The 288,358-nt window shown below is 47.3% G+C and overlaps 1 protein-coding gene across 1 annotated transcript; it reads right to left on the bottom strand.

Moving 5' to 3' along the window:
• Positions 1-49,483: 49,483 nt before the first annotated feature.
• Positions 49,484-170,042, bottom strand: LOC138297203 (nigwaprin-b-like). The gene is made up of 3 exons (XM_069236690.1): positions 169,887-170,042; positions 149,270-149,428; positions 49,484-49,951 (listed from the first exon to the last, which is right to left on the bottom strand). Exons 1-3 carry the CDS (start codon positions 169,987-169,989, stop codon positions 49,941-49,943), a joined length of 273 nt encoding a protein of 90 aa, XP_069092791.1. The 5' UTR covers positions 169,990-170,042; the 3' UTR covers positions 49,484-49,940.
• Between the last annotated feature and the right edge of the window lie 118,316 nt (positions 170,043-288,358).

Genomic DNA, 288,358 nt, shown 5'->3' with positions numbered 1-288,358 from the left:
TGGTTTCCTGGTCGGAATCTCCCTCTTGCGTGTATTGGGACAAGGAAGTGATTTTATAACTAACATGTCATCGTGATCACAAAATGTCCCTACGCAGGAATGCCAAGTCTAAACTCTTACCACGTCTATCGGCAATGTATCAGACTGTATCCTTGACTGAAGCACAGAGTAAATATGTTATGGAGAACTCCAGTGCTGAAGTAGGCAAAACAGTGTGATATGAATAAAAAAACAACACCGTAGAACTGGCTATTTGAAAAATAACAGTACGAAGCCTAATAAAAAGCATATAGAGCAAAGTGCACAGAGGCTCCAAGCTGTCAGCAAAGGAATAAAATATATTCAGGGCAAAGTGCACAAAGGCCTAAAGCCTGAAGCTAAAGCGCAATGAATACGTAAAACTAACCACACTACACCCTCCCCTTGTCGGTAGCAAGTGGTTCCAATAATATAAAAGGATGCCCCAAATATAAACAATACCTAAAACAATTATTTCGACAAAGAGAGAAGACAACAAAGTCATAAATTTAGGTAACACGTGACCATAAAGCCAAATTCAATATAGTGTCAATTTCGTAAAAATCCAATCGTCAGATAGAAGCAATAGAACGCAGGAGTTCCTCCACTTCGATATATGTCAATATCGGAAGATCCACGCCACAAAGCACCATGGAGCAGGTGTGATCCAAAGCCCCAAGACCATTCAGGGCGGCACCTCGTGCAGGGCCTACGAAAGAGACAATACCATCTTCCTCCAGGAAGGGAATCTCATAAACTGCCTCACGAAGCAAGCGCATCCGTAGTGCACAAGTCTGGGAATGAGCCCTAATCGGGAACATCAACAGATCAGTATCGACCATTGGAGGGCGCTGCAATGAGAGACAGAGAGCCAGTGCATGTTCAAACGAGCACCAAAGGCACCGAAACACGGGTTGCACACAATCCAAAACCGGTCTGAATGACAGAGACCAGTCACACTCCAAATGTCCCAGGAGTGTCGCTCCAAAATGCTGCATCATGCGTTCACGACACAGCTGCGCTGACGGGAGCAGCAATACAGGATCTCGTTGTGACGGGACAGCCATTGCGAAAAAATAGCAACAACAGCAATACTCCAGCCAAAAAAGCCAAAGTAATCGGGAAACCCCCAAAAATGCTTCCGAAAATAGAATGTATAGCCGAAGGTATGAAACCGAATATGGAAGAGAAGGTGTGAGCGAAACCAACACCAACGACTTTGAAAAAATGTGCAATACCAGCAGTGCTGGATGCATTAAATATACGTCCCACAAGTTCACCGAAGTGATTCGGAAAGTTAGTATTCAAAAGGGACTGTATCTCCGCCGATGACCTTGCCACCTGAAGTGCGTAGGTCTCGCTAGCAGATGTAAGGGCCACATGCTTTTGAAACAATAAAGCTTTTAGCCGACTCAATTTGTCAAAATCAACCTTGGAAGTAGCAATATGAGGCCAGATGTCCGCTACCTCCCTAATTTGAGTGGGGGGAAACAACACATTCCCGCAGCACGTAACGGCCTTGTTGACAACGACGATGTAAACTATTCCGGCACGCATGCCACAGCAGCGTTCGCTGTTAAGGACAATGTAACTGCCGTTAGAAAGCACCTGGAAAGTGTTTTTAATAACCGGGACAGGAACTCCCTTCAGATAACAAGCTAAGTTAGCAATCGAAGCGTTACATGCCCCGTGCAAGGACAGCTGTTTACAAACCATTGAATGGCTGACAGAAGCTTCGCATTCGCTGCCGCTAAGAAAAACCTCCTTCAAACCATTAACACATCTGTACTGAAAGGGAAGGTCCCACACCTCGTGTATGTAACTGTCTCCCAATAGTTCATATCTTCCCACCGGAATGTGTTTCAAACACGAAGTAAATTGCAAAGTAGAGATAGGCAAATTAATAACCCCATGAATCAACCATTCAGCTGACGGAATCTCAGCTACCGTGAAAGGCAGTTTCTCTAATTTCTCAATATTTAACATAACATATGTCGCTTCCTTTTTAGCCATCAGTTGTTGTTGACGAGTCAAATTAAAAGAGATAAAGATCTCTCTGGCACGAACGTGCTGCCATGGAACGCAACCCGCCTTCAAGGTCTGAAGAGTCCAACCCAGCTGCATGATGGACCGCGTCTGACTCTGCCCATGATATAAAGAAGACATGTCCGATTTAATAATGTCAATGGCAGAGGAAACAATGCTGTCAATCGTGTAAACACGGTCAGAAAGGGTATGCATGCCATTATCAACAACAGACAAAGTCTGCATCAGATTTTCTTGATCAATCTGCCTCAACCGGGCTGCAGCCTCCTGTTGTGAAAGCTTCCAAATCTCATTATAAACTTCGTATAAGAACCTTTTCTTTCGTGGTACTTTGGGACCTGACAAAAAATCTTGTAAATCAGTATCATTAGACAGTAACGTGAGATGTGACTTAACTGCATCCAGCGTGGATGACTTCAACCATTGCTGACAAAGCTTCCCCACACTGTATGTAGTTATAATATCAGCATGTTCTGGTGAAACGTAACGAGGGTCTGCCCTACTAGTCCTGAACCCCCCTGAAGAGGTGACAAAACATTGATGACACATATTAGTGTCCACAGGCCATAACAACCACCCGCCTGGATGTAACGATGAAGTGTTAAGCGTACCATTCTGGACCCTGTTGGAAAATGGGTTATTGGTAGGGCAGGTAGGTACCTACACCTAGCAACAAGCCACTAACCTCCACCTAGGTACAGTTAGGTCTCAGTAAATTAATCCCAGCTCAACCCTTGGTAGCTTGGCAACGAGCGTCAAGGCTTAACTTAGGAGACAAAGTGTAAAGCATTCAAATATCACAAAACAGTAATTAAATAAAACACAGGAAACAGTTTAAAAATCCAAAACCAATTTATAAAAATAGTTTATATTTTTATCTTTAAAATGACACAAAAACGATTAAAATCGGTTCAGGGGAACCGGAGATATGAATTTTTAAAGAATTATTACTTTTCTAGCGCTTAGAAACAAAAAGTGCCAATCGGGTCATCTGGTTGCACCTCGACCGGGGCAAAGTCAAACTTTCAGGCCAACCGCGATGGAGCCCTGCTCGGCTACAGGTCGCGGGAGGCCTCGGTTAAAAAGTTACCTTCTGACTTAGTCTTTATTTTGAAGTTTTTCTTCACCGGGACGGAACCTGCCAGTTGAATCCGACCTCCTGGAGCCCTTGTCCGGATACGCGATGTGGGTTTCCTCGATGGAGACTTTTACCTTCGGACTTAGTCGTTTTTTCGAGATGGAAATCCTTCGACCGGGGTAAACCTGGATCTTGATCCGACGTCCGTGGAGCCCTTCTCGGATACGATGGCTGGGAGGTCCCGGTCAACTTTTTACGTTCGGACTTAGGGGGTCATTCTGACCCCGGCGGTCTAAGACCGCCGGGGCCAGGGTCGGCGGGAGCACCGCCGACAGGCCGGCGGTGCCCCGCAGGGCATTCTGACCGCGGCGGTTCGGACTCGGTCAGAAGAGGCAAACCGGCGGTCTCCCGCCGGTTTACCGCTGCCCTTAGAATCCCCCGCCATGGGGGATTCTGACACCCCCTACCGCCATCCTGTTCCTGGCGGTTCGCCCGCCAGGAACAGGATGGCGGTAGGGGGTGCCGCAGGGCCCCTGGGGGCCCCTGCCGTGCCCATGCCAATGGCATGGGCAAGGCAAGGGGCCCCCGTAAGAGGGCCCCGAAAAGTATTTCAGTGTCTGCTAAGCAGACACTGAAATACGCGACGGGTGCAACTGCACCCGTCGCACCCCTGCAAGTACACCGGCTAAATTCTGAGCCGGCGTCCTCGTTGCAGGGGCATTTCCTCTGGGCCGGCGGGCTCTCTTTTGGAGAGCGCCCGCCGGCCCAGAGGAAATGTCTGAATGGCCGCTGCGGTCTTTTGACGGCGGTGCGGTCATTCAGCGGCGGTACCCGGGCGGACGGCCTCCGCCGTCCGCCAGGGTCAGAATGAGGCCCTTAGTCTCTTTTTCGTATGTTTTTCTTTACCGGGACGAACCACGAAGTCAGGCCGGGTCGCGGTTGAGGCAAACCGGCTAGAATTTCCGCGGCGGGTCGGTCCCTCTCTGGAGCTTTTTTACAAAAATTTTCAAATCTTCTCCAAACTTCTGGGGCTTCACCCAGATGTTCTTTTAAGGTTCTTTTGGGGTCCACAGCTCTCCCCAAGGGTCCAGAAGTTCTGTGATGGTCCTTGGGGGGTGCGGACTTCAACTCCCAGAATGCACCTGGCGCAAACTCCTTTTTGGCCACTGGGCAGTGGTCAACTGGTCTCTTTTTTAGGAGTTGGTGCAGGGGACTCTGGATAGCAATTTTTCACCTGTAGCAAACAGGGAGTCCCTCCTTGAACCAGTTGAAGCCAGGCAAAGTCCTTCTTGTGGTGAAGCCCAAGTGTGCAGCTGGTGCAGTCCTTCTGAGTGCAGGGTCCAGGTGCAGGCCAGGGGTCCAGCAGGGCAGTCCTTCTTCTTCTTTAGTTCCTTTCTTGTTGAATTCTGGAGGGGATCTGAGGCGTGGGTGCAGGTCTGCCAGTTTTATCCTTGCTCCTGGGTGAAAAGCAGGGGGGCCCTGGTTCTCCAATCAGGGACAGGGTCGTCCCCCTGTGATGACCACTTCCTGGGAAGTGTGGCAAAAATCCATCCCAGAAGGCAACAGTCTCTAAAAATCCAACATGGATGAATCTGATTTTTGGAGGTTACATCTGGCTGAGCCCACCCACTGGTGTGGCTAAAAATCATAAACACACCCCTCTCCTGCCCTCTCCTAATCTAATCAAGGGGGCACCTAATTGTCTGGGGTTGCAGGATGTGGGGGTGTTGCTGGGTGCTGCAAATGTCCTTCTCTGCCTTTGAAGACCAGTTTGGCAGCCCTCCCCCTTCCTGCCTCACCATCTGCTGAGGGGAGATTCTCTCCCCCAAGCACATTCCTTTGTGTGAAGTCAGGCCACTTCACACCTCATCAAGGTAGCCTGGCAGAAGCTGCTGCAGGCTGGCCAATCAGAGCACAGCAGCAAAAACAATGCAGAGCTGAAATTGGCAACTTTTTAGGTAAAGTCTAAACTTTTTACCTGAACTAGTTATATTAAATCCAACAACTGGAAGTTGTGGGATTTATTACAACAATCAATTTGATACCAAATTCTTGGTATGTAACATTTAAGGAGACTTTAAAATTTAAAATAAAGTCTGCCCATTCTAGCCTATGAAGGCCATTTACTTCAATGAGGGAAAAACAAATTTGGCTGTTTTTACCTCACCAGGGCTTATAAATCTATTTTTATAAAGTCCCTGCTTATAGTTACATGGCACCCAGCCCTAGGGGCACATAGGGCACACCTTAGGGGTGACTTATATGTAAAAATAAGGTAGTTTAAGACTTTGGAAGTACCTTTAATTCCAAAGTCGAATTTGCATATAACTTTAATTTAGAAGCAGCCAGCCAGGCAGGCTTGCTTTTAAAATGACACTGGGCACCTCAGCAGTGCACCTAGGTGTGCACCACCTATGCTGTGGTCCCTAAACCTACATGCCCTACCATATACTAGGGACTTATAGGTAGGTTAACTTAGCCAATTATAATTAGCCTAATTTGCATATTCTTTTTACACAGAGCACAGGCCCTGGGACTGGTTAGCAGTACCCAGGGCACCATCAAAGTCAGGAAAACACCAGCAAAAAGAGGAAAATGGGGGCAAAAAGTTATGGGGCCTCTGAAATCAGCCCTGTTTTCTCACAGACCCAATGTGTAAAGTCACTAAAAGTAGCATTCACATAGTGCTGCCAATTTTGTAATTTAGAAGGGACAGGTATACTAGGCAAAGTCAACTCCCTAATTGTCGCTAAGCCCAAACAGCTAGTCTGTTGTACTGTGTCATTGAGGAAAATCATCTGCACAGGGATAATGCATGCCCAAAATAGCGTGTCTCTGCCTTGCATGTGCCAATTTTTCGAACCCCAAACACTTTTCAAGTCAACAGTTTTAAACCAGTATTCATATCCCTCGACCGAAAGTTTAGATTCAAACAAATTGGAATACAGTAATTTAGTATCGGTCAATAACATTTGCTTATTAGAATACGGTGCAACTTTAAAATAGTAGGACTTAGCATTTCGTTGATCATGCCCAGAAAAATATGCAAATTTATCATAATACGTTTTCGAACTCCCTTGTGGAGGAGTCGAGCAATGTTCCAATTGCACATAATTAAACATGGGCTTAGGGCTACTAGCTTTATGAATAAAGTGGTGTCCATAATAGTTGTAACAAAACATGTCACCATGATTATCTCTAAACTGGTAAGCATCTTCATCGTCATAGACAGTATAATATTGCAAATCCGTTAGTATAGAATCTACTGTCTTCACATCCCAATCATCAGAAACAATGCCAGGTATAACAATATCATTCATTGATAATTTGAGGACATACGGTATTTGAATCAATTCAGTGGGACCATATATATCAAACATTACTTTATCCCACACAATTCCATCCGGAACTGGTATAGCAGAAATGTTTACTGTGGACAAGTCTCTTCGAACCATATGAGACGAAAAATGCGGTTTTTACACCGTCTCCACGTGCTCAATGTCAGATCGATCAGGAAGAAAATGACCATGTATGATCAGAAAAAAAGTAACCACAAATCCCAACCATAAAAAAATAGTTCCAAGGAAACACAAAATATGTGCGTTTAAGACAACCCAGCAGCCGTTGTGGACCGTGGACAGAAGACATCGAGGACGAGGAGCCGGACCCATCATTATCAGCGTCGTTGAAGCAGCCAGAAGCAGTTCTAGCAAAAGGTGCAACTGTGAACGAAGAAGCAGATGGAGGCTCTCGCCGTGGCACGCTATAAACCACATGTTCAGAAACGTCAGTAGAACGTACAGCAATTTGATCACAAGATTCCATATTAATCGCCGTCGGTGGAACAATCGCAAGATCATCATCCACCCTCCCCAAGCTCGGAGAGGAAACAGTGTCGGTGAAAATCACCTGCAGTGGGACTTCTTCCCCAGTAGTGAGAGGGATTCCGGAACTACTGGGTGTCCCTCTTGGTCTGCTGTGCAGAATCAGCCACATGTTGTAACTTGACATTATCAATGGAAACAAAGCGATTTTCTTTGGCCCCTCGCAGCGGCGGTAAAATCACAGTTCTCGTGCCGCTCACCCCCAACACAGGGACAGGTTCTCGATAAGAAGGACCAAATTCTTTTTTAACTGCGACCTTTTCACGCACTAGATCCCCAATCCTGGGTATCCAACCAGTAGGTGTCACTGGTTCATCCTTAATTCCTGAGGAGGCAGCACTGGCAGAAGAGTTATCTTCACGGAATTGCTGTAAATCCTGCAAAACAGTGACACGATCATTTATGTCAAAGGGCGTATCTGCCGCCTCCACACCAGGACCATCTAGATCAGGAACATACATTTGTGTTCCAAACAGGCACTCATATGAAGTACGACCCCCCAGTGACCGTCTAGGCAAGTTATTAAGTGCTCTCTGTACTCCATATAGGTGGGCTAGCCAACCACGACCCGTACCTATAACTCTGGCCGTTATGGACTGCTTTAAATCACGATTTAAACGCTCCACAACAGAATTTCCCTCGGGATGAAATGGAGACGAGAATTGGAGTTGGACCCCCAACGAAGCCATGGTGTCCCTGAATGCCTTAGAGGCAAAAGCAGGGCCCTGGTCCGAATGAAAAGCCGCAACTGCAAATATATCGACAAAGATACGCAAATCTTTAATAACAGTTCGAGCGTCAGCCGAGCGTTGTGGCCATACCCATACAAATCTGGAGCACAAATCTACAGCAACCAATATATATTTGTATGCACTATCTGGTGTCAGCGGACCACAATGATCCAAGTACACACACTGTAATGGTTTATTTGAAATCAGAAGGGGCGTCTGCTGCGGGCGTCTAGCCGACGATGCTTTAATTTGTTGACAAACGTCACAACAAAGGACATATTGCTTCGTCTCTTTATAGAGACCAGGCCACCAGTAACGAGCCTGTAAAAGTGAAATTGTGGCAGCCACCCCAGCATGTGCAGAAGCCACCCCCTCATGTGCTGCAGAAATCAATCGAGATCTCTCAATTTTATTGGGAATTTCACGTACACCAATGCCTGGAATTGTAACAGTAGCATTTAGCGCACCATTCAAGCAGTAACTATATTTTGAAGGAAATCCTTTAGGAAAGGGCGTGCCATCAGCCGTAGCCTTTATGGCAGCTGAAATTTCTGTGTCTGGTTTGGAACTCGAACGAGTCACTGCGGCCACAGTGGCGACAGCCACTGCCGATTTCGCGGCTTCATCAGCCAAAGTATTCCCAGCAACGTGTATTCCAACGCGCTGGTGTCCAAGTGTATGCACAACATGGACTTTAGGAAGCGTTTCCTTCAGATCCGCAACCTTACCCCACAACATTTTATGTTTAATGGTGTTGCCTTTAGAATCTCTGAACCCATTCATCTTCCAATAGTGTAGATATTCATTGAAAGACTGTACACAGTAGTAGGAGTCACAGACCAGCAAGGTTAAAGTCGCTGGATCAGCGTGCTCCAACGCTAACAATAGAGCTTTGAGCTCAGCCAGCTGTGCCGCGGAATCTCCCAAGGTTTTAGTATAAGTATGTCGGGGGCAGAACACTTCCCCCTCCATAGTGCCGCTCACCACCGCACATGCAGCAGAATACTGTTGTTTAGTCCCAACCGCTGGTTGCGCAGAGCCATCAGTATACATGACCACTTCATATTGGTCAATAGGCAACGTACCAGCAGGAACACGGTATTCTATTTCGTATTGAAGAAATTCTTGAGTCTGCAGTTTATGGTCAAATACATAATCTACATCAGTGGCTGTTAAAGACGTAGCCCATTGTATCCATCGCGGGTGTAAAGCCTTCGAATTAGGAACACTCGCTTTTGTAACAGCCTCCAAGGCCGGAACCGGGGAAACGACAACTATGCGTTGACCCTGGGCCAGCGGTCTTTCTTTAATAACAGCCATCTGTACTGCAGTGAGAATTTTCTCAGTTTGTGCAAAACGTGGCTCTGCAGCAGAATACAAGTGAGACTTGTATGCAATCGGGACTGTCTCCCCTTCATTAAAGGTGACATAAGTAAACCCAACAGCCCCAGGTATCACCCTGATCACTAAATGTGTCTTATTGTCCCGTGTGTGTAAGTGTTTAACTGCTAAGAGATCACTCTGTAATTCTCGCAGTATGTGTGTATGTTCAATCGTCCAAAATTTACTCGAAAAATTCGGGCGAATCAACTCGTATAAAGGTTTTATATGCGTTGCATAATCAGGAATGTAAGTTCTGCCAAAATTCAGAAACCCCAACAATGACTGGAGCTTCCGAACCGTATTAGGAGGCTGCAATAAAGCACATTTCTCCAAAAAATGTGGCGCTAAGCTCTTGCCCTCACTCGACAACTCATATCCCAGGAAAATGACGCTGAGGAAGGCAGCTTTGATTTCTTAAAATTTAACTTATAGCCAATATCAGCAAACCCCACAACAATGCGCGATACACGCCTTAGATGTTGCAGAATCTCATCATCTGTCAGATATATGTCATCAACATATGATAATGCTTCAGGGTCGAACTCATGAAGGATTTCAGTTACACGAGCCGAAAACAGTCCTGGGCTATTCTTATACCCCTGAGGCAAACGACAAAAAAAATTCTGAGAGCCAAACGCACTGAAACAGGTATACTGTAGTCCCGACTCTCGGGCGCTATATTCTGGCAAAAAAATCCATTCGAGATATCCAATGTTGTTTTGTATTTTTTACGCACTATATTATTCATAAGCGCTGCGCTATGTGAATTCTGTATTGCATATGTGTGTGTATGACTATTCAAATGTCGGTAATCCACCACTATCCTATATGAATGGTCCGGCTTAGCAACCGGAAATAAGGGATTATTCATCGGCGAGACACAGGGCTCAATTACACCCTGGTACTCCAATTGTGTAAGAATTTTCCTAACCGAAGCCCTTGCTTCAAATTTAATAGGATACTGCGGTTGTGGCTGAGATTCGCCCTTTATTGGAATTACATGATAAGGTGATTGTCTGTCCCACCCCACGTTATTTCTATATAGGGTGGGAGCCTGTTCTAGAGCCCACGATTTACTATAGGACTCCGCTAGTTCTCTCGGAACAAGTGGTGAGAAGGAAGGTGTAATAACCTCCTCCCCAACCGGACAGTCGCGAACAAAGTCAGGTGGCCAATCCTGTTCGGCCAGCAGAACATCATATGATTTTACCACATGGTCCCAAAAAATGGCGGTTATAGTACGGTCAATGTCCCCTTCCAATCGCAGAGTCACTTCATATACTCTATCAGGATCAGAGACTCGCATATCCGCCGTCTCGACTTGTATGAAGTCATCAGTTGCTTTCACCTCCAGATGCTCTAGAAGACTCCGGCGAACTATTGTGACCTCTGCCGCGCTGTCTAACAGAGCTAACGCCCATGTCTTGTTCGTCAAGAGAACTCTCTTCTTGAGCGGCATGTCTAACCGAGACTGCTGCCACTTTCTTCTTCTTAAATTGCTGTTTTTGTTGCAGCGTTTTCTCTTCTTGTTTAATAGAAACCTCTGCTGAGCTTTGTGAATCCTGTCTCGGTTTCACGTACTCCGTCCTCCGCTCTGACCGCCCATCTCTCTCACTTCTCTTTTCCGAGGAGTCCTGAAAGGAACGAGATTGGCGTGTATCAGTATATTGATATCTATCAGGCGTCTTCAAAGTATCCCTATTCCTGAGATTATACTTATTCTGTGGTGTCTCCGGTTGCGGAGACTGTCCACCATCTTTCTTAGGTGATTGCTGTTTCTTTTCCCAGCGTTTTTTTGAACCCTCAGGTTGTTGCTGTTTAGCATTATCTTTATTATTTTTACCCTGTAACTGGGGTTTTTGTGGCCTAGCCCCCAGGCTATCACGACCAATACTAGAATATGTTTCCGCTATTATTCTCGGAAGTTCTCGCTCCTGATTAAGCAGCGGAACATCCCGAAGACGCATTCGCACTGCTAGTGCTACTGCCTCTCCCTTGAGATTACTCAAAATATTAGAAGAAACTGTGGCAAAATTGCCCAGCAACTGCATGCCCAAATCCAAGGCAGGGGCAGCCCCATATTCATCCTGAATCTGTTTAAGTACGTCCGGTAAATTAGCTAATGTCGGTGTACCGTGTGCCGTAGTGTAGAGCGTGGCAAACACCGTGCCCCAGGTATTACAAAGGTCCACCGGAGGAACCATCCCGTACGGCAAACACATCGTCAAAATTCTATGTTTATCCTGTGGTCCCGTATGGGGAAATACTGCTTCCAGCGTATTAATTTTTTGCGCCAGCCAAAACGGAGTCTCCTCTCGTTTAACCGGTACCTTACCCATAACTGAGTGTACAGTGGCCGGATTAATACCCGGAACCACAGCCTGTGGGTGCGCTGGAGCTGCACGCGCTGCATTCGTATTTAATGTCTGCATTACAAACTGAACTAATCGTCTATATGTAGCCGTTAATTCCGTATATAAACGACGAACTTCAACCACTGCTAATTGAGCAACCGCAGGATGTGGTGTATATGTAGCCAATAAAGGCCAGGTAGGACCATCATTACTCAGTGGACCTAACCTAACTTGTGCTACTGTGTGTGGGAGGGCGCCATCAAGCCAATTATGGTGTTCTTGATAAGATAGAGGTATTTCTAAATAAGCGTAAGCCCTGTATTGTCCAGGGACATTCGCAACTGTGTATTCGTGAAAAGTATTTGTTCCCCCATCCACTGCTGGAAATGCGACCCAAGAATAAAAAAGTTCTGTTCTGTAGGCTGCATGGGAGTCTACCACAAAAGTGACTGGACCCCCCTGGACTGTCAGTCCATGTGTCAATAGATGTCCTGTGAGCGGATGTCGCATATTAATTGCTACGTTCACTACGTTAGGATTCGCCATTTTTTATAAAAAATAGCTTCAGGTCAGAGAAGGCACACCAATATCGGGGTTTTTTCCTTTCAAAGTTCAAGCTTGAACAACCAACCACTAAGCAACAGGAAGCACCTATGCCGTGGCGGCGGAAACCCTCAGCCCCACGGACGTCTCCGTAAACGGAACCGAGGAGTCAAAATATATATGAGACCAAGAGAGTCAGTCGGACCTAATCATTAGAGCCAGACCAAACGTTGGCGGCGCCATGTCGCGTGGGCTCTCATTATTCTAAATGAGACTACTGGATTTCTAGGTAGCAGGATCTATAACGGTGTGGGGGACTGAGTCTGACCCACGTGTAAAGAACTCTGTCACCCTAAATCCGGTTTTTGCTCCGGCTAACTAGCAGTGCCTCATTTCTCCCATGTGGAAGGAATGATTTGGCAGCCGAACGCATGACATCTTTGGAACTTCTCAGGGAAGTCGTGGTTACTCAGATCCAAACCAACTCTCTTATATCCAATATGATCTCATATACAAGTGACAAAGACAGTATAAGTTTTATATAATGTTTTAATAAAACGACTGTATTTTAGATATTAAGGCGTGAGCCGCAATAACCAGAACGATACAACACAGTAGGATTGTAATAGTTACCAGGAGAGTAAAACATAAAAACAAAGCTATCATATTGTCTAACAGTTTCTACTCTCCCTCTGCTTGTTCTATTTAGAGCACAGCATGTTAAGCTTCTAGCTTGCCTATTAGAATCACCGTGGAGACATCAGCCCTCATACCTGAGCAAAGACCTGTGATCTTGGGTCAGCATCTGCAACGAGGCAGTCAGCGTCAAGTTGTGGTTCCCTGGTCGGAATCTCCCTCTTGCGTGTATTGGGACAAGGAAGTGATTTTATAACTAACATGTCATCGCGATCACAAAATGTCCCTACGCAGGAATGCCAAGTCTAAACTCTTACCACGTCTATCGGCAATGTACCAGACTGTATCCTTGACTGAAGCACAGAGTAAATATGTTATGGAGAACTCCAGTGCTGAAGTAGGCAAAACAGTGTGATATGAATAAAAAAACAACACTGTAGAACTGGCTATTTGAAAAATAACAGTACGAAGCCTAATAAAAAGCATATAGAGCAAAGTGCACAGAGGCTCCAAGCTGTCAGCAAAGGAATAAAATATATTCAGGGCAAAGTGCACAAAGGCCTAAAGCCTGAAGCTAAAGCGCAATGAATACGTAAAACTAACCACACTACACCACCTACCTCAACCTCTTGCCCAAAGTCCCATCCCTTCCCCATCCCAAATCCCGCAACCCAGCCCTATCTCAAGCACATGCAAACATATGCATGCATCCCTTACAACAGCCACAAACAGCACATCCTCATACCAACACAGCAAAAAACCCAAATGCAGACACACATACATGCAAATACCACACACTCTACCACCACCAGCATACCCACAGTCATAACACCAAACACTACACCAACACCTCCACAAATCAGCACACCCCAAGTCAGTGCACCCACCATTACACCAACACCCACACATGCCACAAGCACACCCCAATCAACACATCCACCACCAAGCACATAAGCACCAGCCTACCACAGACACCACAACAACACACCCCACATTCACAACACAAACATCCACATACATACATACTGAACCCAAATGCTCACACTCACCCACCCATCAGTCAATCTGTAAGAGACACAAATCACAACATACAGCACATAGACCAGACCCTCAAAGACCCACACCTTTCACATGCACAACCACAACAAACACAGCCACTCCCTCTACCTCCCAACCTGAACTCCATTCTGATCACCCTGCCCTTTTCCTACAGGAGGATGTTATGTTTGTCCTTATTTCTACCATCTCCCAGATGACCCCTCCCAAACATCAGACCACATCACGCTGAAGTCTTCATCTCCCTTCAAAATCCCAATCTACCCCTTCCACATCCCAAACTACCCTTTCTACATTCCACACAACCCCTTCCAAATCCAAACCCACTCCTACCAAAACCACCCCTACCAAAACCAAGGACACCCCCTTCCCAATGAGGTACCTGCTCCCTGTTCCATAGATGCCCCTTTCAGGGGAGGTTCTTTCCGCAGTGACTGTAGGAGGCAAGTGTGGTCTGGCAGCCATGATGTCCCACATGGGCAATGAAAACTTTTATACATATGTACATAAGTATCAATCAATGGACATTTATGAGTTTTTTAATTCTTTGAGAGAAGTATCTATTTTTTGAATAAAAATACTTTAATTTGGAGAACATCTTTGGCCTGGCCATCTATATGATTGCTACACATTGTTTGCTGATGATGTTATTTGTTCAAATGTGTGAAATGTGCACTTCCTACTATTTGTGAGAGTGACAAACACAGCTGGTATATTTTACTTATTTTTTCTAAATGCCTACAATATTTTTCTACATTAATGATAGGCATATTAATTTTGGTGCAAGCATTCATCATGTTACTGGGCATTTACACCAAAATTATGTATATTTCTGACTGGAGAATGCATATGTGTTTATTATGACATGCTGTGTCAATATTAGGCACATATGCATAACCCAGGGCACATGAGACTTTGGGGTTAGATGTCGTCTCCTGTTAGTCATCAATTGCACCAAGGTGACATATGAGCTTCCTAGATCTCTGACATGTTTGCAGTTTAGGTTTAAGATCTCTTTTATTGACTTTTAAAGGAAGTAAGAACATTACAACTTCTCCCACCTACAACTACTGGCCGATGGGGAACACAGGTGAAACGAGGGAGGGGGAGGTAGAAGGAGAGGGAAGGGGTGGCACATTTGTTGCAGTAAGTCAGTTACATCATTCAATGAGTACACCTAAAAGTGTACATTGCAGGCAGGGAGTTCCACTTTGGGAGCATATCAAACCAGAGTATGTAAGGGGCGGTCCTGACAGGACTTATCAGTCGGAGGATGCCTAGGTATGATAGGCATGTTAGTTCCCTGAATTCATCTAACACATATCAGATACAAGGGCCCCTGTTTTTATTGAAGAGGTGCAGAGAGCCGTTCGCTGCTGCTGTTTATTTTTCCATGCCCATGAGAGCCCATAATTTGTGCAGCCAGTCAGTATGAGTAGGAATGGCCTCCGAACCCCATTGCAAAAGTAGTAGGTGTTTAGCAGCCCTGACTGATAGCCCAACCCTTAAGTGTGTGAAGTGGGTATGTTTGGGGGTTGGGAAGGCCCAGTAGCACGTAGCTAGGGAGCCGTGGTATGTTAGAGTCATGCATTTCGCTTGGAGGATGGTGTGCCAGAAACAGGCGATTTTCAGGCCGTGCCACAAAATGTGAGTATGTGTGCTTTCCTGTCCGCACTGACACCAGCAACTGCCATTGCCAGGCACCCTCCACTTAGCCATCAATACAGGTGTATAAAACATGTAATAGCTATTTTCAAAAACACTTCTTTGGTATTCGTGGTGTGCGCTGTGACTCGTGCCCAGTGAAGCACATCTCACCACTCCTTGTCTGTGAATGTGCGTTCACATTCCACCTCCCATCTGCACCTCACTGATGTTCTGGAGAGTGTGGGTGGCATGAGCATAAAGGTGTAAATCTCAGACAGGAGTCATTTGTCCATCTCTCTGGTTAGCAACCATTGTTCTAATCTTGTGAGTGGCCGACTCGCATGCAGGTGTATCACGGGGGAAGTTACCCAGCGGTGCACCGCCATGTATTGCCAGCATGTGGATGCTGGGAGACAGTATACTGCTTGGAGGCAGTTGAATTCCATGACTCTGTCCACATTATAGAGGTTGCCTATCTTCTTGCAGTTTAGTTTGATTCCTGCCAGGGTGTGAAGGCGGGGTCGCTAAGTGTGGGAGGAAAGTCTGGGTTACCGAAGAGCAGTGTCTATGGAGAGATCGGTGTGGACAGCCCTTTCGTAACCTGTACCTTGTCCCATGCTCCCAGTGTAGCTCACAAGATATGGGAGACATACACCCCTGGTGGTCAATGTTTCTTTGGCAGCCACGGTACCTTCTAGGTGTACTCCAGCCACGGCCTGGTCGATAAAGCACCAGAATTACTCAGTGAGTGGTCGGGCCCATTCGACCATATAATCCAGCTGTGCAGCGTAGTAGTAGCTCAGCAGGAGTGGGACTCCTAACCTTCCCTCGGTCTGTGGTAGGTATGCCTGGGTCTTCCACATTCTGGCCCTCCTGCTGCTCCCGATGTACTCCCAGATAAGCATTTGCAGTTTATCTAATAGGTTAGGGGGCGGTTGTAAAGACAAGGTCTGCATATGGTAGAGTATTTTAGGCAAGAGTGTCATCTTAACCGCAGCTGGGCGGCCTAGCCAGGAGAGACCGTGTGTCTTCCATCTCTTCAAGTCTGAGAGCGCGGTGCTTAGAACCCTATTGTAGTTGTGTTCTACTGTTGCCTCCAGTGTGGGAATTATCCACAGGCCCAAGTATGTAATCCCCTGTATGGCCCATAAGAAGGGGAGGTTAGCCTCCAAGAGAGCCTTCAGGAATGGTGAGGTTCAGTATGGGTGATTTAGTGAGATCCGTTTTAAAACCTGATGCCCTACTGAAGGCCGTCAGCTCTGCCATGACCACTGGGAGAGAGGTCTGGGGCTGGGACAGGTGGAGGAGCACATTGTCTGCTTGGAGAGCTAGTTTATGTGATCTACCACCCATTGGCAAGCCGTATATGTCTGGATTCGGCCTTAGATGCTCAGCGAAGGGCTCCATATATAAGGCAAATAATAGGGCCGAGAGGGGGCATCCTTGTCGGGTGCCCCTTGAGATAGGAAATTGCTGGGACAGGTGCCCATTCAAAAGGACCATGGCTCTAGGTTTATCATAATTGCAGCGGATCCACTCACGGAACCTGGGGCCAAGTCCAAGATGCCTTAAGACTGCATGGAGTATTGTCAGTGCACCCGGTCAAAGGCTTTCCCTCGCTTCAATGGAGAGGAGGAGGACTGGAGTTTTAGAATGGTCGACCTTGTCCAGCAGGTGACATAGGCCCTCATTATGAATCTGGCGGTCCATGGACTGCCAGACTCACGGTGGCGGGCCGCCCTATTGTGACCGTGGTGAAAACGCCACAGTGGAAATGCCACCACCGCCAGGCTCCCACCACCAGACAGCCTGGCAGTGGCTGTGTTTCAGATCCGACAGGGCAGCACTGGAAGCAGCGCTGCCCTGTGGATTATGAGTCCCATTCCGCCAGCCTTTTCCTGGCAGTTTATACCGCTAGAGAAAGGCTGGCAGAATGGGTGACTCGGGGCCCACCTCAGGGCCCCTGCACTGCCCATGCTGAATTACGGGCAGTGAAATGCGCGACGGGTGCTTCTGCACCCGCTGCACTGCCACATCAGCACCGGCTCCATTTGGAGCCGGCGTCAATGTAAAGGCCCTGTTTCCCTCTGGGCTGGTGAGACAATCATTATAGGGCCGGCGGGGGCTTCGCTGCACTGGTGGTCTTCCATCAACCGTCAGTGCGGTTGATGGAGGGGTATCCCGCCGTCATCATAATGAGGGCAATAATCTCTTAGTGTTGTCGCTATAGGACCGCTCGGGGATGAACCCGGTTTGGTCCAGATCTTCCAGGTCCTGCATATACAGGTTCAGCCTACAAGCTAGGATACCCAGGAAGATCTTAGCATCCATGTTTAAGAATGTAATGGGCCGGTCGGAGGCGTACAGTTGCAGGTCCTTCTCCGGTTTAGGAATAACTGTCCCCATACCTAGTTGCAACATATTATGGAGTGGGGCGGGATGTGCCCAGCACATTTTACAGCCGAGCCATCACAGGGGCTAACTAGGCCCCAAAGGACTTATAAAACTTTGTTCCAAAACTGTCTGCACCTGGTGCTTTACCTGTTTGCAGATGGTGTGGGGTCATAAGGACTTTTGTGGGTGTGATATCCCTCTCTACGCTGGTGCTGTCTGCCGGGGAGATCTGGGGTAGAGGAGTGGAGTCCAGATAGTCCACCATGCCGTTATGGTTGAGCTCCTCAGCTGAATATAAGTCCAAGTAGAGCCGCTCGAACTGATGAAGTATCAGCTCTTCCTAACATGTCATGGTGCCATCAGGCAGCCTCAATTCTGCCACCCATTGTCACATGGCCTGCACATGGAGTCAGTGGGCACGTAGGCGGCCCACCTTGTCTCCGCCCGCATAGAACTTTTGCTTAGTCCGGAGTAGGGCATGCTCCGCCATATCCTCATCCAAAGCCCATAATTGTTTCCGGTGTGTGGTGAGTTGCCTCCTCACTGCCAGGGACCCAGTTCAACTATGCAACACCTGCAGGGCCCTTATGGTGTCCTCTAGTTGTTGATACTTATTACAGTGTGTGACATTTAGTCTTGCTTCTATCGCTATGAACTGACCTCTGATGACTGCTTTAAGGGAACAGTCACGGGCAAGTCCGGGGAATTCGGATCAGTTCATCAGTCCATCGTTCATTCATCCGCCGCTCCAATGAGTCGGAGCTCCGCCATCCGGTTGTCTAAGTCTATTGTCTCATTGCCTTTACCAGATCACAGTCCGTCCGCTCAAATTACCCGCCAGGTACCATTTTGTAGACGGGGGAGAGTCCCATGCAGCTTGCCAATTAATATCATTGGTATGAGTCCGTCTCTGATATGCTGTCACAGCTGCATAGGCTTCTGAGCAGTGCTGCCCACTCCTTTTAGCTCTCCACCATTGTTGGTTTAGTAGATTTGTTTAGTGTGGTGTGGGTTTTCGAGCACCCCTTGTCAGCTTGTGGCGGCTGTTCCTGTAATGCTGGCTGTTGAGTTTGTATCCGGGGTGCGGCGGCATCCCATCTAGGCCCTGTCCTTCTTCCAGTATGTGGATGCTGTGGGTTTCATTCTGCCATATAAAGTGGAGGCGAAAGGAGTGGCCCCATTATATCTCATACCTTTCTCTCTGAGGAAGTCCATCACAGGCCGAAGAGCCCTATGGCATTGTAACATCAGCATCGACAGGTCCTGAAACAAGCCAATCCGGTGGCCCTCAAATTCTGTCGACGCTTGGTCACTGACAGCCACTATTATGGCATCTCTTTGCTCATAGTAGTGTAGACAGGTTAGTATGCCCTGAGCCTGGCCTGGAGAGCGGGCAGGACGGCCGGCTTTATGTGTTCAGTTAAGCACAATGTTCTGGTCTTTCAAGGTCGGACCCAGATGGCGGAAGAGGCGCATCACAAATCCTTCAGGGCCCCTGTCACTGCCTGTGCTGGTACTCCTTTTATACTAATAGTAGAGCGACACAATCTGTTCTCAAAGTCTTCTAGTTGATACTGCAGCTCCTGATTCTTGTCCTGTAGGTTCAGAGGTTCTCTCCTGTGGCAGTCCAGTTCCTCCGCTGTGCATGGTGGGCCTGCTCCAGTGTGTCCACGTGTTGTCCCAGGTCAGCAACCTTTCTCTTGAGATCCTTAATGTCTGCTGCTACTTCCTGTTTCAATGTGGCAAAATCTTCACGTAGGGCCCCGAATAGCTGCTCCATGAACTTTCTTGTCAATGGCACTTCCCCGTGCTCCGATGGTCTCGGCTCCGCCGTCTCTCCTCCTTATGTTGCCAGGACCCCAGGTGGACTTGCTTTCTTGGCAAGGGTTTTATTAAAGAGGTCTTTCTTGTTATGTCTCTGGGACGCCATCCCTATTTATCCGTAAGTTGTTATGGGCCCTGACGGACTACAGTCCCCCAGCTGTGGCCTCTGCTAGCTTGCTGTCCCGGGACTTTCCGTTCACGCCGGTGTCTTCGATGACTGTGCTGGTCCTCGGACAGGCAGGGTGCCTAAGTCTTAGGCAGTGTCCAGGGCAAGGTACTCCATCAGACTGGCAGTGGGTCCATTGGCAGGCCCCAGCGCCGGGACGGCCACGATGGCTGAGCTGGCTTCTCACCATCTGTACGGGTTGCTGCTGTCAAAGCACAAGTGCAGAGTTCGTATGAGCTTCAATTCTAGCTTGTTCAATTCCACCTGAGGCCCTGCTCAGAAAACGCCAGCTTCGTCTCACCTGCGTGAACCCAGCACAGCCCTCTGGGTCCGCGAATCTCTGGTTTACTGGGTGTCACAGGCCCCGGCCAGCTTCACTCTGCGCTACTGCGGCAGGGGACTGCCTCCTCACCCACCCTGCGGCAGTCTCTGCACAGGACTTCTCCTCGGCCCCAGACAATGCTCATCACTTGCTTCCCTCTGCTCTGGCTCCTGCTCACTCCCCAGCGCCTGCCCTGCATGGCCCAGGTGTCTACTTCTACTCGGCCAATGCCGGAGGCCGTACGGGTCGCAACTAGGCCCACGATGGCCGGATAAGGTTGCTGTTCCTGTGGGACACCTGATCCTGCGACACCTACCTTCCTTGTCTGTATGTGCCCATCCCGCTTCTTTGGGCGTGCATGTTTCCAGTGCTTGCTTGTTGTGCAGGGCTGGCCAGGGCGTTACACACGTCCGCAGGCCGTATTCCTCACTATCACCGCAGGGGCGGCCTCATCCCCCGTCACCGCCACAATTTTTTCACCATGCTTCTCCCCGTCCCCAGGTGGGGCCCCTCATCTATGACTCCTCAGCTCCGCTCTGCGTAGCCCAGGCACCTACAAAGCCTGTGATGGCAGCAACTCGGGCTGCGTCCGGCCCCACGATGGCCGAGCGAGGGTAACTGGTCCTCCAGGCCCTCTGTTCCAGCGAGGTCGGTCCTCCCAGTGCGGTTCTCTGAGCCCGTAGGTTTCCTGGACCTGCTTGGTGGGCAGGGCCGGCCGGGGAGCTACATGCACTGGCTGGCTATATTCCACGCCATCACAGCAGGCGTCTCCTTGACCTCAGTTGAGGCCCTCCATCTATGTCTCCTTTGCTTCAGTCTCCATCTGTTTTGGGGCGCCAACCCTGCGCAGCCCAGGTACCCACACTTAACGTGCTGGTGTCTGCTCGGGCGGTGCTCATGTCTGCGGCTCAACGGGGTCCACCCACCGTGTCATAGCAACCGCCACGTGGCAGCGCCGATCAGCCTAGCTCGGTAGCCAGGCGATGTCAGGTGGGACCTCTCCTCCTCCTGTTCCTCTCCCACAAGGCAGAACTCTTCTTGCTGTGTCACTTACGGCCTGTGCGGCCCACCTTGCGGCTCTCTCTTAAGCCCTTCAGCAGGGCCGCGGAACCTCGAGGCACGTCTTTCCGGTCCCAGCCGACCCTGGGAGCTCCAGGAGACACAAGAGGCGCCACCGCACCCATGGATGGCGTTTTAGGGTACCCGATCTGGTCTTTTCTAAGGGCCGACGGCAGAGCTCCGAAAGAACGCTCCTACTCACTTGCCATCATAGCTATGCCCTCATGTTTGTAGTTTAGCTGTAAGATTGGTTGTATATTCTGTGTACATTTCCTTGTGGCATGCTCTTTTGCAATTGTTTCAGAGTCATGGTGTAGACTAGTTCCAATAGGGGATGCTATTTCTATATTAGATATGTTATTTGGGGCCATTGTTGTATACATCTATATGGTCACACTTTTATTTGGGATTGCTGTGCCTTATGGTATAGGTGTCTATTGCAATGAAGGCATTTAGTGACAGATTGGTGGGTACTACTGACATCTCAAGGTGTGTTTTACACACTTTTCTAAGTGTGACACTGCAGGCATATACATTGAATGTATTATACTGTAATTTGGGAACCTTGGATGAAGGTAGTCGAGTCCAGTGCTACTGTACTGCGCCCAGTACAAGGATAAGTAATACGGTGACTGTTCCAGTGACAATGGGGTTGGTTTTTGTCTTGGTCTTGCAGCAGAGGTATTAATACCATGTGTTGATCATGTCAGCAGGAAAGGCGAAAAGTGCGAAAAAGGTGAGTTTTGTCCTTTTATCCCTCCCAATCAGCGAACTCAGGTATGGAGGTTTAGGTGTCACAGTTGCAGCAGTGGGACTGCACATAGTGATTGTCTCAATGGTGAAAGGTGCTGGAGTTCTGCCGCCTGCAGGTTTTGCCTATGGTGCTGTTGACGCAGGCAGCGATTCTTGGACGTGATGCCTATGAACCCAGATAACATCTAAACCAGGCGAGCACACCGTCATGGCGGCGGGCTGGTTTTCTAATGAAAAAACAGCAGCAGGATCGTTACCACATAGATCTAAATCTGGTCCATTGTATTGCAGAAATATAATTGACAAGAATATTGTTCGTTGAGGTAAGTAATGTGTTGATGCTTTAACACTGACAGGGAAGAGCCTGACTACAACCCCCGGCTTCCAGTGTGGCACCAGGAGGTCCCTCACATCAGCTTCCGTGTCCAGAGTTGGTTTTCAAGCGGCTGTGGAGCCCATTGCGTGGGAAGCTTTAGCAGTAACCGGGGAGCCTGACTACAACCCCTAGCCTCCATTGCGGCACCAAGAGGTCATGCACATCAGCTTCCATACACTTTTCAACCAGCTGGGGACACCGCTGCGTGGGACGTACATGGGATGGGAACTTGACCGTTATCTGGGGAGGAGAATGTCAAAGCCAGGAGGGGTACATTACATATGGCTTTTATGGACCTCTCCTGTGCTTTTGACTTAGTCGAGAAGGACATTTTATGGGATCTAATGGGAGAGGTGAGTATTGATCAGCCTCTGGTACATTTAGTGAAGCGTCTCCATACAGACACAACCATCAAGGTCCACTTTACACTATCTGGGGAATGCTCCAGAGCTATCTGTCTTTCGAAGGATTTGAGATAGGGCTGCATTTTGGCCTTATTTCTTATTATTGTATATCAATTCTGGGATTTAATGATTTCATGATAAAATTGAAATTAAAGGTTAACCATTTGATGTCATTTATACTGACCAGTGGGCCTAAAATGTAAAATCCAAATGTTTTAATATAGGCGGGACTATAATTAAGAAAATCTCACGTTTTAACTACTTAGGCATTCTGTTTGATGCCTCTGGCTCTTGGGAAAGGCTTATTTCCCAAAGAGCTTTGCAAATGAGGACAGCCTGCAACCTTTTATTCAGCTTTGCAAATAGGTTAGGTTGCAAACACATTAGGGAAAGTATTTCCCTGTTTAAGGCCAAATGTCAGTCGGTTGGTGTGTATGGAGCATGTGTTTGGGGGATGTACGTCACTTGGAGAACTTCAGGCTGTTGAAAATAAGTTTTTGTGCCGCCTTTTAGCTATGCGATCAACACAGTTCATTGTATTTCTCATCTGGAATTAGGGATGGGGTTTTTGGAAGACTATATAACTATGAATCCTTTGTTGCTGTGGATTAAGATTTTGAGTACTCCAAAGCCGGGTCTTTCTAGGAACGTTATGTTGGATTGTTTAAAACTGGATAATAGGCTTGCAATCCCATGGCTGGCCAATATTAAGAAAGACATTTATAATCTTGTTATGTGTTCCATGTTCAATTCAGCAGGTGAAATATGTCTCCAATTGAGGGATAGAGTCAAACACTGCTTTCTAGCCTGCAAAGAGGAACAGCAAATTATTAGGCCCCTCAATATGGACTCCATGTTACGCTATATGGAGATTTTTAATGTTAGTGATTTGAACCCTAATTTGATTCGGATCACTAATTACCAGTGTAAATTTGATCTTATGAAGCTAAGGTTCAGTTCAACTCAGCATTTGGTAGCCTTTCCTGAATCTGGACCAAGGGTTACCTCTCCTTGCTGCCCCTGTGATAATGTATCAACACAATCATCCGCTCATTTTAGCTTTTTTGCAATTTGTACTCTGTGCCTGTGGAGCAGTTTCTTTGTCCTATTTTAAAGCACAAGCGTTTTATGACATATAAAGATGGTCTAAAATATTTGCAATCTTTGGCCAATGCCGAAATTAGTTTTCCCATTGTCTATTATGTTAGGGCCGCAATTAACATTTGGAAAATGCATGGCACTTAGCTGTCTCATAGAGATTGTTTTAATAGAAGATATTTTGAATGATAAAATGTTTTTGTTTTTTAAGATGTAAAAAGGGGGCTATTATCCCCCAAATTTTGAGTGTGTTTTGTATGCCTATTTACTTTTTGCTATTTATAATGAACCGTATAAAAATTTTATGATGATGATGTGTTACTATTGTTTATATAAATGTTATTGTTTTTAAAATATAGCTTGTAATTTTAAGTGATTTAGAATATTTTATTAATTTTTAATTGTGATCTATAGTGTTGTAGTGGGTTGAGGGGTTTGTAGAAATGTGTAGGGGCGTAGCGTGGGGAGTTAATTAGGTAATAAATAATTAAGAATGGTTTAATACATGTTATTTAATTATATGATTGATATTCATTATATAATTTATGTAATACTGATTTATTTTCATAATATTTTATTTGTGGGCTGATACGTTTCGTAGGGGTATAGGCTGGGAATTTAATGAATTAATAATTGACAATGATGTTAACAATGTTTTTAATTATGTAAAATAAGATTTCTTTTGCTTAGGTTTTAGTTGCAGTATGTCGTAGTGGTATGGGAGAAGGGAATTAACTATTAATTATTAACAATGTATGATTCATGGTTAATTAATTATTTAATTGATTTTTATGTAAAATCCATTGTACTGATTTTGTAATTGTATATATTAGTTGTGGGATGCTAGGTTTGTATGGGAAGAGGGATGTTAAGTAATAAATAATTATTCAGTCACTATTATTTATAAAGTAATTATTTGATTGCAATTTAAATTTGTAAATTGTGGAATACCTATTTAATTTCATTTTATTTCAGTTGTGTGACGCTAGGTTTGCAGAGGTTTAGAATGGGAAATTAATTTAGTAATAATTAGATGCAATTAATTATTAATTGGTAATTACTTATTTAATTTATCTTAAATATGTAGGTTATGGAATACTTAGACGTTGACAGCTAGGTTTATATGGGGTCAATGTGGGAAGTTAAATAATAATTGTATAACAACTTATTAATTTATTTTTATTATTAAATTATGTAAATTGATTGATTGTTTTCAGTTTTTTAAAATATATCTGTATGTAAATATATACATCTTATGTTATCTAATGTTTATTTTCATTAATAATTTAAGATTTTTATATTTTTGCTTAGGCTGCAGTAGGAATAGTAAACGTCTTCACAGTTCTCCCACTGTTGCACTGTTTTGAATCGAAATAGTACATTTCACCGCTTTGAAATCCAATGCTTTCCTTACTGTCAAACAGACAGGAGTGGCAACAATACATTTTACTCCTCCAATGTCCAACACTTTCTCTAATGTAGCACTGTGTGGAGTGGAAATAGTAAATGTTACGCCTTTGAAATCTAATGCTTCCCCTTCTTCTGCCCTGTTTGGAGTGAGCATAGTAAATTTCACTTTTCCAAAACCCAACTCTTTCTTTACTAGTGCACATATTACAGGTGGAATAGTAAATATTACCCCTCTGAAGTCCAAAACTTACACTACTCTTGTACTGTTTGGAGAGGGAGTAGTACATTTTACTGCTACGAAATCCAACTTTTTCCAAATGTTTGTAGCATTTTATATATATATATATATATATATATATATATATATATATAGTATTAAATAGTAGGGGAATAGTTTACATTTACATAATATTAAATGTATATATTAAAATATTTAACATTTGCTACTTTTCACTGTATTTACTTTCAAAAAAGCCAATATATTTGTTTATGTTAGGATGATATTAGTGTCAATGGCATTCCTGTTCCAATATTTCTGTACTTACCTTTATGAGTAAAGGAGCACAATATTGTGTTGAAGACACTTTGGACACAATAATTTTATCAACAATAATGGTTACCATGATACTGTGTCAGTGAACTGTCAGGCTATGTCTTCTGACAAATTGCTGCTTATTTTTTTTTAACATGGTGATTGGTGCTTACAAACTCCTCTAACTTTGCAGGCAGAGAAATTAAAGTAAAGTGAATTATGAGGCAAACTTGCTGGGTGCAGGGAGCGAAAAAAAGGCTGCAGGATGTAATTTTTTAACACACAACAAAATGTAAATACCTGTAAATGAATTGTAAACATTCATTAGTTAGGAAAGCAGATATGAAGCAATTTTTTTTCTGTAATTCTGAATTGTGATCGAAACAAAGATTTTAATAGGATTACTAGGTGATAAACAGATAATGAATATTCACTGTAGCGTGATTCCCACACATTATTATTTGTGTGCAATATAGTTTTATCAGTAGCACTGTATATCTGTACACATTTAATTATTTTAATGGAAATGTGCTCTCTATAAATAACAGTGCATTACCACATGATGCGTTAATTACATTAAACAAATCATCCGCTGCTTGTCCATTCAAACAAGGTGAGTCACGAAAGTGTGTCATTCTAATAAATAGGTTGTGGTTCTAAAAAGTTTAGGAGGCACTGCCCTAGTTGATTCTTCTGCTAAAAATGCAGCCTTGTCTAAAACTACTGATGTTGTCAAGTATGTTGTGAAAACTGATCTATTTCCTGTACCAGTGTTAATTGACTCGCAGATGCAGGAGCAAGCCTCTGACAATGAAACCTGGATCAAACAATAATAAAAAGAACCTAAGAACCTAAGAAATGTCTACTCCCCAGCCCACATTGGTAGAGATGGCCACTGTAACTCATTCATATGTACCCTTCTTTTCTTCTATAGCTCAGAGGTATTCCCTGTCTTGTGACACATGTCTGTCATTTAATACTGGAACAGGAGTTTAAGCCCTCACTCTGCTGTGCTTTCCCTTCGAGCCCCTTTGTTCAAATCCAGGTTGACTTATGCAACTATGTAAGAGTGCAAATTATTTCAACATTCTTAGTGTGGTATGTATATTATCGGGAAGTGCAAGGCATACCCCAATGTCAGCACAGATAACATTACTGTTGCTAAGTGATTACTCAGAGACTTCCACCTTAAGATCAGGGTGCCAAGCGGAATTAGTAGTGATCGAAGAACATATTTTGTGACTGCAGTAGTACAGGTAATTTGTAGTGTACTTGGAATAGACCAGCAATTACATTGTGTCTATCACCAAACATCAGTGGGAAAAAGTAGAAAGCAATAATGGGACCATGTGTAAAAAAAATAGCCATGATATTTTCAGACACAGGTAAAACGGCCTGATGCTTTACTACTGACCATGGGGTCTTCCCTTCCCAAAAGACCACATTGAACTCATAAGAAATAGTCAAGGGTCAATCCGTGATGCCACTCCCAAACCCTACTATGTGCTTTGAAAAGCTAGCTCTGCAGTTAAATGATGATGCTGTGTTACCATATTGCAGATAGCTTATACAATGACTCCACAGTTTCCGTTCTCAACGGCAAGGTAACTTGCCTGAGTGTCTGACTGAGACCTGCCATTCCTTCCAGTCTGGCAATGAGGTTTGTCAGCATACACTGTGTCTATCATGTAGCACAAGTGGGTGAAATAGAAAGCAATAATGGTACCCCAAACAATTAAACCAATAAAAAACAGAAAAGGATCAATCAGCAATATTCAACCGCTGTGTGTTCTGTATACTGGATCTGCAGGTAAATGGTAATGCTGTGCTACTAAATTGCAGAAAGCTTATACAATGTCTCTACAGTTTCCATTCTCAGGAAGAAGACTGGAAGAAGACTTCTCTACAGCCCTGCTAGTGTGGAGCATATCAGATCTTGCGCATCACAAAATGTCAGGCCTAGTGACTCTGTTCCTCCTACTGGAAACACATTGGGCCTCCTAGAGACGATGATGCTCCTGCCGCTGCTTCAAGGCCTGTACCTGTTCCCAAAGTCTCTAGTGACACATTATTCACTTGTTCATATGTTGAAGTCTTTGTGCCTACCTCCTCTGCATTTTCTGTCCACTGTAGGCAGCCTTCTCTTTCTGGACAGTAGATTCTTCCGTCGTTCTGGCCTGCTCTCTTCCTCACTGCTTTGAGCATCTGGCTGGTGGTGGGGTACATATTTGCTGCAGAGTAGCATCTTATTCAAAGACCGAACTGTGCTGAAATTCCTCTGGTACAAAACCACTGCTCACTTACAAGAACATATCCTTTAAATTATTGCTGTAAAAAAGTCAGGCAGGTTTAAGTCGCCGTGCCCTTTCTCTCTGCCTTCTCCTCGATCACATGATGATTCACCAACAGCATCTCACCTCATCATTACTGTCCACTGAAGGTAGCTTCTTTCTTCTGGATACCGGATTCTTATTGGATCTGACCTGCTAGCCTCCTCATCTTCCTCACAGCATTGAGCATTTGGCTGGTTGGGGGGTGCATACTTCCAGTGGACTGGATAATTATTCCAAGACTGAACTATGCTGAAAGTCCCACTGCTCGGCTCATAATCATAACCCCTATGTGTTATTGCTATAAAAGTACAAGCAGACCATTAACTCTTCCTCTTGCTGGATCTGCACACACATGTCAATTGATGTAGGAGATAGTATCCCTTTGACTGGATTGCCAAATAGTTTTAATAGCACTTGCCTGCAGCTTTCCCTCACCAGACATAGGCTTCCAGAGCACACAGGCATCTCCCCTCTTCTTACCCAGGCTTTGAAAAAATCCCATTATTTGCAACTTGCCATGTGTTGAATGACTGTGGCTTTTGAATAAATAAGAAGGAATGCAGACATTTTGGGAGAAATTGCAAAATCCACCACAATAGCTTTAGGACTAGTAATAGAACTGCTAGGTGCCCATGTCAAAATACTGTTTTAAAATAGAATGGCTTTGTATTATGTTGCACTCACCTTCTCAGCACTTAGCATACACAAACAAACAGATAATATTAATGAGTGGGAAGAAGCTATGATAGTTATAACGTTTCCATGACCTGAGTCCTAACAGCATCTGGGAGTAGCTAGGGGATGTTTTTGGCATCTGGGGCATGAAGATATTTGAACCCATTTTGGTATTGTAAGAAATTGGGTTATTGGTTGAGGTGGGTACAAACCCTACTCAAGCAACAACCACGATTCTTGCCAGAGTGAACCACAAAATGTCACTAAATTATCCTATGATTAACCTTCTGGTAGTTTGGCACAAAAGCAGTCATGCTTAACTTAGAGGCACTATATTTTTGCACCATGCAAACAGTAATGAAGTGAAAACACAACTCAAGGAAAATACCAAACCAATTTAGGAAAATAGAGAGCATCTTAGTAAAGCTTATGATACCAACATTATTTAATTCTAAACAGTGGAACCAGAGTTATGCATTTTTAAATTTTTTGGTGAAATCTAGTACCTAAAAGATCAAAGTAACAACCATGAGTATCTGGTCGCATGAAACTGGGCAAAGTTAAAAGTTAAGGCCGACTGTAAAGAGCACGGTTCGGATACAGAAGGTGGATTTGGTCAGGTCTTGGCTTACCTTTGGACTTAGATGAAATTCAGAAAAAAAGTCCAGATGAAGGTAGAATTCAGCAGGGCAAGCAAGCAGGCCAAGAAGGCTCCATCACAGGTGAGGAACGCTGTAGGAAGTCTCAGTGAAGCCATGTTATGTTATGTTCTGTAGATTTGTTAAGCTCACTTGTCACCCAAAAGGGCATCCAGGCACTGAACAGGACAGTAGGATGTGTCTACCCCATCTGAGTCTTAGATGTGCCATGAGGTTAATTTAAAAGCCAGTCCTTCAGCTTCTTGCAAAATTTGAGAGGCAAAGAGGAGGTCCTGATGTGTTGGGAAGGTCATTCCAGGCCCCAGATGCCGAGAACGAAAATGAACAGCCTCCAGCTCTGCGGATGCCCAGAGTTCGTGTCAGTGCGAGTGACTCAAAGCACAGTTGTCTGGTGGTTTAGTAGAAGTATAGGACGTGGTTTAGGTTAGCAGCTCGTATGTTGTGAAGAGCCATGGGCGAGAACCTTGATCTGAGTGCATTTGTGTAAGGGGAGTCAATGGATCTCCCTGAGGTGAGGCGTGATGTGGGAGTTGAGAGGAAGGTTGAGGATGAGTCTGGTGGCAGCCTTCCTAATGGTCTGGAGTCTCTGTATGAGGTCAGTTGAGATACCGGCGCAGAGTGTGTCGTTGTACTTTTTGGTCTGCTCTTAGTGAGCGCTTATGTGACAGTACATCTGGTAGTCTGGCAGAGCCACTTTTACAAAGCATTTGCAGGATAAGGAAAGATGAGGAGGTCAAGCATTGATATGTGTTGTCATGGTGAGTTTGTTGTCCAGGATGAGTCCTAGGTGTCTGATGGGATAGGCGTGGAACCTAGTTCTGTGGACAACGGTGAGAAAAAGCTCCAGACAAGAAAAACTGGATTACAATTCCTGACACTCCCCCTGGCAGCCGGCAGTAACCCACAGACATATTTTCGGTCTATGTTTTAAATGGGAACAAAGTAGTGCCGGTACTCACCAAATGGAATAGGGTGGGCTTTGAGAGCCAGCTAGGGGCATGGCTGCGATGCAGGTATTTCACATAAGCATTGTTTCTGCGTCGGTTCGCAGCTGATGAACTGTGACCAAAAACTGCATTTTACCACAAAAAGTTCATGAACATTTATAAAAAAAACGGTTACATATTTTGAAAGGGCACAATGCAAAGATCTTTCAGCACAACAGAATGTTAAAGAAGTAGCATTGTGTTCTTACAGTCAGAGCTGCTGACTTTGGAACTGGGGAACCAGGGTCTAGTCTCAGCATTGGCTCAAAACCCTGTGACTCTGGGTAAATCACTTAGGTGGTCATTACAACTCTGGCGGACGGTGTTAAAGCTGCGGAAATACAGCAAACAGGCCGGCGGACAAAAAAAGGGAATTACGACCCTGTCGGAAACCGCCAACAAAGACAGCCACTTTAACATATCGCCCGCCACTGTGGTACAGACAAACAGCGCGGTCTTTCTGCTCCTCTACGACCAACAGCGACGTAGGCACAGAAGATACCGGTGAGTACTGCATCTACGACACGGGGAGGCAAAAGTTAGGGGGACACCCACCAAACACCCCCACCCTCGCATATTACAACATACACACCAATGCATTTATAAAAATCACATGACCAACCCACAATCCCCCTGGAAGAATGCAAAGACAAAGCGAATTTCGGTCAAACATTGTAATGTGCCAATATACATGTCATACAAAAATATACTGATATATATCTCGAAATCTGTCATAATTATATATACAATACAAGAAGTAGTGCACAAATGTACACCACAATGTCCGTGCACCAACAATCCAAAAATGCATGGGCGAGGCCCACAATAGATACTTGACCAAAATCTGCCCCGGCAGAGAACACTGCCGGGGCATCAGATAGAAACACTACAGGCACCTCAGGGGGAAGGGAAGGGGGGGCACCTCAGCCAGATGAATGCAAAGCCAGATCCACGACGGGGCTCCATGCCCATTGATGTATCCTGGGGAGTGCAAAGCCACAGTCTCACAAGTCTCTACAGTGGGTGGGTTGCCCACTGTTACATCCTGGGGAGTGCAAAGCCACAGTCTCTCAAGTCTCTACAGTGGGTGGGTTACCCACTGTTCAATCCTGGGAAGTGCAAAGCCACAGTCTCACAAGTCTTTACAGTGGGTGGGTTGCCCACTAGACCATCCTGGGGAATGCAAAGCTACATTTTCGCAAGTATCTGCAGTTCTCTACTGGTACTGGGTGGGACTGGTGCCCAGACAGGATGAGTCTCCCCATGAAAGTTCCTGTCCTGTCACTGTCCCAGCTGCACATGGGATAAGGATGCCTGATGTGGCGGCCTATTCATACCTACACGGTGTTTGCCTTGTTCAGCGGTCTTCACCATGGCGGTCTTTGCCCTGTTCAGCGGTGCTTAGCCATGGCAGTCTTTGCCCTGTTCAGCGGTCTTCACCATGGCAGTCTTTGCCCTGTTCAGCGGTGCTTAGCCATGGCAGTCTTTGCCCTGTTCAGCGGTGCTTAGCCATGGCGGTCTTTGCCCTGTTCAGCGGTGCTTAGCCATGGCGGTCATTGCCCTGTTCAGCGGTGCTTAGCCATGGCGGTCTTTGCCCTGTTCAGCGGTGCTTAGCCATGGCAGTCTTTGCCCTGTCCAGCGGTCTTCACCATGGCGGTCTTTGCCCTGTTCAGCTGTGCTTAGCCATGGCAGTCTTTGCCCTGTTCAGCGGTCTTCACCATGGCGGTCTTTGCCCTTTTCAGCGGTGCTTAGCCATGGCGGTCTTGGCCCTGTTCAGCGGTCTTCACCATGGCAGTCTTTGCCCTGTTCAGCGGTGCTCTGACATTGCAGTTCGGATACTGACATTGGTGTGTGGCATGACGATCTCCACACTGGACATTGGTGTCTGGCTTGACGATCTCCACACTGGACATTGGTGTGTGGCATGACGATCTCCACACTGGACATCGGTGTGTGGCTTGACGATCTCCACACTGGACATTGGTGTGTGGCATGACGATCTCCACACTGGACATTGGTGTGTGGCATGACGATCTCCACACTGGACATTGTTGTGTGGCTTGACGTGCCATCATTGCCCAGCGGGGCTGTGGGATCCTGGTCCCTCCTGGGCTGGGACTCCGGCGGTGGTCTCCTGACCAGTAACAATACTTGGGCCCTCCTGGGCTGTGACTCTGGCGGTGGTCTCCTGACCAGTGACGATACTTGGGCCCTCCTGGGCTGTGACTCTGGCGGTGGTCTCCTGACCAGTAACGATACTTGGGCCCTCCTGGGTTGTGACTCTGGCGGTGGTCTCCTGACCAGTGACGATACTTGGGCCATCCTGGGCTGTGACTCTGGCGGTGGTCTCCTGACCAGTGACGATACTTGGGCCCTCCTGGGCTGTGACTCTGGCGGTGGTCTCCTGACCAGTGACGATACTTGGGCCCTCCTGGGCTGTGACTCTGGCGTTGGTCTCCTGACCAGTGACGAGACTTGGGCCCTCCTGGGCTGTGACTCTGGCGGTGGTCTCCTGACCAGTGACGATACTTGGGCCCTCCTGGGCTGTGACTCTGGCGGTGGTCTCCTGACCAGTAACAACGGTGTCTGGACCGCCGGAAATGATGGCGCACTTCTCCGCCGTGACACTCACAACAGGCTGGGCAGACTTCCTCGGGACCTTCCCCACCTTCTTTGGAGTTACAGCTGACTCACCAATCACCTTCGATCCCATTTCAGTTGTTGTCCCACCAGCAGACTTGACACGGTCCCGTCGTCCACTCTCCAATTTCAGAGCCTTTACAGGGGGTGGGCTGCCAGTGCCTTGGCTCCGGGTCCTACTGCCTGCCCTGGTGGACGGTGCACTCCAAAAACCTGGAACACGCACCACTGGCACTGGAGGCTTTTTGGCTGAGGCGCTACGACGGGACTGATGAACTGGAGGGGGGGGGCAAAAAGGTCAATTTGAAAGAGGGACAGTTTCTGACGGACACTGGGATGGGTAGCTGGAGGGGGTCTGGGAGTGGAGGTAGAGGAGGTGGTTGTAGGAGGTGTCACTTTAGGTGTTTTGGGCGCAGGTGCAGGTACTGGAGGCTGTCGTGAGGTGGATGGATGTTGGGTGAGTGATTGCCGGCGTTTGGGTACTTTGGGAGAGGGCGTCACAGAAACACTGGGAGAGGACACAGGGGACGTGTAAATGGCAGTGGGGGTGGTGAGTGCAGGTGAGCGGCTTGTGGTGCTGGGTGTCCTGGTGCGAGTCCTAGTGCCTGTAGATGTGGTGCATGCAGGTGTGTGTGTAGACGAGACTGGGAGGGAGGAGGGAGAAGAGGAGGAGGGGGACACAGTGGAGACAGTGGATGTTGCTGTGTCTGTATGGGTGTGATGATTGTGTGAGTGCCTGTGGTGTGTGTGGTGCCTATGTTTGCTTGAGATACTTTTGGGTGTTGACTTGTGTGCCTGCTGGTCTGTAGGTGTGCTTGGGATGGGCTGGGGTACAGGGGATTGGGTCTGAGGGGAGGAAGTTGGAGGGGGGAGGCTGGACACCGGGACAATGGCTACCATCAGTGCTGAGGCCAGAGATTGCAGGGTTCGCTGAAGGACAGCCTGACCAGAATTAATGCCTTCCAGGAATGCATTACCATATTGCAACTCTTGTTCTACACCCTGGATGGCATTCACAATGGTACACTGCCCAACAGTGAGTGACCTGAGGAGGTCAATGGCCTCCTCACTGAGGGCAGCAGGGGTGACTGGGGCAGGGCCTGAGGTGCCTGGGGCGAAGGTGATGCCCACCCTCCTGGGTGAGCGGGCACGGGGCGAACGCTGAGGGGCTGCTGGGAGGGTGGTGCTGGTAGGGGGGTGGCGGCTGTACCTGTAGAAGTGGGGGGCACAGATGGTGCCGCCACCACAAGGGAGCTCCCATCGGCGGACGATTCTGTGTCGCTGTTTGCTGATCCGGTGACCGATGTGAAGCTCCCTTCGCCCTCCGTCACACTGGTGTATTCAGAGTCTGTGGTGTGGCCCTCCATGGCCATGTGGGATGCAGCTCCCTGGTGCTCCGGTGCCACTGTACATCCGCCTGATGATGCTGATGTACAAAAGGACAGGGAGAGCAGGAAAAGGGGGGGAGACAGAAAAAGAGAGTTTTAGTGCATGGCATACCGCTACCGTTGGTGGACAAGACAAACGCAGCAGCCCCCTGCATTACGCCATGCTCCTGCCCTCTGCACATGCCATTTCTGGGATATGGCCTACATGGCAATGGTAGAAATCTGCGCACATGGATGCCAAAGGGGCAACTATACATCAACTTGCCTCTGTTCTGAGCTGGGGTAGAGTCCCACATGGCCTACATTACGGAGGGGCCTTGCCTACCTAACTCGCCCTGGCCTAGGGACACCCACAGCCCACCTCCCCCTCCCAGACACCTCCACTGCACGCAAAGTCCACAGAATGAGGTTGTACTCACCCCCTTGTGTCTGCTGTGATGTCCTTAAGCGCCCATCCAACTCCAGGAAGGCCACCGCCAGGATCCGGAACATCAAGGGGGTCATGGTGTGACGGGCACCCCTCCCACGTTGGGAGGCCATCCCCAGCTGAGCCTCCGCCGTCTTCTTGCTGCAGCGGCGAATGTCCTCCCATCTCTTCCGGCAGTGGGTGCCCCGTCTCTGGTGGGCCCCCAGGGTCCGGACTTCCTTGGCGATGGCACGCCAAATGTCCCTCTTCTGGTGGGCGCTGACCTACATGACATGCACAAGGAAAGAGGAACAGTCATTACCTACTGCACCGTCAATGTGAGTGGCCCCCTCCCAACTCTGTCCATGTGTCCCATTCATCCCCATGCATTTCTGTTGTAAGAACTCTGCCCCTTCCCTCTCCCACCCAGCCCTCTCCACCCAGGCATAGCCCATCCAACGTGCTCCCTGTGTACTAACCTGTTGGTCTGGAGGACCGTAGAGTAGCATGTACTGGGGGAGGACCCCATCCACAAGTTTCTCCAACTCCTGTGCAGTGAAGGCAGGGGCCCTTTCCCCAGACGCAGCAGCCATCGTCGCTTCCAGACAGAGGTCACAGCAGCACTAGCAGTGTAGGTCCTCTCCTGTCGAAGGTCAGGTATCTAGTGATTGAAGAGATAGAAAATGGTGGTGACGTTCGCGGCAGTGACATCCGTGGCGGGGCGCATCATCACCGCCAGCGCACCTGTTCATTGGCTCCTGGGACCCATAGGGTCCAATGTTAACCAATGCAGCATTGCGCCGCGCTCTACGACCGCCTACCGCGACGGTGTCCAACGCCAGTGCAGTTACCCCACAATTCCATTGTCCCAGTTTGGAGGTCAGGCAGTCGCCATTTCAGGGGCCCACATGGCTTCATTTACTACTGCGTCACACATACCGAGGCCTACACTCAAAACATTTCCCGGATGGGTTAATTGTCTGTTGTAGTCTTGTGTGTGACTGTGGGTACATACCTGGAGGTATGGTGACAGTTTCTTCGCTGTTGTCCTTCTTAGGCACCATCAGTTGGGACATATTGGAAGATGGCGGAATCCGCCGGTGTACCGACCGCTGGTGGACCTGTTGACAATGGAAGAGAGACTTTTGATCGTGACCTACCAGTTCGACGGTGCCACAATCCAGGAACTATGTACCCAGTTGGAGCCAGACCTGATGTCACCAATCCGCCATCCGACTGGAATCCCCCCTGACGTGCAGGTGCTGTCAGTGCTCCATTTCCTTGCCAGTGGGTCATTTCAGACAACAGTGGCCATGGCATCAGGGATGTCCCAGCCTATGTTTTCCAACGTGTTGTCCAGAGTGTTATCTGCCCTGCTGAAACACGTAAGGAGATACATCATTTTCCCTGAGGTGGAGGATTTGCCTACAGTGAAAGGTGATTTCTATGCCCTTGGACATATCCCGAACGTCATAGGTGCCATTGATGGGACCCATGTAGCTCTGGTCCCGCCCTGCAGGAGTGAACAGGTGTACAGGAAGAGTTATCATTCCATGAATGTCCAGATGGTCTGTTTGGCAGACCAGTACATCTCGCAGGTAAATGCTATGTTCCCTGGCTCAGTGCATGACGCCTACATCCTGCGGAATAGCAGCATCCCTGATATGATGGGTCAACTCCAGGGGCTATTGGGGGACTCTGGTTACCCCAACCTGTCCTGGCTATTGACCCCAGTGAGGAATCCCAGGACCAGGGCAGAGGAACGGTACAATGATGCCCATGGGCGGACTAGGAGGGTGATCGAACGCACCTTCGGCCTCCTGAATGTGAGGTTCAGGTGCCTCCATATGACAGGTGGGTCCCTATTCTACTCACCGAAGAAGGTGTGCGACATCATCATCGCCTGCTCCATGCTCCATAATTTGGCATTGCGACGCCAGGTGCCTTTTCTGCAGGAGGATGATCCAGATGACGGTGTTGTAGCAGCGGTGGAGCCTGTGGAGCCTGTGGACAGTGATGAGGATGAAGCTGATGAAGAAGAAAACGACAACAGGGAGTCAGTGATACAGCAATATTTCCAGTGAGACACAGGTGAGTACATTTTCAGGTTTAACATAACATTAACTTTCACACGTCTACCTCTATCCTGTACCTACATTTCACTCACTATTTGTTAACTGAGTTGTCCCCTTCCATTTCAGTTTCACAAATGTGGTAACCTACGTGTCAACAGCTTGCACCCTTGAAAGGCTTGTGATGTGTGACATTGGTATGTTGGACTTCCAATGGGTAACCATTTTTGACACTGTAATTGACAATACAAAGTTCAAAATCATTGACTGACTCCAGTTTTATTAGTGTTTCAAGGGTGTTTATTTAAGTGCATAACAATGAAGGGGGGTTGTGAAATGGGGATGGGTTATGGTGGAAGAATGTCCATGGCAGAGTCCAGTCCATTAGTCTCACAGGTACATTGCACATCTGGCCACTGGAAGTGGAGCTGGGGCAGTTCCGATTTGGACAGGGTAACAAAGTGGGACAGTGGGGGGACAATCAGGGTGGTCTTATTTCCTGGCGGGGGTCTTGCCATCTTGCTCTGTCCTGTTCCTGGATCTCAGGGACCGCTTGCGTGGTGGTTGTCCATCTGCAGGGGGTGGGGTGCTGGTGTGTTGGTCCTGTGGCGGGGCGTCCTGTCCACTAGCGCCGGCGGAGGTGGTGGGCATTTCATCGTCGTGGCTAGTGTCAGGGGCCCCTTGGAGTGCCACAGTGTCCCTCAAGGTCTTTTGAATGTCTGTCAGGACCCCTACAATGGTGCCCAGGGCGGAGCCGATGGTCCTGAGCTCCTCCCTGAACCCCAAATACTGCTCCTACTGCAGACGCAGGGTCTCCTGCAACTTGTCCAGGACCGTTGCCATTGTCTCCTGGGAGTGGTGGTATGCTCCCATGATGGAGGAGAGGGCCTCGTTGAGAGTAGGTCCCTTGGCCTGTCCTCCCTCTGTCGCACAGCAGCCCTCCCAGTTCCCCTGTGTTCCTGTGCTTCCGTCCCCTGGACCGTGTGCCCACTACCACTGCCCCCAGGTCCCTGTTGTTGTTGGGGTGGTGGGTTAGCCTGGGTGCCCTGTAGTGGTGGACACACCGCTGATTGACCTGTCCTGGGTAGGGAGGTATGGGCCCACTGGATGGGTGCTGTGCTGGTGTTACCAGAGGGTGGAGGTTCGGTGTTGGGCTGTGGCTGGGCAAGGGGAACCGAGTGTCCTGAGGCCCACGATGGTCCGGGCTGGTCATCAAGATCCAGTAGGGCAGAGCTGCTGTCGTCACTGTGGGCCTCTTCTGGGGGTGGAGTGGTGTTGTCTGGACCCTCTGGTGTGGTGACGTTCCTTCGGGTTACTGCAGGGGTATAAGTACATACATAATTATTGCATGTGTGTGTTTCATGGTGTGCAATGGTTGGGTGTGCGTGTACACCAGTGCAGGCATTCCTCTGTGGGGGCTTGTGTGCTGATGGTTGGGGGGTGTTCTGGGTATGTGCAGTGGGCATGCTTTAGTGATAGGTATCCATGCTTAGTTGTGTCATGCAGGTCTTGGTGTTGGGATGGGTGGTTGGTGTTATGGGTACATTAGTGAGGAGTTAGGGTGATAGGGGAGGGTGTGAGGGTGGGGTTGTGTGATAGCATGCAGGTAAGGTGGGGGATATGATAGTTAAGATTTGACTTACCAGTGTCCGTTCCTCCAACGACTCCTGCGAGGCCCTCAGGATGCAAGATGGACAAGACTTGCTCCTCCCATGTTGTTAGTTGTGGGGGAGGAGGTGGGGGTCCGCCGCCAGTCCGCCGAACCGCAATGTGGTGCCTGGATACCGTGGAACGCACCTTCCCCCGTAGGTCGTTCCACCTCTTCCTGATGTCCTCCCTATTTCTTGGATGCTGTCCCACAGTGTTGACCCTGTCGACTATTCTTTGCCATAGCTCCATCTTCCTGGCTATGGATGTGTGCTGTACCTGTGAGCCAAATAGCTGTGGCTCTACCCGTAGGATTTCCTCCACCATGACCCTGAGCTGCTCTTCGGAAAAGCGGGGGTGTCTTTGGCGTGCCATGGGGTGGTGTGTGTGATGTGTGAGGTGGTGTATGTGGTGATGAGTGTGCTGAGTGTAATGGTATGTGGTGTTTTGTGCGGAGATGTTGTGTGGGTGATGGTGTAGTGTGCCTCTGTGTGATGGGGTTCTCTATTCTGTGCTGTCTCTCTCTGGCCTTCTCTCTAATTTTGGGTCGTAGGGGATTGTGGGTGATGTGTGTTTCTGTTTTATATTGCAATGGGTGTGTGGGAGTGGTGTGTGTATGTGTATCAGGTGTGTGTATTTGGAATTGTCCAATGTGGCGGTGTTTTGGAGATGTGTGTGTATTTTGAGCACGGCGGTGTGTACCGCCAATGGAATACCGTGGTTGAAAGACCGCCGCTTGGATTCGTGGGTCGTAATAGCATGGGCGTGTTTCTGTTGGCGTGGAGGTGGAGGATTTGTTTCTGCATGTTTATCGCTGACCTTTGGTGTGGCGGTATTGTGTGGGTGTCTGAATTTCGGCGGATTCCGTGATGTGTGTCATAATAGCTGTGGCGGTCTACCGCAGCCGCGACGGTGTACTGGCGGTCTTCTGCGCGGCGGTAAGCGCCTTATGCCTGGCTTCACCCTGGGGGTGCTCAGGAGTGGGCGCCTCACAGGGAAAAGCCAGGAGGGGTTCCATAGCGGTATGAGTACAGCGCCTTGAGACCCTAACGGGTGAGTAGTGCACTATACAAGTGCTAATTTACATTTTTACATTTAATGTTGTGTCATCTATAATGACAATATAGGCCATGTGAAGGGCTCACATTTCCTCAGTTTACTCTTGACATCACTGTAGGGGGCAATTCTTTTAGAAACATTCACTTTAAATAAACGTCACTGAGTGCGGTAATATAATATAATCTACTAAAATGTGGCACTCAATTTTAGGGTCAAGTGCAAAGAGCTCAGTCCCTGCTGTAAACTCTCTATGGGCTTGTAACCACGCCCATGAGTTTGTTTGGTCCATGGGCTTGCCTTTTCAAATTAGCTTGATTTAATTAGTGTTTAGCCCGCCTTGAGCGCACAAGCCAACTACTGAAAACATACAAGGGTCCATGTTTTCTGTATGGTTTCTGCACTACATTTTCTCTTTATTTCGTAGGCAGCGCGAACTCGTTGGGCAGTAGTGGAGTGCTTTGCATGACATCAACCCTGTTACATGGATATTTGCACTTTTGCTGGCTATGTGGATAATTGAACTTTTGCTGGTTACATGGATAATTGCATTTCTGAGTATACGTTTCACTGCGAGCAAACTTCTGTTTCCTTTTGTGTGTTTGCTTTGCGCTCATGGTGGCCGTCGGCTTGCTTATGTGAAACTGTTTTACTTTTCAGTTTATGTGGCAAGAAAAGTCTGGTTAGGAGTTTACAATGCTAATAGCTTTAACTCGAGCAAACTCGAGACCCATTGCATTGCAAATGCTTGTTTAGATTTAATTTCACTCTTTGCATTCCAACCAATTTGTGACTCGGGTTGCACTTTAGTTCTCATGGCCATTCCAGACTCCTGGGTCAGCACCCCCAGTACCGCCTAAGCTAAGCTCTAAAGCATGGGAGCTGAGCAGCAGACACAATCTAGCCCATGTCAGCTCAGTGGAGTTTCATGTAATCAGAAGGGGGAGTTGTGCATATTTGAACTATGAAGAGTATGAGTTGTATCACAGAGGACAATGTTGTCCCGGATGTGAGGTGTGCACCTTTGCATTCCTAGCTTGGGCTGCGCAAGCAGGATGAGTTGTGCCAGTTGAGAACTGTGCAGCATCTGAGCTGTGCTTTTTCATTCATGCACTTTACGATTGCCCTGAGTGTGCCTGCACTAACCTGTCTCAATGCAGAGAAGTCTAGTAAACTTCCATGCCACGGTTTCCTCATAGAGAGACCTATTTGCACGTCTTTCATCTTCTCAAAGGCACCACCTAAAAGACTGTGCCAGGAGGATACCCAACTAATCTGAGAAGCCAGATCAACTCATATGTTCAGAGGACAAGACTAAGGTTTGTAGGGTGTGTAAGCAAAGAAAGTATTAGCCTTGAATGAGACAGTCACTGCTGCAGTTCACCTGGGAAGTATGTCACCTGCACTCTAATGAAGCCAGGGCATTCTTTGCTCCTGAACGGGCTGGCATATTCTAGGAATGTAGGGCTATTATGAGATGCAGTGTGGGTGGCAACATTTGAAGCCAGATTTCAGGACCACCTTGTGCTACATTTGCATTTTTTTTTAACACAAATATGGCATTAAGGTGGTTTTCCCCCACGCCATATTTACATAGTGGCACAATGCATGCATTGTGGCATTTTGTAACCCCCTTGTGCCACATTATTCCTGCGCCAGGCATAATGTATTCAAGGGGGGCGTTCCGGCGCTAGGAGGTCCAAAAAAATGTTGCAGTGAAATTTAACAGATTTCACTGCGCCATTTTTTCTGTCACTTTTGATGCCTGCTCAGAGCGGGCATTAAAATGACGCACCCATTTAAATCAATGGGCCTCCTTGCTACACTACCGTCAAACTTTTTGACGCTAGTGTAGCAAAGCGCCATAATAGCATCAAAAATTTTGACGCTATTGTTCTAACTACTGATATTGTGCACCACATGTTAAATGTGGAGCAACAATGGTGTTGTTGGGTGCCGGTAGGGGAGCGTAAAAATAGTGACGCATCAGAGCTGATGTGCCACTTTTTCATAAATCTGGGCCTTGATATTTCCCACTCGGGGCAGGAACTGCCATTGTACAAAGTCTGGTTTGGCAAGTCTCTCCAGCAAATCAAATCATAGGATGTCTCTGAATTTCCTTTAAGAAATGATTATTATTCAATTCTGTAATTCCTTTTATTATCACGTGCCCGGCAAGATATGATGCAGGGCTACTGACTGTGCTCTGTAACTTATGCAGGATCAAGTATGAATGGCTTGTTTTTTTATATTTTGTCTTCTTACTGTGTTCATCATTCCAAGGGACAAGGCATATTTTCTTTTGACTTGGCGTGACAGTGTCTCGAAGCGCACTTATGAAATGGCATCTTCATCAATGCAAATGTGGTGTCAAAGTGCTCACAACAAACATTCTTGGAATTTAAAGTCTAGAGTGAGCTGCCTGATTACCCTTTTATTTTGCACAGCAGTAGCTGCCATGGGGTTAGACACGTTTATGGAAATTCGATGGAAGCTGTTAAAGAAAGAGCCATATCTTTTTCTGATACAAATGAGGTGGCTTCATACATAATTCGCAAGCAAAGAACATAAATCAAAGAGAGAATGGAGACAGAAGTAGCAAGGTTTTGAATTGCAATAGAGCACTAGTTGAATTATTATTCCTTGCTCTGGTGACAATTGGTAGACAATCTGCTAGAGCTGAGGTCCTGGGCCTGAACTTAACTTCTATCCTGGATTTGTGCATATATGCTGGGGTGGCTCCCCAGCTGCCTGGTTGGAAAAGACCTAGTCCCATATTTATGGATTTTATTGCAAGACAGCGTTGATGCAGTCTTGCTGCAAAATCCATTGTGCCTGCTAGTGCCATTCCAAAGCTCTAGCCGGGCGTCATATTTATGGAATGGTGCACGCAGGCGCTAAGGACAGGCTAGAGCCTACTGAAAAGACGCTAGCCGGGGGGATGGCATGAGGGGAAAGGGCGTTAGTGGCACAGGAATAATGCTAGGCTGGTTAGCGGCAGTAAATATGCCGCTAACCAGACTAGTTTAATTTCCTGATGCACTACCACCCAAACATGACTCCTGTCTCAGTAAAGACAGGAGTCATTACCACCACCCCAGTGGCCAGCCCGGGGGACCAGTGTCTCCCGGGCATAGCCATCATACCCAGTGCCAGGTGGGGGTCCCCATGTAAGGGGCCCCAATGGCAGATTTTTTTTTACATAGATATATATATACTTACCTCTACTTACCTAGGATGGGATCCCCCATCCTATGGCGTCCCTCTGGTGTGGGTGTTTCTGGACCTTGAGGTGGGTACCTGTGGGCCCATCCCATGGTGCTTAGCCATGGAAATGGGTCCACAGGTCCCCTAACGCCTGCTCAGACCCAGGCGTTAAATAATTGTGCTAAGTAGGCTTAGCACCATTATTTGGGTACACCTACTCCGTGCACTTCATTTTTGCGCCAGAGTATAAATCAGGTGTTAGGGGGTTAGTGTCATATTGTGGGCGGGAACGCCTACCTTGCAGCTAGTTAGCGCAAGGTAGTTTGCCACATCCACAATATGGCGCTAAGCCCTATATTTTGACACTAGACTGGTCTAGCGCCAAAATATAAATATGGAGTTAACTTTGCACTGTTTTAGCGTCAAAATAAATGATGCTAAAATGGCTCAAAGCAAGTATAAATATGCCCCATACTGTGGTTTTACCAAGAACTTACAGTGGTTTTTTAGCCTATTGCTGATTACCTATTTACCAAAGACAGGAAACCTATAGTAAGTTAGGTAGGTCATGCATACGGAAGAAAGACAGAAAGAACTAGTGATGGACGGAATACTGAACATTGTCAAACATTCGCCCCCAGTACAGAGATCTGGGCCTAACTCCATCGTTTTTTTGCCAACCATGCCATTCCAGTTTGGACCCAGCCATATGCATATCAGTCTTGACCCTGTTCCCCATGGAAACAGTCCAGCCCGAACTGCCAATCCATTTGTGTTGCTATGGAAGAAAGACTCCAAGGCAGGGTTCTTAAAAGAACTAGATTGCTGACTTTATACTAATAACACCAACAAGCGCTATGTGACACTCAGTGGCGACATAACGACCAACACCATCTACGGAACCATTCGTCAGCCGAGGACCCGTTTGTCAATGATTAAATTAAAGTCAAAATGATAAATATTAAATAAGCACAAGTTGAGATATCACTTTTGCAATAATAAAAAGAGTATTATTTAGAAATCAACAGTAGTATCTTGTGAGCACAAAGAACCTGGTTTTCGTTAAAAATAACACGCACAGAGACCACAAAGGAGGAGATGTGTGTGAAAATAGGGTGTGCATCTGATTTTCTGGCGCGACACAGACGTTGGGTTGTTTCTTTCTACCATGCGTCTGTTTCCGATGCGCAGTCTTGGTTCCTCACTGCGATGCTGGGATCTTTTTGACACAGAGGGACGATGCGGGAAATCCTGGGTGTGCGGGAAGAAGTCACAGGCGTTGCGACGATCCAGTAGGGCGATGCATCAAATTTTCTGTTGCATTGCATGCGTCTGTTTCCACTCGGGGAATCGGGCTGCGTCGTTCTGGTTCAGCTGTGCATCGATCGGTAGGGCTGTGCAGCATATTTTCTGTTACAAGGCAGGCGCTTCGTTGAATCTTCAATTGGGTAGTCGGGCTACATCATTCCGGCTCAGCTGTGCGGTGATTTCTCGGTTGCAAAATGGCTGTGCATTGTTTCCGGCAGGCTATGCATTGATTTTTGGTGCACATGGACTTTCCTGAAGAGATGAATTATTTTTGGACCTGAGACTTCAGAAAACAGGAGGCCTGATCAATCCACGCCATTGGAGAGCACTTCTCAGCAAAGTCAGAGGCAGCAGGGTAGCAGGGCAACAGCAGGGCAGCAGTCCTTCTCAGCAAAGCAGCCCATATGAGTCCTTTGGGCAGCCAGGCAGTTCCTCTTGACAGGTTCATGTCCAGAAGTGTCTAAGTTGGTGGGGTCAGAGACCCAGTCTATATACCCAAAGATGCCTTTGAAGTGGGGGAGACTGCAAATACTGGTTTTGAAGGTCACAAGGTCTCCTTTTCAGTACAGGGCTGACTGCCAGGGTCCCAGTGGGGGGTTAGGCAGTCCATTGTGTGAGGGCAGGCCACTAGCCTTTGAAATGTAAGTGTCGGGCCCTCCCTCCACCCTTCCAGCCCAAGAAGACCCATCCAGTATGCAGATGAGTGCACGTGTGACAGTATCCTGTGTTTGTGGTTGTCTGGGTGAAATGCACAAGGGAGCTGTCAACCATCCCAGCCAGATGTGGAGTGGAGACAGGCTGTAAGGCACAGATGGATTTTAAGTGCAGAGAAATGCTCACTTTGGCACTTCTAAAAAGGCAATATAAAGTCAGCTTCACCAATAAGCAGCATTTTCTATTACCATTCTGGCATACTAAATATGACCTGGTTACCTCTTTCCGATCAGAATCTACTACTGACACAGTGTATGTGGGTAGCCCTAATGCTATCCTATGAAAGGAGCATGCCCCACAGTAGTGGAAAACGCATTTAGGAGTTTTCCACTACCAGGACATATAAAACACACCTGTATATGTCCTGCCTTTTACCTACATGGCACCCTGTCCTATGGGTTACCTAGGGCCTACCTCAGGGGTGACTTAAATGTAGGGGAGTTTAAGGCTTGGCAAGGACTTTTAAATGCCATGTTGAAGTGGCAGTAAAACTGCAAACACAGGCCTCGCAATGGCAGGCCTGAAACATGGTTAAGGGGTTACTTATGTGGGTGGCACGACCAGTGCTGCAGGCCCACTAGTAGCATTCAATTCATAGGCCCTGGACACATGTAGTGCACTTTACAGGGGACTTACAAGTAAATCAAATATGCCAATTGGGAATTAACCAATGTTTTCATGTTTAAGGGAGAGAGCATATGCACTTTAGCACTGGTTAGCAGTGGTAAAGTGCACAGTCCTAAAACCAGCACAAACAGTGTCAGAAAGGTGGAGGGAGGGAGGCAAAAAGTTGGGGGATGACCACACTAAGGATGTCAGGTCTAACTAATTGGATTTTGAAAGTGCCTAAATGGCACCTACGCTGTCAATTAGAGTGTAATGTGCAGCAGCAACCCAGCACTGACTACCCTGACTATTTACTGTTAGCTTGGTGTCAGCATGGTGCACAGACACCCTGCACACTGAAAGCCTTGTTGTCAGCACTTGTGCTGAGCATACCAATACATCTAAGCATGTCTGTCTGCCCCTATGAGTACCGGTAGTCTTTTTGGCCAAGGAGAACTTCCGGTACTCAAGGGAAGAAAATTGAGAAGTGCCGGTACACAATACCACTAAGTACTGGCCCATTTAAAGCACTGATTCTGGTCCCAGGCTGGTAGGCCAGATGTAGAAGTACAATCAACAACCTCTGAGCAGCGAAGGAGTACTCAGAGAGCAGATCGAGGGCAGTCTACCCTGCAGCAAAACCAGCAGGCCTGGCACAGTGACCAGTAAAAAGTAGACATTCCTGCAGACTGCTGGAGCCACTTTATTTGTATCCAGATAAAGTAAAGCGTAATACATCGCCTTATTCAGTCAGGTCTGAGTGACCAGACACCCGACTCCTGTGTGTGCAACCACAATGCCTGCAGGCTACTGAGTGCCTGCCTTTGAATTAGCGAGACAGGGCCTGGATCACAAAGGTAACCTGAGAACTGAAGTCTAGCTTTAGACCTGAAGTTTAAAATTGAACTTCAGGTCTAAATATAGACTTCATTACTAAAGTTAGACTTTTGGTCTAAACTTAGACTTCAGTTCTAAGCTTACCTGTGTGAATCAGGCCTAGGGTATTAGAGCTCTAATACAGCTGACATGGAGTTTTGTTGGGGGTTTTGGATTTTACCAAACTTTGGGCACATTTTAACCCTTCTGTGGTGGTGCTGGCCTGACACCGCCAGCCCTGCTTCGTGACCCACATCTTTGGTTAGAGTAAGGCACATTTAAGGTAATCTTGCTGGGCTGCTAGTTGTGTCCAAATGAAGTAATGCTCTGCCATGCCTCAAAGTTCAACATAACCCGCAATGACCTATGCAGTAGGCCGAAAGGGTCTTCATTGTTGTGAATGCAAGGCAAGCCCCCTGCTCTCATAAATCTAGCTCATTGGTCAACACAGAGGTAAACTTTCGCCTGGGTGCCAATGGCATAGACTCACATGCAGCACATGCCTTCACAGAGCTTCCATCCCTCTTGGGGATCGCCAGTTTCAAGGCCTAATGATCTTACTGGTGAGTTAATCACTTCAGATAGTGTCTTGCAGCTCTAGCAGTCCACTGGGATACCCGTAAGTCATGGCCAGCAGTTTAACTGTAGGGTGGTTGCTTCGTCCTGATCATGAAGTCCAGTCTACAGGCACTGAACGGGGGTGTACATAGTTGCCAAGTTTTCCAGATCCATGCCTGATGTGCTGCTCCAGTCCATGATTTTTTCTCTTAATTCTGGGACTTGTGGTCTTGATTTATAATAGAATAAACAAGACTACAAGTCCCAAAATTCAAAGAAAAAAACTGGACTGTAGCACCACATCACGCATGGAACTGGGAAGCTTGGCAAGGCTGGGTGTACAACTGCCTCATGTACCATGCCCCCACCTGTGAGAGACTGAATGTTGGCTTATATTGAGAGCCGAGTGCCGCCAGCCCTGCTGTCCAGACTGGAGAAAGCATCAGTAGAAGAGCTCAACCTTGGGCTGTTGGAGAGAGGCTCCTGATTGGATCAGTCTGAGGGTGGATCCCGATGACAACATGCACAGCCAGGTCTGGCTTTAGGGGGTGTGACAGGACGGCCGCACAGGTCACTGACCTGGAAGGTGGGAGACTGGCCTAAGGGGAGGTGCTGTGTCTAGCAATTACTTACAATTTAAAAGCTCCTGGTGCAGAGTTCCTTGTGTCTTCAGCTTTCAGGCGGCAAAACAAATGTCAAGAAAACATCTGTGATTAATGCTCCTGCTAGTGAGAGAGATCTGAGTTTTGCCTCGTGGCAGTTTTGACTGGCCATAAAGTAGTGCAGGGGTTTAATGTGCCTTCTGAAAATAACACAACTGTATTTTATGTGGGAAACATCCTAAACAACGCATCCTGAGCGACAGGGATGTTTCCAACACATGCAAAACCACGCTTGCCCGACCACTGCATGGCTTTTTCTGTGCCTTACCCATGCATGTGCTGAACTATGCAGGACGCGGTGAGGTAAGTAGGACTGGGGCAGGGATTTGGGTGGGGTGTTTGGGTATTTTTTTTTTAAGGGATTAGGGTGGAGGGTCAGGGTATTTTTTTAAAAGAAATTAGGGGCAGGGGTTGGGGGTTTGGTCATTTTTTTATTTAGGGCTGAGGGTTGGGGGCAGGGTAGTTTATTTGCAAAGGGGCAGGGGAAGGCTTAGGTGAGGTAAGTAGGACTGGGGCAGGGTTTGGTGTGGGTTGATGGGGTGGGGGCAGGATATTTTGTTTTTTTAAGGGGCGAGGTGTTTTTTTTATTTTTTTTATTTAGGGCTTAGGGTGGGACGGTTTGTTTATTTTTAAAGGGGTGGGCGAAGGTTTAAGGAAGGGCCGGAGGAGGGAGGAGCGAAGAAGATGAAGGATCAGGAGAGGATGCTGTAAGGTAAGTGGAGTTGGGGCAGGGTTGGTGGATAGTTTCCAGCAATGGAGGTGGATTTAGGACTTATGGTGCATGGGGGGTTGGGGTAGTTTAGTTTTGAGGGGCAGGGGTGGGGGTCATGATAGTTTTTTTTTAGGACTTGGGGTGGGGGGTCTGGGTAGTTTATTTAGGGTGGAAGGGTTTAGGGCTCAGGGCGAGTGGGGGTCAGGGTAATTAAGTTTTGGGGGGTGGGTAGAGGGGTTGGGATAGTGTTTTAATGGATTTCGGGGTAGTCTACTTATGGGGGAAGGTTTTAGGGCTCAGGGCAGGTGGGGGTTTGGAGTAGCTTATTTAGGGGGCAAGGTTTTAGGCCTCAGGGCAGGTGAGGTGTTGGGGTAGGTTACTTTTTAGTGGCGGGTGTTTGGGTAGTTTTTTTTAGGGCTCAGGGTGGGTGGGGGTCAGGCAGTGTACTTTTTAGGAGCGGGGTGTCAAACCATGAGACATTTGTTTTCTGGAGCATGAGAAACAGACATCTATGCTTACACTGAGAGGTTTGAGGGGAGGAATATGTATGCAAGGTGAAATCTTAGAGCCATGGAGGGGACCAGAGTAGAATGGTAGAAAATGCTGTTTAGTGAGAAACAAGAACAGTATCAAAACTCTGCCAAGTGGCAGGCATCAAGGGTCACACTAACAGAAATTGTTTTTCATTTCCGCATTCCCACACTTGAACATTTAGTCACCCAATTTAAAGAGCTCCGCTTAGCTGACCATCAGATATTTTTTGTGCCTCCTAGTGCAAAACGTTGTCAGTGCTCAGTGCTGGTCAGAGTAGAGTGGAGTAGAGGGTAAAAGAAAGCACTTGATAAAGTAATGCAAAATGACAGTCATGTAATCTGCACAAACACTCCCCAAACAGCCAGCAATTATCATCCTCCTAGTCTTATCAAAAATCTGTTTATTTAATTAAATGTTTTTTTAAACATGATTAATCCATATTTCCAAAAGATCAGTTGTCCTGACAGTTGGCGTAGAGTATTTGTGCTGATTATGTTGGTGGAGGTTTGGGTGCTTTTGGACTCTACACTTTGGGATTTCTCTCCGCAAAGCCTGCTAGGTTGCACAGCACAGTCTGGAGATAAAAATAATTTACTACAGTGACCCAAGGTTGTTATACATTATGGACTGCAGCATGTATCAAAATAATATTTTCATAAACTAAGGAAGATGGAATTTAAGGTGAACCAAATAATTATTGATTGAACTTAACTAAAGACAATAAATACTGTAGTCTTTTAAGAGCTTTATTAAACATGCATCAATGTATCAATCCTTTTATTTTACAGGATGAAAACCTGCATAAAGACATAGCTTCTACATTAAGTAATGCAGTCTGAGAAAAACAAGATTGACTCTTGATTGATTAACAGATTGAGGATTCACTAGAAAAGTAATAGTTTCTTGATGTTAAAGAATAATTGAGAACAACAATTGGATGGATTTTGATAGACAAGTGAATGTTTGCATAAAACAGAATGATGAGCCTTGAAGGTCTGCCACATATACTTGATACAGTCGGCCATGGATAAAGCAGTGCAAGTGGAGAGAAAGGCAGAGCCAGCCTCAGTATCCCAAGGAACAAGTGATAAGAATGTTGATGCTTGTATCGCAGTGGTGGAGAGGAAGAAGGTGTGGGACCACAATCCTTCTGGTGCTAGGAGTATCAACTTCATGTGAGGCTGGATTCAGGGGGAATCTGGAAACATATAAACACAGCGAGTGAGACACAAATCACTATATATGTACTAAGTACACGTACATAGAATCCCAATGTAAAATCCTTCACACACAGACGCTTGTTAAAGGTTAATATGAGCAAAACACTTGTGACCAGCTTCATGGAAAAGGATCCCATCATTGCATAGTGAGAACAGCATGAAATAGTTGGTCAATAGTATATGTTTTTAAGGCCTGTTAAAGACCATAGAGACTCTTAACATAAAAAAAAAAAATATTATGCATTAAGTCATTTTCGTTAACTATGCAAAAATGTATACCATTCAACATCAGTTTCAACATGAAAACAGAAATGAGACAGACCATTCTTTTCATTTAATGCTTATATTGGGAGATTAAATTTAGTTTAGCATTATTTCCTATTGGGTTTTATTTTAAGTCCCTACCTCCATTATTTTCTATGAAAGTGTGTTTAAGTACCAGTGCTGCAGTGCCTGTGATTGGCCAGGTGTGGTCCTGGACCTAATCCAGCTCTGAGCTTTGGTCCCAGTCTGACGGTAATAACTTTAAAAGTGTAGTTTGTGAATAGCAATCAGCTTAGGGCCTGATTCAGAGTTTGGCAGACAAGATACTCCGTCTCAAACGTGACAGATACCCCATCTGCCATATTACAATTCCATAGGATATAATGGGATCGTAACACGGCGGACGGGATATCTGTCACATTTGTAACGGAGTAAACCCATCCGTCAAACTCTAAATCAGGCCCGTAGTCTTTTGTGGGTGAGTGCACGTCCCTCCCTAACTCACCCCCTAACTCTCCCTAAGCCACTGCTTACTCTTCCCTAAACACCTCCTATTAAGGATTAATTATGCCTGTTTCTGCAGCTATTCATCTCGTCCGATCCACATTTACTACTAAGTAGTGAAATTATATTTGTGAGGATCTTTCCATGAAAAAGCAGAAGTGGAGGTGGAGATTTACACTCTTAGGTTTTTGTAGTATTTTGGTAGTACTATTGTGATATTACTAAATGTATTGCAAACAGCAGTGTGTGAACAGGCCCCTCTAAGTGTACTCCCGCCCATAGCAGAAGGTGACTAGCGATTCTATTACTCTCCCATAACGAGGATCATACATATGGCTGTTTGCATCGAGACACTGAAAGTTATGAATTGTGTCCTGTGCAGAGACACATCTAATAACACCCAAAATGAAGATCGAGTCGAAAAGGGTTACAACCACTCCAGCTTACCTGTCTTCTGGAGTGCACTATGGATTTCTCACCTCAGAGTACTCCATGGGCTTCTCACCTCAGAGTCTTTGCAGAAGTTTCACCCTCTTGTTGTTCAGCCCATTATTCTACCATGTAACACTGCACTGGCTGAGATGAGATGCTTGCCTGGACAGCTTTTAATGCCCAAAAACACACAGTAGCAGCTTAACTCCACTTGAAATGTAGGACTGTGGCACCTCAATCCACTTCTGAGTAATAAGCCAATGAAAATGCCCACACACAAACCACATATGGCTGGAGAGGTGTAAGAAATGTGAAAGAAACACAGATTAGACTGGCCCAAGGCCTTCTGCTAGTGCAGTTTAGCATGAATACTGCCCTTCTTTGGGAAAAGCACTTCAGTGCCTGCTGAGGCAACAAACTAGAAGCAGGATTCTAAGGAAGTTCTTCCCCTGGGATGAGGACTAATCCTAGAAAAAAAGGAGCTGATGCTGGTCCAAGCTGCTGCTCAATTTTAAATAGAGTTGCCAATGACGTGCCTGGTGTAGAGAGGACCTAGGCGCTATGTGGAACTCCTACTCAATGCCATGGATCAATAGAAATATACATACAGACAATTCCTGCTCAGGCTATGTCAGATGTCGGATGTGCAATGTTCTCAAATTCCATTCTGTTTAAATCCATAAGATTGCACTTAGGGCAGCGAAGCTGCACTATGGGAATTTCCTTGTAGAGGTCTTCGTAAATCACAGCTGCAACGTTTGCAAACAATTTCTGGTTTGAGGAAATTAAGCACATATCTCACCTAAAAAGGGCTAGCAAGTAGTAAATGTTAGTGAAAGGGTGCTTTTTAAAAACCCTGAAATATAGTTAAGGGTGTAAGTGTCACGGTTCTGTCCTTTTTAGGTTTCTGCTATGCTTGTGGAATCTATTATATTTAATATAAATCTTGAAAGGAGCTTACATCCTGCCCCCTTGCTTTCCTTGCTTTTCATTGGTTCTGGTGCTTGTCACATACTTTTTCTCTGTTTCTATTGGCTGTAGCCCTATTTCCTGCATTTACCAATGTTTGTTCCTCTTGTGTTTATTCTGTGTTTATCCTCTTTGATTTTAGAACTTCTTTTTTTGATTGATTTGCTTTTCACCACCCCCAAAGAAGGTATCAGAGTGCTTAAGAGGAACGGAGAGATTAAGGGCCTGATTACAATCTTGGCGGAGAGGTTTACTCCATCACAAATGTAGGACTAGATGGCCACAGCACGCAGAATGTAATGTCCAATAGTATAGCAAGAATGGATATTCCTGGTCCCGTGTCGGAGGTAGGAAGAAGTATGAAATTGAAGAGAGTCTTGAGTCTTTTTTCTTTTTTGTGCCGATGGTATCTTTATTTGTAGGTGTTAGAGATCACTGTGTCATCATGAAGATACAGCCAACACGTGTTTCGTCACACAGGTGACTTCATCAAGGCTGCAAAACAGTAATGCGAACAAACATTGGGCATATATGTGTGTATGGAATCTAGTGTATGCTAATTGGGTGATCCAGTGAGGAAGATACCAAATCCAAAAGCCAGACTCCAGTGGTGAGAGCTTGTAAACACAAGTGTGGAGTGAACATGGCAACAGAAGTGTGTATATAATAATTGGGACCCAGAATTAAAACATAAAAATACCATGTGAAACACTGTGGTCATGCGGATATGTATATAGAAAAAAAAAAGGGGGATTTCTATTATATAGGGAAAAGAATTCAATTAGAGGAAAGCTTATAACCAGATTGTTATACGTTGTCTACCACTTAAAACCAGATATATTGATATGTGGGTAGAAATTGCGTTATCTAACAATCGGTATGCAGAGATAATGGACTGAATGGGATAGGTGGATGAGTAGTGCAGTGCCGGACTGAGAGAGGCCAGGAAGAGAAGGTGAGTGGTGAAACATAGTAACATAAAGGAGAGAATGGACTAGAGGAGAAGTAATAAGATTTAGTAGAAAAGAGAGAGAGAAGTGGATCAGTAAGTACATACCTTATAAGAGTAGTAAACCTGTCAGTAGTATGGCTGCCCATGCAGCTGCAGGTACGTGTGGTAAGGAGCACCTATAGTAGAACAGGTATACAGGGCCGTGGTAGGCTTGTAATTATGACCTACGAAGGTATTGGAAATAAATAAGGGGTAAGGGAAAAGAGTATGGACTGAACAACCGGATTAAAAAGCAATGAAATTTGTAAAGGGGCAGGACCCAAGTTAAGAGTGGAGTGATGTAATAAAAAGTGATAGGTCGCCAGTGATGATAGAATTCTAAAAACGGCAGTGAGGTGCTCCTGGCATAGTGAGAGGATGGCCCAAAATTTTTTTTTAAAAACAGGGAGCAAGGCAAGTGCGTGAAGTCGAGAGAAAAAAACGGGTAATTATAGTGGTAACGATTGGTGAAATCAAAAATCACGTTCCCCTAACATGGTGTCCCTAAGGAGACTGTAAGGGCAGTCATAACCTAGTGTGGTCGGAGTAAAAGGGCCCACGAGGATCGGGTAGTGATGGCTAGTTGCGCAATGAAGTGCCGGCAGTTTAAACCGGAGCATGTTAATAGAACGAACAAGTCAAATAAGCACGCCGATACCAAATAAGTATGTGGCTTTCGAGCGTAACGTAAAAGGTGGCAGATATAACAAAGCGAGTCAGAGGAGAGAGCGTGCCTGGTAATAAAGAAAAGTGTGTGGCTTCTACATAAATCGCGGAACGTGGTAAAGACCAAGCAAAACGGCACGAGCGTTAGGCATTAATGGGACCGTTGTACCATGCTAACGTGGGGGGCACAGTAAGTGCTGGGATGTGGGTGAAAAAAAAAGGGGGGGGTGCCGAGTCGGTAACATACCTGTCAGTAGGGGTAGCAGCAACCTTCCGGTAGATTCAAAAAGTGAGTAATGGTCTCCGGGGACCTGAGCACCTCTGCAGAAATAGTTGGTGGGAGTGTGGCCGAAATGGAAGAAGGACTGTAGAGAGGTGGTGCAGTGGCAAGGGACGGCGGCCATATTGGGTGTACAGTAAGGAACGGCTGTATGTTAAATCAATGGTAGGTACGGGCAAAGGCTAACAGGATAGTAATTAGGGAGCAGCTGGTTTCGTGAGGCAGCTAGGCACAAAGTGAATTTCTAGAGCAAAGATAAAAAAGAAAGGGGTGAGAGAGAGACGTAAGAAGGAAGAAGAAAGAAGGGGGTAACAGAATAAGTACAAAGAGACCAATACCAGTTGTTGAGCATTAAGGAGTATGAAATCAAAACATAGATGAGTATGAGGTGCGGTGAGCGGTGGGTGCCGTAAATGCATTAGCTGAAGGCAGCAAATGCATGGGTAATTAGGAGAGTGTGAATAAACACTGTTGGGCATGTATATTGGTACACAACAGTTGAAACATGTAAGAGCCAAGGTCAATTAGTACTGTAATAAGGTACAACAGTCAGGTCGTTAAACCATTGAAAAGATAAATTAGTAGGGTACACATTAAATCAGAACATTGTAAAAATCAAAAAATAATGTTGTGTCCATTGTTGCGCTCATCTATGTTTTGATTTCATACTCCTTAATGCTCAACAACTGGTATTGGTCTCTTTGTACTTATTCTGTTACCCCCTTCTTTCTTCTTCCTTCTTACGTCTCTCTCTCACCCCTTTCTTTTTTATCTTTGCTCTAGACATTCACTTTGTGCCTAGCTGCCTCACGAAACCAGCTGCTCCCTAATTACTATCCTGTTAGCCTTTGCCCGTACCTACCATTGATTTAACATACAGCCGTTCCTTACTGTACACCCAATATGGCCGCCGTCCCTTGCCACTGCACCACCTCTCTACAGTCCTTCTTCCATTTCGGCCACACTCCCACCAACTATTTCTGCAGAGGTGCTCAGGTCCCCGGAGACCATTACTCGCTTTTTGAATCTACCGGAAGGTTGCTGCTACCCCTACTGACAGGTATGTTACCGACTCGGCACCCCCCCCCCCTTTTTTTTTCACCCACATCCCAGCACTTACTGTGCCCCCCACGTTAGCATGGTACAACGGTCCCATTAATGCCTAACGCTCGTGCCGTTTTGCTTGGTCTTTACCACGTTCCGCGATTTATGTAGAAGCCACACACTTTTCTTTATTACCAGGCACGCTCTCTCCTCTGACTCGCTTTGTTATATCTGCCACCTTTTACGTTACGCTCGAAAGCCACATACTTATTTGGTATCGGCGTGCTTATTTGACTTGTTCGTTCTATTAACATGCTCCGTTTTAAACTGCCGGCACTTCATTGCGCAACTAGCCATCACTACCCGATCCTCGTGGGCCCTTTTACTCCGACCACACTAGGTTATGACTGCCCTTACAGTCTCCTTAGGGACACCATGTTAGGGGTACGTGATTTTTGATTTCACCAATCGTTACCACTATAATTACCCGTTTTTTTCTCTCGACTTCACGCACTTGCCTTGCTCCCTGTTTTAAAAAAAATGTTTTGGGCCATCCTCTCACTATGCCAGGAGCACCTCACTGCCGTTTTTAGAATTCTATCATCACTGGCGACCTATCACTTTTTATTACATCACTCCACTCTTAACTTGGGTCCTGCCCCTTTACAAATTTCATTGCTTTTTAATCCGGTTGTTCAGTCCATACCCTTTTCCCTTACCCCTTATTTATTTCCAATACCTTCGTAGGTCATAATTACAAGCCTACCACGGCCCTGTATACCTGTTCTACTATACGTGCTCCTTACCACACGTACCTGCAGCTGCATGGGCAGCCATACTACTGACAGGTTTACTACTCTTATAAGGTATGTACTTACTGATCCACTTCTCTCTCTCTTTTCTACTAAATCTTATTACTTCTCCTCTAGTCCATTCTCTCCTTTATGTTACTATGTTTCACCACTCACCTTCTCTTCCTGGCCTCTCTCAGTCCGGCACTGCACTACTCATCCACCTATCCCATTCAGTCCATTATCTCTGCATACCGATTGTTAGATAATGCAATTTCTACCCACATATCAATATATCTGGTTTTAAGTGGTAGACAACGTATAACAATCTGGTTATAAGCTTTCCTCTAATTGAATTCTTTTTCCTATTTAATAGAAATCCCCCTTTTTTTTTTCTATATACAAATCCGCATGACCACGGTGTTTCACATGGTATTTTTATGTTTTAATTCTGGGTCCCAATTATTATATACACACTTCTGTTGCCATGTTCACTCCACACTTGTGTTTACAAGCTCTCACCACTGGAGTCTGGCTTTTGGATTTGGTATCTTCCTCACTGGATCACCCAATTAGCATACACTAGATTCCATACACACATATATGCCCAATGTTTGTTCGCATTACTGTTTTGCAGCCTTGATGAAGTCACCTGTGTGACGAAACACGTGTTGGCTGTATCTTCATGATGACACAGTGATCTCTAACACCTACAAATAAAGATACCATCGGCACAAAAAAGAAAAAAGACTCAAGACTCTCTTCAATTTCATACTTCTTCCTACCTCCGACACGGGACCAGGAATATCCATTCTTGCTATACTATTGGACATTACATTCTGCGTGCTGTGGCCATCTAGTCCTACTTTGTCGTAGGGTACTCCTAGTACCCGTTTGGTGCCTACTGGGTAGTAAGGCACTGTGCCACTTTGCACCGGACTTTGCATTGTACCTGTTTACTTGGTTAAAATTGTTGGTTTACTGCCTAGAGTTGCGGCGCCTCTCACCCCTACTACCCTCATTTCTCTCTTTCCAGGTTATGTTCTGTCTGAATTGGGTGAGCCGCACACTAGTAACATTCACTTTGTAAATTGTACCATCTGTATACTTTTCCTGATCAAAAAGTATACCCTTTCCTTTAGGTTATTCAACATGGCTTCATTTGATGACAACCGGGACACCTTAGCTGCAGAGCTATTCTCCAAGAAACTTTTAGTTCCACGTACCACAGATTCCACACATTCCAAGGAAGGCCTTAGACAGAAATTCATTAAATTAGAGAGGCTCAGGAAACAGGAACTAGCCCGCTGGTGGGACATCACCACTCTGAAACGCTATTTGGAACTTAAACAGGTCCCCAGAGGACTGCGAGTGATCATATTCCCCTCCTTCGAAGACCTTGACCCTGACTTACTTGGGGAATGGGAACACCTTATCTCCTCCACCTCCTTCAGCATGATTAACATACTGATCCAACATGCAGACAGAAAACGTACCATTCTACTCCAGGATATTACATCCCTGGAGGAGGAGATTAAAAATCTCAATCTCCCAGAATCTACTGACAAAAACTACACTATCATGAGGGAGATACTCACTGGTTATCAATTATACATAAAGGACAAGAAAATGCGAAAACTTGTCAGGGATGACAATGATTACAGTAATGGCAGGATTTACACTTTTGCACGCAAGTTTGATCAGGTTAACAAAGACTTTAGCAATAGACCGATCAACTCCAACACACCTGCTGTGTCCATCGCGGGTAGTCTATCTGATATCTCCAACTTATCCAGTGATTGTTCAGATGCATCTAGGGACGAGCCCCCAGCCAGTACACTTCCACAAAACATAACCCAACAGCCGAATTCTTTTTTAGAGGAACTTGGCCGATACAGGAAGGGACTACGGCAGAACTACAACAGGTCAGGCATAAACACAAACCAACCCGCAGGGGGGGCAGGAAACACCACATTAAACACCAGAGAGGGCATGACTACTCGTTCCACCACGAAAACTCAGAGGTCCTGAGTGGCTTCTCCTTACAACGTACCCTCATTACTTCGGAAGAAACGGTACAGGTCATGAATCTTTCTAATTTAAAATTGTCTGTGCATGAAATAAATCTCTTGAAAAAGGGTCTGGGCTTCTGTCCTACTTCTAAACCCGACTACACCACCATACATATAGATCTCTTTAAGTTCATACGCAATCTCAAACTGCGAAAGTTTTTCCATAACAAACCAGATACCAACAGGACTGCTCATGTGGCACCACCGACTTGCAATCATACAATCAAAGACATGCAGGATATTCACACGATTCTCTCCCTTGACAACACTACCTCACCACCACCCAGCTTCAATGAGTTATTGACTGAACTTGGCATTACACCCAACCTAGATACAAACAGTGGGCTTAGACCCAATTCCATGTTTGTCCCCACCTTGCCCCCAGACAACCACATCGACGTCTTCTACAAAGCGGTTAGTACAGATCTTTATAAGTTAGAGGACAAGACTAGCACCTGTACTCACAGACCCACAAAAAATCTTAACCCTAATGAACTCCAAGCGTTGCATAAACTCGCTACATGTCCAAACATTGTCATTAGGGAGGCCGACAAAGGGGGTAACGTTGTTATCATGAACAAGACTGACTACATCACAGAAATTGACAGACAACTCAATGACATTCAGGCTTACTCGGTTCTACCGACTAATCCCCTTCCTAACATCACCAGTCTGATCAGAAAGAAATTGACGTTTTGGAAAAATCACTGTCTCCTGACCGATCTAGAATACAGATTTTTGTACACTGAGACACCCAGGGCTCCCTGCATCTATATTCTACCCAAAGTCCATAAATCAGGTGGTTTTCCTCCTGGTAGACCCATCATCTCAGGGATTGGTACTCCCACAGAACATATTTCCGAATACATTGACTCTTTTCTCCAACCGTTGGTACATAACCTTCCGTCTTACATACAGGACACCCGTGATCTTCTGTGTCAACTTGAAGACATCGAGTGGACGGAAGACTGTGTGTTTGTCTGTCTCGATGTTAGCTCCCTATACACGTCCATTCCCCTGGAAAGGGGTCTTGAAATGCTCCAGCTTACGCTTAGTGCCCGAGATGCCACACTATATGACCATACTCGTATGCTCCTTGACCTCACAAGATTAGTACTAGAGAACAATGTATTTCTACACGATGGCAGGTGGTTTCGTCAATGTCAGGGTGCAGCCATGGGAGCTAAGTTCTCTCCTTCATATGCCAACCTCTACATGGGCCAGTTTGAGAAAATACACTTATGGTTCAACTGTCCAGCACGTCTTACCGAACACATCCTCTATTGGGGGAGATATATTGATGACATTTTGGCAATATGGACTGGCAACATCTCGGACCTCAACAGTCTTATCAAACACCTCAACACAAATGAGTTTAACCTAGTGTTCACTCACAAGGTGGACACTAATCAAATTGAGTTCCTTGACTTACTTCTATACATCACCAACAATAAGATCATGTCGAGGCTTTACAGGAAACCCACTGCCTGTAATTCTGTTCTACACGCACACAGCGCTCACCCCCTTTCTCAGATCAGGGCCATCCCATACGGAGAAATGGTCAGGATTCGACGCAACTGTACTGACAATAAGGTTTTCAAACAGGAACTTGAGAACCTGACTCATCGCTTCCGAGCCAGGGGTTACACCAACAAATCCATTTCGGTAGCCAGTAAACGCATCTTGAATAAAGATCAACACGACCTACTGATCAAAAGTCCCACAAAACCTGTTGCCAAGGGTCCCTTCAACAGGAGATCAGTCTCTTTCATTACCCAATACAGTCCTGCGAGTAAAGCTGTCTTGCGCATTCTCAAGAAACACTGCCACTTACTAATGTTGGATACTTGTCTAAAAGACTCAATGGGCGAGTCCCCTACTATCGTACACAGCAGAGGTCGGACCCTTAGGAACATGTTGTGTCCTAGCTTCCTCTGTCCCTCCCCACAGGCACGACCTCCTGGTTGGATACCAGAGAAACCGAATGGTTTTTATAAATGTGGCTGCTGTATTTCCTGCCAACTGGCCCTCAACAAAACCACTTCCTTTTCCTACAACACTGCGACCACGCACCACATCAAGACTTTCATGAATTGCAATACTAAGTACACTGTCTATTGCCTGATTTGTGCATGTGGTCTGATTTACGTTGGAAGCTCCATACGTCCACTGAAGGAACGTATTCAGGAACATGTTAGAGCTATCAGAAATGTCAACATCAACTATCCTCTTGCTGTTCATTTCAATAACTTGCACGGTGAAAAAGATCTCTTGAACATCAGGTTCCATGGCATCACTCAGGTCCCCAACTCACCGAGATGGGGAGACAGAACCAGGGATCTGCGTAGATGCGAATCCAAATGGATTATAAAACTTCGCGCAGTCGAACTAGGCCTGAACACGGATCGCGAACTTCACTTCTTTCTTACATGACTGTTCTATCCCTCTGTTTTTTGTGGCTGTAATTCTCATGTGACATCTTTCCTTGGTTGAATATTAATGTACATAAGTATGCCCGAGCGCAACAATGGACACAACATTATTTTTTGATTTTTACAATGTTCTGATTTAATGTGTACCCTACTAATTTATCTTTTCAATGGTTTAACGACCTGACTGTTGTACCTTATTACAGTACTAATTGACCTTGGCTCTTACATGTTTCAACTGTTGTGTACCAATATACATGCCCAACAGTGTTTATTCACACTCTCCTAATTACCCATGCATTTGCTGCCTTCAGCTAATGCATTTACGGCACCCACCGCTCACCGCACCTCATACTCATCTATGTTTTGATTTCATACTCCTTAATGCTCAACAACTGGTATTGGTCTCTTTGTACTTATTCTGTTACCCCCTTCTTTCTTCTTCCTTCTTACGTCTCTCTCTCACCCCTTTCTTTTTTATCTTTGCTCTAGACATTCACTTTGTGCCTAGCTGCCTCACGAAACCAGCTGCTCCCTAATTACTATCCTGTTAGCCTTTGCCCGTACCTACCATTGATTTAACATACAGCCGTTCCTTACTGTACACCCAATATGGCCGCCGTCCCTTGCCACTGCACCACCTCTCTACAGTCCTTCTTCCATTTCGGCCACACTCCCACCAACTATTTCTGCAGAGGTGCTCAGGTCCCCGGAGACCATTACTCGCTTTTTGAATCTACCGGAAGGTTGCTGCTACCCCTACTGACAGGTATGTTACCGACTCGGCACCCCCCCCCTTTTTTTTTCACCCACATCCCAGCACTTACTGTGCCCCCCACGTTAGCATGGTACAACGGTCCCATTAATGCCTAACGCTCGTGCCGTTTTGCTTGGTCTTTACCACGTTCCGTGATTTATGTAGAAGCCACACACTTTTCTTTATTACCAGGCACGCTCTCTCCTCTGACTCGCTTTGTTATATCTGCCACCTTTTACGTTACGCTCGAAAGCCACATACTTATTTGGTATCGGCGTGCTTATTTGACTTGTTCGTTCTATTAACATGCTCCGGTTTAAACTGCCGGCACTTCATTGCGCAACTAGCCATCACTACCCGATCCTCGTGGGCCCTTTTACTCCGACCACACTAGGTTATGACTGCCCTTACAGTCTCCTTAGGGACACCATGTTAGGGGTACGTGATTTTTGATTTCACCAATCGTTACCACTATAATTACCCGTTTTTTTCTCTCGACTTCACGCACTTGCCTTGCTCCCTGTTTTAAAAAAAATGTTTTGGGCCATCCTCTCACTATGCCAGGAGCACCTCACTGCCGTTTTTAGAATTCTATCATCACTGGCGACCTATCACTTTTTATTACATCACTCCACTCTTAACTTGGGTCCTGCCCCTTTACAAATTTCATTGCTTTTTAATCCGGTTGTTCAGTCCATACCCTTTTCCCTTACCCCTTATTTATTTCCAATACCTTCGTAGGTCATAATTACAAGCCTACCACGGCCCTGTATACCTGTTCTACTATACGTGCTCCTTACCACACGTACCTGCAGCTGCATGGGCAGCCATACTACTGACAGGTTTGCTACTCTTATAAGGTATGTACTTACTGATCCACTTCTCTCTCTCTTTTCTACTAAATCTTATTACTTCTCCTCTAGTCCATTCTCTCCTTTATGTTACTATGTTTCACCACTCACCTTCTCTTCCTGGCCTCTCTCAGTCCGGCACTGCACTACTCATCCACCTATCCCATTCAGTCCATTATCTCTGCATACCGATTGTTAGATAATGCAATTTCTACCCACATATCAATATATCTGGTTTTAAGTGGTAGACAACGTATAACAATCTGGTTATAAGCTTTCCTCTAATTGAATTCTTTTTCCTATATAATAGAAATCCCCCCTTTTTTTTTTCTATATACAAATCCGCATGACCACGGTGTTTCACATGGTATTTTTATGTTTTAATTCTGGGTCCCAATTATTATATACACACTTCTGTTGCCATGTTCACTCCACACTTGTGTTTACAAGCTCTCACCACTGGAGTCTGGCTTTTGGATTTGGTATCTTCCTCACTGGATTACCCAATTAGCATACACTAGATTCCATACACACATATATGCCCAATGTTTGTTCGCATTACTGTTTTGCAGCCTTGATGAAGTCACCTGTGTGACGAAACACGTGTTGGCTGTATCTTCATGATGACACAGTGATCTCTAACACCTACAAATAAAGATACCATCGGCACAAAAAAGAAAAAAGACTCAAGACTCTCTTCAATTTCATACTTCTTCCTACCTCCGACACGGGACCAGGAATATCCATTCTTGCTATACTATTGGACATTACATTCTGCGTGCTGTGGCCATCTAGTCCTACTTTGTCGTAGGGTACTCCTAGTACCCGTTTGGTGCCTACTGGGTAGTAAGGCACTGTGCCACTTTGCACCGGACTTTGCATTGTACCTGTTTACTTGGTTAAAATTGTTGGTTTACTGCCTAGAGGTGCGGCGCCTCTCACCCCTACTACCCTCATTTCTCTCTTTCCAGGTTATGTTCTGTCTGAATTGGGTGAGCCGCACACTAGTAACATTCACTTTGTAAATTGTACCATCTGTATACTTTTCCTGATCAAAAAGTATACCCTTTCCTTTAGGTTATTCAACATGGCTTCATTTGATGACAACCGGGACACCTTAGCTGCAGAGCTATTCTCCAAGAAACTTTTAGTTCCATGTACCACAGATTCCACACATTCCAAGGAAGGCCTTAGACAGAAATTCATTAAATTAGAGAGGCTCAGGAAACAGGAACTAGCCCGCTGGTGGGACATCACCACTCTGAAACGCTATTTGGAACTTAAACAGGTCCCCAGAGGACTGCGAGTGATCATATTCCCCTCCTTCGAAGACCTTGACCCTGACTTACTTGGGGAATGGGAACACCTTATCTCCTCCACCTCCTTCAGCATGATTAACATACTGATCAAACATGCAGACAGAAAACGTACCATTCTACTCCAGGATATTACATCCCTGGAGGAGGAGATTAAAAATCTCAATCTCCCAGAAGCTACTGACAAAAACTACACTATCATGAGGGAGATACTCACTGGTTATCAATTATACATAAAGGACAAGAAAATGCGAAAACTTGTCAGGGATGACAATGATTACAGTAATGGCAGGATTTACACTTTTGCACGCAAGTTTGATCAGGTTAACAAAGACTTTAGCAATAGACCGATCAACTCCAACACACCTGCTGTGTCCATCGCGGGTAGTCTATCTGATATCTCCAACTTATCCAGTGATTGTTCAGATGCATCTAGGGACGGGCCCCCAGCCAGTACACTTCCACAAAACATAACCCAACAGCCGAATTCTTTTTTAGAGGAACTTGGCCGATACAGGAAGGGACTACGGCAGAACTACAACAGGTCAGGCATAAACACAAACCCACCCGCAGGGGGGGCAGGAAACACCACATTAAACACCAGAGAGGGCATGACTACTCGTTCCACCACGAAAACTCAGAGGTCCTGAGTGGCCTCTCCTTACAACGTACCCTCATTACTTCGGAAGAAACGGTACAGGTCATGAATCTTTCTAATTTAAAATTGTCTGTGCATGAAATAAATCTCTTGAAAAAGGGTCTGGGCTTCTGTCCTACTTCTAAACCCGACTACACCACCATACATATAGATCTCTTTAAGTTCATACGCAATCTCAAACTGCGAAAGTTTTTCCATAACAAACCAGATACCAACAGGACTGCTCATGTGGCACCACCGACTTGCAATCATACAATCAAAGACATGCAGGATATTCACACGATTCTCTCCCTTGACAACACTACCTCACCACCACCCAGCTTCAATGAGTTATTGACTGAACTTGGCATTACACCCAACCTAGATACCAACAGTGGGCTTAGACCCAATTCCATGTTTGTCCCCACCTTGCCCCCAGACAACCACATCGACGTCTTCTACAAAGCGGTTAGTACAGATCTTTATAAGTTTGAGGACAAGACTAGCACCTGTACTCATAGACCCACAAAAAATCTTAACTCTAATGAACTCCAAGCGTTGCATAAACTCTCTACATGTCCAAACATTGTCATTAGGGAGGCCGACAAAGGGGGTAACGTTGTTATCATGAACAAGACTGACTACATCACAGAAATTGACAGACAACTCAATGACATTCAGGCTTACTCGGTTCTACCGACTAATCCCCTTCCTAACATCACCAGTCTGATCAGAAAGAAATTAACGTTTTGGAAAAATCACTGTCTCCTGACCGATCTAGAATACAGATTTTTGTACACTGAGACACCCAGGGCTCCCTGCATCTATATTCTACCCAAAGTCCATAAATCAGGTGGTTTTCCTCTTGGTAGACCCATCATCTCAGGGATTGGTTCTCCCACAGAACATATTTCCGAATACATTGACTCTTTTCTCCAACCGTTGGTACATAACCTTCCGTCTTACATACAGGACACCCGTGATCTTCTGTGTCAACTTGAAGACATCGAGTGGACGGAAGACTGTGTGTTTGTCTGTCTCGATGTTAGCTCCCTATACACGTCCATTCCCCTGGAAAGGGGTCTTGAAATGCTCCAGCTTACGCTTAGTGCCCGAGATGCCACACTATATGACCATACTCGTATGCTCCTTGACCTCACAAGATTAGTACTAGAGAACAATGTATTTCTACACGATGGCAGGTGGTTTCGTCAATGTCAGGGTGTAGCCATGGGAGCTAAGTTCTCTCCTTCATATGCCAACCTCTACATGGGCCAGTTTGAGAAAATACACTTATGGTCCAACTGTCCAGCACGTCTTACCGAACACATCCTCTATTGGGGGAGATATATTGATGACATTTTGGCAATATGGACTGGCAACATCTCGGACCTCAACAGTCTTATCAAACACCTCAACACAAATGAGTTTAACCTAGTGTTCACTCACAAGGTGGACACTAATCAAATTGAGTTCCTTGACTTACTTCTATACATCACCAACAATAAGATCATGTCGAGGCTTTACAGGAAACCCACTGCCTGTAATTCTGTTCTACACGCACACAGCGCTCACCCCCTTTCTCAGATCAGGGCCATCCCATACGGAGAAATGGTCAGGATTCGACGCAACTGTACTGACAATAAGGTTTTCAAACAGGAACTTGAGAACCTGACTCATCGCTTCCGAGCCAGGGGTTACACCAACAAATCCATTTCGGTAGCCAGTAAACGCATCTTGAATAAAGATCAACACGACCTACTGATCAAAAGTCCCACAAAACCTGTTGCCAAGGGTCCCTTCAACAGGAGATCAGTCTCTTTCATTACCCAATACAGTCCTGCGAGTAAAGCTGTCTTGCGCATTCTCAAGAAACACTGCCACTTACTAATGTTGGATACTTGTCTAAAAGACTCAATGGGCGAGTCCCCTACTATCGTACACAGCAGAGGTCGGACCCTTAGGAACATGTTGTGTCCTAGCTTCCTCTGTCCCTCCCCACAGGCACGACCTCCTGGTTGGATACCAGAGAAACCGAATGGTTTTTATAAATGTGGCTGCTGTATTTCCTGCCAACTGGCCCTCAACAAAACCACTTCCTTTTCCTACAACACCGCGACCACGCACCACATCAAGACTTTCATGAATTGCAATACTAAGTACACTGTCTATTGCCTGATTTGTGCATGTGGTCTGATTTACGTTGGAAGCTCCATACGTCCACTGAATGAACGTATTCAGGAACATGTTAGAGCTATCAGAAATGTCAACATCAACTATCCTCTTGCTGTTCATTTCAATAACTTGCACGGTGAAAAAGATCTCTTGAACATCAGGTTCCATGGCATCACTCAGGTCCCCAACTCACCGAGATGGGGAGACAGAACCAGGGATCTGCGTAGATGCGAATCCAAATGGATTATAAAACTTCGCGCAGTCGAACTAGGCCTGAACACGGATCGCGAACTTCACTTCTTTCTTACATGACTGTTCTATCCCTCTGTTTTTTGTGGCTGTAATTCTCATGTGACATCTTTCCTTGGTTGAATATTAATGTACATAAGTATGCTCGAGCGCAACAATGGACACAACATTATTTTTTGATTTTTACAATGTTCTGATTTAATGTGTACCCTACTAATTTATCTTTTCAATGGTTTAACGACCTGACTGTTGTACCTTATTACAGTACTAATTGACCTTGGCTCTTACATGTTTCAACTGTTGTGTACCAATATACATGCCCAACAGTGTTTATTCACACTCTCCTAATTACCCATGCATTTGCTGCCTTCAGCTAATGCATTTACGGCACCCACCGCTCACCGCACCTCATACTCATCTATGTTTTGATTTCATACTCCTTAATGCTCAACAACTGGTATTGGTCTCTTTGTACTTATTCTGTTACCCCCTTCTTTCTTCTTCCTTCTTACGTCTCTCTCTCACCCCTTTCTTTTTTATCTTTGCTCTAGACATTCACTTTGTGCCTAGCTGCCTCACGAAACCAGCTGCTCCCTAATTACTATCCTGTTAGCCTTTGCCCGTACCTACCATTGATTTAACATACAGCCGTTCCTTACTGTACACCCAATATGGCCACCGTCCCTTGCCACTGCACCACCTCTCTACAGTCCTTCTTCCATTTCGGCCACACTCCCACCAACTATTTCTGCAGAGGTGCTCAGGTCCCCGGAGACCATTACTCGCTTTTTGAATCTACCGGAAGGTTGCTGCTACCCCTACTGACAGGTATGTTACCGACTCGGCACCCCCCCTCCTTTTTTTTTCACCCTCATCCCAGCACTTACTGTGCCCCCCACGTTAGCATGGTACAACGGTCCCATTAATGCCTAACGCTCGTGCCGTTTTGCTTGGTCTTTACCACGTTCCGCGATTTATGTAGAAGCCACACACTTTTCTTTATTACCAGGCACGCTCTCTCCTCTGACTCGCTTTGTTATATCTGCCACCTTTTACGTTACGCTCGAAAGCCACATATTTATTTGGTATCGGCGTGCTTATTTGACTTGTTCGTTCTATTAACATGCTCCGGTTTAAACTGCCGGCACTTCATTGCGCAACTAGCCATCACTACCCGATCCTCGTGGGCCCTTTTACTCCGACCACACTAGGTTATGACTGCCCTTACAGTCTCCTTAGGGACACCATGTTAGGGGTACGTGATTTTTGATTTCACCAATCGTTACCACTATAATTACCCGTTTTTTTCTCTCGACTTCACGCACTTGCCTTGCTCCCTGTTTTTAAAAAAATGTTTTGGGCCATCCTCTCACTATGCCAGGAGCACCTCACTGCCGTTTTTAGAATTCTATCATCACTGGCGACCTATCACTTTTTATTACATCACTCCACTCTTAACTTGGGTCCTGCCCCTTTACAAATTTCATTGCTTTTTAATCCGGTTGTTCAGTCCATACCCTTTTCCCTTACCCCTTATTTATTTCCAATACCTTCGTAGGTCATAATTACAAGCCTACCACGGCCCTGTATACCTGTTCTACTATACGTGCTCCTTACCACACGTACCTGCAGCTGCATGGGCAGCCATACTACTGACAGGTTTACTACTCTTATAAGGTATGTACTTACTGATCCACTTCTCTCTCTCTTTTCTACTAAATCTTATTACTTCTCCTCTAGTCCATTCTCTCCTTTATGTTACTATGTTTCACCACTCACCTTCTCTTCCTGGCCTCTCTCAGTCCGGCACTGCACTACTCATCCACGTATCCCATTCAGTCCATTATCTCTGCATACCGATTGTTAGATAACGCAATTTCTACCCACATATCAATATATCTGGTTTTAAGTGGTAGACAACGTATAACAATCTGGTTATAAGCTTTCCTCTAATTGAATTATTTTTCCTATATAATAGAAATCCCCCTTTTTTTTTTCTATATACAAATCCGCATGACCACGGTGTTTCACATGGTATTTTTATGTTTTAATTCTGGGTCCCAATTATTATATACACACTTCTGTTGCCATGTTCACTCCACACTTGTGTTTACAAGCTCTCACCACTGGAGTCTGGCTTTTGGATTTGGTATCTTCCTCACTGGATCACCCAATTAGCATACACTAGATTCCATACACACATATATGCCCAATGTTTGTTCGCATTACTGTTTTGCAGCCTTGATGAAGTCACCTGTGTGACGAAACACGTGTTGGCTGTATCTTCATGATGACACAGTGATCTCTAACACCTACAAATAAAGATACCATCGGCACAAAAAAGAAAAAAGACTCAAGACTCTCTTCAATTTCATACTTCTTCCTACCTCCGACACGGGACCAGGAATATCCATTCTTGCTATACTATTGGACATTACATTCTGCGTGCTGTGGCCATCTAGTCCTACTTTGTCGTAGGGTACTCCTAGTACCCGTTTGGTGCCTACTGGGTAGTAAGGCACTGTGCCACTTTGCACCGGACTTTGCATTGTACCTGTTTACTTGGTTAAAATTGTTGGTTTACTGCCTAGAGGTGCGGCGCCTCTCACCCCTACTACCCTCATTTCTCTCTTTCCAGGTTATGTTCTGTCCATCACAAATGTGACGGATATCCTGTTCTTCGTATTATGATCCCATTATATTCTATGGAGATTGTAATAAGGCGGACAGGGTATCCATCACATTGTGATGCAGTAAAGCCCTCAGCCAAAATTATAATCAGGCCCCAAGTGATGTACACAGAAACACTGGATGTTGTGCCTCCCACTGAGACACAAACTCTCATCACAATCGCACTCCCCAGTTCCCCTGGGGCAACGGGCACTCTCCAGTCCACCTCCTTGGATGAAGCAGGCACCCACTCTAGTGCTCCCTTTTGTTGTGGAGGCCGGAGCTTGTTTTACATCCAGCGTGCAAAAGGTCATGTTTCCTTTCACTTGTTTTCACTTTGTTGCTTTTTTCTACCCCAACCAATACTTTATGTTTTTTTGTGTTTTAGGGCGCCAACATGACTAGAAGGAACTGGAGCACTTTACATGATCACCAATTACATTATTCAGTTTCATTACACAAGTCATTCTTTTTTTGGTTTTTAGGGAAATGTGAGATTAAGGGGGTAATTCTGACCCTGGCGGTCATGGACCGCCAGGGCCAACGACTGCGGAAGCACCGCCAACAGGCTGGCGGTGCTTCTGGGGCCATTCTGACCGCGGCGGTAAAGCCGCGGTCAGAAAAGGGAAACCGGCGGTTTCCCAACGGTTTCCCGCTGCCCCAGGGAATCCACCACAGCGGCGCTGCAAGCAGCGCCGCCATGGGGATTCTGACCCCCTTCCCGCCATCCTGTTTCTGGCAGTTTTCACCACCAGAAACAGGATGGCGGGAACGGGTGTCATGGGGCCCCATTAAGATTTTCAGTGTCTGCTTGGCAGACACTGAAAATCGTGACGCGTGCAACTGCACCCGTCGCACACCAGCAACCCTGCCGGCTCCATTCGGAGCCGGCTTCCTCGTTGCTGGGGCTTTCCCGCTGGGCGGGCGGGCGGCCTTTTGGCAGTCGCCCGCCATCCCAGCGGGAAAGTCAGAATGACCGCCGCGGTCTTTTGACCGCGGTACGGTCTTCTGGCGGTTCCCGCCAGGCGGGCGGCTTCCGCCGCCCGCGGGGGTCAGAATGACCCCCTAAGTGATTTACTCAGAATCTCAGGATGTTGAGTTGAGGATGAGATTCAAACCCGGTTCCACAGATCCAAAGAAGGCAGCTCAGGCTGTTTTGCCACACCCTCTCCCCTTCTCTGTATAGCTCTTTTTTTAATCCCTTCCCACCCGCCATTTCTCTGTGTTGCAGACCACTGTTACCCCTACCTTTCCACACTTATTTATCTGAACAGGTCTATATGCTCTTTACATGAAAAATAGCAGCAGTGTAAATACATCTTGCAGACGCAAAGCTGAGTACAACATTTGAGATCACAGTAAAGAGGCTATGCAAATTCCATGGCATGGGCATTTAATCACAAATTCAGCCCACCGTCAACTTCACAGAGCAATTTCTCACAATTTTATGTTAATAAACTTGATGTCAATTATGCTTTTGTCAGTCTGAGATAGATTATGTTTCATAACTTGAGGCCATAAAACATAAATTTTCAGTGTTCAGAGTTTGATATGTCCTCATCTTATGTGCGTAGCAGCCAGACATCAAGTAAAAATACAGAGCTTTTATGTGTAAGTTGTTATTGGTGTACACATCACGCATGATGGCCTTTCACACATAAACAATATGCTTTCTGACTTTGATGTGTCATATGCCTGTTTCCTCACGGTACATACAGCTGATGAGGGCTATTTGTTTTGTTAGAGCCACTTTTCCCCACGATGTATTAGTCTATTGTTGACTGTGAAAGGGTTGTATTCAAGCATAGGACTATTTTCCTTGCAGCTTTATTTTAAACACAATTCTCAATCTTTTATCTTCAGTGGATCTGGAGGTGCTTCCGGCAGGGAAGGGTGAAAACACCATGTGAGAACTCAAAGCTCAATGCTATGCTTGCTCCTTGTCTCGCACATTGTAACTGCAGCTCTGCAGGTTAAATTCTTCATGATTGACAGATGGACACATTTGTTATTTTTTTATTTGATGACTGGAATTAACTCCAAGATTTCTATCTTGTTTTTATGGATTTAACCAGGACTTGCCCCACAGCATTAAGAACACATCTATGATACTCCCAGAAGAGAACTCAGGACTAATGACCCTACCACTTATATTTTAGATCTCACCTCCCATCCTTGGATCTGTTCCCCCCTCCCAACTGCGCACCTGTACCTGTTTCATCTCCCCTCTCACCCACCTCTGTTTCCAGCACTCATGTCCCCGTTTCTTCACCCACACCCAACCCGCCTCTGTTTATTCTCATGACAGAAGGAAAAAAAGAATTCCATTGTGCTATTTTTAATCATGTTATCAACACCCACCTGCTTTCCTGTTACTCACCCCCACAGGCCCCCATTACCCACCCCGACCTGATTGCCAAAGCTGGTAGCTCATCCACAGGTGCAACTGTGAGTGGAGGCCTCTTTTTTGCATGGTTAGCCCCTCACTTTTTTTGTTGTTGATGTGTCCTAGAAGTTGTAGTGCTCAGGGCCCCTGCTAACCAGGTTCTCTCGGCCAGAGCTCTTTCCCTAAATTGGTTGTGATGCTTGGCACAATTGATTGCACTCTCAGATATCAATGTAAGACCCTAGTAAATGGGTACACGTGTACCCAGGGCATGGGGTATTAAGAGTAGGCACCTGAGGGCAGCAGCACTGATTGTGTCACCCTATAGGGCCCTGCACCCAGAGGCACCTAGCCCTACCACTGCAGACTGAGTGTTCTGGGACAAACCTAAAAAGACAAACTCAACATAGCACACTTCCTGTGTGCCCTGTCCACCCTACACTGCATATGTTATGGATGTCACCCCTCAAGCAGGCCTTCCAGACCTAAGGCAGGGTGCCCCATACTATATGTGAGGACACAATTGCATGAGCACTATGCCCCCACTGTGTCCTTGCCAAACCTGGGACATAGTGAATGAACAGAGCAGCCAGTTTATGTACATGTACTGAGCACTGGTCAAAAACTAGTTCCCCAGCTACATGATGGCCACTCTGCACTCTGGGTTGTTTGGTATCAAACAGCTCAGGATGATAAATCCAAACTGGTACCAGTATTGGATTTAACCCTAAATGTACCCAGGGGTCACCTTAGAGGTGCCCCCTGCAAAAGCTAACCTAACTGGCATGGTTGCTGACTGTTTCCATCCAGCATGCCACCTCCAGACAGCTAATAAACAAACCTTGAGGGAGAACCTTGTCTGTCTGGTTTGTGAGACAATGCCCTTCCTGGGTGGAGGAGCTAACACCCCATCCCTCAGGAACGTGCACTCTCCTGGCATTGAGCTTCAAAGAGCTACCGCCCCTGAAACTCGAGTCCCCAGACCTGCTGCTAGCAGCAGATGGCTTCCCCCTTTGTCAACCCCCACGTTTGGCGGGAGCAAAGGCAGAAAACCACACAAAGGGTAGGAAGAGGGGTCTCGCTGAGCAAACACCACCCCAAGGGCCTTGCTGGCGAAGTGGACCCCCCCATTTAGTTTTCCTCCATTTTGGATGACAGGAAAATATCCAATGAGGTATAGGGAAGTGACTCTTCCCACAGGAAGTGGTCACTGTAGTAGTGTAGCCACCCAAGAGTAAGTGTCCCACTGGACACTACCAGATTACCCCTAAACAGCCCACCAAATTCAGGTCCTCATTATGAACACGGCAGTCAAAACTGCTGTGTTCATGCTGGCGGTCGTACTACTGACCGCCAGCGCCCCCGGATCCCCTCTGGCCATATAAAGAACATTCCTGTGGGCCGGCGGCCGGAAACATTGTTTCCGCCCGCCGGCCCACAGGAATGCCTGGCCGGGACATTGACGGCGGCTCAATGCTCAATGCCTCTGCAGCTGCACCTGTCGCTCAGATCACTGCCCGAAAATAGGGCAGCGACCTGCGCAATGGGGCATTGCACAGGGGCCCCTGCACTGCCCATGCCAAGTGCATGTGCAGTGCAGGGGACCTCAGGGGTGCCCCGGTGCACCCCTTCCACCAGCCTTTCCCACCAGGGAAAGGCTGGAGGATAAGGGATCCTTATCCAAGGGGCAGCACCGCTGCCCTGTCGGATAATGATACCGACCGCTGGCGGTGAGTGGCAGCCCTCAAAGGGTTCATTATGTAGCGGTGTGTGCCGCCATGCCGGCTTGTGGGTTTTCCCGCCACCGCTGGCATGGCGGCCCACGCCGCCACGATCATAATGACCACCTCAGTATTTAGTGGGTTCTTGTAGGAGGCTGGCCTGGTTTGTAGTTGGTACCTAAGGTACTTACACCTTATACCAGCTCCAGTTATGCCTTATTAGTGAAATGTAGGCAGTGTCTAGAAGCCAGGCTGTCTAGAGGTAGCTGTAGGCAGAGCAGCCAAGGCTGAGATAAGAGACATGCAAAGCTCTTGCAATACTACTGTAGTCACACAGTACTCACACACAAGAAAGACAATACTCAGTGTTACCAAAAGTAAAGGTACTTTATTTTAGTGACACAAGGCCAAAAATATCTTAGAGGCTATACTCCCTTAGGAGGTAAGTAAAACATATCAAATAACCACTAGTAACCAAAATCAGGTAAGTACACAGTCATAAAATAGTGCAAATAGTGAAAATCACTATAGGCTAGAATGGACCTAGGGGCAACACAAACCATATACTAAAATAGTGGAATGCAAAAGTTGGTTCCCCCCTAGGCAAGAGTAGTGTGTAGAGGGGCACTGGGAGTGTAAGAAAACACCAAAGGTAAGTAAAGTACCCCTTTCCAGAGCCCAGGAAAACAGGAGTAAGTTACAGCAAGTTTCCTCAGAACACACTAGGAGTCGTGATGAAGGATTATGCAAAAACCAAGCAAGACTGCGCAACGGATTCCTAGACCTGAAGACCTGCGAAGAGGCGAAACCAAGACCAAGAACAGTCCAGGAAGAACAGGAGCCCCTGCTAACCCGGATAAAGGTGCAAAAGTGGATTCTACAGTTAGAAACAAAAGACAGAGATGCATCAAAGAAGACACCTGCAGGTTCCTGCTTGGTGCAAGAGATGTTTCACGTCCAGTAGAAGAATGCAGGCTAGTGTTTGTCATTGGATTCCACCAACATGCCCTGACTCATGCAAAATCCGTGGTTGGCGGGAAAAGGCACTACCTGGACCCAGTAGGGACCTGGGGGGGTCTCAACTCAGATTAAGGAGACAGAAGGGGCTCTCAGCACTTCAGAGAGCCTTCAGAAGACCAGGCAGCACCCACAGGAGTCCCAGGATATGGGGACAAAGAAGTTGCAAATTGCTGTCGTCGCAGCACTACACAAAGGGAACCCACACCGCCGAAGAACAACTTAAGGAGCTGACCATCGCAGGATAGAGTGCTGGGGATGTGGGCTACGCTGTGCACAAAGGATTCCTTGGAGAAGCGCACAGAAGCCCTAGGGCCTGCAAAACATATGGTGCAAAGGGGTACTGTCTGGCTCGGGGAGGCAAGCTCTTACCTCCACCAAATTTGGACATTTGGACTTTTGGACAGTCTGGGTCACTTCGGTCTGCTGTGTTCCAGGAGCCATGCTCGTCATCAGGAGAGGTGACCCAGGGTACAGGTTGTCGCTGCAGAGAGGTGCCTGCTGAAACAGGGAAGTGACTCTGTCACGCCACAGGGAATTCCTCTGGACCTTCCGGTGCAGGATGAAGCCAGGCAGTCCTTGGAGCGTGCACAAGCTGGAAACTGTTGCAGTTGCTGGGAGGAGCTGAAGTTACAGAGTTGAAGTAGCCTTCTTGTATACTTTGTTGCAGTTCCTGGAGCAGTTCTGCAGTTGATCCGACTGTAGAAGGTGAAACAGAAGTTGCAGAGGAGTCCTGCTGGAATCTTGCAAAAACGAATCTGAGGAAACACCCAGAGGAGAGACCCTAAATAGCCCTCAGAGGGGGATTGGTCACCTAACCAGGTAAGCACCTATTAGGAGGTGTCTCTGATGTCACCTGCTAGCACTGGCCACTCAGATGCCCCTAGAGTTCTCTGACCATCCTGACCAAACAAGATGGTAATACTCACAGCTCACCTAGATCAAGAACTGGAAGAAAAGAAGACAGCACCAAAGAACCTGCCAAGACGAGAACAGAGGTCCTGCTGCACCAGAAGAGGCTCCAACACCCCTGCTTGCTGCACCAGAGTCCCGACTATCGCCGGTGTAGAGGAGCTGACCACTGGACTGATCTCAAAAGACCCCGAGGACCTCCAGGCTTCACAAATAGCCAAAGAACTCCCTCCTGAGTGGAGGCACCACTGAAGAAACTAAAGGAACCTGCAAGGAACCTTCAAACTGGTGAGTGTCACTTCACCGACTGGACGTTATCTCCATAACCGGAAGTCGCAGCCGGACCCAACGAAACACCAACAACATCCAGGGCGAGACCTGCAAGTGTGCTGAGTTTGGTGGCACAGTGCCCTCCTGTGGCCGAGTTGTGGCAATACCCCAGGTACTGACCAGTGCATGTTGGACATCATAAAAAACAGTCAAGGGACTTCAGTGACATCCTAGACTTCCCATATGAGCACCCGCAACATCCTTTAAGAGCCCAGGAAGAAGACTTACTTCCAGCTCCAAACGTCCCTTTGCGCACAGCATCCAAGACCTCCAAAACGACCTGCACCTGGCTGCCCGTGGCCTTGCATTGTTGGATCTGCTGTGTGCCCCGGGTCCCCAACCCTTTGCAACCTCAACAGCCCAAGGGGAGTCCCAGGCACCAGCTTTAAATCTGCAAACAAGCTCCTTTTCCAAGTGGCTCCTCCGGGTGGATCTGTGCTTGTGTCAGGAGGTTTTCCATCGCTTCTCCCGCCCGAACCGGGAGCTGCCCTAGGCTCTCCAGCTTGCACATGGTGCCCACTGACTACCTCAACCACTCTGCAAAAGAAGAGACTGGTAACTCATCTGTACATTTTTTAATGCATTTTTAAAAGTGACTATCTATTGGTTCCTATGATGCCTAATTACGCACAGAAAGACTAACTTCATTAAAATTCAAAAAAGTCATAATTTGAAAAGTAATTAACGTATTTTAAAGATCTTGGTCTTAAAATGTATATAAAATCTGAAGAAGTTTTATAAATTCTGGTCTCTAGTTATTCATTGAGTGTGTGTGCTGCATGATTGCTTTTGCGAGTACAACAAATGCTTAGCACATCTCCTGATTAGCCTAATTTATTGACCAGCTACATTAAAAATTAGAGCATTAGGTGGTTTAATTTTTACCTCTGGAAATCAATGTGTGGCTGTCTGGACCCCCTGCACAGTGTGCCTAGTTTTGCACACTACATAGAGGGCCAGCATCCACCAGCAACCTATTGACTTTTCCAATTCTTGCTGTGCTTGCATTTCCTAGTCTCACCCTAGCTACTTGTTTTCTTAGCTTATCTTTAAAACTAACATACAAACAACAAAAATCCAACGTAGGAAACTGGAGATATGAATTTGTAAAGAATAAATAACAAAAATTTGCTTTATACTGCTTAAAAACCCATAGCACCAACTGGGGACATCTGGGCGCGCTTTACTGGGACCAAGTCACAAGTTGAGGCTGGCTACGATGGAACCCAACTCAAGTACACTGAGAGGGAGGCCTCGATCAAAGTTTTACTTTCCAACTTATTAATATTTCTGGAGCAGTTTCTCTCATCACTGAGTGAGGCCGAGGTTCGATGCAAGCTCACCAGCTCCCAGTCACTCCTGGAAATCTTGTCAATGGGGAAAAACTCTGGAGCTTCATTGGGACAAACCTAAAATTCAGGCTGGGTAGCGGTTCAACATCGGCAGCTTGACTCTCATTGATGGGTCAGTCACCTTATTGAGCTTTTTTGCAAAAGTTATCCAATCTTCTCCAAACTTCTGTGTCTCCCTACAGAAGTGCTTCTTTGTGTCTCCAGTAGTCCACAAAACCACTCCATGGGTCTAGAAGTTCTGTGATGGTCCTTCAGATGTTGGTGCTACATTTCCCAGAATGCACTTGGCAAATCCTCAAGCCATCCTTCTTCGTTGGGATGCTGCCAGTGAAGCTCTTTTAACTTGTTGCTTTCTGGGAGTCTACTCCTTCACTTCTGGAAGCCAGGGAAAGTCCTCAGAGCTGTAGTTTCTCAGTGTGCAGCAGGTGCAGTCATCCAGAGTGCAGCCCTTTGGGGTGCAGACCAGGGTTCCCGCAGGGAAGTCCTTCTTCTTCCTGAGTTGTAGGCAGTGTTCTGAATTGCTGGGCAACTCTCCCATATTTATTCAGTGTTCCTGGGCTGGCAAGCCAGGGGGGCACCCCTGACCAATGGGGTGCAGGATGCCAACCTCAGGGTGACCACTTCCTGTGAAGTGTGGCAAAATCCCAGGAAGCACTATTCCTCCAAAATCTAAGATTGAGAAATTCTCTCCTTGGGATTAGGATCTGGCTAAGTCATCCTACTGATATGGTCTACTTTCCCTAACACTCCCCCTCCAGCCTCTCTGCTAATCTAATTACTAGAGTTTCCATCTGGCTGGGGTGACAAGATGTGCGGGGAGCCTGTGTCATGTCCTAACTGTCATTCCCTCTCCGAAGAGCAGTTTGGCTACCCAACCCCCTTCCTGCCTTTTGTTCTGCAGTTTGCAGATGTCCACCCACCAGATTTCCCCTTGTCTCAATGCAGGCCACTTCACACCTCATTAAGGTACCTTGGCTCAGCCTGGCAAAGGCTGGCCAGTCAGAGAAGAGCTGCCGAAAGGCTGGATTTTTGCTCACAGAAAAGAAAGCTCAATAACTTATGTTCTGTGTTGGTTATAATACATCTAACAGCGGCAGGTTTGTAGATGTATTCTAACTATCATTTTAAGTCCAAGAAGGACAGTTTTAGCTCTTTCCTAGTGATAGATATACTTTAATAAAGTAGTCCTATGTTAGTCTGTGGAGCTAGAGTACTGTCATGGGCAAAAACAAAATGTATAGTTTTTCTATCACCAGGGCATGTAAAACTTATTTTATAATGTCACTACCTATAGTACCAACTCACCCTACCCCTGAGGCACATAGGAGATACTTTAGGGGTGACTTATATTTTAAAATATGGTAGTTTGAGGCTTTGGAAGTAACTTTTTTGCCAAAGTCAAAGTGAAATTTACATATAAATGGCTTTTAAAGTGACAGCAGGCCACACAGCAGTGCACACTTAAATCTGCAGGGCCTCTAAACCTACATGCCCTAACATATACTGGGAACTTACAGGTAGATTGTCATTACCATTATAATTATGCATAAATTGCATACACCTTTTAAACAAAGCACTGTTTAGCAGAGCCCAGGGCACAGTCAGAGTCAGAAACCACCAGTATCAATCACAAAATGGGGGTAATCAGGGCAAAAAGATGACTTTCTTATGCAGTGTTTTCAAAACATTTAACTAGTCCCCTTCACAATGCATGAGCCAATACACTAGAGCAAATACAATGATCTCCACCCTAGTCAGAGACTCCTAATTAGTTAGGCATTTGGGTAAATAGATATTTAAGTTCAACACACATATTGACCTGTGTGTCTTGAAAGGTTATCAGATGTTTTCATATTGCCTACCTATTAATTCATGATAACCCAAAGGTATGTAGCCTGAGAGCTAATATAAACTCTGGGCAGTGATTGGCGATTTTAGTTGATCCAGGTGTAGAGTAAACACCTGATCTGACCACAATGACACGAAGAATTGGTTTCACCACCACTACCCTTACCAGACAGTTAGCCAAGCAATAGGATCTAATTTATTAATGTAACATTTGCCCTTGTGCCATATTTTGGGTTGGCTTTCTTCATGTGGCATTTCCTAGTAGACTCTGCCATCCCAGTTCCAGTGCCAGCAGGCAAACAGCCTTTTTATGTCTTGCTACATACAGCTTTAGACTTGAGAGAACACATGTAATCAATATAGTACATATCACTGTATATATGTATATATATATATAAATATATCTATAACAAGAATACAGAAATAATGGATGTTTTCATCAGCTCCTTTTAGCCATTGCCTGCTTTGGGACAATCAATGTCTGAATGACCTGTAATTCACACTCATGACATTTTGTGGAAAGATACATTGATGTTTATTACTATAAGCATTAGAAGGCAGGTTTCAAGTAGTCCCCAATGGCTGTCTCTCCCCTGCCTCACTGGTTTGCTTTACTCTGTATTTGCTTCCCAAGCACTCTCAGATCACCACACTCCATCATTCTCTGTGTTACCGTTGTTGGTCCATTATCATCTTCCTCCACCAACTTTCCTCTTGCTCTGTGACAAGCCTCACTCTCGTACAATGTATGTTGAATCACAATTAACATCCAAGGTGAACTCCAACAGTGTTTGCCCTGTAGTAATTCCCTTCTTATGTTAACCCTGAATATCAAAGCCAGAACACTGAGGGAGGTGAACATTGATGACATATTATTGAATCCATAATAGCGTAAGGTAAGTTAATATCATTTTTCTACCCCTAACTCCACATATATGCACCTTGAAGATATAAATATATAGTCAATGTGTCTAGATGTGGACCTAGGGACAGTAAATCTATATTTCTTCTGAATGCATGTACCTAGCTATATTTTGGTTTCCTATATTTTATCCACAATATTTTTGTACCTCAATATTCAGTAGTACACTTATTACTGTGGACTTATGACTGTTGCAGTGATCCACTTAGTTTTCAAGGTGGTACTCAATCAAGTCATAAGTATTTTGGTATGCACAATATTCTGACTGCAGTGCATGGCCATGCATAAGTACAACTGGTGCCAGACAATTGCATATTATCAGATATATCTTGCCATCTTTCTGTCACGCAGATGCCGGTGATTGCCACTGAAGCAAAGGCCACCTGGCAAACCCATTATTTACTAAAGAGGTGACTGCTTAGCTGCTTTGATAGTTGGAACTCACTCAAACCTCTGGATCACTCTCAGTCCAGATTCTGAGCCAACCACAGCACAGAGACAGCCCTGATTGCAGCCACCAACGACATCAGGGACCTTCTGGACTAGAGCAAAATGCCAGCCCTCATCCTCTTGGATGTGTCATTCGCTTTCAACACTTCTCCCATCGTATCTTGATCAGCAGACTCCATCACAACGGAATCCAAGGAGATGCCCTCAAATGGTTTGCCTTGTACTTCACCAGGAAGCCCCCAAGAATCCATTTACCAACGTTCACCTCCGAATCCAAGAAGATCATCTGTGGCATTCCCCAAGGATTTTCCATCAGCCCCAGCCTCTTCAACACGTACATGACCCCCTTGCCCAACACCATCAGATCACATGAACTCAACATCATCTTCTATGCCGACAACACCCATCTCTTCCTCTTGCTGACAGAAGACCCCTGCCACCAGAGCCAACTTCCACAGATGTATGATGAATGTTGCTGACTGGATGAAGGACAGGTGTCTCAAGCTAAACACAGACAAGACAGAAGTCCTCATCTTTGAGAGCAACACCTCAGCATGGAACAACACATGGTGGCCTGCAAACCCTGGCACATCGCCTACCCCGACAGACCACACCTGCAACCTCTGCATCTTCTTGGACAGCAAGCTTACTATGAAGAAACAGGTAAACGCAATCTCATCTTCCTGCTTCTATACCATATGTATGCTCTGCAAGATCTTCAGGTGGATTCCAGACTACACCAGAATCACCATCACACAGGCCCTCATCACCAGCAGGCTGGACTAAGGGGGCATAGTCTACATAGGAAGCACCGCATGTCACATGAAGCGACTACACACAATACAAAACTTAGTGGTTAGACTCATCCTCGACCTCCCCAGATGGACTAACATCAGACCGCACCACTGGCTCCTGGTCCAGAAGATATGCCAGTTTAAAATGTTGACCCATGCATGCAAAACCCTGAACAATGAAGGATCAGCATACAGCAACAAACGAATGTCCTTCCCCGATCGACCGAAGCGACAGAGGAGGATGCTCCTTTTGGCAGCCAAAGCTTGGAATGACCTCAGCTTGCACCTCAAGACCACTCCATTACTCTGGAAATTCAAGAAAGGACTCAAGACCTAACTGTTTGAATAAACAATCACCACAAAGCAGTTAGCTAATTCATCACCTGGGGACCCTCATGTGTGGTTTGCCGTGCTCTAAAAATCCCTGATTGATCGATTGATTGTATGTAAGGTAGCATCTGCTCTTTAAGGGGGCAACTAGGGAAGGGAAAAGAACTGTTCTCTTTCATCAAGCCTGAATCACTAACAATCACCACTAGGCATTCTAAAATGTTCCCTTGTTTGAGGACATCTGGCAGCTGAGCAGTGGTGGACAGTACTTAGAACCTAGGGGACCGGGGAACACACATGCACACATCTACACTCACACCCAGGCATTCACACACAGGCCCATTCACATCACACACTCAGCTATATACATGTATATTTACATATACATTCAAACATACATGCATGCATGCACGCATGAAAGCACACACCAAACATTTACCTTCTGGACCATCCCTGGAGGCTAGCCTTGTAGGTTCCAGGATGGTTTGGACTGCCGCCTTCTCTCATTGGCTGATCTTAGGTCAGTCCCTACCTTGTAACAGAGTGGGATGGGATCAGTGAGACTTACTGACTCTGTGGCAAAGTGTCAGGGATAGTCACTTGGCCCTGGGCACTTCAGGCCTTAAAACTGAAGAGCTCAGACCCTCGGCTATCAGTGACGCTCCCACTCATCACGAGCGAGAGGACCTTGAGGTGTTTTGCTGGACTGAAGTGGTCATGCCCAGAAGAGCTGTGACATCTTCAATACAGATCAGACAGCCAAGAGCCTGCGCATTTTCCACATGTATAGCTCCTCTCTGCTTGATCCGAGCACTGTGTCTGTCAGGTTGACCTTTCCTCAGCCTTATAGGCACTGTTTATTGGATAAAAGGTTGGTAGGTGTGTCGCTCCACCCTTTTGGACTGTCTGCTGCTGCAGCTGAAATTAGCAGTGCAAATAGGCTTCTCTGTATAATTGCCCAGTAAATAACTGTGAACAAATGTCTTGTCTCAGGCAACCTTGGTTAAAAAGTGGGATGTTGACATATTACATTTAACGGTAGATGAATCATAATGTTTGTAGTGCTTTTGCTTTTATTTTATTTGTCAACAAAAGCAGTTCCATATGACCCATTTATGAAGGTATGGTTTGTTCATGAATTCTGCATGTTGCATTTGAACGAGTTCTCCTTTGTGCCATTGACAGTGGCAGAATTCAGAGTTATATATTGAAACAATTGCTTACAAAAGGTGTGCTTTGCACCATGTCCCAAAAAACCTGCATTGAAGCCATTTGATAGCACTGTTCAACTGCACAGTCCAATCAGAAGCATTATTTGCATGTGTGGATCTGTTTTTGGAAGGGATGATTTTGTTTTTAATTTTCTGATTATCTTAAGAGTTTTAGCTGTTTTTCTCTAATAGTGAACTTACATCACACCACCATCGCACCCCACCTCTGCAAAGTCATCAACATCTCCTTCTAGACCGCGACCTACCCCGAGAGCTGGAAGCATGCTGAGATCAAACCCCTACTCAAGAAACCCAAGGCGGATCCAAGAGACCTCAAAAACCTCTGCCCCATCTCCCTGCTCCCATTCCCGGCCAAGGTCATCGAGAAGATCGTCAACAGACAACTAACCCACTACCTCAAAGAATACAACATCCTGGACCCATCCCAGTCAGGGTTCTGCAGCAACCACAGTACCGAAACCACCCTCATCACCACCACTGATGACATCAGGGCCCTGCTTGACAACGGCAAAACCGTGGCCCTCATCCTCCTGGACCTCTCGGCCTCCTTCTACACCATCTGCCACCGCATACTATGCACACGCCTTCACAATGCAGGGATCCGGGACTGGGCTCTGGAGTGGACCACCTCCTTCCTCTCCAGCAGAACCCAGAGCGTCTGCCTCCCCCCTTTCCGCTCCGAAGCCTCCAAGATCATCTGCGGCGTTCCCCAAGGTTCATCCCTCAGCCCTACAATTTTCAACATCTTCATGGCCCCGCTCACCTGCGTCGCCTAGCTGCACAACCTCAACATCATCGCCTACGTCGACGACACCCAACTGATCCTCTCCCTCACCAAGGACCCCCTCACTGCCAAATCCAACCCCCATGAAGGAATGAAGGCCGTCGCCGAATGGGTGAGGAACAGCAAACTGAAATTGAACTTAGATAAGACGGAGGTCCTCATCTTCGGCGCCAACCCCTCAGCCTGGGACGACTCCTGGTGGCCGACCGCTCTGGGAGCAGGCCAACCACGCACGCAACCTGGGCATCATCCTCGACTCAGCACTCTCCTTGACCAAGCAAGTCAGCGCTGTCTCCTCAACCTGCTTCAACACACGCTGCATGCTCCGCAAGATCCACAGATGGGTCCCCACAGATATAAGAAGAACAGTCACCCAAGCCCTCGTCAGCAGCACTTGACTATGGAAACACCCTCTACGAAGAAACTCCTCAAACGACTGCAACACATACAAAATGCCTCCGTATGACTGATCCTCGATGCCCACCGCAATAGCCACATCACCCCCCTTCTGAGAGACCTATACTGGCTCCACATCAACAAAAGGATAACCTTCAAGCTCCTCACCCACGCACACAAGGTGCTCCACAAGACTGGTCCAGCCTACCTCAACATACGACTCACCTTCTACACCCCGTCCTGCCAACTCCGCTCACCAGACCTCGCCCTCGCCACCGTCCCCTGCATCCGAGCGACTACAGGAGGCAGAACCTTCTCCCACCTTGCCGCCAAGACCTGGAACACCCTTCCCTTGCCCCTATGACAGACCTAAGACCTGCTGACTTTCAGGAAGCAGCTCAAGACCTAGTATTTGAGCAGTAGCAGCACCCTTCCCCCCCAGTGCCTTGAGCCCCTCACGGGTGGTAGTGCACTCTACAAATACACTGATTGATTGATTGACATCTAATGATGTAACCAGTCTTTTTTCATGTTAATAATGGATTTGGCCCTCCCTGTAGGGTCCCCCCAAACATTTGGCCTTTACCCCAACCATTTTTGCTGAATTTGTTTTGCTTTCTCTAGGACTATGGCCCTCATTATGACATTGGTGGTAAATCCCACTTACCACCATGCTGACTGCCGCCAACATACCACCACCGCAGCGGATTACTGCCACCCAAATTATGACACACACATAGCAATCTGTCACTATACAGCCTCACACTCAAGTTCGCTAGCCCAAAGGTCAGAGATAAACTGGCGGTAACAAAACCCAAACTGTTACGCCAACAGAACTACGCCCATCACATTATGACCCACGAATCACTGCAGCGGACTTTCACTGGCGGTAAACTATTGGCGCTACATACCGCTGTGCTCAAAACAAAGACACACTAACAAAACAGCACCACATTGTGCAATTCAAACTACACACACCTCACACCCGTACACACACAACACCCAGACACCCACACCACTATAAAACACACACCCACATTACCCACAACCTTTTACCATTACAAAGAAGTGCCACAAGAGAGAGAGCAAGGCCACAGACAAGACCACAGACACACACCACCATCAACTTTACACCATTCACACACCCTACATCACACACCCCAACACAGCACTCCACACACCCTCACCCACACCACTCACAATACACCCATGGCACCGCAACAACACCCCAGGTTCTCTGAGGAGGAGCTAAGGGTCATGGTGGAGGAAATCATTTGGGTAGAGCCACAGCTCTTCGGATCACAGGTGCAGCAGACATCCAATGCTGGGAAGATGGAGCTATGGAGGCAAATCGTGGACAGGGTCAACACCGTGAGACAGCACCCAAGAACAAGGGATGCCATCAGGAAGAGGTGGAACGACCTACCGGGGAAGGTACATTATGTGGCAGCAAGACACCAACTATCTGTACAGAGGACCCCCACCTCCTCCCACACAACTAACAACATGGGAGGAGCAAGTCTTGGCAATCATGCATCCTGAGGGCCTGGCAGGAGTAGGAGGAGGGCTGGACTCTGGTAAGTCAAATCTCTATTACTATCACTCCCCGACCTCCATGCCATCACAAAACCCCACACTTACCCTTACCCTCACTCCCATCACTCCACCACCTCCCACATACCCCACCATCATAACCCACTCATCCCAATACTAACCCCTGCATGCAGCACCAATGCATGGACACCCCTCACAGACCTGCATGGACACCCATCGCTAAAACATGCACATTAGAGAGAAGCCCACAAAATCACTACTCAAACAAGGCAAAGCTGCCAGGGCAATAACAACCATACAGGGCAACACACCCATGCACAAGATGACCCACACAGAAACAATCACACTGCAATTACATCCACACAGGTCCCCCACCCACCCAATGTCACCAGAGAGGAGGTGCCAGTCCACCCCCAGAAGAGGCCCACAGTGATGACAGCAGCTCCAGGATGCCTGGATCTGGATGACCAACCTGGCCCATCAGGGATCTCCAGATAGTCGGTAACCCAGGCAAAGTCCCATACCACCACAGAGCCTCCCCCCTCAGGAAACACCACCACAGTACCCACCCAGCGGGACCATACCTCTGTCCTCAAGACATGTCAATCAGCAGTGTGTCCACCACTACAGGGACCCCAGGCAACCCCACAAACACAGGACGATCAGGGACCTGGGGTCAGTGGCAGTGGGCACAAGGGTTCAGAGGACAGAGGCACAGGACAACAGGGAAGCTGGGAGGACTGCTGTGCGACAGGGAGAAGACAGGCCCAGGGAACCGACTCTCCAGGAGGCACTCACCAATGTCCTGGGAGCATACCACCATTCCCAGGAGACCCAGTGACTGCAGGAGGTACAGGACCTGGGATCAGGGAGGACTTGAAGGACATAAACACCACCCTGGTCACCATTGCCGGGGTGCTGGCAGACATGGGCAACACCATGAGGAGGCAGTGGCACACCAGCGGGCCCCTGACACTACCCAAACTGATGAACAGCCTTCCACCTCCGCTGCCATTAGTGGACAGGAGGCCCCGTCAAAGGAACAACAGGCCACCAGCATCCCACCCCCTGCAGAAGGAGAACTACCTCACAAACAGTCCCTGCGATCCAGGCAGAAGCCAGAGAACATTGCCAAGACACCCACCAGGAAATAAGACTCTCCTGAATGTCACCCTTGTGTCCCACCCTGTCACCCTGTCCAGTGCTCCCCTTCCTATGTCCCCTTGGACAATGCACCTGTGATACAAATAGACTGGACTCTATCCTGGACATTCCTCCATCATCACCCCAGCCCAGTGTACATCCCCCTCTAATCATTAACACTTAAATAAACACCATCTGAATAAATACAAGAAAGGAGTCTGTCAAATCATTTAACCATGTATTTGTTTAACACGCTTTAAACACTGCAGTATAACTATACAGTACTGTATACATAGGAATGACCTGTAGTTGGCTACAGTCAACACACCAGGAGTGATAGTGGGGCACAAATATCTACAAATAGAGATGCCAAAGGGTACAGTAAGTGACCATAGAAGTGGGAAAATCAGCCTGCCAGTCACAAAGTCAAATACAAAACTGTCAATGTAAAGTGTAATTACAGTGTCTTACCTGTGTGTCATTTGAAGTACTGTTGTATTATAGCACTTCTGTTGTCCTCATCCTCAGCCTCTGCCTCCTCATCTTCACTATCCACAGGGTCCACTGCTGCCACACGCCCATCTCCAGCCTCATCCTCCTGCAGAAAAGGCACCTGGTGAAGTAAGGCAAAGTTGTGCAACATACAGCATGCCACGATGATCCGGTCACACCTTCTTGGGTGAGTAGTACAGGGATCCACCTGTTAGATGGAAGCAAAGAAACCTGGCCCTCAGGAGGCTGAATGTCCTTTCTATGATTCTTCTTGTTCACTCATGTGCCTCATTGTAAAGTTCCTCTGCCCTTGTCCTAGGATTCCTCACAGGGGTTAGTAGCCATGAGAGGTTGGGGTAACCAGAGTCACCTGAAAATATTGAGGTGCAACTGTTAGACACACACTAACCCTTAGGGCCCACACCATACCCATACACCAACAACCCCCTGGGTGGGAACTAGGGCTCACCTATTAGCCATACCCAGTGCCTCTGGAGTTCAGCCATGCACAGACACAGGATACTTTGCATTGACATGGGAGATGTACTGGTCCGCCAGGCACACTATCTGCACATTCATGGAGTGAAAGTTTTTTCGATTTTTGAACACCTGGTCATTTCTTTCGGGGGGGGACAAATGCAATATGTGTACTATCAGTAGCCCCAATAATGTTGGGGATATGTCCCATGGCATAGAAATCAGCTTTCACTGTGGCCAAATCCTCCACCTGGGGGAAAACGATGAAGCTGCGCATGTGTTTAATCAGGGCAGACAATACTCTGGTCAGCACTAGTAAGAACATTGGCTGAGACATTACTGCTGCCAAGCCCACTGTTGCTAGGAAGGGGCCACTTGCCAGGAAATGGAGCACAGATAGGAATTGCACAAGAAGGGGGATCCCGGTGGACTGACGGATAGCAGATATCAGGTCAGGTTTCAATTGGGCACACAGCTCTGTGATTGTGTCCCTGTCCAGTCTATAGGTGAGAATGATGTGCCTGTCCTCCATTGTTGCCAAGTCCACCAGTAGCCTGTACACGGGGGATGTCTCCGTCTTCTATTCATCCGCAGTGGTTGCAATCTAGGGGGAAAATGGTGAGTAGCTGGTCAATATTCCATATTTCAAAACACTACACTGTATTGCATTTTGTGACTGTAACATAATATTGTTGAATATGCCCAAATGGTGCATATGAGATAATACCGCTGACATTGTGCGAGTTGCGGGAGGGGGTCAAAAACCGCCGTGCAACTCCTCATTGGATCCCATTGGGCCCTATGGGTTACAGTGGCCAATGGTGATGTACGTCGGCGGTGACGGTACGCACCGCCATGGATGTCACCGCCATTTTCTATCTGTTCACTCACTTGGTACCTGACCTTCAACAGGAGAGGACTTACACTGCAAGATCTGTGTCTGGAACCGACCATGGCTCGTGTCACCGGGGAAGGGCCCCTGCGTTCACCGCTGTGGAATTGGAGAGACTGGTGGATGAGGTCCTACCCCAGTACTGAATGCTGTATGGGCCTCCAGACCATCAGGTGAGTACACTGAGAACGAAGAATGGGGCATGAATGCATGGAGTGCTGTGTGTGAGGGCCTTGTGTGGAGGGGGTTGGGGTAAGGGCCCTGGGCAGCGTGCTGCATGCATGGTGGGCAATTTCTGTGTGTAAGGGGATGTGAGGGCTATGGTGTGCCATGAGTGTATCAGGCATGACGGTCTGACTGATACCTTTTGCTATGTGTTTTTCCCTGCAGGTCAGCGCCCATCAAAAAAAGGGTATATGGCGTGCCATCGCCAAGGACGTGCGGACCTTGGGGGTCTACGGCAGATGTAACACCCACTGTTGCAAACGGTGGAAGAACCTGAGATGCTGGGCACGGAAGATGGTGGACGCCCAGCTGGGGATGGCCTCCCAACGAGGAAGGGGTGCCCGTCGAACCCTGACCCCTCTGATGCCGGCATACCTCCCCCAAACAAGATAGTGGGCCTCCCCTACTGGGCAGGGGTCTGTGGGTCTCAGGCCTTCTGCAATTGGCATTAGGTATCCCTGTCCATGGGCTGGTGACTAGCATTGTGACTGGTAGTGTATTGCCTAGTGCGTAGGGCTGTTCCTTGTGTGTGAGTGTGTTGTGTACGCCAACGGTGGTGTTGTTGCGGCCATTGACCAAGGGTATCCTTTGCCTCGTTCCCCCTTTTTGTTTTGTCACCCTGTCCTTATGTGCATTAGCATCATCTGGCGGAGGAGCAGAGGCACTGGCCACGAGGAGAGCTGCATCCCATAGGGCCCAGAAGGCTGAATCTACCAATGGTGAGGGCACCAGTGGGACGAAGGATGAGGGGAGCACCACAGCGGAGACTGGAGGTGACAGTTCTGACAGTGATGCCTCCTCCGATGGAATCTTCCTGCTGGTGGCGAACACCTCTGTGCCCACCCCAACTGCAGGTATCGCCACCACCCCGGTACCAGAAGCACCCTCTCAGCAGCCCCTCAGCGAGTTTCTTGTGCCTGCTCACCCAGGAGAGTGGGCATCTCCTTCGCCCCAGGCACCTCAGGCCCTGCTCCAGATAGCCCTGCTGTCCTGAGTAAGGAGGCTATTGACCTCCTGAGATCCATCTCTGTTGGGCAGTCAACAATTATGAATGCCATCCAGCCATTGTCCCTTTTTTCTAGCCTCCCCCTTCCAACCTCCTTTTCCCAATCCCATTCCCCTTAATCCCAACCTGTCCCAAGCACACAGGCAGACCAGCATGCACCCCTAACAACACACAGGAGTGGTTCAGGCAAACACAAGCACCACACATCATCACACAGGCACTCACACAAACACCATCCAGATGCAGACATACCAATATCCACTAACTCCACTGTGTCCCCCTCCTCCTTGCCCACCTCCCTCCCAGTAGCGTCTACACTCACACCTGCATGAACAACATCCTCATGCACTTCTGCCATCACGCCTATCACTACACGCCCCTCACTCGCTGTCACCACCCCCACTTCCATGAACACGTCCCCTGTGTCCTCTCCAAAAGTGTCTATGCCCCTCCTCCCAAGGTACACAAACGCAAGCACTCAGCCACCCAACAGCCATCCACCTCACAACAGCATCCAAGGCTGAAGGGGATGTGCTGGAGTCTCCCCCCACCACTACCAGCAGCGCCGCCACCAGTACAACTGCCAGCAGCAGCAGCCCAGTGGGTAGCCGTCCGAGGCTGCAGGGGATGGGCTGGAGCCTCCCACCACCACTGCCAGCACCAACACCAGCAACGCCACTGCCACCACCGAGCAGCCATCACCCTGGCAGACAGTGGGTAGTGCTGCCTCCATGGGCTGTTGTGCGTCCTGGCCCCTGCAAATCCAGTGGGTCTGACACCCAGGTGAGAGACTGTGACCTTGCACTCCCCAAGATCTGCATCACAGGGCACAATGCCCTCTCCAGAGCCAGTGGAGAGGCCATCCACTCACTGCATCCTTCCCAGGATGAAGCACACTGGGCACAATGCCCCCTCCAAAACCAGTGGAGAAGACATCCACTCACCGCATCCTACCCAGGATGAAGCACACTAGGCTCAATGCCCCCTCCAAAACCAGTGGAGAAGACATCCACTCACTGCATCCTACCCAGGATGAAGCACACTGGGCACACTGCTCCCTCCAGAACCAGTGAGCAAACTACCCACTAGAGAGACTGTGGTCTTGCACTCCCGAGGACCAAGCAGTGAGCAAACCACCCACTAGAGAAACTGTGGCCTTGTACTCCCCAGGACCAAGCAGTGGGCATGTAGCCCCCTCCAGGCCCAGTGGTGTTGTACCATCTTCCGGCTGAGGTGCCCCCTATTCCCCGTCCCCCTGAGATACATGTGTATTTTTGACCTGATGCCCCTGCAGTGTTCTCTCTCTGTTGTTGCAGGAGTGAGGTGGGGCCTTGGCCTATGTATTGTGGCCTTGTGGCCTTCGGACATTGAGGACTGGGCAGTGTCCCTCAACTTGTAAATATTATATACATTTGTAATTTAATACACTTATTCATGTTCTTTAATTGTATTACTCTCTTTTTCCTTCCCCCTCCCCTGTGTGCTAGGCGGCAGTACTCACCGTGGTCGTCTTTGCCGGCGTTGGTGTTCGTAATGCAGGAAAAGGTAGACGAACATGGGAAATATGTGCAACTCGGGCTCCATGGCATTGTGGTTGTTCCCTGTGTCTCCAGAGGTGAGTCCTTTGACTTCTGTGTTCTGTTTCTGCCGTGCTTTTGATGTCATTGGTACCGCCCAGGAAAAGGTGGCGGATAGGCTGGTCATAATGTAGCGGGTGGTACATTGTCTTCCGCCTGGCTGTTGGCGGTTACCACTGTGGTGCTTGTTGCTACCGCCGTGGCCATCGGTGTGTTAAATTGGCTGGCTGTCTGAGCGGTTTCCGCCGTGCTCATAATTCCATTTTTTTTACCGCCGGCCTGTTGGCAGTATTACCACCACTTTATCACCGACCGCCAGGGTTGTAATGAGAGCCTGCCAAGCAAAGTGCATGGGCAGTGCAGGGGCCCACAGGGGACCCCCAACACCCCCTTTTCACCAGCCTTTGAATGGCGGTGAGACAGCCATGCAAAATCTGACGGAAAGGGGACTCGTAATCTCCAGGGCAGTGCTGCCCTGGCAGAGTGCAACCGCTGAAACTGCCAGGCTGTCGACGGGCGGCAACCTGGCGGTGCCGGCTGTCGGACCGTGGCACATCTGCCACAGTCATAATAGGGACTGCCCTGTCTGGGGCGGTCCGACCGCAATCGCGAGTGTGGCGGTCTTTGCCACACTTGTAATGAGGGCCTGAGTGTATTCTTTCATGTGTGTAAGTGCTGTGTGACTGCATTTGTATTGCATGAGTTTTGCATGTCTCCTAGATAAGCTTTGACTGCTCATCCACAGCTACCTCTAAAGAGCCTGGCTTCTAGACATTTCCTACATTTCACTAATAGGAGATACCTGAACCTGGTATAAGGTGTAAATACCTTAGTAAGTAAATACATTTTATTAGCAAAGTTAATTAAAACCAATACCAATTTTAGAACCCATCACACTGTTATGCTAATAGACACTCACATGTTCTCTAGTTAGTGATTAAAAACATACAATTACAAAAAACACTTAAAACTGTCCCTAATAGTGTTTATTTGTGTGCCTCTTGATTGCGCACTATCTCGGTGAATTGACTCGGCCTGGTAGTCGTAACGCTTAAAACTTTTTATAAGAATAGTCTAAAAGCGGGGTCTTAAAGACAAGACCTCGCATGTAACCATATATATACAGTAACAGCACAATCTCGTTAGCAATCCTAAAGTGCCAACAATATCAGAATGGCTAGGAGCATAATTTCCTTGTTCCTCAATCTAAAATACTTTTATACACCACTAAGTAGATGTTAACTCTACTACTAGACTTTGATATCTCACCACCCACCCGGTTTCCTATGATATACCAAATGACTAACCATCATCATAAACCCATAGGCATTTGAAACAGCAGCACCCCAATCCATCCTAGCTTTGTGCTACCTTTTCTGTAATGGTCAACAGTTTTTTAAAAGCCTGAACCATGAACTTAGTCCCCCGACAGGCAAAAGGAATTGAAGAGCCACTTAGCCAGCTAATGATAGCTGGCCTACATGAGCGTATACCCAGGGCCATGAGAATGTATTTCAAGTATGTTTTCGATTGTTCAGGCAACACTGGGCATGCACAAAAAACATGAACAAGTGACTCTTGTCTGTACCCGCAGAGGCACCAAGAATGAGTCCTAAACTGCTGCTTCCAAGACGGAGCCATGTCTTTAGTTTCAATCGTACCAAAGCGCAGGAGCATAAATTGATGTTTCAGCTATTGTGAAAAACACTGATAGATATTCCTGTGTTCGGAGTGTTTTGTATAATGAGAGTAAGGTACAGGCGTGACGGCTTTTGGCAAGCATGTTTTTGTCTGTTGTAAGCGACAATTACCGAGTTGCAGCATTTACCATCCGGTAAAACGCCGCCTTGCTCAAGCTCATGCCACAGCCGTTTTGCAGGCCCAGTTCCTTTATAGAGTTATTTAGATGGTTTCCCCAAGAGCCTTCAGCGTTGCTGCGCTGTTGCTCCTCGATTTCACTCCAGCATAGATTGCTTATATTTCCTGTCTCAGCTGCTCGCAGTCTCCTATAGAGTTTTAAGTACACATTTTTGCTCTGAAATTTGTATTTGTTTAATACAAATTCTAGGCGTACCTGGACTGGTGAAACTGAATTTGGAATCTGGAACACTATTTTATAGGCCTTCGTTTGAGTTTGATTTAAAACTTCCCCATCCCAACATTGTTTCAGCCCCATATGGAACTGTTGGCATTAACCGTGCTGACATTACAGAAAGCATATGATTGTATGACGGGCAACTCATTTTTTGTTTTAATATCTTAAATCCGTAGGTCAAGGATTGGGCCTTTGCTTGAGCAGCAACAAGCTGTGGTTTAAAGGTCAGGTGTTGGTCCACTATGAAACCCAAGTATTTGTATGCGGGAACGGCCTCCACCTGGGTTCCGTTGATGAACCATGAAAAAGATTTAAATTTCGAATCCACCAGTCTGACCACTTTAGTTTTATTCAAGTTCAATTCCAGACCTTGCTTGACTATATATCCAGTAAGTGTGTTGATGTTATGCTGCAGACCCATTGGAGTTTGACTAAGTAATACTATGTCGTCTGCTGTGGCACTTATACCTACAATAAATTTGAATTATATTACATGCAGTTGGTGACTTTTGTTTGCATAATATATATCTACAAATGCGCTTGGTATACTTATACCTATACTTTGATTTCTCTTGTTAAGTATGACCATAGATAATAATTTTCACATTAAAGTTGACCATAGTTAAATTGTGTTTACAATTTCAAAGAAAGGGAGCACACTGCCTACACTCCAACAACAAAGTATGACCCCAATGCATCATGGTAAATGCAGTCAAATTCGTAGTCCATCTAAAAACTAATAAAGTCTTTCACCTCCGTAGGTCCAGCAAGTGCTGTATATCCCTAAACTCAATTGTGTTTACATTAAGTTAGCCACAGTAAATGTAAGCCTCTCTTAAGTAACTCATGCTAGCATCGAAACTGCACTTTTTTCTGCTATGTATTCTCTCACCTCTCCTCTTGTTTCAGTAGCCAACCTCTTTTCTGCAGTAGCTTGAATTAGTGAATAGTTTCAATTGTTTTAGTTTTCGTGTGAACTGTTGTCATTGTGAAAGTTACTGAATGTTGAATAATGAGTTTCTTGCTCCTGTGCCTGGGATGGGCTGACTGCAACGTATTATCCTGTACAAGCAATCTCCTGAAGGCCTTGCAGCTGTGAGCCTCCTTTGTTAGAGACATAGGACAAAGGGTGATGACACCTTATTGGGAAATGCTGGATTTTGTTTGGTAGCTGTGGGTAGTGTAAGCGTTTATTCAATCATATGTTTTAATTGTGCATTGCTAATATAGTAATATGTAATATATGGTATATATATATATATATATACATATATATATATATTTACTGGAAGATGCAGGATCACAAGAAAACAACAGCCAGCCAGGGCAAAAATCTGGATCCCAAAGAATACATTGAGTCACAAGAAAATGTAATATCCAAGAAAGAAGTGACTCCAACAGATGATCTCACTTAAGAACAAAAATATATTTCGACTACAACGTTTCAGCTTCCGCCTTCCTCGGGTAGTACAAGATGGTTTGCTCAGTGGCTGCACAGCTGACACTGGTGGATTTTCAAAAAGCATCATGAGTGAAGATTCCAATTGGAATGTGGAATCAATGCAGTCCTGAGAACTCTTCAGATATGCAGAAATCAAGTGGTGCTGTCAGTAATGTTCAGTCCATCTGGATGCAGTGATTTTAAACGGTACATCCAGAAATTTTCTCTGATGTCCAGTAGTTCTTCATTTAAAACATGTTCCACAGGGAAAATCTTCAAATCTGATAGTAAATGGTCCACAAGGTTAAAATGGTTGGCTACAGGCTGGTCAAGTTTCTTGTTAATTATTGCCGATTTGTGGTTCCTGAATCGTGTACGGAGGTCATTCACAGTTTGACCTACATATTGTTTTTTACAGCTTTGACTTTGGCACTGAATCACATAAATAATGCATCTAGAGCGACATGTAAGATGCTGTCTTATTCCATAGGTCCTTTTTGTAACAGAGCTAGTTACTGATGATGTTTGTAAAAGGTATTCACATGTGATGCACCTTTTGGAATCACAGCAATGAACTCCTGCATTTGTTACAGCTTGCTTAAGTTCAGCTCTCACAATAAGTGATCGTACATTGGGAGCTCTGCGGTAAGCAATGACTGGCGGTTTTCGAAAAAGCTGAGAGCTGTCTCCAGGGGCAGGGTGCCATGGCCCCTGACCCCTGCAACTATCCAGTACGAGGAATGCTGCTTTTCTTCATATATAGTGCCTGAAGAGCGTTTTTCTGTGTGTAGGAAAGTACCATCTTGCCTGGCATGTTACCCCCATATTTCACTGTATATATGTTGTTTTATTTGTATGTGTCACTGGGACCCTGCCAGCCAGGGCCCCAGTGCTCATAAGTGTGCCCTGCATGTGTTACCTGTGTTATGACTAACTGTCTCACTGAGGCTCTGCTAATCAGAACCTCAGTGGTTATGCTCTCTCATTTCTTTCCAAATTGTCACTAACAGGCTAGTGACCAATTTCACCAATTTACATTGGCATACTGGAACACCCTTATAATTCCCTAGTATATGGTACTGAGGTACCCAGGGTATTGGGGTTCCAGGAGATCCCTATGGGCTGTAGCATTTCTTTTGCCACCCATAGGGAGCTCTGACAATTCTTACACAGGCCTGCCACTGCAGCCTGAGTGAAATAACATCCATGTTATTTCACAGCCATTTACCACTGCACTTAAGTAACTTAAAAGTCACCTATATGTCTAACCTTTACCTGGTAAAGGTTGGGTGCTAAGTTACTTAGTGTGTGGGCACCCTGGCACTAGCCAAGGTGCCCCCACATTGTTCAGGGCAAATTCCCAGGACTTTGTGAGTGCGGGGACACCATTACACGCGTGCACTACACATAGGTCACTACGTATGTGTAGCTTCACAATGGTAACTCCGAACATGGCCATGTAACATGTCCAAGATCATGGAATTGCCACACCAATGCCATCCTGGTATTGGGGAGACAATCCCATGATTCCCCGGGTCTCTAGCACAGACCGGGTACTGCCAAACTGCCTTTTCATGGGTTTCACTGCAGCTGCTGCTGCTGTCAACCCCTCAGACAGGTTTCTGCCCTCCTGGGGTCCAGCCAGGCTTGGCCCAGAATGGCAGAACAAAGGACTTCCTCAGAGAGAGGGTGTTACAACCTCTCCCTTTGGAAAAAGGTGTTAAGGCAGGGGAGGAGTAGCCTCCACCAGCCTCTGGAAATGCTTTCATGGGCACAGATGGTGCCCATTTCTGCATAAGCCAGTCTACACCGGTTCAGGGATCCCCCAGCCCTGCTCTGGCGCGAAACTGGACAAAGGGAAGGGGAGTGACCACTCCCCTGACCTGCACCTCCCCTGGGAGGTGCCCAGAGCTCCTCCAGTGTGCTCCAGACCTCTGCCATCTTGGAAACAGAGGTGCTGCTGGCACACTGGACTGCTCTGAGTGGCCAGGGCCAGCAGGTGACGTCAGAGACTCCTTCTGATAGGCTCTTACCTGTGTTGCTAGCCTATCCTCTCACCTAGGTAGCCAAACCTCCTTTTCTGGCTATTTAGGGTCTCTGCTTTGGGGAATTCCTTAGATAACGAATGCAAGAGCTCATCAGAGTTCCTCTGCATCTCTCTCTTCACCTTCTGCCAAGGAATCGACTTCTGACCGCGCTGGAAGCCTGCAAAACTGCAACAAAGTAGCAAAGACGACTACTGCGACATTGTAACGCTGATCCTGCCGCCTTCTCGACTGTTTTCCTGGTGGTGCATGCTGTGGGGGTAGTCTGCCTCCTCTCTGCACTAGAAGCTCCAGAGAAATCTCCCGTGGGTCGACGGAATCTTCCCCCTGCAACCGCAGGCACCAAAGAACTGCTTCACCGGTCCTCTGGGTCTCCTCTCAGCACAACGAGCGAGGTCCCTTGAACTCAGCAACTCTGTCCAAGTGACTCCCACAGTCCAGTGACTCTTCAGTCCAAGTTTGGTGGAGGTAAGTCCTTGCCTCCTTACGCTAGACTGCATTGCTGGGAACCGCGTGTTTTGCAGCTACTCCGGCTCCTGTGCACTCTTCCAGGATTTCCTTTGTGCACAGCCAAGCCTGGGTCCCCGGCACTCTAACCTGAAGTGCACGACCTCCTGAGTTGTCCTCCGGCGTCGTGGGACCTTCCTTTGTGACTTCGGGTGAGCTCCAGTTCACTCCACTTCGTAGTGCCTGTTCTGGCACTTCTGCAGGTGCTGCTTGCTTCTGAGAGGGCTTCTTGTCTTGCTGGGCGCCCCCTCTGTCCCCTCACACAATTGGCGACATCCTGGTCCCTCCTGGGCCACAGCAGCATCCAAAAACCCTAACCGCAACCCTTGCAGCTAGCAAGGCTTGTTTGCGGTCTTTCTTCACAGAAATACTTCTGCACGACTCTTCACGACGTGGGACATCCATCCTCCAAAGGAGAAGTTTCTAGCCCTTGTCGTTCTTGGAGAATCTACAGCTTCTACCATCCAGTGGCAGCTTCTTTGCACCCACAGCTGGCATTTCCTGGGCATCTGCCCACTCCCGACTTGATCGTGACTCTTGGACTTGGTCCCCTTGTTCCACAGGTACCCTCATCAGGAAATCCATCGTTGTTGCATTGCTGGTGTTGCTGTTCCTTGCAGAATTCCCCTATCACGACTTCTGTGCTCTTTGGGGAACTTAGGTGCACTTTGCACCCACTTTTCAGGGTCTTGGGGTGGGCTATTTTTCTAACCCTCACTGTTTTCCTACAGTCCCAGCGACCCTCTACAAGGTCACATAGGTTTGGGGTCCATTCGTGGTTCACATTCCACTTCTAGAGTATATGGATTGTGTTGCCCCTATCCCTATGTGCCCCCATTGTATTCTATTGTGACTATACATTGTTTGCACTGTTTTCTATTGCTATTACTGCATATTTTGGTATTGTGTGTATATCTTGTGTATATTTGCTATCCTCATACTGAGGGTACTCACTGAGATACTTTGGCATATTGTCATAAAAATAAAGTACCTTTATTTTTAGTATATCTGTGTATTGTGTTTTCTTATGATATTGTGCATATGACACTAGTAGTACTGTAGGAGCTTCACTCGTCTCCTAGTTCAGCCTAAGCTGCTCTGTTAAGTTACCATTTTCTATCAGCCTAAGCTGCTAGACACCCCTCTACACTAATAAGGGATACCTGGGCCTGGTGCAAGGTGTAAGTACCCCTTGGTACTCACTACAAGCCAGTCCAGCCTCCTACACTGTGCCCCCCGCACTTCATAGTGCAGTGCCGTGAAGACGATTTATCACTGCAACCTGGGCTCATTGAAGTTGCACCAGCGCTTGTAAGCACATTTCAGAATCCTGAAATCACTAGCGACCTGGGTTCTCTGCACGTCTTAGCGCATCTGCCCCTGGAACTCCCGGGGCACCCTCGATTTCAGGATAGGAGTGAGCACGCTCAGATGAGGGCCCCAGGGGCACAAACATGCACCTAAATTGTGCCTGCCCCCTACAGTGGCCCTGGCGGGCTGTGCTGTGTTGCTGGGAAGCTGGGTAGGGAAAGGAAGCCTCATCGGAGGCTCCCCGCCCCACCAGGCGTCTCACTGTGCTGTTGAATGGGAAGGGGGAAGGAAGCCTCAACAGAGCCCTGATTGCCCTATTTCAGGATGCAGGTGGGGCAGAAACCTCATCTGAGGCTCCCCACCCCCCTGGGCCCCTTTTCAGAACCCCAAATTGCAGGCAGGTGGAAGCTTCATAGGAGGCCCCCTCACTGCATAGTCTCTCTTTTTCCCCCTTTTGGGGGTTTTGATTCTGGAAGGGCTCGTAGTGGGCTGAGGAGGGGAAACCAAGAGTGCGCAGGTCCCTGGAGGCACCTGCTAAGAAGCAAAAGAGGAGGTGCGTGCCACCCCCTCCCCTTGATATAAACGGACCCCGTTTTGCACCTAGGAATACCGGGGGCATCCTATATCGAGCTTCTCTGCACTAGGAGTGCCTTTTCATCATAGTACAGGTACTGTGTGGACATACTCGTTCTTATGTTCCTGATTTGGACAGTATAGAGTGATATGTTAACCTGTTGAGTTTGTGATGTACTAAATATACGTTTGTTGATGTTGCTTTTATGGGCATGACATGCTGATATGTTTTCTTGACTTGCCATATGATTTATAATGCTCTTGGTACAGGCTTTTATGATACTCTGATGTGTAACGTTCTGACAACTGCTAAGGTAGCAGGGTATTACTGACATGTAATGTTTGGTCTAATAATTATGTTTTGTGCAATACAGTTTATTTTTACATAACTAGGTATTGTGTTCCTTTGTGGTGTACTTATTGCTTCACATGTGTTGTGCGTGTTGTGCAAATGCTTTACACATTGTCTACGGGTTAGGCCTGACTGCTCATGCCAAGCTACCAAGGGGGTGAGCAGGGGTTATCCTGGACATGTAACTCCCTTGCCCTGAGTAGAGTGGGTGGGTTCTGCCTGGCTTAGGTGCATACCCTAGCCAACCAGAAACCCAATTTCTAATAATGGGTACAACAAAGAATAACTTCTGTTCCTAAGCAGAAAAGCTGCTAGGCATGTGTAAAGGCTCATATGTTTTCTAGAAGGTATAGCAGCACGGTTCGGGGTTGACTCATCCGAGAGCCAGAATCTGAAGAAGAATTTTAGGATATTTCAGATTGAGGAACATCTCAAGAATATGCACATGCTCAGACTAAAATTACATCTAAGGGAATTAAGTGGTAACATTCAAAAGGATTACAGATTGGTGAGCCAGAAGGTAAAGAAGAAGAAAAAGAATGATGATAGTGGAGGATCAGAAGATGAAAATAGCAAAAGTGTCTTAAAGTTTTGGGCTTACCCACTGAGGGAAGTACATGAGAGTGGATATTGCATGTACTCGGGAGTCATGAGGATCTATTCACATTCACAAACTTCCTAAATTGTGAAAAAATCCTGACCTCTGGAATACACTGGTTGAACGGTTTGTGAACATTTTAAATGTGCTTTGGCACAATTTGAACACCTTCTTTGATATAATTGTCCCTACTGGTTTGTGGGCCGAGGACAAAGATATACTTCAGACAGTTACATATAACAGGTGCATTTCACTGTTTATTTTATTTTTAAACATTAATTTTACTTTTTTATTTTTAGAAGACCACCATCTGGCCACCACCATGATATCCAACTCCCTCATTCCCCCACATTTTATCACTCACATATGCCATGTATGGCTATTTTGAAATCCTTTCTGTGCTAAATTTGTTTGAGCCAACATGAATTTCTCTTTAATTTACTCCTGTCTCAACTCCAAATCATCGCTGCAATAATTTGCATAATGCATAATTCCATTCAGAGGCTTCAATTGCTAGCAAATCACAGTCTGCTGAACATGTAAGCTAATCTCCAGACCAACCCAAGACTGAACTGGGACACAAAAGTTTAGAGATCTCCTCTTTCAGCATAGTTAGCATGCACAGACTCTTTAGACTCCTGGGAGGTTCTTACTATTTTCAACCAATCGCTCTCTTTCTGGGGAACTTTAGTTTTCAAAAAAGGTAATCACTGGATTGGTTATGATGCTTGTCTACGGGTCAATATGTCTCTGTATTGCCTTTGGTTTGGATTGCATGCCTGGTCCTAAAAGTAGTTAATCTCTTCTGAATGTCTGGAATGAGTCTGTGTTGCAGCAAGGAATGGGGCTATTACTTTTCCCCTGGGTGTGGGTGTCCATATATAGTGGATTCTGGGGGCAGCAGCATAATTATGCAATGGGATCAGTGCTTTAACAATGGAGAAGAATGTCATGTGACTCATGCTGTGACATGGGATAGCCAGATTAAATATGCATTAGAGCAAAACATTTATGTTGCTTTAGTCAATGTTCATAAACTGAACACAATATCCAATGAACGGATGCCTGACCTCAGCAAGCACTTCAAAAAACTTGACCAATAGGAGAAATTACAGTACAGACATAAATAATGATCATTGACGTTTCGGTGCCCTTCAAATGGTGTGTGTTTCCTTTTTATCTATTTGAGTCTTCATCAGGAAAGAGTGAGGAACACCTCTAGTCAATCAATGAAATTAGTTGATAAGCCAAAAAACGATCCTCATTGGTACAATGAATCAAATAGAAGAAGGGGGCTACCAAATGTTTATCTCTCCCCGCAGGGTTGAATTCCAAGTTGATGTCTCTATTTGTGCATATTTTTTCCTGATCGTCTTGCAAATGGGCTCAACTACTAGCAGAACTCCTGATCAGTGCAAAGATCAGATGTGCCTGTCTGAAACATCAACTATCATTATTTTGTCCTGCACTATCATTTTTCCTATCAAGATTAAGACTGCAGAAGTAAGAATGCAAACCATTCTCATTAGGTGGGCATGTTCCAACAAGACTGTTTTTACCTTTAATTTTAGAACTTTTGTGGATCTAAATGGTCACATTTTGTAATGAACTGCATCAGCAATTCTTGCACCTACCACACAATGAGCAACTTGTGTTTGTATTGAATGATTTTTTTTCATTTTTCTAAAATAATATAGCAAACACTTGCTGTGGCCAGTGCTCTATTCAGAGGAACTTTGGGGGTCATTCTGACCCCGGCGGTCTAAGACCGCCGGGGCCAGGGTCGGCGGGAGCACCGCCGACAGGCCGGCGGTGCCCCGCAGGGCATTCTGACCGCGGTGGTTCGGCCGCGGTCAGAAGAGGCAAACCGGCGGTCTCCCGCCGGTTTACCGCTGCCCTTAGAATCCCCCATGGCGGCGCAGCTTGCTGCGCCGCCATGGGGGATTCTGACACCCCCTACCGCCATCCTGTTCCTGGCGGTTCGCCCGCCAGGAACAGGATGGCGGTAGGGGGTGTCGTGGGGCCCCTGGGGGCCCCTGCCGTGCCCATGCCAATGGCATGGGCACAGCAGGGGCCCCCGTAAGAGGGCACCGAAAAGTATTTCAGTGTCTGCTAAGCAGACACTGAAATACGCGACGGGTGCAACTGCACCCGTCGCACCCCTGCAACTACGCCGGCTCAATTCTGAGCCGGCGTCCTCGTTGCAGGGGCATTTCCTCTGGGCCGGCGGGCGCTCTTTTGGAGAGCGCCCGCCGGCCCAGAGGAAATGTCTGAATGGCCGCCGCGGTCTTTTGACCGCGGTGCGGTCATTCAGCGGCGGTACCCTGGCGGACGGCCTCCGCCGTCCGCCAGGGTCAGAATGAGGCCCTTTGTGTTCAGTTTATGAGAACTGACCAAAACATTTTGAATGTTTTGATCTAACACACTTCTAGTATGACAGGACCATTGGTGCTTATATCATACAGTACCCAGGTTCTGAGGGGTACAGGAGTACACCATTGATAGTAAATGTGTGACATGGGAATGCAAATATTGTAGGAAATTAGGTTATGAGCTGTGAAGGATGTGAGTCTTTGACAAATAATACGTTCACAAATTTCTTTTTACAGGGGACCATGTCTTCCATTGCAGCAATTGACTCTCTCATGGTAGCCAGGCGCAGCATTCCAAGACTTAATCAGGGGAGGTGGAGTGGGTAAGTAACCCCAGTTCACTGGAATGCAACAACAATATTCAACAAATCAACTTCCAATCAGTGCTTTTTCTTATATAAAGGAAAAGTGCTTTTAATACACACACACTACTAGATACTACTCGTTAAATTACAAATATGTAAAATAAGGTAGATGGAAATACCGTTGGTGACACCCTGATAAGACTTTATACTCCTCTGACCAGACTTACAAGGCCATAGCATCATTAGTGTTATTTTTATTTAAGCTAATGTGGCTCAACGAGGCAAAAATCACCGGACCTTATGTACAAAGTGGCACAATGCATGCATTACGCCACTTCGTGACCCCTTTTGCGACATTATACCTGCACCAGGTGTTCCAGCGTTTGGAGGCCCACAAAAATGGCACAATAAAATCTACAAAATTTCATTGCACCATTTTTGTCGTCATTTTTAATTGCTGCTCAAAGCAGGCATTGAAAGGACGCACCCATTGAAATCAATGGGCCTCCTTGCACTTTGCTCCACTAGCATCAACATTTTTGACGCTAGATGTGAATGGCAAAGCTCCACAATAGTGTCAACATTTTTTATGTTAATGGCCTAACGTGCACCATGGAGCGCCTTATTGTAAATATGCGTACCCTTAGTGTTGTTAGGTGGCAGTAGGGGGAGCATTGAATATGGTAATCACAATAGCCCTTATCTACACTAGACAAAATATCATAATATAAGGGTGTGTCAGGTTACAAAAGAGAGGCCAATGAGCTTTGTCTGGGCGTCAGTGTTTACGTGGTGAGTGTTGTCCGCAGGGATTGGCCAAAAGGCCATTAACATGGACTGATATTTATGTATTACACTAAGAGAATTTCTTAATTAATAGTTGTTAGAAATCGGGTCTCTAGTTAGCAGAGGTATACACCATTGTCCAAGTAGGGACCACAATCCTAGTCAGGATAAGTCACAACCCAATCCAAATCATCATGTGCCCATCCTCTGATAGCTTGACACTGAGCAGTCAGGCTAAACTTAGAAGACAATGTGTAACGTATCTGTGCAATAACTCATACAGTAACACAGTGAAAACACTTCAAAAATACACCACACAGGTTTAGAAAAATAGAGACTATTTATCTGAATCAAATAAGGTTAGAACAATGAAAATCCAATGTAGACAAGCAAAGTTAGGAATGTTTAAAGATAAAATCCCACTAAAGCACTTAGAAACACAATAGCTCCAACTGCGGCTATCACGTCATCGTTGACTGACATAAATAGTCCAATGCCAGTCACGGAGTCAAACTGACCCCCAGGTACAGTGCCTTTGAAAACAAAGAAACAAAGATGTTGCACGTAGTCATGGAGGTGAGGTGTCGTTGGGGCTGGTGCAGGGTCAGTTCCATACTGCGAGGCAGGGGAGGTGAGATGTTGTTTCCATCCAGTTGCAGGGGGAGCTGGTGCGGCATTGGTGGTGAAGCCTCAGTTCTTTGTGATCCGGCAGGGTTGATGGATCCAGTCGGTCAAGACGTAATGTGTTGACTTCCCAGTATCATGATAACACTGCAGGACATCAGCGGTGTTATGGCAGTGTCGGACTTACATTGCAGGCTGCGGTCATTGTGTGCAGCGAGGTCCACAGGGCTTGGGCAGGCTACAGCATAGGTACTGGTGTTGCTGAAGTCGTGCTGAGTCGCTGAAGTCCAAAATCTAGCTAAAAGCAAATAGATGAAGTATTTGCTGTCCCTGAGACTTCAGAACAAGAGGGAAGCTCAATCCAAGCCCTTGAAGAGCACTTTTGGGGAAGGCAAAACCCTTCTAGCACTATCAGAGGCCAGCAGGCAGCAGGGAAACAGCAGGGCAGCTGTCCTTCTCTGGAAAGCAGTCCAGATGAATACACCGGCCAGTCAGGCAGTTCCTCTGACAGAGTTCAGGTGTAGATCCAGGATTGTCTGTTTTGTTGGGATCAGAGTCCCAGTATGTATACCCAAAAGTGCCTTTGAAGTAGGGGAAAAGTTAAAGAGTGGGTTTGAAGTGCACAAGTTCCCCTTTCAGCCCAGTCGTGTCTGTCAGGATCTCTGTGGGGGGTTATCAGTCCTTTGTTTGAGAACAGGCTACTGGCATTTGAAATGTAAGAGATAGCCCCTCCACTATTCCTGCCCAGGAAGTCCCTTGCAGTATGCCGATGAATGCAGCTGTGACTGAGTGTCCTGTGTTTCTGGCTGTCCAGGAGGAATGCACAGGGGGAGCTGTCAACCATCATAGCTCAGATGTGAATTTAGAGACAGGCTGTAAGGCACAGATGCAGTAAGTGTTGAGAAATAGCCACTTTCTACAACTGCATTTCTAAAATAGAATTAAATCCAACATCACCAGTAAGCAGGATTTTCTATTACCATTATGGCAATACTAAACATGGCCTGACTACTCCTTCCAGATCAGAATCTACCACTTAAAAGTGTATGAGAGCAGTTCTAATGCTTGTCTATGAGAGGAGCAGACCTCACAGTAGTGAAAAACGAATTTGTGAGTTTTTCACTACCAGGACATGTAAAACACATAGGCACATGCTGTGCCTTTTACTTACATAGCACCTTGCATTATGGGGTAACTAGGGCACCTAGGGCCAAGTCAAAGTGTCACTGAAACTGCACACACATGCCTTGCAATGGCACAAATGGGGTGTGGTTAAGAGGCTACTTATGTGGCTGGCACAATCAGTGCTGCTGCCCACTAGTAGCATTTAATATACAAGCCCGGAGCACATGTAGTGCACTTTAATAGGGACTTCCTAGTAAATTAGTTATGCCAATTGGGTATGAGTCAATGTTACCATGTTTTTAGGGAGAGAGCACATGCACTTTGGCACTGGTCCGCCATGGTAAAGTGTGCCAGGTCCTAAACCCAGCAAAAACAGGGTCATAAAAATGGAGGGAGGCAGGCAAAAAGTTGGGGGATGACAACCCTAAGGCTGTCAGATCTAACAATATTGCACCCCAGAAGCACTTGAGGCTCACATACCCCTCGAAATGCGACAGTCGGTTTCCCACCTAAGCGGGTAGTGTGCAGAGGGGTGCTAGGAGTGTAAGAAAACACCAAAGGTAAGTAATAGAACCCACCCCAGAGCCATGGAAAACAGGAGTAAATCACAGTGAGTTTCCTGAAACACACAAGTAGTCATGATAGAAGCTTATGCAAGAACCAGAAGAGACTGCAAAACATCAATGATGGATCCCTGGACCTGAAGAGCTATGGGAGAAGGGGACCAAGGCCAGGAAGCACTGGCGACCTCAGGGAGAACAGGAGCCCCTGCTAACCCAGATGAAGGTACAAAATAAGAACCACCGGTGAGAAGACAAAGTCAGTCCTGCACTCAAAAAGATGGATGTGGGTTCCTGGTTGGTGCAGATGATGTCCCATGCCAGATGGATGATTGCAGTCTGGTCTGCATCGTTGGACAACAAGCCTTGGCACATGCAGAGCATGCAGGTGGAGGAAAATGTGCTGCTTGGCCCCAGGAAGGACCAGGTTGAATCTACCTAGGATGGGGCCTTAGAGGGGGCCCTCAGCAACTCAGAGAGCCCACTGAAGACCAGGCAGTGCGCACAGGAGTTCCACATCACGGGAACAGAAAGGGAGCAAATGGAGGTCCCTACAGCATGACACAAAAGGATCCCACACCACCGGAGAACCACTCAGGAAGCTGTGCATCACAGGAAGGAGTGCTGGGGCCCGGAGCTGTACTGTGCATGAAGAACTTCATGGAGGGTCGCACACAAGCCTGGGCAACTGCATATCACGCAGTGCATGGGGGTACTGTCTTACGTGGGGAGGCAAGCTCTTACCTCCACAAAATATGGACAGCTGGACTTTGGGACCATTGGGATCACTTTAGTCTACCACCCGTGTTGCTGGATCCATGCTTGTCATCTGGAGAGGCGACCCCCAACACCAGTTGTCGCTTCAGAGAGGTGCTTGCTGAAGCAGTGAAATGATTGTCACTCCACTGGAGATTCCTCCGGTTCTTCTGGTGCACGCTGAAGACAGGCCTTCTTGGAGGATGCATGACCTGGAAACTGTTGCAGTTGCTGGCAAGAGCTGAAGTTACAAGGTTGCAGAAGTCGCCTTGGCTTCTTTGTTGCAGTTTGTAGAGTTCCTGAAGGGTTCAGCTGTGGTTCCGTCGGTAGAAGATGACGCAAAGGATGCAGAGGAGTCCTGCTGGAATCTTACAATCCAAATCTGAACAACCACCCAAAAGAGAGATCCTAAATAGCCCTGAAAGGGGGGTTAGTCACCTAGCCAGGTAAGCTCCTATCAGGGGAGGGCTCTGACGTCACCAGCTGACACTGGCCACTCATATGCTCCCAGAGTTCCCTGCCAACCTTGAATTCCAGATGGCAAAATCCAGGGACAGTCTGGAGAAGCTCTAAGCACCACCCCTGGGGTGTTGATGGACAGGGGAGTTGTCACTCCCCTTTCCTTTGTCCAGTTTCAAACCAGAGCAGGGACTGGGGGTCCCTGAACCGGTGTAGTCTGGATTATGCAAGTAGGGCACCATCTGTGCCCTTCAAAGCATTTCCAGAGGCACTGGGAGGCTACCACTCCCATGCCTGTAACACCTATTTCCAAAGGGAAAGGGTGTAACACCTCCTTCCAAAGGAAACGCTTTGTTATGTCTTCCTGGGCCTGAGCTGCTGTGGAGCCCCCAAAGTGCATGGGATTGTACAACCAACACTAAAATCAGTATTGGGGTACAATGCCCAGTTGTTAGAGACCTCACATGGCCATATTCGGGGTTACCATGGTGAATCTGGACATAGGTATTGACCTATGTTCAGTGCATGCGTAAAATGGTGTCCCCGCACTCACGAAGTCCAGGAAAATGGTCCTGGACAACATGGGGACCCCTCTGCTAGTGCAGGGGTGACTTCACAACTCATACTTTGCACCCAGCCTTCAGGGTTTGAAGGCCTGACATATAGGTGACTTCTAAGTGACCTGATGCAGTGAAAATGGCTGTGAAAGGGAGCATGTACCATTTCACGAAGGCTGCAATGGCAGTCCTGCAGAAGCATTTGCATGGGCTCCCCAAGAGTGGCAAACGTAATGCTGCACCCCATAGGGATCCCCTTGAACCCCAATGCCCTGGGTACCTAACTACCAAATACTAAGGACTTATAAGGGGGCACCAGTATGCAAATCTGGGATGAAATCCTGGGCTACCAGTATGTAGTGACACATTTGGGAACAGAGAGAGCATAAGCACTGGGGTCCTGGTTAGCAGAACTCCAGTGACACAGTCAAGCATACTGACAAAAACAGTGAAACATACTGACAAGTAGGCCACAACCCACAAGCACTGGGGTCCTGACTAGCAGCATCCCAGTGACACAGTCGAACACACTGGCAAACAGGCCAAAATTGGGGGTAACCATGTGAGAAAGAGGCTACTTTCTCACACTATGTCAACTTGTTTCTACACTCATCTGCAAGTAAGGTTAATGCGACATCTGCCAGCACTTGGGAAAGCCATGTGGGCAACCTCTATGTGGACCTAGAGTCCACTGAAGTGCAAGACACTACGGGGTGGCAACACGCTCTAGACAGCCTAGAAAATACGGCGTTAATGATGTCTGTCAGATCAGCTAAAATGGTGCTCGGCAGCATCAGGTGGGATGGAGCTCCAGGACCAAACGGCCTTCCAGGGAACATATTTATAGAAGATCAAGATTTTGTGCTGAACCTCTGACCACTCTTTTTAATGACTGTCTACATTGCTCTGTGGTCCCAGAGGCCTGGAAAGGCTCAATACTGCACCCAATCTTTAAAAAAGTAGACTCTTCTGTAGGAGGCTGGCCTGGCTTATAGTGGGTACCTTGTGGTACTTATACCCTGTGCTAGGTCCAGTTACCCCTTATAAGTAGAATAGAGGTGTTTCTAGCAGCTTAGGCTGATAGAAGGTAGCTATGGCAAAGCAGCTTAGGCTGAACTAGGAGACATGCAAAGCTCCTACTATACCACTTATATCATATAGCACAATATCATAAGAAAACACAATTCTCAGAGTTACTAAAAATAAAGGTACATTATTTTTATGACAATATGCCAAAAGTATCTCAGAGAATACCCTCACTTAGGAGGTAAGTAATATATACAAGTTATATGTACACAAACCCAAAACAAGTAAGTAACAGTAAGAAAAGTAGTGCAAACAATGTAGAATCACAATAGGATGCAATAGGTGAACATACGTCTAAGGCAACACAAACCATGTACTCCAACAGTGGAATACGAATCACGAATGGATGCCAGAGCTATGGGAGCTTGTAGAGGGTCCCTGGGACTGTAGGAAAACAGTAAGGGTATCCAAAGTACCCCCCCCCCAAGACCCTAGGAGAAAGTAGGAGTAAAGTTACCCTACTGCCCCAGAAAGACACAATAGTCGTGATAAGGGGATTCTGCAAGAACTATAAGCACCAGCAAAACACTGAAGACGGATTCCTGGACATGAGGACCTGCACGGCAAGGGGACCAAGTCCAAGAGTCGCAATAGTATCAAGGGAGGGCAGGAGCCCTGGAAACCCCGGATGAAGGTGCAAAAGCGCTGCCTCTGGGTGGAAGAAGTCGAAGATTCTGCAACAACAAAAAGGACTAGGAACTTCTCCTTTGAATGGAAGATGTCCCACAGCGTGCTGGATGTTGCAGAAGTGTTTCCACGCAGAAATTCCGCAAACAAGCCTTGCTAGCAGCAAGGGTCGCGGTAGAGGTTTTTGGGTCTGCTGGGGACCAGGAATATCGCCCCTTGGAGGACGAGACAGGGGGGGTGCTCAGCAACTCAGAGAGCCCCCGCAAAAGCAGGCAGCATCCGCAGAAGTACCGGAGCAGGCACTTAGAAGATTTGTGAACCGGAATCACAAAAGGAGGGTCCCACGACGTACCATATACAAGGGAATTACATGGGTGTACCAGTGTGCCAATGAGAATTGGTAAAATTAGTCACTAGCCTGCAGTGACAATTTTAGAAAGCAGAGAGAGCATAAACACTGAGGTTCTGGTTAGCAGAGCTTCAGAGATACAGTTAGGCACCACACAGGGAACACATACAGGGCATACACTATACACGCTGGGGTCCTGCCTAGCAGGATCCCAGTGACACAAGGGCAAAAACAAACATACATACAGTGAAAATGGGGGTAACATGCCAGGCAAGATGGTACTTTCCTACATCTACTCTCCCGGAAAACTATAGGTTAAGAGCACTACTAGATGTGAATGGCAAGGCCTATGCAAGGGTTCTGCTTCAAGAGCTTTAAAATTGGATCACTGACAATAACATCATACCAATATATCAAACTAGCTTTTCCACTCTAGATAATGTTCTTTCTCTTGCATACCTAGGTCAGAAAGCATTGAAATCACCTGCTGAGCCACTTTTTGCTTGTTTTATTAATTATATTGTGGGCTTTGATGGTCTTGTGCGCCACATCCTCTGGAAGAAGTTGGCGGCCTCGGTGATACCAAGGAAGTTGTTAGCTTCCACAATCACACTTTATTCTGACACTTGGGTGAGAATCAAGATCACAATACACATGTTACACAGAAAATACACACCAACAATGGACTAAAACAAGGATGTGTCATAGCCCCTTCTCTCTTTAATCTGTACATGGCTGACCTTTTCACGGAATTGCTCAGAGGAAATACTCTCCCCCCGAAACTGGGTAAGACAGTGCTTCCCATAATTCCATATGCGGATGATATGGTCCTGCTTGCTCAGACCCAGATAGGGTTGAAAAATGAGTTTGGACATATTACTTAGCTACAACAAAAAAAATGCATTAAGAGCAAATGCTACAAAAACCCAAGGTCTTGGTCTTTGAATGTCAGACCAAAAAACATCAAAGAGATTGGAAACTCGGTCCACTAAAAATAGAAATGGAAAAAAAATATCATTAACTTGGAGTTTGGCTGTTGAATAATGGGAAAATATCATATCAGGTAGCAGCACTGAGAAGTAAGGCAGAGAGAACTACTTATGCTTTAGTAAAACTCCACCTCCGGCTTTAAATACCAATATCAAAGGCAATCAGGAGAGTTATTAAGGTGAAACTACTACCTGCTATCACCTATGGACACCTTGCATATCCTGGTAGGCTGATTACACAGTTGGAGAAGTGCCAAATGAGAGCCCATAAAAGGATGTTATAGATTCCTAAATCAACCAGACATGCAGGGATACATCTAGAGTTCAACATAATAAGAATGCATATAAACTGCAAAACTGATATAATCAAGCTTTTCCACTGTGTCTGCAGGGCTAATATTGACAGCTTGAGGGGGGTCCCTGAAAACAATATTTGAAGATGATTCTAGCAGCTGGGCCACCTATCTCAGGCAAGTCGAGGAATTTTTCAATTTAGCGACCTCGTACTCATCGGATCCCCTTATATCGAAGGCCTTGGTAAAAAAGAAAGAACATTGTGTGCGAGCTTCTAGAGAAAATAACATTGCCATAATCAGGGATATTAGCGGAGCTGAGGGTTTAGCTGAGTCTCATACAACTACTAATGGCCAATCATACATGAAAGCAGCACGACGAGCCCGTGTGTTTCAGAGTATGTTGCAAATGCATCTCTTAACACTCCCCGTCTTGGATTTTGGATGCAACTGGAAGTCAATGCAGGGATACTTACAAGAATGCACCCTATGTAACTACCGCACTGAATCCTAATATATCTTACATGTTGCTGCCCGTGCTTGGCCTCAGAGAGACGTCAGCTACTAAAACCTCTATTCCTGAAATATGGTTTGAGAACATGCAAATAAGCCATAAAATATATAGGCGGTCATTACAACATTGGCGGTAAAAGCCGCTTACCGCCGTGCAGAAGACCGCCAACACACCGCCGCGGCCGTGGAAATACGCCACAGCTATTATGACCCACATCTTAGAATACGCCAAAAGTCAGACACCCACACAAGTCCGCCACACCAAAGGTCAGTGATAAGCTGGCGAAAACAAAACCTCCACTGTCACGCCAACAGAAATACGCCCACACTATCTGACACACGAATCCACGCAGCGGTCTTTCAACCGCGGTATTCCATTGGCGGTACACACCGCCGCGCTGAAAATACATGCACTCTTACAAAACACAACAACATTGGACAATTCAAAATACACACACCTGATACACATACACACACCACTCCCACACACCCAATACAATACAAAACATACACCCACATCACCCACAAACCCCCACGACAAAAAATTCCGAAAGAAGGCCAGAGAGAGACACCACCAGCAAGAACAACAGCATCCACAGGCACACAACACCATCACCCACACAACTTCTACGCACCTCACACAACACACCACTATATATCACCACACACTCCACCCCACACATCACCTACACCACCCCATGGCACAGCAAAGACACCCCAGGTTCTCGGAGGAGGAGCTCAGGGTCATGGTGGAGGAAATCATCCGGGTAGACCCACAGCTATTCGGACCACAAATGCTGCACACCTCCATTGCAAGGAAGATGGAGCTATGGCGAAGAATAGTCGACAGGGTCAATGCAGTGGGACAGCACCCAAGAAATCGGTAGGACATCAGGAAGAGGTGGAACGACCTACGGGGGAAGGTACGTTCCGTGGTCTCAAGACAGCACCTGGCGCTTCAGCGGACTGGCGGCGCACCCCCACCTCCTCCCCCACAACTAACAACATGGAAGGAGCAGGTCTTGGCGATTCTGCATCCTGAGGGCCTCGTAGGAGTAGCTGGAGGAATGGACTCTGGTAAGTCAAAGCTTTACTATTACATCCCCCACCCTACCTGCATGCTATCACATACCCCCACCCTCACCCCCAGAACCCCAACTCCTCACATATGTCCCAACATCACAAACCACCCATCCCAACACCAACCCCTGCATGCAACAACAAAGCATGGACACCTATCACCAAAGCATGCCCACTGCACATACCCATACACTCCCATAAACCATCATCACACAAGCTCCCACACAGGAATGCTAGCACTGGGGTACACGGTCACCCACCCATTGCACACCATTTCGCACACAGATTTAATAAACATCCTCTTATACCCCTGCAGGACCCCTACCCAACGTCACCGGACAGGAGGGTCCACACATGTCCACACCACCAATAGAAGAGGCCCACAGTGATGACAGCACCTCTGTCCAACTGGATCTAGATGACCAGCCTGGACCATCAGGGACCTCTGAACACTCGGTTCCCCTCACACAGGCACAGGCCACCACAGACCTTCCCCCTTCTGGAAACACCAGCACAGCACCCACCCAGTGGGCCCATACCTCCTTCCCCAGGACACGTCAATCAGCAGTGTGTCCACCACTACAGGGAACCCAGGATAACCCACCACCCCAACAACAGGGACCTGGGGGCAGTGGTAGTGGGCACACCGTTCAGGGGACGGAGGCCCAAGAACACAGGGGAACTGGAAGGGCTGCTGTACGACAGGGGGCGGACAGGCCAAGGGAACCCACTCTCCACAAGGTCCTCTCCTCCATCATGGGAGCCTACCACCACTCCCGGGAGACGATGGCAAAAGTTCTGGCAAAGTTTCAGGAGACCCAGCGCATGCAGAAGGAAAGGAATATGGGCTTCAGGGAGGAACTCAGAACCATCAGCTCCACACTGGGCACCATCCCCCATACCAGCACTGCCCTCCCAGCAGCGCCTCAGGCTTTGCCCCGTGTCTGCTCACCCAGGAGAGTGGGCATCACCTTCGCCCCAGGCACCTCAGGCCCTGCACCAGTCACCCCACCTGCCCTCAGTGAGGAGGCCATTGACCTCCTCAGGTCCCTCACTGTTGGGTAGTCTACCATTTTGAATGCCATCCAGGGTGTAGAAAGGCAGTTGCAACAAACAAATGCATTCCTGGAGGGCATTCATTCTGGTCAGGCAGCCCTTCACCGAGCTTTTCAGACTCTGGCCTCAGCACTGATGGCAGCCATTGTCCGCGTCTCTAGCCTCCCCCCTCCAACTTCCTCCACCCCGACCCAATCCCCTGTACCTCTGCCTATCCCAAGTACACCATCAGACCAGCCTGCACACACCTCAAGGAAAGCTCAGGCAAACATAAGCACCACACATCCCACAGGCACTCACGCAAGCAACACACACATGCAGACACACCAACATTCACTGCCTCCACTGTGTCCCCCTCCTCGTCGTCTCCCTCCTTCCTCCCAGTCTCATCTACACTCACACCTGCATGCACTACCTCTACAACCACAATGTCCCTCACCAGCACACCCGCCAGCATACCCCGCTCACATGCAGTCACCACCCCCACTACCATTCACACATCCCCTGTGTCCTCTCCCAGTGTGTCTGTGACGCCCCCTCCCAAGATACACAAACGCAGGCACACACCCACCCAACAGCCATCCACATCATGAAAGCCTCCAGCGCATGCACCTTCACCCAAAGTCACCAAACGTACACCTCCTACTGCCACAACCTCTTCCTCCACTCCCAAACCCCCTCCAGCCACCCGTCCCAGTGTGTCCAAAAAGCTTTTCCTGTCCACCCTTGACCTTTTCCCCACACCTCCCGCACCCCGTCCATCTCATAGGTCCTGAAGTAGCACCTCAACCGCAACATCTCCGGGACCAGTGGTGCCTGTAGTCACGGGTATGTGGAGTGCACCAGCCACCAGGACAGCCAGTGTGGCACGGAGCCACAGCACAGACAGTCCCCCACCTGTGAAGCATCATAAGTTGGCCAGTGCCCGGCGGGAGAGGGGAAAGACTCCAGCTACCAAAGCCGCTCCCAGGGATCCCGTTGGGAGTGTGGAGTCAGCTGTGACACCATCCAAGGTGGGGAAGAAACCTGGCAAGTCTGGGAAGAGCAGCACGGCGGAGAAGACCGCCATCATCCCCGCTGCCCAGGAGGCCATTGCCAGCCCCAGCCTAGCTGCCCAGGAGGCCTCCGCCACAGCTCCCCAGGAGGCCACCGCTAGCCCCAGCCCAGCTGCCCAGGAGGCCACCGCCAGCCCCAGCCCAGCCCAGCTGCCCAGGAGGCCACGACCAGCCCCAGCCCAGCTGCCCAGGAGGCTACCGCCAGCCCCAGCCCAGCTGCCCAGGAGGCCACCGCCAGCACCAGCCCTGCTGGGCCATGAAGGACTGCCAGCACAAGCCCCACTGAGCCATGAAGGACCGCCACCACAAGCCCCACTGGGCCATGAAGGACCGCCAGCCCCGCTGGGCCATGAAGGACCGCGAGCACAAGCCCCACTGCAGTGTAGACCACCATCTGAAGCACCGCTGAACAGGGCACCGCCATCTGAAGCACCGCTGAACAGGGCACCGCCATCTCAAGCACCGCTGAACAGGGCACCGCCATCTCAAGCACCGCTGCACAGGGCACTGCCATCTCAAGCACCGCTAGCCCATGAGCGGCAGGGGCACTGACGCAACTGGGTCCGTCACGGGGTGAGTGATGCACTCTGGGCACCAGTCCCCCTCCAGAACCAGTGGAGAGATCCATCCACTACCTCTGTCCTTAACAGGATGAAGCACTCTGGGCACCAGTCCCCCTCCAGAACCAGTGGAGAGATCCATCCACTACCTCTGTCCTTCACATGATGAAGCACTCTGGGCACCAGTCCCCCTCCAGAACCAGTGGAGACTGTCATCCACTACCTCTGTCCTTAGAGGATGAAGCACTCTGGGCACCAGTCCCCCTCCAGAACCAATGGAGACTGTCATCCACTTCCTCTGTCCTTAACAGGATGAAGCACTCTGGGCACCAGTCCCCCTCCAGAACCAGTGGAGACTGTCATCCACTACATCTGGCCTTAACAGGATGAAGCACTCTGGGCACCAGTCCCCCTCCAGAACCAGTGGAGACTGTCATCCACTTGAGACACTGTGACTTTGCACTCCCCAGGATTGAACAGTGGGTAAGCCACCCACTGTAGAGACTTGAGAGACTGTGGCTTTTCACTCCCCAGGATATGGCAGCGGGCAAGCCACCCACTGTAGAGACTTATGAGACTGTGGCTGTGCACTCCCCAGGATATGGCAGTGGGCAAGCCACCCACTGTAGAGACTTGAGAGACTGCGGCTTTGCACTCCCCAGGATTGAACAGTGGGCAAGCCACCCACAGTAGAGACTTGAGAGACTGTGGCTTTTCACTCCCCAGGATATGGCAGCGGGCAAGCCACCCACTGTAGAGACTTATGAGACTGTGGCTTTGCACTCCACAGGATATGGCAGCGGGCAAGCCACCCACTGTAGAGACTTGAGAGACTGTGGCTTTGCACTCCCCAGGATTGAACAGTGGGCAAGCCACCCACTGTAGAGACTTGAGAGACTGTGGCTTTTCACTCCCCAGGATATGGCAGTGGGCAAGCCACCCACTGTGGAGACTAGTGAGACTGTGGCTTTGCACTCCCCAGGATATGGCAGTGGGCAAGCCACCCACTGTAGAGACTTGAGAGACTGTGGCTTTGCACTCCCCAGGACTGAACAGTGGGCAAGCCACCCACTGTAGAGACTTGAGAGACTGTGGCTTTGCACTCCCCAGGATATGGCAGTGGGCATGTGGCCCCCTCGTGGATTTGGCATTGTGCACTTAAGTGGCTGAGGTGCCCCCCCTTTCCCTCTTCCTGAGGTGCCTGTTTTCTTTCTGTCTGATGCCCCTGCAGTGTTCTCTCCGTCATGGTCGGGGATCTTGTGTGGGCCTTGCCCATACCGTGTGGTCCCAGTGTTCCACTGACTTTCTTTGTGCAGTGCCGGGACTACTATGCCTGGTATTTATTTTGTACATTGTGTATATATATATATATTTCTGCCTACTTGTTTTTAATATATTCTGATGATTACACACATTTTCTTTGGTCTTTGCATTCTTCTGGGGTGTTTGGGGGTGTAACTGTGATGTATTGATATGCATTAGTGTGTGTGTTGTGGTGGGTGAGGGTGGGGGTGTTGCATGTGTGTGTCCCTGTTTTTTGCCTCCCCCTCCCCTTTTCGTAGGTGCTGTACTCACCATGGTATTCGCCACTGGCGTTCGTGCTCCTGGTAGAGGAGCAGGAAGACTATCGCAGGGAGAATTTGGAGTTCCGGTTCCATGGTGTCCTCGTTCCTCATGGAGTGTGTAGAGGTGAGCGTTTTCCCTTCAAAATTCCTGTTTCCGCCGTGTTTTTTAATCCACGGTGAATCCGCTTTGGAAAAGGTGGCGGATTGGTAGGTTATGATACTGTGGGCGGTACATTGTCTCCCGCCTGTCTGTTGGCGGTGACCGCCGCGCTGTTTGTTTGTACCACCGTGGCGGTCTGAGTGTTAAAGTGGCTGTCTTTGTTGGCGGTTTCCGCCACGGTCGTAATTGGAATTTTTTTTATCCCGGCCTGTTGGCAGTCTTACCGCCGCTTTAACAGCGTCCGCCAGGGTTGTAATGACCACCATAGTCACTGCAGAGCTCCCTATGGAATTAGCTTGCCTTGGGAAATTTTTCACTATTATGAGAAAGGCTCTACAGTTTGCTTGGGGCCAGCAACGTGCAGGAATCAAAAGGGGAGATGTGGTCCCTAAATAAACATTACTGTTGATGTCGCTCATTCACCCATGCTAATCTCACTCGTACCTATGCTGACTTTGACCAAGATCATGGCGATGCAGATATGACAGGGAACTCTCACTTGAACTCCTGGACTCTGTCATTCTGCTCCATATTCTCAACTTCATACTCTGTTTTTACTTTGATGTTAGACTCCCCAGATAATTTTCATAAGCGCTTCCACTTTCATTGCTGTGTTCATAGGATTTTTTCAGCATTTGCACTATCATGTCTCAGTTTTTATAATTTTATAACAACAGATGAGATACCAGACTTTCAGGACAGCCTTTATTGGCTCATTGCTGTGATTATAGTACTTTAAGTATTCACACTCTATTTCTAAGTCTTTTATAATAACCAACTTGATATCAGATTTTTAGGACAGTCTCAATCCGCCTCTGCATTTTCATTGTTGTGATTACATTTCTGTATTATAACACAGGTTAGAGGTATTTCTTTTTTGCATCTTCATTGTATTTTAAGCAAAGTTTATAGAATTTTATAATATCAGAGACAATGTCAGATTTTAAGGATAGCCTTTTCCGGCGTTTGTACTTTTATTGCTGCGATTACAGCACTTTAAGGCATTTGCACATTCATTCTAAGTTTTGGAACTTTTATTTGATACCAGACTTTTAGGATAGTCTCCATTGACATTTGCATTTTCACTGCTGTGTTGACACTATTTTATTACAGCATGTGACAAGATTAATTTTGTTTTATTTTATACGTTTATTGTATTTTTGTTTACAACGATTTCAAGTAATCATGCAATAAAGTTACCTACCTACCTACATGCCCATGGCATCTTGGTGAATGTTCTTCTTTCACAACATCCCACATGTTAATGATATGGAGTACTCTGAGGGACACCTTTGAGGCCGGATTACAGTTCACATAAATAGGGTAATTGTGGCCTAAGTGGTGAAATGAAGTAAATGATTCCTACTGACAATGTACGTATACCCTCACAGCAACACACATTAATATGCCATGTGTGCACTTGATGACTCTTGATGACTCTAATCAATGATAATGTGTAACTTTTCCTGCTATATCTGTAGCATCTATCACAGGGAGGAATGTTGTTTAGTGATGCATAGCCTGCTCACATGGCCACAAAAGATTCACACATAGCTGCTGGTACATTTATGGATCACAAAACATTTTAGATTTTGAACAGCATGAATGTCTGAGCATTCCTATAGTCTTTCACACCTCTAAGTTTGGTAGCGAGACAAACGTATTCTGCATGTATGAGCATAGTATGATGCTAAACAACAATAGTAGAAGTAGTATTTTGGAAAAGATGTTCACTGTATATAGTATTGAATGACACTGTCATTTTGACAATTGTTAATGTTGTCTGGAATATGTGTTACACCGCACCGTTTTCAAGCTCAATATGGACATAGGCAAACATACTGTGTACAGACAAACTCACTGTACCTCATGCCGATTTGCTATAACGTATTTTGGAACAATATTTTTTTTACGTTTGTGCCGTGGTATGGGTGTAAGAAATCTGTAGAACTTGTGGCTGGTGATGGTGTATGTGCCATAAGCATCCAAACCGTAGATGGCAAAAGCTGATACCACAGCTTATAAAGAGCCATCAGTCATGCGGGCCGGCATACATTGCCACTACATGCACATAGACATCCATCCGTATCCATTGCACATTACTGTGTGCTATTATTTGGTGAATTCACATGTACTGTAAATTGGTTACAGGTGAATGATGCTACCCCAATTACATCACAGTGTTACAAATATCATAGATCACATACAATCCTTACAGAGCTAAAACCACATTCTATTGACACTCACTGTAGCATTGGGATCCCTGAAGGACTCACCTCACCCTCGGATGTATGGTACATTGGTTTCTGAATATTGAACATGTACACTGTGTACATATGAAGCACAGTACAATGATATCACAATATAGATATATTTTGCATGTTGGACACGTAGCACTTGGCAAGGTTGATATGGATTAATAATGGACAGATGTATACCATTATAGGCGTCAAATAACTTTCCTTGCTACTTGGTGCAGGGGGGCATGCCTTTGATGGCTACATCAACGTACAGACTTGAAAGGACCACCATGTGAAAGTTATCAGATTGGCATGGGCGTGCCCAACTCTATACATGTGCTGAACAATGCAACAGGCATCAGGCGGTCAACATAATAGGTGATTCTTCATTACTTTGCTACTTACATGTCACATGTGCGGGGTATTTCAACATTGAACATGCCTGTTCTAAACTTTACTTCCAGGACTCAATGGAGCCATACCCAGGACGGACGAACAACAGATTGGAGCTTACTAAGGTCTCTGACATTTCTTCACCAAGATTTAACTGTTACTCCCTTTATACAGTACCTTTACTTCCGGGACTCAATGTAGCTGCACCTAGTACAGACGAACAACAGACTTGATCTTATTAAGGTCTCTGACATTTCTTCCACAAAATGTGACCATCACTCACTTTATACAATCTTATAGTTAGGAATATTTATAAGTTTCCACTTCTGCTTTATGCAGTACATCCTGGACTTTGCATAGTCGCCAATCTATACTATATTAGTGATAACCTTCACTGTGACCACCTACAGTGAGTTGCCATTCCACTAGTTTGGTCAACTACTGCATGTATCCACACTTCTGGTATGACTCCTTGAGAAGCAACACTGTTTGAATCCATCGCTTCTTCATGTGTCAATAGGTGTCTTGCCACCTTGAGGACACGTGGGCTAAAGATTCTATTATAAATGGGATCTGTAGATCTCAGAGGCAATGTGTTAAGTATTTGTACCCACACAGAGTAACACAGTGAAAACACTACAAATGGATACCACGCCAGTTTAGAAAAATAGCCAATATTTATCTAAGGAAAACAAGACCAAAACGGCAAGAATCCAACATACACGAGCAAAGATATGACATTTAAAAGTTGAAATCCCAATCAAAACACTTAAAAACACAATAGCTGCAACTGGGGCTATCACAACCTCTTTGACGGAGTCGTTCCCAACAGTTCGACACCACTCGCGAGGTAGTGCTGCACCGTTCACAGTACCTTTTCAAAACTAGGAAACAAAGACGTTGCACGGAGTCAGGGAGGTGAGGTGTCACTGGAGCAGGTGTGGCGGTGGTTCCTTACTGCTACCGGGGAGGTGAGGCTTCAGTTCCTTACTGCGAGGCGAGGGTTGAGGTGTTGGTTCGTTATGGTTTCAGGGGAGATGATGTGGCATTGGTGGCGAGGTGTCAGTTCTTTGTGACCCAGTGGGGTCAATGAATCCAGTTGGTCATGACTCAAAGAGGTGACCTCTTGGGGTTGTGGTCTTGTCAGAGGGTCACAGACCCCGCGGCATAGTAGGGTGTCACACACGTTGGCAACACGGCACTCAGAACTCACAATGTCACAGCACTTCAGTAGTGCTGCGGCAGCATCAAGCCTGCTGCATTGACCACAGTTGTCGTACTTCAGCAGGGACCATGGCTTCAAGTGCTGGCAGAGGCGCAGAGTTGGGCAACGGTGCTGGTTCTTGAGTTGTCGGGAGTCAATGTGCCTGGTTCTTCTTCTTTTTTAGGCCAGATTTCACTCCGAAGGGCCCCGGGACTGGAGTGGGTACCACTTGCCAAGTCAGGGCCCTCAGCAGTAGAACCTAGAGGCTGGCAGGTGAAGTCTTTGCTGTCCCTGAGACTTCTTAACAGGAGGCAACCTCAGTCAAAGCCCTTGGAGAAACTTCACAAGCAGGATGCACAGCAAAGTCCAGTCTTTGTTCTTTTCAAAGCAGAAGCAGCTATTGCAGGCCAACACAGCAAAGCACACAAGACACAGCGGCAGTACTCCTTCTCACAGCTCTTCAACTCTTCTTCTTGGCAGAGGCTCCTCTTTATCCAGAAGTATTATAAAATTGTGGGATCAGCAGTCCAATACTTATACTCATGTCTGCCTTTGAAGTATGCAAACCTCAAAGGAAATTCTTTGTAGTGCACAAGACTCTGCTCCCTGTCCTGGCCCCAGACATACTTTAGGTGGATGGAGACTGTATTGTGTGAGGACAGGCACATACCTATTCAGGAGCAAGTGTCAGCTCCCCCCACCACTCTAGCCCCGGAAGACCTATCAGGATATGCAGGACATGCCTCAGCCCCCTTTGTGTGACTGTCTAGGGTGAATTCACAAACAGCCCAATGGTCAGTCTGACCCAGACATGTATTTAGCAGTCAGGCAGAGGCACAGAATAGTTAGTCAAGAAAATTCCCACTTTTTAAAAGTGTCATTTTTCAAACTTACAACCTAAAAATGAACCTCACTAAAACATCTATTTTTACATTGTGAGTTCAGACACCCCAAACTCCATATCTCTATCTGCTCTCCGTGGGAAATTACACCTAAAAGGTATTTAAAGGCAATCCCCTTGTTAACCTATGGGAGGGATAGGCCTTGCAATAATGAAAACCTAATTCAGCAGAATTTCACTAAACTTAGACCAAAAGTCCAAACTTAAACCAAAAGTCTAACATTACTATGAGTAAATTTAGACTTTAGGTTTAAACTTAGACTTTTGGTCTAACTTTATATTTGTGAATCAGGGCATTGATATCCTACTCCTGTCAACGTTAGTAGAACTACATAGACTTTGAGTGCCGCCCTTTGTGTGTGCCTTCTGGTCCAAGGATACTGCATGCCCTGAAACAGGCATATATGATTGTACACACTCAACTTAAATTACACCGTTAGGCAGACAGTATATCAACTATGCACTGTACACTAAGGTCAGAGGTGTACAACTCTTGCCATTCCAAGGTAGGTTCACATCTAAATCACTCCATCAGACCATGTGCATTTTTGTCTGACCTTTGCTTTGAGTGAAATCACACTCTTGAAATCTCAGTATCCATCTGGTGTGCAGATGTTTGTATATAACCTTTCCAGTTTCATAGTACGTTGGCCATTTATGCACTGTACAATGTTTTCTGATCATGTTGTATTTTTACATCCCTTTGAACCTCATTTCATTGCTGAGCTGGCTACAGTGTGACTTTGTATCCAGGAACTAGTTCATATGTGCTTTGTTTTTGGGCTAAGAAACACATGCCTATATGCATTCATTCCAAGTTACTGCTTTTACACGTTTGTAGGACAATAGACCTCCTTCATTCATGATCTTTGATAGTATGTACTACAACATGAGTTACAGCAACACACCCTTAATCTGCATGGGACCACATTGTTGAGACACACTGCAATGTAAGGTTACTACAAGGTATGGGAGTCTGTGGTTTGTATTCCTAACTTCACTGAGTACCATCTGCTGTACACCTAGCTGTTGCACAACACAGCAAGTCTGCCAGCTATGCATGTCCTCACTTCTCAAGTGCAGGGGGAGGGTAATGATAAATGTGGACCTTGAAATGTGGCATGGCAGGTCTGGCCTTTTAATGCAGTACACTGCTTCATATAGCAGTTCTGTATGTGTGCACAACATGGGTACAACACCTATTCCATGAGCCATGGTTGGAGACCATATACTTGGTCAGCTGAAAGTTAAACAGAAATTACAACAATCAGTGCTATTGCTCTCTGTTAGAGCTAAGTTCCATGTGTACTGAATAAGTCAAACATATTTCTTATGGTATTTCAGAATATGTGTTACTTATACAGTTGCCCATAGGTTTACCTATGCCTGTTCCAGTTCTCACTGTAATAACAAATGATGAGCGTAGCTGGATACATTGTACACTTCTACATCCAGATTTTCATATGTATACAGTAGCTTAAAGGAATGTGTATTTCTAAATGGCCCTGCTCATTCTATGTTCTATCCACTCACTACATGTGAGAAGTAACAGATTGTTGATCAGGAATGTAGCTAGTTGGTCCTCTGTAGGTAGGTGGTGACATTGCCAAAATGTTTAACACTGACACATACATATGTACATGTTCAACCATATGTTGTGTTTGTGGCATACATGACATTGGCACTGCCATTTAATAGATTACTAAATGTATCATGTAATTTTGATGCATCAATTAGGTGCAGGTCAAACATGTCAGACGCATTGTTATGCTATTTATTGTCAGCATTCACCTATTGCTTTTTGCCAGAGAAGTTCTCATGACACACAAATATATTGCAATGTCTGCCATCTTTATGTGGGGCACACTGATGCTGTTACAAGGAGCTGTGTTCTCTACATTTAGACACATTGCATTGTTTTTTCACATGTATGTGTTCGGCTCTGACTTGTAGCAGGTAGGTCTAGGCCTTGATTTTGGCCTCTTTACTGTGTCAAGTGTATGTTGAGATTAATATCCTGACCACACTTACTTAATCTAAGGCGGTGACATTGTGTTTGACTTTGTGAGTTTCACATTGCTGGATATATGTGCTTCACATCTGACCTACTTACTCCATGGAACAGGTAAGCCTAAAACAGACAATGCAGCCATCAAGCTGCATGTGTGAGTGCACGCAGACTGTCAATATTGCTGCAACATATGTCTTTTTTGTCTTGTTGGTGTCACAATGTTTTCCAGTATTGACATTTACACATCTTTGGGGCCTACATTGATATGGCATGCTTCACATCGCCTTTCCACCTACTTCTTCCTAAATTGGTCCCAACACTTTGGGCAACATACAAGTTTACAGCCAAGTGTGACACACTTCCTTATTCCCACACCATTGACCTTGTGGAACTTTGACTGATAGCAGGAGTTTGTACTCCATTGAGGAAACACTCATCAGATTTGTATCTTGTGTTGCCTTTGTACTTATAATTGCCTTTTCTGTGCTGCCACAGGATTTCATTCAGGATTATTTGCCCTGTACATTTGATGTGGTTCCTTCTATCCACACAGAGTAAAATGACATACTGCTACTCACTGAAATTCTGTCACCACTGCCATTGACAGATTAGTAACTGCATGTCAATGTGGCACATCATTGTCACCACACTGCTGTACATCATTGTCGTCAGTACGTACAGATGAGAAAAGGGCCTAGATGTTTGAAAAAATAGCACTGTGCAGTGCTGCAAGTCATCAGTGCCTCACAGAAAGACCAGTGATGCACAGTATGCAGGCCATACACAGCATCCCTGACCTTTCTTCCTACACTGGCACACAATATGCTACCAAGCAAAAACATAGACACACTAGTTCTTGGGTGCCTGCATTGTATGCAGGATTGTCTTTTTGCAGAGACAGGACACCTTCCTGCACATGATGTACCCCCAGAGCCATGATCGTCTATATATCTTTGCCACTAGCTGCAGCACACATAGGATGTGGGAGTGACTTGGCTGGCTTCAGTTCAGTTTCCTTGTTGCACATCACCAGAGGAACTCAATTGATTTGTCACATTTCAAAGGATATCTGGTGTGGGATACATGGCATACCTTATGAACCATGGGAGTTGCATGGAAACACCCACACAACACCAAGGAGCCCCTTCCTTGCACTCAGTGATGCTACACAACATTTTAACCAGTGTTGCATTGTTCGGCTGTAGGAAAGTAAAATCTTGCCTGGCATGTTACCCCCATTTTTCACTGTATATATGTTGTTTTAGTTGTATGTGTCACTGGGACCCTGCTAGTCAGGGCCCCAGTGCTCATAAGTGTGCCTGAATGTGTTACCTGTGTTATGACTAACTGTCTCACTGAGGCTCTGCTAACCAGAACCTCAGTGGTTATGCTCTCTCATTACTTTCAAATTGTCACTAACAGGCTAGTGACCAATTTTACCAATTTACATTGGCTTACTGGAACACCCTTATAAATCCCTAGTATATGGTACTGAGGTACCCAGGGTATTGGGGTTCCAGGAGATCCCTATGGGCTGCAGCATTTATTTTGCCACCCATAGGGAGCTTTGACAATTCTTACACAGGCCTGCCACTGCAGCCTGAGTGAAATAACGTCCACGTTATTTCACAGCCATTTTACACTGCACTTAAGTAACTTATAAGTCACCTATATGTCTAACCTTTACCTGGTAAAGGTTGGGTGCTAAGTTACTTAGTGTGAGGGCACCCTGGCACTAGCCAAGGTGCCCCCACATTGTTCAGGGCCAATTCCCCGGACTTTGTGAGTGCGGGGACACCATTACACGCGTGCACTACATATAGGTCACTACCTATATGTAGCTTCACAATGGTAACTCCGAATATGCCCATGTAATATGTCTATGATCATGGAATTGCCCCCTCTATACCATCCTGGCATAGTTGGCACAATCCCATGATCCCAGTGGTCTGTAGCACAGACCCTGGTACTGCCAAACTGCCTTTCCCGGGGTTTCACTGCAGCTGCTGCTGCTGCCAACCCCTCAGACAGGCATCTGCCCTCCTGGGGTCCAGCCAGGCCTTGCCCAGGATGGCAGAACAAAGGACTTCCTCTGAGAGAGGGTGTTACACCCTCTCCCTTTGGAAAATGGTGTGAAGGCAGGGGAGGAGTAGCCTCCCCCAGCCTCTGGAAATGCTTTCATGGGCACATTTGGTGCCCATTTCTGCATAAGCCAGTCTACACCGGTTCAGGGACCCCTTAGCCCTGCTCTGGCGCGAAACAGGACAAAGGGAAGGGGAGTGACCACTCCCCTGACCTGTACCTCCCCTGGGAGGTGCCCAGAGCTCCTTCAGTGTGCTCCAGACCTCTGCCATCTTGGAAACAGAGGTGCTGCTGGCACACTGGACTGCTCTGAGTGGTCAGTGCCATCAGGTGACGTCAGAGACTCCTGCTGATAGGCTCCTTCAGGTGTTGCTAGCCTATCCTCTCTCCTAGGTAGCCAAACCCTCTTTTCTGGCTATTTAGGGTCTCTGTCTCTTGGGATTCCTTAGATAACGAATGCAAGAGCTCATCCGAGTTCCTCTGCATCTCTCTCTTCACCTTCTGCCAAGGAATCGACTGCTGATCGCGCTGGAAGCCTGCAGAACTGCAACATAGTAGCAAAGACGACTACTGCAACTCTGTAACGCTGATCCTGCCGCCTTCTCGACTGTTTTCCTGGTGGTGCATGCTGTGGGGGTAGTCTGCCTCCTCTCTGCACTAGAAGCTCCGAAGAAATCTCCCGTGGGTCGACGGAATCATCCCCCTGCAACCGCAGGCACCAAAGAACTGCATCACCGGTTCCTTGGGTCTCCTCTCAGCACGACGAGCGAGGTCCCTTGAATCCAGCAACTCTGTCCAAGTGACTCCCACAGTCCAGTAACTCTTCAGTCCAAGTTTGGTGGAGGTAAGTCCTTGCCTCCCCACGCCAGACTGCATTGCTGGAAACCGTGACTTTTGCAGCTACTCCGGCCTCCGTGCACTTCCGGCGGAAATCCTTTGTGCACAGTCCAGCCTGGGTCCACGGCACTCTAACCTGCATTGCATGACCTTCTAAGTTGTTCTCCGGCGACGTGGGACTCCTTTGTGCGACTTTGGGTGAGTACTGTTTCACGCATCCTCGTAGTGCCTGTTTCTGGCACTTCTGCGGGTGCTGCCTGCTGCTGAGAGGGCTCATTGTCTTGCTCGACGCCCCCTCTGTCCCCTGACGCAATTTGCGACATCCTGGTCCCTCCTGGGCCACAGCAGCATCCAAAAACCCTTACCGCACAATTTACAGCTATCAAGGCTTGTTGGCGGTCTTTCGGCGGGAAAATACTTCTGCACGACTCTCCACGGCGTGATGGATCCGTCCTCCAAAGGGGAAGTCTCTAGCCCTTGTCGTTCTTGCAGAAACCTACGCTTCTACTGTCCAGTAGCAGCATCTTTGCACCCACAGCTGGCGTTTCCTGGGCATCTGCCCATCTCCGACTTGCTTATGTCTTTTGGACTCGGTCCCCTTGTTCCACAGGTACCCTCGACTGGAAATCCATCATTGTTGCATTGTTGGTTTGTGTCTTTCCTGCAGAATTCCCCTATCACGACTTCTATGTCCTTTGGGGAACTTTAGTGCACTTTGCACTCACTTTTCAGGGTCTTGGGGTGGGCTATTTTTCTAACCCTTACTATTTTCTAATAGTCCCAGCGACCCTCTACAAGGTCACATAGGTTTGGGGTCCATTCGTGGTTCGCATTCCACTTTTGGAGTATATGGTTTGTGTTGCCCCTATCCCTATGTGTCTCCATTGCATCCTATTGTAACTATACATTGTTTGCACTGTTTTCTAATACTATTACTGCATATTTTGGTATTGTGTACATATATCTTGTGTATATTTGCTATCTTCATACTGAGGGTACTCACTGAGATACTTTTGGCATATTGTCATAAAAATAAAGTACCTTTATTTTTAGTATATCTGTGTATTGTGTTTTCTTATGATATTGTGCATATGACACTAAGTGGTACTGTAGGAGCTTCACTCGTCTCCTAGTTCAGCCTAAGCTGCTCTGCTAAGCTACCATTATCTATCAGCCTATGCTGCTAGACACCCTATACACTAATTTGGGATAACTGGGCCTGGTGCAAGGTGCAAGTTCCCCTAGGTACTCACCACAAGCCAGTCCACCCTCCTACATTGGTTGTGCAGCGGTGGGATAAGTGCTTTGAGACTACTTACCACTCTTGTCATTGTACTTTTCAAAAGAGAAAAATATACAAAACAAGTTCAGTGTATGTACACATAACTAAAAAGTTTTGCATTTCCTCTTTTCACTCTTTTCTAAAGTGCTGAAAAGTACTTCTAAACTTTCAAAAAGTTCTTAAAAAGTTAAAAACGTTTTTTTTTCTGTCTTTCTAAAAGCTCTAAAAACTTTTTCTCACTTTTTCTGTCACTTAAACTCTTTCTAAAATGTCTCGCACAGGCCAAAATGTTGATCTGTCCAAACTTGCATATGACCACCTTAGCTGGAAAGGAGCAAGGAGTCTCTGTATAGAAAGAGGTTTGAGTGTAGGGAAGAATCCTTCCTTGGAATTATTGCTTAACATGCTTAAAGAACAAGATAAAGCCACAAGGGCCCCATCTGTTGAAAAAGCAGCTAATGGTTCCCAATCTGATCCAGGGACTCCCCTAGAAAAAGATTCAGGAAAGAAACTTCCTAGCCTGCCCATTACTAGACAGTCTAGCATAGTTGGTACTGATGTGGAGTCACACCATACAGATAGTTTTGTCTCACATCATAGCAAGAGCATTCATTCTCACCACAGTAGAACTGATGTTTCTGTTAACCAAGCTGTTAGGGTGCCCTCTGTAAGGGACAGGTCTCCTTCTGTCCATTCTCACCATACTTCTGTTTCAAGACATGTCCCTCCCACCCACCCTGATGCCAGATTGTTAGAAAGGGAGCTCAATAGATTGAGAGTGGAACAAACCAGACTGAAGCTCAAGAAGCAACAGCTGGATTTGGATAGACAGTCCTTAGAAGTAGAGAAGGAGAGACAGAAACTGGGTTTAGAAACCCATGGTGGCAGCAGCAGTATTCCCAATAGTCATCCTGCAAAAGAGCATGATTCTAGGAATCTGCACAAGATAGTTCCCCCTTATAAGGAGGGGGATGACATTAACAAGTGGTTTGCTGCACTTGAGAGGGCCTGTGTTGTACAGGATGTCCCTCAAAGGCAGTGGGCTGCTATCCTATGGCTATCATTTAGTGGAAAGGTTAGGGATAGGCTCCTTACTGTGAAAGAAAGTGATGCCAATAATTTTACAGTTCTTAAGAATGCACTCCTGGATGGTTATGGCTTAACCACTGAACAATACAGGATAAAGTTCAGAGAGACCAAAAAGGAGTCTTCGCAAGACTGGGTTGATTTCATTGACCATTCAGTGAAGGCCTTGGAGGGGTGGTTACATGGCAGTAAAGTTACTGATTATGACAGCCTGTATAACTTGATCCTGAGAGAGCATATTCTTAATAATTGTGTATCTGATTTGTTGCACCAGTACTTGGTGGACTCTGATCTGACCTCTCCCCAAGAATTGGGAAAGAAGGCAGACAAATGGGTCTGAACAAGGGTGAACAGAAAAGTTCATACAGGGGGTGACAAAGATGGCAACAAGAAGAAGGATGGTAAGTCTTCTGACAAGGGTGGGGACAAATCTAAAAATGAGTCTTCATCAGGCCCACAAAAACACTCTGGTGGGGGTGGTGGGCCGAAATCCTCTTCTAATCAAAACAAAGAAAAGAAACCATGGTGCTATTTATGTAAAATAAAAGGCCATTGGACAACAGATCCCAGTTGTCCAAAGAAAAGCACCAAGCCTCCCACCACTACAACCCCTACTGCTACACCTAGTGTCCCTACTAATAGCAGTGGTGGTGGGAGCAAACCTACTAATAGCCAATCCAAGGGAGTAGCTGGGCTCACTTTTGGTAATTTAGTTGGGGTTGGTCTGATTAGGGAGACCACAGAGGCTGTGGTAGTCTCTGAGGGGGCTATTGATTTAGCCACCTTGGTTGCTTGTCCCCTTAACATGGATAAGTACAAGCAACTACCCCTAATAAATGGTGTTGAGGTTCAGGCCTACAGGGACACTGGAGCCAGTGCAACTATGGTGATAGAGAAACTGGTCCACCCTGAACAACACCTACTTGGTCACCAGTACCAAGTAACCGATGCTCACAACAACACACTTAGCCACCCCATGGCTGTTGTAAATCCCAACTGGGGGGGGGGTTACTGGTCCAAAGAAAGTTGTGGTAGCTTCAGATTTACCTGTAGACTGTCTATTAGGGAATGATTTGGAGACATCAGCTTGGTCAGATGTGGAGTTGGAGGCCCATGCAGCAATGCTGGGCATCCCAGGGCATATTTTTGCTTTAACAAGGGCTCAGGCCAAAAAGCAAAAAGGACAGGGAAACTTGGATCCTGGAACAATGGACCAAGTGCTCCCTAAAGCTAGGGCTAGTAGAAGTAAAGCACTTCCTACTATCCCTCCCTCTACAGTGGATTCTACTTCTTAGGAAGAAGAATTTCCACCCTGTGCAGAACCTACACCACAGGAGCTGGAAGCAGACACTGCTGAACTTTTGGGTGAAGGGGGGCCTGCCAGGGAGGAGCTGAGTGTGGCACAGCATACCTGTCCCACACTAGAGGGTCTAAGACAGCAAGCTGTCAAACAAGCTAATGGGGATGTCAGTGACTCTCACAGAGTTTACTGGGAGGACAACCTCTTGTACACTGAAGCAAGGGATCCTAAACCTGGAACTGCCAGGAGGTTAGTGATTCCTCAGGAGTACAGAAAGTTCCTCCTAACTCTAGCCCACGACATTCCCCTAGCTGGGCATCTAGGACAAATGAAAACTTGGGACAGGCTTGTTCCCTTGTTTCATTGGCCTAGAATGTCTGAGGACACAAAAGAATTTTGTAAGTCCTGTGAAACCTGTCAAGCAAGACAGGTGGCACCCCAAAGGCACCCCTTATTCCACTGCCTGTGGTTGGGGTTCCCTTTGAAAGGGTAGGGGTTGACATAGTTGGCCCCCTTGACCCTCCTACTGCTTCAGGCAATAGGTTTATCTTGGTGGTAGTGGACCATGCCACAAGATATCCTGAAGCAATTTCTTTAAGGACCACTACAGCACCTGCAGTGGCAAAGGCCCTCCTGGGAATATTTTCCAGGGTGGGCTTCCCAAAGGAAGTAGTATCAGACAGGGGAAGCAATTTCATGTCTGCTTACTTAAAGGCCATGTGGAAGGAGTGTGGGGTGACTTACAAGTTCACTACACCCTATCATCCACAAACTAATGGACTGGTAGAGAGATTTAACAAAACTCTCAAAGGCATGATTATGGGACTCCCTGAAAAACTCCGCAGGAGATGGGATATCCTTTTACCATGCCTCCTTTTTGCCTACAGGGAGGTACCCCAGAAAGGAGTGGGCTTTAGCCCCTTTGAACTCCTCTTTGGACACCCTGTTAGGGGTCCACTAACACTTGTCAAGGAGGGTTGGGAACAACCTTTAAAAGCTCCAAAGCAAGATATTGTGGATTATGTACTTGGCCTCAGATCAAGAATGGCTGAGTATATGAAAAAGGCCAGTAAAAACCTTCAGGCCAGCCAAGAGCTCCAGAAGCCATGGCATGATCAGAAGGCTGTTTTGGTTCAGTACCAACCAGGGCAGAAAGTGTGGGTCTTGGAGCCTGTGGCCCCAAGAGCACTCCAAGATAAATGGAGTGGACCCCACATCATTGTTGAAAAGAAGGGTGAAGTCACCTATTTAGTTGACTTAGGCACTGCCAGAAGTCCCCTTAGGGTGCTCCATGTCAATCGCCTGAAACCCTACTATGACAGGGCTGATCTCACCCTGCTCATGGCAACTGATGAGGGACAGGAAGAAGACAGTGATCCTCTACCTGATCTCTTCTCTTCCACAGAACAAGATGCTCTTGTGGAAGGTGTAGTTTTGGCTGATTGTCTTACTGCTGAGCAGAAAGACCATTGCATAAATCTCCTGGGTCAGTTTTCTGAACTCTTCTCTACTATGCCAGGTACCACTTCTTGGTGTGAGCACACTATAGATACTGGAGACAGCTTGCCTGTCAAAAGTAAGATCTATAGGCAGCCTGACCATGTCAGAGACTGCATAAAGCAAGAAGTGCAGAAAATGTTAGAACTGGGAGTGGTTGAGCACTCTGAAAGTCCATGGGCCTCTCCTGTGGTACTTGTACCAAAACCTCATTCCAAGGATGGAAAGAAGGAAATGTGGTTTTGTGTAGATTATAGAGGTCTCAACCAGGTAACCAAAACTGATGCTCACCCTATACCCAGGGCAGATGAGCTCATAGATACACTGGCATCTGCCAAGTATCTAAGCACTTTTGATTTGACTGCAGGGTATTGGCAAATCAAATTATCAAAAGATGCTAAACTTAAAACTGCATTTTCAACCATTGGAGGCCATTACCAATGCACAGTAATGCCTTTTGGATTGAAAAATGCACCTGCCACTTTTCAAAGGTTGGTGAACACAGTCCTGCAAGGGCTGGAAGCTTTTAGTGCAGCATATTTGGACGATATAGCTGTCTTTAGCTCCAGTTGGGATGATCACCTGGTCCACCTATGGAAAGTTTTAGAGGCCCTGCAAAAGGCAGGCCTCACTATCAAGGCTTCAAAGTGCCAGATAGGGCAGGGGAAGGTGGTTTATCTGGGACACCTTGTTGGTGGGGAACAGATTGCACCACTTCAGGGGAAAATCCAAACTATTATAGATTGGGTTCCCCCTACTACTCAGACTCAGGTGAGAGCCTTCCTAGGCCTCACTGGGTATTACAGGAGGTTCATTAAGAACTATGGCTCCATTGCAACCCCTCTTAATGACGTCACATCCAAAAAGATGCCTAAAAAGGTATTGAGGACAGATAGCTGTCAGAAAGCTTTTGAGGCGCTGAAGCAGGCCATGTGCTCTGCACCTGTCCTGAAAAGCCCTTGTTACTCGAAAAAATTCTATGTCCAGACTGATGCATCTGAATTAGGAGTAGGGGCAGTCCTATCACAACTTAATTCTGAGGGCCAGGATCAACCTGTTGCTTATACTAGTAGGAGGTTGACCCCTAGAGAAAAGCGTTGGTCTGCCATTGAGAAGGAGGCCTTTGCTGTGGTCTGGGCACTGAAGAAGTTAAGGCCATTCTTGTTTGGCACTCACTTCATTGTTCAGACAGACCACAAACCTCTACTTTGGCTAAAACACATGAAAGGTGAAAATCCTAAATTGTTGAGGTGGTCCATATCCCTACAGGGAATGGACTATACAGTGGAACATAGACCTGGGAGTAGCCACTCCAATGCAGATGGACTCTCCAGATATTTCCACTTAGACAATGAAGACTCATCAGGTCATGGCTAGTCTTATTGTCCTTCGTTTGGGGGGGGGTGTTTGTAGGAAAGTACCATCTTGCCTGGCATTTTACCTCCATTTTTCACTGTATATATGTTGTTTTAGTTGTATGTGTCACTGGGACCCTGCTAGTCAGGGCCCCAGTGCTCATAAGTGTGCCTGAATGTGTTACCTGTGTTATGACTAACTGTCTCACTGAGGCTCTGCTAACCAGAACCTCAGTGGTTATGCTCTCTCATTACTTTCAAATTGTCACTAACAGGCTAGAGACCAATTTTACCAATTTACATTGGCTTACTGGAACACCCTTATAATTCCCTAGTATATGGTACTGAGGTACCCAGGGTATTGGGGTTCCAGGAGATCCCTATGGGCTGCAGCATTTCTTTTGCCACCCATAGGGAGATTTGACAATTCTTACACAGGCCTGCCAATTCAGCCTGAGTGAAATAACGTCCACGTTATTTCACAGCCATTTTACACTGCACTTAAGTAACTTATAAGTCACCTATATGTCTAACCTTTACCTGGTAAAGGTTGGGTGCTAAGTTACTTAGTGTGAGGGCACCCTGGCACTAGCCAAGGTGCCCCCACATTGTTCAGGGCCAATTCCCCGGACTTTGTGAGTGCGGGGACACCATTACACGCGTGCACTACATATAGGTCACTACCTATATGTAGCTTCACAATGGTAACTCCGAATATGGCCATGTAATATGTCTATGATCATGAATTGCCCCCTCTATACCATCCTGGCATAGTTGGCACAATCCCATGATCCCAGTGGTCTGTAGCACAGACCCTGGTAATGCCAAACTGCCTTTCCCGGGGTTTCACTGCAGCTGCTGCCAACCCCTCAGACAGGCATCTGCCCTTGTGGGGTCCAGCCAGGCCTGGCCCAGGATGGCAGAACAAAGGACTTCCTCTGAGAGAGGGTGTTACACCCTCTCCCTTTGGAAAATGGTGTGAAGGCAGGGGAGGAGTAGCCTCCCCCAGCCTCTGGAAATGCTTTCATGGGCACATTTGGTGCCCATTTCTGCATAAGCCAGTCTACACCGGTTCAGGGACCCCTTAGCCCTGCTCTGGCGCGAAACTGGACAAAGGGAAGGGGAGTGACCACTCCCCTGACCTGTACCTCCCCTGGGAGGTGCCCAGAGCTCCTCCAGTGTGCTCCAGACCTCTGCCATCTTGGAAACAGAGGTGCTGCTGGCACACTGGACTGCTCTGAGTGGCCAGTGCCATCAGGTGACGTCAGAGACTCCTGCTGATAGGCTCCTTCAGGTGTTGCTAGCCTATCCTCTCTCCTAGGTAGCCAAACCCTCTTTTCTGTCTATTTAGGGTCTCTGGCGGTCATTCTGACCCTGGCGGTAAAAACCGCCAGGGCCGGGGACCGCGGGAGCACCGCCAACAGGCTGGCGGTGCTCCTTTGGGCATTCTGACCGCGGCGGTACAGCCGCGGGCAGAAACGGAAAGTCGGCGGTCACCCGCGGGTTTCCGCTGCCCAGGGGAATCCTCCATGGCAGCGCAGCTTGCTGCGCCGCCATGGGGATTCCGACCCCCATACCGCCATCCTGTTCCTTGCGGTTTCGGCCGCCAGGAACAGGATGGCGGTATGGGGTGTCGTGGGGCCCCTGGGGGCCCCACTTAGAATTTCAGTGTCTGCTTAGCAGACACTGAAATTCGCGACGGGTGCTACTGCACCCGTCGCACCCCTTCCACTCCGCCGGCTCCATTCGGAGCCGGCTTCCTCGTGGAAGGGTGTTTCCCGCTGGGCTGGCGGGCGGCCTTTTGGCGGTCGCCCGCCAGCCCAGTGGGAAACCCAGAATGACCGCCGTTTTCTGGCGGTTCCCGCTTGGCGGGCGGCTCCCGCCGCCCGCCAAGCTCAGAATCACCCCCTCTGTCTCTTGGGATTCCTTAGATAACGAATGCAAGAGCTCATCCGAGTTCCTCTGCATCTCTCTCTTCACCTTCTGCCAAGGAATCGACTGCTGATCGCGCTGGAAGCCTGCAAAACTGCAACATAGTAGCAAAGACGACTACTGCAACTCTGTAACGCTGATCCTGCCGCCTTCTCGACTGTTTTCCTGGTGGTGCATGCTGTGGGGGTAGTCTGCCTCCTCTCTGCACTAGAAGCTCCGAAGAAATCTCCCATGGGTCGACGGAATCGTCCCCCTGCAACCGCAGGCACCAAAGAACTGCATCACCGGTACCTTGGGTCTCCTCTCAGCACGACGAGCGAGGTCCCTTGAATCCAGCAACTCTGTCCAAGTGACTCCCACAGTCCAATGACTCTTCAGTCCAAGTTTGGTGGAGGTAAGTCCTTGCCTCCCCACGCTAGACTGCATTGCTGGGTACCACGTGATTTGCAGCTGCTCCGGCCTCCGTGCACTTCCGGCGGAAATCGTTTGTGCACAGTCCAGCCTGGGTCCACGGCACTCTAACCTGCATTGCACGACCTTCTAAGTTGTTCTCCGGCGACGTGGGATTCCTTTGTGCGACTTCGGGTGAGCACTGTTTCACGCATCCTCGTAGTGCCTTTTTCTGGCACTTCTGCAGGTGCTTCCTGCTGCTGATAGGACTCCTTGTCTTGCTCGATGCCCCCTCTGTCCCCTGACGCAATTTGCGACATCCTGGTCCCTCCTGAGCCACAGCAGCATCCAAAAACCCTTACCGCATGATTTACAGCTAGCAAGGCTTGTTGGTGGTCTTTCGGTGGGAAAACACTTCTGCACAACTCTCCACTACGTGATGGATCCGTACTCCAAAGGGGAAGTCTCTAGCCCTTGTCGTTCTTGCAGAAACCTACACTTCTACTGTCCAGTAGCAGCATCTTTGCACCCACAGCTGGCATTTCCTGGGCATCTGCCCATCTCCGACTTGCTTGTGACTTTTGGACTTGGTCCCCTTGTTCCACAGGTACCCTCGACTGGAAATCCATTGTTGTTGCATTGTTGGTTTGTGTCTTTCCTGCAGAATTCCCCTATCACGACTTCTATGTCCTTTGGGGAACTTTAGTGCACTTTGCACTCACTTTTCAGGGTCTTGGGGTGGGCTATTTTTCTAACCCTTACTATTTTCTAATAGTCCCAGCGACCCTCTACAAGGTCACATAGGTTTGGGGTCCATTCGTGGTTCGCATTCCACTTTTGGAGTATATGGTTTGTGTTTCCCCTATCCCTATGTGTCTCCATTGCATCCTATTGTAACTATACATTGTTTGCACTGTTTTCTAATACTGTTACTGCATATTTTGGTATTGTGTACATATATCTTGTGTATATTTGCTATCTTCATACTGAGGGTACTCACTGAGATACTTTTGGCATATTGTTATAAAAATAAAGTACCTTTATTTTTAGTATATCTGTGTATTGTGTTTTCTTATGATATTGTGCATATGACACTAAGTGGTACTGTAGGAGCTTCACTCGTCTCCTAGTTCAGCCTAAGCTGCTCTGCTAAGCTACCATTATCTATCAGCCTATGCTGCTAGACACCCTATACACTAATAAGGGATAACTGGGCCTGGTGCAAGGTGCAAGTACCCCTAGGTACTCACTACAAGCCAGTCCAGCCTCCTACATCGGCACCTTAACCTCATGCAAAGGCTCAAAAAGCAGTGTTGCATGTCTTCACATGTGTGACTTAGCGGTCTGCATTACATATGAATCATGATGCATTGTGCATGTATGAGGCACACCCGTCAGACATATCTCCTTATCATCGTCAACAGACACTGAAATTGCTATTATGTCATACATGTGTTACTGTTATTAGGTCTGTAATGTACTACAGTTTTGCTTGCCAACAAGAAGTCCATTCCCATATCAGCCATTCTAGAAGTGATCATTGCTGATGGAGTGCTTGAAATGTAGGTATCATACTCACAGCCTGGGTATTTTGCCAGTACATTTGTAGACTTCCCCAGATAGTCCACAATGGCCTGGATGTGGATAGTGTGTATGCTTCTGGATCCTGTACAGAAGTGATGTTGCGGTAGGGGGAACCAGATGCACATGTGTGCGGTCCATAGCCCCCAAGACATGTGCAAACGCAGCAATGGCATAGAAGCCTTGCTTGGTGTCAAGCTGTTGTTGTTGTGTCCTGGGGAAAAGGAAGTACTGAGGTGTGAATCCAGGACTGAATCCAGGACAGAGGGCCGGAATGCAGAGAAAGATGGCTGGTATATTCCTGCCAGTCTGCCTGTTGTGGTCCGGAATGAACCAAACTGTTATCAGCGTGACCTGCAGTGGGATGTTGGTGGGCCTGTCAGTTGGTTGGCTGCAGCCTTGGCACAATCTGTTTGAGCAAGTGTATGATGGTCTCCCTTCTGAGTCTGTAATATGTGATGACCTCATCCTTCCTGAGGTCAATGAGGGAAGTCCGCTGGTGGTAGACACGCTCCCTTCTCCTGCGCTGCCTATGTAGTGGTGGTGCTGGTCTCCTTGCAACTCCAAGCTGAAGAATGAGCACCTCCATGTCATAGTTAAGTTAGTCAAACTGTGTGTTGTCTTTATGTACCAAAGACACTGCATTATTTCCTATACCTGGGATGCTGATACACAGAAATTTTGATGCCTTTCATGTTCCCTGAGCTACTTGTCGATGATGCATCACTTTTTTCCCGAAAACCATAAATATCACTGTGTCAGTTTTACATTAGAATTTAGGAGGGAACGACTACCTTGCATATTTTCAAATCTGCATGGCACAGTCGGTTCTGGTGCAGGTATTTTCGAGTGCAGCATAGAAAAACTGACGCATTGGCCCAAATGCGTTGCCTTGTAAATATGGAGTACTGACTGCTAAAACAGAGCTTCAAAAAAACATGGCGCAATGGTGGAGCATACCGCTCGTAAATATGCTCTGAAGTATTTTAGATTTTGGTCCTGACAAATTGTTATTGACCCTGTATAGGGCACTTGAGGCAAGAAACATGTTAATCGCATACTGAATTTAGAGACCAGTGACATCACAGGTGTTTGACTTTCTACTTTTTTAACCTTAAGAAAAACATCCACCTAGAACAAAATTGATAGTGGTACCCTTGTTTCATTTTCATCCCCATCACCACCCTGATCTTCTACCTCAATTTGCCTCCACAGGACAATAGGGAAACTGTTTTTAGTCTCCACACTATCAGACAAACAAAAAGGAAAATACCTCTGGCAAAGAGCCACCTCATGGGGCCTGTTGGACATTGACGCTTCTGCCTAGCGAGGAGCATGACCTGACGATGGAGCATACAACCTTGGTGGGTGAGAGTTTTTAGATGCAATTCAAGATACATCTGTGGATCTGAAATGATCTTTTGAGCATAGCTTGGTCAATCAGACAGTTATCACAGAAATGCACCCCTTGTTATCTAAACAGAGTATTTGACTGGGAAGCTGTGCACTGAAACAAACATCTCTCATGCCCCTTCAAGAAATTTTGTTCTTCTTGTAGCAGCATTTGCCAGTTTATGAGGTTGCATGGTGGCAGCAGCATAGGTTATAGGGTGTTATGGCCTATACAGGTGAATATGGCTCTGTCTATTGAGCAATTCCCTGTTTATACGTGGAATGGTAGTGGGACTGCAGGAGGGTGTCACATGACCCATGCCTTTCTGTTCTTAAGATGGCAGTTCATCAGTACAGTCACTTACAAACACAATCACTCAACTATACAACAATTCACACACAAACTCACTCACATGAACAGGCACTCACATACCCACTCAGTCAGCCATGCAGCCACTCACACAGCAACTCAGTGACCAATACACATTCTCACACACCCACTCACAATCCTATAAAAAAAACTGACACAGCCACTCAGTTTAGGGTACAGCCACTCATACACCCACTGACTCTCCCATACACTCACTAGCACAGCACCTCAGTTATACTCACAGCCATTCAGACACTCACTGACTCATCCATACGGTAACTGACTCACCAAGCCACTCACCAATACAGTAACACAAATTTACTTACCAGTACAATCTCTCTGACACCCACTCTCTCACACATTCAGCCAACCGCAGACCCACTCACTAAATGAAATGAAGCTGCTCACAGTCACTTGCTCATCTATACAGCAACTTACACATCCATTCAGTTTCCCATGCAGCAAATGATTCAACCACTCATTGACCCACTCACACACCCATTCACACATTGATACAACCCCTTACACTTCCTGGATTGGACCCGTTTTTGGTGGGGATTATGTCTTACCTTGGGTGGGTTCTGTCGGCAGCTTCATATTTCTGACATGGGATTACTACTTTGAGTTTTGCATAGTGCGTCTCTTTGCTCTGGTTCAGATCTTTTCATGGCTGTGAGACGGATCTCACACCTGATGGCAATCTGAGAGATGGCACAAGAGTGATGTGTTGATTCCATCTAACAACAGCCCGCCACAGATATAGGGTTTCTAACTGATAAGTAATTTGGAATGATAAAGTGGGCATTTTAATAATGAGCAATACTCCAAGTACAATGTATATGTGTTTTTCAAAATTTGCAAAAGGGTTACAATTAGGAACAAACTTGGCAACATTATAAACTCAATGGATGGATTACTGACCACCGGGATTCAAACATGATCTTCAGCTTGTAAACAGACTACATTACTTTTTCTAATAAGCTGTTCTGAGCACTGAGCACTGAATCCATGTCATGTTCCTAGACAGGCTTGCACTAGTACTGTACCTTTGCTGACAGCGTCTGTACATCAGTAGCCACAAGACAGGTGGCTAGAGTTCCAGATCTCAAAGCAGCCAGTGTCATTGTTGCAATTCATGAGCAGAGGAAACCTTATGCAGGCATATTCTATCCTAGGGCACCCATCAGACCTCTCTATGAGTAAAACATTTGCAGAAATACTAAATGAGTCGATGAAGTAAATTATTCACCAGCTAAATAAATGCTTTAAGATTACAAGGGCCAGTGTCAGTCATCTTGACAGACATCATCCTGTGATGAGTGCTCCACTCACCACTGAGTTTCATCCATCTCAGTGTGCGTGAGGAAGTAAAATTCAGTCCCATTGTTGGAAGGGGGATTATTAGTAAGGGTAAGTATACACCTACCATTGGCAATATGGCCACCAAAGCAATATAAGGTCCAGTCAAGGTCTCAATATACTAGCCCCTGGCTAAACCTTTGGTAGCTGGCTGTGAGCAAGCAGGCTTAACTCCAGAGACAGGTATATAAAGCATTTTAAAAAACCAATAAATTAAATATGTAAGACACAACACACAGTAAAAATGACAACAATTAAAAAAATAGAAAATAGTTGTATCTTTAAAATGACACCAGAATTACACAAATCCAATATAGGGACCTAGAGATATGAATTTCAAAAGAATACATGTGAAACAATATGCTTTCCAGTGCCTGAAAATCAATAGCACCAACCGGGTACATCTGGTCGCGCTAGAACAGGACCAAGTGACAATTTGAGGTTTACAGAGAAGGAGCTCTGCTGAGGGGAAGGCCTCGGTGAAAAGTTTAACTTCAGACTTTTCAGAGGATGTTCTCTCGACATTGTGTGGTCCTCTCCAGCAGGCTAATTTAGCTGCAACATTCTCAGATTGCTTCTCTGTGAGGCTCTGGTCAGATCTTGGAAGTCTGGAGCTTTGAGCCAGGTGAGCCTGAAATCCAGGCCAAGTTCCAGTTGAACGTAGTCGACTTGACTCCCGATGTTGAGTAAGTCCACTTCTGGAGCTGCGTTCCAAACTTCTCCAGATTTCTGGAACTTCATCCTGAAGTTCCTCTTGAGTATTTAAAGTGTCCAAAACACAAATCCAAGGTTCTAGTGGCTCTGAGATGTTCTTGTTTTTTTTTTTTATATTTGGAACTACATTCCCACAATGCACCTGGGTAAATCCTTAAAAGTCCACTGGACACACTCCAGACTGGGCAATTTAAAATTCAAGATTGAGGATTCCCCTCCAGGAGAGCAAGACCTGGCTAAACCAACCCTATAGTGTGGCTCATGTCCATAAACACTTCCCCTCCAGACCTTCTGCAACTTCCATTCCTGGGCCTGCCATCTAGCTGGGGGGTACAGGAAGATGGGGTCAGCCTGGCTGGCATCCCTTACTGTCCTGCTCTCTTTGAAGCCCATTTTAATGTATTCAGTCCCCTTTCTGACCTGGTCTCTGCAGCTGCAGAACTCCCCCCACCAGAGAACCTCTGCTCTATGCAGGACTCTTATAATCTCACCAAAGCAGCTTGGCTAAGCCTGTTAAGGCTGACCAATCAGGAGAATCTGCTAGAATGCTGGTTTTTTGCTCACAGAAAAGAAACACCTATAACTTTCCTTCTGTATTAGTTAAGACAAATTTAATAGTGGCAAGTTGTTGGATTAATCATTACTAACCTTTTGAGTCCATGAATTTTTTTTTTTGCTCCTTCCTAGCAATATTTATAGTTAAATAAAATATTCCAATGTTAGCCTATTTAACTAGGTATCTACAATGAGGAACAAATTAAATGGGCAGTTTTTCCCTCATCAGGGCATAAAAAACATTATTTATAATGTTTTGTCTTATAATTACATGGAACCCCACCCCCGGGATACCTAGGGGAGACCTTAGAGATGATGTATATGTAAAAATAAGGTAGATTACTACTTTAGAAGTACCTTTAATTCCACAGTCAATTTCACATATATGTTACTTTGAAAGGGCAACACAGCAGTGCACATTCCAGTGCTGAAAAAATACTCAGCCTCTAAACCTCTGTGCCCTATTATATGCTAGGGACTAATAGGTAGTTTGGTTCCCCTTAACCTTATTATATACTAGGGACTTGCCTGTGTCTGTCATTGCCAATTGTAAGTTTACCTAATTAACATTTACCTTGTTAATCAGGGCACTGGCCTTGGGCCTGGTTAGCAGAGTCCAGGGCACAGTCAGTCAGTTACCACCAGTATCAGTAAACAAAAGGCGGGGTGAACAGGGTTAAAAGGATGATGTCCCATACCCATATAATTATAATCTGATCATCCTATCAGGAAAGGTACGGTGAGATGCAAATCCTGGGCCAGAATTGGTAGATGGAGGATATGATAGTTTGGCCTCAAAGAGCTTGGTGCAGACACATCCCCATTAGAAACCAGGAATGGATTTGTCATTGAGGAAAACCTCCCCTCTTACTCATGAGGCTGGGTCATCCAGATGTTGGAGATTTCAGTGATCATGGGAATGAAGCTTCTAACCAAATCCTTGAGGAAACATCTCTATAAAGAGGAACAACTTTGCATAGTTGATGACTTTCTGTCATGCATAGCTTACCTCGTCACAGAAAACATGACAATTAGGAAGGGATGTTCAGAGTAAACCTATCACTCAATCATGGAGGCATCACAGGACAAAGATGCTCCTCTGTGTTGTTCCTGGCTGCTGTATTCTCGGATGCTTGCTGTCTGCTTGGAGCAGAATGTTTGTCACAAAGGGGGTGGTCATCATGTAACTGACATGGAAGAAAGATGCTTTGGGAGGAGAGCTTTGGGTGAGGCAGGGCTTCATCAATGTGTTAGGTAAGGAATGGGATAAGCAATAGGGATGAGAGGGTAATGTGCAAAAATGTATACAACTATACTATGTTTTGTATTTGCTAGCATATTAAAGCCAACCATATTGGCTTTCCCAATGCTTCATGTTAACATTAATGACTGTTAGAAATGGGGTCTCTATTTGGCAGCGGTATACACCCTTGTCCAAGTAGGGACCACAACCATAGTCAGGGTAAATCACACATAATCCAAATTATCCTGGGCCCACTCTCTCATAGCTTGGCACTGAGCAGTCATGCTTAACTTTGAAGAAAATGCGAAAAGTACTTGGGCAATAAATCATACCGTAACACAGTGAAAACACCACAAAAATACACCACAAGGGTTTAGAAAAATATATGATATTTATCTGGTTAAAATAGGGTCAAAACGATCAAGAATCAATAAGCACAAGTTGAAATATCACTTTTGCCAAATCTTAGAAATCAACAGTTGTCTCTTTTCTACGCAAAGTACCTGGTTTGCGTAAAAAAATAACACGCATGAAGACCGCAGAGGAGGAGATGCATGGAAAAATATGGTGTGCATCCGACGCTGCACAGACAAGGCATTGTTTCTTTCCACGCTGTAAGAGGCTTGTGTCGTTTTTCAGTGCGCAGTCTTGGTTCTTCACTGCGATGCAGGGATCTTTTTGTTGTCCAGGGACGATGCAGGGAAATCCTGATCACGCTGGAAGAAGTTACAGGCATATCTTTGATCTGCTAGAGTGAGGCGTCAAATATTCTGTTGCAAGGCAGGTGCTGCATCGAACTTCCACTCTGTAAGTTGGGTTGTGTTGTTCTGGTTTGCTGTGCAGCAATTTCCCGGTTGTAAGGCAGGCTGTGCGTAATTTCCGGCAGGCAGTGCATTGATTTTCGGAGTACAAAGAGCTTCCTGAAGAGATGAAGTCTTTTTGGCCCTGAGATTTCAGTAAACAGGAGGTAAGCTCAATCCAGTCTCTTGGAGAGCACTACTCAGTAAAGTCAGAGTGGAGCAGGGCAACAGCAGAGCATCAATCCTTCTCAGCAAAGCAGTCCAAATGAGTCATTTGGGCAGCCAAGCACTTCCTCTTGACAGGTTGCAGGTTCAGGTCCAGAGGTGTTTGAGTCGATGGGGTCAGGGACCCAGTTTACATACCCAAAAATGCCTTTGAAGTGGGGGAAACTTCAAAGAGTGGTTTTGAAGTGCACCAGTTTCCCTTTCAGTACAGGTCTGTCTGCCAGGGTCCCAGTAGGGGGTTTGGCAGTCCATTGTGTGAGGGCAGGCCACTAGCCTATGAAATGTAAGTTGTTATAACAAATGAGGCAGACCCATATAACCCTTAGACCTTGGTAATTTCAATATTAATCAACACAAATAAGGTAAACTTGGGGGAAGTATATGCCTAAACTTCCATGGCAATTGAAAAAATATACTAAAAATAATAATAATAAGACCTTAATCTTTTGAGAGAATATACAAATATACGATGACCCCAAATTAATATGTCACCTTTTATTATTCAATTTGATAAAAGATAAACAAATATCTCTTTTAATCATAAGGACTTCAATTTAGAATCGGTGCTCCCAATATTATACGATGCAGTGAGAGTGATAAAGTGATATGCGTGCCAAAGTGTTATATACAATATACACAAATGTGGTTAAAACATATAAAAAAAGATCAAACTTCATTGAGACCCCTTCATTCCAGGTGTCTTGAAGTTGCTCATACGTAATCCACATAAAATGTAGTCAACGTTTCGACCCTATATCAAGACATAAATCATTGGTGGGTCATCCTCAGGACTAAATAATTCTTCTAACCGGAAACACCTATTATTTTTTAAAAAAGTATCTTTATCGGCGATTCATAGAATACGTCTCTTCCCTTGTATAGTTCCTGGTATCGGTTGCCTATAGCCTCCTTGACTGGGCAAACCTCTTTTAATGTTTTTTTTATCGCTGAAGACATTTCTTTATTTTGCCTTTTAAACATGTTCTCCAGTCTGTCTCAAATGGTAGAAGCCATCTGTGTTTCAGTAAATTGAAGTCCTTATGATTAAAAGAGATATTTTTTATCTTTTATCAGATTGAATAATAAAAGGTGACAACATTAATTTGGGGTCATCGTATATATGTATATTCTCTCAAAAGATATTATTTTTAGTATATTTTTTTAATTGCCATGGAAGTTTAGGCATATACTTCCCCCAAGTTGTCATATTTTGTGTTGATTAATATGAAACGTAAGTGTCAGCCCTCCACCTTTCCAGCCCAGGAAGACCCATTCAGTATGCAGATAATAGTAAGTGTGACTAAATGTCCTGTGTTTGTGGTTGTCTGGGTGAAATGTACAAGGAGGCTGTCAATCAGCCCAGCCCAGACATTGATTGGAGACAGGCTGTAAGGCACAGATTGTTTTTAAGTGCAGAGAAATGCTCACTTTCTAAAAGTGCCATTTCTAAAATAGTAATATAAAATCCAACCTCACCAATAAGCAGGATTTTGTATTACCATTCTGCCACACTAAATATGACTTGGTTACCTCTTTCTGATCAGAATCTACCACTCAAAAAGTATATGAGGGTAGTCCTAATACTATCATATGAAAGGAGCTGGCCTCACAATAATGGAAAACGAATTTAGGAGTTTTCCACTACCAGGACATATAAAACACACATGTACATGTCCTGCCGTTTACCAACAAAGCACCCTTCCAAGGTTTAAAAAAATATATAATATTTATCTGGCTAAAATAAGGTCCAAACGATAGATTCAATAAGCACAAGTTGAAATATCACTTAAAAAGAGTCCTAAATTTCGTAAATCAACAGTAGTCTCTTGATTACTCAAAGTAATTGTTTGCATCAAGAATAACAAAGAGGAGATGCGTGGAAAAGTATGATGTGTGTCGGGTTTTCTGACGTGGTGTAATTTCTTACTGTGCTGCAAGGGGCTTGCTTTGTTTTTGGTGCACAGTCTTGGTTCTTCACTGCGATATGAGGATCTTTTTGAAGCCCAGGGACATTGCAGGGAAATTTTGGGCGCGCTGAAAGAAGGCGGTGGGACCATCTCATAGGGCGAGGCATCAGATTTTCTGTTGCACAGCAGACTCTGCATTGATTTTCCACTCAGAGAATCGGCTGCATTATTCCTGTTTGGCTGTGAATCGATCCGGTAGGGCTGTGTGTCAAATTTTCTGTCGTAAGACAGGCACTGCGTCGAATTTACACTTGGGAAGTTGGGCTGCATCGCTCCATTTCTGCTGTATGGCAATTTCTCTGTCATAAGACAGGCTGCGCGTCATTTCTGCAAGTTGTGTGTCGATTTTTGGCACACAGAGGCCCATATTTATACTCTTTTTGCGCTGAATTAGCCTCACTTTTTTTTACACTAGTTCAGCGCAAACTTAACTCCATATTTATACTTTGGTGCTAGACATGCCTAGTGCCAAAGTTATGAAGTTAATGTTATTTTCTGGACGTGAAAAACTACCTTGCGTCAATGAGATGCAAGGTAGGCGTTCCCGTCCAGAAAATGACAGTATGGCCCTCGCGCCATATTTATCCCCGCATGCTAAAATCTAGCAAGGGGGATGGGGGCTTTAAATAATGGCGCTAAGCTTGCTTAGCACCATTATGTAATGCCTGGGTCAGGGCTTGTGTTAGGGAACCTGAGGGCCTTTTTCCATGGTCGGAGCCCATAGAAAGAGTCCACAGGTGCCCTTTTCTGGCTCCAGGGACACCCTCACCCAGCCCCACCAACACTAGGAAGACACCTAAGGATGGGGGGCCCCATTCCAGGTAGGTAAAGGTAGCCATGGGTAAGTATATATACTTTCTTTTTGTCGAAGTGCCATAGGGGGGCCTAACTTGGGCCCCCCTACATGGCACTGGGCCCACTGGCCATGCCCAGGGGACATAAGGGCAGCCCACAAGAGGGAGAAATGAGACAGAATCCTTCACAGGTCATAGCACAGATTTCCTTGTTGAGGCATGGTGGACAGACGTTGGCATGGAGATGGGTGAGGAGGGCCAAAAGTTGTGCCCCTCGGAAAGCCAAAGGTCCGCAGGGATCACGGTCAAGTTTTATTCTCTCACCCCATTCTCTTGCTTCTGGAGGCACAAGCTTGGGTATTTATAGGCTGTAACTGACATGCTTTATCAAGAGCTCTGTAAAGGAATCTGAAAATGATCTAGGTACCTCCAAACGTACAACGTCCTACTAGGTCTTGCTCTGACTAGTTGAAGCCCCTTCCAAATTCCAATCCTGACTCCAAACACTTTCCAACCTCATGTCACCAGCTAACTTTCCACACCCACCAAGAGCCATACCATTCTACCTGCAGCATTTGACAGCAAACGTAAAGCATGGAAAGTGTCAAGAAGCTACAGTAGGGGCAGCTAAGTGCTCACCAAATAGCAGAAGCATAAGAATACAGATTTGAACAAACACAGAGCCCCCACATCAGGCTAGAGTCACTCCTTTCTACTCCTGTTTCCTACTCCTTCTACAGCCAAATGTGATCCCACCAAAGCCCTACCCTATGATATGACTCACCCTAACCCATCACAATCATGCCACACTCTGCTGCTTCTCAAGGTTCACATTGGTGTCACTTAGGTTCCACCCAGGGCTCACCATTGTCTCATTCTGAATCCACCTAAAGGTCACCACCGGCTCACACAGATTCCATTCAAGGATCATCCTCTCTTACTCTGATTTCACACAAAGCTAACCATGTTTCACGCTGATTCCAACACATTTAATCCATTCCACTCCAATTCCATTTCAGTCTCACCCTGACTGATACCACACCATCCTCATTTCTCATCTTATGCCTCTGCAGAAGCCATGTCAGCTCCCCATTCCACTGCCCTGGCTCCCCACCCCAGCTGTATGAATACACTGCTGCTGGAGCGGGGATTGTTTCAATCAGAGGATCAGTTTACCATCATCAGGGCTAATCCTCACTGCCTTATTTTCTCTCAGGTCAGTGGATCTTTGCTTAGTTTTTAAAGAATAATCAGGATCTGTACATCACGTTTAAATTATGAGAACTTATTAACTATATCAGTCAAGAAAGAGATATTTGTTAATATTTAAAGAGGTTTATTATTAACATTTTTAGTAAACTTTATTAAAGCCAGAAGCTAAATTTTATTAATCTCAACAGTGGTGGTTTCTTCTCGAGGGTAGGGGAGCGTCCCCCCTTTCCCGTCTGCTGCGAGACTTGCAGGAAAAAATAGAATGGCAATGAAAAGATTCCATTGCCATTGTATTTTTTCTGCACAGCGCACACCAGCACAGAAACATGCTGGACGTAGCAGCTGAGGACTGTCTCTGCTTCTGCCTGTAGAGAACTGGATAAGTGCCCGGACTGGATGATCTAGAGTGCACATGTCACTTTGACCGGCTGCTTTGGCCTTCCAAAGAGACATGCACACTTTGAAGTTCTACACTCAGCTGTCTTAAGACAGATAGGTGGAGACCAGGCACAGACCTCCAGGGCCTGAAAGAGCATCCAGCCAGGATGCTGCATCTAATCCAGGCACTTCTCAGCGTCTGGATTGGTTAGGGGAGCTCTTCCCCTATCAAAGAGCAGAAGCACGTGGAGGAGAACAGGCAGCCCGTGGGTAAGTGCCTTTTTTTTAGGATGAGTAATACATGTGTGTGTGTAATGCATGTGTGTTATGTATGAAAGTGTATATTGCTTGTAAGTCTAATGTTTGTGTTTATGTTATACTTAGTGTTATTTGGGCTTTTTGAGCTGGTGGTGGTTTACTTTGGGGTTTTGGAGGAAGGAGGGGATGTTTTTTTGTGTGAAATGGTGTGGCACTTCACTCTTCTCTCCACTTTAAAAGGGTACAAGCTGCAGCTGAATCTTCATCAATATTGGCAGAAATCGATAATCAAAAATAGGTAATCAATAATTCATGATAAAATGCATTAAGAACATTCCAAAAAGGAAATATCCCTACTCTAAGAATGAGAAGAGAAAATGGTGTCAGTTCAGAGAGCCATAAGGAGTTCTGCAATCAAGAGAAATCATAAAGCATAAAGCTTCAATATCAAAAGTTAGCTCAATAAGTCAGGAATCAATCATAGCAGAACCAGTCATGACGAGAGGTCCAAGAAACTGTGTAGAGTCTCAGAGCCGCGTGAAGTGAGATGAGAATGGATGGGGTAATAAGAGTGAGAACATGCTGATCTACTCTAGGAACACACACTATTATAGACAGACAAAAGTATTGCTTCAACTTCAAGTAGCTTCTTTTTTCTTCTGTCGACCAAACAGCTGCTGATGAACTCATGGGAACACATTCACTTGTTGTCGTCTCACAAGAAAACAATATTATTCAAACAGCAACATCTAAGACTGCAACTCTGTCTTATTGTGTCTAAGTTTTCATGATAGATGCTCCCATTCAAGGCTACATTCCCATATGTGAACGTTCATCTCCAACCTTCTAAATAACAAATCTATTCATTAGCTAACAATGGTCTTTTCAGAAGTTGAAAGAATGGTACAAAGAAAAAGAAGAACATTTTTCACAACAACTATACATTTGAAAAAACAAGCTTGTTTTAAAAGGTCAAGTTAAATGCTGAATTTACAATTTCTCAGCTCTGTTAACTTTGATATGGCAGTGACAGTATGATTATCAAGTGCAATTTTGCATTCAGGTTTTATGTCTCATGAGTTTTGCACAATAATTTAACATTTTTTCTCTATATCTTTAAAATACTTCTCCACCACACTTATAAAGCTATTTCTACACAAGTAAAAGCACTAACAGATGCAGATTGAATGTTGGAGACACACCTGTCATGGCCTTCATACATGTTTGGTTACAGAAGAGCTTGCAGCACTTCTCATCTCTTGCACAGCCGGAGTCATCTTGGCAGGTGATACGTGTGATATCTGGGATACAGCGAATACCAATGTGACCAGGAGGTTGTGGAGGACAGAAACCATCATGAACTGAAACCAAAGAAAAGAGGCAAATACTAAAATCTAGACAGTAGTAGCACAGCAGCTTCCTTCTCTTCTCTAGGGCTGTTATCCTTCTGCTTCTCTTCTTTTCCCTTTGCTTCTTTCTCTTTATTGCTTATCTCCACTCCCTCCACCTTTTGCCTCTTTGACTTATTTCCCTCTGTCTCTCCTCCTTTGCCTATCTTCTCTTTGCACCTCTTTTCTCTGCCTCTTTACCCTCTGCTTTCAAGGTGCCACTCACTTCATACTAGGTTGATTGGCAGAGCACAAGTCATATTAAGTGGACGTTTCCCATCCTGAAGCTTTGTTCCGTGGTTTGGAGCTTGAATACAGCAGAGATTGTGAGTGACATAATCCTTTTTATTTAGTAGAGTGGGTGGTCATCTCATAATTAAAATTGAAAAAAAATGTTTTCAGAGGAGATTTTGTTGTGAGGCTGGGTCTCACTTCTGCATTAATTAAGAAATTGGCATGAGGAGGTAAAGTGCTAACACATTAATACATGAATACAGGTGCATGCTGTTTGCATGTGTTATCACATTAAAGTCAAACATATTGACTTCCCCAGTACTTCTTTTTTAACAATACTGACCTCATAGAATGTACTATATGGTCAGCCCACAGGAGCGGGAAGCGAACTGCACCCTTTCCAGAACATAGCACTGCTTTCCTTGTTTAGGAATAAGGGACAGCAGTTGGCCTAAATGTGGGTGAAAAGCCAATAGATGCCAAGGTTTTGCTCTCTACCCCACTCTCCCGACACTCTTGCTTCTGGAGTCACCAGCCCATGCCCCTTCCCAATTCCATCCCTGACTCCAAACACTCACTCACCTCATGTCACCAATTCCCTTTCTACACCTACCAGAAGCCAGACCATTCCATCTTTAATAGATTACTGGAAATGTAAAGTGTGGAAAGTACAATGAAACCACACAACGATTATAGCCAAGAGCTCACCAAGTACCAGAGTCACAGTTTGATAGACTTGAACAAATTCATACTCCGACATCAGGCTCACTCCTTTACACTCCCTTTTCCTCTTCTCCTTCTACAGCCAACTGTGATCCCATGCAAGGCTCACCCTATCCCATCAAACCGCAATCCCACCAAGGCATCCTCTATCTCTTCACACTCTGATCTCACCCAAGGCTCATCCTCTACCATCACACTCCAAGCCCATCCAAGGTTTACCCCTATCCCTGACAGATACCACATCATCCTCACCTCATCCTCACCTGATTCTGCTGCAGAAAAGCCATGAAAGCTCACCATTCCAGAGTATTCCCACCCAGCAGTATTTCATGCACCATTCTGGTTGAACTAGTTATACTCAAGTAAAAACATTGTCATACAAATAATTGAATGTTGGTCACACTTTATATATGAAGGTCATCCTTTTGCCCTTGTCACTCCACATTTTTTGACTGGAGCTAGTGGTTACTGACTCTGAAAGTGCCCTGGGCTCTGCAAACCATGCTTAGGGCCAGTGTTCTGTACTTAAAAGGTATAGGGTAATTGGTATAATTCTAATTGGCCCAGACAACGTAGCTGTAAGTCCTTAGCACATGGTAGTGCATGTAATTTTAGGGACCCCAGTGGACTTAATGCACTTAAGTGTGTACTGCTGTGGTGTCTGGTGTCATTTAAAAAAAAACAAAAAAAAACCTGCCTTGACAAAACTACCTTTTTATTTATACATGTTACCCCTAAGTTCTGTCCTAGGTGCCGCAAGGGTGGAAAACATTGCTAGAAAATATAAAAGATGTTTTATATGCCCTTATGTAGTGCTGCTAGCCTCATAGGCTAACAGGAGAAGGCTTCATTAATCTCAGTAAATCCTAACTGGAGTTATCTACCAATGAGATTCAACATTTCAAATGAATGATTCAAATAAACCCAAAAACTTGCCAAGTTTGGATTTATTATATTGATTACAGGAAGGTCTCCTTTCTGTACTCTCATTTTTCATTTTTTGTTTTGCCTCTGCAACCGCTCTTCACCTTGGAACTTTTCTCCCAGCCTTTATTTTCTACCTTTCTTCTCCACTCTTCTGTCTCTTTTCTCTGTCTGTCCTGGCCACATTGTTATTGTCTGTTCCTTCTTCCCATTTGCTTTTGTTTTCTTCACTTTTACCCTACTGACTTAGGTTCCTCTGCCTCTGTCTGTTTTTTTCTTACCATCTTTGAATATTTTCTTCTGTTTTCCTGTCCCCTTTCTCTGCGTTGTGAGCCATGCACAACTCAAAGCAGTATACTGGTTACCTGCAAGCTTTTCTAGAAGGCCCTTTTAATGGTGTGATGGTGCCTCCGATATATGGTGGATTAAGAACACAGAGCCCACCTCCTCCCCTCAATGCATACATGTCCAGTGCTGGAAGAATGTTTTCTTCTTAAAGCAACTCAAAGCACTATTGAGTGCTACTATTGTTTCAGGGCTATGTTGATTCAACATGCGACTAAAACTCAGGGATCATATTCTCATCAAAGAGAAATATCTGTAATGGCACACTTCTGAGAGAAGGATTGAGGTTATAATTATTAAGAATAAATCTAATTAGATTAGATGAAGGGCTTTAATATTACTAGTCTGCACTTCCCAATGTCCAACTTAATAGAGACCCAAAAAGCACCATTGTTGTATTTGCCCTAATTGGAAGCCCATCATAGTGTCAGACCTATTGGGTGGCTGAATAGTTTACAGTTCAGGCTTGCCATACTATGGCACTTTTCTATGATGTTCTCAGTCACATGAATATTCTCTGTGAATCCTCAAATTTATTTCACCATAGTGTTCTAAAACTCTATATACAGTAAGATATACCTAACCAGTGTCCTCAATCCCTGGTGCATCCTCTGCAACTCTATACAATATTTCCTTATCTTTGCACTGATCATGTGTAACCTCTGTGGATCTTCACAATATTCTTAACAGGTATTTCTAATCACCTGTGTAATTTCAGTGAATCCTGGAGACACTACATTACATCAGGATTGTTCTCCAAATTCTGCACAGGTTATCATATAAACAACACATAGGCCCAAATAAGGTATTCCGGTTATGACCATCCTGGGATGCGTACCACACGGCAGAAAGCTTTGCTGACTCTTCATCTTCCTGAGAGCATATCCATCTGGACAACAAGCAGACCCCTGCTATTATATTCAGTTATGGGGCTGAGGCTACTCATTTAGATCGGTATAGGCAGAAGGGTTACCACTACTATGCTTTGATCTAGACATAGGGTTTGGTAGGAATCTCTATATTTTCTAGAATTACACAGAATCACACAAAGTGGTAGGGTTGTTCATCTTCTTCACTTTCACCACAGTGATGATTACTGTGGTCTGTTTTATCTTCCTTGTTATCACAGTAAATTATTTTTACTCTAGGATGCAGTTACATCAATAACTGCATTAAAATCCAGTTTTATTATGTGAAAGGGGTATGATCTATTTTCACAACTTCCATGAGGAGTCAGAGTTCCAGTTTCAGGTTGCCCCAATCCACCCTTTACCCCCTTTACCCCCTTAGGCTTGGGTAAGGTATTGCGAGCTAGCCAGGAGTTAGGTAGGCAGATTCCAAATAACGTGGGACGTACTTTGTCTCCCATACTTGGTGGTGCTGATGTACTAAAGACACAGGCGGTCATTACAACATTGGCGGTAAAAACCGTTTACCGCCATGCAGAAGACCGCCAACACACCGCCACGGCCGTGGAATTCCGCCACAGCTATTATGACCCACAGCATGGAATCCGCCAAAATTCAGACACCCACACAAGTCCGCCACACCAAAGGGAAGTGATAAACTGGCGAAAACAAATCAGAGGGAGAAACACCCCGTAAACGGTCCCTGAGATCCAGGACAAAGACAGAGAACGATGCCAAGACCCCCGCCAAGAAATTAGACCACCCTGAATGTCATCTTTCTGTCCCACTTTGTCACCCTGTCCATACTCAAATTTCCCCAGCTCCACTTCCTATGCCCATTTGGGCAATGCACCTGTGAGACTAATAGACTGGACTCTGCCATGGAGATTCCTCCACCATCACCCCTCACCATTTTACAACTCCCCTCCAATATTGAGCACTTAAATAAACACCCTTGAAACACAAAACAATCTGGAGTCAGTCTGTGATTTCGAAATAGTGTTTTCGCTATTACAGTGACAAAATGCTCTTTCAATTGTAATGTCAACATACCTATGTCACACAGCTCTAGTCCATGAGGAAACAAAGCAGATGTCACACTGTGGGACCCACATCTGTGAAATCGTAAGGGAAGGTGACAACTCAGTGACCATACACTTCGTGAAAATGACAGACAGTAGAGAGGTAGTAGTGTTAAAGTACATGTAGAAGGCAGGTCTGTATTCTTACCTGTGTCTCACTGGAAATATTGCAGGATCACTGAGTTCCTGTTGTCCATGTCCTCTTCTTCTGCTTCCTCGTCTTCACTGTCCACAGGCTCCACAGCTGCAACAACACCGCCATCTGGACCATCCTCCTGCAGTAAAGGCACCTGTTGTCGCAAAGCTAAGTTGTGAAGCATACAGCAGGCCACGATGATCTGGCACACCTTCTTTGGTGAGTAGGATAGGGATCCACCTGTCATATGGAGGCACCTGAACCTGGCCTTCAGGAGGCCGAAGATCTGCTCTATAATCCACCAAGTTCGCCCATGGGCCTCATTGCAGCGTTCCTCTGCCCTTGTCCTGGGATTCCTCACTGGGGTCAGTTGCCGTGACAGGTTGGGGTAACCAGAGTCACCTGCAAATGGCGAGGGACAACTGTTAGACACAAACTAACCTGTAGGGATATCCCCAGACCCAGACAACAATTCCCACTGTCTTGCTTCCAGGTGCTCACCTAATAGCCACACACGGTGCCTCTGGAGTTGACCCATCACATAAGGGATGCTGCTATTCCGCAGGATGTAGGCGTCATGCACTGTGCCAGGGAACTTGACATTAACATGTGAGATGTACTGGTCTGCCAAACACACCATCTGCACATTCATGGAATGATAACTCTTCTGGTTTCTGTACACCTGTTCACTCCTGCTGGGGGGGTACCAAAGCCACATGTGTCCCATCAATGGCACCTATGATGTTGGGGATATGTCCCAGGGCATAGAAATCACCTTTCACTGTAGGAAAATCCTCCACCTGAGGGAACACGATGTAGCTCCGCATGTGTTTCAGCAGGGCAGACAACACTCTAGACAACACGTTGGAATAATAGGCTGGGACATCCCTGATGCTATGGCCACTGTTGTTTGAAATGACCCACTTGCAAGGAAATGGAGTACTGACAGCACCTGCATTTGAGGCGGGGGTTCCAGTGGGATGGCGGATAGCTGACCTCAGGTCTGGCTCCAGCTGGGTACACAGTTCCTGGATTGTGGCACAGTCAAGCCTGTAGGTGATGATCACATATCTTTCCTCCATTGTCGACAGGTCCACCAGCGGTCTGTACACCGGAGGATGCCGCCATCTCCTCACATGTCCCAGCGGACGGTGCCTATGAAGGACGACAGCGAGCACAGTCAACCAACTCAGAGGTACGTACCCACAGCTTACACAGAACACAAATCATAATCCGATAAGTGGCCTGTATGTGTGTTGAGGCTAGGCCTAGGTATGTGTGACGCAGTAAAAAATTAAGCCATGTGGGCCCCTGAAATGGCGGCTGCCTGACCTGTAAAGTGGGAGAATGGGATGTGAGGTAACTGCGCTGGCGTTGTGCACTGTCGCAGTAGGCGGTCGAAGACCGCGGCGCAATGCTGCATTGGTTAATATTGTACCCTATGGGTCCCAGGAGCCAATGACGATGTACGCCGGTGGTGACGGTACGCACCGCCGCGGACGTGACAGCCATTTTCTATCTGTTCAATCACTCGATACCTGATCTTCGACAGGAGAGGACCTAGACTGCAAGTGCTGCTGTGACCTCAGTCTGGAAGAGACAATGGCTCATGTGTCTGGGGAAAGGGCCCCTGCCTTCACTTCAGAGGAGTTGGAGAAGTTAGTGGATGGGGTCCTCCCCCAGTACACGCTACTCTACGGTCATCAAGACAAACAGGTGAGTACACTGTGAACATGCTGCATGGGCAATGACTGTTTGGAGTGATGTGCATGGAAGATACATGGGGGGGGGCTGAGGCCTGCATGCGCGGACGGTGAGTGTATGTGCGTCAGGGCAAGGGTGGGAATGTGGGCCAATGACTGTGGCGGTCCAGATGGTTAACTTTTTTCCTTTTCCCCTGTACTATTCCTCTAGGTCAGGGCCCACCAGAAGAAGGATATTTGGTGTGCCATCGGCAAGGACGTCCGGACCCTGGGGGTCCACCACAGACGGAGCACCCACTGCCGGAAAAAAGATGGGAGGACAATCGCCGCTGGAGCAAGAAGACGGCAGGAGTCCAGCTGGGGATGGCCTCCCAACGTGGGAGGGGTGCCCTTCGCACCATGACCCCTCTGACGTTCCGGATCCTGGTGGTGGCGTATCCGGAGTTGGATGGGCGCTTGAGGGCATCACAGCAGCCATAGGGGGGTGAGTACCGTCACATCCATCTGACTCTGCGTTCATTACAAGGTGTCTGGGTGGGGCCATCTACGCCTAATCAGGCTCCTGTGACTTTCATGTGTGCAGCAATCGGGCATAGGCCTTGTACCCCATGGGCATGTGATTAATCTTGGAACTCTAAGTGTATGGCGTAGTGCAGAGGGCTGCTGTGTCTGTAGTGTCCGCCAACGGTAGTGGTATTGCATGCACTGAACATGTATTTCTTCTGTCTTTCCCCCACCCTTTTTGTGGTTTCCCTGTTCTTGTGTGCAATAGCATCATCAGGCAGAGGAGCAGTGGCAGTGGAGCAGGAGGGAGCTGCATCCCACTTGGCCCTGGAGGGCATGACAATGGAGTCTAAAGCCACCAGTGGGACGGAGGGCGAGGGGAGCTCCACGGCGGGGAAAGGAGGTGACATCAGCGACAGCGACTCCTCCTCTGATGAGAGCTCCCTTGTGGTGGCGGGCCCCTCTGTGCCCCCTGCATCAACAGGTACAGCTGCCATCCCCCCTACCAGCAACGCCCTCCCAGCAGCCCATCAGCGTGTGTCCCGTGGCCGCTTACCCAGGAGGGTGGGCATTTACTTTGCCCCAGGCACCTCAGGCCCTGCCCCAGTCAGCCCTGCTGCCCTCAGTGAGGAGGCTATTTCACCTCCTGAGATCCCTCACTGTTGGGCAATCTACCATTGTGAATGCCATCCAGGGTGTAGAGAGGCATTTGCAACAAACAAATGCATACCTGGAGGGCATTCATTCTGGCCAGGCAGCCCAACAGAGAGCATTTCAGGATCTGGCCTCAGCACCTATGACAGCCATTGTCCCTGTGTCCAGCCTCCCCCCTCCAACTTCCTCCACCCAGACCCAAACCCCTGTACCTCAGCCTATCCCAAGCCACCATCAGACCAGCATGCACAAACCTCATCACACAAGGGTGGCTCAGGCAAACATAAGCACCACACATACCACAGGCACTCACACAAGCATCATTCCCATGCAGACATACCAACATCCACTGCCTCCACTGTGTCCCCCTCCTCCAAGTCGTCCTCCTCCCTCCCTGTCTCGTCTCTATTCCAGCACAGGGGTCACCACACAACGCTCACGTGCACTCACCATCCCCACTAGCATTCACACATCCCCTGTGTCCTCTACCAGTGTGTATGTGATCCCTCCTCCCAAAGTACACAAACGCAAGCACACACCCACCCAACAGCCATCCACCTCACAACAGCCTCCAGCCCATGCACCTTCACCCAAATTCAGCAATCATACACCTCCTACAACCACTACCTCTTCCTCCACTCCTAAACCCACTCCATCTACCCGTCCCATTGTGTGTAAAAAAAAATTCCTGGCTAACATTGACCTCTTCCTTACACCTCCCCCCCGTCCATCCCCTAGGGCCAGGCTTTCCAGGTCCCAACCCAGCACTACAGCCACCACATCACCGGGCACAGTGGTCCCAGCAACAGCAGGCTTTTGGAGTCTGCCAAGCATCAGGGCAGCCAGTGTGCCACGGAGCGGGGGCAAGGACATTCCGCCACCTGCAAAAGTAAAAAAGTTGCCCACATCCCGTAGGGAGAAGGCAAAAACACCTGCCACCAAGGGCTCAGGGAAAACTAAAAGGGATAGTGGCAAGACATCTGCGCCACCATCCAAGGTGGGGAAAGGCCAGAAAATCAAGGGCAGGTCAGGAGAGGGCATGGTGGCACCGACTATGGGACCAGTGTCACACCTTCTGTCCAGGTCGATGGCAACAGGTATGGCGGAGAAGACCACCACCTGCACGCCACCTGCACCCCCACATGCACCACCACCAGCACCGCAGACACTGAGCCCACCACCAGCACCGCAGTCACTGAGCCTGCCACCAGCACCGCCGCCACAGAGCCCGCCACCAGAACCGCTGATACAGAGACCGCCACCAGCACCGCCACCACAGAGCCCGCCGCCAGCACCGCCACCACAGAGTCTGCCGCCAGCACCGATGCCACAGAGGCCGCCGCAAGCACCGCTGACACAGAGTCCGCTGCCACAGAGTCCGGCACCAGCGCCGATGCCAAAGAGGACGCCGCAAGCACTGCTGCCACAGAGTCCGCTGCAAGCACAGATGCCACAGAGGCTGCCACCAGCACCGCCGCTACTGCCACCGCCGCAAGCACCGGCAGCGGCCCTGCGACATCCTGAGCCAGTGGCACCACCGCAGACATGGCTGCCATCCTCAGTGGTCAGTCAACCGAGCCTGGTGGTCAGTTCCAGGAGCCTGGGCAGCTTCCATGATGCAACACCTTCAGTGGAGAAAGGCATCCACCACCTCTGTCCTTGGCAGGATGAAGCACTCTGGGCACAAAGCCCCCTCCAGAACCACTGGAGAAAGGCATCCACTACCTCTGTCCTTGGCAGGATGAAGCACTCTGGGCACAAAGCCCCCTCCAGAATCAGTGGAGAAAGGCATCCACCTGAGTGACTGTGGCTTTGCACTCCCCAGGATAAAGTAGTGGGTAAACCACTCACTGGAGAGACTTGAGAGACTGTGGTTTTGCACTCCCCAGGATGCAGCAGTGGGCAAACCACCCACTGGAGAGACTTGAGAGACTGTGGCTTTGCACTCTCCAGGATAAAGCAGTGGGCAAACCACCCACTGGAGAGACTTGAGAGACTGTGGCTTTGCACTCCCCAGGAAAAAGCATGGAGCCCCCTCGTAGAGCAGTGGACTCATCCGGCTGCGGTGCCCCCCTTCCTTCCCCCTGAGGTGCCTGTTTCATTTCGATCTGATGCCCCTGTAGTGTTCTCTCCATTTGAAGTCTGGTATCGAGTGTGGGCCTCGCCCATGCATTTTGGGCCCAGTGGTCCACGGACAATTATTGGTGCACTATCTGGACTTGTGTAGTTGGTGTACATAATTGTATATACTGTATTTCGAGTTTTGACTACTGTTTTATTCATTATAACAATTGTTCAACTCATTTCATTTTGTCCTTGCGTTCTTGAAAGGAGGGTGGGGGGTGTAAATGTAATGTTGCAGCATGTATTTGTGTGTATGTTGTTGTGGGTGAGGGTGGGGGTGGGGGTGTTGCGTGTGTGTGTCACTCTCTTTTCCCTCCCCCCTCCCCTGTGTTGTAGGTGCAGTACTCACCGTGGTCGTCACCGCCGTCTTTGTTGCTCCTGATAGAGGAGCAGGAATACCATCGCAGGAAGTATTTGGAGTTCTGGCTCCATGGCGTCCTGGTTCCTCGTGGGGTGTGGAGAGGTGAGTGTTTTCCCTTCCAAGTCCTGTTTCTGCCGTGTTTTTGTTTGCGTTGGTTCTGCCCCGGAAAAGGTGGCGGATTGGCTTCTCATAATAGTGTGGGCGGTCCATTGTCTTCTGCCTGTCCGTTGGCGGTGACCGCCGCGCTGTTTGTTTGAACCACTGCGGCGGTCGGAGTGTTAAAGTGGCTGTCTATGTTGGCGGTTTCCGCCACAGTCGTGATTCAATTTTTTCCCACCAGCCTGTTGGCGGTATTACCGCCGCTTTAACACTGACCGCCAGGGTTGTACTGAGGGCCCAAGTCTTTGTCTTTCTCCTCCTTGCACTGTGCCTTGTCCTCATGATCCTTCTGGCACTGTACCTATTGGTATGGCCATTCTTGGCCTTGGTTCTCTTTGGTTGGTCCTTCTACGTCTTGTCATTATTGGTTATGGTCCTACAGAACATCCAGGTCCAGTTCCCTCGGTCTTCCTATCTACACCTGTTCACATGATTTGCAGTTGCCAAGGGTTGTGTGTGACCTTCCACAAAGTTCTTCATGCAGTTCTATCCCCCAGCTCTTCTTCCTGTGATGCACAGCTTCCTGAGTGGTTCTCGGCGATGTGGGATCCCTTTGTGTTGTGCTGCATGGGCCTCCATTTGCATCTTTGTTGTCTTCATGCTGTGGTACTCCTGTGTGTGCTGTGTAGTCTTCCATGAGCTCTCTGAGTTGCTGAGGGCCCCCACTAACTTCCTTTCCTGGGTAGAGTCGACCTAGTCCTTCCTGTGCCCGGGCAGTGCCATTTTCCACAAGCCGCGTGCTTTGCCTTTGCCAAGGCTTGTTGGTGGAATCCAGTGACGTAAACCAGACTGCAATCCTCCATCCAGCGTGAGACATCATCTGCTCCAACCAGGAACCTGCATTCGTCTTCATGGTGCAGTACTGACTTTGTCTGTGCACTAGTGGTTTTTCTTTTGCACCTCCATCCGGGTTAGCAGGGGCTCCTGTTTTCCCTGGAATCTTCTGTGCTTCTTGGACTTTTTCCCCTTCTTTCACAGGTCCTCAGGTTGAGGAATCCACTGTTAGTGTCTTGCAGTCTCTTCTGGTTCTTGCATAATCTTCTTTCTTGTGTTCCTGTGTGTTCTGGGAAAGTAACTGTGTTTTACTCCTGCTTTCCTGGGCTCTGTGGTGGGTTTTAGTACTTACCTTTGGGGTTTCCTAGTACTCCCAGTGCCCCTCTACACACTACACTTGCCTAGGTGGGAAACTAACATTGGCATTCCACAGTATATGGTTTGTGTTCCCTGAGGCCCATTTCTAACTATTGTGATTTTCACAATGTTTTCTTGCACATTTTTCCACACTAGTGTATAGAATGTATCTATTACTTACCTCCTAAGGGAGTATAGTCTCTATGGTATTTTTGGTATTTCGTTCACCTAAAAAAAGTACCTTTATTTTTGTAACACTGAATATTTTCTTTCATGTGTGTAAGTACTGTGTGATTACAGTGGTATTGCATGAGCTTTGCATGTCTCCAATATAAGCCTTGGCTGCTCAGCTAGAGCTGCCTCTAAAGAGCTTGGCTTCTAGACACTGCCTACATTTCACTAATAAGGGGTAACTGGACCTCGTGTAAGGTCTAAGTACCTTAGGTACTTTCTACAAACTAGGCCAGCCTCTCACAGTATCATAGTGCTGATGTCCCTGGTCCTCATCCTCATCCTCCTCACCCTGAGCCTGCTTCTCAAGGTCATGATCCTCTTTGCACTGATCTTCTTGGTTCCCCTAGTCCTTTGTTTCCTGGTCCACCTGGCCTCACCTCCTTGGTGTCCCTGACCACGGTTGTGCTACTTTTTGTTTTTCACAGCCCTTGTCCCTCTCAAGATTATGATCTCATTGGTACTGATTCACTTGGTTCTGGTCCGTATAGGTTGGTTTCCCTTGGGCATAGTTCCAACAGATCTGGTCCACCAGCCATCCTAGTCTTGGGCTCCTTGGTCCTGGTCATCCTGATGCTTCTTGGACTAATTCGCTTGTTATCATAATCGCTGCCTTTTGGTCACCCTGGCCATTCTTGGCTCCCTCAGTCATGGGCCAACTGGCTCTGTTCCTTTCTGGCCCTCTTGATCCTGGTCACCTTGTCCTGTTCTCCTCACCTTAAGCCTCCTAGACCTTCTGCTCCAGGTCTTGGTCTATATGACCTCCCATGCCAAGGCACTCTTAGCTTTTGTCCTTATGGTTTGGGTTGTCTTCAACCTTATAAATCTGTTCTTTGTCCTGTTCATTTTACTAATATTGCAGCAGTTGATCCTCACCCTCTTGATCCATGTTCTCTTTGTTACGGTCATCCTGAGCCTGGTCATTTTTCTCTTAGCCTTCCTGGCCACCACTGTCCAGTCCCCTTGGTCTTCCAGATTCTGGTTGGCCATCTTACATTTGATCCTCTTCACCATGATCCTACTCTGTGTAATACTCTTCCAAAATTGGCAATCCGACCGCTTGTGCCCTATGTCCTGATCATCATGACACTCTTAGCCCTATTTCCAGTCTTTTAGGTCACCTAGTTACCACTGGCCCTCATAGTCTTTATAATCCTATCTCCAGTTCATGTAGTCCTAGTCTTAGTTCTGGTTCTCCTTCATCTGGTCCACATGTATCAGGCCTCTGGTGCTGGTCCTGCAGGCCTTGGTTCCCCAAGCCCTCCTAGTCTCCCAGGTCCCCTGCCCCATCCTGGTCCTTGTAGTCTTCCTAGTCTCTTCTACCTTGTTCTTGTCCCTCTGACCCTGGTCACCGCTATCATGGTCTTCCTAGTAATGGTCTTCCTGAGTCTGGTCTTCCATATCCTATTGGAACTGGTCCTCCTAATTCTAATTTTGCTGATCACTCTGGTTCATGTAGCCCTTCTCACCCTGGTTTAGGTTTCCCCAGAGTCTGACCATCCTGGATCTTCTGTTCCTGGTCCCCTTGGGCCTGGACTTCCAGGTCCTTTATATAAGTTCTGGTGTCTCTAATCTAAGGTCTCCAGGTCCTGCTAGACCTGGTCCTTTCTAGTTGTGGTCTTCCTTTTCCTGGTATAATCACTTTGGCCCCTTGGTTCTACTTGATATGATCCCTGCGGTCCTTGCCCTCCTGGCTTTGGTTCCTCTTTAAATTGGTCTCCTGGTACTGGTCCTGTTTGGTCTCTCTACCTGGGTCTGCTACACCTATCGCTATCTGTCATCATCCTATTGGGTCCCGATCCCCCATTCCACATTCTCCTGGCCTTCCTGACCCTTCTCACCTTTGTCCTAGAACCCCTAGTCCTGTTTTGCCATGATCAGTTCCTCATCAACGTTTTTTTCCGGTCCCCCTCTTCATTGGTAACTGTGATTCTCACAGATTAGGTCTCCCTGGGCCTGGTTCTTCTTGTCCTGGTTGTCCTAGTGCTCCTGCTGGTCCACCTCTGTGTAACTCAGGTTTGTATTTACATTTTTTGGCCAGACTTTTTTTCTGAGACAGCTTTGTCAAGCACAGAAATGAGGGCTCAGTAGAGACAGGACCTTGCCCACTTAAAACACTGCTAAAAATCCAAATTACCATCCCCAAGATACATTGTGCAGGTGACTTAAATGTCAGTGGCTGATGGTGCTGATGGGGCCAGTCATGACATGGGACAATGGGGCCAATAAGCATATATTCCTGAACCCACTCTAGTGGGTATGTATATAGTATATAGCATGGATAAGTGGGTTAATTCATAGGCATCCTCATGTAAATTACCCAGATGCAGTACTTACTTGTCTCTTGCTTTCATTAACTGATTCCAGAGAAGCCCCACTGCAGTGTCTCACTCAATTTACTTCCTGCCAGCAGGGTGACCGCAACTACCAATCGACTACTGTATGTATCCCTCTTTCTGGGGAACATATACCACTGATCTCTCTGTATTCCCTGTTTGCTGCTGCTTGTCAACTGCTGCTGTGTTGCCAAGTCTTAACTATTAAGCAAGCAAAATCCTCCTTAAAAAGAAGCCTAAAGTTAGCACTGGCTTACATAAGAAGCTCCAAAAGAGCCCAGTCCTAAACAATCATTAAAAGAAGGATCATGAACATTAAAAAAGTGTATTCTCATGAGTGAATAAATCATTTATGGAACGTGCTTTAAATTTATATTCATTATTCATTGGAGAGACATCAGTGCAAAATATTTGTATGCCTTATCCTTAAGCTCCAGAAACAGGTTTGATTCCTACATTTCTTATTTGAATATTAAAATTGCATAAAGGGTTTATTCAAGATTCATTTTACTGCTTCTTTCATCTGTAAACAGCTTAGTTCAACACTTGCAATTACCTTTGTACAAACTATTGAAAATATGTATATGAACTTACTTTCAAATGCTCCACACATGCTGCATCCCCATTAAAAAGTTGCCCCCACTCTACCATTACCTGAACTACTTCACACTATGGGGGTCATTCCGACCCCGGCGGGCGGCGGGCGCTGCCCGCCGGGCGGAGACCGCCGGCGGTCATTTTGACTTTCCCGCTGGGCAGGCGGGTGACCGCCAAAAGGCCGCCCGCCCAGCGGGAAAGCCCCAGCAACGATGAAGCCGGCTCCGAATGGAGCCGGCGGAGTTGCTGGTGTGCGACGGGTGCAGTGGCACCCGTCGCGATTGTCAGTGTCTGCTTTGCAGACACTGAAAATCTTAATGGGGCCCTGTTAGGGGGCCCCTGCAGTGCCCATGCCAGTGGCATGGGCACTGCTGGGGCCCCCAGGGGCCCCACGACACCCGTTCCCGCCAGCCTCTTCCTGGCGGTGTAAACCGCCAGGAACAGGCTGGCGGGAAGGGGGTCGGAATCCCCATGGCGGCGCTGACTGCGACCGCCGCGGTCAGAATTGCCCCTGAAGCACCGCCAGCCTGTTGGCGGTGCTTCCTCCGTCCCCGGCCCTGGCGGTCCATGACCGCTAGGGTCAGAATGACCCCCTGTACATCCTGCTTCTGGTCAAAGTTTACATCACCTCAAGTATTTAGCTTGTGGTCGACTAAACAGCAGAAATTATGTACTATTTTGTTGGCTGCTGCGTAAATCCCAAGGATTATTTACTATTTGGCCAGAGGCTGCGAAAATAGCCACTTCCTTATATATTTGCTTGTTTGTAATGATTTTAGTAGTTTATTCATGAAATATTAACACTGTTGTATGTTATTGAGGATATTAATTTTTCATCTCCTTTGAAGGATCTTATCAATTAAATAATAAACAAAAACTTCCGCACACCTAGGGAATAGAAATCTGGATCATGGAAGATAGGGGAAGGGACACAGAGGAGATAAATGACAAGGTTGGCAAAGAGCAGTTACAGGACCGGATAGGACAGCAAACAGAAGGCACATTTAATAGGGTGCATGTGGTTAAGTGTTAGGTGGAATGAAAGAGGAAACTGAGGAGAAGATTCATGAATTGATTGTATAAAGTAAAATTTATTGTGTTCTACCCTACACAACTACATTCATGGCACTCATGCAAAAGAATTATGGCCCTCATTTCAACTTTGGCAGACGGCAAGCGCCGCCCGCCAAGTTGAAACCGCTGCGTGGCCGCCAATGCATCTGCACTCCCGCAGTGTCTATTTGGGATCCCCACTGGGCTGGCGGGCGGAAACCTAGTTTCCGCCCGCCGGCCAAGCAGGGATCTCGGCCGCAACACAGGAGCCGGCGGTGTTGCAGCGGTGCGCCGGGTGCAGTTGCATCCGTCGCGCTTTTCACTGTCTGCTATGCAGACATTGAAAAGCTCCATGGGGCCCCCAGGGGCCCCGCAACTCCCCTTTCCGCCAGCCTTTTCATGGCGGTTCATACCGCCATGAAAAGGCTGGCGGGAGGGGGACTCGTAATCCCCTAGGCAGCACTGCAAGCAGCGCTGTCCTGGGGGATTACAACCGCCGGGACCAATGTGGCAGGAAACCGCCGGTCCCGGCGACCGCGGCACTTCCGATGTGGTCGTAATCCCTTGTGAAGCACCGCCAGCCTGCTGGCGGTGCTTCCGTCAAAAGGGGTAATGAGGGCCTATGTTTGGTCCAGGATTAGAACATCATCTCAGCTCCACCAAGTGCCACGCTTCTCCTGTTATAACACAGTTCACTTATTTCTGCACTACCGGAGATCAATCACACAAATCTTTAATGTTTGCAAAAGATTCATTTGTCATAAAGAATGTGTGATGCCCGCTAGCTGCACACAGTCAATAAGCAGGCAGACAGACAGGACTTAGCTCATGGATGGCTCTCCTTCACAGAACCTTGATTTGAGGCAATTCCTGCCAGTCACTTATGGATAGCGTTGATGTAGTCTGACGTCTGAGAGGCATCTTCCTGCCACAGCACCAGCACAGAAGCAGTTTTCATTGGAGAGGCAGATCATGCTTGAGCATCCCTGGCTTCAGTTTATTGTAGTGCAGAGTAAGCACTGCTGTGGTGTGTCAGTGGACGATGCTCCGGAGGTGCATGGGGCTTTATGTCTGGCCTTCAGACAGCTAATCTTTTCCATTTTCCCCCCACACAAGCAACTGATAGCAGCTTTCAGGCTCCTCTTTCACTCTCCAAAGCAGGAGGAACACCATCCCTTGCTTCTTGCTAACAGTAAAGTAGCCCGCTAGTGCAGTGCTAGATCTCGGTGCTGTCAGAGCACTAATAGGTTTCAGCCAATCACCTACCTTTGTGACGTGCCTCCCCTGGCTAACTGTAGGACAGCCCCATAAATTATGTAATTGTAGTGTGTGTTTCTGTGGCTATTACCTCTGTGTTTGTCTGTTCATTTAGAGAGACATGCAGTTTAGTCTCTTCTCCATTTCTACTCTATTTTCAATCCAAATTTTATGAAGAGAGATGCAAGCACAGAGCAGAGACGTAACAAAACTTGAGGAGGCCCCCCGGAAAGTATATGGAGTGGGCCCCCCAGCCCACCACCTACCACTTTTGCTTAGCACCGCACGGGCTGCGGGGGCTTATGTTACACCACTGGCACAGAGGACAACAGTGCCTACACTGTTCTTCAGCTGCAGGTAGTTAATAGTCAGTTCAGTTGCCTTAATTGCTCTTTTTCTCTGTCTCACTGTCTCTTGTTTTCTTTCCTTCTTTTTTGCTCCTGTTTTTCTTCTCTCTGTGTCTATCTTCTGTTGCTCTCTGTCACTCCTATTTGGTTCTGTTTAGTTCCCCCTACACAGTCCTTGTTTCTCTCTGTTTTTCATTTCAACAGCATGTTCATCAGAAGCCTTGGTGCACTCAGGGACCTGTGTAGAGTAACTGTTCTGATGCAAACAGAAGGTTGTTTTGACTGTTTAAAATCTTTCCTGATACTCACAGTGCTAGACTCAGTGAGCAGGGATTATTTTAAGTGAGTATCTCCCTTTCCCTGACTAAAGTGAGGGTCCTTGCTTGGACATATTGCAAACTGTCTGCCAACCAGAGACACAATTTCCAACACACACAGTATAATTTACTTCCGAACCTTTCTTGCAAGACATGCATATCATGGCATGCTCAGGCTAAAAATCCAGCTGATAACAGAAAACACATCAAACAACTTTGTTCTTAAAAAAGTGTAGTGACTGTTCAACCATCCTACAGATGGGATGGCAACATGCAACTGATATTGTTTCAGCATCAGGTAATTAAAGCAAGGCTTTTATTAAATACTCAGATGTTTTGGATCTATCCTGCCTGAGTCCACATTGAGGATTATGTGGTGCCTGAAGTAGGCATAGGAAGCTACTCTAAATTTCGATTTTTCCGACAAGTTTATTGGTTAGATTCTCCACTGTATTTATTTCATAAAAGAGTTGAATGCGTCCTTATTTACACTGCAGCCTTTCGAGTGACCTTGCTGTGCTGCCCTGCACCACAGGGAAAGGGCAGAAATGCATCATATTTAGATAATGCCATGCATTTACGTTCCCCTCCCCCACTGGTGCCATTTTGGTTGCCTAGCGCCGTCAGGCACTCTTGCACCAGGTGTTTTCCTATTGCTATGTATGCTGCAGAATGCAGCACACATAGAAAAACGAATGAACTAGGAGAAATAAAATATTTCTCCTTGTTGTGCCTCCCATGGGGAGGTGTATGTTTTTGGCACATTCCCGGGTTTACAGAGCTTTATAAATCTGTGAATGCATCAAAACACATAGGTGTTGCGTGGGAAAACTCATTGCACCAGCCATTTAATGCTCCCCTGACTTAGAGTGAGGCAACACACTGACTTTCGCTGCGTTGCCTTACACCATATGTAAGAGGCCTTGAAAAGCCAAAGTGGCTTTGTGTGGCCTCTTAGATATGGGTCTGTATTCTGCACCACCAGAGCATCAAAGCAGTGATGCTGCAGAGGCGCATGTGGCTTGTAAATATGTCCCTATGTACCCAACTTACATGCTACCAAATGGCAATACCTTCAGGAACATTTTTGATTTGATACTTTTTGTAAAGTGCAATTTGTTTTCTTCATGCTATGAAATCATTTATAATGTATCTGCTGTATTCTCAATTCCATCCTCAGTAATATTCTTTCATGTTTCAGATCACTTTTAAATTTGCATAATATAATCTTTTTATTCCTACTCCATCCCTTGCAGAGTATGACACCTTCTCTTTTGTCGTTACAGATCCCTTCTTTTTCCACCTTTCCAGGTCTGCACCCTTGAAAGATGCTCTTCTTTAAATTCTGGGATTTCAAGACTGCTCAGGAAAAGAAAAACACTCCCATATTATGCTCTGCATGTACTGCCTTAAAAGAGCAGACAGAGGCCGTCATTACGACCCTGACGGTAAAGAACCGCCAGGGCCGCGGCACGCAGGAGCACCGCCGACAGGCCGGCGGTGCCCCGCGGGGCATTCTGACCGCCGGTTTCCCGCTGCCCCCAAGGAATCCTCCTGCGCCGGCTTGGGGATTCCGACTCCCCCTCCCGCCATCCAGCTGCCGGGAACCGGATGGCGGGAGGGGGAGTCGCGGGGCCCCTGGGGGCCCCTGCAGTGCCCATGCCAACGGCTTGGGCACTGCAGGGGCACCCGTAAGAGGGCCCCAAAATGTATTTCACTGTCTGCATAGCAGACAGTGAAATACGCGACGGGTGCAGTAGCACCCGTCGCACCTTCCCACTCCGCCGGCTCGATTACGAGCCGGCTTCATGGTGGGAAGGTCGTTTTCCCCTGGGCTGGCGGGTGGCCTTTCGGCGGCCGCCCGCCAGCCCAGGGGAAAACTCTGAATACCCTCTGCGGTCTTCCGACCGCGGTGCGGTATTCACGACGCGCAAAGTTGTAATGAGGGCCAGAGTCTTTGGTAGTGCAATAACACCCTATCTCATAGTTGTTTCCTACATAGTTATCGAACGTGAGGCGTGAACAAAGCTGGGCACTACAGAACCTTCCTCCACACCCAGCAGTGTGTCAGAAGAGACAGTAAATGGGCATGGAAAAATAACTACAGAGACTAAATGTGTGTCTCTTTGGTGTTTTTTCATCTCTAACTAAGGTGACTAAACAGTGTCCAATCTCTGGGTGCCTCATATTCTGGTGCAATGTTTTCATTCCCTTGCACATCTTTCCATAGGATATATTAGCCAGAACCTCTGGCATGCATGCAGCACAGCACAGGCGTTCAACAGTTGGCTATCACCGAGTTAACAATATCATGTCTCACCATGATAGATCATGCACTAGCATCTGGCAAAGCACATTGGCGTATCTACCTACTACAGTATCCAATAGCACGCACCACAGGGAAACACCCCACGCCCCCAAGAAACACACACACATCAGCAGTCGGTGTGACTGTCAACTTAGAGGAGCAAACTTAAAACAGCAACATTACACATATATAGCATGATAAATAAGACACTCTAAAATAACAGAGATCATGACTCCAAACTGCAATGGTAACCCTAAAAAGAGATGGAAGGTCTGCAGCCTGCTGAAAGCCCAACAAGAACACACCAGTCAAAGTTACAATCTTCCTTATTTCACTCTGGGCTTTTTATTTAATCTCTGGTACTTATTGTCTTGCTTATTTCTCTATAGAACCAAACATGCAGTGCTCAGAATGCAAAGAAAAGAAAAACCCTGAGTGGAAAAGCTAGCCAGGAAGAGCCTGTGCCTCTTGGCTGCTATGTTGCAGTGCAGTCTATGGCATTTCCTACACCTGTGATCACAGATCTTGAATAACATGTGATGCTGACAGAGTCTCATTCCATGTATTGCTCCGCCATTGAAGTGCTTTACTTAGTAACACACACATCAGTGACACAAAGAAGACCAGTGCCTCTCCTTCCCCCACTATGACATTTGTTGAGAATCCCCTGAAATCAGGCATCCCATCGACATAAAAAGATCTTAGGGTGAGAAACTCCTCCCCCCTTTTCCCACAGGGACCTCAAGGGTCTAGTTTACAGCCCTGATGTAGAACACATTCATGGATGCAGTTTACACCCACTGTCCCAACTCAAACCCCCCATAACAGTAAAAAAGCACCAAGAACACCTTAAGACAGACTTGACTGTCTCTGCAGTGTCCCTTACACAATATGACTATTTACTTATTTTTGCAGTGATTCCCCAGAAAGTGTCACAACCTCAACCCTTCCGATTAATTTTAAAATCAGATGCTGAGAGGCTTGAAGTTCAAGATACCTGTGCATTTGCCTTTAGGAGAGCCCTCTCCCTCCACTGGAAGCACTGTGCAGAGCCCAAGGAGGACGGTAAGGAGCAGGATGGCGCCTGAAGTTTTCATCATGTTATGGACAGCAATATCTGAGCCCCTGCTGCTCCTGTGACTAGGATTTATTGGATAACATGGTTTGAGAAGGAGGGAGGGATGATGCTGGCAAAGGTAGACTGGACACCAGCCAATGATTGTTAAAAACCTTCCCAGTCACAAGCTGCAGCATTAGAGAATCACCACCTTGACAAACCAGTTTTCTTCACTCATTCCTCATTTCGTAAGAGACAGAATTGATGTTTGACTACAGAACCTAACTTCAGAACTACCTCAAGGTATTACATAAACAACAATTAAGTTTAGTGATCTATGCTAATTAAAATTTTATTGAGAGAGTCAGAAACACTGAAATACTGATCAGGGCATCACAGGATTACTGCAATGGGTCCTTTGACAATAGAGCATGGAATTGCTGCTTGCACACCGCGGCACCCATTGGATTTGTCAAAATCCCTATTTACAAACACTGGTAGAGAGGACGTTTCATAAAAATCTAATGCCTCCTCAAGGCATTTGTAACACGGAGCCCTTTTTTAATTTCTTCTCATTTTTCCATCTTTGCATGGTGCTCTATTGTACAGCACACATACAAAGTGGGAAACACTTTAAATTATCGATTTTGTACCGGAAGAGGGCCCAGATGATGGAGATGATAAGCACCAAGGATATTGACTCAGTAGCCTGGAGATGATGAGCACCAATGATATTGACTCAGTAGCCTGGAGAAGATGAGCACCAAGGATATTGACTCAGTGGGGAAGCGCGTCACTAACTGGGAGGAGCAGGCAGGGCAGGAGCCATTTAAACTTTGGATAGCGCTCCCGCCGCCGCAGGAAGCGCGTCACTAACTGGGAGGAGCAGGCAGGGCAGGAGCCCTTCAAACTTTGGATAGCGCTCCCGCCACCGCGGGAAGCGAGTCACTAACTGGGAGGAGCAGGCAGGGCAGGAGCCCTTCAAACTTTGGATAGCGCTCCCGCCGCCGCGGGAAGCGCGTCACTAACTGGGAGGAGCAGGCAGGGCAGGAGCCCTTCAAACTTTGGATAGCGCTCCCGCCGCCGCGGGAAGCGCGTCACTAACTGGGAGGAGCAGGCAGGGCAGGAGCCCTTTAAACTTTGGATAGCGCTCCCGCCGCCCGGGCGAAGCCCGGGCCAAGGGCGGGCCCGTCCTGCGCCCGTCATCGCCATGAGGAGACTGGGCTGGGCCACCCCCCGAAGTTCTGTTCTTTTGAAATTTGGTCTGGTATAGAGGCCTTAGGAATCTCCTTTGCATAGTTTGTCTGGTATTACTTGACCTCGAGCTCCACTTAGCACCAAAGGGGCCAGTGGAGCAAGCTACTATTTCCTCTCGCTTCTAGGGGCTTCTTTTCTTCCTGATACCACTTGTACTTGATACTAGGAACCAGGGCTGGGCCATCTTTTTCTTTCAGACGTGTTTGAAATTTTTCCAGCTGGGCCATTGGATAGACGATATGGGGGAGAGGAAGGCCGATGATGTATCAGTACCCCAGTCTCGGGTTAAAAAACCCAAGAAACGTTCTGTTGGGAAAGTGGAAGGATGTCCTACTACAAATCTACAGCAATTTAAAACAATCGACTCATTGTTTGAAGAGGTTGAGGCTATACTGAGGAGTCCTTCTGTTGCGGGTCTTTCCATAGCGGATACCATTCCTCCCAAAAAGATTCCTGACCTCTTTAAAAAAAAAACTCAGATGCATAGAATAGAGGTCAAGGCTGATTTACATCCCCCTCCCCACTCCCAGGGTGTAAATCCTTCACTCTTGGAGATTTCACCATCCTTGGTGGAAACTAATGGATGTTTATCTGTAGAAGGTGCACCTTATTTGAGGTGCACGTCCCCACCTCCTATTATCATTCCTTGTTCAAATAGGTTTTCGGTTTTGTCCTCTAATTCTGTAAGTCCTGGACATTCACAAACCTTACTTGTAGAAGGAACTGACAAAGACTCTCTGGATGGAAAGATGGGCAACAACAAAGCTTCTCAATTGACTATCATTTCTCAGAAAATAGATGACGTTAAGTGTTTGTTGGTATCTTTGATGAACAAAATTGCTGGACTCTATGATCAAAAGTCTTGTTGTAATTGCATTGTGCCACATGAGTCTGTTCCTTCCTCTGATTTATTGATGGAAACTAAAAAACCTAGTCCTCCTACCGTAGGTGATAAATTGACATCTTCTTCTACACATAACATCGCTAGGGGAAGAAATGGTAGCTCCCCAACGCATGGTAGGTCTGCTTGTCAGACCATGTCTTCCACCCATGAGCGAGTTCCAAAATTAGGTGTAAACAAGTGTGGATCCATCTCTGGACGGGGGGACAAAGGTACTCCTTGCCCAAAAACCTCTCAGTTAAATCTAGGAGGATTGCCCTCTGCAGCAAGTTGTTGTGTTAGTTCCCGTTCTACCACTCACCCTGATCATTTGTCACTCTCGCAGACCTGTGACATCAAGAGAAGGTTAAGAAGGAGGAGGGAAGATGCCACCATATATTTGACTAGGGTGCCAAAGCTACCTCAGGGCAACAGAGAGTCGAGTGACTCTCTAACTAACAAAGTCATTCATTGGATACGCTCCCAGAGGAACTGTCTCTCTGTTATCCGGTCTGATATACGTGAGGGACACAGATATAATCAGTTAGGGTCGGAATTTGATTATATTTCGATTCTTTTTAATGATAGCAGTCTAGTTAATGATCTCCTGGCCTTTGATACACGGACAGGTACATTATGTATAGGTAGGGAATCGAATCTTAGACTTAGTAGTCAGCCGCCTGGGGCCCCGCTATGCAGAGGATGTTGTACATCTGGAACTATTGTAGCCGGGGTTATTTCCTCTTCAGATAATTCTGCAACATCTAAATCTGAGAACCCTTACCCCTTACTTTCTGAATCAGACTGACTGATTACCCCCTGTATAGTACTTCCTAAAATAGCAAATGATGAGTGTCACCTTATAGGGACTCCATCTCCCGCCTCTCTAATGAGATCCAAATTAATAACTACGCCTCCTAAAATCAATATTATATCCTGGAATGTAGCAGGAATCAAGTCAAAGTTGGATGACACGGAATGCGTAAGCCTTGTTAATAAACAAGATATCTGTCTTTTTCAAGAAACCTGGACTGCAGAACAGTTATCCATACAAGGCTTTACAACCTATTTTTCTGCTGCCCAACCTGCCTCCGGTGACTTTGGAAGACAGATAGGAGGGTTAATGATTTTATTGAACAACAAGCTAGAATGTGACCACTCTATGATAAAGTTGAATTCCTATGATCTGCTGGGTGTGCAACTCACATTCCGACCTGGATTCAGGTTGATAGTTCTGAATACCTATGCAAGATCCGTTCCCCGTGGGTCAGAATCAATTGTTCTCACCCAGCTGACGGACTACATAGAGCTTCTGGACCCTTCAGATCTTCTGATCATAGCAGGCGATTTTAATTGTTCCTTTGTGTTGGACAACACCATCAGCAATCTGACTACTGAAGAGGACGAACATTGGGGTATTCCCCAATCTAAGGAAATGGCGTTTTCTCCCGTTTCGTGTGTTGCATCTCAGTTGTCTTCTCTTTGCCTGAAATATGGCCTGAGAGAATGTAACGGCCGCACTAAATCTGATTCAGAGCGAGCCATCACTTTCAAGCGAGGGCTTTCCTTTAGTACTATTGATTATATTCTGGTGGACATTAGGCTATGGTCAAGTTCACTGGACATGGAAATTTTACCTCGCTTGGATAGCGATCATAATCCTCTGTGCCTTGTACTGACCAACCATGCATTTTTAAGAGTCCAGCACACAACGATCACTAATGTCCCACTCCCTTACCTGAACCATAGACGTTCTCGGGTCTGTTGGCCAAAGGTTGAATCCAATCCGTACTTGATTGGGGAAATATATTCATCATTTTTAAAACTCTTTGTAGATTATGAGGAACAAGAAGCCTCTGACATTCCCATTATGGCTATCCACATTAAATTGGTGGATTCCCTACAGGGTATCTTCTATAGGGAAATCCCTTCCAAATCGAGACCTGCTGATACCCCCCGTAGGGATTGGTATAATCAGGATTGTGTGCGAGCAAGATCTAATTTAAACGAGGCTGTAAAAAACTCTACCCAAGTGGCTATTAAAGAGGCCCGACGTAGGTATGCTAATGCCCTGAAACAAGCAAAAAAAGACTGGGATAATGAGATATGGCAGAAGCTGCTTGCAGCAGTCAAATACAAAGATGATAGTTACTTTTGGCGGCTGTTGACCTCTAGTTCGAAAAGGGGCAATGATGACATTGGTATGTACATACAGCCTGAAAGATGGGTGTCCTATTTTTCTGGAATATACGCTCTGCCTGCACCGCAAGCTCCGGAGGATCCTGGATACGATGAGTGTTGGGCTGTTAACATGACTTCAACTGAGAACATTGTTTTTACTATAGCCGAAACAACAGCTGCAATCAATTCTTTGAGGCCAGCTAAAGCCCCTGGTCCAGATAAGATCCCAGGGGACCTGTTTAAATCAGAACCAAAGATATGGGCATGGTACATCAATTTATTGTCTAATGCCATAGCAGCTGGTAGCCCTATTCCAGATTCTTGGTGTGGCGCAGAAATAATACCGATTTATAAAAAGGGTGATGTAGGTTCACCTGTAAACTATCGACCAATCAGCCTTATTGATAACCTTCAGAAGACGTTTGCTAAGCAAGTCTTAGATAGGCTTACCGATTGGATCCAAGACAACCAAATTTTATCCCCCTTACAGGCCGGTTTTCGGCCTAAAACTAATACCATGGACCAAGTCTTCAGACTGTCATTACTATTTTGGAAGTATGTTACCCTATCCAAGCAAAAACTTTATGTTGCCTTTGTAGATCTGAGATCTGCATTCGATCTTGTCCCAAGAGAGAAACTATGGGGAGTATTAAACAAAATCGGTATCCCAGGAAACTTAGTGCATTTAATTCAAAGATTACATGAAAAAACATTTGCACAAGTCAGATGGGGTAATCAGAGGGAACTCACCGACAAAATAGATGTTAGGAGAGGAGTGTGTCAGGGCTGTGTTCTTGCCCCAACGCTATTTACACTGTTTATCAATGAGGTGGTGCAAGTCGTTACCAACTGCCAAAATGATGCTCCATCCTTGAATAACCACAAAATTCCAATTTTGCTATTTGCTGATGATTCCCTCCTGATCTCCAGAACTCCTATGGGTCTCCAGGTACTTGTGGATAAGTTTAGTTTGTTTTGTGTTGACTATGGACTTGAACTCAACCATAGCAAAACTAAACTTATGACCCTGGGCTGTGGCCCCACTAAGAGATACTCAATTTTCTATAATGGAACCCCCCTAGGTATGGTAAGCTCCATAGATTATTTGGGGGTGAGAATTAGTAACAACCTGCATTGGGGGCCCCAAATCGATAAAAGCTTAGCTCTTCTGGCACATAGATCTGGGGCCATTTTACGCTTGCACAAGTCTACCTCTGAGAGAGTGATTACTCCAACTATTAAAATTTACTGAGCAAAGGCACAGAGCGCTGCGGTCTATGGGGCAGAAATATGGGGGTCCTCGAACACTGGCAAGCTAGCAGTGGGGGAAAACAACTTTGTAAGGTCAACCTTGGCCTGTCCTCGCAATACCCCACTGCTGCCAATGTTCTGGGACCTTGGCCTTCCACGCATCTCAGATGTAATTGCCCTACGACCATTGCTTTTCTGGGTCCGTGTATGGACCACCCCTGAGCTATCCACATACAAGGAGTCTATTCAAGACATTCTAGATAGACCAAATGTACTTACCATTTCCTGGTTTAACCACATCTCAAAATGGTTTCATAGACTGGGTCTTAGTGAGTTTTGGAGTCATCCAGAAAGTATAAGGAAGGATCAGAAGAATCATCTGAAAACTGTTTACTGGATACATGTCAGGGAAAACTACCTGTTGTGCTCAACACACGGTAGATTGACGTCACAATTCTTTGATTTTAAATGGTATCCATATCTGGAACCATTTATGGATACAATTCTTGATCCATTAAGTAAGAGTCTATATATTCAGTTCAGATATGGTTGTCTGCCTCTTAAATCCTATGGCAGTACGCGGAGTGCGACCCTAAGTCCTGATACTTGTCCGAGTTGCAATCAAATTTCAGAATCTATTTTACATTTTATGTTTATATGCCCTGCTTATTTGATTGCGCGACGGAAGTGGTTACGACCTGTGTGCAGTAATATGGGGGTAAGACATTGTATTGTTGCCTTAAGGATCATGATGAGGGAAACTTCTCTCCCTCTATCTTGTGCGGTTAGCAAGTATATTGTAGCTGCTTGGCATATACGTACTAAATTTTTGGGGAAATAATGATGATGAGGACCAAATGTTTAAAAAAATAAATAAAAAAAAAAAAATGTTTTAGTTGCTAAATTTTAACTACACACCTAGACTGAAATAAAACCCCATGTTTAATTTAAATGTTAGGTATTAGGGGGTTAGGTGCTTTTTCTAAGGAAAATAATTTTATGTGTTTTAAGGCTGAAATATATGTTTTTATCTTCTTCTTATCCTTTTTAACCTAATTTCTATTTCCTTTTTCATTCAATTGTTGGTTGTTTTGCTTTTATGGTTGAAAGTAACCGAATAAAGCTATGTGTTGATGATGATGATGATGACTCAGTAGCCTGGAGATGATGAGCACCAAGGATATTGACTCAGTAGCCTGGAGATGATGAGCACCAAGGATATTGACTCAGTAGCCTGTAGATGATGAGCATCAAGGACATTGACTCATTAGCCTTTTTGTCCCCGTATGAGGGGAGCCAATGAACGTACAGAAATTATTTTTACCACTCACTACCTTGTCAAGGCTCTGAAGAAGAATGAAGTTCACCTTTAACAATGGGGAATAAAAATCATAAACATAGATGAGACAAAATATCTGGGATTATTCATGCCCAATGACTCCACCACCGGTTAAACAACAAGGAGAGCGCCGGAAGCATAACACACAACAGAGGATGTATATGAATGAGTGTTCGCGGATGCCAAAACCGCAACTCGAACCCTGTAATATCGGAAGGTGAGCTGAAAATAAGCATAAGCCACCCAGGAAAAGGCTGTTTATGTGTTGTTGCACAAACAAAAATCTCGGACTGGGCATGGTTGAAGGGAGCGCTAAGTGCTTGGCCATAGCTTTCATATCAAATCTCAGCAGGCAATTGTGGGAAGATGCTTGTGGAATATATGAGGCCTAACTGACTTGGAAGCAAAGAATGGGGCACTAGTCCAAATAAGAGGAGCCGACATCATTGCACTTCAAGAAACATGGGCCTCGACTCGACTTTCCTGTCCACGAAGCGGGGGCCATGCTTCAAGGGGAAGTTTCAATACATGTGAAAATGAGCTGAAAATAGAAAAGTGGAAGGGCAACTTGAAGGGCAACTTCATCATCTGAATGACAACCTAAGCCAATAGATTAAATTATAGTATGATTCCATAGCTTCTTATAGACAGTATTGATCTCCATCCCACAAAGAACAAAGGGAACATACAATAGCACTGCTTCTCCTGGTATTAAGAGGGTTAAAAAGTATCACACTTAGGAATCAATGTGGCTAACAATAGGAGATTTCAACTCTAACCTAATGAGCACAGAGCCAAATAATATGTACCAATATCTACAAAATGAAATCTGGACCATCCCGGTGATACAAAAACAAATTCAAAGACCAGACAAACATAGAAAGGCACTTGGTAACTTTTTAACTAACCTGGGCCTACGTGCATTAAACGACAGGTTCAAAACAGACACACCAGCTGCTTACACCCACTTCTCAAGATTTAGGATGAAGATATTTTACTACATCAGCGTGCCACTAGCCCACTTTCATTAGGTAAGCAAATTGAAAGTATATTCATCCTTAGCGAGTGACCCTGCCATATTAAATAGAGAAATTGCAGTGCCAAGAACTGGTCATCCCAGGTAAACCCCATGGGGAGGCGGGGGACCTGGAACCCAATCAGAAGTATAAAATGGAACACCTAAGTTCAAACAGGGGTCAATGCGTGAGTAGAGCATTTTCTAGAAGTGTACAAAGACCGCAGGGCAAATGTTGAGTATAGATCCATGGGGACATCTAGCCTCAACCTTACAGGAAGAGGATATGGCTAGAATAAACCAGACAAATAGCACAGACCCAGCATAGATCAAGAATACAGCACATTGGAATGACCTCAAAAGACAAATATCTAGATTTAAATCAGATTTAAATATAGCCCATAGAGCCCAACGTCGGGACAATACTGAAAACCAATGGCTGAGGAACATAATCACCCGTATAAGATCAAGCTATAGGTGTGGGAAATCAGCACCCTGTTGCAGTACCCACCCCACACATTTTCTTCCTGGTTTCTGGGTGCAACTTACACTGGAGTGCACTGGGATCCTGCTGATCAGGTCCCCAGTGCCAGTGTTCCTTCCCTAAAATTGCAAAGGTATTGATACAATTGGTAACACCTATACCTGCAAATATAAGTCCCTAGTAAATGATACTTAGGTACCCAGGGCAAGGGGAAGTAAGGGTAGGCCCCTGAGGGCAACAGCACTGACTGTTCTACTCTCATGGGCCATGCATCCAGATGCACCCAGCACTGCCATTGCAGCTGAGGGTCCTGGTGAAATCCTAATAAGCAAACTTGACATGGCACACAGCCTATGTGCCCTGTCCACTACATACTGCTTGCTATATAAGTAAGTCACCTCTCTGACAGCCCTTCCGGCCCTAAGGTAGACTCCACTATACTGTATGTGTGGGCATAGATGTATGAGCAATATGCCCCTACATTGTCCTTGACAAACCTGGGACATAGTAAGTGAACAGAGCAACCATTTAAATGCATGTGCTGGAAACTGGTCAGTACATGTTTCACAGCTACATGATGGCTACTCTGAACCCTGGGCTTCTTGATATCAAACAACTCAGAATAGTGAATCTAATCTGGCGCCAGTATTGGATTTATTTCAAAATGTACCCAGGGCCAGCTTAGAAGTGACCCCTGTAAATTCAACTAACACTTGCATGGTTGTTGTCCGGTCAAAAGAAGCCTGCTACCACCAGACAAGATTCTAGAGCTCCTTGCCTTTGGGTCCCAGAACAAAGGCCTTACTGGATGGAGGTGTCACACCTCCCTCCTCAGGAATGTGCCCTGCCCTGCTAGTGAGCATCAAAAGGTTTACCGCCTCTGCAACGTGCAGCTAGCAGCAGATGGCTGCCCTATTGCAAATCCCACTTTTGGCATGAGCAACAGTGAAAAAACACACAAAGGACAGGGGGTCTGTGCATCACCAGCTTGAACCACCACTAGGGTGTTGCATGCGAGGTGCCCCATCCATTTCATTTTCCTCCTTCTTGCAATGTAGGAAAATAGCCTATAAGGGATAGGGAAGTGACCTCTGCCCACAGGAAGTAGTCACATAGTGGGTGTAGCTAATCTAAGGTAGAGGACCCATTGGTCACTACTAGGTACTCCCCATAAATGCCCAATAAATACATTATTTATTAGGCACCCCTAAACTAGAGATTCAGATTCGAAGGACACAAGAAGATCAGCAGCAAAGAAGACCCAAGCCTTGAGCACAGAAGTCATGCTGCATCAAGAAAAAGGCCCCAAACTTTGCCTGCTGCACCCAGGACTCAACAATCGCCGCTGAGTGGTTGCTCGGACATCAGATGGACTCTAAAAATCCCCAAAGGACCTCCACTCTTCTGAAAATTGCTGAAGAGCTCCCTCCAGAGTGAAGGCATCACTCTTCCTCAAGCAAGAGCAAAAGACTAGTGAAGTCCAGTTTACTGATCGGCTGCTGACCAAGGAACCAGACACGACAGCTGGACCAACAGACTATGAGGACAATACCTGCAAGTGTGCCAAGTTTGCTGGCACTGCAATCTTCAGCGGCTGAACAGTGCAATAGCCCCAGGTACCGGTCACTTAATGTTGGGCTCCAGGAAGGAAAGTCCACTCTGGACTCCAAAAGGACCAGGAGGAAGCCGCAGTTGAGGCACTTCAGAAACCACCAGAACCACCTACCAGAGAGGCCCTGCTGACCTGCAAGCAGCCCTCAAAGTTACCTACCTCCTTCTTCCAAGGGCACCTTTGCGCACAGCTCTTGGCTATCTGCTCTGCACCCAGCCTTCCTGGAGAACCGACTGTTCTCTAAGGTTTCCCCACCACTTTTGAATTCCAAGGGGGCTCACTGGACTTACCTAGAAGTCCACCTGCTCATTGCTTTTCTAAAAGTCCCCCGCATTGATCCTGCACCAGATGTAAGGACTTTTCAGCAACTCCTGTAAATTGGTTTTGAGTTATTCCTTTGAGTGTGTGTTATTATTTATTGACACTGTGAATACAACAAAAGCTCCTCATTTCACCAAGATTAGCCGAACTGTTCGATTAGGCTACCATAAAATTAGAGCATTAGGTAGTCTAGTTGTTACCTCTGTAAATCAATGTGTGGTTGCCTAGACTTTGTGGACAGTGGGCCCAGCTTAGCACACTACATAGAGAGCCAACCTCCTACAATAGGAAAGCTCTATATGCCAGAAAAAAGAAGGAGGAAGCTAATACATGGGCTCAATCCCATAAGTTAATGAAGTCAGAAGACCTAAGGAGATTTCAGTTATGAATAAACAGAAATGCCATTGGTAAAATGCCAGCAGGAAGAGCCTAACAACTCCCCAGCAGACTTGGAAATCTACGTCAGAAGGCTAAATGAGGATGCATCTGCCTCTTTGCTTGCAACACCACACAGAGAAAAAAAGAATGAGTAAAATGGGAATAACTGAGGCCGAAGTGTAAAAAACAATCCATCAATGTGAGCAGATAGGGCACCTGACCCAAGCAGTAGTCCTGCAGTAGTTTTTAAATGGGCTCCCATTAATGTCTCAAATAATCTATTCCAGTTTCCTAGATGCCATCACACCAGATAACTGGAGTCTCGCTTCTGGTGCCCATATAAAAGAAGGGGGACTAAACTTGCCTGGGGAACTGTTTGTTCTCCTTGATACAGAGAGGACATTTTATACGAGCATCCACATCATGGAGTTGCAAAAAATGACCAGTAGATAAGAATCTGACCCCGTCCAGCCAGACAAGTTTTTAAAGTGGCTGCCACATCCAGGACAACCTGTCTTACACAACTCACCTGATCGAGAAGACAATAACAGCTAAAAACAAGGCCCTATATTGCAAGGTGTGTAGACTTTACAACAGCCTTTGATATGTTTCAAGAACAAGACTCCGGACTAAATTAAATGTCCATTCCATCTCCCTTACTAAAAGGCCATCATTGTACTAAATTCAGACACTTGTGTGAAGATAAAAGTGAGCTCCAGGTAATCAACAACTTCAAAGATCCCAAGAAATAAACCCCATAGCAAGGCTGAACGCTGGCCCCATTATTATTTACTCAAAACACACAAGGAGAGGGGAGTGTACACCACCACATGTCCTCCCAATGTAAAGACCCAAAATACATAAAGGAATGGTAGCTTCTACAACACAATTTTTATCAGTGTTATGGTACAAATCACTGATACCTAAATTACCAAGATTCTGGAGTGGATAGGGGTAAGCTCAATAGGAGACGAAAGACCAATCTTATTGAGAGAGGAAGTCTCACTCACACAATGTGACATGCTTGATCATAGGCAACCTCTCCCCACCCATGTAAACTAATACCACCAGGGCGGACTCATCCTCCTCATAAAACCGATGAAGGGTGTTAAAAAAAGATAATTTCCTCGACAGAACTGGGGAATCCAGACAAAGTTAAAAGTACATAGAGGTAGTCAGGTTTTCACCTTTATTTGCTGTGACCTCTGGTGCATCTAAAACCAGCTACAAAACAGAGCAGGAGCACAATGGCTCAGACCATCCTCTTACCGCCAACATGTTTCTACCCTATTCTAAGTCACCCATATAAATATTTGTCATTCGTCAGGGCTAAGGATCCCTAAGGACCTAGACTAAAAATTGGTCAATGATAAAATGTTAAAACCATGCAGTAGAAGGACCCAAGTGAATCCTACCTGGTCTTAGTGCTAGTAAACCTAGAACAACACATAAACAAAAATCTTGATTTTTTGTTCATTAGCCAGGTATCGTCAAATAAAAGCACATGTTACATGCAGAGGTCAAGGTCCATATATGTGGGTCACACATTAAAAGACACTGCAAAACACAGGACACATCAGCACACATGTAAAAGAAACAAACATGAAAAATGGATTGATTGGTCCCAAACCTTACCCTCACTAAGGGGATACCCACCATCCGGACTGGGGAGGGCCTATGTCTCCTGTAGTCACACTAATTTAACATGAGACAATCATCAGTACTTATCAACAATACTCTCTTGCCTGTCTATTTTAGCCTGCAATTTCATAGGTCACATATGAAGCTACCCTGGTGCACTGGGTTTTAAAAAAGAGGAAAAAAGTTTAAGTCACAATCTGCTAAACTGTAGCAGAGTACTACCCCCACATAAAATACATATCTTAATGCCCAAATTAGATGTCCACTATATGGAGGTAAACAAAGGTTAAAGTAACCATATGCGACAAAAGAAAGGCAGTAACGCCCAGTAAGATTAACCCCTCATCTGCCCTCACCCAGCTGCAGGTACAACTGCTACGATAGCTACGGCCTGTATTTAAGGTGGAGGGAGAGGTTGATTCATTTGCTTCACCTGACTGCCCAGTAATTCACTCAGAAGTTATCCAATTTTTATGTTGCCATTTCAAAACTTATTGTAATGTAATGATTTTAATTATTTGCACAGTAAAAAATAATTCAGATTCTGATATACATTATGAATTACAGTACATATAAAAAATATGTTTTACATAAACAAAGAAAGATGCAATTTGAGGTGAATCAAAGTGTAATGGATTTGATTAACTAAAGACAAAAAATATTGTAATCTTTTAAAAGATTTAGTTAAGATGCATCATTACAGTCATCCTTTTATTTTACAGGGTGAACACCTGCATAAAGGCATAACCTCTGCATTAAGTAAAACAGTCAGAAAGAAACAATATTGAGGCTTGATCAATTGATAGATTCAGGATGCACCAGAAAAATCAAACTTTCTTGATGTTAAAAACTAAGGTCCTGATTTATACTTTTTTATAGCAGCATTTGCAGCATTTTTGTAATCCAAAATGGCCAAACGTACAAAATTCTATTATATTTTGTAAGTTTGTGCCGCTTTTGCGTAAAAGAATTACGCAAATGTGGTGCAAAAAAAAGTATAAATCAGGGCCTGACTATTTAGAATAATTGAATTTTGATACACAAGTGGATTTTTGCATAAAACTTAATAATTAGCCTTGAAGGTCTACCACATATATTTGATGCAGTGAGTCAATGGATAATATGTTATATTAAACAATGCATTATCCTCTCAGACTTCCAAGCTATGAAGCAGAGAAGGGATCAGCAAAGAACAGCCGTCCTCAATACAGAAGAAGCCACTTCTACAAACTAAGGCACATATTTATACTTTTTTAGCGCCGCATTTGTGTCAAAGACCGCCGAAGCTGCGGGCGCCAGTTTACCGCTGGCGGTATCTCTGGCTCCCTATTGTGACTTTTATGCTGGGCCAGCGGACGGTAACAGTGTTTCCGTCCGCTGGCCCAGCGGAAAAGTCACATTAACATTGCAGCCGACCCATAATAGAGCCAGCAGCAATGTTGATGTGCAGCGGGTGCAGTAGCACCCGTTGCGAATTTCACTGTCTGAAATTCAGGCAGTGAAATGCGTGATGGGGCTGTGCCTTGTGGGCCCCTGCACTGCCCATGCCAAGTGCATGGGCAGTGCAGGGGCCCCCAGGGGCACCCCGAGTCCCCCTTATTGCCAGCCTTCCATGGCGGTGTTTACCGCCGTGGACAGGCTGGCGGACGGGGACTCATAATCCCCAGGGCAGCAGTGCTTGCACCACTGCCTTGGGGATTATGACCGCCAGGCGGAAGACTGGCGGTATGTTGGAGGGCCAGCGGTATGGCCGTGGCTATTGCGCCACGGTCATAATAGCTGGCGGAACACTGCCAGCCTGTTGGCAGTGTTACCGCCAACTTACCACTGGCCGCCATGGTCGTAATGAGACCCTAAATCTCTTTTCACAAAGTCTATTGCCCTTAATTCTTCTCACTGTGAATGAACACATCACTTCATTACCACTTTTTGGTGCAAAACTACACTAACGCAGTTTTGCACCAAAAGATTTAGCACCAGATTGCGCCATTCCTGAGCACCAGCCGGGCACCATATTTATGGAATGACGCGAGCCGGTGCAAAGAGTGGGCTGGCGTAAAAAAAAATGACATCAGCCGAGTGGGGCTGGCTGTATGGGAAAAGGGGGTTTTGCACAAAAAAATGACGTTAGGCTGGTTAGAGGCAGAAAAGATGACTCTAACCAGCCTAGCATAATTTTCTGACACAAACCCATCCGTACCACATGACTCCTGTATTAGAAAAGACAGGAGTCATTCCCACCACCCCAATGGCCAGCACAGGGGACCAGTGTTCCCTGGTCATGGTCATTGCACCCTGTGCCATGCAGAAGGCCCCAAGTTGGACCACGATGGCACTTTAATTAAAAAAAATATATACTTACCTATACTTACCCTACTTACCTGGGATGAGTTCCCCCATCCTCCTGTGTCTCTCTGGTGTGGGTGGGGGTATTCCTGGGGCTTGTGGAGGGCACCTGTGGACCCATTCCATGGTGTTTAATCATGGAAATGGGTCCACAGGTCCCTTAACGCCTGGTCTGACCTAGGCGTTAAATAATGGCGCAAAGTAAGCTTAACACCATTATTTAGCCCCTCCTCCCACCAGTGCATCATTTTAGCATGGGGGATAAATATGAAGCTATGCGGTAAAACCAATTTTTAGATGGGAACGCCTACCTTGCATCTCATTGATGCAAGGTAGGTTCACACATCTAAAAAATGGTGCAAACTCCAATACTTTAACGTTAGACGTGTCTAACATCAAAATCTAAATATGGAATTAGTTTTGTGCAAATTTGCGAAAAACTAATTAAGCAAACTCGGCGCAAATGGGGTATGAATATGCCCCAAAGTATGAAGAACAATTGGGTTACAAAGGAATTTTGAGATGTAAACATGCATTTACGCCTACCTGGATTCCAGATCGGCTTGAATGCACTTACTACTGCTGATTTCTCCACCATAAGAGTGGCGAAACCTGCAGTCATCAATCCCACTCAGGGAGCTGAAAGAGGGTATCCCAAGGTCCGATTACCAGTTTGGAAACATTCTTACACATATATTGGTGGGCATTCCCAAACTATCATGTGACCCTTTCCCATCTTGGAAATGGTTGGAAAGTTTACTCCAGCCAATAGCTAAAGTAACTCCCCTTCCATGATGGGAAGGGGAATGGCCCATCCTCACATTTGGTGCTTGGATAGGGAAAGGGCCTTTTCCACAGGCAGAAGAGCGAGATTGTTCAGGGGACTCCATTTCTCTTGTACAGAAAGCTAAACTGTGTATAATCCTCCATAGAGCATAGGATTCCATTGGTGATGCCATAAGACATTTGTGCCTGGCACAGATTATCAGGTGTACTACTGAGAAAGTTTGTGAATTGAAAAAAACATTCTAGTATATTTTATATTTTATACTAACAGAGTTGTAACTCTCCACCCTTTGCTTTTGCAATTTTGTCCAAAAAAGCATCCATTATTTTCATATACATTTTGGCGTAGTAATGTTTTGGGATAGTAGGTTAGTTTTACGGTAGTAGGAAAAGGTTGCAAGTAGGTACAAAATTAAAAGAAGTAAGAGTCTGCTGTGGGATGAGAGTATTGAGGGACAACGTTGTGAAAGCAGGAAATAGTGTGGGACAATTCACTGCATCTGGGAGATTGTGTGATGATCACTGTAGGAGACACAATGGATACTGGCATGAGGTTGTCTCCACAAGAGCAATAAAATGCGACGTTCCTGGATGCATTATTTTGGGCTTGAGATGTGAATTAGACAAGTGTTGTACATGGAACTCCTATGAAAGGTGAAGGCATGAGAAAACATTGTGAAGCAGCCACGGAGGAGAATACAAGTAATATGTCTTGTGTAGCAGATGTTTTGTTGTTTAATGTTAAAAACAATAAAGAAGCATTTTAGAGAAAATAGATACTAAAACAGTGCCTAAGCATGGATGTACCTCAATACAATCAAAACAACTGAAGACATGAAAAGTGCCCTGTATATAGAGAGAATTAGGTGATCAGTAAAGGCTCTACTGGAAGCATTGATGCTGGACTGGAGACCTGCAATAGAGCTGGAGGCAAAACCTATTGGGAAGACAGATTTATTATAAAGATGAGAGAAAACAAAAGTGAGGCCTGGGTGCTTCCTGGCACAGGAAGTGAGAAAGGGGCATATTTTGGTTGCTCTACTGTAGACAGCAATAGGCTTGATAAGGAGTAGAAATAATAATCAATTAATGTTGAATAGTGGAAGAACAGCATGAGGGAAATTGAGTTGGGTAAAATAAGCCAATGGAGGGCTGTGGAGAAGATGACTAGAAATGTTAAAGTGTTGAGTATTGGGGGAGTAAAAATCCAAATACATTATGAGATCTATGGGAGCATTTTTCACCCTTCCCAGGGATCAAATGCTCACGGACGTGCAAATAGAGTAAGGTAGAAGCATAAAAAAAGTACACACTACACAATTACAATTTAATAAGATTGATATATTTGGCCACAAAATAAAACTAATCAAAATGAAGGGTAAAATGTTTATTCCAGACTCAGGATTAAAGTTATAAATGATTCTCAACACAAATTTATAAACATACATTATCACCAGTGGTTGCGAAAGGTGACAACGAAGTTTAGTCTTACTAACATTAAAAGAACTAAACATTCATTGGCCACAATAGAGAAGACTAATAGAATCACAGATAACAGGGACAATCTGCATTGCTCAGGCTGGTCATACATCAGTCAAATTCAGTAGAAGCTCAAATAGAACTTAAGGAAACCGGACAACCCTCTCATGACCAATTCAGGGGCTAGCATGTGTTGGGACAGACAAATGCGTACACAAATTAATTGAAATAAAAGGACAAAAAGAATTTGAAAAAAGAAAGCTCAGAGTCAGTAGATGCTAACTATAAAAAATTAAAAGGGAAAAAAGAGGTCAGGAACCCAATAAAGAGTCTCCTGAAGGGCTTAGAAAAATACTAACTCTCAAGAGGCAATACAAGGAAATGATAGAGAGGCATTTCTCTCCAGGAGTACAGCTCACAATGATTCTTCCTTAGCAGAGGTTGAAATCACAAAGGCATCGTCTCTCTCCTCTCTTCTCCTGACCCTGACAGACTCCAACTGACTACAAAATCCAAGTGCAATTTTATACTAAACTTTCAAAAATAATTTTATTTGTTAAGGAGATCAGTCCACGGTATGTAAGGGGACATTGCAAGCACCTTTTCATGCAGGCTGCAATGTCAAAAGATATGCTGCAGCCCATAGGGATCCACTGGAACCCCAATGCCCTGGGTACTTCAGTACCATATACTAGAGACTTATAATAGGGCACCAGTATGCCAATTGTGGGGGAAATAAGGGTTAGGAGTATGCGACACCCATAATTTAAGGGAGAGAGCATAACTACTGGGGTCCTGATTAGCAGGATCCCAGTAGACACAGTCAAACACACTGACAAACAGGCCTAAAATATGTGTAACCATGCTAGAAAGAGGCTACTTTATAGTAAAGCATAAACTGTCACATTTGGAAGATTGCTGTGACACAAGGGACAGCACTAAATTTTAAGCTCCATAAGTCCCTCCTTTGATGTTGAAATACGCCATCACAAAAGGACAGACTCTCATTTCAATGAGACATCTCAGAATCTTGATGACAGTCCGATACGGTCTGTTGTAATCCTCTAATCTCTTGAGGTTACAATAATAAATGCTTCTCTTATTCTCCATTTATATTTCTTTTCTCCTCTGCTTAGTCTTGGCTCTTCTCTCCTTCGAATTCCTGTATAACCTGTAAAATCCACATGCAACCCCTACCATTACTTCACCCAGGTTCCAAACCATTTACGAATGGCTGAAAAAAACGCTTCTGTAGCTTCCCATGCACCGGTGGCTGTCAAGCTATTCTGGTCATTTTTCAAAATAGGTTATTTTTTTAATCTCTTTACTGTTGTCAGGTATGAACATGCAACAATTATACACATGTAAAGTCTCACAGACTCCAACCTCCTTTGCGAGCAGAACGTCTCACTCAAGACGATGTTGCAAAACTATTGATATCAAATAAAGCCTCTCCGAGTCTATGAGCAACATAGCTCCTGCTGTACCAGTAGATAGTTTATCTACTATAGTTGACAATTTCCTAATCTTGAGATCATTCAAGATCACTCCTACAGATGGAATTATAGCACCAAAAATATCTCCCACAATCTCTGATGCACTCGCTCCTCTTTTAAGTTTGAGAGTTAAAATAGACCACATGATATATCTTCAGAAAAACTACTCCCAGGTAACTTGTACCATACCAGCCTCTTGGCAGCTTGTAATAGGCATTGTTTCCACATATGAAATAAACACTTGGTAAAGGCACGATCCATTCCATATAACATAAAATTCCATGTGTTCTTGAATGGAAATACATGTTTACACTCACTAGTTCCTATAAAAAGCATGTACACATAATGATCCTACATGGGCCAATTGAAAGTCAAGAACTCTTCATTCCTGTCTATTGCTGCAATTGTGAGATCCTTTTCTGAATTTGGTGAAACAATTCCCTTATCAATTTTTGCTTTCATACCCCTCCTTATTTCCTCAACTTTTCCAATGAACTTACTTTCTACTGGGCTAAGAATACAGGTCAAATTATTCTTGTGTGTATCTAAAGTACCAATTGGCAGAGTAGGCTCAAAGGATCCTCCCACAGTGTCAACGTTTTTCCTTTCTGGCAATAAGACTCATACGTTTCAATATGGGCACATACAAAAACACTAGATCCTAATTTCAAATCTCCTTAATTTAAAAAACTCCTGCCGGTAACAGACTACAAAACACTTCCAGAAGTGGCAAGCTGTGATAAGTTATTCTTTCCTGCACTGGTGAAGGGGTGTGGGTGCACACATAACAATCATGTTCATCCATGGTGTTTACATACTCATAAAGCAATGTGTATTTGTAATACACATTAGATGACAAATCTCTAGAAATGTCTGTATGCAGGAGTTTCTCATCTTTGTACAAAGGATATTGATCCTTGAGTGAATCTTTTAAATTCGGGGCACATATGAGGCATACTCATTCCAATGAACATCAAAATGCATGGAACCACATACAGAGATTCTAAATCTAATGTAGGAGGCTGTCCCTCTACGTAGTGTGCAAAGCTAGGCACCCTTTGCAGGGGGTGCAGGCAATCACACATTGGTAAAGGTAAAAACTAGACCACCTAGTGCTCTAATTTTTAAGGTAGCTTGGTTGAGCAGTTAGGCTAATCTTGGAGAAGTGAAAAGCAATTGTTATACTCACAGTATCAAAGGCACATACTCAAAAGAATAACTTAAGACCAATTTACAAAAATACCTATGAATTTGTATACATTTTTTAGGACCAAAATCATCAAAATTGTGTGAGTACTTTTTAAGTTATGAAGTTTTAACATTTAAATAAAGCTAATCTTTTTATGCATAATTACACACCATAGCAATCAATGGAGACATACCTTGAAAATTCACAATAAATCAGACAATGCCCCCTTTTGCAAGTTCGTCAAGGTCATCACACTCTGGATCAGCTGGTGAAGTTCGGGTGACTGCGGAAAGTCAATGGAGCTGGTGCCAGGCCACTTCGGGAAACCACTTGGGAAAGCACTGCACAGGTGGACTTAAAGGTAAGTCGGGAAAAGCTAGATCTTTGGTGCAGGGCACAGGGTGGCCAGTGCAGAGTGAATCCCTGAATCAGGAGCAGTGCGCAAAGGTGCCCTTGGAAGAAGGAGGTCGGTCACTTTGAGGATTTCTTACAGGTCAGCAAGGGCACTCTGGTTGGAGGTCCAGGTGATTCCTGAAGTCTATCGAATGGGGCTTCTTCCTGGTCCTTTTTCAGTCTGGAATGGACTGTCCTTCTGGGTGTCCAATGTGAGGTGACCAGTACCTAGGGCTTTTGCATAGTCTGGCCACTGGAGGATTGAATGCCACCAGACTTGGCACATTGGTAGGGTTTGTCCTCAACTTTTGACGGGTGAAGTTTGGTATGGCTGTGGCATCTGACTCCTTGATCAGCAGTTGATCAGTGAAGTTGTCTTCAATGGGTCATTGGTTCCTTGGTGTTGTGGAGTGGTGCCTTCATTCTGGAGGGAACATTTTGGCGATTTTTGAAGAGTGGGGGTCCTCTGGGGGTTTGTAGAATACATCTGCAGTGATCTCAGCTGTGATTGTCGAGTACTAGGTGCAGCAGTGTTTGGAGTCTTTTTTTGGAGCAGCAGGACTGCAGTTCTCGAGTCTTGGGTCATCTTTGTTGCTGGTCTTCTGTTGTCCTTGGAATCTGATTTCTTGGTCTAGGTATGCACACTAAATACTGTATGTAGTGGGCCTTTCAGGGGGGAATCTAGTAGTGACCAATGGGTCATCTACTTTAGGGTGACTACCCAGACCAAGTAACCACTTTCTGTGGGCAGAGGTCACTTCCCTACACCTGATTGTCTATTTCCTCCAATGGAAGATGGAGGAAAATAAAATGGAGTGGTCATCTTGCATTCAACACCTGATGGGTGGTGCAAGCCAGGACTAATCACTCCTCCTGTACTTTGTCTGGTTTCCCGCCGTTGCTCCTGTCAAAGATGGGGGTTTGTCCAGGGGCAGCCATCTGCTGCTAGCAGCAGGCCTCAGCATTGAGTTTCAAGGGTGGTAAGCCATTTGAAGCTTGTTTAGCAGGGCAGTACACATTTCTGAGGGATGGGTGGGTGTTAGCACTTCCCCCCAGGATGGACTTTGTTCTGAATGCCAGAGAGCAGGATCTCGCACACCAGGGATTCAGACTCTTGTCTGGTGGTGGCAGGCTGGTTGTAACCGTCCAGCAACCTTTCCAGGGTAGTTAGCTTTTGCAGGGGACATCACTAAGGTGACCCCTGGGTACATTTTGCAATTATTCCAATACTGGCACCAGGTTGAATTTATCATTCTGAGTTGTTTGATACCAAACCACCCCGGGTTCAGAGTGGCCATCCTGTAGCTGTGAATCTCCTATTGACCAGTTCCCAGCACATGCACTTAAAATGGCTGCTCTTTTCACTAACTATATCCCATGTTTGGTAAGAACACAATGGAGGCATATTGTTCATGCCCTCGTATAAATTTAGTACACCCTGACTTAGGGCTGGAAGGCCTGCCAGAGGGGTGTCTCACCTGTACTGCATGCAGTGGGTAGTTGACAAGGCAGACAGGCAGTGTGCTATGTTGAGTTTGTTTTTTAGGATTGCATCAGGACACTCAGCCTGCAATGGCAGTGCTCAGTGCATCTGAATGCATGGCCCTAGAGGGTAGCACAATCAGTGCTACTACCCTCAGGGGCCTACCCTTAGTACCCCATGCCTTGGGCACCTACTTGCCATTTACTAGGGACTTCTAGTGGCAGCTAAAGCTGTCTCTAATTGTGCCAATGTATCACAACAGTTTCGGGGTAAGAGATCTGGCCCAGGGAACCTGGATAGCAGGGGCCCTAGGCAATAACAACTTTGAGGCTACATCATTTACCAGGCAAAAAGTGAGGGCTAATCATGTCAGAAGAGGCCTTTTCTCACACCTACACAGACATACTTGCATTTTCTCTTCATACATTGATCAGAATTCATGGCTTGTCTAGACTCAGACCACATTATGATTTGAATTCAGTCAATTCAATTCAGCTTTATTTCGGCATACAATACCATGAAAGTATACTAACAAAATTCACAAGTCTCTAAAAGAAATTGAGCATCTGAAAACATGAAAGTCAGACCCATAATAAAAATCATATCCTAGATACCCCCAAAAGCATATAATTTTAAGGTTTTAATATAAGCTTGTCAATGTAAATATTAAAAGGTCAAGTTGTTGATAAAATATTATATAACACATAGAACTGGTCATCATTGGAGTTTCTCAGGTCCATAAAGTGCAACTTGGCAAGGAGTCAATATACATATTTAAAACAGGCAAGTTGGCAAGATGTCAATGTAGATATTTAAAATTGAAAGTTTTTTTTTTAAATACACACCTTTTCCAATGCAACTGTAATTATAGATCTTAATACAAACAGCCAGTAGGGATTAGATCTCTCTAATAGTAGCAACACTGTGTGAATGCGCTAATAAGTGACCATTATATGTATGGGGTTTATGTTTTTTCCAGAAAGACATTTACCTCTAATTTACCATACTATTTATAAAAACCATGCCGTTGCACATACAACAGTTGCATGTGGACTTGTTTTACAAATTCTAAGAGCCGAATGGCAATCCCTAATGCCCAATGATTGACATAATGATTTTATCCAGTAAGCCCTCTGTTTCTTATACCCCTTGCAAAAAAAAAACATGTGCAACACTCTCTTGGGCCGTACATCCCATTGGGCAAAGGTCGAATGTGTTTTCTGTGTGTTTCTATCTTGATGTAAAAGCCTTTGCTAAGGGGGAGGTTATTATATCTATAAAATGCTAATACTCATAATGGCACCTTTTTAATAGGAAGTCCTCTGTCAAACTGGGCAATGGAACTAATGCCATCTCATTTAATTGCCGATTGGAGATGAGTAGGATCAGACCAGTACTTGTCCAGGCCTAACTTATGAAAAAGCGTTTTTACATGGTTGCACCACAGAACTTTCTCTATATTGGGGGCTGTTAACACTGTTCTAAGCCAGAGTCTAGGATTTCTATAGACCATAATCTAATCCAATATTGAAGTGGCCTTGAGGCAGCTAATTTTGCTATAGAATAGGGATTTAAATCTTTTCGTATGGGCAGAGTAGAACTCGAAGGCACTTTTAATAAAGTTTTTATATACACATTTTTTGCTCTCTCCAATTCTTGCAAATTGCAGTATCCCCATAGCTCAGCACCATTGATAACTCCTCCTCTGAGCTGACTTTTATAGATTTCCATTGCCGGTGTAATGGAATATTTAGGTGATCTAGCAGCAAATCTCACTATACCACCTGCTTTTTGTTTCAAACACATAGTAGATTTAGCAGATGAGCTGACCATTTGTGACTCCTCCATCTTGATTCCTAAATAATCAAAATGCATTACTCTCTCTAATATTTTCCCGTCAAGGATTATCGCTTTCCCCATCCTGCGTTTTGGATCCCCGAACATCATATATTTGGTCTTAGATGCATCGATTTGAAGTCCATAATCCCTACAAAACAACCAAAATATCTCAAGCAACCTATTTAAGCCTGTAGAAGTTTGTGAAAGCAATAGAGTGTCATCTGCAAACAAGAGACATGGGCCCTCATTACAACCCTGGCGGTCAGTGTTAAAGCGGTGGTAATACCGCCAACAGGCCGGCGGAAAAAATGGGATTACGACCACGGCTGAAACTGCCAACATAGACAGCCACTTTAACACTCCAACCGCCACGGGGGTACAAACAAACAGCTCGGCGGTAACCGCCAACAGATAGGCAGAAGACAATGTAACGCCCACCCTATCACAAGATACCAATCCGCCACTTTTTCCGGGGCGGAACCAACGCAATCAAAAACACTGCGGAAACAGTACACAGAAGGGGAAATCACTCACCTCTCCACACCCCACGAGGAACCAGTACGCCATGGAGCCAGAACTTCACATCCTGGCGGCGATCGTCTTCCTGCTCCTCTATCAGGAGCTCCAGAGACGGCGGCGATGACCACGGTGAGTACGGCACCTACAACACAGGGGAGGGAAAAAAGAGTGACACACACACGCAACATGCAACAGCCCCACCCCCACCCTCACCCACAACACTATTCACACAAATACATGCTGCAACATTACATATACACCCCCTACCCCCCTTCAATAACTCAAGGACAAAAGGAAATGATTTGAATGAATGTAATCAATAAAATCCATTACTCAACACTCTAAATACAGTATATATAATTATGTACACCAACTTCACAAGTCTGTATGGTGCACCAATCATTGTCCGTTGACCACTGGGCCAAAAATGCATGGGCGAGGCCCACACTCAATACCTGAATCCAAACGGAGAGAACACTGGAGGGGCATCAGATGGAAAATAAACAGGTACCTCGGGGGGGGGGGCACCTCAGCTTGATGAACGCACAACTCCACTGCTCCACGAGGGAGCTCCATGCCCAATGCTGTATCCTGGGGAGTGCAAAGCCACAGTCTCTCAAGTCTTTTCAGTGGGTGGTTTGCCCACTGCTCTATCCTGGGGAGTGCAAAGCCACAGTCTCTCAAGTCTTTACAGTGGTTGGTTTGCCCACTGCTTTATCCTGGGGAGTGCAAAGTCACAGTCTCTCAAGTCTTTTCAGTGAGTGGTTTGCCCACTGCTCTATCCTGGGGAGTGCAAAGCCACAGTCTCTCAAGTCTTTCCAGTGGGTGGTTTGCCCCCTGCTTTATCCTGGGGAGTGCAAAGCCACAGTCTCTCAAGTCTTTTCAGTGGGTGGTTTACCCACTGCTCTATCCTGGGCAGTGCAAAGCCACAGTCTCTCAAGTGGATGTATCTCTCCACTGGTTCTGGAGGGGGCTTGGTGCCCAAAGTGCTTCATCCTGACAAGGACTGAGCTAGTGGATATGATACTCCACTGACGGTGGTGCAACATGCAAGCTGCCCAGGCTCCTGGAACTGACCACCAGCCTCGGATGACTGACCACTGGGGATGGCAGCCATGTCTGCGGTGGTGCCACTGGCTCAGGATGTCGTGGGGCCGCTGGCGGTGCTGGCTGCGGTGTCAGTAGCTGCGGTGCTCGCGGCTGCCTCAGTGGCATCGGTGCTGGCGGTGATGCTTGCGGCAGACTCTGTGGCATCGGTGCTGGCGGTGGGCTCTGTGGCATTGGTGCTGGCGGCAGGCTCTGTGGCATCGGTGCTGGTAGTGGGCTCTGTGGCATTGGTGCTGGTGGCGGTCTTTGTGGCGGCAGTGCTGGCGGCGGTCTTTGTGTCGGCAGTGCTGGTGGCGAGCTCTTTGGCATTGGTGCTGGTGTCGGTCTTGTCCGCTGTGCAGGTTGGCGTCGACATGCACCTGCCCTTGATTTGATGGCCCTTCCCCACCTTGAATGGTGGTGCAGCTGTCTTGCCACTATCCACTTTTGTTTTGCCTGAGCCCTTGGTGCAGGTGTTTTCGCCTTCTCCTACCGGGATGTGGGCAACTTTTTTACTTTTGGAGGTGGCGGAATGTCCTTGCCCTCGCTCCGTGGAACACTGGCAGCCCTGTTGCTTGGCGCACTCCAAAAGGCCGCAGTTGCTGGCACCACTGTGCCCGGTGATGTGGTGGCTGAGGTGCTGGGTTGGGACCTGGAAAGGCGGGCCCTAGGGGACGGACAGGGGGGGAGGTGTAGGGAAGAGGTCAACATTAGATAGGAAAAGCTTTTTAGACACACTGGGACGGGTAGATGGAGGGGGTTTGGAAGTGGAGGAAGAGGTAGTGGTTGTAGGAGGTGTACGTTTGCTGACTTTCGGTGAAGGTGCATGGGCTGAATACTGTTGTGAGGTGGATGGCTGTTGGGCGGGTGTGTGCCTGCATTTGTGTACTTTGGAAGGAGGGCTCACAGACACAGTGGTAGAGGACACAGGGGATGTGTGAATGGTAGTGGGGGTGGTGAGTGCACGTGAGCGGTGTGTGGTGATGGGCATGCTGGTGATGGAGGTAGTGGCTGAAGATGTAGTGTATGCAGGTGTAAGTGGAGACAAGACAGGGCGGGAAGAGGACGACGTGGAGGAGGGGGACACAGTGGAGGCAGTGGAAGTTGGTATGTGTGCATGGGTATGATGCTTGTGTGAGTGCCTGTGGGATGTGTGGTGCTTATGTTTGCCAGAGCCACCCTTGTGTGTTGAGGTGTGTGCATGCTGGTCTGATGGTGTGCTTGGGATAGGATGAGGTACAGGTGATTGGGTCTGGGTGGAGGAAGTTGGAGGGGGGAGGCTGGACATGGAGGAAGTTGGAGGGGGGAGGCTGGACACAGGGACAATGGCTGCCATCAGTGCTGAGGTCAGAGCCTGAAATGCTCTCTGTTGGGCTACCTGGCCACAATGAATGCCTTCCAGGTATGCATTTGTTTGTTGCAAATGCCTCTCGACACCCTGGATGGCATTCAGAATGGTAGACTGCCCAACAGTGAGGGATCTCAGGAGGTCAATAGCCTCCTCACTGAGGCAGCAGGGCTGACTGGGGCAGGACCTGAGGTGCCTGGGGCGAAGGAGATGCCCACCCTCCTGGGTGAGCAGCCACGGGACACACGCTGAGGGGCTGCTGGGAGGGTGGTGCTGGTAGGGTTGGTGGCGGCTGTACCTGTTGATGCGGGGGGCACAGAGGTGCCTGCCCCCGCAAGGGAGCTCCCATCAGAGAACAGTCGCAGTCGCTGATGTCACCTCCTGTCCCCGCAGTGGAGCTCCCCTCGCCCTCCGTCCCACTGGTGGCTTCAGACTCCGTTGTCTCACCCTCCAGGGCCATGTTGGATGAAGCTCCCTCCTGCTCCGGTGCCACTGCTCCTCCACCTGATGATGCTAATGCACACAAGAACAGGGAGACCACAAAAAGGGGGGGGGAGACAGAAGAAAGACATGTTCAGTGCATGCAATACTGCTACAGTTGGCGGACACTGCAGACACAGCAGCCTTCTGCACTACGCCATGCACTTAGAGTTCCCTAATTAATCACAGGGACATGGGGTACAAGGCCTATGCCCGATTGCTGCACACATAGAAGTCACAGGAGCCTGACTAGGTGTAGTTGGCTCTTACCACTGGTGGGGTTGGGGTGCCACATAGCCAGCCTCACGAACGGACCTTACCTACAAAACTCGCCCTGGCCTAGGGGAACCCACAGCCCACCTCCCCCACCCAGACACTTCATAATGCACGCAGAGTCAGGTGGATGTGACTATACTCACCCCCTTGTGGCTGCTGCGAAGCCCTCAAGCGCCCATCCAACTCCGGATAGACCACCGCCAGGATCCGGAACATCAGGGGGGTCATAGTGCGACAGGCACCCCTCCCACGTTGGGAGGCCATCTCCTGCTGGGCCTCCGCCGTCTTCTTGCTCCAGCGGCGAATGTCCTCCAATCTTTTATGGCAGTGGGTGCTCCGTCTGTGGTGGACCCCCAGGGTCCGGACATCCTTGGCGATGGCACGCCAAATATCCTTCTTCTGGTGGGCGCTGACCTAGAGGAATAGTACGGGGGAAAAGGATAATCTTTAATCGTCCAGACCGTCACAGTCATTGACCCACGTTCCCACCCCTGCCCTGACGCACATACACTCACCATCCGCTCATGCAGGCCTCAGTCTCCCCTGCATCTTCCATCCACACCACTCCAAACAGGCATTGCCCATACAGCATGCTCATAATGTACTCACCTGTTTGTCTGGAGGACCGTAGAGTAGCATGTACTGGGGGAGGACCCCATCCACTAACTTCTCCAACCCCTCCAAAGTGAAGGCAGGTGCCCTTTCCCCAGACACATGAGCCATCGTCGCTTCCAGACTGAGGTCACAGCAGCACTTGCAGTGTAGGTCCTCTCCTGTCGAAGGTCAGGTATCAAGTGAGTGAACACACAGAAAATGGTGGTCACGCCCGCGGCGGTGCATACCATCACCGCCGGTGTACATCGTCATTGGCTCCTTGGACCCACAGGGTCCAATGTTAACCAATGCAGGATTGCGTTGCGGTCTTTGACCGCCTACCGCGACGGTGTACAACGCCAGCGCAGTTACCTCATATCCCCTTGTCCCACCTTACAGGTCAGGCAGCTGCCATTTCAGGGGGCCAAATGGCATAAATTTTAAATGCATCACACCTATCTAGGCCTTGCATACACACCGTGACAGGCACATTGCAAATGTGTGCAATAAATATTTTTTTTAATACCTCAGTGTTGGCTGACTCTGCTCGCTGTTCTCGTCCATATGGCACGTCCGCTGGGGCAGGTGAGGAGATGGCATCATCCTCCGGTGTATAGACCGCTGGTGGACCTGTCGACAATGGAAGTGAGACACATAATAGTTACCTACAGACTTGATCGTGCAACAATCCATGAACTGTGTGCCCAGTTGGAGCCAGACCTAATGTCAGCTATCCGCCATCCCACAGGAATCCCCCCTCTAGCACAGGTCCTGTCAGTACTCCATTTCCTGGCAAGTGGGTCTTTTCAAACAACAGTGGTCATTGCATCAGGGATGTCCCAGCCTATGTTCTCAAACGTGTTGTCCAGAGTGTTGTCTGCCCTGCTTAAACACATGTGCAGCTACAATCGTATTCCTTCAGGTGGAGGATTTGCCCACAGTGAAAGGTGACTTCTATGCCCTGGGACATATCCCCAATATCACAGGTGCCAATGATGGGACGCATGTGGCCTTGGTACCCCCCCCGCAGGAGTGAACAGGTGAATAGAAACAGGAAGAGCTACCATTCAATGAATGTGCAGATGGTGTGTTTGGCCAACCAGCACATCTCCCATGTGAATGCCAAGTTTCCAGGCTCACTACATGACGCTTGCATTTTGAGGAATAGCAGCATCCCTTATGTGATGGGGCAACTCCAGAGGCACTGTGTGTGGCTAATAGGTGAGGTCAAGGACCCTATACCCTGTTAATAGTTGTCTGGGTCTGGGGTTGTCCCTAAGGGTTAGTGTATGTCTAACAGTTGTCCCTCGACATTTTCAGGTGACTCTGGGTACCGTAACCTGTCATGGCTACTGACCCCAGTGAGAAATCCCAGGACAAGGGCACAGGAACGCTACAATGAGACACATGGGTGAACTAGGACAGTGATCTAAAGGACCTTCAGCCTCCTGAAGGCCAGGTTCCGGTGTCTCCATATGACAGGTGGTTCTCTCTACTACTCACCAAAGAAGGTGTGCCAGATCATCGTGGCCTGCTGTATGCTGCACAACCTAGCTTTGCAACGACAAGTGCCTTTTCTGCAGGAGGATGGTCCAGAAGGAGGTCTTGTGCCAGCTGTGGAGCCTGTGGACAGTGAAGAAGAGGAGGCAGAAGAAGAGGATATCGACAACAGAAACAACGTTATCCAGCAATACTTCCAGTGAGCCACAGGTAAGAAGATGCCACTGGCTCACACATCTCATACAATTGTTAGACCTATCATATGTCTGTCACTTTCACCCAGTGTATGAACCCTGACTTGTCACTTTGCCTTTCCATCTCACAGATGTGGGTCCCACTGTGTGACCTCTGCTATATTACCTCATGGACTAGAGCTGTGTGATATAGGTATGTTGACAAAGCAATTGACATTGCTATTTTCCTTGGTTATTGCAAGTACACATTTGTGAAAGCACAGACTGACTCCAGCTTGTTTTGTGATTCAAGGGTGTTTATTTCAGTGCAAAATAGTGGAGGGGGCTGTAAAATGGGCAGGGGTGATGGTGGAGGATTGTCCATGGCAGAGTCCAGTCTTTTTGTTTCACAGGTGCATTGTCCAAAGGGGCATAGGAAGTGGAGCAAGGGCAGTTGATGGATGGACAGGGTGACAAAGTGGAACAGAAGGATGACATTCAGGGTGGTCTCATTTCCTGGCGGGGGTCTTGGCATTGTTCTCTGTCTTTGTCCTGGATCTCAGGGACAGTTTGCAGGGTGGTTCTCCATCTGCAGGGGGTGGGGTGCTGGTGTTGTGGTCCTGTGGCGGTGCCTCCTGTCCACTAGCGCCGGCGGAGGTGGTGGGCTGTTTATCATTCAGGCTAGTGTCAGGGGCCCCTTGTTGTGCCACAGTGTCCCTCCTGGTGTTCACAAGGTCCTTCAGCACCCCTACTATGGTGATCAGGGTGGTGTTGATGTACTTGCGTCCCTCCCTGATCCCCAAATACTGTTCCTCCTGCAGCCGCTGGGTCTCCTGAAATTTGGCCAGTACCGTTGCCATCGTCTCCTGGGAATGATTGCACGCCCCCACGATGTTGGAGAGGGCCTCGTGGAGAATGGGTTCCCTGGGCCTGTCCTCCCCCTGTCGCACAGCAGACCTCCCAGTTCCCCTGTTTTCCTGTTCCTCTGTCCCCTGAACCGTGTGCCCACTGCCACTGCCCCCAGGTCCCTGATTTTCTTGGGGTGGTGGGTTTGCCTGGGATCCCTGTAGTGGTGGACACACTGCTCCTTGACGTGTCCTGGGGACAGAGGGATGGGCCCATTGGGTGGGTGCTGTGCTGGTGTTTCCTGAGGGGGGAAGCTCTGTGGTGGCATGTGCCAGTGTCAGGGGAACCGACTGTCCCGAGGTCCCTGATGGGCCGGGCTGGTCATCTTGATCTAGTTGGACAGAGCTGCTGTCATCACTGTGGACCTTTTCTGTGGGGGGAGTGGACATGTCTGGAACCTCCTGTCCGGTGACATTGGGTAGGGGTCCTGCAGGGGTGTAAAGGCATGATTATTGCATCTGTGTGTGCCATCGTGTGCAATGGGTGGGTGACCCTGTACTCCAGTGCTTGCATTCTTGTGTAGGACCTTGTGTGAAAATTGGTTTGGGGTCTATGTGGGTATCTGTAGTGGACATGCTTTGGTGATGGGTGTCCATGCTTTGTTGTTGCATGCAGGGCTTGGTATTGTGATGTGTGGGTTGTGATAGTGGGGCATATGTGAGGTGTTGGAATGATGGGGGTGAGGGTGAGGGTGGGGTATGTGATAGCATGCAGCTAGGGTGGGGTATGTAATAGTTAAGATATGACCAGAGTCCATTACTCCTGCTATTCCTGCGAGACCCTCAGGATGCAGTATAGCCAAGACCTGCTGCTGAAACTGGACCTTCTTTGGAGGATTTGCCATAGCTACTGCTCAGCTCTTCACCTGGTTATGGCTGTTGGGTTAACTGTACTTTAAACAGTATAATTGATTGCTGGTGGCAGCTTGTGTGGTTTAGAAGACTCAGGTGAGAGGGCCTTTACCAGTGAATACAAATCTCTGGAGCTACATTGTCTTCAATGGAGCTCTCAACATTCCATTGTTCTAATATACACTTAAAGCGCACAGTAGCGGGTTATACCGGCCATTAAAGGCGGGCTACAGCAACAAGGGAGCAGCTAAGAAAGGCTATAAGGCTAATAAAACATTCTACCACTAGAGGGCAGAATGTTCTAGTAAATAAAACAAAGTCATCATGGAGCCTGAGGGGATTAAAATACCCTTGGGCTCTGTGAGGCCAACATTCCAATGTTCCAATAGAAGTTCAAACGTTTCTAATAATGAAGCAGCTGATAATCACTATCAATCACTTCCAGCAAATAATGTCTTTGTTCATCAAGCAGCAATGACATTTCAAAGTTCAATTCCAGTGCAATTTTAATTTCCAAAATGTTCAGCTGGAGGCAAATTGGTAACACAAAAGTTAACAAACTCCTTTGCTCAACGATCAGCTGCAAATTGAGTCCATTCAGGTGCCAAATACCTTCGACTTGACACTCTTCTCTTTGACCTCCTGCTTTCATGACACTGTCACTTTGACTTTGATAGTCACTTCAAGTACTTTAATCACTGGATCTGAGATACTTTCAGGCCACTGATCTCTGGGCACAACTCTTTTCTCTGGCACAATGGGGTTTCAACATGATCTGAGTTAGCATGAGTCACCTGATTCCGTCTCAACCTTTCAGTACCTTCTATTGCTGTTGACTCGCTCAGAATATCACCGGACAGTGCATGCTCTGCATTAGCCACTTGTCCAGTTTCCACGGCTTGGCTAACCTGGACTCTCTTTCTCACTGTTGCTGACCCTACGGGAACAGGCACTGTCTCATCAAGAGAACGTTGTGAGTGTGGCTTGCATGTACCGAAATCAGGAGACCAGGATACTTCACAGCTGGAGTGGTCACCAAAACCAACTGAGATGTCCCTCTTCAATGGGGTTCCAAATAAGTTTCCATCACGTGCTTTGTGACAATTTCCCAGGTTCTGGGACTTAAGTAGTGATACAGTTCCTATTGTGGTTGAATAGTAGGTTCTGCAACCAGGCAAGACAAAGAACGAACAACAACAGCCAGTCCTTTACAGTTATCCAATACTAAGTCATCTGCAATGTTCACAAGAACATTTTCAGACACTCCTGGCAATCTCATAGAGCCTCTTGAGGATTTTGTGAGGTGACAAGTCATGGCTTCCTGTCAGGTGTACTACGCATGCTCATCAGGATAAGAGGCAACGCATCTGTCCATTTCACTGTTGTTGATGCACATACTTTCTCCAGTCCGGACTTCAGTTTTCTGTTAATCTGTTCTACAAGTCCTGATGTTTCGGGTTTGCAACTGCAATGCAACTATTGCTCAGCTTGTAAAGCTGCACACAATAATTTGTGAACTTCACTGTTAAAGTTAGTTCCTTGGTCTTTTTCTAGAGAAGTTGGAAAATTCAAATTGAGGTATGAACTCCCTCATTACCAGCTTTGCGACTGTAAGACTATCATTCCTTCGAGTTGGGTAAATCTTGACCCAGTGAAAAAAGACACACAATACAACCAAAACATATCTCAGCCCATTACACACAGTCAACTCAATGAAATTAAGCTGCATACAATTGAAAGGTTCTTCTGACCTACCAACGTTATTCGAGGTGACAACAGTGCATTTCCTTGCATTCATTTGTTGACATGTTACCACATACGTGACACACTGTTTCAGCAAATAATCTGAATCTGGGATTGTAACATTTAACTGAATGTGTGTATCATTGCATCTCTTCCAACATGAGCTTGACCATGATAATACCTTGCCATTGAGGGCAACAAACTATTGGGCAATACAGCTTTCCCATCACTTTATACCCATACAGCTTCCTCATGTCTCTGAACACCTCCTGCTCCAAGTCAGCCCTGCTGTTCTTCCTCTGGCGCTTCTTCCTGCAAACCTTTAACTTCCTCCTGAGTATCAATGACTGCCATGTGAAATTTCTGACTTGCCTCATTACAGTTTTCTTGGCTCAATTCCTCATTAAGGGGGTCAGTACAACATTGGTGGTAAAAGCCGCTTACCGCCTGCAGAAGACGGCCAGTACACCGCCGTGGAAATCCGCCACAGCTATTATGACCCACATCTCAGAATCCGCCGAAAGTCAGACACCCACACAAGTCCGCCACACCAAAGGTCAGTGATAAACTGGCGAAAACAAAACCTCCACCACCACGCCAACAGAACACCGCCCAGCAAATCACGTCCTGTGATTTGGCGCGGCGGTGTTCTGTTGACGGTGTGATGTCGGCAGAGCAGCCCTCATGGCTCCCGTCCCCTCCCGGAGGATAGATGGAACAGGTAAGTCGATCGTCCGTTAGGGGAGGGGGATGGGTGGGTGTTGTGTGTTGTGTGGGTGCATGGGGGTGTGCGTCTGTGTATGTAGGGGGGGTGAGAGTACGTGTATGCTTGCGGGGGTGTTGCATGTTTTGGGAATGAGTGCGTGTATGTCTGTATGTATGTCTGTATGGACGTGTGCGTGTCTGTCTGTATATGGGTGTGTGTGTCTGACTGACTGTGTGGATGTAGGCATGTATGTCGGTGTGTGTGCGTGTGTGTGTTGGTGGTGCCTGCGTGCGTGTCGTGTGTGTGAGTTATGTGATGTTGGGGGTCGGGGTGGGGAGGGGGGCCCTGCCACCTTTGGGGGGTGGCAGGGGTGGTGGGGTGTGTAGGGGAGGGAGTCTGGGTGGGGGTGGAGGGAGACCCCTATCAGTGCCAGGGAAGGAATTCCCTGGCACTGATACTGCTTACTGCCATGGATTTCATGGCGGTTCCTACCGCTGGAAATCCACGGCGGTAAGCCGGGTCAAAATACTGGCTGCGGTATTGTGACGGCCGCCGGGCTGGAGACCCAGGTCTCCAGCCCAGCGGGCGGAACGGAAAAGCGGCGGATGACCATGGCGGTAGCCGCCATGGTCATAATACTTAAAAAAAGACCGCCAGCCTGTTGGCGGTCTTACCGCCGCTTTAACACTGTCCGCCAGGGTTATAATGACCCCCTAAATGTGGTACAATACAAAGAACAATACCTAGCCACTTCATCTGCATAGGTATTACGCAAAGAGGCATAATCATTTGACTTCTGATGTGCAGCACACATAAAAACTACAATTTTCAATGGTAATTGTAATGCTTTCAGCAATTGATAAATGTTGTCACTTTTTCAGATATGTGATCCAGAAACAATCATGAAAACCCCTCCAGGACCACAAGTGTTCAAAGTTGTGAATAACACAAAAACCATACTGTGTGTCTGTGAAAATAGTCACTTTGAGCTGTTCTGAGACACAACATGCTCCAGTAAGAGCAATCAATTCAGCATCTTGGGCAGATATGACTCCTTGAAGCCAGGAAGCTTCAGTCAAAACCTGTGACGGTACAAAGTCACTCTTAGATTTCCATCAGTGTATCTTAAACACAAAGAGTTTGCCTCCCTGTACCGGTCACAGGCCACCAAGACCATATGCGGAGTCCCCAAGGATCCTCACTCAGCCTCACCCTCTTCAATATCTACATGGCTTCACTCGCCAGCATCATCAGACCCCAAAGTCTCAACATCATCTCCTACGCTGACGACACCCAGCTCATCCTCTCCCTCACAAGGAACCCCACTACCGCCAAGAATAACCTCCACACCGGGCTTCTCGCCATCGCTAACTGGATGACAGCAAGCTACCTCAAGTTGAACTCAGAAAAAAACAAAATCATCATATTCGGACCCAACAAGTCAGCATGGGACGACTCCTGGTGGCGGCCACCCTGGGGCCAACCCCGACACTCACCACCCATGCATGCAATCTCGGATTCATATTAGACTCTTCCCTCTCCATGTCCCAGCAAGTCAATGCCATATCATCCTCATGCTACAACACCCTTAGTATGCTTCACAAGACCTTCAGGTGGATTCCTGTAGAAACCAGAAAAACGGTCACCACGCCCTCATCAGCAGCAGACTGGACTATGGCAACGCCCTCTACTCGGGTACTACTGCCAAGCTCCAAGGAAAACTCCAGCACATCCAAAACACCTCAGCACTTCTCATTCTCAACCTCCCTTGCCACAAACACATCTCCGCCAACCTCAGTCCTCTTCACTGGCTACACATCAACAAAAGGATCGTCTTCAAAATCCTAACCCAAGCTCACAAAGCCCTCCACGACACTGGACTGGCCTACCTCAACGATCGACTTAACTTCCACATCCCGACACGCTAGCTCCGCTCCGCTGACCTCGTCCTCGCTACAGTCCGTCGCATTCACTGTACCACCTCCGGTGGCAGATCCTTCTCCCACCTCGCCGTCAAAATCTGGAAGTCCCTCCCCACCAACCTACGCAAGACCCAGGACCTCCTATCCTTCAGAAAGCACCTCAAGATCTGGCTCTTCGAGCAGTAGCACACCCCTCACCCCCACCCCAGCGCTTTGAGACCCTACTGGGTGAGTAGCGCGCTCAACAAATATATTGATTGATTGATTGATTGATTGATTGAAATAGGAGTCATCAATGGACATGACAGTCATTTCTGTATAAGGGGACATCTTGAATATCAGGTCTTGGTTTGGTGCACAATTCAGTCACAGAGACGGTCATGCTCAACCTCATCCTCATAGTTTCCATCAATTTCAACTGGATTTGGCAAACGTGTGGCCACATTGAATACACTGCATCTTTTTATATTGACATTTAGGGAACCAAGACTGAGTAGCTTACAGAGAGTCAAACAAGCATTAGTAATGTATTTGGCCTTGGTGCGGGTGAGCAAAATCTCCAATGGATGGGGTATAAAAACATTTAGTGGGTGGCCCATAACAATGCCTTAGCACTGTTCAATGCTAGTCACAGCCTTTACAGAACCAGGCAAAGCTGAGCCTAAATGATCAAGTGTAGCTGAAAAACAGGCATCACGCGTGTTTGCACTTCCATGCAACTGTGTCAAAACAAAGAGAGCATATCTATCCCTCTCACAGCAAAACAAATACAAACATTTGTTGTAGTCAGGAATTCCAAGAGCTGGTGCTCGGCACATGCTTTCTCTCAGCTTTGTGAATGCATGCATGCAATTGTTATTGAATGTTACCGGATCTGACACATCCTTGTGTGTCAGCCTCTGCAAAGGCCTGGATAAAAGTGAAAAATTTGGAATCAATTGGTGGCACCATTAGCCAACCATTCCCAAGAACATTCTGACTTCCCTCTAATTAACTGGGGGATTCATCTGCATGACTACTCTCTTGAGACACCTTCCTAGTACCCTTTTCAATGTGGTTTCCTTAATATCGGACCTCTTTCTTGAAATACTGTAACTTTGCTAGGGACACTTTGGCCCTCATTACGACATCGGTGGTCTTGTGAAAAGACCACCGAAGCTGCGGTCGCCAACATACTGCTAGTGCTGGCGGTACGTTTGGCACTACATTAGGACCTTTCTGCTGAAAACAGCGTTTCCGCCTGCTGGCCCAGCGGAAAAGTCACAACAACACTGAAGCTGGCTCGAAATGGAGCCGGCAGCAATGTTGAGGTGCGTCGGGTGCAGCAACACCTGTTGCGCACTCCACTGCCAGTAATTCAGGCAGTGGAATGCGCGATGGGGCTGTGCATGGGGCCCCCTGTAGTGTCCATGCCAAGTGCATGGGCACTGCAGGGGCCCCCAGGGGCCCCTTCGAGGCACCCATACCGCCAGCCTTTTCCATGCCGGTGTTTACCGCCATGGACAGCCTGGCGGATGGGGACCTGTAATCCCCAGGGCAGCGCTGCTTGCAGCGCTGCCCTGGTAGATTACAACTGCCGCGACTGCCAGGTATTACTGTTGCAGGACCACCACGGTCATAATGTGGGTGTAAGTACCGCCAGCCTGTTGGTGGTACTACTGCCACATTATCGCCTCCCACTGGGGTCAAAATGACCCCCTTTATGTCCATTCTCTCATAAATGATTCAAAAGATGTATTGTATCTCTCCTGCATGCTTCACGAGTGTTAGATGCAACTGACAGATCAGTACTGTACTAAGACTGAATGATAGGGCTTTTTGAGGGGTTCTAAGTTCTTCTTCAAAATCTGATTAAAGATTGATGGTGATTCCATATACCCCTGAGGAGTATGGCACCATGCTAAAACATGGCTGCCAAATTTGAAGGCAAATAAAACCTGCTTTTCTTCATGCAAAGGACACTTGGCACAAGTCAGTGACAGTAAACAACTCTGCTTCGCATGGTATCTGAAACAAAATCACGGCTGAATTTAGTACTACTGGACACCTTGTTTACTTTTCTCAGATCCTGAACGATGCAGTATTCTCCATGGGACTTCCACAATCCTAAAATTAGAGAATTATAGAGACTTCCTAAAATTTCTTCCAGAATACCTTTCTCATTCAAGATATCAATCAATAGGGTTATTTCTGCAACTGTTTCTTGGATCAAATTGTAAAGTGGTATCCACAGATACCCTGCATTTGGCTTCACTGTTATTTGAACTGGTTCAACTCCTTTTATGAATCCTACCTCTTTCTCTTGAAAATCCCAAACTTCAGGACCAACAGTTTTTTGTAATTCTTCTGGCACTTTCTCACATGTCATCACTGGGTACAGTGAGACAAGCGGGTACTCTTCTACAATGTTAAAGGGCACATCTTCTTCTTCTTTTGTTTGCATTTCAATTTTTCAGTGTGTGCAGCTAATGGAGCAGTTCAGCTTACACAATAGGTCACGTCCTAACAGATTCACTGGATTAGAATCGCAGACCACAAATAGGGCATGTTCTGTAACTGGATTTGTCAATTGTTGATTAGATACTCCTAACTCCTGAATTCTTCTACCTTCTGAAATTCTAACAGTGGAATGTGGAGCTCCAGTGTTGACTAAGAATGACACATCATGTCTCATAACATTGGCATTTACATAGGGACCACACTGATCTTCTTTCTAAGGATGCGGCTAAAATGCCTTCCCAATCATCAGAACTATTCTGTTAAAGGACTTCTGATAGCTCATCTTCACTTAAATCTATTAGGAAGAAATGAGACGCTACTTGATTCATGTTTGCATTTGCCATTTTTTGTCAATTGTTGCTTATGGGCAATTGCCTGCTGTTGATGTACCATGGGGGCTTTTGGCACCTGCATCTGTTGTCCTGCGGAAGCTATTACATTTTGCATTTACGGTCTTTGAACTCTTTGAATTTGAACTTGATTAGCCCTGAGCTTCAGCAACACCACCATTCTGTTGCAAATTATTTACATTATTTTAGGTACATTACCTTCACCAATGTCCTACATTTTTACTCTAAAGAAATGGATTTGTCTTCTTCAACAAATGAACATCAGTCGCATTTCCATTCTGATCTACCTGAACACCACGTCCTCTACCTCTGGGTTGAGCCACATGGTTCACATGTTGTTGTTCACTTTGCATTCTATCTGTATTCACTAACATCTGCTGGCTCTGATTTTATTTCTGTGCAGCCTACATCTGCATCACCATCAACTTCTCTCTCAACCTTTTCTGCTTCAGTTTAATTTAATCACTGCAGTACCTTGCATAGTGCAGGATCTCATCAAAAGGTTCATTCTATGAGCAAATCAAATGCTGCAAAATCATTTCACTGATGTCAGGTTTCAATCCTTTCACAATCTTAATTATAAAATGATCCATGTCTTTCGGCTCTGTGTTCTCTGTACCACTATGCTGTGTGAAAGCTTGTAATATTCTCTCATAATGCGCATGAATCACCTCTTTTGTTTCCTGTGTTGTCCTGCCAGTCAATCTCTTCCAGAGACAATTTGTTAAGTAATTCAATCACTTTGTAATACTTTTTCATCACCTCTTCAGACTTTCACTAGATCTCTTGGAGGTTCACGATCAGGCCAATCATACTTATTTTGCACTCTGCCCACAAATCAACTGATACCACAATATCAAACAACATATTAAAACCTTCCCACAGGCATTTCTGCATATACCATTTCACAGGCTTCTCCCTCAATCTTGTATAATTGTTTATGAATGACAATCTATCACTCCTACTCCAAGGGACATGTACGTAACCTCTACCTGGTAGTTCCCTCATGGGCATAATTTTTACATTGTCTTCAGATTGATTTGCTTTAGCCGGAGGCAAATTCTGCTTGACTTTCTTTTAGTCTCTTTTTCTACCCATCTGCCTTCCCAATTATCTTATGCTGACAATGTTTAAATATATGTAATCTATTCCTTAATGTGGATTCTCATTCCGGGGATCTCATGTTAGCTATGTCTTTTGGGCTGAACTCTAATCTGTAACTTCTTTTCAAAGGTTTAGATTTATCTAAGTCCACTTGTATTTCTATGCAACTTCTGCTAATCTTTCATAAACTTGGGTTACATTCTTACACTTGAACTGCAATTCATCTTCTATATGAGTTTCCAATTGGGCCATACCTAACGTTCTCAAAATCAATTAATTTAATTCCAGTTTTAATCTGGGCAAATTCACTGTCCTGTTTCTCTTAGGTGTCTCTTCAGTTCTAACATTGCCATTTTTTATTCTAGTTGCAGCTTGTGCGCTCAGAATGTTTCACTAATCCATCAACTTTTGTGCTGTAAAACTTTGTAAACTAATATTATTTCTCTGGTGTAAGTCAGCTTGTGGTCTGATCAGGTAATGGCGTGTAAGGAAGTAGAGTTCCCTGTGGAAACCTCACATCAGGAGTAAATCCTGCTTGATTTAACATCTGGTTGGACTCTGCAATTTATGCAAGCGTCAAGGGTGAACAAGGGAAACTGATCGCTCCAAACCAGACTGTGTTACTCCAGCAGAGGTTTCAGGATCTGTCAGAACATTAATTGAATGTCAATTAAAACCCTTGCTTACTATGGTAATCTCTGAGAGTACATGTAACCAAATATGCTTTTTCGGCCTGTAACATATGACAACAATCCACTGTTACAGGCCTACTGGAATTACCATAAAGTTTTCACGATAAATACACCAGACCTACTGCCTTTGTAATACATTTTCATAATAAACAGGCCAGGCCAAAGTCATCTGGCAAAACATTTCCCTGTGAACTAATCAAGCCAATAGCTGTTATCATTGGCTTGTCACTATAACCAACTCAGGCCTACTGTATTGATCATAAGCTTTCCCACAAGGCAAGTATCAGACATACAGACATAAAATTGTAAATGTGCACAAAATTATAATTACGATTCTATACACATGGCTGTCAGAGAGAGTAACCAACAGCAAATCCCTTGCCTACTAAAGACGTCCATGAGATTCCATGTAATAAAAAAACATAATCTGTGGGCTTCAATTCAGAGTAATAAAACCCATGCTTAAACCTCTATTGACTTTAACATATGCTTTTCACAATCTAAATGCCAGAGCTACTACATTTGTTCTTCTTTTTCATATAACAAGAGAAGCCCTATAGCTTTTATCATTGGCATGTCAACAAAACAAACTCTAGCCTATTGTACTGAAAATAAGCTTCTACAAGGCTACCATCTCCATAGAGTCATACAATTAGAAATGTACACAAACTTACAGTTGGCAAAGCAAAAAATTATCTCTACAAAGAATGCCTAAAAAGGATTATTGAAGTGCATAGCTTTCATCACCACTGTTTGTTCAGGTAAATCACCAATGCTAAACTTCTTGCCTACTATGGTCACCTGTGTTCCGATATACCAAAATAACTGCCTACAGGCTTTAGAACAGAGTAATGACAATCCATCCTTAAAGCCTGTATCCTTAAACAGATGCTTTTCACAAAAGGACGTCAGGCTAACTGGCTTTATTATAACATTTATTAGAACATTGGAAGTTGGCAGCTCCATTGAAAACAATGGAGTGCTGCAGGCTTTTACTGGCCGGTAAAAGCCTGCAGCGCCAACATTCCAGTGTTCGCTCTGTTCACAGCAGCAGTTTGCAGTCCGTGAGCAATTTGTTTTTTTTAATAGAACATTCTGCCCTGAGAGGGCATTTAACGCGGGAGCGGGCCTTTAATAGCCGGTAGAGCCCGCTATGGCGGGTTCTAAGGCTATATTAGAACATTGGTGTGTTGGGGGCTCCATTGCAGACAATGGAGTGCTCCAGGCTTTTACTGGCTGGTAAAAGCCCAGAGCATCAACATTCCAATGTTCTTTGTTACAGCAACAGCTGTGAACATAGCCTCACCGAGCCTGAGAGGATTTTAATCCCCTCATGCATCGTGAGGAATTTGTTCTTTTTGATAGAACATTATGCCCTCTAGTGGCAGAATGTTCTTATAGCCTTAGAACCCGCCGTAGCGGGTTCTAAAGGTCATTAAGGGGCCTCTCCCTTCTTAAAGTCACTTGCCTTCGGCTCGGGCCTTTCATGTGTGAGCGGGCCATTAATGGCCGGTAGAGCCCGTTACGGCAGGTTCCAAGGCTATAATAATAAACAGATCAAACCTCTGAGAGGTAGCATGAGTTTTCCCAATGAACCGATAAAGCCCTCACTCTTTACCATTGTTTTTACACCTCCACCTACACTGACCTATTCAAGTGCTTATTAACGGGCAACCATCATGCATACAGTTATAAAATTATAAATATGTAGAGAAATACAGCTTAAAAAACAAAATACAATTCATTCAACAGGTCCTAGCAAGAATCATCACAATGAAAACCTCCAGGGTTTGTGTGAGTGGCAGCTCAATGCAAAAACGCTTGTGTACTAAGGTGATCTGTGAGATTGCGTGTAGCAAAATAACTATTGGTATGCTTTAATATAATGTAATAACAATCCACATGTAGGTGGTTACTGACTTTAAAATATGTCTTTCATGGTAAGTATGTCAGACCTTTTGCCTTTACCATAATATGTCAAAAGAAATCTATAGCTATGATCTTTTGCTTGCAATCATAAACAATTTAGGTCTGATACAACAGGATCAAGCTTCACCACAAGCCAAAACATGCCATACAAGCAATCTTGAAGAAAAGAAGAGGCAGAAGATGCAGAAAATCGGACAGGAAAGGAACAGAAAAAGCCGAGGAACGAGCAGAAAAGAGGCAGAAAGTGCAGAAACATTAAAAGTAATGAAATTGAAAAAGCAGAGGAGGAAGCAGAAAAGGAGCAGAAAACGTGCAGGGTGGGTGCAAACGGAGGGCAGCAAAGGTTCGAGGACTGCAGGGCAAGCTGAACAGTATGACTGTTGAAGGGGGAGCTGGAACGCGGAGCTGGCTCTACAAAGCTAATAAATAAATCAATAGTTGGTGGGCCAATACTTTACGAATATTGTTTTCTCAGTGTTTTCTTCTTTTTTATTTTTTTAATCATCTTTTTATATTTAAGATAATGCTTCAGATCACAGTAATTCAAAGCCACCATTCCCTTTTCTTTGCAACAAAAGGAATCATATTTTCCTATGTTGTTCTACGTAAACATGAATGTGATATTAAAATTATAGGTGATGTTCATTATTGTTTGATTTAGACTCATTATTGCAAGAACACAGCCATCACGATGAACTGCTGGTATATTTTTGGCCCAGTGGTGATAGGTATCCTATCAGGATGTTGTTTGTTCGTTTTTCTATCATGTAGGTCGTGATTATTTAGGGTCAAGTTACATCATCATCTGTTTCATCCAACATGTGAGTGTCGGAGGGAGCTCCTCCCAGGACAGGGGGGTGCTTTTAAAAAATGGCCCCAGATTCCCGCAGATGTGGCTATATATATGTTTGTGTAGATTTTCCATCCAATGTAAACAGCATTACCTTCGGGCACGTGATTGTTTTAATGTTTCCAGTAAAGTGCACACAATGTGTTCCCTCCCTAGGTATGAAACTTCATTCGTGAGAAAGGCAAGACGCTGTAACACATCCCCACCACACCTAGGAGTGCCTCGAAGGAGACAGGAATGGACATGCAACAATAGCTACAGCGCTTCTACGGTGCTCGTACTTGTCAAATAGAACTGAGTAAACACAACACTGGCTGATCTCTGGGGAGCCTGAAATTCTGATGGTAAAATGTGCTTCATTTGCACAATTTCCAGCAGCACATATTAGATGGAGCACTTTGCGTGCAACAGCGCAGCACAGGTGAGCCGGAGTTGGTTATCAGAGTCTTCACACTGTCATGTCCACCATCAGAGTCCCTGCATCTGTATCTGACAGAATATACTGGATTTATCCAAGTACTGCAGTATCCAGGGTCACGCCTGCAGGAGGCTGGCCTGGCTTGTAGTGGGTACCAATGGTACTTACATCTTGTGCCAGGTCCAGTTATCCCTTATTAGTAGAGTGTAGTAGTATTCTAGCAACTTAGGCTGATAGAGGTAGCTATAGCAGAGCAGCCAAGGCTGAACTAGGAGACATGCAAGGTTCATGCAATACCACTTACATCATATAGGTACTATATCATAAGAAAGACAATTCTCAGTGTTACTAAAATTAAAGGTACTTTATTTTAGTGACAATGTGCCAAAAATATCTCAGAGGATATACTCCCTTAGGAGGTAAGTAAAATACACAAAATATACACAACAAAACAAATCAGGCAAGTAAAACAGTCAGAAAGTAGTACAAACACTGCAGAATACGATGCAATAGGCCTAGGGGCAACACAAACCATACACTAAGAAAGTGGAATGCGAATCACAAATGGAACCCTAGGCTAGTGTAGTGTGTAGAGGGTCGCTGGGAGTGTAAGAAAACACTAAGGGTCTCCAAGATACCCCACCCCAAGACCCTGGAAAGTAGGAGTAAAGTACTATTTCCACAGAAACACACTAAAGTCGTGATAAGGGATTTTGCAAAGACCACAACAGACTTCAAAGCACTGAAGATGGATTCCTGGACCTGAGGACCTGCAAAGGAAGGGGAACAAGTCCAAGAGTCACGAAAGTGTCCAGGGAGGGCAGGAGCCCACTAAACCCCGGATAAAGGTGCAAAATGGCTGCCTCTGGATTGAAGAAGCTGAAGATTCTGCAACAAGGAAAAGTGGTAGGAAGTTCTCCTTTGTGCAGAAGATGTCACATGGCATGCTGGAGGACACAGAATTGTTTCCTTGGCAAAATACCACAAACAAGCCTTGCTAGCTGCAAGAGTGACGGTTAAAAAAAAAGGGTGCTGCCCGGGCCCACGAAGGACCAGGTTGTCGCCACTTGGGAGAGGAGACACAGCGGACTCTCAGCAACGTAGAGAGCCCATGCACAAGCAGGTAGCACCCGTAGAAGTCCTTGAACATGGGTTCAAGAAGACTGAACATGGCGGTCGTCTCAACACTGCAAAAGGAGGTCCCACAACACCGGAGATCAACTCAGGGAGCTGAGCATCGGAGGACAGAGTGCTGGGGACCTAGGCTCAGCTGTGCATGCATGATTTCTTGGAAATGTGCACAGAAGCCCTTATAGCTGCAGTTCACGTGGTGCACAAGATCACTGTCTGGAGAGGGGATGCAAGGACTTACCTCCTCCAAATTTGGAAAGTTGGACCACCAGACAGACTGGATCACTTGCGTCCACCACCTGTGTTCCAAGGGCCACGCTCATCAGGATGAGAGGGGTCCCAGAGTACCGGTGAAGCTGAAGTTTGGTGCCTGCTGAAGCAGGGGGAAGATTCTGTCGACCCACAGGAGATTTCTTCATGGCTTCCAGGGCAGGGTGAAGGCAGACAGCCCTCAGAGCATGCACCACCAGGAACAGTTGAGAAAGCCGGCAGGATTAGGCGCTACAATGTCGCTGGTAGTATTCTTGCTACTTTGTTGCAATTTTGCAGGAGTCCTGGAGCAGTCAGCGGACGATCCTTGGCAGAAGTCAAAGAGAGAAGTGCAGAGGAGTCCTGCTGGATTCTTGCAAGCCGTTAGCTGAGGAAAAGCCCACCAGAGAGACCCTAAATAGCCCTCAGAGGAGGATTGGCCACCTAGTGAGGTAAGCACCTATCAGGAGTCTCTGACGTCACCTGCTGGCACTGGCCACTCAGAGGCCTCCATTGTGCCCTCACACCTCTGGAAACAAGATGGCAGAGGTCTGGGACACACTGGGGGAGCTCTGGGCACCAACCCTGGGGTTGTTTATTTGACGGGTGAGTGGTCACTACCCTTTCCTTTGTCCAGTTTTGCACCAGAGCAGGGACTGGGGGTTCCCTGAACCTGTGTAGACTGGCTTATGCAAGGAGGGCACCGTCAGTGCCCTTCAGAGCATTTCCAGAGGCTGGGAGAGGCTACTCCTCCCCAGCCCTTAACACCTATTTCCAAAGGGAGAGGGTGTAACACCCTCTCTCAGAGGAAATCCTTTGTTCTGCCTTCCTGGGACTGTGCTGCCCAGACCCCAGGAGGGCAGAACCCTGTCTGTGGGGTGGCAGCAGCAGTAGCTGCAGAGAAAACCCCAGAGAGCTGGTTTGGCAGTACCCGGGGTCCATAGTGGAGCCCCGGGGATGCATGTGATCGGCACCCCAATACCAGATTTGGCATGGGGGGACAATTCCATGATATAACACATGCTACATGGCCATATTCGGAGTTACCTTTGTGAAGCTACATATAGGTATTGACCTATATGTAATGCACATGTGTAATGGTGTCCCTGCACTCACAAAGTCCGGGGAAATTGCCCTGAACTATGTGGGGGCACCTTGGCTAGTGACAGGGTGCCCTCACACTTAGTAACTTTGCACCTAACCTTCACTAAGTGAGGGTTAGACATATAGGTGACTTATAAGTTACTCAAGTGCAGTGAAAAATGGCTGTGAAATAACATGCCTTATTTCACTCAGGCTGCAGTCGCAATTGTATTTTGTATTTTTATGCCGCTTTTGCGTCAAAACATGACGCTAACGCGGCGCAAAAAAAGGTATAGATCAGGGCCTCAGTGTTACAAAAACAAAGGTATTTTATTTTGGTGGCACAAATACCAAAAAGTACCATAGAGACTATAATCCCTTAGGAGGTAAGTAATACACAAATTCTATACACTATTATGCAGAAATAGGCATAACAACTTATAGAAAACAGTGCAATTAGTGAGAATCACAATGGTTAGAAATGGGCCTGGGGCAACAAAAACTATATGCTAAGAAAGTGGAATGCGAATGTCGGTTTTCCACCTAGGCAAGTGTAGTGTGTAGAGGGGCGCTAGGAGTACAAGAAAACACCAAAGGTAAGTACTAGAGCCCACACCAGTACCCAGGAAAGCAGGAGTAAAACACAGTAACTTTCCCAGAACACACACGACACAAGAAAGATGATTATGCAATAACCAGAAGAGACTGCAAGATACCAACAGTGGATTTCTGGACCTGAAGACCTGTGGAAGAAGGGCACCAAGTCCAAGAAGCACAGAAGAGTCCAGGGAGAACAGGAGTCCCTGCGAACCCGGATGAAGGTGCAAAAGGAGAACCACTGGTGAAGAAGAGCAGTCAGTACTGCACCCAAGAAGACGGAGTCGGGTTCTTGGTTGGTGCAAGTGATGTCCCACGCTGGATGGAGGATTGAAGGCTGGTCGCTGGATTCTGCCAACAAGCCTTGGTACACACAAAGCTTGCAGATAGCAGAAAATGGCGCGGCCCGGGACCAGGAAGGACCAGGTGGTTCCTACCCAGGAGGGGAAGTCGAAGGGGGCTCTCAGCAACTCAGAGAGCCTACAGAAGACAAGGCAGCGTGCACAGGAGTCCCAAAGCATGGGGACAAAACAGCAGGCAAAAAGTGGGGGTAACCATGCCACAAAGAGGGTATTTTCCTACAGGGACTATATATAGAGCTAATTTCTGGTGTTTTCCAGTGTTGGTGATTTCACAATGGGAAAGCATAGTGCGAAGAGTCGACACGTTTCTCTCTCCCCCTCTGAGGAGAGAGTTTCTTCTATTGCTGCCAAGGCAAGAGTCAGAAATGATTCTTCAGGCAAAGCTTTGAAGGTTTCTGACAGCCACCTCCAGGTGATGATCAGATCCATTTCAGATACATTCAACAAACAGGAACAAAGTGGCTGTTTGTGGCCTGCTAGAAGAGACACTTTCCACTTTTCCGTTTTTTCTGCCTCTTCAGTCTCATCACCCTTGACTGAGCTCCCATTGGGAGCAGTTTAGCCCGAACTGCCAATCAAGGTCCTCCCTGGACAGGATCCAAGCATTCTGGGAACTGTTTCAGGGCATCACCCTTCATAAGCCAGGCTAGCTTGAATCCAGTGGCACAGTGAGCATGGGACCCACATCTGAGCATACCCTTCCCACTTAGGGCAACCTTAGCAACACAAAAGGATGATGGACAGAGTGTTGAAACTTTTCAAACACTCACCCCCAGCCACAGATCTGGGTTTAATTCATTGTTCTTTTGCTTACCATGCCACCCCAGTTTGGACTTAGCCATGTGCAAATCAGTCTTGACCCTGCTCCCAATGAGAGCAGTCCGGCCCAAACTTGCCAAGCCAGGTCCACCCTGGACAGGATCCAAGCATCCTGGAACCGGTTTCAGGGTATCACCCTTCATCAGCCAGGCTAGCTTGAATCCAGTGGTACAGGGAGCAAGGGACCAAAGTCTAAGCATATCCTTCCCACTTAGGGCAACTTTAGCAACACAAAAGGATGATGGATGGAGTGTTAAAACTGATGAGCTTTAGCTGGCATTCTAAGAGGCAAGTATGTGCAGAAGGAAGATGTGAAGTGTCTGGTTTCTTATATTTTCTTGAATTTGAATTTGCCATTGGATGAGGAGCAGCTTTCTCCAAGTAGTGACTGTTTTTGTCAATTTAATAAGCATGCCCTCCTCCCCCATATTTCTTGTGAATTCGCAGTCGAAGGGCTTTTATAAAGGGAGTGGAAAGATCCAGAAAAAATCTTCAGATCAAGGTTCATGACTACTTTATCCCCTTTCCAAGAGAGAGCTAGATCTTCCTCAGAAACTCTCTATAGATCCTTTACTTGTCAACGTGACAGGCCAGCCTCCAAACATTTTGTCTGACGAAGTTGTAATTCCTGACCCAGTTGCTAAAATGGTTGCAACATCATTGAACAGAGCCTCTTCTGGTCTGTATCTGGGATTGAGGGCTGGAGTAAAATCTGTATACACCTCTCAATTTTTGGTTAGATTTTTAAGGCTCTGTCCTCTTCAATTCAGGAGGGGGAGGATCATGCTCATCTTCTGACAGCTATGGAAGCTCAGGTGAAGTGTCCTTTGGGTATTACCTTTGATAATTTGAAGGTGTCTGCCATGTCTGTGGGTGGCAAAGTTGCTGGAAGGAGACATTTATACTTAAGCGGTTGGAAGACTGATGCCAGTCAAAAGATGCCTTTTTCGAGTGATAAGCTCTTTGGAGAACAACTGGAGGATGTTACTCAGCACTCTTTTAAGAGTAGGAAGGATACTCTCCACTTTAAGCATGAATCAAGATTTTTTCAAAAGAGAAAGAGCCTTATGGTAATCCGAGAGATAGAACATTTGAATCTTGTAATAAATCTTGATTTCAACCAAAACCCTCAGAGTGGAATTTAAAGAAATCTCAGACTCCCAGGAACAATCAGCCCTCCTGACTATGCCGGGACTGGTCCTGTGGGAGGGAGACAGTCCCTCTTTCTCTCCGTTTAACAGAATCAGATCAGAGACAGATGGGCTCTTCAGGTGATTTCCCAGGGGCACTTGCTAGAGTTCCAAGTTTTTCATTCATAGAACCGTTTTCTTGTGACTCAACTTCTAGGGTGTCAAGTAAAGAGTCTCGCTTTACAGAAAAACATTGCCTTCCTGCTTCAGAAGAAGGCCATTGTGCCTGTACAAGATTCAGAAAAAACTCTAGGCTGGTACTTTCCGGTATTTTTAGTAAAGAAATCATCAGGAGATTATCACCTAATAATGGACTTAAAGGACTTGAATGTTTATTTAAAGACAATCCACTTCAAGATAAACCCTCTGCAGCAAATAATTCTCTTGGTTCAGCAGGGAGATTTCCTGGCATCTCTGGATCTCCAGGATGCTTATTTACATATCCCCACATTTCCTCCTCATCAGAAGTTCCTCCGATTTGAGGTGGGCAACAGTCATTGGCAGTTCAGAGTCCTTCATTTTGGGCTCAAAGACTCTCAGAGAATTTTGATCAAGGTTTGGCCCCACTGATTGCAATTCTCCATGAAATGAACATTCATATCCACCCATATCTGAACAATCTTCTTTTGGTCTCCAGTTCAGATCAGAAGTTGGCATTGAACATTGTGAGAACACAACAGATTCTAGAAGGGTTTTGGTTTCTGATCAATCACAGGAATCAGAACTAGAACCTTCTCAGACCCTAACTTATATTGGAGCATGGTTTCAGACAGATCTGGGTCTTGTTTGCCTCCCAGAAGAAAGATGGCTGAAGTTGATTCACAGACTGTCAGTCCTCCTATTGCTAAATCAAGCATCTGCACAAGAGTTCCTGAGAGTACAGGGATATTTGGTAAGTGTGTTTGCTTGTCATGGTCTCCGGATTGTTTTTCCTTTGGTAGCTCTTGATGACTTTTGTTTTCTTTTTTTTAGGCAGCTTCTCTATTTTTGGTTTCCTGGGCCAGAAATCATTTAGGTCCATTTGTGATTCACATTCTTCAGCATTGGAAGCATGCATCCAACAATTTCAAGACTTTTCTTCTGGTAACTCAGGCTCTGAGAGCTCAGCTTCAGTGGTGGCTAGTTCATGCCCATTTGGAAAAAGAGGTCTCTCTTTCGCCTCTGCACACTTTAATAGTAACAACAGATGTCAGTTGCAAAGGTTGGGGGTAGCCCTTCTGGGCCATTGCATGACTCGGTCACATTGGACATCTCCCGAAAGGAGCCATTAGTCCAACTGGAGGAACCTCAGGGTTGTATGGATGGCTCTTCAAGCTTCACTCCAATGTGCTGGTGAGAACAGGCAATTCAATAGCGATGTCATATCTAAACAGAGAGTTTGGAAAAAGTTCTAATTCTTTAAATGTTTTGGCACAACAGATCATAATTTGGACAGTGAAGAATCTACTTTCTCTAAGGGCAATTCATGTTCGTGGGAAAGGCAACAAAGCAGCAGGCATTCTAAGCATAGTGTTCCCTTCATCACAGAATCTGAGACTTGCAGGGGAGATGTTTCACAGCATTTACCATAGGTTTGAGAACCCCTCTCTAGATCTCTTTGCAGACCATTGCAATGCTCTTCTTTCAAAGTATTTTTCTAGGTTCAGCGATCCTCGAGCACCAGGAGTGGATGCATTGGCATGTCAGTGGCCAAACAGCTTGTTGTTTGCATTTCCTCAAATTCCTCTGATTCCTCATCTTCTGGCAAGGATTCAGAGGGACAAAGCAGAGGTGATTCTAGTTTGTTCCTTTTGATCCTGGAGACATTGGTTTTCCCTCCTAACGGACATGGTAGTAGACCAGGTGTGATTCCAGCCCTTGTCCCTGGGCCCACTCTTAGCTCCCTCTCAAATATTCCTGTTGCCCCTGCAGAGGTTGAGGTTAGTGGCTTGCACATTGAGAGGGAGGGGCATAGGAGGTTAGGAATGTCTCAGGCAGTTTCATTCAGGCATCTAGAAGATTGTCTACTAGGAAATCTTATTGTCATCACTAGGTCTCCTTCTCTAGGTGGTGTAAAGAGAATGATTGTTTAGCTGTTCTGTTTTGGTAAAGGTTGGTCTTCTTCCTCTTCTCTCAGAGTACAATGGGCTGTAATTAAGGCTTTCTGTTTTCCTTGGGGTGCTCTTTGTCAAGTGGAAGAATGGGTGTCCAGACTGTTTAAGGGTTTTGATTTGTTAAGACCTAAAGTCAGAAATGTGAATCCCGCTGGGACCTTCTTTTGGTTTTTAAAACTTTACAGGGTCCTCCCGTTGAGCCTCTATCTGATGTCTTCCTTAAATTTGTGTCCCAGAAAACTGGGGGAACTGTAAGCCTTGTGCTATAATCATTTACACCTTAGGGTAGTTGAGGATAGTATTGTGTTACATTTGGGTCCTCACTTTATTCCAAAGGTAAATTCAGTTTTTCACATGTCTCAGGCAATAGTTCTTCCAGCTCTCTCTTCTCCCTCTGCTTCTGATGCTCTTTTAGATGTGGTGAGAATGGTCAATATTTACTTGACTAGGTCTGCTGATTTTGGGAGGAGTGAAACCCTTTTCATTAATTTTGGTCCTGCAAACAAGGGTAGGAAATCTTCTCTTTCCACTCTGTCTCGTTAGATAAGCAAAGTGATTTCCATTTCCTTCTCCAGTGAACGTCTTGTTCCTCCTGGTTCTGTTCAAGCATGCTCAACTCGTGGAATGGCTGCTTCTTGGACAAAAAGGGGTGGTGTTTCTATTTCAGATATTTGTGCAGCTGCCACTTGGGCTTCTCAATCAACCTTTGTTGATCATTATAGGTTGAATTTGGCTCAAGGATCAGTACTGAATTTTGGCATGTTAGAAAGGGAGTCTCTAGTTGGCAACCAGTTCACACCCTGCCCAAATAGGGACCGTCACTCTAGTCAGGTAAGGGAGATAACCTCTGCTCACCTCCTTGGTAGCTTGGCAGGAGCAGTCAGGCTTATCTTAGAAGCAATGTGTAAAGCTTTTGCCCAAAGCACACAGTAATACAGTGAAAAATAGCCAATATGTCTCTGTGTAAAACAAGAACAAACTAAGAAAAATCCAACATACAGTAATAAAGATATGAATTTTGCAAGAAATAACTTAAAAATACAGTTCTTTGAAGTCAAATGGTTCGTCTGGGACTAGCACACCATTGTGAAAAACAAATTCAACAGTTCAGGGTGACCATAGGGTCGCGTGCCAGCCACAGTACTGGGAAGACCCGGAAACAGTACCTTGAAAATGTAGGGGTTTGTGATCCTGGCAATCAGGTCCAGAGTGTGGTGTCACTGGTGTCAGCAGGCATCGACAGGCATTTGTTCCGGAGGTTGGTGCGGGGGTCGTCAGGCACTTGAAGTCACACGTGTTGCAGATTGAACTCCAGGCTGATGACAAAGTCAGAAGAACTGGTGTTGATGACGTCGGGGCTGCGATGCAACGCTGGACGATGCGATGTGCAGTGCACACAGGTCATGGTGTAGGCAGCAGCTCGGTGACGGCATCCTGCAGCATCGGTGAGACCAGGGCTGTGGTGTGAAACGGGGCGGTGTGACATGCAGGGGCATATTTATACTCTGTTTGCGCCGAATGTGCATCAAAAAGTTTGACGCCCATTCAGCGCAAACCGTGCACCATATTTAAACTTTGACGCCGAGCCCGTGGAAGTCAAAATTCCTCCGTGTTCGTCATTTTTGGGATGCGGAAAACTGCCTTGCGTTAATGACATGCAAGGTAGGCGTTTCCGCCAAAAAAATGACTTTAAGGCCTGTGCGCCTTATTTATACTCCAGCGTCATTTTGATGCACAGGAGGGGGCGGGCCTTAAAAAATGGCGCACAGCCTGATATGCGCCGTTTTTTAACACCTAAGTGAGGGCAGGCGTTAAGGGACCTGTGGGCTCACTTCCATGGTCTCTGACCATGGAAGCAGTCCAGAGGTGCCCTCCCCTGTCCCCAGGGACACCCCCTTCCATCCTCACCCACCCCTGGAGGACACCCATGGACTGGGGGACCCATCCCAGGTAAGTACTGGTAAGTTCAGGCAAGTATTTTTTTTTTTAAGTGGCATAAGGGGGCCTAACTTGGGCCCCCCAACATGCCACTATGCCCAATGGCCATGCCCAGGGGACAGAAGTCCCCTGGGCATGGCCATTGTGCAAGGGGGCATGACTCCTGTCTTTTCTAAGACAGGAGTCATTTCATTGGGGGTTGTGCGTCAAAAAATGGTGCAAGTCCGGTTTGAGCTATGATTTTTGACTCAAACATGACTTGCACCATTTTTTGACACACAACACCCATTTTCCCCTACGTCGGCGCTGCCTGGTTTGAGTCATTTTTTTTTACTCTGACCAGCCCGCGGCACTGGCTAATGTCAATCCTTAAATACGGCGCCAGCATGGCGCATAGGAATGGCGTTAGCCGGCGGCACATTTTTTTACGCAAACCAGCGCCGGCGCTGGTTTACGGCAAAAAGTATAAATATGAGCCACAGTGTCTCCAGGTTGCAGTGAAGGAAGTGGCATTGTCGCCACTAAATCGCTGTTGTCGGTAGGCCCAAGGTGGCAGAATGATGCTGGTCGGGCTCTGCGCGGTATCCATTTGTCGCGATGCAGACAGGGGCGTCTGTTGACGATGCTGGAGTTGATGGCTCTGTCTTCAGTGGAACGGGGCTGCAGTGCGGGACAGGATGGTGCTTCATGTACCTCACGAGCGGTGTCCTAAGGCCAAGGTGCAGGCAGCGGCGTCAATGTCAGCGTGGAGCGTCGTTGCCTGGGATGCCGAGGCTGTGGTGTGGGTAAGGCGATATGGAGTGAGGGGCCCACAGGTTACAGTGCAAACAGCAGCTCGGTGATGGCTTAAAGTGGCGGCATCAGTGAGGCCAGGGTTGTGGTTTAAGAAGCGGGTCATGGGTCTGTGTGGTGTCGTCTGGTCACAGTGCAGGCAGCTGCATCGCTGACAGATTCAGGTGATTTGTCTTCTGTTGCAGCATGTTGGAAATGGGGTCTTTGGTTGGCAGCCAGGTTACCCCCTTTCCAAGAAAGGACCCTCACTTTAGTCAGGGCAAAGGAGAAACACACCTGGTTAAATACCTTCAACCACTTGGTAGCTTGCCATGAGCAGAAAGGCTTAACCCAGAAGCAATGTATAAAGTATTTGTACCAACACACACAGTAATACAGTGAAAACACTATAAAATGGACACCACACCAGTCTAGAAAATAGGTAATATTTAGCTAAATCAAACATGACCAAAACAACAAAAATCCAACATCCACAAGTCAAAATATGAATTTTCAAAAGAATAAGAGTATTACTCCATATAAAACAATGGAAATATTGATTTTACACAAGATACCTGGTTTGCATAAAAAAATAAAGCCACACAGGCGAGTGTGCATCGGAAAAGTCAGCGATGCATTGATTCGTTACTCGCAAGTGAGAACATGCGTAGATTCTTCTCAGGTCAGGTAGGGGATGCGTCATTTTTCTTTGCCAGAAAAGAGGGGTGTGTCGATTTTCGGACGGGCACCTCAGATCTGCGCCGGCTTCCGTTGATTCTTCACGCCCAGTGATGATGCGTGTGAAATCTGGACGCACGGTGATGGAAAACCATGCTAAATGGGGTTTGCATCATTATCAGCAGCTGCAAGTGGGTGTTGAGTTGTTTCTTCAGCCACGATAAGTTGCAGGTGGTGCATCGAAAATGTACCTCCACGGTGTTCTGTGCGTAGATTTCAGTCCTTGTTCTGCCAACTTTACCTCCTAAGGGCCCAGGGACTGGGTGGGGCACCCCTTGGCAGGGCATTAGTCTCAGCAGAGAGTCTAGGTGCTGCAGAGGAAGTCTTTGATGGCCCTGAGACTTCAAAGCAGGAGGCAAGCACAGTTCAAGCCCTTGGAGGTTCTTCACAAGCAGGAATATACCACAAAGTCCAGTCATTGTCCTCTTTCAGGCAACAACTGCAGGCCAACCCAGCAAAGCACAGTCACAGGCAAAGGGGCAGTACTCCTCCTCCAGCTCTTCAGCTCTTCTCTTTGGCAGGGTTCCTCTTGACACCAAACGTAATCTAAAAATCTGGGGGTTTGGGTCCTCTGAAGTAGGCACACTTCCAAGGAAAGTCTCTGTTGTTCCCAGGATCCTGTCTACCCAGGCCTGGTCACAGACTCACATCACGGGGTTGGAGACTGCATTGTGTGAGGGCAGGCACAGCTCATTCAGGTGTAAGTGACTACTCCTCCCTCCACTCCAGCCCAAATGGCCCATCAGGATATGCAGGCTACACCCCACCTCTCTTTGTGTCACTGTTTAGAGAGTTGCTGACAATTTAAAAACCAACTTTACCAAAAGATATATTTTTAAATTGTGAGTTCAGAGACACCAAACTTCAGATTTCTAACTGCTCCCAAAGGGAACTGCACTTAAAAGTTATTTAAAAGAAATCCCCATGTTACCCTATGAGAGAGACAGGCCTTGCAACAGTGAAAACTGAATGTGGCAGCATTTCACTGTTAGGACATGTAAAACACATCAGTACATGCCCCACCTTTAACACACACTGCATTCTGCCCACGCGGCTACCTAGAGCCTACCTTAGGTGTGCCTTACATGTATAAAAAGGGAAGGTTTGGGGCTGGCAAGTGGGAACACTTCTCAGTTCGAATTGGCAGTGCAAGACTGCACACACAGACACTGCAGTGGTAGGTCTGAGACATGTTTACAGGGCTACTCATGTGAGTGGCACAATCAGTGCTGCAGACCCACTAGTAGCATTTGATGTACAGGCCCTGGGCTCCTCTAGTGCACTTTACTAGGGACGTACTAGTAAATCAAATGTGCCAATCATGAAAAAGCCATTTACACATACATTTTACATAGGCTGTGTAGGAAAGTACCATCTTGCCTGGCATGTTACCCCCATATTTCACTGTATATATGTTGTTTTAGTCTATGTGTCACTGGGACCCTGCCAGCCAGGGCCCCAGTGCTCATAAGTGTGCCCTGTATGTGTTCCCTGTGTGATGACTAACTGTCTCACTGAGGCTCTGCTAATCAGAACCTCAGTGGTTATGCTCGCTCTGCTTTCTAAATTGTCACTAACAGGCTAGTGACCAATTTCACCAATTCACATTGGCATACTGGAACACCCTTATAATTCCCTAGTATATGGTACTGAGGTACCCAGGGTATTGGGGTTCCAGGAGATCCCTATGGGCTGCAGCATTTATTTTGCCACCCATAGGGAGCTCTGACAATTCTTACACAGGCCTGCCACTGCAGCCTGAGAGAAATAACGTCCACGTTATTTCACAGCCATTTACCACTGCACTTAAGTAACTTATAAGTCACCTATATGTCTAACCTTTACCTGGTAAAGGTTGGGTGCTAAGTTACTTAGTGTGTGGGCACCCTGGCACTAGCCAAGGTGTCCCCACATCATTCAGGGCAAATTCCCCAGACTTTGTGAGTGCGGGGACACCATTTCACGCATGCACTATACATAGGTCACTACCTATGTGTAGCGTCACAATGGTAACTCCGAACATGGCAATGTAACATGTCTAAGATCATGGAATTGCCACCCCAATGCCATCCTGGCATTGGGGAGACAATTCCATGATCTCCTGAGTCTTTAGCACAGACCCGGGTACTGCCAAAACTACCTTTCCCGGGGTTTCACTGCAGCTGCTGCTGCTGCCAACCCCTCAGACAGGTTTCTGCCCTCCTGGGGTCCAGCCAGGCTTGGCCCAGGAAGGCAGAACAAAGGACTTCCTCAGAGAGAGGGTGTCACACCCTCTCCCTTTGGAAAAAGGTGTCAGGGCTGGGGAGGAGTAGCCTCCCCCAGACTCTGGAAATGCTTTGATGGACACAGATGGTGCCCATCTCTGCATAAGCCAGTCTACACCAGTTCAGGGATCCCCCAGCCCTGCTCTGGCACGAAACTGGACAAAGGAAAGGGGAGTGACCACTCCCCTGACCTGCACCTCCCAGGGGAGGTGCCCAGAGCTCCTCCAGTGTGCTTCAGACCTCTGCCATCTTGGAAACAGAGGTGCTGCTGGCACACTGGACTGCTCTGAGTGGCCAGTGCCAGCAGGTGACGTCAGAGACTCCTTCTGATAGGCTCTTACCTGTGTTGCTAGCCTATCCTCCTTCCTAGGTAGCCAAACCTCCTTTTCTGGCTATTTAGGGTCTCTGCTTTGGGGAATTCTTTAGATAACGAATGCAAGAGCTCATCAGAGTTCCTCTGCATCTCTCTCTTCACCTTCTGCCAAAGGATCGACCGCTGACTGCTCAGGACGTCTGCAAAACCGCAACAAAGTAGCAAAGACGACTACTGCAACCTTGTATCGCTGATCCTGCCGCTTTCTCGCCTGTTTCCTGATGGTGCATGCTCTGGGGGTAGCCTGCCTCCTTCTTGCACCAGGAGCTCTGAAGAAATCTCCTGTGGGTCGACGGAATCTTCCCCCTGCAACCGCAGGCAACAAAAGACTGCATCACCGGTCCTCTGGGTCCCCTCTCAGCACGACGAGCGTGGTCCCTGGTACTCAGCAACTCTGTCCAAGTGACTCCCACAGTCCAGTGACTCTTCAGTCCAAGTTTGGTGAAGGTAAGTCCTTGCCTCCCCACGCTAGACTGCATTGCTGGGTACCGCGTGATTTGCAGCTGCTCCGGCTCCTGTGCACTCTTCCAGGATTTCCTTCATGCACAGCCAAGCCTGGGTCCCCGACACTCTAACCTGCAGTGCACAACCTCCTGAGTTGTCCTCCGGCGTCGTGGGACTCCCTTTTGTGTCTTTGGGTGAGCTCTGGTTCACTCCTCTTCCAAGTGCCTGTTCTGGTACTTCTGCAGGTGCTGCCTGCTTCTGTGAGGGCTCCATGACTTGCTGGGCGCCCCCTCTGTCTCCTCATCCAAGTGGCGACATCCTGGTCCCTCCTGGGCCACAGCAGCATCCAAAAACCCTAACCGCAACCCTTGCAGCTAGAAAGGCTTGTTTGCGGTCTTTCTGCGTGGGAACACCTTTGCAAGCTTCTTCACGACGTGGGACATCCATCCTCCAAAGGGGAAGTTCCTAGTCCTCTTCATTCTTGCAGAATCCACAGCTTCTACCATCCGGTGGCAGCTTCTTTGCACCCTCAGCTGGCATTTCCTGGGCATCTGCCCAATCACGATTTTGTCGCAACTCTTGGACTTGGTCCCCTTGTACCACAGGTACTCTCGTCCGGAAATCCACTTTGGTTGCATTGCTGGTGTTGGTCTTCCTTGCAGAATTCCCCTATCACGACTTCTGTGCTCTCGGGGGAATATAGGTGCACTTTACACCTACTTTTCAGGGTGTTGGGGTGGGCTATTTTTCTAACCCTCACTGTTTTATTACAGTCCCAGTGACCCGCTACAACACACATAGGTTGGGGGTCCATTCGTGGATCGCATTCCACTTTTGGAGTATATGGTTTGTGTTGCCCCTATACCTATGTGCTCCCATTGCAATCTACTGTAACTTTACATTGCTTGCATTACTTCCTTTTGCTATTACTGCATATTTTTGGTATTGTGTACATATATCTTGTGTATATTTGGCATCCTCATACTGAGGGTACTCACTGAGATACTTTTGGCATATTGTCATTTATTTTTAGTATATCTGTGTATTGTGTTTTCTTGTGATATTTTGCATATGACACCAGTGGTATAGTAGGAGCTTTGCATGTCTCCTAGTTCAGCCTAAGCTGCTCTGCTACAGCTACCTTCTATCAGCCTAAGCTGCTAGAAACACCTCTTCTACACTAATAAGGGATAACTGGACCTGGTACAGAGTGTAAGTACCCCTTGGTACCCACTACAAGCCAGGCCAGCCTCCTACAGACGGCACTTGCACTTTAGCACTGGTCAGCAGTGGTAAAGTACCCAGAGTACCAAAACAGCAAAAACAGAGTCCAACAATAGTAAAAAAAGGTGAAGCAGGGGCAAAAAAGGCAGGGGAGACTATGACAAGGATACCAGGTCTAACAGATGTCCCCCTCAGCTGAAAGTGGGCAGAACTACCGAACCTCATGGGAGGTCTCATCACTAAGGTGGACAAATCTGGACAGACCATCAGCATTGGCGTGTTCTGTTCCAGGGTGTTGTTCAACCGTAAAGTCCATTCCCTGTAGGGAGATGGACCATCTCAACAGTTTTGGGAGCTAACCTCTATATGCATTAGCCATCTGAGGGGCCTATGGTCTGTCTGAAGCAAGTAGGGTCTTAGGTTCTTCAGCGCCTACATTACAGAAAATGCTTCCCGCTCAATAGAATTGCACCTACGTTCTCGGGAGAGTAACCTTCTACTAATGAAGGCTACAGGCTGGTCTAGGCCCTCTTCATTTAGCTGTGACAACACTGCTCCTACGCTATGTTCTGAAGCATCAGTCTGCACGACAAATTCTTTAGAGAAGTCAGGTGCCTTAAGCACGGGTGCCGTGCACATGGCTGCCTTCAGGGCATCAAAAGCTGTCTGGCAAGCCTCTGTCCAGATCACTTTTCTGGACTGCGTTTTAGAGGTTAACTCAGTCAAGGGAGCAACAATAGTGCCATACCCCTTGACAAACCTCCTGTAGTATCCCGTGAGACCTACAAAGGCTCTCACCTTAGTCTGGGTCTTGGGAGGCTCCAAAGCCAGAATGGTGTTAATCTGTGGCTGTACGCATACCACCTAGCCACTCCCCACATGATATCCCAAGTACACCACAGAACCCTGTCATGTTTGACACTTACTTGCCTTAATAGTAAGGCTTGCCTTCTGCATGGCCTCTAGCACTTTGCAGCGGTGCTGTAAGTGTTCCTCCCAAGTGGAGCTGAACACAGCAATGCCCTTCATGTAGGTGGCACTGAAGTCCTCCAGCCCAGCCAAAACCTGGTTAACCAACCTCTAAAAAGGTGGCAGGGGCATTTTTCATCCCAAAGGGCATCACCGTAAACTGGTATTGCCCATCTGGGGTAGAAAATGCAGACCTCTCTTTGGCCCCCTCAGTCAGAGCAATCTGCCAATATCCAGACGTTAAAGTCAAACGTGCTGAAATATTTGGCAGCCCCTAACCGATCAATGAGGTCATCAGCTCAGGGGATGGGGTGTGCGTCAGTCTTCGTGACCGCATTGAGTCCATGGTAATCCACACAGAACTTGAATTCTGGAGTGGCACCAGGAACAGCAGCCTTTGGGACCAAAACCACAGGGCTGGCCCGAAGGCTACTGGAAAACTCGATAACCCCTAATGCTAACATCTTTGACACCTCATCCTTGATGTTAGCCCTGACCTTGTCAGTCACTGTGTACATTTTGTGTTTTACAGGTGGACTGTTCTCAGTGTCCACATCATGTGTACAAAAATGAGTGACCCGTGAGACCAAGGAAAACAATGAGGCAAACTGTCCCAACCCCTGGCAACTGTCCCTCTGTTGCTCTGGGGTCAAGAGGGGGAGAGATTCACACCTTCCACAGACCTGTCCTTCTCCTTAGCAGACAGGAAGTCAGGAAGAGGCTCACTCTCTTCTTCCACCCATCGTCTGTTGCTAGGAGCATTGTCAACTCAGACCTCTCAAAGTGAGTTTTCAGGCCGTTCACATGCAGAACCCTGAAAGGGTTCCTGGGAGTCCGCAAGTTCACCAGATAGGTGACATCACTCTTGCGCTCCACCACCTCAAAAGGGCTAGTCCCTTGTCCTGGAGAATCCTAGGCTTCACTGGGGCCATCACCCACACGTTTTGGCCAGGCTGAAACTCAACCAGAGTGGCATTCTGGTCATACCTGCGTTTCATGTCTTCCTGGCTTGCCTCCAGGTTCTCCTGAGTGAGCTTCCTGAAGCAGGCTGTATGGTTCCTAAAAGCCAGTATGTAGCTAAATACATCCTGAGCGGCCTTACTGGAGGCCTTCTCCAAGCATTTATTAACCAGACTCTGTGGTCCTCTCACAGGGTGCCCATACAACAGTTCAAAGGGGCTAAAACCAAGCCCCTTTGGAGGCACATCCCTGTAAGAAAACAGAAGGCATGGCAAGAGGACATCCCGTTTACACCTCAAGGGTTCTGACAGGCCCATGATCATGCCTTTTGAGGTGCAGTTGAATCTCTGAACCACACCATTTCCTTGGAGGTGGTAGGTGTTGAGACGGGGCCACTCACCTGAAAAGCAGGATGTCTGCAGGGGTGATGGTATGCCCCCAACTTCCTGGAACACCTCTTGGCACTTCCTGGTGGACACAGAAACCCTGGCAGGTGTCCCAAATGGAAAGGGGGAGTTGAAGAGAAAGAGACAAAACACTGCCATGTCTTGCCGGTCCAGCCAGGCACCCTGTATCTTTGGGTGGCAGGTTGTTGTTGACAGAGTGATAGTAGAGTTAGTGCACTCAACTTCCTTGAAACTGAACCTCTCTTTCTGATATGGGCACAGGAGTGGTGGAAGAACAGCGGGAAGCTCCTGCACTTTTCTTGTATAATAATAACTGTTGGCACAATTACTAACGCTGCATTACCAAAAACCCAAACTGAGTACTATAACAATAAGTACTGCAACACTAAGGCTGGCTTCACAGAGATTCAATGTTGCACACTACAATTAGCACTGTGGTTGCACTTATCATGCACAAGAAAGACAAACAAGGTCATTAATCGTATCACGTGTAACTTTCCTGCATGCATAGGGTTAAACTAAAAGGAACAAAAACAATCCAAACAATACAAATGTCCACTCTGGGTTTAAACAGTTAGGGTGGCACAGTTTGATTTGGTTTCACTGTGTGTGTGTGTGAAAAATCCTTCAAAAGCAAATTCCTCAAAACTGAAACACAGGCATGAATGACACAATTTAAATCCAAGAGTTATGCTATCACAGAAAGAAAAGGCACGTAAATGCTCTTTTAAAATTGCACTGTCACTTTTTGTGGTACTTGAGCTCAAGCAGATTTCCTGAAGCACATTTAGGCAAGTAACTACAATAATAATGTAGAATGTTCAGAAAAGTATTTGTCTCTTCAAGATAAGCACTCTGCCTAAATACGAGGTCTGAAATTCACCAGCTGTTCTAGGAAAGCGCGGCGCTCAAAGAACAAACTCCCGGTAAAATACTAGTCACTTAGCTGCAGTCTTTTACGGAGTGCTAGAGGAATGCCTGGTGTCAGCTGGTACAGGAACGAAGAAAAGAATTGCCTTAAAAGTCCTGAATACGAGGATGACAGCAGTGGCTGGAATGCCAAATCAGATGCTGAGATCAGGAAGCAAAACTAACCCAAGCAGGGAGGCGTGCTTCACTCTGCAATTTATAGCCAATCAGGAAAGCAGTTGAGCTTCCACATGTGGATGAGTCACCACACCCAATTAGAAGCACAAGTCTATATCTGCTCACATTAGCAAACAAGCATTGGTAAACAAGCATTGATAAAACTAATTATGTAACACAGCACATTATGTTTATTTAGATACATGAAGGTTTAACGAAGAACAGAGATATGATTTAACCCTAATCCCTGGGGATAAGGACAGATAACGCAGGAGGCACCTTGGGGATTCCTGACAGTAAGGAGTGGTGACCTTATATCCCACCCCACACTCCTTCCACAGAGACTTCATATAAGTAGATATGAAGTTGGTACCCCTATCAGATACCACCGCCTTCGGGAACCTCATGCGGGTAAAACCCCCCTCAATTCCAGTCCTACCACCGAGGCTGAGATGGATCTCAGAGGTATAGCTTCCGGGTCCAGGGTGGCATGGTCAAGTTAGACCAGGATAAACCTGTTGCCCATGGCTGTCTTTGGATCCAGAGGCCCCACAATGTCAATACCCATCCTTTCAAAGGGTGTGCTGACAACAGGAAAAGGGTGGAGGCAAGCTTTACATTTCCTCACACTTTTTCCACTAGCCTGACAACTTTAGCAAGACCTACAGTATGCATCAGAGTGCCTGCACATTTGGGGCCAGTAATAGTGGGTGACACACCTCTCAAAGGTCTTGTCATGCCCCAAATGTTCAGCCAAAAGCACATCATGAGCCAGACCAAGTAGGAGGCTCTGAAGCACTGGGGTACTACCAGCACACAGGCTGACCTAGGCTCAGCAACCTTAGGCTCACTATAGAGGAGGCCATCCTCCCAACAAATCAGATGTGACCCAGATTCCTTGTCAGATGCCAGGTCTGTAGCCTGCCGCCACAAACCCTTCACATTATGGCATGTCTTCTGTGCCTCACAGAATGCTTCCCTTTTGGGTCCTCCTTCCTGCTGCCACTGAGTCAGCTCAGGGACATCCTCCAGCTCAGCTAACTGTTCCCCTGCAGGCTCTGGAGGCTTTAACCCTCAGGTTCATCCTCCTCCCAGACTGTGAGAACTTATGGGGCTGGTTTCCCGCGCCCCTTGCCCTTCCTCGTTCTGGCAGACACCAGGGCCACTCTTTCAGGCTCTAGGGTCTCCTGATCACTCTGACGGGCTGCCGTGGACCGGGAGAACACATGGCAAACCCACCCAGGCAAACCCAACATCTCTAAGTGAGACCTGTGTTCCACCTCCTTCCAAGGGGAATCCTCCAGGTTATTGCCAAGCAGACAATCTACAGGCATGGTTGGATTCACAGCTACCTTCAAGGAACCTGAAACACTCCCCCCACTCAAAGGGAACTTGCGTCACTTTGCACAGGCACTCAGATTTGTCTACTGCAACTACTTGGTGAAGTTCCTGGGGAACTTCAGCTCTTCAAACACCAGGTGACCTCTCACAGTAGTCACACTGGCTCCCGGCCCGTGTCTCTCAGAGCCTCCACCCTCTGTCCAATGATGGTCACCCACTGCCTGTACATCTTAGTGTGCTCAGGCACAAGGATCTCACTGTCCCTTAGTGAGACAAGGGCCATCTCGGCGGGCTCCCAACCCCCTGAACCAACTCCTCCTCAAGAGCTACGCTGGCAGAGGAAGTCATTGATGGCCCTGAGACTTCAAAACAGGAGGCAAGCTCGGTTCAATCCCTTGGAGGTTCTTCACAAGCAGGAATATACCACAAAGCCCAGTTTTTGTCCTCTTTCAGGCAGAATCAGCAACTGCAGACCAAGCCAGCAAAGCACGGTTACAGGCAAAGGGGCAGTACTCCTCACCCAGCTCTTCAGCTCTTCACCTTGGCAGAGGTTTCTCTTGATTCCAGAAGTAATCTAAAAATCTGAGTTTTTTTGTCCAATCCTTATACCCTTTTCTGCCTTTGAAGTAGGGACATTTCAAAGGAAAGTCTCTGTTGTCCACAGGATCCTGCCTTGCCTAGGCCTTTCCCCAGACACACTCCAGGGGTTTGGAGACAGCATTATGTGAGGATAGGCACAGCCCTTTCAGGTGCAGGTGTCAGCTCCTCCCACCCCCCTCTAGCCATGGAGACTCATCAGGATATGCAGGCTACACCCCAGCTCCCTTTGTGTCACTGTCTAGAGGGAATTCACTTACAGCCCAACTGTCAGTCTGACCCAAATGTGGATTCCACAGGCAGGCAAAGGCACAGAATGGTTAACTAAGAAAATGCCCACTTTCTAAAAGTTGCATTTTCAAACAGACAATCTAAAAACCAACTCTACCAAAATATGTATTATTAAATTGTGAGTTAAGAGACCCCAAAGTCCATTTCTCAATCTGGTCCCAATCGGAAACTGCACTTAAAAGTTATTTAAAAGCAGTCCCCGTGTTAACCCATGAGAGAGATAGGTCTTGCAACAGTGAAAACTGAATTTGGCAGTATTTCATCATCAGGACATGTAAAACACACCTGTACATGTCTTACCTGTTAAATACACTGCACCCTGCCCATGGGGCTACCTAGGACCTAACCTAGGGGTCACCTATATGTAGTAAAGAGGAAGGTTTGGCCCTGGCAAGTGCGTGCACTTGCCAGGTCGAATATGCAGTGCAATACTGCAAACACAGACACTGCTGTGGCAGGTCTGAGCCATGTTTACAGGGCTACTCGTGGGTGGCACAATCAGTGCTGCAGGCCCACTAGTAGCAGTTGATTTACAGGCCCTGGGCACCTCTGGTGCACTTTACTAGAGACTTACTAGTAAATCAAATATGCCAATCATGGAAAAGCCAATCACCAATACAATTTACAAAGGGAGCACTTGCACTTTAGCACTGATCAGCAGTGGTAAAGCGCGCAGAGACAATAAAACAGCAAAACAAAGTACAGCATACCATAAGAGCAGGAGGTCAGAAGGCAAAAATACAGGGGAAACACACCAAAAGATGCCAGGTCTAACATGGCACAACAGTTTTATCTTCCAAACCTGTATCAATCTGTTTGTTAATTTTCTTTCATGACAGATTCATGTTCTTTGTTAAAGATGTTAATCAAGTATTTGAAGAGTGAATTCTGTCTTGTTTTCTGCATATGCTTGGGTATACTTGCATGTAGTAAGGAATGGGACGATGAATGGAAGAGGAGGCAATGTCTGGATTACTTACCAGTAATCTTAATTACTCTAATTCCTAATTCCATTGCTAACATTCCCTCTCTCCATCTTTATCTGTTAAAGGTTGGCTGTGGAGGATTTGTCTTGTTTCTGGTGCCCTTTTGTAGTGCTTTCATTGTATTACTGTGTGTTATGTGAAAATGCTTTACACATTACTGCTGAGATAAGCCTGACTGCACATGCCAAGCTACCAAGGTTGATGAGCTGGGGTTATCTGAGATGTATCTCTCCCTACCCTAGCTAGAGTGAAGGTCCCTACTTGGACAGGGTGTAAACTGATCGCCAACAAGAGACCCCATTTCTAATATACACGATTTGTATATTTTGCTGCATATTTTGGAAAACTTGCTTCACAATTTGTTCCCCAATACTGCATAATCCTAGCAGCTCAGACAAGCATAAAACTCTGCAGAGTGGGTTAGATGACTGTCATCGTGAAAATGAAATCTGTATTGCACTAAGATATGTAAAATATTTCCAATAATTCATGCTTCACATGCTTTTTTTTAATACCTCTGTATTTTGTGCAATTTAAGCACCCAGACATGTAATGATACATTTTAATTCCCATAAGAACAACTGCTCAAAAATGGCTAAACAGAATTTTGCCAAACCTGGCACAAACTTTGATCTTTACTTAATAAGGTTGCTTTTGTTGCTGTAAATCTGTTCAGTCATTATCGAGAACTTGACATATAAATTGAGTTTTAGGATGGGCATGAAGGGGTTATCCCCCATAAAATGTTAGAGACAGATTCACAGTTCAGGATCTGCTGATCCCCAGCAAATAAAAAATGTAAGAAATCCAAACCCCATGTTGGGTCCACAGATCAGAAAGGATCTGCTCGGCTGGCTACAACATGAGGGTAAATGTTGTGTTTGCCAGACAGGACTCTGGGACTCGGTCCCCAAGACCTGAAAACATTACTAAGGGGGTACATAAGGGACCATAGACCCAACTGGGAGGTTACTAAAAGACCTGTACTGAAAAGTAAAAAAACAAAAAGAAAAAAAAAAGTTGCGGTGGGATCTGTGGATCCAGCTATAAATTAGCAGGCCTTGAAGATCCTGTTTTGAATTCTCACATAAAAAAAATAGAAGAGTCTAGTTATAGAACAGACCCTGAGGCCATCTCCCACGGTGGAGGCCTGGCGCAGTGCTGCTGGCTGTTGGCACACCACTAGAAACTCAATGAGCCTGGCTGTGGAGGGGCTGGAGGCGTCCATCTGGGACAAGTTTTTCTAGACTCTTGGTGCCAGGAGTCAGAGAGCCTGATGGCACCTGCCCCGAGACACTCCGCAGATGAGTGCCCGCTTGCGCATAGCTGCCAAGTTTTCAACCTGCCTATGTATGACATTTCCAAGTTTTCGGTGTACTTATGTGTGACATTTTTATGTAGTGAAAAATAAATTGCCTTTCTTTGGCCTGGTGTGACCCCAGGTCCTGCGAGTTACAGAAGAAAATACTAAATTTTTTCAGCCAGTAGCACTTCACATAATGGGACGTGTAGTTTTGTTTGATCAGTAAAGGCGGGCTTCCCAGGCTTGGGATGCCAGTAGGCATTTATTAGATTGTGCATTTAGAAGGGAATTGTCCATGCATTCCCTATTCCGAAAAAATTCAGATATTTCTAATCACATGTAAGTGAACAGTGAAACTGTGTAGTGTGTTGAATGCTACTAACATGGAAATTAAGCCCTATCAGAAAGTAAATAAAACAATCTTGATACACATTTTTTGAAAAAGGTGGGAAATGCCTCTTTTTTGTATGGGTCAATTTCTGCAGCTTAGAATACTATCTAGTGCAGCAGGACAGATATCCCACAACAAAACGACTACTTTGGATGAAAACATTATACTTTAAGCATTCCTATCTAAAAAAAATATATGCGCTATACTGTGAATATATTCTTTTACTCTTCAAGTTGTGCTCCAATTTCGAAGTCTCTACCTAGGTGGACCACAGAAAGACTGGCAAGAAAATTTGAGGACAATTTATATTTTTCTTCTTTCATCCAAGCGACAGCCTTTTGTTTTTCTACACCAGTTGAAAACAGAGCAGAGCCTCGGGGCCGGAGGTCATAGAAAATACACCTACTTGCTCGCAGGGATTTCAGGTAATATGGGGGTCCAAGACCGCCAGGGCTGTTCTGACGGAAGCACCGCCAACAGGCTGGCGGTGCTTCCCATGGTATCACGACCGCGGCGGAAGCGCTGCAGTCAAACCGCCGGGACCGACGGTTTACCGCCACGTTGGACCCAGCGGATTTAACCTGCCAGGTCAGCGCTGCTAGGGTACCCCTACCCCTACCTAGGGGTTTGAACCGCCAGGAAAAGGCTGGCGGTATGGGGAGTCGCGGGCCCCCTGACAGGGCCCCGTGTAGCTTTTCACTGTCTGCTATGCACCCATCGCACGGCCGCAACACCGCCGGCTCCATTTGGAGCCGGCTCCTGTGTTGCGGCCGAGATCCCTGCTGGGCCGGCGGGCGTAAACTAGGTTTCCGCCCGCCGGCCCAGCGGGGATCTCCTAATGGCCGCGGCGGGAGTGCGGCCGCCCGGTGGTCCGATCTTGGCGGGCGGCTTTGGTCGTAATGAGGGCCTATGTTTTTTGCCAGCAGCTGCATACAGTCTAAACTGCTGGGGAAGTAAAGAGTTGCATACTCTGCTGATACAAGTGTTGAAAAATCCCATCCACAATTCTGCACATGCATGAAGGCAGCTCAGTTCTGACAGTCAGTATGAATTCAGGGGAGCAGGGGCGTTAGTCAAATCACCAAAACAGTACTAGCAGAGGGACTCCTAGTGTAATCTTCCCTTAATCTTCACCCATCACCTATTCCCTGTGGTCCATTTATACATGCTGAGTTGAGTGCAGCCCTACCAAGTGCCACAACTGTCTGTGACAGTATGCAGGTCTGGCGGGGGTGCTGTAATATAACCTGTAATGTGTTGTCTAACACGAGATACGTGGCACTTGGCAGGGCTCCTTCTGGGAATTAAGGGACCCTATGTCAAGAGAGTTTCTGGCATCCACTAGTGGGCGGACACTGCAACTGGGCTCAAATTTCCCGGGAACAAGGCACCCAGCTGCGGAGGGGTTGGGGTATCCGCCCCCCTGAATTCCAAAGCCGGGAACAACATTCCTGGACTGAAAGATGCCAGCTGTGCAGTGGCTGGTGATGCCCATCCCTGGAATCTTTGCTGCTAGGAGCAAGCTTCCAGGACTCAAGGGGCCTAACTGTAGATGGACTCAGCGTGTCTACCTTGAAGCTCCCCCACCAGATGCAAGGTTCCTGGATTTAGAAGTACCTGTTGCAGTGGGCTTGATGTGCCCACCCCCAGAAACTCCAAGTTCAAGACGCAAATGGAGGTTGGTGGGACCAGCCCTCAGACACTCCATCACTGGGTGCAAGCATCCCGGTCTCAAGAGGTCTGACTTAAGCCTGAGGGAAATTTCAATTACACAATTATTGGTGTAATTTTGTTAATTTCAATTAACCTCTGAGATTACCCCAATATTCCACATCATGTAGCAAGACTTCCAATGGGGGAGAAATCCTAAAGCAAGAAAGACAGAAACAGCATGATCTGCATCAATGACATCAACATTTTCCAAATGTGGACAGTCAACATGCATTTCAGGTTGATTTTTTACAGAGTGGATCATTTGGGTAATTTTTTGAGCATGAAGAGGCAATCCCAAACCCAAACTACATTTCTTTTAGTGCAAACACTTTAAAATCAATTTGAACATGGTCATCTTTCAATGCAAAACCCTTTTTAAGAGGAGGAAATTGTAGAGACTGGGAGTCCACTGGTTATACAGTAGCAACTCCCTATTCTTGTCCCAAGGCTCATATCTCTCTGCTTTGTTCAGGACTTGGTCAGTTAGTATTTGGATTTTGGAGAGAAAGCAACGCTTTTTTTTTGTTTTCAATCTCTGTTACATCCAAGTCTCAGAATCTTTCTTTTGGGAAAAATAAAGTAAGTTTGATGCACTATTTTGCAAACAGTGTGTTGTTTCAGGGTGGGTAAGCACCACTAATTATGTTCCTTTTTTTATGGTGGATGGCCTGGAATTTCGATTAGGGGCACTTGTGAGATTACGATTTTATAGGGTAATTATATAAAAAGCAGTTTCCATGCTTTTTGAGAAATTTTGTACAAATGTGTTAATCACTTTACAGCGTTGTTTTACTTTGTGGGACCTGGTCTGTCCTGCAGCAGGACTTTGGCATATTTCTTAATGTAATTTTTTACATTCTTGCTGCTTTTGTGCTATAGGCTTTTTAAAATCATTATACATGCTTAAGGATGGTTTTGTATGCAGGAAAAATGTATGTTATTAAGTGCACTTTTGGGTGGCTATGGTCCAGTGGCTCCTGGAGACCAGGCCCATGTACCTAGATATTGACTTCCTTTTGACCTCAACTAACATCTTCCCCACGTGCTTGACCAACATTTTTGTTGAATTGTGTATGTGTATGATGGTTGATTATTGTACATTTTCGGCACAGTTTAAAATAATATTGGAGGGGAAGTTGCCTGTGGCTGTTTGTGGCTTGGGCATTTTTAAAATGTATTTTCTTATCTGACATTGCTGATCTACTGGTGCTAGTTAATGCCCAGGGTAGTTCAGTGGGTGAGCATAAGCACATTTTGAGTATATGTAATTGTTCAATCCTTTCCTTGCAGTGCTTTCTTTTTTTTTGGGGGGGGGGGTGTTTTAGACAGACTAGGACAACCATAGTCTCCATGCCTCCTTCTTTACTGGCCATGTGGTAAACACCAGTTTGTGAAGCCAGTGACTGTGTGTGTTTGCTGTGGCCATTTTGTCTTTGTCCTTCATACCTCCTTCTTTGCTGGTCTTGTAGTGACCATCACTTTGCAGAGCCGCCTGCAGTGGTGATGAGCCATTTTCTCTTAACATTGATAGAGGAAGCCCATGTAATTTTTGTTCATTTTGTGTTTTCTACTGATATATTTATTTGTGCTTGTTGCTAATTGTAGTGGTCCATAGTGCATAGTTGTTGTTTTTGATCAATTTATTGGATTGTTGCTGTCTTTTATGTGCACAGGAAACCAGGTATTACTTTTACTCAATTTACTCCATTTTGTCCTGCCTCCCCTTGCCCCCCTTACAGTCTCTATGGGCCCTAATGGACCTCAACTATTATTTATTTATTTGATATTTGCCTGCTTCCCGTTAGAGTCCCCACAGGCCCTAGAGTGACATCAGCTATTATTTAATGAATTGTTACCCAGACAAGAAATGTACATCATAGTGCAGAGAATACATTACATCCAGGATTAACCAAGGATAGGTAGTGTACAATTTTTTCCTCAGTCTAAGCACCATTGATTTTACTGAAGTAACTTCTCCTTGGTCCTGAGCCTTGAGGGCATGTTTAGTTTAGTAAATAGCTCTACACTAGCTGTTTTATCATGATGATCCCTGTCTTGGATTTTAAACTCACCCTGTGTTTTCCTTTGATTTTAGTTGCCTGTGAATGAAAAGCCTTTGGTAGATTCTCCTGCTTCATTTAGAATAAGAAGAACCTTATTTTTCCTGTGATATCTTACCTGATAGCTGCGGACCACCACCAACATTAAGGACCTTTGGAAAAAGAAACTGCTATTGGGTGATTGGGGTAGGGAGCAGACATCACTTTTCTACTAAGGTAAATTCTAAGAAAGGAAAGGAGGTTTTATTGTTTTGGCTCAGATTTTTCAGATACCATTAGTGATCTATATAGTTACAGAGGGTAGGGCAAAGGCATCAAGTAAGCATCTGTTATTGACAGGATGGTGGATACTGCTCAACCTGATCAAGCCATCAAAGCGGGGAAGGGTTTGGTATTGTGATGATTATTGAATGCAAGTGGATGGTCTGGAGGAGTTAAGGAAATGCTACCTAGCTATCCCGGTAAGTGATTGAGCGCAGGTAGAGAGAGACTAAAGTGAGAACAATGGTCATGAGTGTAGGAAAGTACCATCTTGCCTGGAATGTTACCCCCATATTTCACTGAATATATGTTGTTTTAGTGTATGTGTTACTGGGACCCTGCCAGCCAGGGCCCCAGTGCTCATAAGTGTGCCCTGTTTGTGTTCCCTGTGTGATGACTAACTGTCTCACTGAGGCTCTGCTAACCAGAACCTCAGTGGTTATGCTCTCTCTGCTTTCCAAATTGTCACTAACAGGCTAGTGACCAAATTCACCAATTCACATTTGCATACTGGAACACCATTATAATTCCCTAGTATATGGTACTGAGGTACCCAGGGTTTTGGGGTTCCAGGAGATCCCTATGGGCTGCAGCATTTCTTTTGCCACCCAGAGGGAGCTCTGACACTTCTTACACAGGCCTGCCACTGTAGCCTGAGTGTAATAACGTCCATGTTATTTCACAGCCATTTGCCACTGCACTTAAGTAACTTATAAGTCACCTATATGTCTAACCTTCAACTGGTGAAGGTTGGGTGCTAAGTTACTAAGTGTGTGGGCACCCTGGCACTAGCCAAGGTGCCCCCACATCGTTCAGGGCAAATTCCCAGGACTTTGTGAGTGCGGGGTCATCATTTCATGTGTGCACTGTACATAGGTCACTACCTATGTATAGCGTCACAATGGTAACTCCGAACATGGCCATGTAACATGTCTAAGATCATGGAATTGTCAACCCAATGCCATTCTGGCATTGGGGAGACAATTCCATGATCCCCCGAGTCTCTAGCACAGACCTGGGTACTGCCAAATTACCTTTCCTGGGGTTTCACTGCAGCTGCTGCTGCTGCCAACCCCTCAGACAGGTTTCTGCCCTCGTGGGGTCCAGCCAGGCCTGGCCCAGGAAGGCAGAACAAAGGACTTCCTCAGAGAGAGGGTGTTACACCCTCTCCCTTTGGAAACAGGTGTCAGGGCTGGGGAGGAGTAGCCTCTCCCAGACTCTGGAAATGCTTTGATGGGCACAGATGGTGCCCATCTCTGCATAAGCCAGTCTACACCGGTTCAAGGATCCCCCAGCCCTGCTCTGGCGTGAAACTGGACAAAGGAAAGGGGAGTGACCACTCCCCTGACCTGCACCTCCCAGGGGAGGTGCTCAGAGCTCCTCCAGCGTGCCCCAGACCTCTGCCATCTTGGATTCAGAGGTGTGCTGGCACACTGGACTGCTCTGAGTGTCCAGTGCCAGCAGGTGATGTCAGAGACTCCTTCTGATAGGCTCCTACCTGTGTTACTAGCCTATCCTCCTTCCTAAGTAGCCAAACCTCCTTTTCTGGCTATTTAGGGTCTCTGCTTTGGGGAATTCTTCAGATACTGAATGCACAAGCTCACCAGAGTTCCTCTGCACTTCTCTTTTCACCTTCTGCCAAAGGATCGACCGCTGACTGCTCAGGACGCCTGCAAAACCGCAACAAAGTAGCCAAGACGACTACTGCAACCTTGTATCGCTTCATCCTGCTGGTTTTCTCGCCTGTTTCCTGGTGGTGCATGCTCTGGGGGTAGCCTGCCTCCTTCTTGCACCAGGAGCTCTGAAGAAATCTCCCGTGGGTCGACGGAATCTTCCCCCTGCAACCGCAGGCAACAAAAGACTGCATCACCGGTCCTCTGGGTCCCCTCTCAGCACGATGAGCGTGGTCCCTGGAACTCAGCAACTCTGTCCAAGTGACTCCCACAGTCCAGTGACTCTTCAGTCTAAGTTTGGTGGAGGTAAGTCCTTGCCTCCCCACGCTAGACTGCATTGCTGGGTTCCGCGTGATTTGCAGCTGCTCCGGCTCCTGTGCACTCTTCCAGGATTTCCTTCGTGCACAGCCAAGCCTGGGTCCCCGACACTCTAACCTGCAGTGCACAACCTTCTGAGTTGTCCTCCGGCGTCGTGGGACTCCCTTTTCTGACTTCGGGTGGACTCCGGTTCACTCCTCTTCCAAGTGCCTGTTCCGGTACTTCTGCGGGTGCTGCCTGCTTCTGTGAGGGCTCCCTGACTTGCTGGGTGCCCCCTCTGTCTCCTCATCCAAGTGGTGACATCCTGGTCTCTCCTGGGCCACAGCAGCATCCAAAAACCCTAATCGCGACCCTTGCAGCTAGCAAGGCTTGCTTGCGATCTTTCTGCGTGGGAACACCTCTGCAAGCTTCTTCACGACGTGGGACATCCATCCTCCAAAGGGGAAGTTCCTAGTCTTCTTCGTTCTTACAGAACACCAAGCTTCTTCACCCGGTGGCAACTTCCTTGGATCCTCAGCTGGCATTTCCTGGGCATCTGCCCACTCTCGACACTGTCGCGACTCTTCGACTTGGTCCCCTTGTCTTAGAGGTACTCACTTCCGGAAATCCACTGTTGCTGCATTGCTGGTGTTGGTCTTCCTTGCAGAATCCCCTATCACGACTTCTGTGCTCTCTGGGGGTTGTAGGTGCACTTTACACCTACCTTACAGGGTCTTGGGGTGGGCTATTTTTCTAACCCTCACTGTTTTCTTACAGTCCCAGCAACCCTCTACAAGCTCACATAGGTTTGGGGTCCATTCGTGGTTGGCATTCCACTTTTGGAGTATATGGTTTGTGTTGCCCCTATACCTATGTGCTCCTATTGCAATCTACTGTAACTTTACATTGCTTGCATTACTTCCTTTTGCTATTACTGCATATTTTTGGGATTGTGTACATATATCTTGTGTATATTTGGCATCCTCATACTGAGGGTACGCACTGAGATACTTTTGGCATATTGTCATAAAAATAAAGTACCTTTATTTTTAGTATATCTGTGTATTGTGTTTTCTTATGAGATTGTGCATATGACACAAGTGGTATAGTAGGAGCTTTGCATGTCTCCTAGTTAAGCCTAAGCTGCTCTGCTATAGCTACCTTCTATCAGCCTAAGCTGCTACAAACAACTCTTCTACACTAATAAGGGATAACTGGACCTGGTACAAAGTGTAAGTACCCCTTGGTAACCACTACAAGCCAGGCCAGCCTCCTACAATGTGAATATCCATTTTGCGCATGGAAAAACACAGTTTGCGAGGTGCAAAAGGCTGAGTGCGAAGCACAACCTCAAATTGCGAGTCGGTACCAACTCGCAATTTGAGGCTGCGACTCGCAAATAGGAAGGGGTGTTCCCTTCCTATTTGCGACCGCATCGCCGTGCAGAGTTGGTTTGTGACCGCGAATGCGGTCGCAAACCAGCTCACAGTTACCATCCACTTGAAGTGGATGGTAACACATTCGCAAAAGGGAAGGGGTCCCCATGGGAATGCCAAAACAAATATTTTTTCAGAGCAGGCAGTGGTACTATGGACCACTGCCTACTCTGAAAAAAACGAAACCAAATGGTTTCGGAATTTTTTCTTTTTGCAGCTCATTTTCCTTTAAGGAAAACGGGCTGCAAAACAAAAAAAAAAACTGCTTTATTAAAAAAAGCAGTCACAGACATGGAGGTCTGCTGTCTCCAGCAGGCCACCATCCCTGTGAGTGTATGGACTTGCTAAGGGGTCGCAAACTGCGACCCACCTCATTAATATTCATGAGGTGGGTCTTTGCGACCCCATAGCGAGTCGCAGAAGGTGTCTGAGACACCTTTCTGCATGCACTTTTGCGAGTTGCAATTTGCAAGTCGCAAAAAAAAAACCTATCTACTGTTCAGCGGTGCTTGTTGTGGCGGGGTCCTTTGCAGTGACTCAGCTGCTGGCGGTCCTGTCTGGCCCAGCGGGGCTGGTACTGGCGGTCCTGTCTGGCCCAGCGGGCTGGTGCCAGCGTTCCTGTCTGGCCCAGCGGGGCTAGTGCTGGCGTTCCTGTCTGGCCCAGCGGGGCTGGTGCTGGCGGTCCTGTCTGGGCCAGCGGGCTGATGCTGGCGGTCCCGTCTGGCCCAGCGGGGCTGGTGCTGGCTGTCCTGTCTGGCCCAGCGGGGCTGGTGCTGGCGGTCCTTCATGGCCCAGCGGGGCCTGTGCTGGCGGAGGCCTCCTGGGCAGCTGTGCTGGTGGAGTTGGCCTCCTGGGTAGCAGGGCTGGTGGCGGTGGCCTCCTGGGCAGCAGGGCTGGTGCTGGCGGTGGCCTCCTGGGCAGCGGGATGATGGCGGTGGCCTCCTGGGCAGCAGGGCTGGTGGCGGTGGCCTCCTGGGCAGCAGGGCTGGTGCTGGCGGCGGCCTCCTGGGCAGCGGGGATGATGGCGGTCACCTCCTGGACAGCAGGGCTGGTGACGGTGGCCTCCTGGGTAGCAGGGCTGGTGGTGGTCGCCTCCTGGGCAGCAGGGCTGGAGCTGGCAGTGGCCTCCTGGGCAGCGGGGATGATGGTGGTGGCCTCCTGGGCAGCAGGGCTGGTGGCGGTGGCCTCCTGGCAGCAGGGCTGGTGCTGGCGGTGGCCTCCTGGGCAGCAGGGATGATGGCGGTCGCCTCCTGGGCAGTGGGGATGATGGCGGTCACCTCCTGGGCAGGAGGGCTGGTGGCCTCCTGGGCAGCGGGGAGGATGGCGGTCTTCTCCGCCGTGCTGCTCTTCCCAGACATGCTGACTTTCTTGTGGCCCTTCCCCACCTTGGAAGGTGTTGCAGCTAAATCCACACTCCCACCTATACCCCTGGGAGCGGCTTTGGTGGCTGGAGTCTTCCCCCTCTCCCGCCGGGCACTGGCCAACTTTTGATGCTTGACAAGTGGGGGACTGTCCGTGCTGTGGCTCCATGCCACACTGGCTGCCCTGGTGGCCAGTGCACTCTAGTGCGTGTCTAACAGTTGTCCCTCGCCATTTGCAGGTGACTCTGGTTACCCCAACCTGTCATGGCTACTGACCCCCGTGAGGAATCCCAGGACAAGGGCAGAGGAACGCTACAATGAGGCCCATGGGCGAACTCGGCGGATAATAGAGCGGACCTTCGGCCTCCTGAAGGCCAGGTTCAGGTGCCTCCATATGACAGGTGGATCCCTATTCTACTCACCAAAGAAGGTGTGCCAGATCATCGTGGCCTGCTGTATGCTTCACAACTTAGCTTTGCGACAACAGGTGCCTTTTCTGCAGGAGGATGATCCAGATGGCGGTGTTGTTGCAGCTGTGCAGCTTGTGGACAGTGAAGACGAGGAAGCACAAGAAGAGGACATGGACAACAGGAACTCTGTGATCCTGCAATATTTCCAGTGAGACACAGGTAAGAATACAAACCTGCCTACTACATGTACTTTAACACTACTAACTCTCTACTGTCTGTCGTTTTCAGCCAGTGTATGGTCACTGAGTTGTCACTTTCCCCACAGAAGTAGAGCTGGGGCAGTGTGAGGATGGACAGGGTGACAAAGTGGGACAGAAATATGACATTCAGGGTGGTCTCATTTCTTGCGGGGGTCTTGGCATTGTTCTCTGTCTTTGTCCTGGATCTCAGGGACCATTTGCGGGGTTGTTCTCCCTCTGCAGGGGGTGGGGTGCTGCTGTGGTGGTCCTGTGGCGGTGCCTCCTGTCCACTAACGCCGGCGGAGGTGGTGGACAGTTCATCATCCAGGCTAGTGTCAGGGGCCCCTTGTTGTGCCACAGTGTCCCTCCTGGTGTTGAGTACTTCCTTCAGCACCCCTACGATGGTGCCCAGGGTGGAATTGATGGCTCTGAGTTCCTCCCTGATGCCCAAATACTGTTTCTCCTGCAGTCGCTGGGTCTTCTGAAACTTGCCCAGTACCTTTGCCATCGTCTCCTGGGAGTGGTGGAAGGCTCCCATGATGTTGGAGAGGGCCTCCTGGAGAATGGGTTCCCTTGGCCTGTCCTTCCCCTGTCGCACAGCAGCCCTCCCAGTTCCCCTGTGTTCCTGGGCCTCCGTCCCCTGGCCCGTGTGCCCTCTGCCACTGCCCCCAGGTCCCTGTTGTTGTTGGGGTGGTGGGTTAGCCTGAGTTCCCTGCAGTGGTGGACACACTGCTGATTGACATGTCCTGGGGACAGAGGTATGGGCCCGCTGGGTGGGTGCTGTGCTGGTGTTTCCAGAGGGGGGAAGCTCTGTAGTGGCCTGTGACTGAGTGAGGGGAACCGACTGTCCCGAGGTCCCCGATGGGCCGGGCTGGTCATCTAGATCCAGTTGGACAGAGCTGCTGTCATCACTGTGGGCCTCTTTTGTTGGTGGTGTGGACATGTGTGGACCCTCCTGTCCGGTGACATTGGGTAGGGGTACTGCAGGGGTATAAAAGGATGTTTATTACATCTGTGTGTGCCATGGTGTGCAATAGGTGGGTGACCGTGTACCCCAGTGCTTGCATTCCTGTGTTGGACCTTGTGTGATGGTGGTTTAGGGGGGTGTATGGGTATGTGCAGTGGCCATGCTTTGGTGATGGGTGTCCATGCTTTGTTGCTGCATGCAGGGCTTGGTGTTGGGATGGGTGGTTTGTGATGTTGGGACATTTGTGAGGAGTTGGTGTGATGGGGGAGGGGGTGAGGGTGGGGGTATGATTTGGCATGCAGGTGGGGTGGGGGTGGGAAGTAGTAGTGAAGATTTGCCTTACCAGAGTCCATTCCTCCGCCTACTCCTGCGAGGCCCTTAGGATGCAGGATGTGCAAGACTTCCTCCTCCCACGCGGTAAATTCTGGGGGAGTAGGTGGGTCTTCTGCACCGCACCTGCCAGTCTTCTGCACCGCAATGTTGTGCCTTGATACCATGGAACGCACCTTCCCCCGTAGGTCGTTCCATCTCTTCCTGATGTCCTCCCGATTGCGTGGATGCTGTCCCACCGCGTTAACCCTGTCCACTATCCTTTGCCATAGCTCCATCTTCCTGGCAATTGTGGTGTGCTGCACCTGTGCCCCGAAGAGCTGGGGCTCTACCCGGACTATTTCCTCCACCATGACCCTGAGTTTGGCGTCACTGAACCTGGGGTGTCTTTGGGGTGCCATGGGGTATTGTGGTTGAGGTGTGGGGTGGCGTTTGTGGTGATGAGTGTGGTGCGTGTGGTGGTGTGTGGTGTTTCACACCAAGCCCTGCATGCGACCACAAAGCATGGACACCCATCACCAAAGCATGCCCACTGCACACACACATCACCCCCACAAGCCACCCTCACAAAAGCCCCCACAAGGAAATGCCTGCACATGGGTACACGGACACCCACCCATCACACGAAATGCCACACACAGAAGCAATAACCATACCTTTATACCCCTGCAGGACCCGAACGCCACCACACCGCCACGGAGGGTCCAGAGATGTCCATCTCACCCCCAGAAGAGGCCCCCAGCGATGACAGCAGCTCTGTCTTCCTGGAGCCAGACGACCAGCCCGGCCCATCGGGGACCTCTGGACAGTCGGTTCCCCACAGACAGCCACAGGCTTCACCAGACCCAACCCCCTCTGGGAACACCAGCACAGCTCCCACCCAGCGGGCCCATGCCTCTGTCTCCAGGACACGTAAATCAGCGGTGTGTCCACCACTACAGGGCACCCAGGTTGACCCACCACCCCAACAACAACAGGGACCTGGGGGCAGTGGTAGTGGGCACACCGTCCAGGGGACAGAGGCCCAGGAACACAGGGGAACAGGGAGGGCTGCTCTGCGATGGGGGGGGACAGGACCGGGGAACCGACTCTCCAAGAGGCCCTCTCCACCATCATGGGAGCATACCACCGCTCCCAGGAGACGATGGCTACGGTACTGGCCCGGTTCCAGGAGATCCAGGAACTGCAGGAGGAACGGTACATGGGGTTCAGGGAGGAACTGAGGAACATCGGTTCCGCAATGGGGACCATCGTCCTGGCCCTTACCCAGATCGTCACCACATTGCGGGACCATGTGGCACCCCAAAGGGCCCCTGTCACTAGCCCAGGCCAGGAACAGCCTACCACCTCCGCCGGCGCTAGTGGACAGGAGGCCCCACCTCCTGCAGAAGATGAATCACCCCGCAAGCGGGACCTGAGATCTCACAAGAAGACAGAGTAGGATTGCAAGACCCCCGCCAGCCTAAGATACCCCCTGATGTCATCCCACTGTCCCACATTGTCACCCTGTCTAACCTTGAACTGCCCTTGCTCCATCCTTCCACAGGCATATGGACAATACACCTGTGCGACTGAGAACTGGACTCTGCCATGGACATTACTCCACCCACACCCATCCCCGCTTCCCAATCATTTACCTATATGTAGCACTTAAAATAAATCACTTATTCCACTTAAAAAAATAGGAGTCTGTTTGTATTCTTAACAAATGTATTACACATAACGGTGCAATAATGGCCAGTTACTTTGTGATGACAACATACCAATTTCAATAAGCTTTAGTCCATGGGCAAAGAAAGCTGAAGTCAGGCCGTGGGTCATACAGCTCTGAAAAGGGAAAGGAAAGTCACAAATCAGTTAACAGGAACTGGGGGGAAACACAGACAGTGGAGACGCATGAGGCCTCAAGTAAATGTAAATTGGGGTGGCTGTTTCTTACCTGTGTGCTACTGAAAGTATTGTTGTATGACTGTATCCCTGTTGTCCGTGTCGTCCCCGTCGTCTTTCTCCTCTTCACTCTCCATAGGCTCCACAGCTGCAACAACACCACCATCTGGACCATCCTCCTGCAGAAAAGGCACCTGGCGTCGCAATGCAAGATTGTGAAGCATACAGCAGGCCACAATGATCTGGCACACCTTCTTTGGTGAGTACATGAGGGATCCCCCTGTCATATGCAGGCACCTAAACCTGGCCTTCAGGACCCCGAAGGTCCTTTCTATGATTCTCCTAGATCGCCCATGGGCCTCATTGTACCGTTCCTCTGCCCTGGTCCGGGCATTCCTCACTGGGGTCAATAGCCACGACAGGTATGGGTAACCAGAGTCACCAATTAGCCACACACGGTGTCTCTGTAGCTGTTCCATCACATAAGGGATGCTGCTATTTCGCATGACATACGCGTCATGCACTGACCCAAGGAACTTGGCATTTACATGGGAGATGTACTGGTCAGCCAAACAGACCACCTGGACATTCATCGAATGATAACTTTTTCTGTTTCTGTACACCTGCTCACTGTCTTTGGGGGGAACCAAAGCCACATGGGTCCCATCAATGGCACCAATGATGTTGGGGATATGTCCAAGGGCATAGAAATCACCCTTCACTGTAGCCAATTCGCCTACCTCAGGGAAAATAATGTAGCTCTGCATGTATTTCATCAGGGCAGACAACACTCTGGACAAAACCTTAGAAAACAAAGGCTGAGACATCCCAGATGGCATGGCCACTGTTGTCTGAAAAGACCCACTTGCCAAAAAATGGAGTACTGACAGAACCTGCACCAGAGGGGGAATCCCCGTGGGTTGGCGGATGGGGGACATCAGGTCTGGCTCCAGCTGGGCACATAGTTCATGTATAGTTGCTCTGTCAAGCCGGTATGTAAGTACGATATGTCGTTCTTCCATTGTCGACAGGTCCACCAGCGGTCGGTACATGGGAGGATTCATCCTTTTTCGTCGCAAGTCCCAGCGGACGGTGCCTAGGAAGGACAACATGGAGCACAGAGTCAAGCAACCCACAGGTTAATTCACACAGCTTGCACAGTACACGAATCGCTATGCATGGAATGGCTTGTATGAGTGGCTATGCAAGGCCTGTGTGACGCAGTAGAAATCATGCCATGTGGGCCCTTGAAATGGCGGCTGCCTGACCTGTGAAGTGTGACAGTGGGATGTGAGGTCACTAAGCTGGCGTGGCACACCGTGGCGGTAGGCGGTCGAAGACCGCGGCGCAAACCAGCATTGGTTAACATTGAACCCTATGGGTCTCAGGAGCCAATGACGATGTGCGCCGGCGGTCGCGGTACGCACCGCCGCGGTACGCACCGCTGCGGGCGTGACCGCCATTTTCTATCTGATTAATCACTCGAGACCTGATCATCCACAGGAGAGGACCTATACTGCAAGTGCTGCTGTGACCTCGGTCTGGGAGATACAATGGCTGCTGCGACTGGGGAAAGGGCCCCTGCCTTCACTGCCGAAGAATTGGAGGAACTTGTTGATGGGGTCCTCCCCCAGTATGCGCTACTCGACGGTCCTCCAGACCAACAGGTTAGTACACAGGGTGCATGTTGAATGGGCTATGCCTGTGTTGAGTGGGGTGTATGTAAGATGGTGGGGAGGGGAGCGAATGAGGAGTGCAACGCACGAAAGATGAGAGCATGTGCCACATGGCAAGGTTGGGGAGGGGGGGGCCACTCACATTGACCAAGCAGAAAACTGATGCGATTTCTTTTACCACCCTGTACATGTCACATAGGTCAGCGCCCATCAGAAGATCGACACAAGGACGTCCGGGCCCTGGGGGTCCACAACAGACGGGGCACCCACTGCCGAAAGAGGTGGGAGGACATGCGCCGCGGGACCAGAAAGACCGCCGAGTCTCTGCTGGGGATGGCCTCCCAACGTAGGAGGGATGCCAGCCGCCAATTGACCCCCCTGATGTCCCGGATCCTGGCGGTGGCCTACCCCGATTTGGATGGGCGCGTGAGGACATCACAGCAGACACAAGGGGGTGAGAATCAGCACATTCTGCTATCTTTGCGCGCAGTGAAGGTGTCTGGGTGGGGGAGGAGGGCTGTGGCTATCTGCAGGCCAGGGCGCATTCTGTAGGCTAGGCCCCTCCGTTAGACACGGCCCTGTGCCCCCGCCCCCCACCTCTGTAGGGTGCCAAGTACAGCTATCCATGGTCCGGCCTCACCCATGTGTGCATTTGTCGTCCATAGACCCGTAAGACTAGTCACAATAACTGAGTAGTGTACCCCCATTGCGCGGCCTAGTTCAGGGGGCTTCTGTGTCTGTCCTCTCCGACAACGGTGTTGCCAATGCAGGCACTCAACCTGTCTTCATTTCTCCACCCCCCCCCCATTTTCTTTGTCTTCCTGTTCATGTGTGCATTAGCATCATCTGGCGGAGGAGAAGTGGCATTGGAGCACGAGGGAGCTGCATCTCACATGGCCCCAGAAGGCCATACAACAGACTCCGAGTATACCAGTGAGACGGAGGGCGAGTGGAGCTCCACAACGGGGACCCGTGGAGACGTCAGCGACACCGACACGTCCTCGGATGGGAGCTCCCTAACGGTGGCAGCAACATCCGTGCCCACCGCCACAACAGGTACAGCCACCACCCAGCGCACCAGCCCCGCCCTCCCAGCAGCCCCTCAGCCTTCGCTCCGTGCCCGCTCGCCCAGGAAGGCGGGCATCTCCTTCGCCCCAGGCACCTCAGGCCCTGCCCCAGTTACCCCTGCTGCCCTCAGTGAGGAGGTCATTGACCTCCTCAGGACACTCATTGTTGGGCAGTCTACCCTTTTGAATGCCATCCAGGGTGTAGAAAGGGAGGTGCATCGTAGCAATGCATACCTGGAGGGCATTCATTCGGGTCAGGCTGCCCATCAGCGATCGTTCAACGCTCTGGCCTCAGCACTGACGGCAGCCATTGTCCCTGTCTCCAGCCTCCCTCTTCTGACTCCCTCCACCCAGTCCCAGTCTCCTGTTCCTCTGCCTATCCCATCCACACCATCAGACCAGCCTGCACACAACTCTACACCCAAGGGCAGCTCATCCAGACATAAGCATCACAGATCCCACAAGCATTCACCCAAGCAACATCCAGATGCAGACATGCCAACAGTCACTACCACCTCTGTGTCCCCCACCTCCTCATCTCCCTCCTCCCTCCCTGTGACGTCTCCACTCACACCTGCATGCACACCACCATCAGCCAGTACTTCCATCACCAGCACACCCTCCATTACAGTCCGCACACGTGCAGTCACCACCCCCACTGCCATTTACACGTACCCTGTGTCCTCTCCCAGTGTGTCTGTCACCCCCTCTTCCAAAGCACACAAACGCAGGCAGCCACCCACCCAACAGCCATCCACCTCACGACAGCCTCCGTCACAAGCACCTGCACCCAAAGACAGCACACTTGACTCTCCTACAACCACATCCTCTTCCTCCACTCCCAAACCCACTACACCTACCCGTCCCTGTCCATCCCAAGTCCTTTTCCTTTCCAACCTTGAGCTCGTTCCAATCACTGACCCACCCCCTCCATCTGGTAAGACCAAAAAAAGCACCTCAGCCACCACCAGCCCTGCATCTACTGTGACCATAGTGCAGGGCAATTGGAGTCCACCAGATCCTAGGGCAGGAACATTGGCCAGCAGCAATGGGACAGCCAGCCCCCCCCCCTGGGAAGAGGACAAAAAAGAAAAAAGCCCGGCGCGACAAGCCTGAGATGGCTGCCACCAAGGACAGTAGCCTTGCCCCGTCACCTGCCACATCATACAAGGGAGGCAAGGGCCACAGAGCTCCAGCAAAGGAGGGCAAGGGCAGCAGGGCGGAGAAGTCAGGCAGCAGGCGAGCTGCCCAGAAGGGCCCCACCAGCCTTATTCCGGGTGTGACGGACGACACCCACGGGCCCAGGACTCCATCACAGGTGGGCGCCGCGACCGCAAGTTCGGATGGTGAATGAGCGGGAAGTCTTGCCCAGGTCTGGCTCCCTAGACACACAGGACAAGCACCGCTGAACGGGCCCCGCCGGGACAAGAACCGCTGAATGGGCCCCGCCGGGACAAGAACCGCTGAACGTGCCCCGCCGGGAGGAGCACCGCTGAACAGGGCCCCGCCGGGAGGAGCACCGCTGAAGAGGGCCCCGCCGGGAGGAGCACCGCTGAACAGGGCCTCGCCAGGATGAGCACCGCAGAACAGGGCCCCGCCGGGACAAGAACTGCTGAACAGGGCCCCGCCGGGACAGGAACCGGTGAACGGGCCCCGCCGGGAGGAGCACCGCTGAACAGGGCACCGCCGGGAGGAGCACTGCTGAACAGGGCCCCGCCGGGAGGAGCACCGCAGAACAGGGCCCCGCCGGGACAAGAACCGCTGAACAGGGCCCGCCGGGACAAGAACCGCTGAACGGGCCCCGTCGGGAGGAGCACCGCTGAACAGGGCCCCGCCGGGAGGAGCACCACTGAACAGGGCCCCGCCGGGAGGAGCACCGCAGAACAGGGCCCCGCCGGGACAAGAACCGCTGAACAGGCCCCGCCGGGACAAGAACCGCTGAACGGGCCCCGCCGGGACAAGAACCGCTGAACAGGGCCCCGCCATCTCAAGCACCGCTACGCTGGGCCCGCCGTCTCAAGCACCGCTCCGCTGGGCCCTTCCTGTCAAGCACCGCTCCGCTGGGCCCTTCCTGTCAAGCACCGCTACGCTGGGCCCCGACGTCTCAAGCACCGCTCCGCTGGGCCCTTCATCTCAAGCACCGCTCCACTGGGCCCCGCCGTCTCAAGCACCGCTCCGCTGGGCCCTTCCTGTCAAGCACCGCTACGCTGGGCCTCGCCGTCTCAAGCACCGCTCCGCTGGGCCCTTCATCTCAAGCACCGCTACGCTGGGCCCCGCCGTCTCAAGCACCGCTCCGCTGGGCCCTTCATCTCAAGCACCGCTCCGCTGGGCCCCGCCGTCTCAAGCACTGCTACGCTGGTCCCTCCCTGTCAAGCACCGCTCCGCTGGGCCCCGCCGTCTCAAGCACCGCTTCGCTGGGCCTTTCCTGTCAAGCACCGCTCCGCTGGGCCCTTCATCTCAAGCACCGCTCCGCTGGGCCCTTCATCTCAAGCACCGCTGGACCATTGACAGTGCCGGTTCTGTGTCGAGCAGGGCTTCAGGAAGCACTCGGGCACCATGCCTCCTCCAATAACAGTGGAGTCGGTAATCCATCTGATGGACTGTGGCTTTGCACCCCCCAGGATGGGACAGTGGCATGGAGGCCCCTCGTGGATCTGGCGTCGTGGACTCATGTGGCTGAGGTGCGCCCCCTTCCCTTCCCCCTGAGGTGCCTGTAGTTTTATCATCTGATGCCCCTGCAGTGTTCTCTCCAATGGTATCTGGTCTCCTGTGTGGGCTTTGCCCATGTGTTTGTGCACAATGGCCCACGGACTATGGAACTTTGACGGAATGTGCAGGACTTTTTGCCTATGGATATCTTGTTGACTATGTTCATTCCTTATTTTTGTATCTTTTATATGGCATATTTGCCATTCCTTCAATGGAGCTATTTATACATATATTTTATTGAAAATTTAAATTGTGTCTTTGCATTATTCCGGGGGGTTTGTGTGGTGTCACTCTGACTTGTTGCTCGGCATTGGGGTGTAGGTATTTGTGGTGGGGGGGTGGGTGTATGGCGCATGTGTGTGCCCGTAAGCTTTTCTCCTCCCCCCTGCCCTGTGTCGTAGGTGCAGTACTCACCGTTGTCGTCTGTGCCGGCGTTCGTACTCCTGGTAGATGAGCAGGTAGACAATAGCTGGTAGGATGTGTAATTCGGGCTCCATGCTGTCCTCCGTCCTCGTGGAGTGTGTATAGGTGAGCGTTTTCCCGTTCGTAGTCTGTTTCCGCCGTGTTTTTATCGGCGGGGCTCCCGCCCCGGAAAAGGTGGCGGATTGGTGAGTTGTGATAGGGTGGGCGGTACATTGTCTGCCGTCTGCCTGTTGGCGGTGACCGCCGCGCTGTTTGTCGGTCCCGCCGTGGCGATCGGAGTGTTAATGTGGCGGCCTGTGTTGGCGGTTCCCGCTAGAGTTAGAATAACATTTTTTTGACCGCCGGCCTGTTTGCGGGTTGGCCGCCGCTTTATCACCGACCGCCAGGGTCAGAATGACCGCCTTAGTGCCCAGTGTGCTTCATCCTGCAAAGGATAGGGTGAGTGGATGCCTTCTTCCACTAGTTCTGGAGGGGGCTTTGTGCCCAGTGTGCTTCATCCTGCCAAGGATAGGGTGAGTGGATGCATATCTCCACTGGTTCTGGAGGGGCCTTTGTGCGCTGTGAGCTTCATCCTGCTAAGGATAGGGTGAGTGGATGCCTTCTTCCACTGGTTCTGGGGGGGCTTTGTGCCTAGTGTGCTTCATCCTGCCAAGGATAGGGTGAGTGGGGGGCTTTGTGCCCAGTTTGCTTCATCCTGCCAAGGATAGGGTGAGTGGATGGCTTCTTCCACTGGTTCTGGAAGGGGCTTTGTGCCCAGTGATGGAACACTTGGGGTGTGGCTAAGTTGACAGTCCCTCACCTGGGTGTCTGAGGCACAAGATTTGCAGGGACCAGGTTGCATGACAGTCCATGAAGGCAGGGCTAGACTCCATCCGGCGACGGCTACAGCTGCAAACTGGTGGTAATGCCACTGCTGGCGGGGGTGCTGCCAGTGGTGGAGGGAGGCTCCAGCCCTTCTCCTGCAGCCTCGGACAGCTGCCCACTGGGGCTGCTGCTGCTGGTAGTGGTGCTACTGTCAGCGGTGCAGGTGGCGGTGCTTGTGGCGGTGCTTTCGGCTGTGCTAGCGGCAGTGCAAGTGGCAGTGCTGGCCCTGGTGCAGGTCCCAGTTCTGCCAGTGGTGGAGGGAGGCTCCAGCCCTTCTCCTGCAGCCTCGGATGGTTGCCCACTGGGGCTGCTGCTGCTGACAGTAGTGGTGGTGCAGGTGGCGGTTCTTGCAGTGGTGCTTGCGGCGGTGCTAGTGGCGGGGCTGCTGGCGGTGCTGGCCGTGGTGCAGGTGGCGGTGCTGGAGGTTGTGCTCGTAGCCACCAGGCCTTCACTTGCAGCCTCGGACGGCTGAAGTGACTTGCCTGGTGTTTTCTGCCCCTTCCTCACCTTGGCAGATGGTGGTGTGACCTTGGGTCTGGCAGCTGGAGTCTTTGAGGTGGCCTTGCTGGGTGGTTTTGGCTCCTTCCCCTCGCTGGATGATGTTCCCTTATTCACCTTGCCAGGTGGCAGAATGGTTTTAGCCTTGGCAGGGGTTGGTGGCACACTGGCTGGCCTGACGGGTGCCCCCTCTGAGCCTCTGATAGCTGCAGGAACCACACCAGACGTCGTCTTGGTGGCTGAGGTGCTGGGCTGGGTTCTGGCCACCCTGGCCCAAGGGGGAGGATGGGGGGGAGGGGTAGGGAAGAGATCAATGTTTGCCAGGAAAAGCTTCTTAGGGACACTGGGGCAGAAAGAGGGAGAAGGTTTGGGAGTGGAGGAAGAGGGAGTGGTTGTAGGAGGTGTCTGTCTGCAGAGTTTGGATGCAGGTGCATGAGCTGGATGCTGTTGTGAGGTGGATGGCTGTTGGGTGGGTGGGTGCTTCCATTTGTGTACTTTGGGAGGAGGGGTCACAGACACACTGGGAGAGGACACAGGGGACGTGTGCATGGATGTGGGGGTGGTGACTGCCAGTGAGGGGTGTGTTGTGATGGGCATGCTGGTGATGGAGGTAGTGGATGAGGACGTAGTGCATACAGGTGTGAGTGGAGACGCTACAGGGAGGGAGGTGTATGACGAGGAGGAGGGGGAAACAGTGGAGGCAGTGGATGTTGGTGTGTCTGCATGGGGATGGTGCTTGTGTAAGTGCCTGTGAGATGGAGTGTGTTGCTTGTGTTTGCCTGAGCCACTTTTGTGTGTTGATTTGGGTGAATGCTGGTCTGAAGGTGTGCTTGGGATAGGCTGGGGTTGAGTGGAATGGGCCTAGGTAGAGGAAGCTGGAGGGGGGAGGCTGGAGACAAGGACACTGGCTGCCATCAGTGCGGAGGCAGGAGCCTGAAATGTTCTCTGTTGGGCCAACACGCAAGAGTGAATGCCCTCCAGTTATGCATTTGTTTGTTACAAATGCCTCTCGACACCCTGGATGGCATTCAGATTGGTTGACTGCCCAACAGTGAGGGATCTCAGGAGGTCAATAGCCTCCTCACTGAGGGCAGCAGGGCTGACTGGGGCAGGGCATGAGGTGCCTGGGGTGCAGGAGATACCCACCCTCCTGGGTGAGTGGGCACGGGGAAACACTCTGCGGCGCTGCTGGGAGGGCGGTGCTGGTAGGGGTTGGCAGTTGTACCTGTTATTGGGGTGGGCACAGAGGTGTCTGCCACAGCCAGGGAGCTTCCATCGGCGGAGGAGTCGCTGTCAGTGGTGTCCCCTCCTGTCCCCGTCGTGATGCTCCCCTCGCCCTCCGTGCCACTGGTGCCCTCACCGTCGGTGGATTCGGCCTCCAGGCCCATGTGGGATGCAGCTCCCTCTGTCGCCGCTGCCTCTGGTCCTCCGCCAGATGATGCTAATGCACACAAGGACAGGGTGACAAAACAAAAATGGAGGGGAGAGACAGAGGATATACTTGGTCAATGCCAGCAACACCACTACTGTTGGCATACACAACACACAGAGAGCAGCCCTATGCACTAGTCCATGCGCTACCAGATACTAAGATAGTCACCAGCCCATGGGGTACAATGCCTAACGCCATTAGCTGCACACCTGAAACCCACAGGACCCTGCCCAGTAGTAGATGCCCACTAACACTATTGCGGTTGGAGTGCTTCAGAGCCTGCCCAACAAGGGACCTACCATGCCATGTTCGCCCTGGCCTAGGGGCACCCACAGCCCACATCCCCCACCCAGGTAAACTTTAACACGAGCACAGTCATGATTTGGAATCTGTACTCTCCCTCTTGTGGCTGCTGTGATGCCTTCAAGCGCCCATCCAACTCCGGATAGGCCACCGCCAGGATGTGGAACATCAGGGGGGTCATGGTACAATGGGCACCCCTTCCTCGTTGGGAGGCCAGCCCCAGCTGGGCCTCTGCTGTCTTCCTTGCCCAGCGGCGCATGTTCTCCCACCGTTTGCAGAAGTGGGTGCTCTGCCTGTCAAAGGATCCCCAGGGTCCGCAACTCCTTGGTGATGGCACGCCAAATACCCCTTTTCTGATGGGCGCTGACCTGCATGGAAAAGACAGCAGAAAAGGGAAATAGTTAACCATCCCGACCATCACACTCATGGCCCACCAGATCCCTCCCATCCCTTGATGTACATACATTGACCACCATACATGCAGCACTCTGGCCAGGATGCCTCAGCCACCCCCTACATGTGGCTTACACACACAGCAATCCATACATTCATGGCCCATGCATCATGCTCATAGTGTACTCAGCTGTTTGTCTGGAGGACCGTAGAGTAATGTGTACTGGGGACCCCATCCACCAGTTTCTCCAACTCCTCCGCAGTGAAGGCAGGGGCCCTTTCCCCAGACACATGAGCCATTGTCGCTTCCAGACACAGGTCACAGCAGCACTTGCAGTGTAGGTCCTCTTCTGTTGAAGGTCAGGTAGCAAGTGAGTGAATAGATGGAAAATGGTGGTCACGTCCGCGGCGGTGCTTACCATCACCACCGGCTTACATTGCCATTGGCCCCTGGTGCCCATAGGGTCCAATGATAACCAAAGGGAAGATGCACGACGGTCGTCGACCGCCTACCGCAACAGTGCACAACACCAGAGGAATTACCTCATTTCCACTTGTCCCTCCTCACAGGTCAGGCAGCCGCCATTTCAGGGGGGCACAGGCCATGGCACCTAACTGCATCACAGCCTGTGTGTTTCTAACAGGTATCCCTCGATATTTGCAGGTGACTCTGGTTACCCCAACCTCTCATGGCTACTGACCCCAGTGAGGAATCCCAGGACAAGGACAGAGGAACGTTACAATGAGGCACATGGGCGAACAAGGAGGATAATTGAAAGAGCCTTTGGCCTCCTGAATGTCAGGTTCCTGTGCCTCCATCTGACAGGTGGATCCCTGTACTACTCACCCAAGAAGGTGTGCCAGATCATCGTTGCATGTTGCATGTTGCACAACCTGGCCTTGAGACGCCAGGTGCCTTTTCTGCAGGAGGATGAGCCTGGAGATGGTCTTGTGGCAGTGGTGGAGCCTGTGGACAATGAGGAAGAGGAGGCAGAGGAAGAAGATGTGGACAACAGAAGTAATATAATACAGCAGTACTTCTAGTGACACACAGGTAAGACACTGTAACTTCACTTTACATTTCAGTTTTCTGTTGGACATTGTACATGGCAGCCTGATTTCCTTATGTCTATGGCCACTTACTGTACCCTTTGGCATCTCTGTTTTCTGATCTCTGTGGCCCACTCTGGCTCCTGGTATGTTTACTGCTGCCACTAAAGGTCATACCAATGTATATATAACTGTACATGTTACTTGCAATGTTTTCAGACTGTTGTACTAATACATATTTCAATCATTTGACAGACTCAAGATTTGTATTGGTTCCAAGGGTGTTTATTTAAGTGCTCGTAGGTAGAAGGGGAAGTGCAATGGGCTGGGGTGATGGTGGAGGAATGTCCAGTTAGAGTCCAGTCTCTTGGTATCACAGGTGCATTGTCCAGTGGGGCATAGGAAGGGGAGTAATGGCAGTTCAAGGTGGACAGGGTAACAGTGTGGGACAGAAGGGTGATAATCAGGAGAGTCCTATTTCCTGGCGGAGGTCTTCGCAATGTTCTCTGGCTTCTGCCTGGATCGCAGGGACCGTTTGCGGGGTGGTTCTCCTTCTGCAGGGGGTGGGGTGGGGGTGCTGGTGGCCTGTTGGTCCAGTGAGGGAGGCAGTGGCACAACAACGGGCCCTGACACTAGCCACACCGAAGAACAGCTCTCCATCTCCGCCGTCCACTAGCACCGGCGGAGGTGGAGAGCTGTTCTTCGGTGTGGCTAGTGTCAGGGCCCGTTGTTGTGCCACTGCCTCCCTCATGGTCTTGCCCATGTCAGCCAGCACCCCTGCAATGGTGACCAGGATGTTGTAGATGTTTTGTAGGTCCTCCCTGATCCCCAGGTACTGTCCCTCCTACTGCTGCTGGGTCTCCTGCAACTTGGCCAGTATCTGGCCCATGGTCTCCTGCGAATGGTGGTATGTTCCCTGGATGTTGGTGAGGGCCTCCTGGAGAGTGTATTCCCTGGGCCTGTCTTCTCCCTGTCACACAGCATTCCTCCCTGTTTCCCTGTTGTCCTGTGCCTCTGTCCCCTGAACCATGTGCCAACTGCCACTGACTCCAGGTCCCTGATCATCCTGTGTTTGTGGGGTTGCCTGGGCTCCCTGTAGTGGTGGACACACTGCTGATTGACGTGTCCTGGGGACAGCGGCATGGGCCCGCTGGGTGGGTGCTGTGGTGGTGTTTCCTGAGGGGGGAGGCGCTGGAATTCAAGATGGCAGAGGTCTGGGACACACTGGAGGAGCTCTGGGCACCTCTGGGGAGGTGCTGGTCAGGGGAGTGGTCACTCCCCTTTCCTTTGTCCAGTTTCGCACCAGAGCAGGGCTGGGGGGGATCCCTGAACCGGTGTAGACTGGCCATTGCAAGGACGGCTCCATCTGTGCCCTTCAAAGCATTTCCAGAGGCCAGCAGAGGCTACTCCTCTCAGGCCCTTAATACCAGAAACCTGTCTGAGGATTGGCAGCAGTGGTAGCTGCAGAGAAAACCCCGAAGAGCTAGTTTGGCAGTACCCGGGCTCTATGCTGGAGCCCCGGGGATGCATGTAATTGTCCCCACAATACCAGAATGTTATTGGGGTGACAATTCCATGATCTTAGACATGTTACATGGCCATGTTCGGAGTTAGCATTGTGACGCTACATATAGGTATTGACCTATATGTAGTTCACATGTGTAATGGCGTCCCTGCACTCACAAAGTCTGGGGAATTTGCCCTTAACAATGTGGGGGCACCTTGGCTAGTGCCAGGGTGCCCTCACACTAAGTCACTTTGCACCTAATCTTCACTAAGTGAGGGTTAGACATATAGGTGACTTATAAGTTACTTAAGTGCAGTTTTAAATGGCTGTGAAATAACATGGAGGTTATTTGACTCAGGCTGCAGTGGCAGTCCTGTGTAAGAATTGTCTGAGCTCCCTATGGGTGGCAAAGGAAATGCTGCAGCCCATAGGGATCTCCTGGAACCCCAATACCCTGGGTACCTAGGTACCATATACTAGGGAATTATAAGGGTGTTCCAGTGTGCCAATGAGAATTGGTAAAATTAGTCACTAGCTTGCAGTGACAATTTTAAAAGTAGAGAGAGCATAAACAGTGTGGTTCTGGTTAGCAGAGCCTCAGTGATACAGTTAGGCACCTCATAGGGAACACATATAGGCCACACACTTATGAGCACTGGGGTCCTGGCTAGCAGGATCCCAGTGACACATATCAAACACAGTGACAACATAGGGTTTCCACTATGAGCACTGGGCCCTGGCTAGCAGGATCCCAGTGAGACAGTAAAAACACCCTGACATATACTCACAAACAGGCCAAAGGTGGGGGGTAACAAGGCTAGAAAGAAGCTACCTTCCTACACAACCCCCCCCAAAACGAAGGACAATAAGTCTAACCTTGGCCAGTTGAGTCTTTATTGTCTAAGTGGTGATAAGTGGAGAGTAGCTCTGCAATAGATTGGTTACTCCCTTTATCATCCACTATATGGTTACTTCCCTGTGGGGATGTGAACCACCCTGTTTGAGGTTTTTTAGCCAGCCAACAATGTGAAGTTATATTCTCTGAGTTCCTATTAGTGTGTTTTAGTTTAGAGCAGTGGGAATTGTCCACTGGACCTATATCAAATGATGAGAATGCCAGACAGGGGTGCTGTCTCAGTAAAGCCATAGCTGGGCAAAAACTTTGTCCATATGGCTGTAAGAGAGAACAGGGTTGCTGTTTCTCTTGAGATGGAGTAGGGCAGGGCTGCTGTCCTATAAGTTCCACACTAGGGCAGGGTTTCTATCCTAATTGTTGTGGAGCAGTGCAGGGTTGCTGCACTAAAGTTTCTCTGGGAGGGTTGGAGGGATGCTCCATGTCAACTAAAATGGTGCACTTTTTCTCATCAATATTAGTTATCCCACAGAGAGGTACTTCTACCTCAGGGAGTACAGCTGTGTTAGCTGATGATTCCCTTGGTACAAGTACCACCCCAGAAGAGGTTTCTCCTACCACAGGAATGGTATCCTGAATGGCGGGGTGGGTAGGGGATACTTTGATGCCCTTTTTACCTGTTGTTGGAGAAGGATCCTGAGTTTTCAGGCTTTTCAGGCCTTTTTCTCTCCTTTGCTTTTTCATTTCAGCTGAAATGAGAGGAAGCAAATCCTCAGGGATACCCAGCATGGCTGCATGGGTATTAAACTCTACCTCAGCCCAAACTGAGGCCTCTAGGTCATTACCTAAGAGAAAGTCTACAGGTAAGGTAGGTGATACTACCACCTGCTTAGAGCCAGTAACTCCACCCCAACTAAACTGAATTATAGCTAAGGGAAGGAACTTAGTGGAGTTATGGACATCAATAATCTTGTATTGCTGTCCAATGATGTGTTGTGCAGGAGTCACTAGGTTTTCAGTCACCAAAGTGATACTGGCACATGTGTCCCTGTAGGCCTGAGCCTCAACACCATTAATTGAAACTGTCTGCCTGTACTTATCCATTGTAAGGGGACAAGCAGCCAGTGTGGCAAGGCCACTGCCACCAGGTGTGACAGAAACTGTCTTGGGACTGACTACCCCAGTTTCTTTCATGGACCCAAAAGTGAACCCAACTACACCCTTATTTTGACTGTTGCCAGCAGTCCCACCACTATTACCACTATTGCTAGGGGCACTAGAGTTTGATGTATTAGTGGTGGTAGGCTCAGGGGGTTTACCTGGGCAGGACTTATCCCCTGTCCTATGGCCTTTATTTTTACACACATAGCACCAAGGCTGTTTAATGTGTGTGGGATGTGAAGAAGAGGAAGAAGTTGGTTTATCCCCATCCCCTGAAGAGTGTTTAGGATTTGAAGAAGGATCTTTAGTGTTACCCTTATCCCCATGCTTATAATGAGATTCCTCACCATCTTTCTTCTTGACATCCTTGTCACCTCCTGTATGAACTTTTCTGTTCACTCTTGTTCTGACCCATTTGTCTGCCTTCTTTCCCAATTCTTGGAGAGAGGTCCGATCTGAAACTACCAAGTACTGGTGTAACAAATCAGACACACAATTGTTCAAAATATGCTCTCTCAGGATTAGACTATACAGGCTTTCAAAGTCAGTCACCTTACTGCCATGTAACCAACCCTCCAAGGCCTTTACTGAACAGTCAACAAAGTCTGTCCAGTCTTGAGAGGACTCTTTTCTGGTGTCTTTGAACTTAATCCTGTATTGTTCAGTGGTTAAGCCAAATCCATTCGAGAGTGCATCCTTCAAAACTTTGTAGTTGTTAGCATCACTTTCTCTGACAGTAAGGAGCCTATCTCTACCCTTACCAGTGAAAGATAGCCACAAGATAGCAGCCCACTGCCTTTGAGGGACCAAGTGTACCATACAGGCCCTCTCAAGAGCAGCAAACCACTTGTTAATGTCATCCCCCTCCTTGTAAGGGGGGACTATCTTATGCAGGTTTCAGAAATCCTACTCTCTAACAGGATTATTATCAAAAACACTGCTGCTGCCGCCATGGGGAACTAACTCCAACCTCTGCCTTTCCCTTTCCAAATCCAGAGATTCCCTGTCTAAGGCCAGCTGCTGCTGTTTAAGCTTCAGCCTGGCCTCTTCCAACCTCAGCTTTCTGAGTTCCCTTTCCATTAAGTTATCCTCAGGGTATGAGGCATGGGAATTGTGAGACACAGAAGTTATGTGGGAATTGGCAGAGTTCGACCTGTCCCTAACTGACTGGACTCTAGTAACCTGGCCTTTAGAAGTGAATGGTGCCCTACTAATGTGTGACCCCCTCCCACTACCAGTGTCACTAGGTGGCCTGTTAGTTGACAGGTCCTTGGAAGAACCCTCCCCAGCAACCTCAGGGGACTCCTCTGAGTCTGACTGGGTATACCTCTCCTCTACCTCCTGATCCTGGGATGGGTCAGACTGGTTCTGGCCACTTTCTAGGAGAAGGCTAAGGAGAAGATCTTTTGTAGGATTCTTACCAATTGCTAAACCTCTTTCAATGCAGAGACCCCTCAAACTTTTAAAGTTTAGATTCCCATATGTTGCCTGGACAACGGTGGGAGTAAGCTCTAATACAGACATGACAGAAAAGGTTTAGGAGAGAGAGAGAAAAACGTTTTTAGAACTTTTGAAAGAACAGAAAAAACTTTTGAAAACTTTTAACAGTTTTCAGAAACTTTTCAGAAACTTTTAGAGAAGGAAAGTTAAACTGTTTAAGTTACTGTGTATATTCTGAAGTATTTGGTATATGTTTTTCTTATGAACAGCCCCAATGACAAAGTGGTAAAGCAGTTACAAGTACTTATCCCACCGCTGCACCACCAATGTACGAGGCTGGCCTGGCTTATAGTGGGTACCTGATGGTACTTACACCTTGTGCCAGGTCCAGTTATCCCTTATTAGTAGATTAGTAGTGTTCTAGCAGCTTAGGCTGATAGAGGTAGCTATAGCAGAGCAGCTTAGGCTGACCTAGGAGACATGCAAAGATCCTACTATATCACTTATGTCATATAGCACAATATCATAAGAATCACAATACTCAGAGTTACCAAAAATAAAGGTACTTTACTTTAGTGACAATGTGCCAAAAATATCACAGAGGATATACTCCCTTAGGAAATAAGTAAAATACACAAAATGTACACACAAACCAAAATCAGGTAAGTAAACAGTTAGAAAAGTCGTGCAAACACTGTAGAACACAATACGATGAAACAGGCCTAGGGGAAACATAAACCATATACTAAGAAAGTGGAATGTTAACCAAGAAGGGACCCCTGGCCTAGTGCAGTGTGTAGAGGGCCGCTGGGAGTGTAAGAAAACTCTAAGGGTGTCCAAGAATACCCCAACCCAAGACCCTGAAAAGTAGGAGTAAAGTGACCCTACTTTCCCAGAAACACACTAAAGTTGTAATAGGAGATTCTGCAAAGACCACAACTGACTGCAAAGCACTGATGATAGATTCCTGGACCTGAGGACCTGCAAAGGAAGGGGACCAAGTCCAAGAGTCACGCAAGTGTCCAGGGGGGGCAGGAGCCCACTAAACTCCAGATGAAGGTGCAAAATGGCTGCCTCCTGGTGGAAGAAGCTGAAGATTCTGCAACAACGGAAGGTGCCAGGAACTTCTCCTTTCCACATAAGATGTCCCACAGCGTGCTGGAGGACGCAGAGTTGTTTCTTTGGAGAAAGACAGCAAACAAGCCTTGCTACCTGCAAAGGTCACAGTAGAAGAAAAGGATGCTGCCTGGGACCAGGAAGGAGCAGGAGGTCATCACTTGGAAGAGGAGACAGAGGGGGCCTTCAGCAACACAGAGAGCCCACGCACAAGAAGGCAGCACCCGCAGAAGTACTTGAACACGGGTTCAAGAAAACTGAGCACCACGGTTGTCTTAACACTACAAAGGAGGGTCCCATGAAGCCGGTGGTCAAGTCAGTTAGTTGAGCATTGCAGGACAGAGTGCTGGGGATCTGGGCTTTGCTGTGCACAAAGGAATCCTTGCAGAAGTGATCAGAAGCCCTACCAGCTGCAGTTCATGCAGTACACAGGATTACTGTCTGGTGAGGGGAGGCAAGGACTTACCTCTGCCAAATTTGGATGGATGGACCACTGGTCTGTAGGGGTCACTTGGATCCAGCACCTGTGTTCCAGGGACCACGCTCGTCACGATGAGAGGGGACCCAGAGGACCGGTGAAGCCAAAGTTTGGTGCCTGCAGTAGCAGGGGGAAGACTCCGTCAACCCACGGGAGATTTCTTCTTGGCTTCCAGTGCAGGGTGAAGGTAGACAGCCCTCAGAGCATGCCCCATCAGGAAACAGTTGAGAAAGCTGGAAGGATTAGGCGCTACAATGTCGCTGGTAGTCTTCTTGCTACTTTTTTGCAGTTTTGCAGGCATCCTGGAGTAGTCAGCAGTCGATCCTTGGCAGAAGTCAAAGAGGGAGATGCAGAGAAACTCTGGTGAGCTCTTGCATTTGTTATCTGAGGAATAGCCCCCAGGAGAGACCCTAAATAGTCCTCAGAGGAGGATTGGCCACCTAGTCAGGTAAGCACCTATCAGGAGGGGTCTCTGACGTCACCTGCTGGCACTGGCCATTCAGAGGCCTCCACTGTGCCCTCACACCTCTGATTCCAAGATGGCAGAGGTCTGGGACACGCTGGAGGAGCTCTGGAAACCACCCCTGGGGTGGTGTTGGGCAGGGGAGTGGTCACATCCCTTTCCTTTGTCCAGTTCCGTGCCAGAGCAGGGGCTGGGGGATCCCTGAACAGGTGTAGACTGGCTTATGCAAGGAGGGCACCATCTGTGCCCTTCAAAGCATTTCCAGGGGCTTCATAGTGCAAACAAAAAGGAATACTATAGAATGCAATGGGAAAAAATGGGTCTAGGGGCAACAAAAAACATATATTAAGAAAGTGGAATGCGAATCACAAATTCCCCCCTAGACAAGGGTAGTGTGTAGAGAATCGCTGGGAGAGTAGGAAAACCATAAAGGTGAGTAAAATCCCCCACCCCAGAGCCCGGGAAAGTAGGCGTAAAGTACTGCAAGATTCCTTAGGACACACCACAAGTCGTGATTAGACTTATTGCAAGAACCAAGCAAGACTGCAAGCAACAAATGGTTGATACCTGGACCTGAAGACCTGTGAAGAGAGGAGACCAAGTCCAGAAGTCGCAGAAGATTCAGGGAGGGCAGTAGCACCTGCCAACTTAGAAGATGGTGAAAAAGAGATGTCTCCAGTTGAAAGAAGACTGCAGAAGAGCACCAAAGAAGATGGCTGCGGGTTCCTGTGTGATGCAAAGGATGTCCCGAATGGAGATGTTGAATGCAGGTGAGATGCAGCGCTGGATTCGTCCAACAAGCCTTTGTTCAAGCAATGTCCCGGATTGCGTCAAAATGGCGCTGCCTGGACCCAGGAGGGCAGTAACTTAGGGGAAGAAGGAGGGTTTAAATGAGCGGGGTCCAGCCTCCTTAATGCTTCAGTAAACGTACATGAAGACCCAGCCTGGGAAAAGAAACTTCCACAGGGAGAAAAAAAAAATCTTTGTTTGAAACAGAACGGGAGGAAATCCAATGATGAAGCATGACATAAAGGGGTAACCCTGATGGGTAAGGGTTTTTCAAACGAAGATTTTCTTTCTCCCTGTGGAAGTTTCATTTTCGGGGCTGGGTCTTTATGTACATTTACTGGACCCAGGAGGGCCCTGGGGGCCTCAACTCAGACTGAGGAGGCAGAGAGGGCTCCCAACACTAGAGGGAACCCACAGATGACCAGGCAGCACCCAAGGAGGTCACAGGACACCGGGATAAAGAAGGTGCAAATTGCGGTTGTTACAGCACTACAAAAGAAGGTCCCACGCCGCCGGAGAACAACTCAGCAAGTTGAGCGTCACAGGGTAGAGTGCTGAGGACCTGGGCCAGACTGTGCACAAAGGATTCTTGCAAGTAGTGTACAGAAGCCTGAGGAGGTGAAGATGACGTGGTGTACAGGGTTACTGTCACAAGTGGGGAAGGCAAGCTCTTACCTCCTCCAAGTTTGGACAGCAGGACCTTAGGACAGTCTGTGTCGAAGGGGTCCCCCACCTGTGTTCCAAGGAGCATGCTCGTCGCCAGGGAGGAGTCCAAGAGAACCAGTCGTTGTCTTAGAAGGTGCCTGCTGGAGCAGAGAAGTGACTCTGACACTCCACAGGAGATTTCTTTGGTCATTCTGGTGCAGGGTGAAGGCATAGGGTGCCCAGAGTGTGCACACCATGGAAACTGTTGCAGTTGCTGGCTGGAGCTGAAGTTGCAGAGTCGAAGTAGCCCTTCTGGATACTTTGTTGCAGTTACATCGGTTCCTGGAGCAGTCTGCGGTTGATCCGAGGTCAGAGGATGAAGCAATAGTGCAGAGGATTCCTGATGGAAACCTGCAAGCAGAATTTGAAGAGGAACCCACAGGAGGGACCGTAAATAGCCCAGAGAGGGGGGTTGGCTACCTAACCAGGTATGCACCTATCAGGAGGGGTCTCTGACATCACCTGCTGGCACTGGCCACTCTGAGGACTCCATAGTGTCCCCAAACCTTGGAGAACAAGATGGCTGAAGTCTGGAACACACTGGAGGAGCTCTGGGCACCACCCCTGGGGAGGTGATGGACAGAGGAGTGTTCACTCCCCTTTCCTTTGTCTAGTTTCACAGCAGAGCAGGGACTGGGGGTCCCTGAACTGGTGTAGACTGGTTTATGCAAGGAGGGCACCATCTGTGCCCTTCAAAGCATTTCCGGAGGCTCTGGGAGGCTACTCCTCCAAAGCCTGTAACACCTATTTCCAAAGGGAGAGGGTGTAACATCCTCCTTCCAAAGGAAATGCTTTGTTCTGCCTTCCTGGGACTGGGCTGCCCAGACCCCGGGAGGGCAGAACCCTGTCTGTGAGGTGGCAGCAGCTGTAGCTGCAGTGCAATCCTCAGAGATCTGGTTTGGCAGTACTGGGAGTCCATGGTGGAGCCCTCAGGATGCATGGAATAGGCTCCCAATACCAGATTTGGAATGGGGGGAATATTCCATGATCTTATACACCTCACATGGCCATATTCGGAGTTACCATTGTGAAGCCACATATAGGTATTGACCTATATATAGTGCATGCGTGTAATGGCGTCCCTGCACTCACGAAGTCCAGGGATATACGGGGGCACCTTTGCTAGTGCAAAGGTGCCCTCACACTTAGTAACTTTGCACCTAGCCTTCAGTAAATGAAGGTTAGGCATGTAGGTGACTTATAAGTTACTTAAGTGCAGTGAAAATGGCTGTGAAATAGTGTGTGCACTATTTCACGCAGGTGGCAGTGGCAATCCTGTGAGAGGGTTTGTCTGCGCTCCTTATAGATGACAAAAGAAATGCTGCAGCCCATAACGATCTCCTGGAACCCCAATGCCCTAGGTACCTGGGCACCATATACTAGGGACTTATAAGGGGGGGTCCAGTGTGCCAATTGGAATTGGTAAATGAAGTCACTAGCCTATAGTGACTAATTTGGAAGCATAGCGAGCATAAACACTAGAGTTCTGGTTAGCAGAGTGTCAGTGACACAGTTCAGCACTACTGATAACACACACATTAGGCCACAAACTATGAGCACTGGGGTTACTTATGTGCAGTGAAAAATGGTTGTGAAATAACGTGGCCGTTATTTCACTCAGGCTGCAGTGGCAGGCCTGTGTAAGAATTGTCAGAGCTCCCTATGGGTGGCAAAAGAAATGCTGCAGCCCATAGGGATCTCCTGGAACTCCAATGCCCTGGGTACCTAGGTACCATATACTAGGGAATTAAAAGGGTGTCCCAGTGTGCCAATCAGAATTGGTGAAAATGGTCACTAGCCTGCAGTGACAATTTTAAAAGCAGAGAGAGCATAAACACTGAGGTTCTGGTTAGCAGAGTCTTAGTGATACAGTTAGGCACCACACAGGGAACACGTATAGGTCATAAACCATGAGCACTGGGGTCCTGACCAGCAGGATCCCAGTGAGACAGGCAAAAACAAACTGACACACAGGTAAAAATGGGGGTAACATGCCAAGAAAGATGGTATCTCCTACAGTCTCATGCATGTGAATGAGTTACATTGCTATTTGCTACTCCTTAGCAATCACATCCAAAAGGCAATCTTTTTATCTTAAACGAAGGCCGTTTTCCTAAAAGGAAATAGAATGCGTTTTTAAAAGGAAAAAACTAAAAGTTTTGTTTTTATTTTTTAAGAGTAGGCATTGGTCCATGGGACCACTGCATGTTCCCAGAAAATATTGTTTTAAACATTCTCAAAAGGGAAGGGGTCCCAAGGGGGGCCCTTCCAATTTGCGAATGGGTTACCACCAACCTTGAGTTGGTGGAAATGTGTGAATGTTTAATCATCGTAATTCAGTCACAAAGCACTCATTCAGGTTCAGTATTTGGAAGGGAAGCCATAAACACGCTCCTGAATTGATTTGTATTTGCAATTCCAAACTGCGGTTTGTTGACCTGTTACGGAATCACAGTGTGGGATTAATACATACCAAATGCATTTTTCCAGTCGCAATCCTGCTGTTTGACAGCCGACCAGAAAAATGCTTGATTCATCAGCCCGAATTCCTTAAGGTCAAAAAGAATAAAAAAAACTAATTGGTGGCAAATGTGAAATCTCTTTTGGGTAATGTGATTACTGCAGATGTCTGTGTGTGTGTGACCAGAAAGGCACAGAACTGAATCTTAGTTGGCTCAGGGTGGAATAGTGACATGTATTTATAGTGCTATGAAGCCTGGCCGCTAGAGGCGTTCGTTTCCTTCACATTGCAGTTTATTTCTCTCTCCTGCCATCTGTTATCTTTCTTTCATATCTGCCCTGATCTCTCTTCTTTTTTGTTTCCTTTGTTTTTTTCCACTTTTTTATTTTCCCTTTTTTGGTTCCTTTTGTTCCCCCTCTCTTCTTTTTAAAACTATTATTTTATTCTGCTCTTTGGGTTGTATCTCATGCCCCTTCTTTTTTCATTACTTCCTTTCCCCTTCCTCTGTTTTTGTTTTCTGTTTTCTGTTTGACTCTAGCCCTCTTTCCACTCACCCATACTTCTCTCAGTTTCTGTCACTCATTCCTGTGCCTCGTTTCTCTTTTACGGCAGCCTTTCGATGTCACAGTTCCTGTCCCTAAACACTCCCTGTCTCCCTTCCCTGTGCCTCTCTTTTTTACCTCTCTTTACTCTGTCCAAGTTCTTATTTCCTTCTACTTTCACATCTTTTCTCTGAACTTGTTTCTCTCTTTTTTTCCGTCTGCCTTTTTTTATTTGCCTCTTTTTTCACTCTCTCATTCCTGGCCCCTATTTCTTCTTCCTCTGTCCTATCTGCGAGTTTTAATGCTCTTTCCTCTTTTTTTCGTAGCCCACCGGGTTTCAACCCTTACTGCTGAGAACAGAGACAGTGCGGGGTGAACAGCTGGATCTGGCTGTTCTGCGATTTTGACCCTGGGACCTTGGAAGTCACCAGACCGACAAACACAATACATCCCTTTTCATATCGAATATTCCCTGCGAGCATTTCAGAACAATTTCTAAAACCCGTACCTCATTTGTGAAAACTAATTTAAATATGACGCTCAGAATGTACCATTTGGTGGTGTTTATTAATACACTGTTGGGGTGAGGGGGAGTCCAGCTAAACGACACTGCATTCTCTCTTCGCTCAAAGCCTGAGTAGAGATAATAAAAGCCGCCCTCGTAGGTGGTAGTGCTTTAAAAGCTACAGCGCGTGTGAAATGCGTCATGTGGAATTTCATTGGGAAATTAGGGTTTTAAGCACAATTGAATAACATAATCTGTACTAGATGGATCTTTCCGTTCATACGTGTCTTGTGCTGCTATTGATGGCTGAATATTAGGTTTTATTTCACACAGTCAAATATCACATTTCACTACAAGATAAGTCACTGGGAGAGTTTCACCTCGACTGAAACGTGTTGTAATATTCACCTGTCACTCCCCAGAGAGGATAACTTCCATGTGCACTGTTTAGGGTCAGCGCGCCCTCATGTGGCAGGTCACAGTAATACTTCTCCCATGACCTGCTTCTTAGAATGCCCAGCTTGCATCATTTGACCTCCCACACATTTATGTAGGTAGTGGAATGGCGTTCAATGTCAACTTCAGCCTGGACCAGGGTCTCTCGCATCACTGGCAACGAAGAGCGGGTTCAATATATTAACATCATGACTTGTCCATGGCTAGACCAGACTAGCATGACCAGGTACCGGGCTTCTGTGTAATAACTCCAAGCATTCTGGGAGTTGTAGTCTTGGTTCACTTCAACTGTACTAGCACACCTGAAAACAGTGATTAGTAAATGGAGACCCAGGACGGAATGATACAGTAACTGCTGGCATGGAGTAGGCTGCTAGCACCATCGGTGTTATTAAATTGCATACTAACCTGGAGTCTGCACGCTCTGCCAGGCTTTTACCCTCCTGTGAAGTGCTTTAAGCACAGGTTGCAGGTCAGTGGGGCAAGTAAAACAAACACCCCCTTTGCCCCTCTGCAAAATGTCATGAGGCTGCTGTGAGGCTCCTGTGAGATCATTCCTCTTACAGGCAATATACCAGGACCTTACGGTGAAAGACTCATGCAGACCTCTGGGAGTGCAGGGGCCCCTGTTATGACATAAGTACACTGAATGGGAGTTATATACCTGCTTTTCTCTGACACCGTACTCACACTCACCTCTGTGTTACATCAGAAATGTCACAACCTGTCAATCCTCTACTAAGATATATTTATATATACCACAGAGCAAAAACAATCTAGTAGGATTTTAAAATCCTAAGGACAATAATAGAGCGAGAGTACATAATATGTGTGTGTGCTTGCACATATAATCAGCATGTGTGCATATAATCTGGATGTGTGTGTGGATTTAATCAGGATGTGTGTCAATCAATCAATCAGGAATTTGTAAAGCGCACTACTCACCCGTGAGGGTCTCAAGGGGCTGTGTATAATCAGGATGTGTGTGCATGTGTGCATTTAATCAGGATGTGTGTGGTGTGCATATAATCAGGATGTTTGTGCATGTGTGCATTTAATCAGGATGTTTGTGGTGTGCATTTAATCAGGATGTGTGTGGTATGCATTTAATCTGGATGTGTTTGAGTGTGTGTGCATTTAGATTGTTTCAGCCATGTGGCCTCTGTACTGATTTTAGGGAGCTTGAGGCCTCTCTTGATGTGAAGGGAGAGTGCATGTACCCCTGCAGTTCAATTGTTCATGATACATAACAGCCACCAATCCCACTGACTTCACTCCTATCCCAGAAACTTCAAATATATCAAGGTAATAAGTGACACAATTAAATTGAGAAAGAGAGGCTACAGGCCCACATGAATCATTACCAGAAAAAGAACAAGAATTGTTTTTTTCTAATTATATATGAACCTTGGGAGGACCTCCGTCCCCTTGCCCTAAAAGTGGGCCTAAACACAAGACATTTCTTAAGAGATTCTAGACAAAGAAACAGAACCTTCAAATAGATGATGAGAGGCCTGAAGGTGCCAACATTATATACTCACTTGCAGTAAAAGGCTTTCCCTCGACTGGAAGCACCACACAGAGCCCAAGGAAGCCAATCCTCATAGGTGATCACAGCCCCTTCCAGCAGCATCCAGGTACAAGCCAACGCACTGTCTGAAAATGTGGAGAAAAAAACCCTGTACTTATACTCATTTTGCGCAGTCTCCACAAAGGGGAAGAAGGGAATCCAACCATCCCTAACTCTTAACCCAATGCAATGTTCACAGAAGTATGTCCAGAGATGGGCAACGTATTACGACATAAACTATCCCTGATTACCATTAAATAAGGTGACAGTGACAACTTGTAGTGCTTAGAAATTGTAACAACAGTGGCATGAAGTATTGAATGAAGTTACTACTTGTATGTGATGGAAGGCAGTGCACAGCTTATTCATGCTGAGGGCACCAGGAAGCCATTGCTGTATTATGGAAGGATGACACAGCCTACTTGTACCGCCCCTGGATTACAGGACGAAGGTAGCTACAGATGATTATGTGTCGACATACGGGCACTTTACCCCTCAATCTGCACTCAGGCACCAGAGGGAGCTTGCCCAGCATTAGCCCAGTATTTCTCACACATTTTTAAAAGAATGAGGTCACATGGAGCATTTCACACTCAGATTTCTGAAGATGATTATAAGGTGTCAGGTATTACTGGAAGCTCTGTGTGGACTCATGAAATATTCTGAGACAAGTGTTGCATACCAAAGCAGACCTTTCCCAGGAAGGTTGGGGGAGTCACTCCTTCCCAAGAAAATAGGGCCACACTGGGAATTTTAAATAATCAATCAATCAATCAATCAGTTTTTGTAACGCATGGCTACTCACCATGAGGGTCTCAAGTTGATGAGGGGGCCTCATCCGAAGAGACACGTCTTGAGGTTCTTCCTGAAGATGGTGAGCGACAGGCTTTGTCTGAGAGGCATGGGAAGGTTATTCCAGCTCTTTGCTGCAATGTAGGTGAAGGATTGTCCTCCGGCGGTGGTTTTGTCGGATACGAGGGATGGTGACCAGGGCCATCTGGGTGGAGCAGAGGGATCTGGTGGGAGTGTGGAAGGAGACGCAGTGGTTCAGGTAGGCTGGTCCTGCATTGTGTATGGCCTTGTACGAGTAGCTTGAAGGTGATTTGCATCTCGACCTTTAGGAAGTGGAGATTCCTCAGGTGTTGGGAGATGTGTTCTCGGCATGGTATGTCCAGAATAAGTGTGGCGGCGGCATTCTGGATGAGTTGCAGTTTTTTGATGTTTCTAGTTGAGGTGCCAGGGTAGGTGGTGTTGCCGTAGTCATGCTTGCTTGTGACTAAGGCATGGGTGACTCTCCTGCAACAGTCTGCTGGGATCCATCCGAAGATCTTCCGAAGTTTGCGGAGTGTGTGCCATCTGGAGGAGGCGATTGAGTTTACCTAGAGGGTCATGGATAGGGAGTAGCCGAGGACAATGCCTAGGTTGCGGGTGTGCTCAGTCGGTGCAAGGTGGGGACGGTGAGAGATGTGGGCCAACAGGAGTCGTCCCGAGCTGAGGTGGCATTTCCGAAGATGATGAGCTCCGTCTTGTCGGAGTTGAACTTGAGTCACCTTTCTCTCACCCAGGTGGCGACGGCTTCCATTCCTGAGTGGAAGTTCCTTTTGGCAGTGTCTGGGTCTTCGGTGGGGGAAACGATGAGTTTTGTGTCATCGGCATATGACACAATATTCATACCGTGGCTTATGATGATGGCTGCGAGAGGGGCCATGTCTTCATTGAACAGTGTAGGGCTCAGTGAGGATCCTTGGGGGACTCTGCAATTGACTCCTGTTGGTCTGGATGTGTAGGGGGGGAGTCTGACCCTCTGTGTCCTCCTGGAGAGGAAGGAGTGGATCCATTCCAAAGCTCTTCCACGGATTCCTATATCGTGGAGTCTGGTGTGCATTTTGCTGTGGGAGACCATGTCAAAAAGCTGCTGAGAGGTCGAGGAGTATGAGTGCTGTGGTGTGGCTGCAGTCTAGGAGTAATCGGATGTCGTCAGAGGCTGCCAGGAGGGCTGCCACCTTGTTGTGGTTGCTGCTGCAGCCGGACTGGGAGCTGTCCAGGGAACTGTTGGCCTTGATTAAATTATGTAGTTGTACATTGATTGCTTTCCCCAGTACTTTGGCAGGGTAGGGTAGCAGAGAGATGGACTGGAAATTCTTTAGTTCTGATGGGTCAGCCAAAGGTCTCTTCAGGAGAGGGCATATTTCGGCGTGTTTCCAGTCCTCAGGAAAGGTGCCAGTGTTGATGGAGCAGTTGATTGTGTTCCAGAGCTCAGGGGTGATGAATGCGCTGGCTCTGATGTATATGTGGTGCAGTTCAGAATGCCTTTCTGTTTCTTCTGTGGAGAGCGTGGACCAGCTGTAGATGGTCTGGGTGGGTTCTGGGGGGGGAGGCTCAGTCATAGGTTCCGGTGCCAGGATTTTCTGGGAGTAGGCTGTCGTAGATGTCCTGGATCTTGCGGTGGAAAAAGTTCGGGAGTTTGCCGCAGAGGTCCTGTGATGGGGATGCTGGTGTCTTCAGAGGGGGGATCTGTGAACTTGTTGATAACTGAGAAGAGTTCCTTAGAGCTGGGTGCGTAGGAGTTGATGCGCTCCCGGAGTGCGTCCTTCCCGGCGTTCTTGATTTATCGGTGGTGGGCGGCAGTAGTGGCTCTGAACGAGGCGAGGTCTTCGCTAGTTTGGCTGTTCCTCCATTGTTTTCTCTAAACGTCTGCAGGTACGCTTTGATTATTGGAGTTCGTGGTAAATCAAGCTGGCTTTCTTAGGTACGCATTTGGCCGATGTCATCTGGAAGGGGGCTAGAGGGTGATCCATGCGTTGAACTTGCGCGCTGCTGTGTTGGTGTCATTGGAGGAGAGGGGAGGGATTTGGCAAACAATTAGGTTAGTTGTTCATTGGTGATTTTGTTCCATTTCCTGTGGAGTGCCCTGGGGGTGCGGGTGCAGCTGCTGGGTGCGGTGATTGTGAAGCGTATGCAGTGGTGGTCGGTCCATTCTGATGTGTGTGGGTGCGAAGACCAGCTGTCTGAGGCCGAGAGTGGCGAGGTTGTCGAGTAGAGTGGTGGTGTTTGGACTGGCACAGTCCTGGAGATGGAAATTCAGGTCGCCGAGGAAGAGGTAGTCATCTGACACCAGGGCCTGGAGGGTAGCTGTGCGGGGGCCAGGTGGCCCGTACACCAGGGTGCTGCAGATGGAGGAGGAGTGGTTGGAGTGGACCAGGAAGTGAAGGTGTTCCATGGTGGTGCATTGTTCTTCTGGGACAGTGTTGACACATAGTGAGGACTTGTGTACGATGGTGAGTCCTCCACCCGACTGGGAGGGCCGGACCCTCCTTTGGATGCTGTATCCATCATGAATGGCGATGGTGATGTCTGGTCCTGAGGTGGGGTTGTCCAGGTTTCGGTAAGGAAGACAATGTCTGGTCAGGCGGTGTTGTTCAAATTCCAGAGTTCGGTGGTGTGCTTGTGGAGGGAGCGGATATTTAGGAGCAAGCAGTTGATGGGGTTGTGGATGTTGTTGGTATCTCTGTGTGTGGAGTGTACCTACAGCTTGTTGAGGCTAGCGCTGAAGTTGCAGTTCTTGCAGGTGAAAGATCTGTGAGTGTACTTGGGGGAGATGATGCAGCAGTTGCTGAGATGTCCGGAACTGAGGTGGAGGAGGGTCTCGGCGTCATTAACGGACACAGGTCAGGGGGTGGTTTAATGGAGGTTCAGGGTTCCTGGTGCTTGATGCGGTCCGGGCGTGGACGGGAGCAGGCGGGCTTGCCTCTGGCGTGCCAGCCATTAAGAAGGGAAGGAGGGTAGGGGAAGAGGTCAGCTGGGAGGCGGGAGGGTGGGAAAGGGAGCTTCGCGGGGGGAGGGTGGCAGAGGAAAAGAGGGGAGAAAGGAAAAGAAAAAGGAAAATGAGTGAAAAAGAAGAGGAAAAATGGCCAGAAAAAGGCAGAAAAAGCAAAAGTGAAAGAGCGACAGAAAGAAATACTTACTTGGGATGGCCACTAGACCACCAGGGATTAGGCCAGAGACGAACCTGCGGGTGGAGGAGGGCCTGGAACTGAGAGTCAGGAGGGTCTCAGTTTTTCCTAGTCAGAAGGCAGAGGCAGCAGCAGCCAGAGGAGCTGGGGAGGGCAGCAGACGCTGACCAGGACGTCAGTGCAGTTGCCCTCTCACAACGCTGCAGCCGCCATTAAGAAGGGGGTTGGGGGAGCAATCAGCTGGGAGGTCTGAGGGTGGAAAAGGAACTTCGCAAGGGAAGGGGGGCAGAGGAAAGGAAGGGAGAAAGTAAAAGAAAGGAAAAACAAGTGAAAAAGAAGAGGAAAAATGAGTGAAAAAAGGCAGAAAAAGCAAGAGTGACATAGAGAAATACTTACTTGTGATGGCCACTAGACCAATGGGGGACACAGGGGTGAGCCTGCGGGTGGAGGAGGGACTCGAACTAAGAGTCAGGAGGCTCTTAGTTCATCCCAGTCAGAAGCCAGAGGCAGCAGCCAGAGGAGCTAGGAAAGACAGCAGACGCTGACTTTCATCACTAAATGGCTATAAAGCCATACGTTTTACAGGCAGTTCTGAAGGACTCTTGTGAAATATTTCATACAATTATGGTGTACCAAGCAGGTTCCATGCTCCCCAGATGTTTTTGGAGTGTTCCTCCAGTGAAACACCTGGCAGTCAATTTGCATAGTCTCCTATTATTTTCAGCATATACGGACACCATGTTTTATTTTCCTTCATTTCTGTATTTCATCTCCTTCCGGTATTCTCATCTCACCCCTTAGTCATTACCAGCAGTTGTGCAGTCATGGATTATCTGTCACGATTCCATCATTTACCCACATGTGGTACTCACGAGGGCCCTTTGCGGTCTTTCCTTTGCCACAGTTTACTACAGAATACTACCAGACACCTGAAGTCCTCATTTCACTTTTTCTCTTTCCAGAGTTCACAGTACCCTAAGGATGATTTCTGGTCCTTGCCAAGGCCAGGTCCTGGAGGTGGAGATCTGATTGTTTCAGGGTTTCTGGGCTGTATAGATCCACAGAAACATACATCTTCGCATTTCGCACTGCCATCTGTCTTACCTCTGACCCATGCTTCATTCCTGGTTTCCTTGTTTTCATTTTTGTACCATCTGGCTTCTTCAGTCTTTGCTTCTCCAAGCCCCAGTGCAGCCTCCCCTCTCGTGTTGGAGCTCTGATTCCCAGCATCTGTCTGATTACTAACACATGGCTGTCTCCCTTGGCACTCTCTCTCCCTTCACCAGAGCTAACAATTTTATCTTTCCCATGCAGCAACCAAGATTGCCAGGTCCTTGCATGACGTGTTGCTCCAGAACAGGTTTTGTCTTTCAATCCTTGGACTTGTTTATCACATTACAGGTCACAGTAATGCCAATTAAGTCAACATTCAGAGTTGTCACAATTGTGTTGCTGCTGTGAATATCCGTGAGCTTTGCACATTCGTTATTTCTTGATTTGCCAGTAGCTGTGTTGCTTCTATAGTTAGTCTCTTCATGTTCTTAGTTCTTGGATGTTGTAATTCCTCTGTTGCTGTTCTGTTATTTGAAGTTGTAACTACCTTCATCCTGTATTCTAGAGATCCTTGTTCTGTCTCCGTACTTCCAGTCCTGTTTTTATTTGTATTGCAGGTTGCTTGTCCTGTATTCCAGAGTTCCTTGTCCTGTATCCATACTTCCGGTCCTGTTCTTCTTTGTATCGCAGTTACTTATTATTGTATTCTGAGGCTCCTTTTACTGCTTCCATACTGCCAGTCCCGTTCTTCTTTGTATTGCAGGTTTCTCGTCCTGTATTCCAGAGTTTCTTGTTCTGCTTCCATACTTCCAGTCCTGTTCTTCTTTGTGTCGCAGGTTCCTTGTTCTGTATTCCGGAGTTACTTGTTCTGACTCCATACTTCCAGTCCTGTTCTTTTTTGTATCTCAGGTTCCTTATCTTGTATTCTGGAGCTCCTTGCTCTGCTTCCATAATTCCAGTCATGTTCTTCTTTGTATTGCAGATTTCTTGTCCTGTACTCCAGAGCTCCTTGTTCTGCCTCCATACTTCCAGTCCTGTTCTTTTTTGTATCGCAGGTTTCTTGTCTTGTATTCCAGAGCTCCTTGATGTGCACAGGTCAGTACCTGGGGTATTGCCACAACTCGGCCACGGGAGGGTGCGGTGCCACCAAAGTCAGCACACTTTCAGGTTTTGTCTGGGCTGTCATTGATGTGTCATCTGGTCTGGCTGCGAATTCCGGTTGCGGAGATATCGCCTGATCGGTGAAGTGACCCTCACCGGTTTGAAGGTTCCGTGCAGGTTCCTTTCGTTTCTTGAATGATGCGTTCACTCAGGAGGGAGTTCTCAGGCTATTGGCAAAACCTGGAGGTCCTCAGAGTCTCTTTAGGTCAGTTCAGTGGTCAGTGCCTCCGCAGTGCCTCCGCAGTGGCAATAGTCAAGACTCTGGTGCAGCAAGTAGCGGTCTTGGAGCCTCTTCTGGTGCAGCAGGTCCTTTGTTCTCATCTTGGTGGGTTCTTTGGTGCTGTCTTCTTTTCTTCCAGCTGAATCTAAAATCTTGGTCTAGGGGAGCCCACTATATACTGAATTTAGTGGATGTTTTAGGGGGTCCCTGGTAGTGTCCAATGGGACACTTACCCTTGGGTGGCTACACCCACTACAGTTACCACTTCCTGTGGGAAGGGTCACTTCCCTAAACCTGATTGGATATTTTCCTGCCATCCAACATGGATGAAAATGAAATGGGGGGGTCCACTTTGCCTGCAAGCTCCTAGGGGTGGTGCATGCTAAGTGAGACCCCTCCTCCTACCCTTTGTGTGGTTTCCCGCCTTTGCTCCCCTCAGACATGGGGGTTGACAAAGGGAGAAGCCATCTGCTGCAAGCAGCAGGCCTGGGGGCTCAAGTTTCAAGGGCGGTAGCCCTTTGAAGCTCACCACCAGGGTTGTGCACATAACCAAGGGAAGCGGTGTGAGCTCCTCCACCCAGGAAGGACATTTTCTTACAAACCAGAGAGATAAGGCTCTCCCCCAAGGTTTGTATATTGGCAGGCTGGAGGTGGCATGCTGGATGGAACCAGTCAGCAACCATGCCAGTTAGGTTAACCTTTGCAGGGGCCACCTCTAAGGTGACCCCTGGGTACATTTAGGGTTAAATCCAATACTGGTACAAGTTTGGATTTATCATCCTGAGCTGTTTGATACCAAACAACCCAGGGTGCAGAGTGGCCATCATCTAGCTGGGGAACTCGTGTTTGACCAGTGCCCAGTACATGTATATAAAATAGCTGCTCTGTTCACTCACTGTGTCCAAGGTTTGGCAAGGACACAGTGGAGGCATATTGTTCATGCAATTATGCCCTCACACATAGTATGGTGCACCCTGCCTTAGGTCTGGAAGGCCTGCTAAAGAGATGACATATCCATAACATATGCAGTGTAGGGTGGACAGGGCGCACATGGAGTGTGCCCTGTAGAGTTTGTCTTTTTAGGTTTGCTCCAGAACACTCAGTCTGCAGTGGCAGGGTTGTGTGCCTCTGGGTGTAGGGCCCTAGAGGGTAGCACAATCAGTGCTGCTGCCATCATACTCCTAATACCCCTTGCCCTTAGTACAGGTGAACCCATTTACTAGGGTCTTACAGGGATATCTAAGAGTGTAATCAATTGTGCCAAGCATCTCAACCAATTTAGGGAAAGAGCTCTGGCAGAGGGAACCTGGGTAGCAGGGGCCCTGGACACTACCAACTTCTAGAACACATCAACATCAGGTGAAAAGTGGGGGCTAAGCATGCAAAAAGAGGCCTCCACTCACACCATACTTCTAGTCCTGTTTTTCTTTGTATTGTGGATGACTCATCCTGTATTCTTGAGCTCCTTTTTCAGTCTCAATACTGCCAGTCTTGTTTTTCTTTGTATCTTGTTTGTCTACATACTTTTAACTTTGTCCTTGTTCTGTCTACATACTTCAAGTCCTGTTTATCTATGTATCGCAGGTTGCTTGTCCTGTATTCCAGAGTTCCTTGGTCTGTCTCTATACTTCCAGTCCTGTTCTTCTTTGTATCTCACTTTACTCATCTTGTATTCTGAGGCTCCTTTTTCTGCTTCCATACTTCCAGTCCTGTTCGTCTTTGCATTGCAGGTTTCTCATCCTGTATTCTGGAGTTTCTTGTTCTGCTTCCATTCTTCCAGTCCTGTTATTCTTTGTATCACAGGTTTCTTGTTCTGTATTCCGGAGTTACTTGTTCTGACTCCATACTTCCAGACCTGTTCTTTTTTGTATCACAGGTTCCTTATCTTGTTTTCTGGAGCTCCTTGTTCTGACTCCATACTTCAAGTCATGTTCTTCCGTGTATTGCAGTGCCTGTGACCTGTAATCCAGAGCTCCTGGTTCTGCTTCCATGCCTTCAGTCCTGTTCTTGTTTGTATCGCAGGTTCCTTCTTCTGTATTCCAGAGTTCCTTGTTCTTACTCCATTCTTCCAGTCAAGTTCTTCCTTGTATTGCAGGTTCCTTGTTCTGTATTCCACAGTTCCTTGTTCTGCCTCTATGCATCCAGTCCTGTTTTTCTATGCATCGCAGGTTCCTTGTTCTGTATTCCACAGTTCTTTGTTCTGCCTCTATACATCCAGTCCTGTTTTTCTATGCATCGCAGGTTCCTTGTCCTATATTCTGGAGCTCCTTGTTCTACTTCCATACTTCCACTCCTGTTCTTCTTTGTATCACAGGTTCCTCAACCTCTATTACAGAGCTCTTTGTTTTGCTTCCATACTTCCAGTCCTGTTCTTCTTTGTATTGAAGATTTCTTGTCCTGTATTCCACAGTTCCTTGGTCTGTCTCAATACTTCCAGTCCTGCTTTTTTTGTATCACAGGCTCCTCATCCTGTATTTCAAAGCTCATTGTTCTGCCTCCATACTTCCATTCCTGTTCTTCTTTGTATTGTAGGTTAATCGCCCTGTATTCCAGTACTCCTTTTTCTGCTTTTGTACTTCCAGTCCTGTTTTTCTTTGTATTGCAGATGACTTGTCCTATATTCCTGAGCTCCTTTTTCTGTCTCAATACTTCCAGTCCTGTTTTTCTTTGTATTACAGGTTTCTTATCTTGTATTCTAGAGCTCCTTGTTCTGTCTCCATAATTCCAGTCCTTTTCTTGTTTGTATAGCAGATTCCTTTTCCTCTATTACAGAGCTCCTTCTTCTGTTATTTCCCAGTCCTGTTCTAGTTTGTCACGTTCGTCCTATATTCCAGAGTTCCTTCCTGTGTCTCCATGCTTCCAACCCTGTTCTTTTTCATATTGTAAATTCCTTGACCTGGATTCCAGAGCCTTTTGTTCTGTGTGGCTGCTAACCACCCTTGCCCTTAGTTTCTTAGATTCCTATGTGTGTCCTATTTTCCCAATTAGTTTCTGTGGTCTGTTTCACCTTTGTTTATTGTGCCATGAATTCCTCATTCCATGTCTGTTAGAATACAGTCCTGCCTTTCATTAGCTCTGTTTCTATGTTGTTACTCTTGCTTCCTGGACCCAAGTCCTGCCTTTCCTGGTGCCTGTCCTTCTTTGGTGCTTCCTTTGCTCCTTTCACTTTGTCCTCTCTTATGTTTGTGTAAATGAAAGTGGTTATTATTACCAGAAGGTGCCAGTGAGTTCTAGGGCTTGGAGTCACATGCGCAGAAACAACCTAAGCATTTCTCTTTCAAAGGAGATGCTGGGTGTCTCCCAATTCTATTTAAGAATAAATGTTCCCTACCTTATTGTGATTTATTTTCAATTACAGAGAGGACATTCTCCACGGATCGTACAAACCATTTATGATTATTCTTTTTTTGTTCTCTTCCTGTATACTTTTTATTGTTTATGATGTTGCCCATTTTATTGTTTCTTGTACTCTCTGTGTCTCCTGTCTAATTTAGTCTTCTGTTGGCATTACCCTTTTGCTATCCAGTCTTCCGAGCCGAATCTCCTCCAACCGGCTCCAGTTTTCACATCCAGTCCTGCCTTTCACATCCCGGACTTCAGGTTCTCCAATAATATGCTAAAACCCTCCTGAATGGTCTTATCTCTGCAGAAAGCAATCCCTATCCATTAGCTATTCAAGGCCCAGTCACAGCACGAGTCACAAAAGTATCACTAAGAAGCTAGGGACAGGGATTTAAAAATGAAAGTTTATGTCTTACCTGTAGGGAGTAGAGATATCCTGCAAGTTAGAGAGATCTCACAGGACTAGAGACAGACCTACTACTCAAGGTACAAAAGTTCATTCAGCAAGCATTTCCTCTAAGTTATGATAGGTTTGCACAATCTGGCACCCTGCAGCTATACTTGTGCTAATGCCATAGGAAGTCTTTCTTCTCAGTATAGATGGTGGAGTCTCTCCTCATGAATCTTCCAACACCAGTCCTAACAGTAAGTGCTCTCTGGCGCAAAGGAAATGACATCACCAATAAATGTCCTCCACTCAGCATGAACTATGACTCAAGCTTCTATTCTAAATATATGCTGAAAATGCAATAATTATTAGCCAAGTGCCAGTTTGTAATTTTGCAGAAAATCTAACATTTCCTCTTCTATTGAAAGTTTATTGAAGCTTAATTAATTCAACTCTCCCAAAGAAAAGTATTTGCCTCTTTGCCAATAACTCAAAAACCAACCACATATTCTCAGAGCATAGTCCCCAGATACCAGATTTTGTTTTTCATCAAGTATTCATGTGTTGTACTGGCCTAAATGAGCAGAATGTGCCTCATGCCCATGTTGAATAATTGCCTACCAGGTATGTCAAACATATTGTAGTTGTAGTCACCAACTGTCATGCAGACCCATTGTTTGCAGGACTACTAACACAATTGCTGGGTGTTGATATTTGCAAGGGATGTACCATACTTTGTGTGGTGTACTCACAGACTTTTTCTCTATGTGCTTTTGCTGACTGTAGAACTCTGCACATTTTACCCCTTCGAACCAGTAGTAAAGTGCCGGTGTTTCCTCTTTTAACCATGTTGAATTGTCAGAATTCTAATTGGCATATTTAGGTTACCTATAAGTCCCTAGTATATAGTACAACATATACATTGGCCCCATAAAGTACAATTCTACTAGAGGGCCCCAGCACCTATTGTACCATCCACTACAAGCACAAACATGGCTTTAGGCCAACCATTGTAGCCTGACTGAAGCAGTTTAAAAAGTGCAATTAGCCTTTTCAAAATAAATGGTTTTAAATAATGTCATTCCTAAGGAAGGCCAAAAGGCTAATGGGACAGGGTTCATTGTATGCAATAATGGAAGTGAAAACTGATAAAGTTGTTTTTCATTGTTGTAAGGCCTGTCTCTCCTGTTGGCCAACACTAGGTTACCTTATTTCATTTAATGACACATTGGGAGACACAGAGTCCCACAATGCCAGAGCCCAGGAGAGGAGGGGCTGCTGCAAACGTCCCGGCACCATATATGTTGAAGGGTGCCAGTAATCCCTTGCAGCCTGGGATACATTGGGAGACTCTTTGACTTGGGACTCAGAGTCCCACAATGGCAGAGCCCAGGAGAGGTTGGGCTGCTGCAAACGTTCGTCGCCGTACACCTAGAAAGGTGCCTGTCGCCTCCCACGGCACGGGACACACTGGGAGACACATTGGCTTGGGACTCGGAGTCCCACAATGCCCGAGCCCAGGAAAGGAGGGGCTGCTGCAAACATCTTGAACCGCACAACTTGAAAGGCACCTGTCATCTCCTGCAGAAATGGAATGCTTTGGGAGACACTTTGAGTTGGGACTCGGAGTCCCACAACACTGGAGTCCAGGAGAGGAGGGGCTGATGCAAACTTCCCAAGCTGCACGCCTTGAAAGGTGCCTGTGATCTCTTGTGGTGCGGGACGTGCTAGGGCAAAGCCCAGACCAAGGGCAGATGTGTCCTGAGTCCATCCGAGCCAGGAAGAGCCAGGGCAGGCCATCCCCCTTGGTTTTGTCATCTGCCTGCCCCCTCCATATTGAGTTATATAGTTGTCTCTCATTGTGACATGAAGGGAACATCCCTATTCAGCTTTGGCCTTGTTTTAAGGTGCCGTCGGCCTGTCTGATCTGTTGTGGCCATTGGAAGGGTGAGACATTGTGACTGGGTGCCTGCGCTAGTGTGCCCGTCGACCTGGAAGGATGGATTAATGAGTCTATGTGTGGATAGCGATTACCAGTGCTCCCATTTCCCTTGGATAAATACTCTTTTTTGGACCATTTGGGGCAGTGTGCCTTGAAGTTTGACTCTCAATGTGCCTATGCCTCTACCTCCGTGGCTCCTGGGGTGGAGTTGCTGAGTGGCCCTTTAGTGGACTTGGTCTCCTGGACTTCCCCTGGAAGGCAAATTATGGGCAAAAGAAAAATCCTCTACCTTGCTGGGGTAAGGACCTCATGGGTGGCCCCGGATTTCACATCAATTATTTATTATCTGCATCTACTCCGCAACCATATATTTGGGATTTATAGGTAGGTTAATTTTACCAATTATAATTAGCCTAATTTGCATATCCACTTTGCACAGAGCAATGGCCCTGGGACTGGTTAGCAGTACCCAGGGCACCATCAGAGTCAGGAAAACACCAACAAAAAGTGAAAAATGGGGGCAAAAAGTTAGGGGGTCTCTGCACTCAGTCCTGTTCTCTCACAGAGGAGAACAACTTCCATGGGGGGCAAGGGCTGGTGGCTGCTATACCTGAAAGTGGTAGAGTGCTGGTATACTGGGGTGGCAGAAGAAAAGCAGGAGCCCCTTAGAGAGGAACTTCACCAAGGGACCCCAGTTATAGACAAAGCCCCTCCTCATGTCAGCCAAAATATCAGCCAGCATCTCAAGTATCATAGTGCAAGGACGACTGCATTGAGGGGGAGGACATGTGTGTGTAGGAAGGCGAACACACCCGCACAGTCACTAGAGGAAATGGAACTCTGCCAGGTCCATCAGTGCAATACAATCTAGCACACATACGAAAACATTAACATGAGGAGCTAGCAATGGTAACAAGTTAATTGTGTCTTGGCAATGCCATGCATGGGGTGGTGCTAGGTCTCAGCATCGCATAGGTGTATGTGAAACATGAAAGACTGGGACAGGGCCATATTGTTATTTGTGGTGCTGTGGCATCAGCACAGCAACACCCATTGCAAAGCCTCACCATGCAAATGGAAGCAGAGGGAGGGTTGATTAGGATAAGAAGGTGCCAAGCCACAAATAGGACAGAACCCACACCTAGAAGATGTGACTCAGACAATTGCACAAACTGCACTTCCATACATGTGACATGCAGGTGGGGCATAGGGCTGAGAGACTGCAAACATTAAGTACAGGAACAATGTATCGGAACAAAGATGACAATGTTCCACCACTAGAAAGTGAGTGACACCACATATCAACTGCCACAACACAGAGACACTAATTGTACAATATCTCATTGCAGAGGACGATGGCTCTCCTATGGATCTGCATGTCCTGGACTACCCTGATGCCTTGGATGACCAGCTGACAACTATCAGCCAGGGAACCCTCAAAGGTGTCATGGGAACCCTCCAGACACCACCTCCAGTTGCAAGGAGGAGCATTAATGTAGCAGCCATCCCAGAGGCCCAAACGCTCCACCCCAATAGTACGACCTGCGAGCTCCAACACAGCTGAGGACTCCAAGGACACAGTGACCACCTTTGAGAGGACAGTAGTGGGAGTCCAGCGGGAGCTGTCCAAGGAAGTGCGGGTGGGGATGCAAAGTATGGCAGCCAGCCTTGAGGGCATGTGCACGGCCACTGAACAGACAGCAGCCAAACAAGGCACACAGTCTCCACAACAGTGTGTGAGGGACCTCACCACTACCGTAAGGGAGTTGACACAACACCTGCCCTCCGAATCTGGCCTCCCTCAGGGCAGACCTGGCTGCCTATCACAGGGATGTTGCTGACATACTCAATAATCGGCAGCTCCGCCTTGCTGCAGTGATGCCATATGTAGTTTCACAGATGGCAGCTACTGGGAATTTGGTGTTCACTTCTCCAACTACTGAAGTGTTTGTGGCCCCCTCTTCCCCACCATCAAGGGCAGAGGAGACAACACACACATCGGAGGATGAAGATGTGGAGCAGATCAACTTCACTCATAGGAGTACCCGGTAGCACCAGCCCATGTCACATGGGCAGTGATTTCCCTTTGTCCTGTGCTTGACATCATGCCAGTGTTGCTACAGTTGATGACATGCACTCTTCACTGACACACTGTTAACCTTTCCACTATGGACTGCAATTGTCTCTCACTACTCAATTGGCAATTCATGTTCCCCTACACTGAACGACACTTCACCCCAACATGTCCAATGACATGTCTCTCAACCCTGGGCTTGTGTCACAATAGAATGGTTTTCACTAATGGGGTCACAGACCTGGACAACGTAAATATTGA

Source organism: Pleurodeles waltl, chromosome 5, assembly GCF_031143425.1.
Source record: "Pleurodeles waltl isolate 20211129_DDA chromosome 5, aPleWal1.hap1.20221129, whole genome shotgun sequence".
NCBI lineage: Eukaryota > Metazoa > Chordata > Amphibia > Caudata > Salamandridae > Pleurodeles > Pleurodeles waltl.
This window is presented reverse-complemented; position numbering and strand designations above follow the sequence as displayed.

Coding starts and splice junctions, on each gene's coding strand:
- LOC138297203 (XM_069236690.1), bottom strand. CDS start 169,989: ATGATGAAAACTTCAGGCGCCATCCTGCTCCTTACCGTCCTCCTTGGG. Junction 149,429..169,886: donor TCCTAAAGGCAAATGCACAG/GTATCTTGAACT, acceptor CTTTGGTTTCAG/TTCATGATGGTTTCTGTCCT.